This window comes from Lissotriton vulgaris, chromosome 2_1 (genome assembly GCF_964263255.1).
Source record: "Lissotriton vulgaris chromosome 2_1, aLisVul1.2, whole genome shotgun sequence".
Taxonomy (NCBI): Eukaryota; Metazoa; Chordata; class Amphibia; order Caudata; family Salamandridae; genus Lissotriton; species Lissotriton vulgaris.
In genome coordinates this window covers 527,682,664-527,971,021 of record NC_141687.1, presented here as the reverse complement: position 1 = coordinate 527,971,021, position 288,358 = coordinate 527,682,664, and the positions used below count along the sequence as shown (strand labels likewise).

At 45.2% G+C, this 288,358-nt stretch overlaps 1 protein-coding gene across 4 annotated transcripts; it reads left to right on the top strand.

Moving 5' to 3' along the window:
• Positions 1-96,658: 96,658 nt before the first annotated feature.
• SPATS2L (spermatogenesis associated serine rich 2 like) lies at positions 96,659-283,758 on the top strand. 4 transcript variants are annotated; one of them, XM_086955465.1, is made up of 13 exons: positions 96,659-96,860; positions 97,427-97,515; positions 173,014-173,083; positions 181,142-181,250; positions 181,444-181,493; positions 185,972-186,221; positions 197,398-197,598; positions 217,090-217,225; positions 234,948-235,006; positions 250,000-250,109; positions 274,142-274,244; positions 276,111-276,328; positions 279,117-283,758. In XM_086955465.1, the coding sequence occupies exons 3-13, from the start codon at positions 173,045-173,047 to the stop codon at positions 279,495-279,497; spliced, it is 1,656 nt and encodes a 551-aa protein (XP_086811591.1). In that variant the 5' UTR covers positions 96,659-96,860; positions 97,427-97,515; positions 173,014-173,044; the 3' UTR covers positions 279,498-283,758. The 4 variants fall into 4 exon arrangements, with proteins under 4 accessions (XP_086811591.1, XP_086811590.1, XP_086811592.1 ...); XM_086955464.1 differs by having other exon boundaries at positions 173,010-173,083; XM_086955466.1 differs by having other exon boundaries at positions 173,010-173,083; positions 250,003-250,109; positions 279,117-280,275.
• The last annotated feature ends 4,600 nt before the right edge of the window (positions 283,759-288,358 follow it).

The following is a 288,358-nucleotide window of genomic DNA, read 5'->3' as shown; positions in this document are numbered from 1 at the left end:
GTCCTGAGGTATAGTCTTTATCCCACAAAGAAAGATAGCCAATAATTATGCGATTAGTTCTTTCTTTCCTCTACAAAGGTCTGTAGAACTCCTTATAGCAAAAGGTGACATCAGTCATTGGATAGTTGGACTAAATCAAACTGTCCACTCATAATCAAATTTAGTTCCATATTTCAATGTGGAGCCAATCATCATACAGTGTGTTTTCTTTTCAGGTCTGCAGCAGCTCTAAAGGATCCAGCCACATAGGTGCTGTCATTCTGGTTTGTACATTGGCTTCAGGACAGCCCTCTGGACAATCACCTGTTGTTGCTTTGGTCTTCCCTCACCAGCAGGACAGTGGCTGTGGGAGTATGGGTAGGTAGCCCATCTCTTTTGTAAGGTTTGCCACCTAGGCCATGAATTTGGTCACTTCATTGTTCAGGTGTTGCTCTTGTCAGGCTATACTGCAACTGGCTTCCTCCAGTCCGAAGGCAAAAAAGATCCTCTCTGCTTTATTCAATAGATAGGTATCAGCTTCACAATCAATTCTAAGGGGTAAATCAGAGAAGTAGGGCAAGTGCATGCAGCAAAAATGGGAGACAGTCTCACTGGCTACAACATAAACCCCATTAAGCATTCTGGAAAGTTAGGGGCAACATAAATCCCCATTCAATTGGCGAAAGCTGGAGGCCTAGCCATGATGTACTACACAGATTTAGCATGCAGGGGCAGCAACAATCTCACCATCTGGGTTCAAGGATAATTGCCTGTATCACCATATTGTATCAACTGCCATAAAGCATGAATAGTATCATGTTCTGTAACTGGATCTGTAGCACTCCATAATAACAGGAATACAATTTTAGGAGTATTCCTGCCACCCAACAGAGTCTAACACTCTTATGCAAAAAGCAATAATCCTTTTCAGAAGTCTGATATCTTGGATCTCCTGCTCAACAAAACATGCCGGATCCGGAAATGATGAAGAGCAATTTGCCACATATATCCAGCACCAGGGACTTCTGCCCTTCACAGCCCCTATATCACATGGAGTCAGGTGGTAACCCTACGAATGCACTCATATAAACCAAGAACCATTATTTCCCCATGACCCTAGCCATGAATTCATCCAAACCAAGAAGCAGTATTTCCCAGTAACCTTCGCATGCACTCATCCAAACCAAGAAGGATTATTTCCCAGCAACCTTCCCATGCACTCAGCCAAACCAAGAAGCATTCTTTCCCAGTAGCCTTCGAAAGCACTCATCCATATCAATAAACCTTATTTCCCAAAGGTGTTTTTGCAAGCCAGTGTCCTCCAGAGCTAGGTTGTATCTCCTCAAGTCCTTTTCCAAACTTCAGAAGTAGGTCTACCTGGTGTCTTTTTGTAAACCTTTTCCCAGGCTTGAGTTTTGGACATAAATACCTAACTTGGCTGAATTTTCCCACACAACCTAAACAACTGCCCTACCTCCAACTCCTACCTCATGGGTGTTACAAGTGTTTGACAACCGGGTTTTGAAGGCTGATCTTTGTTGTAACTGGCTCGCAGACCTCTGTGAATCCACCCTCCCACTTTCAATTTATCTGAGAGATGGATTTTTGAGGATTTCGGATCTTTTGTATTGTAGATTTCAACTGATTCACTTGTAGCAGGCCCTATGCCCTCTGGATTGTTCTTTTGTCTCAGATTTGGGGGTTATCGATTATTGCACTTACCGACTTTCCTGTGTGAGTCTATGCTGTACTATATCAGGCTCTTTTGTCACTGATCTCCTTCCTCTTGGTGGTGAAGAGAAATAATGGAGGCACAGAAGAGGGTGTTCAAAATATATTGGCTTTGTATTGCAGGCTCCCTGGTGTGATTATTAAAGAAAACATTTCAAGCGTGGCCGTCCAGATCCTAAGATGGCAATACAGTCTTGGAGCTGCAAGCCACACTGACGTTTATCTGCCTGCTCTTGCCATCACGACGATCACAGATGAGGAAATTTGGCAGGGGGTAGACTTGTGCACTGTCAGGTGCAGCCTGAACTTCACATGAAGCCCAGACAGTTGAGCCAACAACAAGCACCCCTTTCTCACCTCACCCCACTGCCTATGTGCAGTGTCGTGCCACGATGTGCACATAGCACTGTGTTGAGGACACAGCCCTGCCTGGTGTCCCATCACAGTGCTGAGAGTAGTCGAGCGCCATTGAAGGACTTACAGTGCCTGGGGCATAGAGAGAAAAAATGAGATGGGACATACAGCTTAACAGGGACTGCTGCAGACAATTGAGGGCCTTGTGAGGGGACTAGCAGGCAATGGACAGGCCGAGGAACACAAATAGAACCTTTGATGGGCTGAGGATCTGCTGCTTTGAAATATCTGTGCAAAAACAACAATTGATGGACGGAATGTTGCACAATGGCAAAACATCACCCCCAGTCACAGAACTGGGTTTAATCCATTGATATTTTGCTCACCACACCACCCCAGTTCAGACATTGCCATATGCAAATCAGTCTTGACCCTATGCCTCATGGGAACAGTCCAGCCCGAACTGCCAAGCCATATCTTCCCTTGACCGGAATCAAGCATCCTAGGACCGGTTTCTGGCTATCAGCCGTCATCAGCCAGGATAGCTTGATTCCAGTGGCAAGGAGAGCATGGGACTCACGTCTGAGCAGTCCGACTCGGGGTGACAAATGCAAAAACAATAATTGATGGACAGAATGTTGCACAATGGCAAAACATTCACCCCCAGTCACAGACCTGGGTTTAATCCATCATTATTTTGCTCACCACACCGCCCCAGTTCAGACATGACCATATGCAAATCAGTCTTGACCCTGTGCCTTATGAAAACAGTCCAGCTCGAACTGCCAAGCCATGTCTTCTCTGGACCGGAATCAAGCATCCTAGGACCAGTTTCTGGCTATCAGGTGTCATCCTCCAGGATAGCTTGATTCCAGTGACATGGAGAGCACGGGACTCCCGTCTGAGCATACCCATCCCACTCTTGGTGATAAATGCAAAAACAACAATTGATGGACGGAATGTTGCACAATGGCAAAACATTCACCCCCAGTCACAGAGCTGGGTTTAATCCATCGTTATTTGGCTCACCACACCACCTCAGTTTAGACATGGCCATATGCAAATTAGTCTTGACCCTGTGCCTCATGGGAACAGTCCAGCACGAACTGCCCAGCCATGTCTTCCCTGGACCGGAATCAAGCATCCTAGGACCGGTTTCTGGCTACCAGCCGTCATCAGCCAGGATAGCTTGATTCCAGTGGCATGGAGAGCATGGGACTCACGTCTGAGCAAACCCGTCCGACTCGGGGTGACAAATGCAAAAACAATAATTGATGGACAGAATGTTGCACAACGGCAAAACATTCACCCCCAGTCACAGACCTGAGTTTAAGCCATCATTATTTTGCTCACCACACTGCCCCAGTTCAGACATGGCCATATGCAATTCATTCTTGACCCTGTGCCTCATGGGAACAGTCCAGCCCGAACTGCCAAGCCATGTCTTCCCTGGACCGAAATCAAGCATCCTAGGACCGGTTTATGGCTATCAGCTGTCATCAGCCAGGATAGCTTGATTCCAGTGGCATGGAGAGCACAATTGATGGACGGAATGTTGCACAATGGCAAAACATTCACCCCCAGTCACAGAGCTGGGTTTAATCCATCGTTATTTGGCTCACCACACCACCTCAGTTTAGACATGGCCATATGCAAATTAGTCTTGACCCTGTGCCTCATGGGAACAGTCCAGCACGAACTGCCCAGCCATGTCTTCCCTGGACCGGAATCAAGCATCCTAGGACCGGTTTCTGGCTACCAGCCGTCATCAGCCAGGATAGCTTGATTCCAGTGGCATGGAGAGCACGGAACTCACGTCTGAGCAAACCCGTCCCACTCGGGTTGACAAATGCAAAAACAACAATTGATGGACGGAATTTGCACAATGGCAAAACATTCACCCCCAGTCACAGATCTGGGTTTAATCCATCGTTATTTTGCTCACCACACCACCCCAGTTCAGACATGGCCATATGCAAATCAGTCTTGACCCTGTGCCTCATGAGAACAGTCCAGCCCGATGCCTTTTTTTTTTTTTAAACGGCACGCGCTTGGGCAAAGGCGGGACAATGTCCCGCCTTTGAAACGCCCATTCCCGACAGTGACTAGAATGCGCAGCAGCGTGCGTTCGCCTTGCTGCCGCGCTCCCTCCCCCCCGCTCCTCAGTGGTGCCCGCGCACCAGTAGTTGTTGACAAAATCGGGGCACCCGTGCTTTCCTTTTAACATTAAAAGTAAAGCGCGGGTGCCGCGATTTTACCAAAAGTAATGAAATTGATTATTTTTTCTATTTCTTTACTGTTGGTATAATCGCGGCACCCGCGCTTTACTTTTAATGTTATAAGTAAAGCGCAGGTGCTGCAATTATACCAAAAGTAAAGAAATAGAAAAAAACATCTATTTCTTTACTTTTTGAATAATCGCGGCACCCGCGCTTTACATTTAACATTAAAAGTAAAGCGCGGGTGCCGCGTGTAATGTTGTGCTACAGTCTAGTAGTTGGGAGTGGGCGGAGCTAGGGGGCCAGAGGAAGGGGAGGAGCGGAAACCAGAAAGAGGCAGTTAGAGTAGGGACAGGGACGAGTATGGATGCACTAAATAAAGCTCCATAAAAGCAAATAAGTGTCTGTCATTATTAGTAGCAGGATGCTACAACTGGCGACGAGGATGGGATCTGCATGCCCATTGCTCACCGGACCGTGAGAGCACCCTGTCCCATGCAGTGTCCAGACAAGAAGAACACCGCTGTGTGGAGCCGAGCTGCCGCCCGAAAAGAGAAGCCAGCAGCAAGTAACCCTCTCTCCAAAGCCAGGAGATCGAGGGAGCCCAAAGAAACCGAGGGAACGAGCGCCCGAGCATCCGAAGAAAAGAAACGCTCAATCGCGCCAAAACGCGACTCACGCCTGATGCATGCAAGTTGGCGTGCCCTGATGGAACAGGAGTTGGGAGCCCACCCCGACTCTGCTGTGCACCCAAGATGGTAAAGAGTGCCCCAGGTGAGGGAGACTGCCCCCAGAAGACCTGCTGGCAGGCGCTAACGAGCGCAACGAAAAGCGGAGCTCGAAATGGAGCTTGAAGAGTCCCGGCATCGGAAACCTCTCTCCCGATGCATGAGCATTGGCAAGCGATCGCCGAGTGAGCGCAGGACCTGGTGAGATGCCGTGGGAGCCCACCCCAAGCCTCACCTGACTGTGGCAGCTGTCGATAATCCGGAATTTGGAGTGTGCTGCCCCGGGATCGGGTGCCGGTGAGTTCAGAAGACTGAATGACTGGAGGTGAAGCGTCGTGAGAAGTGAGAATCCGGTGGCGGTGGCCATCTTGGAGTCAGGCAGGTTTTGTCCCAAACTCTGTCAAGGATCCAGAGCAGCCATTTTGAGGTCAGGCAGGCAGAGGTGGAAACAAGCATTGGCAGATTGGATCAAAACAAGCATTGGCGACTGTGGAAAAACAAGCATTGGCAACTGTGATGAAGTAAACATTGGCAACTGTAAATGAAACAAGCATTGGTAACTGTAACAAAACAAGCATTGACACATGCAAACAAGCATTGGCGAATGCGAGTGAAGAATAATAAAGCGCTGAAAAAACAATGACAAACAAGCACATGCAAATGTAAGAAGCAGTCTAAGAAGACAAGCATTGATAAAGACAAGGAGAGAAATAGTACAACAAGCATTGGCAAATGCGAGAGAGCAAGCATTGGTATACATAAAGCAACAAGCATTGGCAAATGTGAAAGACCAAACACTGGTAATTGTAAAGGAGCAAGCATTGGCAAAGGTAAACGAACAAGCACTGGCCAATACAAGGAGTGCAACAGAACAAGCATAAGCTAATGCAAGCAGAGTAACAAAACGAGCATAAGCAAATGCAAAAGACAAATAAAGACAATGGTGAACACAAACAAGCACTGTTGTAAGCAACAAAAGTGGAAAGAACAAGAGTAACCGTTAGCAACAAGCACTGGTGAAAGGAAAGATTTACAGCGCAACAAGCACAAGCAAACGTACGCTTCAAGTATACGCAAGTCTGAGAGAATGCAAGCCTCAATGTAGACATGCACAGCCCACACAAATATCGAATGCGACAAACACCATAAGCACGAGCTAATACAAACCCGAGCATATCAAGCACGGACGGATACAAGTTCCGAAGTCAGCGAGCACAAGCAAGTGCGAATCCTGAATGCACCAAGCAAATGCAGATCCCGAATGTAAAAAGCGCGAGCTAAAGGCAAGTACCAAAGTAAACTTTCAGCACCACGCGAAGATAAATGATCAACAGTAAGAAGAGCTAAGGAGTTCAAATAATCCAGAAACATAAGCAACTGAACATCAAGGAAGCATTCTCTCATCATTGAAACCACTGGATAACCTGTGCCAGGCCGAAAGAAACACAAGAGCGAGACGTCACTGGTGTCACGTATCATCGCGGAAGAGCCCCAAATCACCTGCAGCTAGAAGGCAACTCAAAAGAAAGTGGGGATTTGCTGAGTCACGCATGGTCAGGAAATCCAAGCTTAACTCACTGAGACAATCATACTAAGAGTGGACAGAATACAGTAGTCACCCAGGCGTGGCGAACCTTCCCAGAGTCAAAGGAAACGACCAGACACAGGACCTCGGCAGAAGAAGGTCAGCAAATAAGACGGGAAGCAAAGTGAACAATCCTGCGACGGTAGCAGACGGAAACTTTCCACCCTCATGGCGGTGGTTACAGCAACCCATCGGTCCAATCCCTGCATTGAAGTACCGCCCCCAGTGACCCAGACTGACAATCAGAGTTTGGGCCCCAAATGGAACCGGTTGGCTGGAATCATTGGACGATTTCCTCGACGTGATCGGTGAACGAAGAGATAGAAAATGTCTGACACTACTTCTCCAGCTGATAGGTCACGAGGGCCGACGTTTAGTCAGAACATTTCCTGAAAAGGATACAGAGACCTATGAGAGACTCCAAAAGAAACTACGTACCCATTTCCATGCACCAGTAGACATGGAACATGCTCGCATCGCCTTCAAAACAGCACGGCAGGAACCAGGAGAACCACTGCCAAAATTCATTGCCCGGTTGCAAAGATTGATACCCGGCTGCTATTTCAATACCTTTACAAATGAAGAAGCCGTTCGGCTTCGGATAATCGAAGGCTGTTCAAATGCAGACACAAAGCGCAAGATTCTTCAGGGGCAGTGGTCGCTAAGGAGAATCATCAGAGGAGCTGAGGTTGGAGTGCGGGTCGAAGTAAGAGACATATCATACAAAACCAGAAAAAGGGAGGGTGAAGGCAGATCAGAGCCAAGACACAAGAAGAGACAAAGCGTCATGAAATACTCTGAGTCAACAACACGGAAGACCAGGATGAGCCAGGATTGCGATAGCGGAACTGACACAACCTTAAGGAGTTATTCAACCTCAAGGAGTCAGTCAACAGATGGTGCAAACGGGTCTGAAGCAGATGAAGTGTCAAGTGGGTCAGATCGCACCAATGGACCAGATGACAGTCTGTCCAACAAACGCGCAAGAAAGGCAAAACATAGAAGACTGAACCAATCAAGTCAACACTTGAAATCGGTACACGACCACACACAAGCATCTCACTGTTCGAGAGACGAGTCTGAGGAGACGTCAAACAGGAGAACACACCACACCGGAAACACTGATGTCAGTACACCACAAAAGTGTGAAGTGGAAGTGAACCGCATAAGATGGACTGATTCATCCAGACAACGAAAAGGGGAAGACAAACGTGTGCATGACACTCAAAATAATGAAGAAACGGAGAGGAGGTCATTGTCATCATGTGAGAGAGACAGAAATGGAATACCTTGGGATCAAACCCAAGACGTGAGTACGCAACTTCTCCAGTGATTTGACAATGAAGACACCTCGAGAAAGATACCCGGAGAAGCACCTCAAAGACAACTTTGGCGTGCAAAGCAACTTGTCACAGACTACCCAGTTCCGTAGTCCACTCGTTAAGACATTCTCAAAGGAACGTTCTCAAAGAGAATTGACAGAGAACTCCTCTGATTCAGAAAACATGTTAGTCCGATCCTTTGAGTCGACAGAATTGTGGTCCCAACAACGGCCACGGCGCCAATCACCTGAACACACCAGAAAACCAAGGGACATTATTCCCGTCAAGAGCGACACGTCTCACACCAATGTCAATGCAGACTCAATCACTCCACCAGACAACCTGTCATGTCAGTCACAGGTGCATCAAGACACAAATGCTACACCGTCACCCGGATAGGGGCAGCGAGGTTGACTCGAAGGTCCTATAAAAGGAAAACTGATATAGCGGCCTTTAGCACCCCGAGAGAGACGGACCAACCAGTCGACCTGCAAGGGAAGCCAGACGTGTCAATAGAAACAGGTCATCATCGGATGAGAACGAAACACACAGATACCCAGCCGGTCCCAGGGTTCACCCGTTCCAGGCACGAGCGGGAGTGGGTGAGACAACCAAAGGCAGCAAATCAGTCTCCAAGCCATACCAAGATGACCTCTTCAGATATCACACTGCCGTCTGGTATCCAGGACTTTGAACAGGAGGACAGTGTTGCATCCAACCGGACAAAACAAAAGGAAGTAAAAGTGCATGCGGGTGTTCGGAAGAGAACCAGAGCAGCATCCCCTCAGAAAAGAGATCGAGTGTCACTTGAACAAGAGTCACAAAGGAGGACAGGCTGCCGATATCACGCTGAGTCCTTCACAGACACCTCAGGCACTGAAGGTGAGTGGATCACCCCGAAGTTGAGTGAAAACCACCAGGAATCTGAACACATGCACATCACCCAAGACTTCGTGCAAGTGCAAAGATGCACTCTTGTAATAAAGGATTCTCTTGTCAAGTCGACAGAAAGTCACACACCGCAGACTGAGGTGCGTCTCCATGGCTCAAACGAACAGCCCGCGGGCCCGTGTGGCTGATCGAGGAACTCTAAATATGTTGGACGCTAAGTTCTTTTCGTTAACAAGGGGGGAGATGTAATGTTGTGGTACAGTCTAGTAGTTGGGAGTGGGCGTAGCTAGGGGGTCAGAGGAAGGGGAGAAGCGGTGACCGGAAAGAGGCAGTTAGAGTAGGGACAGGGACGAGTATGGATGCACTAAATAAAGCTCCATAAAAGCAAATAAGTGTCTGTCATTATTAGTAGCAGGATGCTACACCGCGGTTATACCAAAAGTAAAGAAATAGATGTTTTTTCCTATTTCTTTACTTTTAGTATTATCGCGGCATCCGCGCTTTACTTTTAACATTAAAAGTAAAGCATCAGTGCTGTAATGCTTTTTAAAGTTGCAACCTATTGGCTTGACTGATGTCTTTTTGTCGACGCTTATTAAACTGACACCTAGAAACAGAAATGTGAAACTGAAAGTATCAAACAGATTTGTACGGAGCAATAGGTATAGAAGAAGTTGCAGAAATAAACTGCAGATGTGGCAATAAATCAATGTTGTTAATTTGTTAAGCGGACCACTCCTATTAAATTAACTTAAATATCCACTGAGACAAGGCCATACCTATGGGGGAGGTGAATGGTTTCGTGATAAGTCTTCAGGCCAGTTGTTTTACTGCTCTGTGTGCCAGCTGTTTGTATACGAATTGTAATATAGTATAATTTGCTTTCCCACAATAGGCTGGCATGGTAAATAGTACATGTCTGAAAACTGCAGTTTTGATGCATTGCTGCTCTGATGCATTGTGCATCCCCACTGTTTATGTACTATTGTGATACACACTTCTCGTGTTAAGACAGTTTAGCAATCATATTTTCTCATTGAAAATAGTCAATTGTGGATAAAAGGGCGAACGTTGTATTGCTCGAAATCTGGCAAAATTGTAATGTGGACCCTTCAAAATAAGAGCAGCTCCTTCTTTTTAAAAGGATTGTTACGAAAAAAATCACCTTCAGGCTTGCAGTAAGAGACTTTTTGTATTAAAATGGTTGGTAAACATTCTCATAAGAGCCCTGTCCGCATCGCTAGAAGAGAAGTGCAGGGGGGAACAGTGTGCTCTCCAGGCATGCACACACACATAGATTAATCAGACTCTCTGTGCTTGCGAGGTGCCTATAGCGCTGTCTCAGTGTAACCCTCCCCCTGTCACGTGTACCCGACTCTATCTGAATCCCTCATTAATTGTATATTGGATGCAAGCAGCCTACTGCCATTATCCCTTGCACATGTACCTCTCCCTCTTGTATTCAGCGGCTGGAACGCAAATATGCAGATTGTGAAGGGAACAGTTCAGCATGGCCTGGAAAGAACCAAGTTTGGCTGCAGTGAAAGCGGGCAGGGAGAGAGAGAACCTCACATGTGGAGGGGTCTCCATCTTCCCATAAACCATTGACTGGTCCCTAAATCCACCATCATGATGGCTCGATGGAAGGAAACATGAGGATGACAAATGCAGTTACTTAGGAATTACATTCTTCCAAACATTGTCATTGAAACCGCTTCGGTAAACATAACATCCCAGGTCAAACAGGCAATAGGGGAACTTCTAAGGTTTGTTAGAAATAAGGGGGGATGTGTCATGGCTAGACAGGTGACGTTCTTATGGTCTCTGACCTGTGGCAATTCAAATAAAATATCCAGTTCATCCTGGCAAGAGCTTACAGATGGCAGAGGGGAAAAAGAAAACCTACAAAAGCAAATGCTAATTGGAGCTAGATTTAGAATAATGCTCATTGTTGCTAATGTAAGTGCAAATGCTGTGAAACAGTATTTAAAGTGATCTATGCAGAACAAATAGTGGGTTTCAAATGATGGAGAGAAATGTAAGTTTGATGGGGCTTTTTTTTTTACTTTCATTGATCTACCAAAAATCTTACCATGTAGTAATAACTCTAACCGAAGGTCATCCCTGACTGTGGCAAATTATAGACCTCCTGCTAATGGGTTAAAGAAAACGCATGTGGTAACATGAACTCAGTATATAATTCATGTACACTCCTTCCCTATCCACATCTCGGAAAGTATACCTGTGGGTGATATTTTACAACACGAAACCTTAGCTAGGAAAGCAGCGAAAGAGAATGGAGACCAAAGACATTTCAGTTCATCTTACCTGCTTTCTTAAATCAATTAAGAAAATATGGCTGTTGTACTTAAGGTTGTAATAGCTAGAATATGTGTGATGTATTATAATACATTGTGGTAAAGAGCATGTTGGCCTAAACAAACTTTATTATTCAATTGAACTTTGTGGCAATGAGAGGGGAATGTTTTGCGAATCGCTACATATTTCAAGTAGTAATTGATTGAGTTAAACAGATCTCCTTGGCTGTGGCCATTTGGGAGCTGAATTCTCCAAGCCTGCCTACAAAAATTATCAGCAAAAATATCTATTAAAAGAACAGTGATATACACTGGTTACTATATCCTATGCCTCTATTCTCTGACTTATACCAAACCTTATTGTTTCATTATGATCCGCCTAATAACCCTCTGTAGACTCTTCCCTCTGTAGTGTAGGTCCTATATTCCCAATAGGCTCTGCGCATTGGAATAATATATCCTGTAAATTAGACGTAGGACTGAGGTCGACTAGGTCTCTACCGAATATAGTAGACTTAATTGTATGTGCCAGCTAGCTCAGAGGTCACTAGAAACTTTCTCAAATTCACAAGAAGGGATTAGTCTCTGACAACCGCATAAACATGACAACTTTGTTTCCCCAAGATAAAACGTACCTTCAGAGTCGTGGAAACAATAGATAGATATTTCACCCAGTCAATCGTGCATGCTTCGTTTCACTAGAAGTGCAGAGAAATAGATAGACGGGCGTTTTCAATAAAAAGATTTATTGAACAGTCTTCTTTCTCAAGCATAAGAAATGAACTGCTACAATCTTAACACAGTTTGTAAAATATAATGCGTACAGTATAAATAGTAGAATGAAATAATACTGTAAGAGCATTTTATGGTTCCTAAACCATAGGAAAATACATACATAAATAACAGAGGCTAAAAGTACTCAACTAGTGCTTCTGAAATACGCCTACCCCGGTGTATCTAACCTAAGCTTAGTACAAGGGAAGAAGTAAGTGAGGTGTAGCATAAATGTAGTATTCTTTTGCCAAGAATCTGCACAAGATTTCTCTACGGGTCTAATCGGCTCCGTACCTTAGTTTAGAAATGAGAAGGTTGGTCTCTGGACTCGATTTCCCAACAACCCGCAAGGGTAGCTTGGAAACAGTGGGGCTGGATTTCGTGGCAGGAGAAAAGACAGCGTCTCTCTTAGTGCATCTGCTGGAGGGTCGGCTTCCTTCGGCACTTGCTGTAGTAGGCTGCGTCGGGCAAGTAGATAGTCGAACTGCTCCAAACCACTGTGTGTTTGCTTGGACAAGTGTGGGCATATTTATACCTTGAAGGTGCCTGCTTTGACGTATGGTTGCACATAATAACGTCATCAAAGAGTCTCAGTTCTTTGAAAACTCCATGAGTTCTTGGATAAATCAGTGCTCAAGCAAGGGGAAGTCCCTGACTGCTGAAGGCGGGTTATTCCAAGAAATCGTTGTTGATTTTCGGAACTAGTGGAAGTAGCCCTGCCGTATTTGGACTGCATGAGCTATGCCTAAATATGGTTATGATTTCTATGCCTATATAAGCATATAGTGATTTACATCTATATAAGGGCATGAATCGGGACACTTACAATAGAGTCCTAAAATAATACATAACACCTCCTCTATCCCTCCTTTGGCTCAATCCAAACCTCATTTTACTACTATGATCTCCAAAATAACGCTTTTTAGAATCATACCTCCTCTATCCTTCTTTTGACTCATTCCAGACCTCAAAATAATATAACTCCATCTGTTGTGCTAAAGTCTTGCATGGGAGCGAGGTGTGGGGATTTGTTAAGCCCACAAAATTGCAAAGGGAAGAGAATAAATATCCAAGGCGGATGCTGAAGGTCCCACATAGTACGCCAGCATACTGTGCACATGAGGAACTCGGGGTTAGGTACATATCAGATAGTGTGGGAGTGTAGCCCCTAGTATGTTGGTTGAAGATTTGGACCAATGCAGAGGTGGGTTTGACAAGGCTGTTAGTGCTAGATTGTCTCTCCCTAGAGTATGTGCGGAAAATCCCATGATTGAAATACGTTAGGGATTCCTTTGTTAACTTAGGGCGCACAGATATGTTTGACAAACCAAAGACAATAAGATCAAAAGACAAAGATGATATTAAAGCACTGTACCTAAAGTTTGCTATGGCGCAGCGCGAAACCGTCAGATCGGGGAAACATTCAGCGAGAGATCTCTTAGTTAAAACATCACAGGGCATAGAACCATATTTAACACTAATGACAAGTGCCCATGACCGAATTTTGATCACCCACTTTAGATTAAATTGCATCCATAATTTATTGGCAGTACCAGCAGGTTTTATTATAAATTTAGAGGAGAGAGGGCCCTGCGACTGCGACAATAGGTCTCTGCAGGACACCCTTCATTTAGTTTTACTCTGCTCGTATTACGCCTTCCCCATGGCACGGATAGCCTTGTTGTTTTTAAAAATGTCAACTGATGTTTTTACTCTCTATTGTGTGGTAAACTTTTTAAGAGCCGCTTTAAAGCTACGAATAACAAGGGGGGATTGAGCATATGACTGAGTTTTATTTCCCTGTTAACACACAGTAAATCATGGAATCACACAAATTATATTTTATTTTAGCTTATTTTAGCCAAAACATTTGTAAGGATTGTTATTTATATGCTTTTATTGTTTGTGTATCAAATCGAATAAAGTTATTATTATTATTATTGTTATTACTACTACAATCTCTCTATTAACCCTTTCTAAATTCTTCCCACATCTATCCCTGCTTTGACACATCCGAAACCTCTGTTTACTACTATGATCTCCCAAATAACAATTTCTAGGCTATTCCTTCCTCTATACATCTTTTATCCTATTCAATACAATTAAACGACCCACGGCTCAAATGGCCAACTTAGATTTCCCTATACTCATCCATCATCAATCCACTTTGGGTTCAAGAGTAGCCTGCTACTCGCCAAAAAGTTCTTGAACACCTCGTTAAGGGTAGTAAGTGCAATATAAATACAATTGCAATTACAATAACATGGCCAACCAATTGTACTGCAACACCCTCTGACAGAAATCCATGAAGAAAGTGACTTACAATAAAAGCCCTGTAGGAAATAATGTTAAATTAATTTCAATTATCTCAAATAGCTAAAATCATAGCTAAATATATTTAATGCAAAAAATGCAAATAAAAATAATACATGTTTGTTATTTAGTTATAAGCTATCTCAACTTTTTTTCTTTAAAAATGAATTCTTTTTTTAAAACATATTTTATTGAATGAGTGTCTTACAGTATATAGTTTGAAAATGAATTTAAGTTTACATTTTAATAAAATTTAATTAAGTTACTTTTAATTAAGTCTATACAGCACTTTTAATAATTATTAATGCACAATAAAAAACTTTTTTCAAATTTAGGTGGAAATTTATTTTTTAAATTACGCATGAGATAAATAACGAATTTATTATATTGAAATGAAGCACATTTTTAATTCAAAATTAAGTTAGCAGTGCTGGAGCATTTTTTCTTTAGTTCTAAATTTAAAATAACCAAATATAATTAATTTACATTAATATTTAACATAGAGATATTTTAACAATGTTTTTCCATGCTTAACTAACTTTTTTTTACTTTTCCCTGTACTTTACCATAGGGAGACTCCGCTGTCCCGAGATCTCCATATGGTAATGTATATGGAACATTTTAAAAGGTTTATTAAACTGTTCTGTATATTGCACTAGGGTGGGGTATATTTAGATGTCCTAATTTAAAATGGTATATGAGCTTATGTGAAAATTAATAATATCCTAGCGTTAATGATAATGTAAATGCATAATCTCATATCATATACAATGTTTTATCCAAAGTTCCTTCCTCTCTGTGGTCACAACAAGCATGCAATGCACTTTAGGTGCTAACATTGACAAGTTCAACTCAATGCAAATGTTTCTGCTCATACCACAATATCCAATATATCCTGAAATGGAAGAAGGAGTCTGCATTATAATTGCTGATCTGTTATAGGTTTTGATCCTCACTGTTAGCATCCCATTCTTCATATCAAAAAGCCAGGAAAAGAAACATATCACTTTGCACTGGCTCTACATACCATTATTCTGTTGCACTACTAGATTTTCTTGGTCTGCCAAGCCTGGCTACAACTCTGTTTGGTATTCTGCCCACTGATACATGGTTTACTGTTGTTTATTGGTGTTCTGCCTTCTTCTCAAACCCTGTGTACCTTGACAGACAGCTCTTTTTTGAGGCCTCTGTCGGTGGCTCCGAAATTACGTAGACTTGCAATGCGTGGGCTAAGCTCCCGCTCTCCTTAGCCGAGAAAATAGCATTGGTCAAGATGGTGGTACTGCCGAAATGTCTTTATTCATTTGTAAACATTCCTATTCCCCTCACACAAGCCTTTTTTAAATCTCTTCGATCCCTGCTGGTCTTGCTGGTCTGGGCGAGCGGACAAGCACATATCTCTTGTGACCTATTGACATTGAGTTATCGGCACTTTAGTGCAGCCAACGTCACAATAAATGTATCGCCCCTTTCACAAGCTGGTGCTAACAGCCCATATCACCAGTTTACCTGCGATAGCAACCGCAAAAAACATCGCTACAGATGACCCCGGCAACTACCGCTAATGAGATGCAGAGTAGGCGTTCCCGAGCAAAAAGCAGTGACAACACCACTCTGCAACATTCTCAACGACCAGCCAGATCAGTGATAAGATCACAAAACATGTAATAAGGCACGTTAGCTGCTGGAAATTAACACCTGCTGTGACCTGGTGTACAGTTGGATGACAACCGGCACCAGACAAGGGAGAACAGCCCAGAGCCACACATGAAGAACAACAGATGCCATGGAGCTACTCAATATGCAGCCCGGAGCCCCAATAGGGCAAGAACAACCACCGCCACCCCCACAGGCCAGCCCAACCCACCGGGACCACCCAGAGGCAGCGCAGACAAAGACAGCGGACCCTCAAAAAACGCACCAACCTCACAGACCCAACACTTGATAATGTCATTGCCTACTACAGACTCAAAAGTACAACCATCCTCCGCATCCTGAACATCATTGCCCACAGGCTCATGGTACCAACACAGCGGACAACCAACATCCCACCTCAGACAAAGCTGCTGGCTGTGCTGCACCTGTTGGCCTCTGGTACCTCCCAACCAACTGCCGGCAGAGTCGGAGGAATCTCGCAGCTAGCCCTATCCAAGTTCATCACAACTGTCCTGGATGCCATCATCAGCTTGGTACTCCAATACATATACCCCCTTCCACTGCACAGGAACAGCTGTTGACCAAGCAAGGCATCTACACCATAGCTGGCTTCCCACATGTGTTAGGGGGTAATTGACTGCACACATGTCCTACCTGTGTACCCATGTGACATTCCATCAATGTGCAGGCAATAGTGGACCACTAGGGAATCGCCACCAACGTCGTCGCCAACTACCCAAGCAGTGTGCATCATTCCACATCTTCAGACAGTCCATCATCAACCAGTGCTACCAGGATGGCACCCATGGAATTGAACTGCCCAAATGAACACACAACACGCCTCAACTCCACAATCATGCAACTCACAACACTGGGAATGCACACGTACCAAACTCACATACAACAAGCTCAACAACATGTCCACCCACCAGACACAACAGCACAACTTACTGCGGTCACCTGGGCTAGCCATGTACATACTATACTCCCTTCAATGTGGTGCCACCAAGTCTGTGAATGGCATTCCAACCACAAGTGTCCGTGGGCCCTCGCGGACTACTGCCCTTGCACAGAAAGTGCTCGAGTAGGTCACGCATTTGGAACTGAGTCTTGATTTCTTTATGGCAGAGTTCATATCATTGCAAGCAAGGAGAGGTGTAAGAAAAAGACGCGTTTCAGTCCGTAGGTAAAAAGGATCATCGTTACGGACGTGATCGGGCAGTACCAACAACTGCCCTGGTGTCACCAACTCTGTGCATCGCAAGCTGACTAAACATGCTCGTGGGCCGCTGCTGACCGCTGCCTCCGGCCTACACTGCAGTCGAGTATGTCACACATTTGGGATTGAGTCTTGATCATACGATGTCCGAGAACGCACATTAATGCAGTTTATATCACTATACTCACTTCGATGTAGTGTCACCAAGTCTGTGCATAGCATCCCCACCACACATGTCTGTGAGGCCTTGATGACTATGCCTTCGGCCTACACTGCGGTCCAGCAGGCCTCACACCAATCCAATCCAGTCCGTGCCAGGCAGGACATGGCATCGCCGCTGACTGAACACCGCTCCTATCTCCGTCAACCACAAGTCACCCCCATATGCCATTTCAAGGTCGTGTGTTAGAATTCCAGGAGGAGCTCGCTGAACAGTGGTTGGCCCGCTGTCTCTGGCCTACACTGCGGTCGAGTAGGTCACACATGTGGAACTCAGTCTTGATTTATTTATGTCAGATTTCATATCATTGTACAGGCCTCATCGCAGACTGCATATTCTTTCAGTTCCGGTTGAACTTTGGTGGTGACTGAGTCTATGGACTGGGGGTTTTCGTCATCCTCATGTCAGTGATACTGACTTGGTGGCAAAAACGAGACAGTAGCATTTCACTCCTCCATTTGTCGCTTCCTGACGGATACTTCGCTCTGCATCATGCCCTGGAGGACACCTTCCACTGTGCCCCGCAACCCTCCGCCACATTCACCTTGGACATCAATGAGGACCCGCTCAGCTAGCGTGGCCCAATCTAACTACACCGTAAGTCACCATCCCATGGCGGTGTGCCTGTGCTGGCCGCAGTGCATCCGGGCCACTAACTCTGTGCAGCTCAAGTCAGGGAACCTGTTTTCTGAGATATTGAATGGCCTCTGAGACAATGGCCTTGGGTCATCAATGCCATGTGTATTTGGCCCTGCACTGTCCGCTGCCTCCGGCCTCAACTGCGTTCCTCCAGGGCTCACACATCAAATCAAGTCCTAAGCTGCCCGGACGTCGCATCACCGCAGGATGCGCATGCCACCACCACCAGGACCGACTCCAAACAACAGGTGTCAGAGTCGAAATTGTCTTACTGTCAGGCTATCCGAGTTTCTCACACAGGTTGTGGGTGCCATAATCAGCTTGATACCCTGCTCATCTCTTCAGGGGCCACTAACTCATGGAACATTGTGGTTGCATATTGGGTGAGCACTGTACTTTCTCCGGCTACCACCATGATGCTTCACAGATATTTCTGTTATGCTGGTGTTTTCTGTTTCAGCTTTAATTGTGATCACTGTTCAAGTAGTTGCCAGCACCACCGACTCCATGAGGGCTGGCTTACACTCACCCCACACACATCCGGCACAGGCGTCACTGTACTTGTGACCCTGCCAATAAAGGGGCCGGGCGCATGTGCCCGCAGCCAGACCCACAAACTATCTGCTTGTGTCTGTGTGGTCATAATGTATGCATGAGGGCCCTACAACATTACATTGTGCTGTGTACAGCGGACGCAACCATGTTCCCGCTGGCAGCGGGTAAGACCTTGGACATGTAGCTTTGTAGTCACCCACTCAGTACGTAGGAGGAGTGGACTGGGCCGTCGGACGCAGGTCCGGCGTGGGTGTGTGAATGATAATTCCGGAGCTCTGGGCGTTGTTCGTTACAGGACATGTGCAAATGCATGTGTCTCTGTCGCAGTGGAGGTCTCCTTTGTGGGGTGTAGGTGGTCCCTGATGGGACACCCACGTATGTGGTCCAGTTCGGCTTCCATGATCTCTGACTCCACCCGCACCTGTTCGCCCACTTCCTTTTGGCGTTCTGACACTTGGCATTGGAATGCAATGGGTGCCTCGGTGGAGTGTTGTGAGCCAGCCGTGGTGGCGGGTGCTTCCTGCTGTGTGGTCTGTGCAGGGGCTTGGGTCTCCTCTATGTAGCTTGACAGCCCTGCTCCTGGGGGTGGGTTGCCTAAGATGTCCATGAACTGTTGTGGGGTATCTGTGTCAGAGGTGTGTAGGTCCTCTCCTGCATCACTGATGAGTTGTCTTGTCTTCTCTGCTGTAGGTGTTGTTTATCCCTCTGCAATGTGAAGGGGAGATGCATGTTGACATTGTGTTGACATGTATGTTGGCGCAATGTTCTTGTTTACATGCAAACTGTATCTGCATCTTAGGTGAGGAGCAGGTGAGCGGCACAGTGCTCGGCCCCTCCCACCTCTGATCACTTAAAAACGCTATTCTCGAACGCGTGCACCGATTGACAGTGTGCACGCGGATGTTGAGGTCCTGAGGCGGAAGCCGGGACTGCTGTGCGAGTGAGCTAATGAATTGCTAATGAATTGCTTTTAAAAGATTTACACGCAGATTCATCATTGTCCCGTTTTGCGAGTCCTTAATAGCGATTATTAAGGAATCGCTGTTAAGGACTTGCAAAACGGGATTCATGTAGGAATCGCAAAATAAATTGCGATTCCTACAGCTTCCTTATTTGCGATTAGCAAATTGCTAATCGCAAATAAGGAATAACTCCCCATTCATTCCTAAAGGCCCATAGGAATGAATGGGGAGTTATTCCTTATTTGCAATTAGCAATTTGCTAATCGCAATAAGGATGCGATTTCAAGGGTGCAGGGGTGTCCAAAGGACACCCTGTAGCACCCCTGAAATGGGAATTTACACTGATGTTGTGCACATCACGAGGTTTGACTTCGTGGTAAATAGCGGTCCTAAATTGCGAATTCGCAATTTTTAAATGGTTCATGAATAGCATTTAAGGAATCTCTAATAGAGATTCCTTAAATGCTATTCCTCGCAAATTTGCGAATTCTTTATTAGCAAATTTTGCATTTGGGATGATGAATCCCAAATACAAAAATTGCACTCGCAAAGGGCCAGATTCTCAGAATCTGGCCCTTTTGCGAGCGCAATTCGCTTGATGAATCTGGCTGTTACTTTTTAAAAGTGTTATTGTGTACTTTGTATTTTAAAACTCACTGATCGCTCACTCTGGGCATTTATTTTCATTTCTCCTGTTCCCGCCCCACTAATCCTACTCGCCCCATCGCAGCCGATTAGGCGCTGCCGGGGTCTAGAGCGTAAGCCACCATCTTAGGTGAGGAGCAGGCGAGCGGCACAGTGCACGGCCCCTCCGACCTCTGATCACTTAAAAACGCTATTCTCAAACGCGTGCACCGATTGACAGTGTGCACACGGATGTTGAGGTCCTGAGGCGGAAGGCGGGACTGCTGTGCGAGTGAGCTAATGAATTGCTTTTAAAAAATTTACTTTTTATAAGTGTTATTGTGTACTTTGTATTTTAAAACTCACCGATCGCTCACTCTGGGCATTTATTTTCATTTCTCCTGTTCCCGCCCCACTAATCCTGCTTGCCCCATCGCAGCTGATTAGGCGCTGCCGGGGTCTAGAGCGTAAGCCACCATCTTAGGTGAGGAGCAGGCGAGCGGCACAGTGCTCGGCCCCTCCCACCTCTACGGCCACAAATGAACCCCCCTCCTAGGAAGCGCAGCGGACGAGCGTAGCGGGTACGTCGATGGCGTGCCGAAGACGCGTCAAAGACAAGCCAGTCTGCGCCCGTTCGCGACCAGCCGGGACTAGGGGCAGACCATGCCGCCCGTCCTATCCATTATCCCAGGTCCGACCTTATGGAGTACAAAAACAATGCCCAGGGCCTTCTACCGATGGAGACACTCAGTCGGCTCTGCAAGTATGGCATTCTGAGCCAGGGCTGTCATCTGACAACCCCTGCAAACAACCAGGTACAGGCTGATCCACTTCCCCCCTCGCTTACCATCCTCTACCTAAACATCTGTTCCCTTGTAAAACACCAGATGGTCATTTTCCTTCTGTTGGACATGGAGAAACCGGACATTCTCCTACTCACGGAAACGTGGCTAACTCCTGATTCCGCCCCCGATATAATAGCGGCCCTTCCACCTAACTACTATATTATCCATGCAGACCGTGCCACGGGGAAAGGGGGGGGAGGAGTCGCGGCAATTATCCGCTCAAATCTGGTCGACACCACTCTGACCTGCCTCCCGTTGGAAAACACAGACAACTTAGTGTTAAAAATTACCACCTCCGGCATGATGATAGCATGTGTCCTCTAGTATAGACCCCCCAACTCGATGCCATCGTTCCCTATGTCCCTGAGCGACGAAGTTGCTAATTTAGCACTCGAACATGCCAGGATCTTCCTAGTAGGTGACCTAAACTACTGGTACAAAGATCCCTTGGAGGGCCCCCAATCGGCCGAACTGACTGATCTCATGTCCAACCTAAACTTCCCTCAACTAGTGCTCTCCCCTACCCACTGCAAGGGTCATATCCTAGACCAGGTGTGGTCTAACACCACCTGCGTAACAACCCCGACCATTCTGCCATGCCTCTGGTCAGACCACCTAATCCTCAAATTCAAACTATGTATCATCCCCGCTAAAACTACCGCACCAGTCGCTGGCGGGTTAGCTAGGAATTGGAACGCAATGGACAAAACTGCTTTTTTACAGTCACTAGCTAACACCACTCCCCTCCTTCAGAGTGAGATCAACTCTTCAGTATCCACTCTCACAAGCTGGCTACAAGCAGCCAGCGATCTTCACGCCCCTTACAAAAAAGTCAGACTGGGCCGGCGAGCTGATGCCAACAGATGGTTCTCCTCCGATCTAAAATCCAGGAAATCGGCTCTGCGGCAGTTACAACGTCAATGGCGCCGTGAATACAACCCTGAGCTAAAAATTCATTACTCAAGGGCCAGGAAGGAGTACATGAATGCCATCTCTGCTGCAAAGGCGGCTTACTTTTCGTCCCGAATCCTAGAATCCTCAAACAGATCTAAGGATATTTTTTCTATCCTTAATGAACTGACGAATCTGGAAAATGTCCGCCCCAAGATAACTCCCACCCAGTCTCTGTGCGACTCACTTAACACCTACTTTACCGATAAAATAACAGATATCAAAGCCAGCATTCCCCAACCGGCGTTCCCACTCACCACCGGTGTGACAATCAAGTCTAGCCCTGGCACCCTCAGCAGTTTCTCACCCATAACCCAGGACCAATTTCGGGAACTACTGACAAGAGTAAAATCCGGCGCCCCCACAGACAGCTGCCCCCCCACATCTTGAAAGAGTGTTTCTCCACATACCCGGCCCTTGCCCTCACTCTCCTGAATGACTCCCTGACCTCCGGCTTAGTTCCTTTAGCGTTCAAAGAGGCTACGGTCATCCCGCTCCTGAAAAAACCCGGGGCTGACCCAGCTTGTAAGGCTAACTACTGGCCCATTTCCTTATTGCCCTATCTGGCTACAGTCCTGGAGGCTCACGTGGCTAAATGCCTCTCTAACTTCCTTGAGGAGTCCTCCTGCTTCGATCCCCACCAGGCTGGCTTCCGGCTGGCACACTCAACAGAGGCAGTAGTCACCACAGTTCTGGATACGCTGCGAGACTGCGCTGACAGGCGCTCCCCACAGGCCTTGGTGCTCCTGGACCTGTCGGCCGAATTCGACACGGTTCACCACAACATCTTGATCGAACGTGTCGACAGGCCGGCATACGGGACACGGCGGCCTGCTGGCTGAGGTCCTTCCTGGAGAACCGCACTCAAGCAGTACGTCTTGGAGACCTAACAGGCGCCAAACAATCCATTACACGTGGAGTGCCACAGGGTTCTTCCCTGTCACCCCACCTATTCAACTTATACATACTCCCTCTGATCCAGACCCTTAGAGATGAACAGGTGAGGGTTTTCAACTATGCCGATGACTTACAGCTACTTTTCACCATCGACAATACTGAAAACACCATCCTGCATTTCCAGTCAACCATGAGGTTCATCAAATCTTGGATGGACCGAAACCAGCTGAAACTGAACCCAGGAAAAACCAAGTTGGTCATTACCGGGGACAGCGTCAAGCACTGGGGCCCCCACTACTGGCCACCAGATTTAGGTCAAGCCCCGACACCGTCCTCATCGGCCAAAGCACTTGGAGTCATCGTGGACTGCGATCTTTCATTGAAAGCACAAGTAGGCCAGGTTGTCTCCAAATGTTTGTTCCAGTTAAAAAAAATCCGGAAGGTCCGTCGTCTACTCACGCCCGAGGCAATCACCCAGGTCGTGATCGCCACTGTTCTGTCCCATCTGGACTACGCGAATGCCATCTATCTAGGTCTTCCCAACTACCTATCTAAACGTCTCCAGATGGTACAGAACTATGCCGCGAGGCTAATTCTGAATCAACCGAGGCGGCATGCAGCTACTCCCCTACTCAGGAAACTGCATTGGCTTCCAGTCACCCAGCGATGTGCCTTCAAAACTGGCTGTATGATATTTAAATCATTGCACTACAAAAGCCCCAAATTCATTGACCAACTAATCACCAGATACATACCACCCGCAACCTAATCTCACTCCACCAGAGCCTCCTCCAGACGCCCCCTTTTAAACTTAAGCGTGCTGGAGGCCATAGGTTTGCAACACTTGCCCCCTGCTTATGGAACACCTTCCCTCTGGAGATTCAGAACTGTCAAGACCTCCTCTCTTTCTGGAAAGCCTTGAAGACCTGGCTCTTCAGACAAGCACTTCAATAATTCTCCACCCCTCATCCTTGTTTATGTTACTGTTGACCTCAGCGCCAAGAAACCAATCGGTGATAGTGCGCTTAACAAATACCTTAATAACATAACATAACTGTATGACAATGTACATTGTGACTGTTTGGGAGGTGCTGATATTTGAGGCGGGACAGTGGACATTTGGACGACATGATGGATGTGAGATTGTACACGTACATTTCTATCTCACAGTTTCCTGCTATGTTAGAAGTGATTGGCCTGTTTCTGCGCATGGGCGGATTCAGGTTTGTCCTCTGTTCTGCAGTGTTGAGGTTGCACTTTGTAACACATTGTCGTGGGATGTGCTGTGATTGCTATGTGTGTGTGCCATGGGGATCAGGGACATGATCCTGTGTCATTGTGGATGTGCAGTGTGCTACACATAGTTGTGTATTAGTGTCATTGCATCCATCTCCCCGTCCCCCAGTCCCTGGCCATTGCTCACCCTGTAGATGTTGTGTCAGGTCCTATCATGCTGTGTCCGGATTCCCGACTCCTTGCACCGGCTCCACACTGATGACTGTGGCCTTCATTTCCTCTAGCTCCTCCAGTGTCGCAGGACTCCCCCCTCCTGTCGCCGTTGCTGTCTTCTTGTTGGCAGCAGGTTTATGCTTGGTTTGGCTTTTCACATCATGCCAGAGCCTCTTGGCCTCCTCCATTGACCTCCTCAACACTCCTACTGCATTCACGTTTGTCGAATTAGTGTTCAGTTGATGGTAGTGTTCTGTCACGTACGTGACGCTGATCTGGCTTTCCGGTGGACTGTCTTCCTCTCCCCCTTCTCTTTGCCCTTCCCCGACCCCAGGGTTCCTTGCTGGTGGTCTGTGGGGCTTGTGGGATTCGCGTTGGTCTCTGCACTCAGTCTGGGTGCATCTATGTTGCTATGCAGTTTATTTTGTTTTTGGTGTGTTTCTCTTGTTCTTCTTTTAAAGTGCATTTTCCCGCATGAAGCGTGAGATTTGCAGGTCTGTCGCTGGTTATCGGTGATTTTGGTATCGCGCTTGGCCTCAATGCAACTTTTTTCGTGTTCGTGTTTCGCATTTTTGCGGCATTGCATTGTTTTAATGCGGTCATTTGATGCGTTGTCGTAGGACTATCGCATGACGCCGATGGCTTGTGGATACCATGTTAACAGTTATTTTCATACGATAGACTGCGATGTGAAGAGTTGCGTTAAGCTACTTTTGCAGTAGTTATCACACATTCTTGAGAATATCCCCCCTATTTCTTAATCGCCAAGTTGCCATGCACTGGGGTCAAAAGGGGGCTCCCTGTATGAATGATTGAATCCACACTTGGGCATTCACAATTGAGCACCTTTTGGGAACTGATGCCTTCAGCGTCCAGGCTCAGGGACATATGGGAACCTTTTGTTATGTGGGTCCGGGAGCGTCAGGAGGCTGACGGAAATACGCCAGTGGTGTCTGGGGCTTTGTAAACCAGCACAAGCAGCCTGGGGGTGGCCGGTACACGGGAGTGGCTGATTGTTGTAAAATGGTCACTGATTCTGTGCTGCCAAGAGTAACTCTTTATGCACCGCCTGGAGGGGGATATTATGGATTTTTTAAACTGACATTTTGGTTTTAGCAGATGCTTTTTGAAGTACGATGCATCTCAATCCTTTCATGTACTAAGCAGAGGAAATTACACGCATGGAATAACATTTGTAATTGACATGGTATGTGGATGTATAGACAACTATGTATCGATCAGCAGCTGGCTTGTTGTTTGTGATGTTTGTAGCATTGTATTAAAATGCCAATAAAAAAAAAGAATTACGTGGACTTGACTTCCACATGAGCAAATAGAGACACCTTATATCTTTTCACAAGCACTTAAGATAGATTTATACGCCCTCATCTTCCCAGGAAGTTCTACCCGTGTTCCATATGTTGAAAATGTGTTGGTTGGCTCTGAATCTTCGGACAATGGCAAACACGATACCCCGAGCCTGCTCACTTAATTAGCTTGATAGGGGCATAGCATCACTGGAGACTTTTTTTTAATTCTGTTTACCCTGTATTCGATTTTTAGATCACAACATCTTGTATGGAGAGAGACAACTATCAGCTGATCATAATAAGGATATCTGTAAGAGGAATGTGGCCTGGACGCCGAAACAAGATGGCGGTTCTGCTTTGAGCTCCGCTCGGATGCAGGGCTTTTCTGTCAAAAGTTGCCTCTTCTAGCGAACTTCATTGAGCGCCGACTGTGGTCCCATTTCCATGAGATAGCAGTGAGTCTGAGGACTGCTTCTCAACAAACGCGAGCGCCCACCATTTTGAATGGCGGCGCTCGTGTTCCGTTTTTTTCTCTTCACGAGCGTGCATTAAATTCTGTCATGAATGCCATGTGAGGGCTGCAGTACCATCATCATTTGGAGAGAGGACTTGTGACCTGTATTGGATAAGACTGTCTGCATTTATAGAGCTGCCATGCACTGGTTTATTGGCGCTGGTCATAATACCTGAAGATCTGCAGAGTGGTTAAAAGTTAATGTCCAAATGAAATGGAATGCATTCCAAAATGTGGGTATAAGTTCCTTCACCATATTGCACGAGCTGTAACCTCATGACGGTTTTTTTGCTTCACGGCTGGAATCTTTCAGCAAATTGTATTGCCACATAAGTCCTATATCATTAATATGCTCATGATTCTTTTTTTATTTTTTTTTATTTTTGGAAAACCTTTATTGTGCATCAACAGCATACATATACGGTCCTACAACCACCTGGCCGGCCTCGAAAGCAATTATTAGCACATCTGTCGGCAATAAAGCTACTCAACAGTCCCCCCAGTACGAAAGACGACAGTATTTCCAAAACAGTACTTCAGTTTAACGTGACCATTGAGCTACAGGATTGAATAAGGTTAATTTTACTATTATAAAATAATAAGGATCAGATGCAGTACAAGCAACCGAGGACAGGGAGTGAGCAACGCCCGCAACAAAATATCAACAGACCGAATAGTCATAATCGAGGTATCGGTGCTAGAGTATACTTATCAGGATGAATAAACACATAATCACATGTCGCACCTGTCATCGCCCACCCCATGAACGTAGAGTTACCATAATAATAAGTACAAAAAACACAAAAAGCAAAAATGGCAAGAAGCGCAATATCTAACCCGGCATGCTGACCCAAAAAGGAAAGGGAAATAAAGAAGACAAAGAAAAGGAAAGGAGAAGAGACAAAAGAGGCCCATAGAAACTGTAAAAGGACAAAACGAAAGAACCCCCTCCACCCTGCACCCCTGCAGAGGCTACGGCCTACCCCCCCTCCCCCTAGCAGCGTGCCTGTCACCCACGAGGAATACCCGAAATTTAGTCACAGAAAAGAGAAAGAAAAGATGTTTTATAAAACTGGAGGGGGGCCATCTGTACGGGCTCCTGGCCACCCCCTCCCGCAAAAACACTCATCCCCAAAGCCTAGAGTCCACAACAGCAATCAATCAAGTCAATCAGTAATGGGGAGAAGTATCAAAATACTGCACAGATAAGCATATCAAAAATAATGTGCGCCCCGCCACCCCCCAAGATGTCAACCTTGGAGGGATACATCTCATCCTTGGCCAGACCTTTCAAGTCCCTTGAGGCATGTCTGCCGATTGATTCTCATATCAGCCGGTGGAAAGAAACAAAGTGTCCAAGCACGGCCGAAGAGCAACATGAACATACAAAATGGACGTCGCTGGCCACCAACAATGTCATCAGTACATATAGCCATCTTCCTTAAGACAGTCCCAGTACACGTAGTCCACATCGGAAACGCGAGGACAAGGACGGAAGAAGCAGGCACAGGAGCCAGCCGTCGCTGTGACCAAGCATGGGGCGTCGGTAGCGGTGTAGAGTACGAAGCCGCCATCGTCTGCTGTAAAGGGGGACAATCAGAATAGTCCAGGCCCACGGATAGCTCTCCATAGTTCACCGCACAGTCCAATATCACACGTGTCCCTCCGGACAGAGGGGCGGCCACGGCATACTCTTCGGAAACAGTTTGGGGCAGATCCTTATGTACCAGGGGGCCGTCCGACCGTAAGTGCCCCAGCAGGAGCGTAACACCATCCAGCTTCCTCCCCAGCTCACAGGAGCTATGTTCCCAAGCAGAGCGAAAGTCACCAATAGCAGCAAGGATGTTGCCGCAGGACAGCATAGTCCTTTTCTCCCATGTCGCGGCGCCACTTGACTGTATTTACTCCCCCACTTGCTGTACCTCGGTAGCCAGGATGGCAATCTCCACCCCTTCCAGGCGACACTCTGGCGTTTCCATCAGAAATGGGGACTGGGAGTCGGTCAGAGGCGGATCAGCTCGATGCGACTGCTTTTCGATTCGTGAAGACAATGAAGGCAGACTCCCACGGAGAGATCTCCTGCATCGGTCATCCTCACCCCGATTATCGCCAGCCGAAAATTCGGGAGCGGCCCGCGAAAACCGGGCCGAATCTTATGCAGCGTCGGAGCAGCTAACATATGTGCTCCGCAGGCATATAATTCGTCCTCCAGGCCAGCGTTCGGGGGGTGGTACACCGCCGCGTTGCTTGTCAGTTAGGGCATCCGCGGCAATAATCTGACCGATGGTCACTGCACCCCAATAGATCGACTCCGCTCCAGGACAGATGGCCGCTGTTGTTGCATTTGCACCCGGCCATTTTCTGCAGCCTACGTCCCGGTTCCAGATTCTTCAGGGTCGCTGACTGCCATCGCAGATTTCTCCGGCTTTGGGGCCGGCAGGGATCTCGGGGTCGCGCTATCAGTTTCAGCGCTTCTTCCCCAACACAGAATGTAGCGCGATGTCAGGATGATGTGCAGGATAGTCGTGCGGGGCTCGGAGGTTCACGGAGCCAGGAGCCTACGCGTCCGTCCCGATCGCCATCTTGGCTCCTCCCCCTCTCATGATTCTTAAAATGTTTCTTGCTTTCAGCCTGCAATGCATTGGCAACATGAACTGAACTATGTTTTTGGAGTTTTTGCTACAATACATTGAACTGTACTTAAAATTATACATCTTGGGATGTTCTGCTCCTGCTGGTGTTCAACATTTGCTGCTGTTGTGTCCCTTATCTTTATTGAGGTGTTAATTTAGGGCTCCTTGTAATGAGCGCTACAGTTTGCTTATACCACTTTATCTTACTTCATCTTGGATATCTATTTGCGGATGTTCACTGACCTTACCTACTTTTCCACTGGCTTAAGACACGGTTTCGTCCGGTACCATCTGTCAGTCACCCAATATATCAACAAACCAAGATGGCCAGTGACACACACACCACTTCTAGACCATCCTTAACAGGTGCTAAATCCAAAAGGCACAAAAACAACCCACCTTCTCCTATTCTATCATCACCAAATCCGGTACTTGACTTTATCTTAGATGAGGTGCGGGGCCTTCAACCCTTCATGTCTGCTACCAATGATAAATTGCAGCAAATAGAGGATCAATGGACATTATGGAGGCAAAGTGTCGGAGCTTGAACAACGTGTGGGAGATATTCAAGATATTACCTATCCAACTCTGGATCAATGACATTAAAGCACTTAATTGCTCCCTCTCCACCTATAACTCTGTCAAATCCCTAGGCACCAGCATCAACCAGAATCTAAATCTCATCCCCCACATTAAAAATGGATCGAAAGGTGCTCTCTTCACCCTTCACCACCTTAAAAAAAATTAAACCTTTTATTCCAGCTGATGACTTCAAAATCGTTGTTCAATCTCTTGTCCCTTCCAGAATTGACTATGGGAACGCCACACTTGTTGGCACCCCTAAAGTCCACCTTGTACCGATTAAATCCGTTCTCAACCTGGCTGTCAGGCTTATCTCTGACTGTAAGCGATTTGACCACATCTCTCCTGTCCTCAAAAACCTCAATTGCCTCCCAATAGAAGGAAGATCCACCTACAAGATTGCTTGTATCACTCACAAAGCCCTTCACTAAAACACCCCCTCTTACCTTTCTGACAAACTACAAAAAGCAGGGTGCTCCAGGTCCTTGAGGAGTACTAGCTCTCTTGTCCTAATCCCCCCTAGACTCAAATGTAAAAAGACCCAATCACGTGCATTCTCTGGTAATGCCCCTACGATTTGGAACTCTCATCCCAAAGATCTTCGCTGCAACCCCTCCTACCCTCTCTTCAAAAAAAGCCTCAAGGTACTTCTTCTCAACAAATATTGGGGTACCGAACGTCACTGAATCTGACTCTGTCCATTCTTTTTGTACTCTCCTCTACCCACCCCTCTCTACCTTCCCATCTCTCTCTTAATTTTCAACATTCCTCGTCTCCTATATTGATCTATCAGTTACTTTTACCTCCTTCTCTCATTTGAATGTAATGCCTTACCCTATGTGAGTAAACTGCACAATGTTAATTTTACCTTGATATGTGAGTAAACTGCACAATGTTAATTATGTCTAGATATGTTTACCTACCTTGTAAAGCGCTCTGATACTCTTGGGTCCAGTAGCGCTATATAAAACCTTTTAAATAAATAAAAAAATAAATACACACTGAGGATCTTGAAAATCGAAGAAATAACCTTCGCCTTTATGGCCTTACGGAAAATATTGAAGGCCTGGACATGCTCTCCTTCTTAAAGAAATTCCTCCCAGAGCTCCTGGATCTGCAATCTTCGCCTCCTCTCAATATACAACGTGCTCATCGTTTGGGTCGCCTGCATCCTAATTCAAATAAGTCATTTGGTATCATAATGCTCTTTATAGAATTTAATGATCTTATGACCGTTTTAAAGGCAGTCAAGCTCAAACGTCGTCTCATTTGGTCAGGCCATAATATTTTCATATCTCAAAACGTCTCCAATGCAACTTATGCCCAACGGAAAGAATTTCTAGCTGTCTGTCCTCAGATGAGACACTTGAATATTCAATATGGCATTCTCCATCCTTGTTTTAGCAAGATTACTTACGAAGGAACTTCACGCTCATTCGATGACCCTGACAAACTGAGACTATTTCTAAACAACATTTCCTCTTGCAATATGGATCCCAATGTTTAAAATGTCTTTGGGATTAATTGGTTGATACTGTTTTTCCACAGTGTGTGTGTGTATATATATATATATATATATATATATGTATATGTATATGTATATATATATATATTACCTACTGGCGATAGCCAGTAGGTATATATAGTTAGGATTTTTTCTCTATGGAACTTTTGAAAATTCTATGTCTAATAACTTTGGCGTTTGTGGACGGAATCGGCAGAAATTTTCAGGAAAATGGCACATTTTATTTCTGAGCAGCCCCTGAAAATTTGAGGGGGTTCCGTCAAGGGGGGGCCGAGAAAAAAGGGGGGTCCCAAAACGCGTTTTTCCCATTCATTTTTCCATAGGGCGTTTGGCCTCACTTTTAGCTCGAACGGCTGAATGGATTTGCACGAAACTTGGCAAAATTGTAGGGACTGTTAGCCCGATGTGCCTTTGCTGGGTCTCAATATATGTGCTCCAGTGGATTTTGAGAAATTAACGTTTAAAAAAACAGATATATCTGTGACAGCGTACCGGATAGCGCACCAGTTCGCGTACTTTTCGCGTAACGGAGCTTTGCGAAGCGAAGCTGATTGGCTCTCCGGTGTCTGTCAACATTCTAAACAGTCCGGAGCGGCCGCCATCTTGTCTCTCGGTAGGATCGAGAGACAAGAGGAGGCCAAAACGAAGGGGGAAATGAAGGAAAGGGGGCAAGGTAGACCCCTTCTGACCCCCTAGGATTGATGAGGGGGATATTAAAGCACCCCGCGGGGCCATAAAAAAAAAAATGCGATTTTTTATCGTAGAGGCGCAAATCGGTACGTGAACCGGGCAGCTAACCGGGCAGCTAACCGGCAGCGTAACGGGAGTCTGAGGAGAAGCTGATTGGCTGGCAAAATTGTAAACAGTCTGGAGTGGCCGCCATCTTGTCTCTCGGTAGGATCGAGAGACAAGAGGTGGTGAAAAACAAAGGGGGAAATGAAGGAAAGGGGGCAAGGTAGACCCCTCCTGACCCCCTAGGATTGATGAGGGGGATATTAAAATGCCCCGCGGGGCAAAAAAAAAAAAAAATTGCGATTTTTCGCCGTAGAGGCGCTTCCCGGTACGCGAACCGGGCAGCTAACTGGGCAGCTAACCGGCAGCGTAACGGGAGTCTGAGGAGAAGCTGATTGGCTGTCAACATTGTAAACAGTCCGGAGCGGCCGCCATCTTGTCTCTCTGTAGGATCGAGAGACAAGAGGTGGTGAAAAACGAAGGGGGAAATGAAGGAAAGGGGGCAAGGTAGACCCCTCCTGACCCCCTAGGATTGATGAGGGGGATATTAAAGTGCTCCGCGAGGCAAAAGAAAAAAAAATTGCGATTTTTCGCGGTAGAGGCGCTTCCCGGTACGCCAACCGGGCAGCTAACCGGCAGCGTAAGGGGAGTCCGACATCTTGTGTATTTGGAGCGTCCGGTTTGCGTACCGGGTAGCGTTCCGGTAAGCATAACAAGGGGAAAACCAAGAGAAACAGTAAAATAAAATGTAAAGGAATAGATTTCCACCAAACTTGGCAAAATTGTAGGGACTGTTTGTTTGATGTGCCTTTGCAAGGCCTCAAGATATGTGCACGTGTGGATTTTGTCTAATTAAGGTTAAAAAAATATATATATATCTGTAAGCGTGCTCTGGCGCGCTTACGTTACGGGTTTTGTTTGCGCTGCAGAGACGATACGTCACGTTTATGCGACGTGTCATGAGGCGTCTCACGTGGCTACGTGATACGTCACGTAATAAAGAATATATTTTACAGCTATAGATATTAGCTTTTAAAAAACTAGTGAAATTCACTGAAAAAACCATAGGTTATAGACCATATATAGTTAGGAATTTGCATTTACAAAACCTTGAAAATTCACTGAAAAAACCATTGGTTATAGACCATATATAGTTAGGGATTAGCATTTACAAAACCTTAATTTACTCGAACAAAACCATAGAAATTCGCATATATAATTAGTTGCAATAACTATATATCGCGCACCCGCAATCCACTGCTGATGATGTCACATATTACATCATTCATGACATGGTCAGGCTTGAAGTATCTGGGGGTGTTCCTCTCGGAATCGGTAGATATTGCCTGGGAGCGTAACATAGTGCCAGTATGGGAGAGGGTTCAGACGGACGTGAAAACGTGGTCTCGGATGCCCCTAACTATTTTCGGTAGGTCCGCGATCTTCAAAATGGTTGCGCTCCCACGCCTTTTATACCAGCTGCAAAGCTACCCCCACCTGATTAACCCCCGGTGGTTTCGGCAGGTCAACTCTGTTTTAGGCCGTTTCCTATGGGCTGGGGGGGCTGCCAGGGTGGCGCTGCGGACATGCTTCCTGTCCACGTATTGTGGTGGTCTGGCCACTTCGGACCTATTGTCCTATTATCAGGCCTCCCAACTACTGGTACTTAATGAATGGTGGTATGGAGACAGGGGGGACCCAGCATATGCCCTGGAGCGCTCGCTGATGGGGGACAACACACTACACATGATCCTGTACTCGACTAGGCTGCGGCGGACACTGCCGTGTGTCACGGGAATTGTCTTTGTTGTGTGGCGACAGGCGCTGCGTCGCATGGGCTGGTGGGGTAGATTAACAGCGGAGACCCCATTATGGAATAACGGGCAGCTCCCCGAGCTGACCTCACTAGCGGGGTTCGATAGCTGGGACGCAATTGGGATCTCGTCGTTAGGCCATGTACTGACCGAAGTCACCCTCAAATCATTCCAGGAGCTCAGTACTGAGTTCTACATGCCCCAGTCCCAATTCTTTCGATACCTACAGTTTCGCCATGCACTAGCGCCCAGCATCGCTAACATGGAGTCGCTCCCAGAATTTAGCCCAATTGAAGCGAAGGTCTTCAAGGGAGATCTTGGAGATAAGAAGGTCTCCCGAATCTATCAAACACTGGTCACTCATTGCTCCTCCACCCTAAGCATGGGCGAATTTTGCAAATCTCGCGTTCGCGAATTTTGCGGATTTGCGAATTCGCAATCCGCAAAATCCGCGAATTCTCGCGAATTTGCGGATTTTTTTTTTTTGTGTTCGCAAGTGTTTCTGCCAGTTCGCGAGGATTTGGTACTAGTTCGCAATTGCGAACTTACTTGTCGGCTCGCAACGGTCGCGACTATGTTGTTTCTACGTCTGGTTCATCATCACAGCCTCCCAGCACCCTCTGTTTCACCACTGGCACCCTCTCTTTGACCCATGCCACCCTCTGTTACATCAATGCCACCCTCTGGTTCATCATCACTGTAGAAGATGGGGGTGAAAAGCAAGCCCACCTGCCCTGCTTGAACTGACATGAATTAATTTGGGGTTAGTTTATTAACAACACCTGCCCCTGCCCCAACTGACAATAATGAATTAGGGGCTAATTAATGTGTCACTGAAAGAATTTGAAGTTCCATCCTGGCACCTGCTTGTCTGCTCCTTTAGCTGTAAATCAGGACCTTTGTGGCATACAGTTAAGGTCAGAGCAGGGTCACACAATAGTTGCAAGCAGGCAACCGAATTCTGGAGGGCCCCCTCAGGAAGCACTACAGGGAATCGTTACAAATCATGAGGTTGACCTTTTGCACCTGCTCATTGCTTTTGCTTTTGCAAAAATCGTTTTTCGTTTTTTTCGCGCTATTCGCGGGGCGCGGCGTCGTGCGAAACCGACCGCGGAAGCCGCCAATTCGTGCGAATGAGCTTTTTATTTTTTTGCGGCTTGTTGTTTCGCGAGTTTTTTTGCAGTATTCGCGAGCCGCTTGCAGCGCAACACGCAAATTTACCCCAAGGTCGAGTACGGGCGCGGCCATTTTGTTTGCGTGACGTATTTCCGTTTCCTTTAAATATGTGTGAACATTGAAAATGCGCAATCCCAGTATTTGGGCACTCCCTCTGGTTCACAAATAGGTCGACTCCATATGGTTTTATGAATTTATTCAGTAAGAGTTAATTGTTTTTCAAAAGTTCATCAGTGGATTATTTGCATCCAATTCATTGGATTTTACACAAAATCATCGTCGCTCCAATGCATTTCGGGTCCATTACCCTTTCTCAAGGAGCACTAAAAAAATGAGAACGATCTATATTGGTATCATGGTTACATTACCAAAAGATAACATATTCAAAAAGAGCATTTCCCAAAGAGTAGATTCAAACGTGTGAATTCAAAAGCAAACAAAAGTCTGTGCAGAAAGATATATAAGTAACCAAAGAGTTTGGGATAGTTGACCATAACGGGGTAACTCGGGGGTGTCAGGATATAATTGGCGCACCCAGAAAAAGAAACGAGTGCACGATGGAAGTGCTAGGGTAAGTAATAAACGCTCACGTGTAAGCGGAGCTGTAATGCGGTGCTGGAAGGGAACCTAATTTACCTCCTCAAATGTCCATGTGGAAAGATCTACATAGGTAAAACAGAGCGAAAAATCAAAGTTAGATTGAATGAACACAAATCTAACATCAGGACAAAACAAACCAAATCTAGTGTGGCCACACACTTCATGGAAAATCATCATACTGTGGCACAATTGAAATTTTTGGTCCTTGAAATTGTTGAAAAAAAGGAAGGAAGAGACAACAATAAGTTTCTACTACAAAGGGAAACTTCATGGATTTATCACTTGCAATCATACAAACCTTTCGGTCTTAATGACCGTATCGAACTAAGCTGCTTTCTGTAAAATACCCGGCCGGGTATATAAGGACACATTCACATTGTGCGAGTTTACTGAGATGTTCATGTACTCATTGTGTTTATTTTAATATCACCCGCTTTTGACAATGTTTTTGCCATTTTTTTGCCAATATTTTTGCTATTTCCACTCCTTGATCATCCCGCTATCCTACGTTACCTTGTTTGTCTTACTAACCTCACGTTCATTCCATTTGCCCGTTCCAACATGGCCCCCACTGTCAAAACTACTTGGTCCTTTGTTGATTTCTATGTCCGCCCATCCCACTTCGCGTTTATACTGTGTCAATTTCACTCGTGAGCCGTTACTTCAACCCGGCGACCTCGAGTTGCAGTTAACCACCTGGAGACTTCACTAGTCCCCCCACGAAATCCAGCATCGGTAAGCCCATAAGCTGTGCCCCGGCAGCAAGCTTTCGCCCACATTTGTACTCGCTCTTTGAGCGTTCACCTAACCGCTTGTGTTTGCATTTTTGTTCCCTTCCAGCACCGCATTACAGCTCCGCTTACACGTGAGCGTTTATTACTTACCCTAGCACTTCCATCGTGCACTCGTTTCTTTTTCTGGGTGCGCCAATTATATCCTGACACCCCCGAGTTACCCCGTTATGGTCAACTATCCCAAACTCTTTGGTTACTTATATATCTTTCTGCACAGACTTTTGTTTGCTTTTGAATTCACACGTTTGAATCTACTCTTTGGGAAATGCTCTTTTTGAATATGTTATCTTTTGGTAATGTAACCATGATACCAATATAGATCGTTCTCATTTTTTTAGTGCTCCTTGAGAAAGGGTAATGGACCCGAAATGCATTGGAGCGACGATGATTTTGTGTAAAATCCAATGAATTGGATGCAAATAATCCACTGATGAACTTTTGAAAAACAATTAACTCTTACTGAATAAATTCATAAAACCATATGGAGTCGACCTATTTGTGAACCAGAGGGAGTGCCCAAATACTGGGATGTGCGCATTTTCAATGTTCACACATATTTAAAGTCATAGTTTTGGCGTAAACGGACGGTTACGCCACCAGTCGGAGCACCTTTAAACCCTAAAACGCATTTTTGAAGATTTAATTATACTTTTCTATCAACTACGCAGTGCATTGCCCATCTTACTTTTTGAGTATTTCCGTTTCCGCCCGCTATGTATAATCTTGCGCAGTAAGCGCATTGCGAGTAGAGGTTCGCACGAGATCGCGAGGGAAATCTAGAGGTTCGCACGAGATCGCGAGGGAAATCTCGCGCAAACTTACTTTCGCGCTCGTGAACGGGCGCCGGCCATCTTGTTTTTCATTCATTTCCTGTGTCTGGGCATGGTGTTTAATCCTCTTGGTATCTTTGCCATCCTTTGCTTGTTTTCATTTTTTTTTTTACGATTTTGCTTCTTATCTATCCCTCTCTTTTCCTAGCTGTATATTTTTGTCTTTTCTGCTATTTTTCTTTACTTTTAAACTACTTTTTTAAACTCTTTTCTTTTCTTCTTCCCTATCCTATTGTTTCTTAATTTTCTACTTCTTCCTACCTTACCTGCCCAGACCATGGTCAAGCCAGGCGCCGTGAAGCTGCCCAGGCACTTGAGGGCCGCAGCGGCGGCGGGGAGTAGTACTGGACCCAGTGCCAGGACAGCATGCGGGAGATTGAGGGGGGAGCAGGTGACGCGACGGGAGATATTCAGCCCGGAGGAAGTGGGCGCGCTGGTCTACTTCGTCCAGCGCCGCCTGCCCAGGACCATCGCGGGAGGCAGCAGGATCGCGGCCGGCGGCTACAACATGCGGGAGCGCCGGAAGCGGTGGGAGAAGGTGTGCTGGGCCATATCCCACCTCTACGGGGTCCAGCGCACCTACAGCCAGGTCACCCATTGCTGGACGGACCTCCTGGACCGGGAGCGCGACCTGCTGGACCAGCTCGGCTTGGAGATCCCCGGGCTTGGTGAGTAGTAGTAGCCATTTCATCACTCACTACTATGATGTTTTCTCCTGCTCTGTGTTGTTGTATTGCAAATATTTGTTTTTTACATGGAGCAAGCCAATAATGCCGCTGATGACGATTACATTGTAGTTAAATTATATTTCAAAATCTTCTGTGCATTTCAGGTGCACTGCTCTCCTTCTCAGTGGCGTTGCTACTATGCTTATTTGTTTTCTATTTCGTGGTCTCATTGGCCTGAGTAACTATTATGTATGAGTGTACTTTACAGAACTGCGTAATGCTAGACACTAGGGGGCAGATTACATTTACAAGCCCCTTGCGCCACGTTTACGTTGCCTTGCGTGACGCAACAGCGGCGTAAACGTGCCGCATCCCTGCGAGTCATTTACAGCATGACGCATCTAGGGAGATGCGTCACGTTATAAAGCCATGGGCCTGCACCACAATGGGTGCGTTCCTAGTACGCAGGGTGGGCGGTCTGGCGGCTGTGCGCCTCGCAAAACTGCCTGCGTGAAATCTACAAGATTTAACGCAGGCACTTCTGCGACGCTGCTACGTCAATTCAATTCCTTATGCCTGCTTGAAGCAGGCGAAAGGACTGACACAGCATGTTAAGGATTGGGTGGCCCTGAGCATTACTGGAGTTGCATTGCGTTGGCGACGTGACTCCAGCGATGCGCCGCTCTTACGTGACGAGATGCGTCACGCAAGTGCCTACCCTTGCGCCAGGGCGCGCCGCATTGTAAATGAGGCGCATCTGCCGTGTCGCAAGGGTAGTTTTGCGTGACGCATTTCATCTGGCGCATCTCTGGAGATGCGCCAGAACGCGTAAGTAAGTATGCCCCTAAGGGGCAGAATTGCAATTACCGTCGCATCCCTGCAAAGTAGCAGGGATGCGCCATTAATTGTGCGGCCCGCTACCACCACCAAACATGGTGCGCCGTATTTGCAATGCGGCGCACCATGGGCCCAAAACGTCACCGAAGCTTTACTGCTGGAGTTGCGTCGCAACGATGGCGCAGCTCCAGCAATGCTCTGGGGTACCCTATCTCCCCAATGCTGGGTCAAGCCGTACGTCTGCTTCAAGCAGGTGCAGGGTTTGTGTGACGCATCATTGTCCTAAAGGTGACGGATTGAAATTTTGTAGATTTCCCTCAGCCACTTTTAGGATGTGTTCCAGCGCAGGAATGCCCTCCCTTGCACCGGAACGCCCCCTGATGGCGCAGGGCTTTATAACGGGATGCATCTCCCAAATGCGTCACGTTGTTATAATATTATACGCCGCACCATGGCGTCCTTTTTTGTTTAGCTGCTGCGTCACAAAAGTCACGCAAGAACGGAGCAAAAGAGCCGCAAGGGGCTTAAATCTGCCCCTTCCTTTGTACCCCTGACAATAAGAAAAATAGTGGCGGTGGATTGATAGTTTGACTATTTAAATGACTGGTAATGTAGCAGGCAACTGTTAGTGTTGTCACTGATCTGACTGAAATCACAACGGAGTTTGTCTGTCACTTTGCGTCTTGCCTGCGGACTGCTGCCTGCCAGTCCTAGGTGAACCTTTCAGTACTTTGTTTAGTGAGTTACGTGACTTTCGAAGTCACAGGTCCGCAAATAAATGAAAACTAACCCTAATCAATATAATTTCGCGGAAATATTTTGTTATTGTTCTTTTGAAATGTTTGATTTAGTTCACATTGACAAGCAACAATCATCCATGTTTTCTGTTCTTTCTTTCATGTTGTACGTCAGCTCCCCCCAGGGGCGAGAGGAGGACACAGGAGCAGCAGGCGGCGGATGCTGTTCAACAGGGCCAGGATCGGGCAGGCGAGGGCTCCTTTGCTGGCCCCAGTAAGTTTTCATTTTAGACTAGTACCTATTTTTCCTAGCGTTCCTCATTTGACTTTTTTCAAAATGGTCTTTGATCTTCTTGTAGACTGTATCTAAATTCTTATCCTGCCTCTACTATGACTCCCTGTGGTATTACTAGATTATTCTTATTAGTCTGTCTGTGTAGCTAACTAAGATTGCACGGTTGGCGAAACTCCCATGATTCTAGTCAGCAATAGCTCTATCAACTTAGTGCGGTCCTCTGGGATTGTCCATAATGTCTTTTGAAGTGTTCTATCTGGACTCATGCTTGCAAAAATTGCAAAACCTTTCGCTCAGTCACTCTAGTCTGGACCAAAAAACACAGATTGTATTTAAGTTTAAAAGCTTTATTAAAAGTAAACACATTTATTAAAATGAAGTCATAATAAAACTAAACGTTTAACTGATAATGGAAAAGTGGTTAGTGCTGACGATTAATTGAAGACATTTCTTGTGGTCGAGCCGAGCTCTCACCTGGTTTCAACTTGATCTTGTTGTTAGAAGTACATCTTCTGTCTGTGTGGAGAAAAATGGTGCGTGTTAAAAAACCAGCCTTCATCAGTTGTGCCAAAAAGTGCAGCAAGACAACCTTCCCTGGAAAAAGGGACATTTTTTTAAACTTTAAAGTAGACAGTCACAAATTACATTGTTTTCACATGTCTTCATTCCTAGACCAAAGACTAGTGAGTGCTTTATTCTAACATTCTTAAATGTACTTTGTAGGTGGAACATCTGGTGGCGGGGCCAGCGTGGAGGTGGTGGTGCTCGACACGGAGGCGGAGGGCGATTCTTCAGGGGAGGAGGCAGCGGCTGTGAGAGTTGAGACGGTGGTGGTGGCGGCCAGAGGTAAGCTCTTATATATTCCTTACTTATTGAGATTGAAGACTAGCTGTGAAGGCAAGAATATGAGATGCATGGCTGGGTGAATGATGAAGCAATGATGGGTGGAAGGACAACAGCCTGGGTGGGTGACACAGAAACTGTATGTGTCCATATAGCTGGATCACGCTACTATCTGACTCTTAGATAGCATATGTGTATCTAGAGCAGGGGTACTCATAGTACGGCCCGCGGGCCGGTGGTGGCCCGGCAAGCCTTCCTTGGCGGTGCGCAGACCTTGCAGACAATCACTGCTCCCCCGGCCCCCACAGAGCAGAGGCTTTTTTGTATTTCACCTGTTAGCGCCCCTGCATCTCCACTCTGACAATCACTGCTCCCCCGGCCCCCACAGAGCAGAGTGGAGATGCAAGGCCACAAAGAGGTGAAATAGAACAAAGCCTCTGCTCTGTGGGGCCGGGCAAGCAGTGATTGTCAGGGTGGAGATGCAGGGGCGATACAACAAACAAAGCCTCAATAATATGTTAATGGTCTTTTAAAGACCTGTTAAGTACTTTGGTGTTGTTGTCTGTGTGTGCGCGTTGAGGAAGCGGTCTCAACCCGGGCTGAAGGCTGACACAGATAGACACACACACTGAGATGACAGAGGGGGAGGGAGAGGGAGGGCAGGAGGGAGAGAGAGATGGAGAGGGAGGGCAGGAGGGAGAGCAGGAGGGAGAGAGATGTATGTAAATGCTGGGTCTGGTGGCTCAGTGGATGAAGGCATCTGCTGCAGGGACCTGTGTGCAACCTCATTGTCACAAGTTTTCGTTTTGCTTTAGCCCCGCCCCCTCTGACACCGCTCCCACCAGTGCGGCCCTCGGCCACAAACTACACTGTAAATTTAGCCCCTGAGAGAAAGTTTGTGAGTAATCATGATCTAGAGAGAGTAGACGGTCAGTGGATGAACTAAGTGTAACTTTGAAGAGCATGTAACACTGCACCCGCACGTCCGTTCCAGTGTAGGAAAGGCGAGGAAAAGAAGTTTTAATTTTGTCCAAATACTAACATCAATAGTAGCAGTAGTTTGTATTGCAAGCACAGCATAGATCCGGTTATTACGGTGGCCACTCCCTACCTCTCTTAATAAGTTTAGTAGTACTCAGTCATTCATGTGTGGATGTATCACTGGTCACTCAATAAAAAGCAAAGCACCTAAAGTCATCCCATATATAAGCAAAAACATCCCATGTGAAGTGATAGATAATCAGATTATTTATCTTCTTCAATTTTCCATTTCTAGTACTCATTTCCACTGTAGGGTGAAAGTTAAATTAATTAAGCAGTAGCGCTTGAGTTGTAACAGAGTATTCTCAGTGCCACCCGTAATAGAAAAGTAAGAGCTTCACCACCTGCATGTACTGGACGGGTACAGTAACGCAACGCAAGTCTAGGTCACTCCTCATGGCGTGCGTCTCTTTTTCTCGGGTGCAAGTTTACTGCGCTGGCATTATGCCGGCTTGCAGAAGATAACGTACCAATTTTTCTAAACAAGAGACAAGAAGAAGAATAAGACTTGTGTACTTTCATAGTCGACTCCAATGGAAGTCCATAGTGCTCGTAGAATTTGTTCCTTAAACTCCCACTAATGTTAGAGCAAGGATGAAGAAGTGTGAGGTTAGATGGATACTGGCCTCAATAGTTATGTAATGCGCTTGCAATTAGCTAGTTGTAGTGCAACACAAATTTCTGCTGAATGATTGAGTTAATCTTAAAGAGCATTGGTTACAGACTATGTCTTTCTTTCTTCATATAGGTTCTCCTTCCAAAGGAACAAGGAGGAAGGAGCTGGCTAGAGCGGCCCGGCAACGGAGGATCGATGCCACTGTGGCCGAATATCGGCGGCTGGTGGCCCTGGAGGACGAAGAAAGTGTGCAGTCGACCACAACAACTACGTCGTCTGCATCGGCCTCCGTGCCCCCACGGGTTGCCAGTGCCACCCAGCACAGTGGTCCACCCAGACTGAGCCGGGCTGCCAAAGCCAAACGCCACCGCCGAGTAGCAAGGACAACAGCTTCCTCTCACAGCCGTTGCACCTGCAAGGCATTGAAGGCACGCCTGCGCCGCAGTACCCTGATGGTGTCCCGCCTCCAGCAGGAGCTCCACCACTTTTCAAACCAGTTGGAGGGGCTCCGCGTAGAGCACGCCTTGCTCCGCCAGGAGCATGATGCCCTGGCCCAAAAAGTAGACAGCATCCACCCATAGTGTCCCTTGCCCCTTTTTTAGAGACTTTTGGGGGGTGGGAATTGGGAGTTGGGTTTTTGGGGACTTTTGAAGGACAATCGTTGGGGTTAGGGAGGGTCTTGCAGGAGATTATTTTGTTAGGGATATAAATATACTTTTTCAAACTTTATCTGAGCATACCCGTTTCTTACTGCTTGCCTGGTGGGTGGGGGTTTAACAGTGACTTTGTTTTCCTGAAAGTTTAGTTCCATTTTCTTCCTTTAAGTGTAAATGCCCAAATGTTTTCAACACTAAGTGTCTCTCACAGAGTACGTGAAGTGAATCCAAGAGTCCTAGGACTTTAGTAGTACTACCGTCAGTCTCTCGTCTCTCCTACTAATACTCCATTATACCCCCAAACCACCAAACGCTTATCTTACCTGTAATTTGTGTTTGAAAGTAGGGCTAGACCCAGGGCTGGCTCCACGGGAAACAGCGAATAAGGTTGGCAATCTTGGTCGGATAAAATTTCCTCATAGCGGTGGTACTAGTGGTGTGACACAGTGGCAGTTGCATGCCTATGAAAGAAAAGAAAATGAAATCTGGTTTGTCCTCCTGAGCAATTCAACGGCACAACTGAGAATATAGCAGGTGACAGAAGTACACTAGAACAGTGCCACATTGTAGCCTAACAAATGGTAAAGTATAACTACTAATTCGGTTGAAGTTCTTTGACATTAGCCATGGGTCTTTGTCAAGCAGAGTAAGAATATATCCTCGGATTTCTTCACCAGCCTGTTGCTATCACCTTATCCTCCCCAGCAAGTGTGTGGATTTATTGCTGTAATTTAGTCACACATCAATCAAAACCACACAGCCCGGGGGAAGAGGGTTAGGGTTTGAAAAATGGATGGGTACGGGGGTTTTTGGGAAAGGTTTTGGGAGACAAGAAAAAAGCACAGCATAGACAAACAATTGAACATAAACAATTCTTTGGGTACAAACCTATCCATCAATCTTTGAAAGTGCATGCACTACTGCATGCATGTCAGTGAAAAGTAAGTAGTACTTTCGACAACTGTGGAAGAAAGAATGCGACAGTACAGGGCCTGTGTGGAATTATTGATAACGATATTCAACATAAGGTCTCTGTAGCCAGATACCCGAGAGCCTTGCTGGTCACTATAAATCCATTCACAACAACACTCAATGGGGTTGGTCTGGAAGGTATAGTAGATAGAAAAGGAGAAATTGCTTTTTTTCTAGGTGTCCCCTCACTCACCAGGGTTGCCCCTTGGTGACATGCTTCATCATTGGGGCCATCCCAGTCCTCTACGGGCTGGGGCGTGCTGCGACTTGCGAATTACGTAGGAGCACTTACAAATGACTATGTGTGGTGCAGATGTGATAGTGGAGTGGACCAAGTGATGTGTTAAGGGATCAATTTAGAAGCAGAGAGAGATCCAGGAAATGCAGTCACAGTCAGAGAAAAAGGCAAGGGATACCGTACTTATGTGGTTGTAGTTGTCCTGTTGGAAGTGGTAAGTAAGTTGCCTGCAGAAAAAAAGATCCTCTTATTCGCGGCACTCCTCCATTGCAGCCGACGCTTCGTCCATCGATGTTGGTCACCAGAAGACACCCTGTAAAAAAAAGCACAGCATAGGCAAACAATTGAACATAAACAATTCTTTGGGTACAAACCTATCCATCAATCTTTGAAAGTGCATGCACTACTGCATGCATGTCAGTGAAAAGTAAGTAGTACTTTCGACAACTGTGGAAGAAAGAATGCGACAGTACAGGGCCTGTTGAGAATTATTGATAACGATATTCAACATAAGGTCTCTGTAGCCAGATACCCGAGAGCCTTGCTGGTCACTATAAATCCATTCACAACAACACTCAATGGGGTTGGTCTGGAAGGTATAGTAGATAGAAAAGGAGAAATTGCTTTTTTTCTAGGTGTCCCCTCACTCACCAGGGTTGCCCCTTGGTGACATGCTTCATCATTGGGGCCATCCCAGTCCTCTACGGGCTGGGGCGTGCTGCGACTTGCGAATTACGTAGGAGCACTTACAAATGACAATGTGTGGTGCAGATGTGATAGTGGAGTGGACTAAGTGATGTGTTAAGGGATCAATTTAGGAGCAGAGAGAGATCCAAGAAATGCAGTCACAGTCAGAGAAAAAGGCAAGGGATACTGTATCTATGTGGTTGTAGTTGTCCTGTTGGAAGTGGTAAGTAAGTTGCCTGCAGAAAAAAAATCCTCTTATTAGCGGCACTCCTCCATTGCAGCCGACGCTTCGTCCATCGATGTTGGTCACCAGAAGACACCCTGTAAAAAAAAGCACAGCATAGACAAACAATTGAACATAAACAATTCTTTGGGTACAAACCTATCCATCAATCTTTGAAAGTGCATGCACTACTGCATGCATGTCAGTGAAAAGTAAGTAGTACTTTCGACAACTGTGGAAGAAAGAATGCGACAGTACAGGGCCTGTGTGGAATTATTGATAACGATATTCAACATAAGGTCTCTGTAGCCAGATACCCGAGAGCCTTGCTGGTCACTATAAATCCATTCACAACAACACTCAATGGGGTTGGTCTGGAAGGTATAGTAGATAGAAAAGGAGAAATTGCTTTTTTTCTAGGTGTCCCCTCACTCACCAGGGTTGCCCTTTGGTGACATGCTTCATCATTGGGGCCATCCCAGTCCTCTACGGGCTGGGGCGTGCTGCGACTTGCGAATTACGTAGGAGCACTTACAAATGACTATGTGTGGTGCAGATGTGATAGTGGAGTGGACAAAGTGATGTGTTAAGGGATCAATTTAGAAGCAGAGGGAGATCCAAGAAATGCAGTCACAGTCAGAGAAAAAGGCAAGGGATACTGTATCTATGTGGTTGTAGTTGTCCTGTTGGAAGTGGTAAGTAAGTTGCCGGCAGAAAAAAAATCCTCTTATTAGCGCCACTCCTCCATTGCAGCCGACGCTTCGTCCATCGATGTTGGTCACCAGAAGACACCCTGTCCACTGCCTGCCTGATGCTGAATTGTGGCTCGCTACTGTGAAGCCTGACTCCATCCTTTTTTCCCCATTGCAGAGACTGAAACCCGGCCTGTAATTATTCAACGAAAAACAGGAAGTGATATAATATTACAACACCACTGATAAATAAATATAAGGTATGTAGGCTGTGGAGTGCAAAAAGTCACAATTTGATTTTCCTAGTAGACAGTACAATATTTTTGAAAGTGCGTACTCTGTCTGAGTCACCTTTTGAAGGATAAATAAGTATGGGCAAATTAATGTAGCGGATCTTTCCCCTCAAGATAGGTGTACTGTAAACTGTGTTTTAGAACAAAATTAGATCTTCCTAGCAGTGCTCCCACCCAGACCCCTCCTAAAGCCAGTCGCAAAAATGTAGAAGACCCCCAATCAAATCTCAAAAAACGAGGCCTAGCAGAAAACTGGTGACAAAACTTACTTTGAAAGTAAAAGTAGGCCGAAGTACCCCCTTCCTAATAACCCCTTACCCACCGTGGATTGCATTCAAACCACTTGCAAGCAAAAGTAGCCATAGCCAGCATCGCTCCAAGACTCGAAATCCCCCCCACTCAAACACATGCAATAGAAATACTGCTAACCCTAACGAACCCTAAGTTAAGAATAGTGGCAAAGGCTTTCTTTAACTATGCCAAATCCCCCCTTTCCCACCATGGATTTTCTTCAAATGACTTGAAACCAAAATTACACATTCTCACGAGTGCTCTAAGACCCCAGAACTCAGTTGCAAAAATCTAGAACACCCCGAAACACATGCAATCCTGCTGCTAGGGCTAACCCTAACGAACCCTAAGTTACAAAAAGTGCCAAAAGACTTTTCCGCGAGGATTTTGTCCCAACCACTTCTACCCGGTATTAGACCTTCCGAGGAATGCCCCAAGACCCGCCAACCCACCCGCCAAGAAGCATATCACCCCCAAACAGGCCAAAAGCAAAATCTCAAACTTGCTATATTTCTCGGCCTTCGGTCCAAACGCGCTGCGTAGCTAGGCCATAAGTCGGGGTTGCCACGACGGATTTCCTGAAAAGCAAATGCAATCAAGATTAGAGTGTCCCAGCAGTGCTCCCAGACCCCGAAACTCACCCACAAACACCAGGAAGCCCCCCAAACAGGCCCCCAAAAACGCTACATTGAGCAAAATGTCAGAAATAGCCAAAAAGAAATCGGCCTGGATTTTGTCCCAACCACTTCTACCCGGTATTAGACCTTCCCAGGAATGCCCCAAGACCCGCCAACCCACCCGCCAAGAAGCATAACACCCCCAAACAGGCCAAAAGCAAATTCTCATACTTTCAATATTTCTCGGCCTTCGGTCCAAACGCGCTGCGTAGCTAGGCCATAAGTCGGGGTTGCCACGACGGATTTCCTGAAAAGCAAATGCAATCAAGATTAGAGTGTCCCAGCAGTGCTCCCAGACCACGAAACTCACCCACAAACAGACAGAACCCCCCCTAAGAGCACCTCAAAGGCAAGCAAGTCATCAAAAACACAAAAAAAATTCCGCCTGGGATTTGGCCCAAAACACTTGTATCCGGTATTAGAGCTTCCCAGCAATGGCCCCAGAGCCGTCAACCCAGGAGAAAACGAGTAGAAGACCCCCAAACAGCCAAAGAGCAAAAGTACAAAAATGGGGACTTAGTCAATTTTTCACAAATTTCCCAAATCACTCCGCACGCGCTCTGCAGCTAGGCCCTAACTCCCCTCTGCCACCATGGATTTGCTTCAAACCTCTTGCAAAGTAAAGTATATATAGCCAGCAGTGCGCCCAGACCCCGAAACCCACCCACAAACACCAGGAAGCCCCCCAAACAGGCCCCCGAAAACGCTAAATTGAGCAAAATGTCAGAAATAGCCAAAAAGAAATCGGCCTGGATTTTGTCCCAACCACTTCTACCCGGTATTAGACCTTCCCAGGAATGCCCCAAGACCCGCCAACCCACCCGCCAAGAAGCATAACACCCCCAAACAGGCCAAAAGCAAAATCTCATACTTGCAATATTTCTCGGCCTTCGGTCCAAACGCGCTGCGTAGCTAGGCCATAAGTCGGGGTTGCCACGACGGATTTCCTGAAAAGCAAATGCAATCAAGATTAGAGTGTCCCAGCAGTGCTCCCAGACCACGAAACTCACCCACAAACAGACGGAACCTCCCCTAAGAGCACCTCAAAGGAAAGCAAGTCATCAAAAACACAAAAAAATTTCCGCCTGGGATTTGGCCCAAAACACTTGTATCCGGTATTAGAGCTTCCCAGCAATGGCCCCAGAGCCGTCAACCCAGGAGAAAACGAGTAGAAGACCCCCAAACAGCCAAAGAGCAAAAGTACAAAAATGGGGACTTAGTCAATTTTTCACAAATTTCCCAAATCACTCAGCGCGCGCTCTGCAGCTAGGCCCTAACTCCCCTCTGCCACCATGGATTTGCTTCAAACCTCTTGCAAAGTAAAGTATATATAGCCAGCAGTGCGCCCAGACCCCGAAACCCACCCACAAACACCAGGAAGCCCCCCAAACAGGCCTCCGAAAACGCTACATTGAGCAAAATGTCAGAAATAGCCAAAAAGAAATCGGCCTGGATTTTGTCCCAACCACTTCTACCCGGTATTAGACCTTCCCAGGAATGCCCCAAGACCCGCCAACCCACCCGCCAAGAAGCATAGCACCCCCAAACAGGCCAAAAGCAAAATCTCATACTTGCAATATTTCTCGGCCTTCGGTCCAAACGCGCTGCGTAGCTAGGCCATAAGTCGGGGTTGCCACGACGGATTTCCTGAAAAGCAAATGCAATCAAGATTAGAGTGTCCCAGCAGTGCTCCCAGAGCCCGAAACTCACCCACAAACACCAGAAAGCCCCCCAAACAGGCTCCCGAAAACGCTACATTGAGCAAAATGTCAGAAATAGCCAAAAAGAAATCGGCCTGGATTTTGTCCCAACCACTTCTACCCAGTATTAGACCTTCCCAGGAATGCCCCAAGACCCGCCAACCCACCCGCCAAGAAGCATAACACCCCCAAACAGGCCAAAAGCAAAATCTCATACTTGCAATATTTCTCGGCCTTCGGTCCAAACGCGCTGCGTAGCTAGGCCATAAGTCGGGGTTGCCACGACGGATTTCCTGAAAAGCAAATGCAATCAAGATTAGAGTGTCCCAGCAGTGCTCCCAGACCCCGAAACTCACCCACAAACACCAGGAAGCCCCCCAAACAGGCCCCCGAAAATGCTACATTGAGCAAAATGTCAGAAATAGCCAAAAAGAAATCGGCCTGGATTTTGTCCCAACCACTTCTACCCGGTATTAGACCTTCCCAGGAATGCCCCAAGACCCGCCAACCCACCCGCCAAGAAGCATAACACCCCCAAACAGGCCAAAAGCAAAATCTCATACTTGCAATATTTCTCGGCCTTCGGTCCAAATGCGCTGCGTAGCTAGGCCATAAGTCGGGGTTGCCACGACGGATTTCCTGAAAAGCAAATGCAATCAAGATTAGAGTGTCCCAGCAGTGCTCCCAGACCCCGAAACTCACCCACAAACACCAGAAAGCCCCCCAAACAGGCTCCCGAAAACGCTACATTGAGCAAAATGTCAGAAATAGCCAAAAAGAAATCGGCCTGGATTTTGTCCCAACCACTTCTACCCAGTATTAGACCTTCCCAGGAATGCCCCAAGACCCGCCAACCCACCCGCCAAGAAGCATAACACCCCCAAACAGGCCAAAAGCAAAATCTCATACTTGCAATATTTCTCGGCCTTCGGTCCAAACGCGCTGCGTAGCTAGGCCATAAGTCGGGGTTGCCACGACGGATTTCCTGAAAAGCAAATGCAATCAAGATTAGAGTGTCCCAGCAGTGCTCCCAGACCCCGAAACTCACCCACAAACACCAGGAAGCCCCCCAAACAGGCCCCCGAAAACGCTACATTGAGCAAAATGTCAGAAATAGCCAAAAAGAAATCGGCCTGGATTTTGTCCCAACCACTTCTACCCGGTATTAGACCTTCCCAGGAATGCCCCAAGACCCGCCAACCCACCCGCCAAGAAGCATAACACCCCCAAACAGGCCAAAAGCAAAATCTCATACTTGCAATATTTCTCGGCCTTCGGTCCAAATGCGCTGCGTAGCTAAGCCATAAGTCGGGGTTGCCACGACGGATTTCCTGAAAAGCAAATGCAATCAAGATTAGAGTGTCCCAGCAGTGCTCCCAGACCCCGAAACTCACCCACAAACACCAGGAAGCCCCCCAAACAGGCCCCCGAAAATGCTACATTGAGCAAAATGTCAGAAATAGCCAAAAAGAAATCGGCCTGGATTTTGTCCCAACCACTTCTACCCGGTATTAGACCTTCCCAGGAATGCCCCAAGACCCGCCAACCCACCCGCCAGGAAGCATAACACCCCCAAACAGGCCAAAAGCAAAATCTCAAACTTGCTATATTTCTCGGCCTTCGGTCCAAACGCGCTGCGTAGCTAGGCCATAAGTCGGGGTTGCCACAACGGATTTCCTGAAAAGCAAATGCAATCAAGATTAGAGTGTCCCAGCAGTGCTCCCAGACCCCGAAACTCACCCACAAACACCAGGAAGCCCCCCAAACAGGCCCCTGAAAACGCTACATTGAGCAAAATGTCAGAAATAGCCAAAAAGAAATCGGCCTGGATTTTGTCCCAACCACTTCTACCCGGTATTAGACCTTCCCAGGAATGCCCCAAGACCCGCCAACCCACCCGCCAAGAAGCATAACACCCCCAAACAGGCCAAAAGCAAAATCTCATACTTGCAATATTTCTCGGCCTTCGGTCCAAACGCGCTGCGTAGCTAGGCCATAAGTCGGGGTTGCCACGACGGATTTCCTGAAAAGCAAATGCAATCAAGATTAGAGTGTCCCAGCAGTGCTCCCAGACCACGAAACTCACCCACAAACAGACGGAACCCCCCCTAAGAGCACCTCAAAGGCAAGCAAGTCATCAAAAACACAAACAAATTTCCGCCTGGGATTTGGCCCAAAACACTTGTATCCGGTATTAGAGCTTCCCAGCAATGGCCCCAGAGCCGTCAACCCAGGAGAAAACGAGTAGAAGACCCCCAAACAGCCAAAGAGCAAAAGTACAAAAATGGGGACTTAGTCAATTTTTCACAAATTTCCCAAATCACTCCGCGCGCGCTCTGCAGCTAGGCCCTAACTCCCCTCTGCCACCATGGATTTGCTTCAAACCTCTTGCAAAGTAAAGTATATATAGCCAGCAGTGCGCCCAGACCCCGAAACCCACCCACAAACACCAGGAAACCCCCCAAACAGGCCCCCGAAAACGCTACATTGAGCAAAATGTCAGAAATAGCCAAAAAGAAATCGGCCTGGATTTTGTCCCAACCACTTCTACCCGGTATTAGACCTTCCCAGGAATGCCCCAAGACCCGCCAACCCACCCACCAAGAAGCATAACACCCCCAAACAGGCCAAAAGCAAAATCTCATACTTGCAATATTTCTCGGCCTTCGGTCCAAACGCGCTGCGTAGCTAGGCCATAAGTCGGGGTTGCCACGACGGATTTCCTGAAAAGCAAATGCAATCAAGATTAGAGTGTCCCAGCAGTGCTCCTAGACCACGAAACTCACCCACAAACAGACGGAACCCCCCCTAAGAGCACCTCAAAGGCAAGCAAGTCATCAAAAACACAAAAAAAATTCCGCCTGGGATTTGGCCCAAAACACTTGTATCCAGTATTAGAGCTTCCCAGCAATGGCCCCAGAGCCGTCAACCCAGGAGAAAACGAGTAGAAGACCCCCAAACAGCCAAAGAGCAAAAGTACAAAAATGGGGACTTAGTCAATTTTTCCCAAATTTCCCAAATCACTCCGCGCGCGCTCTGCAGCTAGGCCCTAACTCCCCTCTGCCACCATGGATTTGCTTCAAATCTCTTGCAAAGTAAAGTATATATAGCCAGCAGTGCGCCCAGACCCCGAAACCCACCCACAAACACCAGGAAGCCCCCCAAACAGGCCCCCGAAAACGCTACATTGAGCAAAATGTCAGAAATAGCCAAAAAGAAATCGGCCTGGATTTTGTCCCAACCACTTCTACCCGGTATTAGACCTTCCCAGTAATGCCCCAAGACCCACCAACCCACCCGCCAAGAAGCATAACACCCCCAAACAGGCCAAAAGCAAAATCTCATATTTGCAATATTTCTCGGCCTTCGGTCCAAACGCGCTGCGTAGCTAGGCCATAAGTCGGGGTTGCCACAACGGATTTCCTGAAAAGCAAATGCAATCAAGATTAGAGTGTCCCAGCAGTGCTCCCAGACCACGAAACTCACCCACAAACAGACAGAACCCCCCCTAAGAGCACCTCAAAGGTAAGCAAGTCATCAAAAACACAAAAAATTTCCGCCTGGGATTTGGCCCAAAACACTTGTATCCGGTATTAGAGCTTCCCAGCAATGGCCCCAGAGCCGTCAACCCAGGAGAAAACGAGTAGAAGACCCCCAAACAGCCAAAGAGCTAAAGTACAAAAATGGGGACTTAGTCAATTTTTCCCAAATTTCCCAAATCACTCCGCGCGCGCTCTGCAGCTAGGCCCTAACTCCCCTCTGCCACCATGGATTTGCTTCAAATCTCTTGCAAAGTAAAGTATATATAGCCAGCAGTGCGCCCAGACCCCGAAACCCACCCACAAACACCAGGAAGCCCCCCAAACAGGCCCCCGAAAACGCTACATTGAGCAAAATGTCAGAAATAGCCAAAAAGAAATCGGCCTGGATTTTGTCCCAACCACTTCTACCCGGTATTAGACCTTCCCAGTAATGCCCCAAGACCCACCAACCCACCCGCCAAGAAGCATAACACCCCCAAACAGGCCAAAAGCAAAATCTCATATTTGCAATATTTCTCGGCCTTCGGTCCAAACGCGCTGCGTAGCTAGGCCATAAGTCGGGGTTGCCACAACGGATTTCCTGAAAAGCAAATGCAATCAAGATTAGAGTGTCCCAGCAGTGCTCCCAGACCACGAAACTCACCCACAAACAGACAGAACCCCCCCTAAGAGCACCTCAAAGGTAAGCAAGTCATCAAAAACACAAAAAATTTCCGCCTGGGATTTGGCCCAAAACACTTGTATCCGGTATTAGAGCTTCCCAGCAATGGCCCCAGAGCCGTCAACCCAGGAGAAAACGAGTAGAAGACCCCCAAACAGCCAAAGAGCTAAAGTACAAAAATGGGGACTTAGTCAATTTTTCACAAATTTCCCAAATCACTCTGCGCGCGCTCTGCAGCTAGGCCCTAACTCCCCTCTGCCACCATGGATTTGCTTCAAACCTCTTGCAAAGTAAAGTATATATAGCCAGCAGTGCGCCCAGACCCCGAAACCCACCCACAAACACCAGGAAGCCCCCCAAACAGGCCCCCGAAAACGCTACATTGAGCAAAATGTCAGAAATAGCCAAAAAGAAATCGGCCTGGATTTTGTCCCAACCACTTCTACCCGGTATTAGACCTTCCCAGGAATGCCCCAAGACCCACCAACCCACCCGCCAAGAAGCATAACACCCCCAAACAGGCCAAAAGCAAAATCTCATACTTGCAATATTTCTCGGCCTTCGGTCCAAACGCGCTGCGTAGCTAGGTCATAAGTCGGGGTTGCCACGACGGATTTCCTGAAAAGCAAATGCAATCAAGATTAGAGTGTCCCAGCAGTGCTCCCAGACCCCGAAACTCACCCACAAACACCAGGAAGCCCCCCAAACAGGCCCCCGAAAACGCTACATTGAGCAAAATGTCAGAAATAGCCAAAAAGAAATCGGCCTGGATTTTGTCCCTACCACTTCTACCCGGTATTAGACCTTCCCAGGAATGCCCCAAGACCCGCCAACCCACCCGCCAAGAAGCATAACACCCCCAAACAGGCCAAAAGCAAAATCTCATACTTGCAATATTTCTCGGCCTTCGGTCCAAACGCGCTGCGTAGCTAGGCCATAAGTCGGGGTTGCCACAACGGATTTCCTGAAAAGCAAATGCAATCAAGATTAGAGTGTCCCAGCAGTGCTCCCAGACCCCGAAACTCACCCACAAACACCAGGAAGCCCCCCAAACAGGCCCCCGAAAACGCTACATTGAGCAAAATGTCAGAAATAGCCAAAAAGAAATCGGCCTGGATTTTGTCCCAACCACTTCTACCCGGTATTAGACCTTCCCAGGAATGCCCCAAGACCCGCCAACCCACCCGCCAAGAAGCATAACACCCCCAAACAGGCCAAAAGCAAAATCTCATACTTGCAATATTTCTTGGCCTTCGGTCCAAACGCGCTGCGTAGCTAGGCCATAAGTCGGGGTTGCCACGACGGATTTCCTGAAAAGCAAATGCAATCAAGATTAGAGTGTCCCAGCAGTGCTCCCAGACCCCGAAACTCACCCACAAACACCAGGAAGCCCCCCAAACAGGCCCCCGAAAACGCTACATTGAGCAAAATGTCAGAAATAGCCAAAAAGAAATCGGCCTGGATTTTGTCCCAACCACTTCTACCCGGTATTAGACCTTCCCAGGAATGCCCCAAGACCCGCCAACCCACCCGCCAAGAAGCATAACACCCCCAAACAGGCCAAAAGCAAAATCTCATACTTGCAATATTTCTCGGCCTTCGGTCCAAACGCGCTGCGTAGCTAGGCCATATGTCGGGGTTGCCACGACGGATTTCCTGAAAAGCAAATGCAATCAAGATTAGAGTGTCCCAGCAGTGCTCCCAGACCACGAAACTCACCCTGAAACAGACGGAACCCCCCCAAAGCGCACCTCAAAGGCAAGCAAGTCATCAAAAACACAAAACATTTTCCGCCTGGGATTTGGTCCAAAACACTTTTATCCGGTATTAGAGCTTCCCAACAATGGTCCCAGAGCCGTCAACTCACCTGCAAAGAGGTACAACAACACCCCCACAAATGCTGAGTCTTTCTTCATTGGGCGTAAACCAGCCCTCTGGTTTGATGGAAATAGGAGTCTGGAGGAGGAGGATAGAGGAGCATGTTCTTCTGAACTTGTGAACCTGAGGAATGCAGACTGCGGCAACTTCAAATCAATTAGCAAACCAGTGAAGACAGTTCTGCTGATGGGCTTGATTTTGTGATTATCTGATTAAAGTTTGAAATATATTAACTGTGCACAACAAAGAAAGACAGACACACAAGAATAAAAGTGAATAAGGACGAAAAAGAAAGTTATTGATTCGTTGTCTCATTTTCAGGGCTCTGTATCACGGTCCAGGAATAAGAATAAGGCTTCGTCATCATACTCTGCGAATTCAGGCAGGGTGAGCTCAGTGTCACCTGCCAGAGTAGAAATTCCCTCATCTATGTTGCTGGCCACCTCCTCTTCATCCGGCACGCTTTCTCGTACTCTGAAATCTGGTGGTATGAGGTGCTGATTCATCTTGATCATTGTTAACCTCTCCACATTTTTGGGCGAGAGGCGGCTCCGTTTGGGAGTTGCAATGCCACCAGCAGCACTGAAAATCCGTTCAGAAGACACGCTTGCGAGTGGACAAGACAAGTAGTTTAAAGCCAGGTTGGTGAGCTGTGGCCACAATTCTTTTTTCCCATGCCAATACGCCAATGGGTCAGAATTAACATAGACCTCTGTTGAGTCATTCAGATAGTCCTTCACCATCGACTCAAGGTCCTCATTCAAGGTTCCTCCACTTTGCTTAGCTCTTGCTGTGCCTCTGACCTTTTGAGAACCAAACCCACGCAGAGCTAGCCAATCCTCTTCAGCCTCCAATGTTTCTGTTGTGTTTCGTGCAGATGATCCGGTTGCCGGTGTCTTTAACGGCTGAGAGGTCACTTGTGCCACAGCCACAGGTGCAGAAGTGGATTGTTTTGACTGGGGATGGCCTGCTGATGTACTGCCATTTCCTTCAATTTCCAGCCGTTCTCTTTCAAACCTCTTGGCTGACAAGGCTAGCCAACGTTTGTACTTTGGAACATGTTCATCATCAAAAGGAAAGAATGCTTGGCCTGCCAGCGCCTTTTTGTAGCGTGGATCCAGAATAGTAGCACAAATGTAATGCTCTTCTGAGTGGATCTTTTTAAGACGTTCATCACCTTGTAGGAGCTCTAATAATTTCTCAGCCAGAAGCAAAGAGTCTTCGTTTTTGTCATTGTCTGCAAACACAGAACACACCTCCTTCAGTTGGTCCTCCAGCATGTACAACAATGGGATAGCTTTTCCCAAATTAGAGTCCTCCTTGCTGACTGCACGCATGAAGAACTCAAAAGGACGAAGCATGCGTGTCAGGCTTTGAACTATGTTCCATTGCGCCGCACCCATCCTCAGCTCCTCTGTACCCTCTGTAAGGAAATATTGATCGAGTTCCTTATACTGCTCATACAGACGCTCAAGCATGTAGAAGGTTGAGTTCCAACGTGTTACCACCTCCTGGATGAGTGCTTTCACTGGCATTTGATGTTGATATAGCAGGCTCCTCAGCTGCTTCCGGGCCTTAAAAGAATGGCTGAAATGCTTGCACATTTTTCGTCAGGTGTCCAATACACTGTACGCTGCACTGCCTTTATTACCCAAGAATTTTTGGACAACCAGGTTTATACAGTGCGCCAAACACGGCACTCTGAAATAGTCACCGTCCCTCATGGCCTTAACTATATTGGCGCCATTGTCCGTGGAAACATAACCAACCTGGCGTTTTAGTGGGGACAGCCACTTAAGGACCTTTGTCTTAAAGACATCCAAAATGTTTTCTGCTGTGTGACGTTTCTCCAAACCAAACATGGCTAGTGTTGCATGTTTCCGAGCAGCTTTAAAAACAATGTCCGTGTCAACACCTGTGTTTAGCTTTGCTTTAGACCCTGAAAAAGAGACCCAGTGTGCAGTGATGCACATGTAATCAGCGCCTGCGCCACTGGTCCACATGTCTGTTGTCAGATGTATAGTGTGAACAGCACTCTTCTGCAAAGCTGCCCCAATCACCTTCAGAACATCTTCATGTAGTGCTGGAACCGCAACTCGGGCAAAATAGAACCGGCTAGGAACCTTCCATTTAGGGCAGAGCGCTGCCACTAATTCTAGAAAACCAACCCCTTCTACAAAAGAAAAAGGGAGAAGGTCCAGAGCTAGCATTTTAGCCAGCTTAGTGTTATACAGACGCGTCAGTGGGTGGTTGCGTTCATATTGTGCTTCTGTAAACAACATCTTTTTAATGTTGCCCTGGACCAAGGATTTACGGGATGATGATGATATCTTCGACCCAGTTACGCTCGCTGATGAACTTTTCCGCATTGATGTCTCACTCTCTCCCACACTCTTAGTGTGCCTCACATGGGGTGTGCTGCTGACAGGGGTACTGGTTGTAAGTGAAGTGTTTGAATCGTCTTCTTCCTCCTCGTCATCATCAGATGAAAAATCAACGTTTTCATTACGTGCAATTCTGGCTTGCTTAAACGCCTCTAGGTGCGGAAACCATTGGACAGCGTGCGCTCTCTTAAGATGACCTCTCTGGCCTCCGGTACCATAGTTAGAACCAAGCTTACCACGACCAACTCGAACCTTACAAATGCTACAAATGGCTACGTTTTCCATTTTTGGGCAAACACTAAAGAAGTCCCAAACTGGAGACTTGAAATGTCTTTGGGGGCCGGAGGAGGCGGCGATACTGGTGGTGGTGGTCCTGCTGCTAATGCCAGATGAAGTGGAGGATGTGGATTGCCGAACTTCAGTACGTTTTGCACTTTCACCACCACGAATTGAGGTCGAGGTGGGTACCTTCTTGCGAGGAAGAAATATGGAAGCGGTAGGTTTTGGTGTACTACTTAACTCCAAATCTAATGATTCCATTTCCATTGCCTCCTCGTCGACATCATCATCACGCTCAGCAGCTTCTCGGGATAGGGTCAAAATGTCTCTTTGCTGCATGCCCGGTGGGGCTGCAGTGACCTTTGTGATGACTGGCTCGTCGTCATCGTGAGAGGCTTCATCACCAGCAGTATCTGTCACTTCATGTTGAGCCTCATCACACTCCATAGCTATGAGTTTTTCGACGACCTTCCTTTTACGCTTAGGTACCTTTGTCAGATCATGGTGTGCCTCACTCTCAGGCTGTGGTGATGGTACCCAATCGTCATCCAGATCATCAGTAGGAGGTGGGCTTGAAGAAGATGTAGACACCCTCCTTGATCTTTTCCTTGCTGGGGATATGGAAGACAGTGAATGATCATCAGGAGGAGTGGCTTCCAATGATACATCTGCTTCATTGTCGATTTCCTGATGTGCCCCTACTTCGGGAGGAACAACTATTGTGGGCACTTGTGAACCTCCATGCACCTTTGCTTGCGCATCTCCTTTTGCTGCCTCTCCTTCCACATGTACTTGGGCGTGTACTTGCACATGGTGTTGTTGTTGCGGCTGTGGTTGTTCAACACTTGTCAGATGAGTTACAACAACCTGTGTTGATTCAGGGACATTGCTGCTACTTTCGTGCGATGAGCCAACATCACTGGTCGATGGTGATTGGAGAAGTACACTGACTGCCTCTGAAGCACTCAAGGGCTTTGACTTAAGTTGGCGTGGTGGTGGAGGCACTGAACCCAATGGAGCAAGGGTGCTGCTCCCAGCTTGGTCCCCAGCAGATCCTGCTGCTGCAGGCGTACTTTTTTTTGTTGCTCCCAAAAAACGTGGCGGGTGGCACACCAGCCTCCTTGGTAACTTGCTTCTTCTGCTCCTTACTAGCAACTTTCTTGCTAGAGGAGCTACGGAGACCTTTTTTTGGGGCCATCTTCTTCAGAGCAGGTCAGACAGCAGGCCACAGTTGCACGAATTGTAGAGTTGTCTGAGGCCAGACGTGACGTCGCGTGACGTTATGCTGCACACACACACCTCTGCAGGACTTCTTCCTGGCACTGGTGGTTCTCTTGAGTCTTGTGCACCTAAAAACAATGGAAGACAGAGGAACATCAGTTCAGTTATACAGCACAAAAAAAATCAAAAAACACTGCAAAATCAGCACAATCCCAATCCATCCATGCCCTCCATGATGTTTAAGTTCAAGACAGCCCACAGAAAGACTAGGCCCATGCTAGACTCAAATACCCCTGGTGAAAAGGCCACAAGTACAGCCCCAAAAAACGAAAACCACTGAAAAATCAGCACAATCCCAATCCATCCATGCCCTCCGTGATGATGTTTAAATTCAAGACAACCTACAGAAAGACTAGGCCCATGCTAGACTCAAATACCCCTGGTGAAAAGGCCACAAGTACAGGCCCAAAAAACGAAAATCACTGAAAAATCAGCACAATCCCAATCCATCCATGCCCTCCATGATGTTTAAATTCAAGACAACCCACAGAAAGACTAGGCCCATGCAAGACTCACTACCCCTGGGTATAAATAAAGGTTGAAAAGTAGGCAAAATGGTTGCAGACCTAACAACAAAGCCTGCATTCAAAATGGCCACTTGCCTGCCAGCACATGGCCAGTGCCTGTAGCTGCACTCAAAATGGCCACCAGCCACATGGCCTGTCCCTCCCCATGAACACCCCCAAAAATCAAAAAACACTGCAAAATCAGCACAATCCCAATCCATCCATGCCCTCCATGATGTTTAAATTCAAGACAACCCACAGAAAGACTAGGCCCATGCAAGACTCACTACCCCTGGGCATAAATAAAGGTTGAAAAGTAGGCAAAATGGTTGCAGGCCTAACAACAAAGCCTGCATTCAAAATGGCCACTTGCCTGCCAGCACATGGCCAGTGCCTGTAGCTGCACTCAAAATGGCCACCAGCCACATGGCCTGTCCCTCCCCATGAACACCCCCAAAAATCGAAAAACACTGCAAAATCAGCACAATCCCATTCCATCCATGGCCTCCATGATGTTTAAGTTCAAGACAGCCCACAGAAAGACTAGGCCCATGCTAGACTCAAATACCCCTGGTGAAAAGGCCACAAGTACAGGCCCAAAAAACGACAATCACTGAAAAATCAGCACAATCCCAATCCATCCATGCCCTCCATGATGTTTAAATTCAAGACAACCCACAGAAAGACTAGGCCCATGCAAGACTCACTACCCCTGGGCATAAATAAAGGTTGAAAAGTAGGCAAAATGGTTGCAGGCCTAACAACAAAGCCTGCATTCAAAATGGCCACTTGCCTGCCAGCACATGGCCAGTGCCTGTAGCTGCACTCAAAATGGCCACCAGCCACATGGCCTGTCCCTCCCCCTGAACACCCCCAAAAATCGAAAAACACTGCAAAATCAGCACAATCCCAATCCATCCATGCCCTCCATGATGTTTAAATTCAAGACAACCCACAGAAAGACTAGGCCCATGCAAGACTCACTACCCCTGGGCATAAATAAAGGTTGAAAAGTAGGCAAAATAGTTGCAGGCCTAACAACAAAGCCTGCATTCAAAATGGCCACTTGCCTGCCAGCACATGGCCAGTGCCTGTAGCTGCACTCAAAATGGCCACCAGCCACATGGCCTGTCCCTCCCCATGAACACCCCCAAAATTCGAAAAACACTGCAAAATCAGCACAATCCCATTCCATCCATGGCCTCCATGATGTTTAAGTTCAAGACAGCCCACAGAAAGACTAGGCCCATGCTAGACTCAAATACCCCTGGTGAAAAGGCCACAAGTACAGCCCCAAAAAACGAAAATCACTGAAAAATCAGCACAATCGCAATCCATCCATGCCCTCCGTGATGATGTTTAAATTCAAGACAACCTACAGAAAGACTAGGCCCATGCTAGACTCAAATACCCCTGGTGAAAAGGCCACAAGTACAGGCCCAAAAAATGAAAATCACTGAAAAATCAGCACAATCCCAATCCATCCATGCCCTCCATGATGTTTAAATTCAAGACAACCCACAGAAAGACTAGGCCCATGCAAGACTCACTACCCCTGGGCATAAATAAAGGTTGAAAAGTAGGCAAAATGGTTGCAGGCCTAACAACAAAGCCTGCATTCAAAATGGCCACTTGCCTGCCAGCACATGGCCAGTGCCTGTAGCTGCACTCAAAACGTTTTGCACTTTCACCACCACGAATTGAGGTCGAGGTGGGTACCTTCTTGCGAGGAAGAAATATGGAAGCGGTAGGTTTTGGTGTACTACTTAACTCCAAATCTAATGATTCCATTTCCATTGCCTCCTCGTCGACATCATCATCACGCTCAGCAGCTTCTCGGGATAGGGTCAAAATGTCTCTTTGCTGCATGCCCGGTGGGGCTGCAGTGACCTTTGTGATGACTGGCTCGTCGTCATCGTGAGAGGCTTCATCACCAGCAGTATCTGTCACTTCTTGTTGAGCCTCATCACACTCCATAGCTATGAGTTTTTCGACGACCTTCCTTTTACGCTTAGGTACCTTTGTCAGATCATGGTGTGCCTCACTCTCAGGCTGCGGTGATGGTACCCAATTGTCATCCAGATCATCAGTAGGAGGTGGGCTTGAAGAAGATGTAGACACCCTCCTTGATCTTTTCCTTGCTGGGGATATGGAAGACAGTGAATGATCATCAGGAGGAGTGGCTTCCAATGATACATCGGCTTCATTGTCGATTTCCTGATGTGCCCCTACTTCGGGAGGAACAACTATTGTGGGCACTTGTGAACCTCCATGCACCTTTGCTTGCGCATCTCCTTTTGCTGCCTCTCCTTCCACATGTACTTGGGCGTGTACTTGCTCATGGTGTTGTTGTTGCGGCTGTGGCTGTTCAACACTTGTCAGATGAGTTACAACAACCTGTGTTGATTCAGGGACATTGCTGCTACTTTCTTGCGATGAGCCAACATCACTGGTCGATGGTGATTGGAGAAGTACACTGACTGCCTCTGAAGCACTCAAGGGCTTTGACTTAAGTTGGCGTGGTGGTGGAGGCACTGAACCCAATGGAGCAGGGGTGCTGCTCCCAGCTTGGTCCCCAGCAGATCCTGCTGCTGCAGGCGTACTTTTTTTTTTGCTCCCAAAAAAACGTGGCGGGTGGCACACCAGCCTCCTTGGTAACTTACTTCTTCTGCTCCTTACTAGCAACTTTCTTGCTAGAGGAGCTACGGAGACCTTTTTTTGGGGCCATCTTCTTCAGAGCAGGTCAGTCAGCAGGCCACAGTTGCACGAATTGTAGAGTTGTCTGAGGCCAGACGTGACGTCGCGTGACGTTATGCTGCACACACACACCGCTGCAGGACTTCTTCCTGGCACTGGTGGTTCTCTTTAGTCTTGTGCACCTAAAAACAATGGAAGACAGAGGAACATCAGTTCAGTTATACAGCACAAAAAAAATCAAAAAACACTGCAAAATCAGCACAATCCCAATCCATCCATGCCCTCCATGATGTTTAAGTTCAAGACAGCCCACAGAAAGACTAGGCCCATGCTAGACTCAAATACCCCTGGTGAAAAGGCCACAAGTACAGCCCCAAAAAACGAAAACCACTGAAAAATCAGCACAATCCCAATCCATCCATGCCCTCCGTGATGATGTTTAAATTCAAGACAACCTACAGAAAGACTAGGCCCATGCTAGACTCAAATACCCCTGTTGAAAAGGCCACAAGTACAGGCCCAAAAAATGAAAATCACTGAAAAATCAGCACAATCCCAATCCATCCATGCCCTCCATGATGTTTAAATTCAAGACAACCCACAGAAAGACTAGGCCCATGCAAGACTCACTACCCCTGGGCATAAATAAAGGTTGAAAAGTAGGCAAAATGGTTGCAGGCCTAACAACAAAGCCTGCATTCAAAATGGCCACTTGCCTGCCAGCACATGGCCAGTGCCTGTAGCTGCACTCAAAATGGCCACCAGCCACATGGCCTGTCCCTCCCCATGAACACCCCCAAAAATCGAAAAACACTGCAAAATCAGCACAATCCCAATCCATCCATGCCCTCCATGATGTTTAAATTCAAGACAGCCCACAGAAAGACTAGGCCCATGCTAGACTCAAATACCCCTGGTGAAAAGGCCACAAGTACAGCCCCAAAAAACGAAAATCACTGAAAAATCAGCACAATCCCAATCCATCCATGCCCTCCATGATGTTTAAGTTCAAGACAACCCACAGAAAGACTCAGTCCACCAACCACTGAGTACCCCTGGGCAAAAGGCCCCAAAACAGCCCAAAAATCGAAAATTCCAAAATTTTAGTTGCAGCAACTGTAATGCCCCAAACAAACTTACTTGTAAAATTTCTAATCCAACAGGGATCCAAAGAAAGTCAAAAAGGCCTCAAATCCAAAGATCCAGCAGCATCCACAAAAAGTAATCCTTCCAGCTCCAGATCCAAATGAAAAGTGACCAGGAGATGGACAAAGCACCGGGAGGAGCCTGCTGAACAGGAACAGGAAGTTGAAGACTGTGGGGCACTTCCTTCCTCCCACCCCCCTGCCCCCCTCCCCAAAATGGACTTCTCGCTAAAAAAAAGTGCAGGCAAATGTCAACCTAAGGAGTTATTCAGATAAAAATCATCATTTCAAGAAGGTTTATGCTGCTTGCTGGTGGATTTCTTGTGCAGAATTGCAAATGTTATATTTTCGCTTGTGCGAGATTCTTGCTGCTCGCCGCATCTCAAATCTCGCAATTGCGAAGTACCGCGAGACGTGATCTCGCCGTACTCGCGTTGACAAACTATCGCTGGCAAGCCGCGATGACGTAATCGCGCTCGCCAATTCCCGCGGGATCACACAGCAAGATCCAAAATGGCGCAGCACTCGCAAACTATCGAGAAAAACAACTCTGCAAACGATGATAAACGCCGCGCGCCGCAAAAATTGTATCACCAACGCCGTGCGGATTTTGCGGGAAATTCGCAAATCTCGCGGATTGCGAATTTCCCAAAAATCCGCAAAATCCGCGAGCGAAACGGATTTTCCGCCCATGCTTACTCCACCCTACTTCCCCTCAAGGAGGCCTGGGAGGCGGATGTTGGTCCCCTAGACGAAGATGATTGGAGGGAAGCCCTGGAATCCTCGCGTGGGACTGCCATTGCAATGCGACTAAGACTAATCCAATTCAAGTATTTACACAGGGCCTATTACACCCGCGAGCGGCTGTGGTAGGCGGGACTGATGGGGTCTCCGGAGTGTCTGAGCTGTGGGGCTGCAACGGGTATGCTGCTGCATACTGTGTGGTCGTGTACTAGGCTGATTGGTTTCTGGAGGGGCGTATGGAGTTGCCTGTCAGAGGTATTGGGATGGGAGCTTCCCCGCACCGATCGATTAGGGTTGCTCCATGTCTTGGAAGGTGTCGGTGGGAATGTATATAAATGCCATCTATTGTTGCTGGGACTTGTTGTTGCCAAAAGAGACCTGGCCCGAGCATGGAAGGGAGAACGAGCCCCCCCCTGTGTGCATGGAAGGCTGGGCTAGACTACTTTATGGGGCTAGAACGCCCGGTGTTTGAAGCGAGAGGAGCCCCCGTAAGCACTTTAAGATCTGGAAGCGGTGGGCGGACTATAGGGGGTTGACACTGGATCCCCCGGTGGAACAAGAGGAAGAAATATAGGTGGAGGATGCCGTACAGGCCTGAGAACTGTGTCATGACTAGCACACTACGACCAAGTGCTGAATGTTTTCTATTCTCACGTGCATGGGGTTAGGGTGGGATAAGAGGTGGGTGGCAGGGTAGTTGGGTGGTGGGGGTTGGCGGGGGTGGAGGAAGGGGGGGGTTTCTTTTGTCTTTTCTCATTTTATTGATTGGACTTTGCACTAGTGATGTAAAATGTGCCATGATGCTTGGTGGTGATCTCCTTACTGTGGGGAGCCACGTGTCTTATTTTGCTTAATCACTCAATAAAATTTGTTGTGAAAAAAAAAAAGATCAGAACACGAAAGCAAGAGAAATTTGAAAGAGATGAATGAGACTATGCCATGGGGAGGGTTTTAACCTTCGCGAAAAGATATGACCAAACACGTAAAGACATGGCTAAAAAGGCGCAGGCTCCTGGGGCCGCAACCAAACCAACAGAAGAGACCTCAGAATCAAGCGTCACTGATGGGGATGACTCAAATGATGAAGTCGCCGGACCATCAGATCTAACGACCAAAACCCCTTTTCACCAGGAATTCAACCTGATAAGACAAAATTGGTTAAGGGGCAGGAACTAAAAGCCCCCCGAACAAGGAGGCAAACAAGGAGAGGCAGTTGGAAGAGGAAGAGCAAAACCAAACCCAACCTCAAGGGTCACCAGGAGCAAGAGGGGAGGCAGGTGGGAGACAGACAAGAACTACTTACCATAGTGAACCTCTCAACAAGAGTCTTAACACCATGCAAAGAGTCAATTTTGAGACTGGGTCTTACCTTTTGCCCAAATAACACCATGGAATATACACAAACAAGAATTGATTTGTTCAAGTTCATCCGTAAAATCAAGCTACACAAATACTACAAGATCAAACCAACGACTAAAGAGACAAGACTATTTAGAATGAATTCAAGGGAAACAGATCTTTTAAATATCAATGATCTAACTGCATGTGAACTTTTGGAGGACTTACGACAAGAAAATACCACTTCAACACCTATGGTGGCGAACACTTTGAGTCAAAGACTGATGAGACTCGAGATACAACAGAACTCACCGAGCAGTGGTTTAAAACTAGCATCTAAATTTGTCCCCACAGGAGCGACAGATGCCATTGATACCTTTTCAGAGACTGTCATCAGGGATCTGATGACATTAAGGGATGAACAACCAAAGAAGGGGTCATTTAATTTGACTAAAGAACAGCGTGAGGCAGTGAAAACTTTGGCTGAGGATATGTCAATTATTTCCAAGCCCTCCGATAAAGGAGGTAATATCGTTATTCTATCTCGGGACCAATACATAGCCGAGGCTATGCGCCAGTTGAGTGAGGCGAGGTGCTACGAGGGCTTTACGAAGAAGATTTACCTAGAAAGTCAAGTGAATTTACATCACCTACTTAAAAAATGGCTTGACAAACAGATGCCTGATCTTGATGAGTACCTCTTTTTGAAAACAATGGATCCTATTCTTCCCACATTTTATCACTTACCCAAAGTGCATAAAAATCGAGACAATCCCCCTGGAAGACCAATTATTTCCTCAATTGGTGGTTTGACTGAGAATCTGTCCAAATTTTTGGATCATTATCTTTTTGAATTTGTACTTTCTTTAAAATCCTACGTGAGAGACACTTCTGACTTCATTGAAAAGATCGCACATATTGAATGTGACTCTGCATATTGTCTTATTACCTTAGACATAACAAGCCTTTACACATGCATAGAACATTCACAGGGCATTGGGGCTGTAGAGTACTTTCTAAAGAAACGTACATTAAATCTGGCACTGCATAATCAAATGCTATTGGAACGGATAGAATTTTGTTTACAAAATAACATTTTTTTATTCCAGGATGACATTTATAGACAAGTATCTGGTACGGCAATGGGCTCCTGCTTTGCCCCCAGCTACGCAAACCTTTTCGTGGGCTGGTGGCAGGAGCAGGTAGCCTGGGCCACAGGGAATGCAGTCTGGACAGATAAGGCAATTGCCTGGTACCGATACATTGACGATCTGTTCTCAATCTGGAATGGTTCCATATCAGAGGCAAAAGAATACATTGGATTGTTAAATGATAATAACTGTAATCTTAGATTCAGTGGTGAAGTCAGTAAGGTAACAGTGAACTATTTGGATCTGAAAGTTGAGGTTAAGGAAAAGAAAATTGTTACCTCTCTTTATAGGAAACCAACTGCAGGCAACAGTGTGCTACATGCCTCGAGCGGGCATCCTAGGAGGTTAATTAACAGTATCCCCTATGGGGAACCCCTACAAATCCGCCGCAATTGCTCACTTGATAGTGATTTTGAAAAGGCAGCAGACGCATGTACCGCAAGATTTATTGAGAGAGGTTACAAACCCAATCTCCTTAAAGATATACGGAACCGAGTGAGCCGCCTATCTAGGAGTACACTATTTGAAAAGAAAGTAAGAACTGAACAAGATGGTGGTAGGTTTCGTATTATTACCCCATTTTCCTGCAACTCTAACAAATTAAGAATGATCCTAAAAAGACACTGGCATATCCTAAAAACAGATAGCATAATTGGTATGGACATCCCTAGGGCCCCCATGATCACATTTAAAAAGGCGAGATCCTTAAAGGATCAATTGGTTCATAGCCACTTAGTGTTCCCTTCTTTTTCAACACTGGTTCTAACAGATGCCAAAGGATTTTTTCCTTGCGGACGCTGCAAGGCATGTGCTTTTAGCAAACGTGTCTTGACGTATGATGTTCGAGGTGTCAAGGGAGGCAAAAAACTGACTAAATTTATGTCCTGCCACACTGGATATGCAGTATACTGTTTAAGCTGCCCTTGTAAAATAAGATATGTAGGCAGTACAATCAATCCAGTCAAGTTACGAATTTTGGAGCATATGAGGGCGATTGCTAACAAAGACTTTTCTTACCCCGTTGCTCGTCATTTTGCTATAAAACATCAGAGCAACAGAGATCTCCTACAACATTTTTGTTTGGACCATGTGCCGGAACACATTAGGGGGGGCAATCGACTCCTTAAACTTAGGAGACTGGAGTCACGCTACATTGTTGACTTATAAACTAAGGCCCGGGGAGGTTTCAATATTGGGGAAGAAATGTCTGCACATCTGGGATAAGATAGAATGTTATAGTCAAAGTCTGTGAATATGTAATATTGTGGAATTACTGTTATGGGTTACTGATCTGAATTTGCGTACAATGTTTTCTCTCTTTCTTCTTTTCTCTTTTTCTTTCTCTCTTTTGAAACATGTGCTATATGAACGCGTAAATTGGTTGTGATGAGGAGGTGATTCTTGAAAATGTTATTTTACTGTGCGGGAAGAATCGAGTTGCATAAGACAAAGCAAATACTATTGGAGTGGTTTTACATGTGGGCAACCATTGGGTTGCCATCACCGATCCACGGCTAGATTATGATAAGTTTGAAATTATACTGAACTATGACCTTTCTGAAGAAAATGGTCTATTTTGATACACAAATGTGAAGGTGATCGAACATAATTATTTGACACACTTAATATAAAGTTTGTGTACTTATTGTAACATTGCCACTCTAACACACTATGCAAGATTATGTGATTGAAAAGACATGTTCATCAACCGGGACGTAAGGCAACACGATTAGGGTGTTGCAATTGCCGATCCACGGCGAGATTTTAATATTTGGGAATTGTGTGTAAAACTGTTATCACATGCCCTTTGTATTTTAAACAGTGCATTATGTGACTGTGTTAGACAAACATGTTCTAAGATGGCGCCCGTATGAGAATACGAGGTCTTGGCCCTTGTTTATGTCAATTCCGGACAACTCTCGCGTTTTAAAAATGGTACCGCCAAAAGCATTCTCTATGACCCTGACGAAGGGAGTCTTTCCCGAAACGCGTTTGTCTGAATAAAGTTTGACGTTCTAAGCTTTCTTGATCCCGTGAGTGCTGTGTGTCTTTTTGGCAGGACTGGGGAGACACGGTGTGGAACTTTAATATATATATATATATATATATATATATATACAATTACCGCTCCGGTGAGTACATCCACCATGAAGAGAAACACAAACTCCGTAATAACTTTGTTCACTGCTGGAAACAGTGACTTTTATTTATATTCGCCAAGAGCGCAAATGCATCGGAAAGGATGACGCGTTTCGGCCAACTGCGTGGCCTTGTTCACATACTTGCGTTGCTCTAAAACTTTGTTTTTTATACACATGTGCAAAAAATCACGTGACTTGGAAAACTACCAATCTCACTCAAAGTGAAGAAAAACTGGCGGGTAAAAAACTTCAAATTCTACTGTTTTTACTTATAGCCTCCAACATTATTCACAATACATTTCTATGTTATTCAAAATAAACATGGTGGCAGTATATTGATGACTGTTCAAATACAGATATTGATTTAACATTTGGTCATATATAGTTTTTCTGATTGGATAGTAATGTCTGCCTTAAACAACGACTATTCAAAATTAATTGAAAATGTGAGTGGTAATTCGCAACCAATCTCAACGCCAACCAAATCTCTTGCTGTTTGTTATATATATATAACAAACACCAAGTTGAAGACTGATTGCAGTCGAAACGCGTAGGCCGTCCATTTTGCACTTTTTTACACATGTTGGACTTAAAATAAAATAAATTAAATTATCCTACTGTTGTAGTGCCGTGACTTCCGTCGTGAAACCTAGGAACGTGAAGATTCGAAGATTTAAGTGCTTTCCTTTTCTGATTATTTCCTCTCACTCTTTAATTCTCTCTTATTTCATGAATTGTTGTTTGTTATTCTACAAGTTTCCCTTCCCCTTATAATGTTCTCTCATCCTTTATTCTTTTTATTTCTTTATCTTATTTCTTAAAATTTCTCTTTTGTTTGCTTACTATTTTTCTTCTTCACTTTCCTATGGAGAACTAATGTTTTAGTCTCCTCTTAGTTGTAATAGTTAATTGGTTGTTGTCAACCCACCCTCCTTATTCGCTCCTCTTTCATACTCTTTTTCTCACATTTTTTTTCTTTTCCTTTCCGCTTTATCCCATTTTAATATTACTCATCTATTTAATACTGAGGCCTATTATTATTTATTTCCTTGTACCGCTGTCCTTGTTTTTGTCGTCATCCTGCCCCTCTCATCTGTGTTGCTTGCTTACTTTCAGATCTGGATTATTTTCCTTGATCTGCTTATTATCCTCCTTTCTCTGTTTTTCTCTCTTTACTCTTTTCATTTCTTTTCCTATCATTCTATTTTCTTACTTTTGTTTCTTCGTTTTTTAAAAACTTTTTTCTTCCTTGCTCATTTCGTTCTTTCTCATTTTCACTTTTCGTTCATTGTACATGTCTTATATTTAAAAATGTATTTTTCTCATCACATAAAAAAGAGTACTTTTTCTTCTTTTTCTTTGTTAATCCTGCAGTGTCGTGTTCCTGTTTCCTCATGTATTCCCTAATCCAACGTCATGGTTAATGTGGTCTTGTGGAATGTTCGTGGTCTAGGTCATCCTGTCAAACGTCAAAAGATATTGTCTTATTTAACTAAACTTAATGCCCAAGTTGCTTTTTTACAGGAAACTCATTGCAATGATGTAGAGTCTATTAAACTCAAACGCCAATGGGTCAGTCACATTTTTTTTCACCTTCTATTGATCGTCATGGAGGTGTTGCTATATTGTTTCACAAATCTATTAATGCTCAAATATTGTCCTCAGAATGTGATCCATATGGTCGATGGGTGTTGGTCGATGCTAACATCAACGAAGTGCAAATTTCATTTTTTTTTTATATTTATGGTCCTGTTAAACCTGATCCGGATGTTTGGAAAACTATAAAAGTGAAACTTTTATCCATGTCTAGTTCTAACATTGTGGTTGGTGGTGACTTTAATAATTGGTTGGACCCCTTTGCAGACAGGAAATCCAAGTGTAAATTTAAACCTGACAAAACCCACAAGTCTTTCCAATCTGCCATTTTATCTCATCCTTTATTTGATTCATGGAAAACTTGTAATCCTGATGCCTTAGAATGTACTTTTTAGGTCTCGCCTGTCGATGCGCATGCGCATCGAGCTTGCGAGAGTATGGGGGCTTAAACAGTCTTTAACCAACTTGCAAGGAATCGTGGCGATTCCTTGCAGTGCCCGTGAAATTCAAGCTCAATGCGCATGCGCATTGAGCTTGAAAGCGCGTGCACATGCCCCCAGCCGCCTGCCCTGCTGCTTTCACACCCTCTCCCCGCCCCGCTCCGCCCCCTCCCCTGCCCGCCGTGTCGCATTTCTCCTCCCTCCTCCCCTTCTGTGCCTTCCCTCCGTCTTGTCTCTTTTGGCCCCCCTCCTCCTCCTACTCTCCTCCCCCCTCCTCCTCCTACTCTCCTCCCCACTCTCTCTCTCACAGCCTCCCCCAGCTCCGCCCCCTCACTTCTTGGTTGCACGGCCGCTAGGCCGTGCCTCCCCTACTCTCCTCCCCCCTCCTCCTACTCTCCTCCCCCCTCCTCCTCCTACTCTCCTCCCCACTCTCTCTCTCCCAGCACAACCTTGCCGCTCAGGTTTGGACCCCCAGAGAGTTTACTTTTCAAAGTAAGTCGCAGATTAGAGCGTTACTTGTTTACCTTGTTTCCCCTTCTCTTTGTTCTTTGTGCCATTTGTCCCCCTCTTTTATTTGGCACAGAGTCGGCTGTACCTGTGTAACCAGCCTCATATTTTTCAAAATAAATAAAAAAAACGCACATGTATATAACCACATAGAACTCTCAAGGGCCATTGCTGAAATCAAGCGCCATTCACATTTGGCTTCTGGCAGCTTAGCCTACATCATCCGGCAACATGTCCGCCCCTTTTGGTCATTTGTTTTCTTCACCGAGAGTGACAGCATTTTGCTCTTAGACATGTGCAGGCAACCTAGAAAGTAGTCCAGATCAGAGCCGTGGCTGGTGGGCCAAAGTCTGCTTTTATGTTTTCTTTAATAATATTATTTGCAGTTTTTTTTATTAATTTATATTTCAATCGTTTATTTTTTGTTTTGCTTTTTTTGTAAAACAGATGCGCACCATCCTTAGGCAGCACCGTTATGTACCCCTTCTGTGCCCCGGATCTCAGAAACAGTATATCCAGCCACCCAGAGCACATGCCACATGCGGCCCAAAGGCGTGCTCAGCAGGCATTAAATAAAATAAATACATGGCCGCACGTGTTTGCAGCGTCTTTAGTTTGAGGTGGAAATGTCTGCATGGCGCTGTATTTACTGCACGCTGTTACAGGCTAACCTGACCTGCACCATGTGCTGCTTTGAAATGTCATGTTGTCACATGCTGTGATACATTGTCCCCTGCAGTGATGCGCAATATGGAAAACCTCGACATGAATAGATTTGCCCCAGGTTCACTGTGCCTTCCTCTCGCCCTCCTGGCCTTCCTCCACCCCGCACGAGCCCTCTGCATGACCTCACAGTCTCACGCTGTTCTTCTATACTTACAGGCTGTCTTTGCTCTACCTTTTCCCTCAAATCCAGGGCTGGACTGGAAACCCAAAGCAGCCCTCCTCCGATGGAAATACATGCGCCCCACCCTCTTGCTGTTTGCTCTCAATACCCCCTCCCCCCTCCTTTCTTCCCCTCCCTCCTCGTTAGCTTGTCTCTGTTTGAGATGGTGTTTAAAATACTTCAGAGCAATCTCAAGAGCGTGGCAGTCTTTTTTTTTTTATAATTCATCTTCACAACTTCGCGCGCGTGCACTCCCCCCCACCCATCCGCTTTCCCAGTCTTCTTTCCGAGTGTCTTGTGTCTGAAGACATCAAATTGCTCGGCTGCTTGATTATACAGTGTCCTGTTTGCACGAAATCTTAACGTCTTCAAAGGGATGAAAGGCTACCTCAGTCCTGACAGACTTTGAACTTATAACCCCCACGTTTACACAGACGTTGCAGGCATTAGAAAGCATGAATGTAATAGACTCCCATATATGGCATTAGAAAACGTGAATGCATATACACAAATGCAGAAATCTGCACAGTTGTACAGACAAGGAACACCAACTGATTTCATTGCCATCTTTTTAATCATGATTATCTCTCCACTAGGGAATTTAACAGTAGTGCCCAAGACTAATAGTCAACAGAACCTGCTGTCAGATTTCAGTTATTTACAATAGTTTAAGCTATTGCTACTATAAATTAGAATTTTTTTAATTTCAGTATTAATTATTTAAAAAAATTAAAAGCCATTTGTATTTGTTAGATGAATACATCTAAGTCACGTACATACAAAACATGTTGCATTACAAATGCTATAGGTGTCACATTTGAAAAAGCTTAAAGTATTGGCATTGTAAATGACAAAGCTATTAATTTGGCTATTTTCAAGACCAACACATTAAAAAAAATTGTCATTTACGAAACCAATAGCTCCAACTTTTCTAATGCGAGACCTATTGCATTTCCAATGCTTGTTTTCTCTTCTGTACATCATATAAGGTCTTGTATTGACTATATTTTAATTTCCCAATCTTTATTACCTTATCTCAACTCCTCAGAAATTGGTCTATTTTTATTTCTGATCATGCTCCTGTCTCAGCACTTTTATCTCAGAAGCAACCGCCTTCATTAATGAATTTTTTGTTATTAACAAATCTTTAGATACTTTAACCCACAATAATTGGGATGCTTTTAGGGCATCATTTAGAGCCTTTACTATCGCTTACTCATCAAAGAAAAACGACTAAATTCTAAAAAAAAGACACCCTAACATTAATTAAAACCTTGGAACACAAATATTTCTCATCCAAATTCCACAAAAATCCACCTTGAATAAAATTGCTACTGTGGACGCCTGTAATATACTTCTTAAGGTTAAATCTAAATTTCATGGAGACCAAAATAAAGCAGGCAAAATGTTAGTGAATTATTTAAAAATCAAATCAGAACGTAAAACCATTGGCCCTATTCATGCTGAAATGAATAATACACTCCTTTCCTCTGACTCCGACATTATTAGTACATTTCAATCATATTATAATCTCATACACAGAACCTACTAATCCCTCTGAAGATGACTTTATATCCTTTTCCAAGCTATTCCTAAACCTAAATCTCTCCCAGAGATGTTTTTTACCACTTGCGGAGGAGATTTCTCTTCAAGAAATATCTGGTGCCCTCAAATCTTGAAAAAATCAAAAGCTCCCGGTCCTGATGGTTTTTCAGTAGAATAATTTTGAGCCTTTTCCTCGATTTTTGCACATAAATCATTGGATCTTTTTAATTCATTTATATCTAATTCCAAGGCCTTGGCTCCTTTTTTAGAAACCGTTATCATTCTTATCCCTAAACCTGATAAAGACCCCACCTACTGCAAAAAATGTCGTCCGGTATCACTAATCAATTATGCTTGTAAAATGTTTGCAAAGATTTTGGCCTCCCGTCTTGAGAAAGTTATTCCTCTTTTCTTCAATCCAGATCAAGCTGGCTTTGTTAAAGGACGTTTAGCTTCTGATAATGCCAGAATGTTTGCCAACATTCTTACACTTAGTAATACATATCCCTTTCCCCTAGCTGCTTTATCTCTAGATGCTGAAAAAGCTTTTGATCGAGTCAATTGGGATTTTATGTTACATATATTACACAGGTTTGGATTCGGCCCAAAGTTTATTTTATATATTAAACTACTATACACAAATCCAAAAGCCTGTGTTTTTGTTAATAGTCTTTTTTTCCCATATTTTTCTTTGCAAAGAGGTACACGTCAAGGATGTCCACTTTCCCCTTTACTTTTCTTATTATGCTTGGAGCCCTTCCTTGAACGCATTTGAAATAACCATCTTATTACTGGTCTTACTTTGAAATCACACCAAATTAAACTTTCTGCATATGCAGATGATGTTCTAATCTATATGTCCTATACAGTTACTTCTTTACTTCCCTTTCTACAGGAAATCACATAATTTTCTAATATCTCAGGCTATAAACTAAGGGGCATATTTATGAGCCCCTGCGTCACTTTTGCGTCGCCGGTGCATCACTTTTTGTGACGCACCAGCGGCGTAAAAAATGAGCCTTGTTGCACCATATTTACAAAGTGATGCATCTAGGTAGATGTGTTACTTTGTAAACCCCTGAGCCACATTATATCTGCACGGTATAATTTATGCATGGGGGCGTTCTGACGCAAGAAAGGGTCGTAGAAGTGAGGCAGCGCCACTTCTAGGATACAAATGCGTCAATATCTTACGCCTGCTTCATGGCAGGCGTAAGAATGATGCAGGCACATTTCACATGGGATTTGCCCATGTGTAATGGCCCATTGCTGGAGTTGCATCACTTTTGTGACACACTCCAGCAATGCGTCATTGTTGCGCCTACAGATACGTCAGAAATACTGACATATCTGTAACTCCTTGCGACATGATGCGTCATACTGTAATTATAACGCATCATTAGTGTTGCAAGGAGGGTGCATTGAAAAGTGTAGAGCTTTAGGGATTGAACTACATGTATCACCATGAATCTTTAGGGAAAGTTGTGGGGTTTAATAGAACATTGAAAAATAAAATGTCTAAGATATGTGAAAAGATATGGCTCAAATGGGTGGATGCCCTACCCTTAAGTGCTATCCAAACCACCTCTTGCCAAAAGACTAAATTGACCCTGAACAAGATTATTATGGGTAGAAACAATGATTCTCTCTTCTTCCCCTCCAGCGTCTCCAGTTTTACTTGATTTGCGCATGTCTATTGATGTTACTTTAGAAGAACTACAAATAACTAATTTGCTATTTCATCAGCTTCTGTTCTCAGATTTAAGCAGGCCAGTCTGTCACAATCTGGATTGGTGTCTAATTCCACAAGCAATATTAATTGCCCCAACCCAGCCCTACTCATCACTAACACGACTGCCAAGAATTGGTGCTTTGGATCTATGAATTGTACTGCAAGTGGAACAAGGAGTCAAGAGATTCCAGACATCCTGTCCAAGGAGCTCCTGACCCACCAACTGACACTGCAAGGGAGCACCACATCCTCTGGCCCATGGCTATGGCCTTTGACTTCTGTAGTAAGAATTCTCACATCTAACTGATCCCTCTGTGGGTCTGGTAAACCATTTCTTTTCGAGTTTGTCTTGTTGGTTCATCTTGTAGCTATATCAAAATGGGTTGGTCGGTATAAGTCAAGTGCACAAAGCCCACTGCTCCTTTCAACAACTAAGCCTTCAAGCTACATAGAATATACTTTCTGCATCTCTTGTGCCAGCACAAGCATGGCTGTGCCACCATGTGCCCTCCAATTCCAATGGTAGCATGCAAAAGATTCATATTTCTTTCGAGTAATGATTTTGGTGATATACAACTGCCTTGGAAGTATTTCCCTCAATGCAATGATTACAGCACGCGACACATGACTGTGATCTCACCCAACCGAGTATTATTGTCCCCTTCTATCCTTGCAGCGTCACTTGCTAACATATAGGTGTGTGGACAAAATATATCAGTAGCTTCAGGGAATTCTGTGACTTCACTGTAAGTATCCTTAAGCAAAATGCCCCATGAATTATACGCTTTCCACCCAGGTTGAGATTCCAAAAACTAGTTTTCCTTCTGACCTGCTGCTATCTCTGGGAGGGAAGTCTCTTATCACACCGAAACTTTCTGCATTTGTGGCAGCTGAACCTATGAGTGGTTACCAAGAGACTGGTCTTGATCTTTGGCATTTAGACATCCACCTGTTTAAGCAAGGAATTAGTTCCCTCAAGAGCATCCCTCCTTTCCCATGCCAGACAATCCTAAACAAACGTTCATTAAAACCTAAATTTGACCCAAAATAACTCTGGCACGCCTATACGTGAGCCCATTTTACAAAAGAATGTCCCACTATCCATATGGAAAGTTCTTCCGCTTGAGGGCCAGCCACTGAACCTGAAATGAGAGATTTTTAAATGAGTCTCACAAAGAGGAGGATGACGCATGCGCCTCCCCCACATTCCGTGTAACATAGTGCTGAAAGCATTCAGATGACAAGTCCCCCAGCCGCATTATATCGTCCCTTGATCAACCCGGATTACTTTCTTCCATTGCTGCCCCAATCCAAAATCAATGTGTTCCGTAACAAACCCCCTCCAAACCAATGTTGTTTAATGCCTTTCTCAGAGCCAGAAAGGCTATGCTACACCCTTACACCGCTGCAGCCACTGCTCAGCACACCATCTACCCTGCCAAAACAGGCCGAAGCCTTCGCTGCCTGCCGCATCAGAAAAAAATTGAACATCCCAATTGATGTCGTCCTCACTTGCCAGTGGCACTCCATTGAAGAATTGCAAAAAAACGTTCCACATGCGTAAATCCTCCTTCACACCTGCTGACAGGTGAACGTGATGGTGAGGTAGATGATGCCCTGGTAGTGCTCGCCCCAGCCGCCTACAAAAGGGCTGCCCCACCATGATCACCCAGCATACAAAATTTAGATGGCCTAAAAACACCTGTGTGTCCTTCACTGTCACTTTCAGTTTAGAGACTATTCTCACCAATAGCGCAAGCATTTTCTCTTTCTTATCTGCCGGCAAGTGAGCCCGCATAGCCAAAGAATCAAGTTCAATACCCAAAAAAGACAGAGACCTGCTGGGTCCCATTGTCTTTTCCGGTGCCAAAGGGACCCCCAGTTCATCCATGAACTCATGGAAAGTGTCCAGTGCTGTCTGGCATTCCGTGGAGCCCGGTGAACCAACAAAGAAGAAATAGTGCGTCACCCCAGTGTGACCTGTGCGCTGCGTAAAATATCTCTGTAAAAAGGTGCGAAAACATTCAAGCAGTGTGCATGACATAGAGAAACCCCTCGGTAAAGCTTTGTCCACATACCATTTACCCTCGAAATGGGTACCCAGAAGATCCCAATCATCTCGATGGACTGGAAGCAACCGAAATGCTGACTTTATGTCACATTTTGCCATTGCTGCAGTTACGCCCACGGCCACTACCAGTGACATGGCCACGTCGACTGAAGAGTACGAAACTGAGGCCGCCTCCTCGTCAATAAAATCATTCACGAGGCCCCTTCTGGCCAGGACAAATGCTAAATCAATCAGTATTGCTCTGCCTCTTTTTTGGGCACTACCCCGATTGGCGAGACAATTAAATTCTCTGTTGGCCAATCTTCAAAAGGATCTGCCATCCTCCCTTCCCGCACCTCCTTGTTCAATTTGCCTCGCACCACGTGCCTCCGCTCTGCTGCTGATTTGAGATTATCCGCCCACCGTCTCTGCCTGGGACCAATATAACCGAGCCGAAATCCCCATCGAAACCCCTCTGACAGAACCCGCCAAGCCCTCCCATCCCCGTACCTCCACAGGCCCTCCTCCAACGTTTCCAGGTTAACTGGCGTTTGCGCCCTTGGGCCCAGGACCCTGTGGTCCCTTGCCCCCTCTGCTGCTCTGAAATTGCTGGGATTGTACTCCCTTGCTGGATTGTACTCCTGCGCTGAATTGTACTCCTGCACTGGCACCGGGTTGCTGCCACTGCTGGCCCCAACAGTTGACCAGGGCATGTCGGCCGCCACATCTTGAGCACACATTGCGAAACCTACAATACTCTTGCGTGCACATGCCCTTGTTAAAATACCAGCATGCACCTCCTGCCCCAAACTGTGTCGCGGCCGCGCCTTCCACCCCTCCCTGGGTGGGCTTCCCCTGAAAGGGCCAGTAGACTATCGGCAGACCACTAGCTGTAAATATCGTTGTACCCCCTTTTGCTGCCCCCATGGTATGCTGCCATAGATCAGTATCTAACTACCCCCATTTCGCATCTGGGTCCCATGCCAGTCGGGCCTGAAACTCCTCATCGTACAGCGCCCATACATTCCCACTCCCCGTGATCTGCATCTTCCCGATTACATCCATGTACTTAAACATTGCAATGCAGCGCTCCGGGAACTTCTCACAATGTACACTGGCATAAATTAAAAACGCTGCCGTTCAATGTTCTATGGTCAATGGCACCTTAGGCCTTTTCGCCAGCTCATATTCTTTCTCCTTAGAGCCCTCTTTTGACCTTACCTCCCTGTGTAATAGCTTTAGCATTTTTACATATTCTCCTTTCTAGATTCACTCCTTGGTTGACAACATTAAATGGGTCCCCAAGGGCTTTGTCACTCCCATATAGGGGAGCTTTTTAATTTTCAACTCCTTACTCTCCAGTGGCTCATTACCATCCCATGCAATCGCTTCGGTGTTGGTCCTGCTCTCAACTTTGGTACCACTCCGACCCTCCCCATCCTGTGTCCCCACAACCATATACATAATGTATTTTCCTTTGTGCAAGCGCCCGTCAGCTCCTCCTCGACCCCCCTCCTCCCCCGTCCCCACAGACACCATTCTAGGCCTATCCTGCGTTCTAACGCCCTTACCTGGCTCTAAGCAGGGTGACTGCACCGGTGCCACTCTCCTATCCACCGACTCTCTCCCTCCCGCAACCCACGGAGCCCTCACTGAGTGACTGCAGTCTCTTCGTGCTCGCACATCTGATACCTGTAAAACACTAGAGGACACATGAGACTGCCCCCCTCACCCACATCTTTAATCAACTCCCCTTCCTCAGGGCTCTCCTCATCATAATCCAAGACAATTGGCTCCTCCACCTGGAGCCATTCACTGGACCTCTCGCCCCTACGGGCCATACCAGACCCCGCATGACCCTTTTGTGAGGAGCCGACTGTACCCGCCGGTGCCCCCCAAACCATCCACTCCGCCTGAGAGATTCCTTGCTGGCGCTGCGGTCCACCTAGAGATGCATGCGTTGGGGCCAGCGAGGCCATTCTAGGCCTTCCTGTGCCGGGCGCGTCAGGCTCCCCCGCTGGTACCAGGCGTGCCGCGTGAGGTTCCACCCTCCCTTCACCTCTATTCCTTGGGCCGCCCCTGACCCTGCAGAGTCAGCTGCACTGCAACGCTCCTCGCCCTGCAAAGAAAACGTTTGGACTGATGTGCTGGGTCCCTCACTCATATACCCCACATCCCTCCCCCACATCCCCCACGCAGATGCCCCAGCCAGACCTCCCTGTCCATGACTACTCGTCTCTATCCTTTCTACCATCCCCCCGGTGGGGGAATCCCCCCTCCTACTCATCACTCCACTCCAGCATGGCCGCCACCCTGGCCAATGCGGGACCCGAACCCTCTCTTCCCCAAACCCCCCGGGGAAAGCACACCCTCTGCCCCCCTAACATGGCCCTTCACCTCCTCCTCTCAGATGGGGAAAACATCCAGGCCCTGCTCCCTCCTGCCAGCTGTAAAGCGCACAGCTGAACCACCTCAGCCTCCAGCCTCCCACCTCCAAACCGCCGAACCCCACCCCATTCCTTCATCTCCTCCATGCTATAGAGCTCCCTCACGGGCCCTCCCACCCTCCCGATTGTGCCCCCTCACCATCCCCACTGGAGCTCCCCCCAGAGAGCCAGTCTCACAGAGCCCAGAGAGATACCCCCTAATAGCCACAGGCCCTACCGCCCCCTCACTGTGAATTCCCACCATAGCCCCGGTGCCAGAAAGACTCTCCCCCATCATGCCTACATCCAAATCCTGCAGATTCCCCACCCCCTGGGGTCCAATCGATCGAGCACCAGCTCCCGCCGGAAAACACATCCTTGGCCCACCTCTCAGCTGCTCCTCCCTCCCTTCTCTGCAGACACCTTCCACCCTCATGTCTAAAGGCCTCTCACCCGCTCCCGCACTCGGGGAAACAGGCTCCGCTGCCATGTGGACCTTCCTTTGCCGGCCGCCCTGGTTCCCCGCCCCCGCCACTCCTCACTGACAATGCGCTCGCCAAGCCCGCCCTCCCGCAGGGCCCCGAGGCGGTTAACGGTTCCCGGGGCTCCTCTGATATGGCCATGTGTTTTCCCCGAGGGCTTCACGCAAGAGTACCTGGGCCCGCCTCGTGCCCCACCGACAATGCCCTAGTCCTGGAGCATGACGCACCCTCCCAGCTATTGTCCCGCATTACAGATACAGAGGCCACCTTATTGCCACGCGGGCAGCCCCTTTCACTCACCGGGGACACACAATGCCGCTTGGGAGACACACCAGTGGAGGTCTGCCGGCCCCCCTTCTGCTCCCATAACCACATCCATCCGTCCAGCCTCACTAAGAAGCTGCAGCTCTTCCAACACGCGATAGTCCTCCATCCTAACAGGTAAGATGACAAGCTGGAACCACCAAATCACCTCATTAACTAATGCCGCAACCCCTACAACGGTCTCCAAAAACCAACTACGCTAAATGCTCCCAGCCACCCGGTCACCAAACCTAAAATGGTGGCTGGGAGCAGGAGCCCAAAGCATTTATGCTTGTGCTCCGTTTGGGCTACAAAATTAACCAGCCTAAAACAAAATGTAAAGCCTGAAGCCCGCCCCCCCTCCTCCCCACCCCTCCCAAACCGCCAGGGAGGGTGGGGGACCTCCCTGCGGTCGGCTAACCCCCAAACCCACCTAGCTCTAAGGCTGTAGCGCTCATTAAATAAAAAAGCATACGTTCGTAAAATGCACATTGGAGTTTAAGTTTACCAAAGGTAAACAAGCACTAAAACTCAAGTAAGGCCCGCCGCCGTGAAACTTAAAGTGACACGCAGACATGCGCCAACAGTTGTCTATTGCCACTCGTGCACGTTTGGCGTTTACCTTACGGGAGCACGCAGCGGCAGGCGCGATAATTGCTAACAGATAGCGCCGCTGCTCGCTCCCGCAAGGAAAACGCCAAACGTGCACAAGTGGCAATACAAACCAATAGAAAACATGCACGCGTTTGGCAAAAGACCTGAGTGATGGCTACAGGCACCTCCTAATCAGCGCATGCACGCTGCGTAGGCGAGACCTAAACAGAAGGCTCTTGATTTCATCCTGGCTGCTAAGGGTGGAATAAGCAATATAATCACAGTTGAGTGATGTACTTCTATTCCTGATGTTTCTGTAGGGATAACCAAGCAATTTGAAGCTGTAGGTGAAAGCCTCAGAGACGTACATACACAAAATTATAGTTTTGAATGGTGAGAACTCTGGTCATGGTTGAAAGGTATTTTTCAAAGGTAGGTATGAAAATACTCAGAAGTATTATGATTATTATTTTTCTCTTGCTGATTTAGTCTCATCTCAGTCTGTATTGCTTCCATCTCAAATCTTGCCAGAGGCAAGGTTGCATCCCCATCATACCCCTTAAAAGCCTATGATGATGATGGTGCCAATGCTTATGATATTGATGAAAAGTTTGATGGTGGTCCTTTGGGAAGTAGAGAAAATGGTGAAGTGTGCGAAGTGTTTTGTATAATAAACACAGCAAGCCTAGCTTAACTGCACAATAAAATAAAAGCAAGATGGAATGGTTGTAGAAGAATTTAAAATCCTGTTTCTGGCTTAGCATAACCATAACCTGCTCAGGTCATGTTTTCTTGCTCATACCAACTTAGGTTACTGGATGTGCCTTTATTTTAGCATTAAATGCACTGCATCTTTGCACTAAAAATGTGAAAGTTAAAACATCAGCTTGCCCAGCCAAAAATGTATACATTTTAGTTATTTCGGAAGGCCAGCAAGGTATTTGCATGTTCTCTTTGTGGGCATTTTGTTATGCGCAGGAAGCTGGCTCTGTATATACCCTACCAAAGTGAGGTATAGTGGGCACAGGATCCAGTGGAAACCCAAAGGTTGGCAGAGGTAAAAGTAGATAGTACCTCACTCTCTATTTGTGGTAGTGTGGTGGAGCAGTAAGGCTTTATCAGAGGACAGTGTTAAGCATTTGTTGTACACACTCAATAAGCAAATTATATCACACACACAAAGACTGAACTTCAGACCAATTGGTTTTGTATCAAAATATTCTTTTAGTTATTTTATTTTCCAGAACCAAGCAAGCCTGGCACAGGTAAGGAATAAATATTTTACAGTAGTAATGCAGTTTGTCAACAGTTTGGATTGCAATTGTATATGCACTTAGATTTGATTACAGTTGAGTTACTGGTACTGCAATGCTTTTCAGCATACAGTACATATACTTTGTATTGGCTTATTAGTAGAATATCATGTAAGTAACTTTTCAGATTACTTTTCTTACACAGTGCAGTATTCCTGGATACTGCACTGGGACATTTCTTGTAAACAGGTAAGTAAAAGCATTTGGATTATTTAGTTACAGTTCTAAAGGATTTCTTAGATGTTCCAACTCCACACTTAGAAACTTTTCATAGAAAAACAGTCAATGCTACCCTATGGAGAAAAATAGTGTTATCAGTTAACAGGTAAGTACTTTGTTTTGGGAGTTGGTATTCTGGGGATAGACTCACGGGTCCCCCAGGGTCAAGGATGCACCCTTGTTGCGCCTTCAACGGCACTAAGGCGGCCGGGTGCAGAGTGCTGAGGTCCATTGTTATCCAACGGGGATAGGGGACTTCTGGTTGGTGGCTGCTTATGAGCAGGCCACTGGATTGTGGGAGCAAAGCTCCTGGAATTACACTCAGGGCAAATAGGGGTTCAAGCCAGCACCAAAGGTGCACCCTCAGCGGCACTGGGGCGTCTGGGTGTAAAGTGCTGTTTTGTAGTCGGCCGTCCAGTAGCTTTCAATTGGAGTCTTGGCTTTACAAACACACTGCAGGCTCGGGGAAGAAGGTCTTCGGTGTGCGACCACCACTTGGAAAGGTAAGTTGGGATGATGGGGGTTGGTTTGGCATCTTTGGTTAGGCCACTCAAGGGAGTGGGGTGTCGGGTGCAGGGGTGCCTTTTATGGTCGGATCTTCTTACCAGCTCCTGGTCGCGGTTGGGGGGACCTCCCGGTTTGAGGCTGCAGGTGTTGGCTGGAGGCTTGAGGCAGGTCAGGGGTCAACAGATCTTGGGTCAGGATCACCGGGGAGACCTCCTCTTGGTGTTGGCCACTCGAAATCGGACCGTGGGCGTCGGATGCTGCCGGAGTCTGTTGGTGAACAAATTCGGTGTTCACGGAGATAGAGTCTTTTCTTTTGAAAGCAGGGCAAGTCCACTGGGTCCTTGAGGCTGCTGGCTACAGGACACACCGGGGTTTCACTTCTGCAGGTTCAAGGTGGGGCAGGCCGGTAGGGCTGGGGCCAAGTCAGTAGGCGTCCTCCTCTTGTTAGCTTCGGCACGGCTGTTCGGTCCTTCTTCTTCTTTTCTTCTTCTGGGTTCTTGTCTGAGGAAGCAAGGTTCAGTGGTGCCCTTAAATACTAGATTTAGGGGTGTTACAGGTAGGTAAAAAGGTTGGGACCAATGGGTTCCTTCCTTGGGGTGGGAACACCCCCTATCATGCCACCCTCCAGTGGGAGGGGGGCAAAAGCCTTTTCCTGGTTGGCTGGGTCCCCCCATCTGCAAGATAGCGGGGACTTAGAGTTGTGCTTCACCTCGCCTCCCCCACCTGAGGGGTGGAGATGGCAGAGGTCGGCACACCTCTCTTCCTCACTTGTTTTTCCTTCTGGTTCTCCCGCTCAAAGTGGAGGTCAGAACCAGTGGGAACTGCTTGCTGAAAGCAGCAAGTGGCCTGGGGAATCTCACAAAGATGGCAAGCCTTTGAAGCTTCCCCTTTGTGGACCCTGCGCATTCTGGGGGAGGAGGCTTGGCACCTTGTCCCAGGATGTGCATTGTTTCAGGCCCCCGAGAGCAGCAGGCTCTCGACCTAGAGGTCCAGAACCATGTTTGGTGGTGGCAGTTGAAAGCAGCCACTCAGCTTGGACACTAGTGGTAGGTCATTTTTCCGGGGACATCTCTAAGATGCCCTCTGTGTGCATTTTCCATTAAATCCCACACTGGCATCAGTGTGGGTTTAATGTGCTGAGAAGTCTGATACCAAACTTCTCAGTTTTCACTGTAGCCATTATGGGGCTGTGGAGTTTATAAAGACAGACTCCCAGCACCATATACTCTAAATGACAGCACTGCACTTACAATGTCTATGAATGGACTTAGAGACTGTAGGGGTACAGGGCTCAGGGTTACTGATCTATGCCAGGGCAGTGGGTTGTAAGCATGGCACACAGGGATGTGTGCCTTGTCGGCTCTTCACTTTGTTCTGCACCAAAACACGCAGCCTGCAAGGTTAGTGTGTGAGTGTAAAGGTACAGGACCTCTTAGAGTGGCACAATAAGTGCTGCAGTCCTTAGAGGCCTTCTCTGGTCAAAGTGCACTGGGTACCTGTGGTACCATTTACCAGGGCCTGACCTGTGGCCAGAGATACCTATTGTTTTTTTTCTCAATGCAGTTTTAGGGAAAGAACATAGGCCCTGGGTACCTGATTGGAAGGAGCCCAGGGCACACTAATTCAAAGAAATCAGCAGTTCAGCAACAAGTGGGGGCAACCAGTGCAGAAAGAGGGCACTTTCTCACACAATGTGATCAATACTAGAACTATGTGTGTGGTAGGATAGATATCTGAGCTCTGCAGTGTATGAGGGTGCCTTGCTTCACTGCTGATGCAAGGGGATCCCCTTGTTGTTAAACTTTGTGCCTTAGGCTTGATTTTACCAGTAAACACTTTCAGACAAACAAAACGTGAGATGTAGTTTTCTTCGACAGCCCGAAAAGTGAAACTACAATCCCATATTTATGGATGTGCTATTTGACCAGATCTCACGGAAAACTGGTCCAGATACTGCCAACAAATTGCAAGTTGAGCGGAGGAGGATGCTATCAGAAAAAGTTCAAATCTATCTTTTCCTGGCCATCTACTACACTCTCTTTCCAGGGAGTGTTGTACAAGTGTTTAATTTGCTAGACCACGATGTACAAGTGTATTCATTCATTTAGTCTTTTGCTCAAAGTAATGAACATTAATAGCACACTCACTCTATTTCACTATTTTCAAAGTCATAAAAACAAGACTTCTCAGCCAGGCAGTGGCTCCAACACTTTTATAAATCTTCTCCTAGTGGACGTAAGATGGAAGAGAGTAGGACGTGACTGCTGCTCCCTCAACCCGGTGTCCTCTGTGTTTACTGTGTCTTAAAGTTGCGAGCAAGTGCTGCAAGGTGCTCCGATTGCGATTTCGATGCAACAGGTGACCAGGATACAGCATGGCACCTTTGATGTGCAAGAAAGATCATACGCTTAGGTTAATATTCCTGCAATCTAATGCTGCAAAAGGGGATACCATCCCCAAACCAGAGCAAGAAACCCAGATGAAGATGAGTCTAGCCTCAACCAATGTCTCGAGCACAGACAATCCATCATGAAGAGCTGTTACAGGGCTGGAGATAGGACATCACAAGAGAGGTACAGGACCTCCATTAAGTAGACCTAGGAGGAGGATATCCACTTTGGAAAACATGGTGATCGCCAAAAAATTAGAGGTTGAAGCCATCGAGCAGGAAGTCCTATCAATCAAAGACCAAAATCACAATCTACAGAACCACTAGAAGATCTGGAATACAGGCCTGTTGTCAAAATAACCAAATCTGAGGGCTACCAATAGGGGTGGACACCCGAAACACTGAAGAATATGAGCAACAACTGTTCAATGCTGTCCTCAACAAAAATAATGGTTCCACAATTAACCTGGACAGAACCCACAGAGTAGGAGCCCCATCAGCCAGGGGCACCAGCTCTGCAGATAGCCTTATGAACCTCAAGCAAAACCATGAGCTCATAACTCACGCCAGGAAGAAGAAGTGTCCCGACCTTTGAGGGTGCCAAAATATGTCTTTTTTCAGGATGTGTCATAGATCATGCTGCAGAAACAGAAATCTCTCCACCCTTTCACTAGCTTCTTATGGGACAAGAACATTTCTTACAGATGTTGCCATCTCTTTAGACGTTTCTTTCAATAGAAGGAACCAGTGGTAAATTGAGCCAGTGGTTTCCGGTGTTCGGCGCCGGCACTTGATTGTTAACACCTTGACATATCTGCCACATGATGGTGCTGTCCATCTGATTTAGAGATGAGCACAGCAACAGTTGTTTATTAATCCAATATATATTATAAATTACTATTGACTGCCGCCCAAGCCAGTCTATAGCTTTGGGGGCCGTGAATAGGCGGAATTGTCACACTTGTGAGAGTGTGATAATTATTAATTGTGTGGGTACTGCCATTGGAAGAGCTGGTGGGGCAGTGTGTGGTGCAAGCTGCAGTGGCCTCTTGACGAGGGCCCTGGTATTTATTTTTTTACAAATTAAGCACTGTAGTATGTATTCTCCACCTGAGGTCACTCACATCAGACTGGATATCCCTGAACAACAGCAAAGGACTGGCCCAGACAAGCATTCAGACCTGAGGTATTGGACCACTGTGCATCATGACCAGAGAAAAAACACACTCAGTGCAGTAGAGATGGTGCAAGCCAGGTCATCCCAGGACTGTAAAGAAGCATCCTGAGACCGGTTTCGGGTTAACACCACTCATTAGCCAAGCTAGCTTGAATCCAGTGGCAAAGTGAACAAGGAACCCAAGTCTGGGCATACCATGCCAACTTAGAGCAAACAAGCAAACACAACAAGATGATGGATGGAGTGCTAAACTTTTCAGACACTCACCCAAAGTCACTATTAGGTTTGGGTGTAATCCATCATTGTTCTTTTGCTCACTTTGCCACCTCAGTTCAGACTCATCTTTGCAGTTCTGGCTGGATCGTTCCCATGAGGAACAGGGCCAAGACTGATTAGCATATGGCTGGATCTAAACTGGGGTGGTGAAGTGAGCTAAAGAACGATGATGGATTCAACTAAGATCTGTGAGTAGTGTTTAAAATGTTTCAGCGCTCCGTCCATCATCTTCTTGTGTTTGCTCAGGTTTACTTCACACATGTTTTAGATTGATTTTTGATGACACAAGGATTTCAGATCCATTCGCCATAGAGACCTGACCAAGCCAATATACTGGGGAGGGAGAATCCATAGGGAGGTAAAAGCAGCATCCAAGAACTACACCAAGGTAACACAATGGCAACATCTCTAAAAATTGTTACTTGCAATGTATGACCTCTGTACATCCTAGCAAAATTTAAGGCAATCCTTTCCACACTGTACAAAACAAAATGTAACACAGCACTAGTCCAAGAATCCCACTTATTAGGGAAGGACTGCTTTTCCTTGGATCAAATTGTTGTCCAAGGCAATACCTGTTATCAGACCAGACCAAGAGGGGTGAGATGATCATCCTATAGTAAAATCCCTTCCAAGCAGCAGTTACAAAGACGATGTGGGAAGAGAGGGGTAATGCTGGTTCTTCATCTTCAGAGCAGTCACCTCAGATTCACTCTGGCCAACATTTATAGATCAAATGAGAGCCAGGAGACCTTCTTGTCTTGCATTATCCATGAGGTTTTACTTACCCCTAATATAGAGGTGATAAGAGGGAGATCTGAATTTGGTGATGGACAGCACACTTGACTGCTACACATTGAGGTCTGGCCAATGCGGAGCACTCTCAGATGCAGGGATGGAATTTGAGCTCACTTGGCCTGCTTGATATCTGGAGATCCTAGTACCCTGACCTGAGGGACTATACTTATTTCTCAGCTGGACATAGTACAAATGCATGCATATATCACTTTCTGGTGTCGGAATCCATACCACATAGAATCACATCTACCAACATAGACACAATTTCACTCTCTGATCATGCACCAATATTTATAAATATCTCTCCCACCTAGTCCCCCGGAGGTTGCACAACTTCCTCAGATACATAAATCTTAAATTTAGGAAGAAATTCTGGATTACTTCATACTCAGCGGCAATAGTGGGAACTCTCTGGCCAGGTTCTGGAATGCCTTGAAAAGCAATATAAGAAGCTCTTGTATACCCATAGAGGCCAGACTGAAAAGGTGTAAAATTATTGATTTTTAAATATCGAAGCACAGTTGTATTGAGTTTTAAATATCGTAGGGACAAAATATCAAAATCAAGAATATCTACAACCAGAATATCGAAGTTAAGGTAAGAAATATTGATGTTGCAATATCGATGTTAGTAATATCGATGGTTAAATTATCGATGTCAATAATATTGTATTTTAATATGTATTTAATATGTATGTGTTCTATATTTTTTGTTAAGTATTGTACTGGTTTTTTAAATAAATGTATACATTTTTGAGAAATTAGTAATTTTGCGTTTTAGTACCGTAGCGGGTTGTGGGTTTATAGGGGAATAGGGTGGGTAGTAATTTTATTATAGTAAGCTAAATAATAATTTTTAGGAATTTTACATTTATTTTAATTATATTTTGTGTTTTATTTCTGTAGCGGGTTGTGTTTTTATAGGGGAATAGGGTGGGAAGTAATTTAATTTTCATTGCTGAATTATTAATGTTTAATTATTGTTATTAATAATTAATTATTAATTGGTAATTCATTCTTATTAATTGATTAAAAAATTGTAATAATGTATTATTGGAGTGCATTGTTGGTTTATAGGGGACTAGGGTGGGAAGTAAAGCATTTGTAATTAAGTAATTAATTAAGAAAAATGGAGAATTGATAATTTTGTTGTTAATTAATTATGAATTGGTTATTAATTTCCATAAAATAATATTGATTGGTATTTATATGTTTTGTTGTTAATTAGTTATTAAGTTGTTCTTAGTTTTTCTTAAATATTATTTATTGGTATTGTTAATTAATGAATAATTGGTTATTAATTTGTATTACATATTATTTTTAGTTGTTGATAATGTTTTTAAATTTTATAATTGATTGCAAATTAATTTTTATTAATTGGTTAATTGAAAATTAATTTAGTTCTGTGACACTTTATGTGGAGTGTGTTGTGTGTTAATTGGGGAATATGGTGAGAAGTATTTAATACTATTAAAGTAATTATTATTTTTGATACATGTGCAGTTTTTTTTACAATATTTATTTCATTTATAAGTATGTTATTTTTACATCTACGTTGTCCAACGCTTTCCCTACTGTTGCACTCCCTGTAGTGGGAATAGTAGTTTTTACCTCTACACTACCCAGCGCTTTCCCTATTGTTGCACTCTCTGGAGTGGGAATGGTAATTTTTACCCCAACACTATCCAACTATTTCCCTGCTGTTGCACTCACTGGAGTGGGAATAGTAGTTTTTACCCCTACGCTATCCAACTCACTCCCTACTGTTGCACTCTCTGGAGTGGGAATAGTAATTTTTACCCCTATGCTATCCAGAGCTTTCCTTACTGTTGCACTTACTGGAGTGGGAATATTAATTCTTACCCCTACGCTATCCAGCGCTTTCCCTACTGTTGCACTCTCTGGAGTGGGATTAGTGATTTTACCCCTACGCGATCCAACACTTTCTCTACTGTCACACTCACTGGACTGGGAATAGTAGTTTTTACCCCTACGCTATCCAACTCTTTCCCTACTGTTGCACTCTCTGGAGTGGGAATAGTAATTTTTACCCCTATGCTATCCAGCGCTTTCCTTACTGTTGCACTTACTGGAGTGGGAATATTAATTCTTACCCCTACGCTATCCAGCGCTTTCCCTACTGTTGCACTCTCTGGAGTGGGAATAGTAATTTTTACCCCTATGCTATCCGACGCTTTCCCTACTGTTGTACTCACTGGAGTGGGAATAGTAATTTTTACAGCAAAACACACAAGATGATTTACGGAATGTTGCACAATGGCAAAACATTCACCCCCAGTCACAGATCTGGGTTTAATCCATCGTTATTTTGCTCACCAAGCCACCCCAGTTCAGACATGGCCATATGCAAATCAGTCTTGACCCTGTGCCTCATGGGAACAGTCCAGCCCGAACTGCCAAGTCATGTCTTTTCTGGACCGGAATCAAGCATCGTAGGACTGGTTTCTGGCTATCAGCCGTCTTCAGCAGGAATAGCTTGACTCCAGGGCTTAGTGAGCAAGGGACCCGCGTCTGGGCATACCCTTCCCACATAGAGTGAACAGCAAAACACACAAGATGATTTACGGAATGTTGCACAATGGCAAAACATTCACCCCCAGTCACAGATATGGGTTTAATCCATCGTTATTTTGCTCACCAAGCCACCCCAGTTCAGACATGGCCATATGCAAATCAGTCTTGACCCTGTGCCTCATGGGAACAGTCCAGCCCGAACTGCCAAGTCATATCTTTCCTGGACCGGAATCAAGCATCCTAGGACCGGTTTCTGGCTATCAGCTGTCTTCAGCCTAGTAGTCATTTTTACTCCAACGCTATCCAGCGCTTTCTCTACTGTTGCCAGAGGTTCAGACTAGGCCCAAATATGTCAATGCTGAACTAAACAAAGCAATGAGACTATATAGCAAGAACTCTTTGTACTTAACAATGGTTAACAGACAGGGATAGTCAGGGTCCCCAAGTATAAGCGAAACAATAATACCATGGATGCAGTGGACCTGGCTTGGGTTAGAGAGGGAGAGGGGTTCAAGTTGGATTCAGTTATGTTATGTTATGTTTTGTTATGTTACCTTATGTTATAACACAAAGAGGGGTTCCCTCTGTCGTCAGCATATCCTTGCCAGCCTCTGGATGTAGGTGAGAGGATATGTTAAAAAATGCAATAAAAAGGAATTATATTGTATAACTCTTCTCAGCAGGACTCTAATATGTGCCTTAGTATATTCAAAGTGCATCTCTGTTGCTCCACTTTACTTTTTAGGTCGAAGCCTACCAGACAGTGATGCTGTCAGTTTTGCTAAAGGCATCTACAGAACATTCAGGAAGCTGACCTAGGATTGCATTTATGTTTGCTGTATTTATTTGTTTTAGACTAGTTCACCCCTTCTGTGCCAAAATGCTTGTTTACTTCTCATTTTCTATAAACAGGCCTTTAAATCTTGTTCTTATCTTGTAACTTTTGCTGTGCATGCAAAGATGGAAGTCAAATGTTAAGCTGTCCTCTGAGGGAACTAGGTGTTTACTTTTGGTGTTTATTTTTCTGTCTCTGACTTCAAAGTGAGAAAATTAATGTGACAATCCTTCTGAGTGACCATGTAAAAGGAGAGGGTGTAGGATGTTTTTTTTTTCTAGCACATAAAAAAATGAACTGTGCTGATGTTTCAGAAAATAGAGCACTTTTTTATAATTCTGAAGTATGGTGGAAACAAATATTTGAATATGATCGAAACACATCGATACATTTGCACACATTATCCTTTGTGAGCATTAAATCCGTATTTCGGGACAAATGCAATGGTTATTTCAATTGAGAATTTGTTGTCAGTAATGGCAGTGTGCTACTACACTATGCATACTCCACCCTTTGCCACTATACTCTATACCTCATTGCCACACCACTTCATTCCACAACACTGCACTCCATGGCATGCCACTCCAATCTACGCACCTTCAGTTCAAGACACTATACCACATGCCAAGTCACGCCACATCATTCAACTCCACGCCACTCTAATCTCCATCACTCACTCCAAGACACAACATACCACTACATTCTATGCACCTCCACTCCACACCAATTACCCTATTCAGCCCCACTCCAATCTACACCACCCCACTCCACTTCAGTGTACCACAATCAACACACTACACTCTGCTACAATCTACTCCAATCTCCCCCACTCATCTCCACCCAATCTACCCCACTCCACTCTACACCACTCTAGCACAATCTGCTCAACTCCACTCCAATCTACTCCAATCCACTACAATCCAATCTACCCCATTCCACTACAATCTACCCCACTGCAATCTTACTAGTTTTTTTTAACAAACCTTATTGATTGTGTAATATGCACATTACATGTAAAATCAGTGGCTATGTATAGTTGTTAATACACATGTAATCCTTGATGACAAATATTCTATTTCAGAAGCAAAGGTGTTTCCATGCTTTTTTGCCATTTTTTAGTACAGAAATGTAATTAAATGTCATTCCAATGTGGTATCTTATGTGCTTGTGTTATATTTGCTTGCGAACTACACCTGCTCCCCTCTTTACTTAGTACTCTGTTGTTAATAGTACAAGAGATGCCTACAGCTGTAGTTACAGGTTAAATTATTCTCAGCTGGAGTAGCTAAAAGCTATTTCTTCAGTTGGGGGATTATAAGGAATAGTCAGGACATTTTTACTAGGAGAAATACCTTTAGGGGTATTGTAATGCTATTGGGCTAGGGGGTTGGGTGAACACTGCTCAGGTTATCGTCTCATCTAAAGCTTTGAAAGATTCCAGCTGTGTATCCCACTCCATGGATATTGGTGTCTTTTGTAGTCCCCTGTGTTCCTCCCTCCGGAGTGCGTCACATTCTCCCCTTCCCTACTGGACCACTTCTTCCCGCCAACTCAGTGTACTTGGTGGAGTAGCAGATTTCCATCTCTTGGTATTAAGTGCTTTGTGATAAGTAATTCTGGATCAGCAAATTTCATTTGCACTCTGTGTGCTTTAGGTCGGTGATGTAAGCCTAGAAACTTTTCTGGGGAAAGATAATATGTTGTTCCACTACTTATCTTGAAGTACATTGCCCAGTTCCTGTCCCCACTTCTCTCTCAAGGATGTATGGGGGAATGCGGAGTGCTTGCGTATACCTTTGTATAGGCATCGGAATCAGACATATTGTGTAATATTTGCATGTGTGAGGAATAAGGAGTCTGAGAGGCCTAGCTCATGGGCAAAGTCTGTATGGTTAAGCAGTGTCCGGTTCCCATATAGTGCTCCCACCGTTGTCATACTCGCCTGTTCCCAAGTGTGCATGTGTCGGTTCATCAGTGTCCCAGTAGGGATGGGGAGGCCCAAGAGTGAGATATTCAGGGCATAGAGGCTGACTCTCTTTATATATTTTAGAGCTGATTTCCAATATACAATATCTATTTTCAACAGCAGGGGTGCTGTAGCTGGAATCGTTGTTCAAGGGAGTAATAATGAGTGCAAATTACCTCGGGCTAGCATTCTCAGTGTATAGCTTATTCCGTGCAAATTATGTCCAGTTAGTCAGTACGCTAGCCACTGCAGTTGACTCGCAAAACAGTAAGCTTAAAAATCTGGTGCCCCTAGGCCACCATCATCAGGTGATAGTTGTGGTTTTCTGAGTCCCACTCATCTGCAGCCTGTTCTCCAGATCAATTCCATCAGGAGTGTGTTTAGAGTTGTGAAACCAGTGGGCTGGAATCACTATGTGTAAATTAGTGAAGTAGAGTAATACCTGCGGGAGCATGACAATTTTTAGGTCGGGCACTAGAGAACTCTTCTACATACTTTAGAATATAATTATATGTGTGTGCACTTTCTGGGCTCTGGAGAGCAGCCCGAGGACTTGTCTGCTTCCTCGTAGGGACTTTTTTCTGTTCAACTGCCTCTATTTAACTGTCTTGATAGAAAACAACCAGTAGAGGTCTGTAAAATACCAGAATTGCTTTCTGCTTGTTCAACTACCTCTATTTAACTGTCTTGATAGAAAATAACCAGTGCTTTCTGTTTAGGGACTTTATTTATTTTATTTTTTTCTGGCAACTGTCTCAATTTAACTTGATGGTAAACGACCAGCAGAGGTCACTAACATGCCAGAATCACTTTAGCATTCTCTAGATTCCAGTCCATTGAAATTGTCTTGAACCAGCACCCGTGGGCAATAATATTTCTTTCAAATTTTGCTTTTTCAGTGATATGACTACCGAAGTCCCTGATTTTACATTAAAAACAGAGCTTTGGGCGATACCATTTCCTGTTGAAAGGCAATATTTATCTCCATGTGTTACCATACCTGGCATGTCACGCGTTTTGGTGCTTACTTTCCCTCCATGTTAAAGAACAGTAGATGTTCCAGCACCCAGGCTAATGTCCTGCATAGCTAAATACATATATGGTCCCAAAGGCGAGACCGATTGCATTGCAAATGCTTGTTGATATTGCAATGTGCCCAGCCACAGAAAGAGGAAGAGAGATCCAGAAAGATACTTGCGGCCACAGTGAGGCGATCGCTTTTTGTAGATTTCCATCTAGTAGATTCTAGGGAGATCTATATATTTTGATCCCTAAGTATTTAAAGGTATTAGGTGCAACCTGGAGTTTCAGATCCCTGAATGTAATCAGTGTGGTGTGTGAATCACTTTTATAAAGGATTGCATGTGACTTAGTTGTATTTACAGTTAAGTCCCAAGATGTGTTCAAATTGTGTGAAGACATTCGATATTGGGCGCAAGTCGTCATGAAGATTACTGAGAAATAATATGATATCATAAGCATAAAGGGATAATGCATGGGTTATTTGACCTATACGGATACCACATTTCAATGCTTCTTGACGTAGTAGCAATGCCAGGGGTACCAGTTATAGTACGAATAATATAGGAGACAGTGGGCATCCTTGCCTTGTACCTCTCAATATGTGGTAAGTCTCTGAAATATGTGTGCCTGTATGTGCTCTCGCTGTGAGTGCTGTAAATAATAGTTTCACCCATTGCAAGTAATTGGGGGGATGCCAGATTTGCTAAGGGCTACTAACATATGTTCCCAGCTAAAGGTGTCAAACAACTGGCGTAAATATAGGGAAATGCACCCGGCTCTTTGAAAGTCATCAGGGGATGTGTCCATTATGTGATATGGTCGCCGTATATTTAGGGATGTGTTATGACCTGGTAGAAAGCTGCATTAACTGGTAAGCACTCCAATCTTCCTTGATCTACCTCACTCCATTCCAAGCTACGCCAATCCACTTCAATCTACTCCACTCCAATCAACACCACTCCACTCAATCTGACCCAATCAAGCCCACCCCACTCCCAATCTACCCCACTTCACCCCAATTTACCACACTCCACTTAAATCTACCCCACTCTGCTCCAATCTACCCAATCTACCCCACTCCACTACACTCCAGTCCACTCCACTGTAATGTACCCAATCCAACCCACTCCACTTCAATCTATCAGACGCCACTCCAATTTACCCCACTCTACTCTACTCCACTCCGATCTACTCCGGTCCAATTTACCCCAATCCATTCAAATTTACCCCACTGTGCTCCAAACTCTACTGCAATCTATCCACCGCTCTCCACTCTAATCTACCCCACTCCACTCCAATATACCTCACTCCACCACAATCTGTCCCACTTCACAACAATCTACTCCACTCTACTCAATTACAATCTGCCCCTCTCCACTCAAATCTACAACTCTCCAATCCACCCAGTCTACCTCACACCACTCCAATCTACCCCACTCCACTCTACAGCACTCCACTCCGATCTACCATACCCTGCAAATCTACCCTACTCCACTCCAATCGAAACTACTCCACCCCACTCCAATCTACCCCACCCCACTCCATCTCACCTCAATCTACCCTACTCCAATCTACTCCTATCTACTCCACTCCAATCTACTCCACTCTACCCTATTCCACCCCACCTCACTGCAATCTACCCCACTCCACTCTGCGTCACTCTAATCCATCCCACTCCAATCTACCCCACTCCCTTCTAGTCTACCCTAATCGAATACACCCAATCTACTCCACTCCACTCCATCCTAATTTACCCCACTACACTTCACTCAAATCTACCCCACTCCAGTCTGCCCCAGTAATCTCACTCCATTCCAATCTCAACTACATTCCAATCTATTCAACTTCCCTCCACCCCACATCAATATACCTCGCTCCACTCTACCCAAACCTATCCCACTCCATTACACTATATACAATCTCCCCCACTCTACTTCACTACCACTCACATCCTCGCCAGTCCAGTCCAATCTAACCCTCTCCACTCGATCCACCCCACTGCAATCTGCCCCACCACGCACCACCCAAAGCTATCCTACTTCATTCTATCCCATTCAAAAGTACCCCAATCTAATCCCGACTCCATTGCATTCTATTTTTCTATAATCTACCTAATCTATTCCCACTCCACACCACTCTAATCTATCACAATCCACCTGACTCCACTGTTCCCAAATCTATGCAACTCCACTCCAATCTTTCACAAAATATCCCTTTCCACTCTACCCCACTTTATCCCACTTCACTCTACCCCAATCTACGCAATCTACCCTCCCCCTGCTACCCCACTCCAATCTGCCCCACTCTAATTTACCCCAATCTGCTCCACTCCAGTCTACCCCACTCCACCCCAATCTACCCCAATTCTATCTATCCCACTCTAATCTAAAACACACATCTACACAACGCCCACTCTCCAATCTACCCCTCACTCTAATATACTTCACTCTAATCTACCTCACTCTAGTCTACCACAATCTACCTCACTCCATTCTACCCCACTCTACGCCAATATACCCTTCTCCACTCTACACAATCTACCCATTCCATTCTACACCAATCTACCCCATCCGACCCCCCTTACTTTTAGCCATGCTGAACTGCAGTCACGATGGTGTAGAACATGGCTAAAACACCTTGCCAAAACCAATAGCTTTCACGTAGGCAAGACCTATTGGCCATTGACAAAGCTTGTACATCCATGAGCAGACTGGGATTCCCGTGTGCTTCATCATATCTTGAGACACTTATGGATGGCCCTTTTGCTTGTCTTATTGAAAGTTAGGGCTGGGTCGCGCACCCATTAACAAGGTTATGATGTGTTCACATATTTTAGCTGTTTCTTGCTCATTTTTAAAATATTTTGTACCACTGCATCTTTTTAATATTTCTAACTTTTTTCTGATGCATTTGAGATGAACAGTGTTTTCTTGCTTGTTTTTTATTCTAATTGTCATGATTTTAAATAAACAAAATAATAATAATAATACTAATGACCTATTGTCTTTCCAGTACTTGTTTCGTTTCTCTGACTGTGCGAGTGCCGGTGGGGGAGGGACCCTGTGCACTCTGGGAAGCTGCTGCTGCAGAGGTTAACCGTGCAGCCCTGTTTCCCGTCTGCCGCGTCAGTCGCCTCTGCTCTACCGGCAGGCTTGGACTCGAGGCGCCCTCTCCAGCCACGCAGACTCTGCAACGAGCTCCCTTTCCCAGAGCCACGCGTGGGTAGTACTAGTGGGGCCGGCGTGGCACACCTGGAGCACCGCGGCCAGGGGGCATTCGTGGAGGGCCAGGAAGGAGACAGCCAGTGGGTGAGTGAGAGAGTCCCGTGCATGAGATCACGGCTGCGCGGGTGGAGCACCGCCGGCGCTGCCACTGGTGCGGCGCGATGCAAAGCGCTCGGAGTGCCAGTCAGCTGTGAAGGTTCGCCCACTCCTGCCCTGCTCACTGCGCCCTGCTCTTCCCTGCACCCCTCTAGATCTGCAGGTATTTCAATATAAAACGCAAGACTGGGAGAGCTCCTCGAACCAAACTCTGGGCAACTGGACACCTCTGGTACAACACAGAACTTTGGGCTACAAGAGAATCCCGCGTTGTTTATTTTGTCTTCTTTCTGAAATGATTAATCTCTGCAAGAATACACGAACAGCTTTCGACAAACTATTCCGCGACGAGCCTACTGTTTCTATAATATTTTTCTGATTTGTGTTTCTTTGCATCTTTTAATACATTTCGACTTTTGCAAAACTCATCCAGTTTTGAGCGATGTACGGGTGCGGGGGCTGTGGCAGAGAGAAAAGAATACTTCTTCCAGGATGACATATTACACGTTGTGTAGGGGAGCCAGAGTTTTAATTCAAATCTCCTGTTTCCACAGCTGACGCTGCAGCCGCTAGAAAGTCGCCTTCGGTCAAGGTGTGGCAAGAAACTATAGCAAGAGTGCCCCGCGGCATACTTCACTCTTACGTAAGTTATTTATCGGAAGCCAAATGTTAAAAGTTTACATTACATGTGCAGATGTGCTCAGTAACAGCTGTAACCGAGTCGCCCTGTTTACTGGTGAGTCTGAGGGATGCCTCTCAACAGACATTGCACATCTGGTTTCAATTACCCTGTGGCTTGGATATCCCAAAGCTCTGATTTCCAGGGGTTTGAGCCACGCTGCACAGAGCCTGCAGCAGCAAGAATTTGAGGCATCTCGGTTCATTCTCCCGGTTTGTTTTTTGGTTACGTCTGAATTTCCCCCTGATGCCCAGGGATCCCAGTTTTGGCGGATGTGGAAACGTGCACGCGCGCAGCTGAGGTTCTCTGGGCCCGTGCCTGGCCTCTCAGGAATGTTAAGAATGCTTTCACGCCGAGCCCCAGGCTGCAGAAATCCCCTACCACATTTTACCAGGGTCAGCGACAACCTCTCGCTGCAGCGGGGTTAGACTAGGACTCCCATTATGAAAAAAAAAAACAGATAAGGCCTGATTCAAACAAAAATAGTCATCCGAAGAGGTTCAGTTTCTCTTTACACGAAAAAATCCCTAAGGCATATGTCGGACCTGGTACATGGGCAACCAAGCTAAATTTAGGTGTACAGATTGCATGATTTTCGATTGCAAATTCACGTTTCTAATTCATTAAATTCTAATTTGCCTTCATTAATCATAGTAACTCGCACATAATATTAAGGCAGCTTTGTGTAAAGCTACTTTTAGGGGAAGGTGGGGTTTCCAGGGCAGGAAATGGATATAGGTGTGATGTAGGGGAAAGAGTTTCTCCACAGTGATTAATATTTTACACACAGGAAAAAAGTTAGCATGTGCAAAATCCGTTTTGCCGAGCTTGTACATGTAATGGTACTTAACATACATTTACGCTTGTTCGAATTCTTACATGTGTGAGTTCTCATAGAAAAAAGCATTTGTTGTAGCTTTCAGGAAGTACTTCTGGAATTCGTTGGACATTTCCCTAAAATTCGGAGGCAAGTTCCTCAAAGAGGTGTGTCGCCTTTGCACTACGCAATGGGGAGCAAGAGCCATACAACTCTTAAATTGGACCAGCATACCTCAACAAACGTCTCACCTTCTACACCCCGAACTGCCAGCTTCGCTCCGCTGACCTCGCCCTCGCCACCGTCCCACGCAACCACAGGACCTCCACCAGCGGCAGATCCTTCTCCTACCTCGCCGCCAAGACATGGAATACCCTCCCCATACAGCTGCCACAGACACAGAACCTGCTGACCTTCACGAGACTTCTCAAGACCTGGCTGTTCGAGCAGGGGCTGCACCCCCCTCCCCCGATCAGCGCCTTGAGACCCTCACGGGTGATTAGTGCCCTTTACAAATGATTGATTTGGTTTTAAGCTATATTTATCAAGGTACGCAAGGCCACCTTGCTTAGATCTGTGCGGCTTGATACATTTAGAGTAACAAAATGCAGAGCAAATCGCTGCATTGAGTTACTATGCTCCAGGGAGGCATTCCATGGGTGGGGCGTGGGTGTTCCCACGCATTCAACTAAGGATTTTTTTCACATTCCCAGATGTACTATTACTGGTAGGCCCGGGAATGCGTCAAAATGTTACAAATCCCCAGGGGAGGCATTACGAGAAGAAATATCTTTATTTCTCCTCGTTTTATTTTCTTCTTACTGTGTGTGCTGCATTCTGTAGCATGCATAATGAAAGTAAAATGACTCAGGACGTCCCTTCCTGTACAAAACAATCCTGATTACAATGCAGGCCCCCTCACACCATGGTGCATTGGTGCTAGGCAGCACATTGTGCGCCAGTGCCGAGGACTGACAGGAATGCGCAGCATAATGTTAAGTACAGCACATTCATACCCTTTCCCTGTCAAGCAGCAGGGAGCAAGGTAGCTGGCTGCTCTGCGTGATTATTTGATAAGTATGCACATGCTGAATGTAAGCGCTGTATAGATGTGGTACAGGTGTTGATTCATCATTGTTTTTGACAGCTGGTCTGTAACCATTTAGATCTAAGTCAATAATACTTTGTGAATGCATTGAAATCCATAAGTGGGCACGTTATAAACATATTACTGTGGGGGTACATATACACAGGAACCTTACATTTATATCTTTTTTTCTGTACCAGGAAAAAAACTATTCCAGTTGGAGAAGTCCCTTCCGCTCCACCCTTGTGGAATCTGAGTGTGTGTCTCCCTTAGCCCAGCCTTTTATTTGGCCAAGTCTAGGTGTAAAGATGAGGTTTTAAGCACATTGGGAAGGCTTGTGATTATCTACAAAATTAAGACTGGGTAGGTGCTCACTACCTTTTAGGCACATCCACATTCTAACCACTACATTTATGACTTGGAGTGAGAGCTGCTGTACGGCGGACTGCAGATTCTCATCCTTGGAATCGGGGTCTGCCATTTGTTACTGCTCATGTCTCTTATACACATCTAAATGAAACTGGTGTATGCACACACCTTTGTGGGGCTTGCACTACAAGAGGACTGCTGTAGGTTTCTCTGCATGGGCGCAATTGCTGTTGTTGAGGGTTCTTGCAAAGCATTAGTGAAACAGTGACATGGTGCCTCTATGGCGACCTAGCACTTTGCCAACAGCAGAATTAGAAAGCTGCGGTCGGAGCGGAGAATGCCATTTTAAAAGCAAACCCGCTCTATAAAGACCTTTAAAACCCGTGGCTCACTTTACAATTCCAATTTGCAAATGGCCCTCTGAATTTTTGAATAAGCTCTGTATTAGGCGTCCTGATTTTCTCCCTTGACGGCTGTTACAGAATAGCAGAGAAGGTAGCACCATTGAGCCTAAAGGGTTACTTGTGGGAAAGCAAAGGTCACAGACACAGAATGGATTTAAGGTCCCAGCTGGGCAGCAGGCGGCATGGCATGCGAGAACAGAGGGGAGGAGGGAACATTCCTCAACAGCTCAGAGCTAATAAAAATTCGAATTAAGTGAGAACAAGAAGGAAATAGATTTGACAACGCCAATTGGCTTGGCGCTCAATTCTGGCCTTTTGGTTTTGTTTTGCTATGCGTTTTGTAAAATGTTATCGTCTGATGCGCTGGCACGCCATCGCTAATATAGTCAAAACAAGCATTGGCCCTGCCAACAGGTCTCGGCTATGCAGGAACTTCTGGCTTTGCCAATGTGTTTTAGCCATGCTGTACATCAGCGTGGCTTCTGTTCAGCATGGATAAAAGTTAGTGATGTAGAGTAGAATGGCTTAGAGCGGCATAGAGTGGAGTCAAGTCGTAGAGTGGAGTGGTGTAGAGTATCAAAGAGTGGAGTAGAGTTTTGTGGAGAGGCGTGGGGTGGCACAGAGTGGAGTGTTGTGGAGTGCTGTAGAGCCAAGGGTTGTAGAGTGTAGTGTTGTGTGTGCCATAGAGTGGAATGCCATAGAGTGAAGTGCAGTGTCGCGGAGTACAGTGGAGTTTTGAGGAGTAGAGTGGGGTGTTGTGAAGTAGAGTGATATAGAGTGGAGTGGTGCAGAGTGGAGAGGTATAGAGTGGAGGTGTGTAGAATGGAGCAGAGATCATAAGTTGGAGTGGAGTAGAGTGTCATACAGTGAAGTTGTGTAAAATGGAGTAAAGTGGGGGGACGTAGAGGGAGTAGATTGGCATAGACTGTAGTAGAGTGAAGGGACGTAGTGTGGAGTAGAGTGTCATAGAGTAGAGTTGAATAAAGTAGAATAGAGTGTCATAGAGTGGACTAGAGTGTTGTAGCGTGGAGTGATGTGGCATGGAGAGATGTAGAATGGAGTAGAGTGGAATAGAGTTGCCTAGAGTTAAGTGGCATAGATTATTGTAGAGTGGAGTAGCATAAAGTGGTGCAGAGTGAAGTGGGGTAGAGCATCATAGAGAGGAGTGACATAGAGTGGAGAGGCGTAGAGTGGAGACGTGTAGAGTGGAATAACATGGAGTAAAATGGCATGAAGTGGCATAGATTGTCGTGAAGTGGGGTAGAGTGGAGTGGCATAGAGAGTAGTAGAGTAGCCTAGAGTGAAGTGGTGTAGAGTGTCATAGAGTGGAGTGGCGTAGAGTGGAGTGTTATAGAGTAGAGCAAAGTGCAGTACAATGTTGTAGAGTTTAATGGATTAGAGTGTCAGAGTTGAGTGTCACAGAGTGAAGTAGAGTGTTTTAGAGACGAGTGGCATTGAGAGGAGTCTAGGGGAAGAGAGTAGAATGTCACAGAGTAAAGTGTCGCAGAGTGGAGTGTCATGGAGTGGGGTGGCATACAGTGGAGTCACGTGGAGTGACAAAGAGTGGAGAAGCGTAGAGTGGAGTAAAGTGGTGTAGAGAGGCGTAGAGTGGAGTAGAATGTAGTTGAGTGGCATAGAGTGGGGTAGTATTGAGTAGGGTAGAGTGGTGTAGAGTAGAGTGGTGTCGATCGGTATAGAGTAGAGTGGCATAGAGTGGAGTGGCAGAATAGAGTTGCATAGAGTTGAGTGGTATAGAGTGAAGTAGACTGGCATAGAGTGGAGTACAATAGCATGGTGTAGAGTAGTTTAGAGTGGAGTGGTGTGGCGTGGGGTGGCATGGAGTGGAGTAGAATGTCATAGAGTGAATTGGGGAAGAGTGGAGTCTGCATGGTGTGATAGCTCACTGCCATAACAGATCGCATATTATCAGTTGAAATGACCAGTACATATACAAAGACATAAAGTTTTATACAGCGCACAAACAATAATGCTGGCATTACAGACAACACATTTTCACTTGAAATTACCATTACATTTGCACAGACATACAGTTTTACTGATAAAATTATACAGCCCACAAAAATAATGTGTGGAAATGGCATCACCTAGTGTACTGATTTGTTTTGATCGTATTAAATATTTGTTCCCACCACACTTCAGAAGTATAAAAAATGTGCCTAATTTGTGCTTTCCTAAATCTGATATATTCTGAAATATTTGCACAGTTCATTTACAGACATTTACATTTTGTTGACTGCTAAAAAAATGCCTTTCCTTTCATACCCCAAGATTATCATATAAATCCTCTTACTTTGAAGTCAGAGAAAGAAAAATGAACACCAAGCTCCCTTGGAAGACAGAGTCTGACATTTGACCTCTGTCTTTGAATGCACAGCAAATGTGAAAGATAAGGGTACTTTTCAAAGAGCTGTTTATAGAAGGCAAGCACTTGTGGGAGAATTCAAGGAGCAAGTCAGAGAGGTTGTAAACAGGCTATGCTCCACAGGAGGGACAGAGACTTGCTGGACAGCCTAAAACAAATAAAGCCAGCAAATAGAAAGTGAACAAATGTGAGTTACAAACCACAAAGCCAATAGTAAGATATGGGCAGAATGCATTCCCAGGTCACATTTAAGAATTTCCCCAAGTCTTTAGCAACTGGACAGCTGTGGTGTTTTATAGGCTTCAACCTAAAATGGCTAAAAGCAAAACAAATTTTAGGTTGAAAAAAAGGACTAATTGACATAGCAGGTCCTGGCACTGAAGGAAACCACTTTGTGTGTAAATGAGCGCCTTGTGAAAGAGAGAATGACATCATTCACAGTGAACTTTGACCCCGTGCTGTAGTGGGTGGAAGAAAAGTGTGAATGACACAACAACTGACCATTAGTAACATCAAAAGGTCTTGGCTAAGGCTAGACCTACAAAGTAATGAGCTCTAGTAGTTTTTTTTTCTTTGAAACTAAGGGCGTGATTTAGATCTCGGTGGACAGAATGTTCCGTCACAATGGTTCCAGCGGCGAAGGGTAGGTGCGTGCAGTGATGCTCAGGGATTCCCAACCTTGTGGTGGAAGATCTACCTGAAGCTTTACCCGTTGGACACTATCGTTGTTTGACTGTTTTTAACTTTAGGTATTGACAGTCACAACTAGAAAAAGGGTAATATAGTATTGTTCTCCCTTCACCCATTAGTGTTGTAGCCACATGAGCAAACATACACCACACTTTAGGGTATTAGTGTAGACAGTTCTTTGCACCTTTAGATACATGCTAAATAGTCATCTGGGTCCTGAAGAATTGCTTGTTAACCTCACAGTAGCGAGAAACATGTTGACCGGACTATAACAAATTCTAGATGATAGCTGGAAACATTATTTTCCATCACTCTCCTCTAGAAAATCGTTTTTAACTAAAGCAGTGGGCCTTCTGAATAAATAATTCCCGGTACCACTAGCTTTATTTTAACTCACCACCCACGTCTACCCTCTAGTTCTGCCCCACAATCGCATTTCATCCATACGGCTGTTGGAAAAAGATCTCCGCTAAAGAGCCCCTCTATGAGGTGTTACCCGTTGGGTATTGCACTGCCGACCCAACGAGGAGCAGGCCCAAATGATGAAGCATGACACCTGAAAGGGTGTGTCAGGGCATTAAATCCAACAAAATGGATTCCCAGGGTTACCTTGCTGTCACCCTGCCTTAATCATCCGCATCACAGACTGTACCATTCCCACCTCCTTCTCTAGGAACAGCACAGCATTCTTTGTGAAGATGGATATCTTCTCCCACAAAACATAAATCCCATTGGATATAATTGGATTTATATTTTAGTGGGCAGGATATCCGTCACCATTGTGACGGATTAACTTATCCGCAGGGATCTAAATCAGGCCCACAGTCTTTTTGTGTAATATTAAAAGATGTGGGCAGTATTTCATCACATCATATTTAAATCTGAATTGTGGGTGTGGATAGGTTATGTATTGAATCCTTTAGCATATCAGATTGGAAATCCAGTTACTGATTGTACAATTGTTGTCAGAGCAGTGAAATATATTTCATTGCTGTTGCATCAAATGGAAACATATGCCTGCCAGTCTTTCCCTAACTCACCTTGGTCTCCAGAACCCCAAGGAAAGCAGAGGAATGCTAAATTGCCTCACCTCCACAAACAGCTTGCAACAGCAGAGCAGTGGCAGGTGAGTCCATGTTTCTTATCTCTCCTTCATGACTTTTCTACCACTGTACAACGTATGAGAGCAGGGGAAGAAAATCTAAAGGGGCAATGCATTACATGCAATTTTCAAAACATGTTTTGTCTGGGCTCCATCATGACCCCTCTGCCCTTGTGCTAATGATTTGAGCGGGTGAGGATGATTGGTGGGTGGATTAACAGCGGATGAGTAGTAGTCACTACCCACTACCCAAGATCTTTGGGACGTGCCCTTCAGTGGCTATGCCGCTTTACAAACCTGGGAGGTTCTAGAGCTGAGCATCTCCTTCATGTTCCATCGTTGCTCTTCGTGTAAAGCCACACTCCTTACAGATTCAACATAACCACTCTTCTCCAGGGTATGCATGTGAGGTGTTTTACTGAAATATTGACTTTTAAAAATTGTCCTACCAAAATATCAATCCACAGTATCATATAGGTCAGCATATCTAGCTATGAATAAATTTACTATTAACTCCTCATCTACCTACTTTAAATAGATGTACATTGACTACCACAATATTATGAAGGTAATTATATATAGGTGAGAATAGATTTACTTTTCTTAACTCCCCATTTGCAGACTTTGGAGACATAAAAAGATCATCTAGGTACATTGAATATATGCACATCTTAAAGATATGTGGATGCAAAGTTAAGATTAGTATATCTAGTCTTGTCTATATATACTGACTGCCCCAATAGTGTGTTAATCAATATGGTGGAATACATTTTTATTGGTGATTCCCCATCCCTGCACCTTTTAGATATATGTATATCTTCAAGGTTCATAGATGTTGAGTTAAGAAAAGTAAATTTATACTTACCTCTATATACTTGCCTCACAATATTATGGCAGTTAACATTGTGGGAGAAATATATATATATTTTTTTATTAACTCAATAAAAAAGCTTCAGATATGAACAAACAGTCATACATTTGTAGAGACGAGATCGCAAGTTGACAATTTTTAAGCAATATAGCACATTAGAATCCAGAAAAATAGACGTGTGCCCCTCCACCCCCGATAGTATACATCCCGATGCCATCCCAGAAACCTGAACAGACGTCAGGGACCCCTGTACAATGTCCACGGTCCCCATATTTTCTCCCACTTGTGAGGGCATCCCCGGCTTTTATACACCACCCATTCTGCCTCACAGCACCAGTCCAAGTTGCACAGCCATGCAGCCACTGTCGGAGGATCTGTCGCTCCCCATGCACGTGCAATATTCCTCTTGGCTACCCCCTTGCCAATGCTAACCATGATTTGGACCTCTTTGGCCACGTGAGTTTGCCAGTGACACTGTGGAAGCAATATTTTAGCAGGACATTATTGAGGCATAAAACCCCACGTGATCACCTCCTTCTGACTCCCTTGTGACCCTCATCAGTTAATCCGTATGACTTACTTCCTCCCCTTTTTTCTCCTCTCATTTCCACCTCTCCTCACCTCATGGCGTGATCACTTCCATCTGGCTCCCACATGAGCCATTTCACCAGTTCATCTGTGTGATCTTCCTGTAACCTCTTGTCCATCCTCCCTGCCCCCAAGTAAAATGTGTTATCACATTCTTCTGGCCTCCCCACGATCCTTTGCATGAGTTTGCATGAGTTCATCTTTGTCATCTCCTTCGTGTTTCCTTATATCTTATCAAGTCCCCTTAGGTTCTGTGATTCCATTCTTTCTACTCCTCTGAGTTCCTATTTTTATCAAGTTATGTATTATCACCTTCCAGCATCCTCATTTTCATATTACTGACTTTGTGTGCAATTGCCCTCATCCTGCTCTAAGAAGATCGCCCTCGCCAAGGATGTGTGTAATTCCCTTGTTGCCTATCCCTAATAACTGCCTGCCACAATGGCTTATGTATGATCATCTATTTCTGTAATCCTTCCCATTAGTTAATCTGTGTTTTCTCCTTCCTGTGACCTCATGCCCCTCTTACCCTCACCCCCCTGTCAGGCATTTGATCACATTCGTACGGCTCTCTCATGATCCCCAAACATCATGTGGGTGCCCATATTCTTTCTCATGCTTTGTGCTTCTCCTCCCATCATGTTATGTGTATTCACCTCCTGATCCCTTGGTTTGCCTTCCTAGGAGGACATGCAAGTGACTGCCTTCTTCCACCTTTCACAAGAGACTTCTCCCAAAGGTTTTGTGTTGGCCCTCTTCATGATCCCTCGGGATCCTTCCCTTATATGTCATGTCTGCAGTCAACTTCTTTGGCCTCCTTCCTGCCCTCCTTCCTTCCCAGAAAGCACTCAAATCCCAGCTTCCTGCTCCCACTTGACCACCCCATAGGCTGTTAATGGGATATCTTTCTTCCTGATCCTACATGTCCCTTCCTATAGACTAAAGGTCACCAGTGGGATCTCCTTCCTGTTGTTTCATGACCTCATCCACTCAGGACAAGGTCTCAGTTACATCACTCCTGGTCCCACATGACCACACCGTTAGTGATTAATGGGATACTTTTCTTTCTGCTCATTATTATCTTCTTGCAAGCTCTAGTAGCAGCACTAGAGCCAGTGCCGTGGCTGTGCAACAGGTGTATGCACAACTTTTCTGTGCCCCAGTGCACTGTTGCATTACTGAAGGAGCCGCAGACAATAGTGCATCCCTTTGTGTAATATTGATAGCACCAGCTCTCTCTTAAGCAGTTGGCAAAGTATTTCCTTCAATTGTATGCAGCCGAAACCTATGCAAATAAGAGGATGGCCTTTTAAGATATTGCCAGATTGCATGTTTGTGAGATCTGTATTATTTCTGTGGCCCCAACTATAGTAACGTAGCGGGTACGAAAAAATAGGCAAACACACCTGTTGGGCCCCCAGGGTACTGTACATAAACTGGCCTCAGGTGGGTGCCACATGCACAGTGAACTCAAGCAAATGAGGTGTCACGTGGGAAGGGTGAGTTTGCTTGCAGCTGTTGTGCTGCTGCCCTTGGTATAGCACATTGATAGTAATGGAGAGCACTGTCCCAGTCTGCACCAAACATGCCTTCCTAAAGATGAGCCACGGCGCAGACCGGGGCCAGAGGCCTTAACCATAATACAGCCCCAAATCACCATATTGATCCTTTCATTGCTCATCCCTTGGGACTGTTTCGGCAGCACCTTAAGGGTCTGGAATGCAATTCTATGATTGCACCCGCTCTAATGTGCCAGGATACCATTGTTCCTCTAACGGGCTTTTTCTGTGTCAAATCATTATTATCAAGTGAGTTAATAGAATTGGTTCAATGGAGGACCACCTAGACTACAACCCCTAAAACAAATTTGGTTGTCAAATGAAACTCCAGGACTGAAACCACAAAGTCCTGATAATACCGTGCAAGGTGATAACCCTTCACGATCCCCTTCTTCTTGCACCTGTATGACCCCCTCTCATGCCTGAGACCCAGATTTTATCTCTCGTTTCCTGCTCACCCATATCTTCCACCATTCTCTTTTCCCATGTAAAGGCCCTCCTCTCGTTATTCCTGATTCTGCTCATGACCCATTACAGTATTTGAACTGCTGCCTTTCTATTCATGATCCAACACGACCACTGAACTTTCTCTTTCATCAAGCACCCTTACTTTTCCCTCTCTTGATCACATGTTATTCCCTTCTTCCTGTTCACTTACATCAAAATCCCAACCCATTCATACGTCCTTTTCCATCCCCCACGCTCTCATTTCCCTCTCTACATACATATATCCTCTTTTCCCCTTGACACCTTATCCATTTTTACATAACACATCTCACCTTTATTGCTAATGATCTAATTGCTAGGACCCGCCTGATTCCCCTTATTTTCTTTCTTACACAAAAACATCCTCTCCATTTGTTTCAAAGGTTTGACCTGTCTGCATCCTCCCAGCTCCTCCTCGTCTCTTTCAATCTGATTGCTTCCTCCTTCTCCATGCCAATATCCCCTTCTACCAATGTCCATGGCTAAACTGTTGATGGTTCTGTCCAGCCTCCTTCCTTCCACTACTGAAACGTTCCCCGCTTTTGTAGATGGTGTGGAATCCAGTATTAATTGACCAGACACCAAGCTGAATGTTCAAGAGGTCGTTTATTTGGGGTTCAAGTAAAAAGGAACATCAGCGACCCCAGCCACAGCAATGACCCCGGCGGGTGACACTTCGCACTCTGTCAGGCGCTCGACTTAGAACGCTGGTCGCGGTGACATTCGGCATGACGTCACCGCGAGCCGCTCCATGTCAGCTGCGCTGCCGGGGGGAAAGAAATGGTGGAAGATGCCACAGATGGCTTTACTGAGAGTTCACCCATCCATGCAGGTGGGTTTCTGCGAACATTCCATCCATTCATGCCGATAGATTGAATGTCAGCGCCCACTCTCCCCTGTGTTTCCTCAGGACCATGTTCCTTTCCTCCTTTAATATCACGTTCTCCCCTATACTCACTGAATAATGGTTGTCTACTTAACTTGAACATCTGGATTCCTGCTGGCGTCAGCAAAGCAATTGCACACAAACATTGGTGGTTTGTTCCTAAGGTTTTCAATGTACAGAAGTCTCTGCTTGTAAACTGTGCCTGTCTGCCCCACCTCACCACATTTCTTTTGCTCAAAGGCACTCTTCATAGGTATGTGTTGCATCTGCTCAGTAATGGCTTCATTGCTATCACATCTCTCCTAGGCTATGGAGTGACCTACTGTGGGGGAAGGGCAAGAGTAGGCATCTCCAATTTGTCTGTACAAATGTGGACCTCAGAGCAGTCTCCTCCTTCTGTGCCAAAAAGATACATAGATGCAGCCACTCTCAACGTGCAGGCCCATTCTCATGCATGATCTGGACAAATCATCCTGGATGAACGTCTCCAGTCCTATGACTTTACTTCCATAGTGCGAACTCTAAATTCAACCATCTCACCTACAGCTTTAGGTTGCCCTCATACCCTAACACCTAAAACCGATCTTATGACTTTGTTAGTTCATCTGCTATCCCACACGTCATCCTTTTCAGTACAGCAGGCACCATTTTTAAGTTAGTGGTTTTGTTTATATTTTTAAAAGAAGTACTATACAAGCTTATTTACAAGGGCTTTCAGTCAGCCCTCTTCCTCCACTGATCTTCTTTAGTGTCATTCAGTTTTCTTCCACCCACTACAGCATGCACCCTGAGGAACAGGTTCAGTCCACTTTAGCCATTTGCTTACCTGTTTGTAAGTGACTGCATTGTGCTCTTTCACCTTGTGCACATCTGTACAGTAAGTGCTAGGGACTACTGGTTTGCAATGTGCTGTTAGACAACACTTGTTTTCATACAATATGTGCCTTCATACAAAACCACCCCCAAACAAAAAAATATCCATTGGCAAAGCCAAAAGCTAATCATCCAACTTCAGACACACTGGCTTTGTCAATGCTTATTAAATTAGAACACTACCAGGTTTGGCATACACTCTAACACATAACTAGATCTTCAGTAAACCTCCAAGTATCTCATCTTTGGCTCTCTGCATTGATGGCCTGGCCGTATTCTATACTTTTCAGAAAGTAACTGCATTGGAACCTGTAGCATAAATACTGTCATGGTTCCTGTTGATTGTATTCTTGATATTAGTCCTAGTGTATACTCAATATACTAGTCTGTTCCCGTTGGTATGCCGACGCGTTTCGAGTTAGGGCCACAAAGGTTCCTGAACTCTCATCAGGGCCTTATGAGTAATCTGTGTGGGATGTAAGAAAAATAATCACTTTTCATTGAAAGACCATGAGCCTCGTGTATCCTTTATATCATAAATTAATGATTGCCATATTGTACTTGTATTTTTGAGTCAGAAGAGAAGCGGTGTATTCACAAACTTCCCAAAGGAACGGGGCATTTCTATTTAGCCCGCCCGTGTAAACAAAATCTTATCTAAAAAACTACTACCGACTTTTTGCTAAAGGTCGAGGGGACACCATTTGACCCATCCACTCAAATAATGGTCACAATGGATGTTACGTCCTTGTATACACATATATTGAGTATACACTAGGACTAAGGAAATTTTTTTCAATGTTCCTCGGCATTTGACGTTGTCTTGTGATAAACCATGAAGTTGATCTTTGGTTGAGAAAATAATAATTGTAATGTTTATTATTTAAATGTCATTCGGATGTTTTGTAGTCTAATTTGTGAATATATTCTTTTTGTTTTGTATGAAATGTATATATATGTGTTAAATGTTAAGGTGTATTTGTTTTTCTGCCTAAAACACGTATGAAATTTTGCTAAAAAATAAAAAAAGTGAGTGGTACAAATCAAGGTACCTGATCGAACGTAATTAAGTATTGGTTTGGTCTGAATTGGATTAATCACGTTATAACAAATAAGGAGGGTGCAGGCACTTGTTCTGTTTTTTCTGATTTACAAAAGGTCCAGCCCGCCCCTGTCCCGTTTAAGGACCTAACTCCTTTGGGTTTCAGAGAGGAGAGTGTGCTTGGGCCAGTTGTGGTGCCTCTGGAAGTTGTACCTGTGTTGGGAAGCTGGAAACCAAGCTTTTAAAGACTTTCTGCAAGTTTTATCGCATCGCTCGCTTGCGGAGCTTATCCCCGCCAGTGCGAGGAAATTCCCGCCACTACGATGGCCGAGATCGTCACAGCGACTGTTGCCGCTGCCAGAGTCGTCGCATCCTTCATTTGCGGGACGCACCAGTCCGGTGCGGGAAGATTACCATCACTGCGAGTGTCGTCGGAGAGCCTGTCGTCACTGGATGAGATTGTCGCACTGCTTGCTTGCGAACCGTATCACGTCACTGCGAGAGTTATCGCAGAGCCATCAAAGAGCTGCCAGAGGAAGATCGCTGCTGGATCGCGCATCGTAGCCCCGGAGATCGTCGCAGCACCTACAGATCATCGCATCGTGCCTTTGTGAGAGAAAACTTTCTACGGAACCTACGCACCGGAATCCATACAAGTCATCGCCTTCCTCCCCATACAGACCGGATTTGTCGCAACACGCCCGCTGCTGCAGCGGGGTTGTCGCATCGCCCCCCCAGGGTCTCAGGAGCAACACATCGCTTGTTTTCCACCGCACCAACTTCTGCTTTGGAACTTTGTCGCATTTAAAAGGTACTGTTGGCAAAACGTGACACAACTGGGATCTTTTCCTGCAACTGTGGATTATTTTATCGCCAGTGCTTTAAATGGGCCGGTACTCACCGGTACTGGGTACCGGCACTTCTTATTTTGAAGGATCTGAGTACCTGCACTGCTCCACTGCCAAGGAGATTACCGGTACTCATGAAGGTAAAGTCAATGATGCTGGTGCTGCTAAGCCCGAGGGTAACGTAGTGGAACAGATCTGTGCGGCATTCTAATAGCCAAAGCTCCTCCCTAGCTCTTAACTGAGTCACTGCTGAACCAATCAGCAGCGGCTCATTTGCATTATGCACGGGATCCCGGTGTTAAAAATGTCACCGCCCTGCTGTGTTTGATAGAGCAGGCCTCTTCAGGCCCTGCTTTGTCGATCACTTTCACACTGTCCTTGCTGTGAAGTAAGACAGGAATCACCTCAACTGAACCTTTTTTGTGAGTATCTGTGTGTGTGCATGTGGAGCTCAGACAGGAAGAGATTCAGGACACTCTCCGGACCTAGTTTCAAAGAAATGCGTGGAATGCTTTTGTATGTGCATGTCTGCTTGTTTCTGTGTGAATGTGTGCTCTCTAGAATATATAGGTAGTGTACCAAATACAACCAAGTAAGAACAGTATGATAGTAAGAAGCTGCAAATATTGCAAAACAAGGAAAGATTAACATAGTGTGTTTGGCCTTCATTTTGTTATATTGTAACATTACTCACATGGTTTGATATGTCCTGCAACTGGTGTAGAACCCATTATTAATACTGGTATTCTAAAGTCTCTCTTGTTCTGAGGCACACTGAATGTTAGCCTGAATAGTGCTGTTGTTGGTTTGCATACATTTAAAAGCTCCTTCTATTATGATTAAGGGCCTGTTCCCAGCAGATCTTCACACAACCCTCTATTAGCATATCCAGTTGTTAATCTGCATATAGGGGAAGCTTAAAACTATTAACGGAATTGTAAGGACAAAATGAATACTGGATAGAAATGTCTATCACCATGTTTTTTGCCCCACCTCTAGCCACACCCCTAGCCACGCCCATAGCTCAATTTAATGAGTACCTGCACTTATTTTTCCCCATTTAAAGCACTGTTTATCGCAACCTTAAGAACTCTTTTTGCAACCAAAATCTTGAACTGCGTATGTTGGATTTTTGTCATTTTGGTCTTGTGTAGTTTAGATTAAATACCTTTATTTTTCTAATCTGTTGTGGAGTCAGTTTGAGGTGTTTTCACTGTGTTACTGTGAGTGTTGGTACAAATACTTTACATATTGCCTTTGGATAAGCCTGACTGCTTGTGCCAAGCTACCAAGGGGGTGAGTAGAGGTTATCTAAATAGTGTTTCCTACTTACCCTGACAAGAAGCAAGGATCCCTATTTGGACAGTGGACAGTGGTACCTACCTCTGCCAGTTAGAGACCCCCAGTTCTAACATATATCTACAGTTGACTTTGACCAGAATCATGTGGGTTAAGAGGCAGTCACAAACTTACTGATGACACTGATCACACCCAGGCAGAACAGTTAGGATGGTCATAAGGTTATAAAGCCCTCTCTCCCAGGAAAGTCCTCAACTTGTAGACAATAGACTGCAATCTAAGACCCCAATACCATAAAGAGACCAAAGGAGTTCTAAAACATATCAAACATCACTTACAATATTGTGTTTCCGGTTGACTGTCACTCGTCACCTTGTGTATACTCTTTACTTATACATCTACTGTGCAGCACTTTTACTCCCTTGTAGGACTAATCTGTTACATAGAAGCATTACAAAGAAATATATCTCAACATCCAGTACTACAACCTGGTCACACATCGTGTGCCATTCTTCCTGCTCCTGTGTACTCTCTCTACACCTCCTACAGCAAGTGTATCCAACCTTTTCCTTCATATTTTTGCATGGTAATTTCCCTCACCCATTATATAGCATGTCTGAAACCCCAAACCATCAGAAGGAGAGGGCAGGCAGGGCTCTTTTCCCCATGCCTTGCACACTATGGTATCCTAATAAAACACGTGTTTATATAATAAAAAGAAAGAGCTGGCCTGTTGCACATGGAAGTAGCTAATGCAGAATGACCACAAGGAGGTGCCAGTTACAGTGGTATTTCAACTTTTGACTAATGCTGACCTCACAGTTTCACAACGTTAAGTCACGGACCCTATGCGATTTCTACAATTTGTACTTAATCATACACAAAAATTATACAAAATGTATACAGTATGTGAACTCAGCACATCTACTTTCCTCTGTAAGAACATGTACATTTGTCAGAAATGTTAGATTTAGTTACGCACATCACTCTTTTTGTGATTTAGTGTAAATTCTTTCAGCAGTTTTAGAGATATTAACCAGAAAACAAATTTGCATATATAGGGACGCAAAGCCTATATCTGGGGATTCTCAGAGCCATGCGTCTCATCTAAGTCCTGATTGGTTGGCCGAACCTTCACAGAAAAGTTTCAGCAGCCATTTTGTTTGTCAGTAAACGGTTAGTGGGGCAAACATTTCTGCGCAAAGTGAATAAAGATGTCAGGGTGGAGGTACCCTGAACGGATCACTGACATAATATCGAAAACAAAAATATAGAATTACTAAAATATCGATGAAAAAATGTAGAATGCAAAAATATCGAATTCCTATATACAAACAGGTAGGTACAAAAATATCAAATCAAAAATATCGTTGTAATAAATATAGTTAGTGAAAATATTGCTACAGAAAATAAATTAATACATTTATCGTTATTATCAATTAATGAATGAATGCAAATTAATTACCAATTAATACAAATTAATTACGTCTCCCTGAGGGGAATTATGCTAGAGTTAGGTGGGGCTGCCAGGGCCAATTGACCGAGAGGATAGCGGTTGAGAGAGGGGTTCGCCAGGGTTGTGTTATGGCCCCGACTTTGTTCTCCTTCTTTGTTAATGGGGTGGTAGACCATTTGAGGGAGGACCCAGCCGATGCCCCAACCCTGGCAGGGGAAAAATTGCCCACGCTGCTTTTTGCAGATGATACCCTCTTGATCTCTGAAAGCCCGATGGGGGTTACAAAAACTATTAGATCGTTTTAGCCAGTTCTGTGACTCCAGAGGCTTGTGTATAAATACTACTAAAACCAAGCTAATGGCACCGGCACCATCGAAAAGATTCAGAAACATCATCAAGTTGAATGACTCTCCTTTAGAATTAGTAAAAGCTTTCGACTATCTGGGTGTACGGGTCAACAACCTGATGAAGTGGACCTCCCATCTGTCAAAAATGCTCCTTAATCACAAATGCGTGTCTGGGGCCATTGCAAGACATCAGCGTCTTTCCCATAGCCGATCAGTGGCTCCTGCCATCAAATGCTATGAGGGAAAGGCCCTGCCCTCGTCTTTGTACAGGGCGGAACTGTGGGGATTCGAGAACATCACGGACTTAGTGAGATCGGAGAATAAGTTCTTCAGAGACCTGGTCTCGCTCCCTCCATCGACCCCACTAGTCCCGCTCCGTCATGACTACGGGAGACATCCAATAAATGAACTAGCTAGGTTACGCCCCCTACTATTCTGGGTACGTCTCAGAAGGACCCCGGAACTGTGTAACTACGCCTCTGCCCTGACTGAACTAGTCCGACTAGACACAGGCCATAAGATAGCTTGGTTATCTAAATTGAAACAGATGGTGGGGTATATCGGATTAGCTGAGGTTTGGGAGAGCCAGAACCCACCGCCAAAACAAGCAGTTAAGAAGGCCTATTGGGAGTGGGTTTCCACTGAAGCCACAAGAAATCAGAAACTCAGTACTTTGACGGAGAAGTTCCTAGACCTTAAGTTTGCTCCAAAACTGGAACCCTTTCTTGACTTTATCGAGTCTCCGAGAGATAGAGTACTCTATTTGAAGCTTAGGTTTGGTACTCTCCCAGTGAATGATTTTAGAGTAGGGTGGAGGCACACGAAGGAGAATGATAATAGGTGCCTGGGTTGTGCGTCCCCTACGGAATCCACCCCCCATTTCTTTTTGCCTGCCCGGCGTACAGGTAGGCGAGTAAAAATGGTTGAAACCCGTGTGTGCCAACCTGGGATTCAAGATCTATAGGGAGGCACAGCGCATTTTAACATCAGAGACCTCCATCCCTAGTGTAATCTGTGGGACAGCCAAGTACTTGGGATGTGCCTGGCTGACAAGAACAAAGCTCCTCGGGGAGAACAAAGCACAGACCTCGGAACTTTAGTAATGTTACTCTCCATTGCTGCGGCTCCCATTAGTGTTTTTAACTTTGTACAGTCTCTTTTAAGGAATGTTTTATATTTTGTATATCTTGTTACAAGTACGCCTTGTACTCTCCGTACTGTTTGTATTACAAAACGATATAATTTCTTCTTTTTATATTGGATGGCTTTTTAACTGATTGTATATACTTTTATGATATTGTATATCGAATAAAGTCATACAACAACTCCAAATTAATTACTAATTAACAATGAATTAACAATAAATTTAAAATCAATAACAATAAATAAAAATTATTTACTTAATTACATTGAAATTACTTCCCACCCTATTCCCCTATAAACCCACAACCCGCTACGGAATAAAAAATAAATAAAATTAACATAATTATTAATTAATCAATTAATAAAAATGAATTACCAATTAAAAATGAATTAACAATTAGTTCAAAATGAATACCAATAAATAAATACAAATATTTAATTAATTACAATTAAATTACTTCCCACCCTATTCCCCTCTAAATCCACAACCCGCTAAAGAACTAAAACGCAAAATTAAATAAAAAATAATTAGTAATTTCTAAAAATTAATATTTGATTTAATATAATTAAATTACTTCCCACCCTATTCCCCTATAAACCCACAACCCGCTACAGAATTAAATTACGCAAAAGTTAAATAACATAACATTCATTACTTAAAATAAATTTCCAAAATAATATACACTTTTCACACATATACTAACATACAAAACACTTTAAAAAATTTGAGATTATAAAAAAATTGATATATTTTAATACCTATATTATATACTTCGATATTTTGACTTTCTATATTTTAAAAATCGGTATTATATTACTTACCTTCAATTCAATATTTTTCACCACTATATTCTATCCATTCGATATTTTGTCCATTCTATATTTTGACTTCGATATTATGGCTATTCTATATTTTGGATTCGATATTATGTCTAGTTACCACCCTGAACCCATGGTTGTGTAAGAGGGGTCCAAGAGGGACCCATAAAGGCCAATAAAGTGCCTTATAAAAAAATTATTCTGAGTGTGTGGGAATCGGCGGATCCCCCGCGATGCTCAGCATGACCCCATCCCCTGTGGAACCGTGAATCCTGAAGCAGCTTATCAGAGACCCACCCCCTTTGTCCACCACTCTGCGAACGCACCTCCTGGTGCACTACTGGTTGGGGGATAAAGTCCCCTTGGCTGCTGAGGGTCCTTGGTGGCCAAGAACCCCTGTTGTTGCCACAAGTAAGCCCCCCCAGGGATTGCTCAGACCTTGTCAGAGGCTCCTCCCCCTCCCATGAAGCAGCACACATGAAAGTTACAAAACGGCATTTTAGGATTGTTTATGTGCAGGAAGGGACACCTTCCTATGCATAATCAATCCTCCCCTGCACGCAGACACCCTTGCACTCTGGTGTTAGACTTAGCGCCATTGCAGGGGTAAACGCAAGGCTGCACCACATTCTTGTAAATATGGTGCAGCATTGCGTTTCCGAAGTGGCGGGGGTGTCTTTAAGCCCAGGAGGCTAACAGCACGCTCCACCACTTCATTGTACATACCCCCCTGAGTGTCAAAGGTTAGTGGTTACAGTTAGGAGATACAATTAAACACCTTACAAATTCACTAAAAACAACAAAGGTTACAGGTACATTATAGTTAGGAAATAGAATTTAAAAAGTTTTAGAAATTCACTCAATAACCAAAGGCTACAGGGACGTTATAGTTAGGAAATAGAATTTAAAAAAAACCTTAAAACTTCCCTGACAAAAACAAAGGTTACTGGGACATTACAGTTAAGCTCAGAGTTCACTCGTCCAAAACCAGGGAAATTCAGAAGTTATAGTTACCTGAGCGAACTATAACTTACGCCCCCACAATGCACTGCTTATGCCTCACATATTACATCACAGATGTTTAGGGTGTGACACCCACCAAATAAATGTACAAGGCTTTCTAGTTGGGTCTGCGGGCCCTGATTCTAGTCTCTGTGTCGTTTTTTTCTTTCTCTGAGCCAAGGATGAAAGACAAAACGGTGACCTTTGAGGTAAACGGGATAGAGGGCTAGAGAGACCTTAAAACACATATCTGGTGGTTGAACTTCAGAATGTGAAACCAGATAAGCAGGAATCAATGCTGGCTTCCATGCTTGTCCAAATTGTGTGATCCTAGGCAAAAATGTATTAGCCTCCTTTTTAGGTCTCGGCCTAGCGTACACTGCGCAGCAGTGTTCGCGCAGCCAGAGTCCTTTTCGCGGGGTTTTGAAAATGGACCTTGAAATTCCACACAGCTTGTGCGTGTGCATTTCCTAGGTCCATTTTCATTGGGCTTTGTGTACGTGTATTTTTAAAACAGAGCACGCAATAGGCCATAGGCGGTCGCATAGCTCCGCCTATGGCCTATTGGTGTCTGTTGCGCGCACCAAAGGCCATATGTCTTCAATTATCACGGCCAGACACGGCCGCGATAATTGAAGACATATGCTCGAAGTGGCGCGCGCGCACCATTCGCTGGCTTTTTTTTTGTTTAACAACAGCGATCGCTTTCAGTGCTGCTTGTTTTTAAAAGATTTGGAGCCCCGTCCGGTATGTATGCCTCTTTGCGAGGGTTTTCAATTGTCTTTTGGCAAAATGGCTATCAGAATGCAAAACATTAAAGTGAACACAAGTGGCTGTCACTCCCTAGAAGTCAGTAGTTTTGCCCAGCGTCACCTAAAGACTACGCGTAATACCAGGGGCGAGCCGGAACATTCCAAAAAGAGGAAAGAAACTTGAACTTATTAAGCCAACCGTACTAAACCGAAGAAGAAGAGTTGCATTCTTAAAACGTGCAGAAGGAGGAAACGGAAGAGAAGTCTCTTCTAACCACAACTGCAAAACTCAAAATCCAAGCTGAGCTAGACTCTGAATTAGTAGCACGAACATCTACGTATCAGTGCAGCTCTCGGTCAGAGAGTGGGCGGGCTAAGTGGATTTGGGGTGGTTACGGGTGCTTCTGTGGGCGGTCTAGACAGACAATGGGCGGGTCTGTACTCGTTTCAGGCCCACAATGGGTGGTTCACACGGATTGTGGGTGGGCCTTTGAGTAGGGTTTAGGCCGTGCGCCACGTTTGAGGAGGAGCGAGGCATTAAATGGGTGGGGTGAAAAAATAAGCAACAGCAAACTATGCTGTCAGGAGGTACTCAGGCAATTTCAATACACCCACAAAATGACATTTTGACGCTTCGAGCCTCTATCGGGAAGAGGATCATGGCGGAGCACCAGCCTCAGCAGCGGCCTCCCTTACAGGCACCTCCTCAGCAGTTCTCGTTCATACCACCACCCATTCCCAACCACTTTCTACACAATTTGAAGCTTACAAGGACTGAAAAAATGTGAGTAAGAGGAGAGAGGGTGTTGTATGGGCTGGCCTGCAAGGGTGAAATGCGAGCTGCAGACCTGCTGTTACTACCTTAGGGCGCACTTGAATATCTGTATATAGAGTATGGTATTCATTTTGACAGTTTTTAGTTCATCTTCTTCATCCACTTTTGCGATATTGGCGTCCTAATATAACTACTTGTTTAAACATTGAGACCACCCAAGATACATTTGAGCATTGGATCAGAGCCACTGAAAGAGAAGCCTCCGTTGATGCCCCACTCCACATTTGTGATGTATGAGGTAATATCCTTCACGTTCTCGTGCGGGGTTACTCAACACGGATCCTGATATTCTGAGGGTCTGACACCCTTTTTACTTTATTTTTAAAAATATATCTTGCTGGTCTCTGCCCTTTTTGAGGGGTTTTGTCAAACAGACAACTTGCGTTGTCATCTACAGGCGTCTGCTTTTGCCACTTTCCTGAGGTGACCCCGAGTTCCCCGTTTAAACTTGACTCCACTCAGCAGCACCCGGACCACTCAGGGTGTAGCCAAGAGTGTAGTGCACAATGCAGGCTTCGTGGGTGGCATGGGGTGCAGTGCAGGCCCCTGCGCCAGTGGGTGTAGGACAGGACACAGCCTGCACCGCCTGTCCCTTGCCCGCGAGGGAGTTGCCCTGTCATCCCTGCTTTTATGTTTTTCGCGCGATCACAATCACTTTCCTTTTGCTTGTTAGTTACAATGAGCCTTGTGTGTTTGTCCGTCCTGTTGCCTTGTGTGCTGACCTCTTGTCTGTGTACTTTGCTCATGTGGATTATTGGATGTATACTCGCTTATCAAACCATTTGAGGAGAGAGCTCAAAGTTTGTGTATGTTATCTTTTCATTAGTACAAACGCACCTTTCTATTCACAAATACGTTAAGATGAGCTGAAGCTCGTTAGTTATCAAAGGAGAAGGGAGTGGAGCGACTTTTGCTGCTCCTAAAACATCTCAACAGAATTTTGAGATTACATGGAGACGTGGTTTCTTTAGCATATTTTAGTATGTGGGAAAGGCTTTACTAATCTGCTGACAAGTGCATAGTGGGTAGCCTTAACTGGCTGCTGATGGGAGAGTTAGTAACCTGTAAGTGATTTCTTTGAGGTGGACATTTTAAGTCGAAGATCATACAGTTGAAAAACATTTCGATTGGTCTAACTAAACACCCCAGAGGCAAGTAGAAATCCCTCCATAAATTGCATTATCTTAAAGGAAATATGAATAAGAGGTGAGGCTGCAGTTTGAACAGGTTTTATTATTTTTATTGTAAATGTAATCTTTTTGTCCAAAACGGAGCTACTAGTAGTCATTGTTGACTTACAATCATGATACAGATGACCTAAAATGGGCTGTACTTTAAGTGATTACACCACATCCAAGAGGTGGAGACGTGGAGTCTCTGTTACTAAGAAAAGAAGCTAGTCTCATATTAAGATTTAACACTACGCGTGCCGCAACTTCAAAACATCTGCCACCACAGGCTTCACTTGTGAACATTTGCCAACATATGTTCTGCATGAATAAAGTGAATCTAGTAATCTTGGCCCGTTCCTGCATATTTTTGTGCAGCTCAAGGTTACATTTTCCAGTTAACTGCTATGTAGCACCATTAAACCGTGCACAATACAAACTAGCACATTGAAAAAGAGAAACTACATTTCCCAACAACCATTATGCGTTATGTATTTTTTTTTTTACAGAGCTTTATATAGCGCGAACTTCACCTGAATCTGGTATCAGAACGCTTTACATAGCACCGTTGGCATTACATGAGGACACATTCATTTTTTGGTTAGGCACAGTGAGATTAAGTGGTTTGCCCAGAATCACAGGATGTTCAGCGTCATTGCCGAGACTCGAACCCAGTTCCCCAGCAATATCAAGATGTGATTGGAAATCTGCGCACTATACAATGGCTGTCACATTGATTGAAAAGACAATGGTTAATAGTGCCTGGAGACGCTACTCTAGTGGAATTGGCAAAATTATGCGCACTGTAACTGAATTAGGGCCCAGAGTGCGCCTGACGGCCGTGCGGTCGTTGCAATATATCACTGACACACAATCTGTGCAGTCACACTCCAGCATGCTTAATGGCTGTTGTTGAACGACAAGTCGAGCTTCCCTTCTAGATAAGTGACTTTCGCTGACCACCAGCCGTCAGTGCACACTTTCACCGGACACAAACACCAGCAGCCATCAGTGCATGCTTCCACCAGGCACACAGCACCAGCCGTCAGTGCACGCTTTCACCACGCACACACACACCACCAGCCTTCAGTGTACGCTTTCACCAGGCACACACACCACCAGCCATCAGTGCAGGCTTTCACCAGGCACACACACCACCAGCCGTCAGTGCACTCTTTCAACAGGCACACACACACCACCAGCCGTCAGTGCACGCTTTCACCAGGCATACACACCACCGGCCGTCAGTGCACACTTTCACCAGGCACAGACACCATCAGTCGTCAGTGCACGCTTTCACCGGGCACAAACACACCACCGCCCATCTGTGCACACTTTCACCAGGCACACACCACCTGCCATCAGTGCACGCTTTCACCAAGCACACACCACCAGCCGTCAGTACCCGCTTTCACCAGACACACACACCATCAGCCGTCAGTGCATGCTTCCACCAGGCACACAGCACCAGCCGTCAGTGCACGCTTTCACCAGGCACACACACACCACCAGATGTCAGTGCACGCTTTCACCAGGCACACACACACCCCTCCAGCCGTCACACACCACCAGACGTCAGTGCACGCTTCCACCAGGCACACACCACCAGATGTCAGTGCACGCTTCCACCAGGCACAAACCACCAGACATCAGTGCACGTTTTCACCAGGCACACACACACCACCAGACGTCAGTGCACGCTTCCACCAGGCACAAACCACCAGACATCAGTGCACACTTTCACCAGGCACACACACACCACCAGACGTCAGTGCACGCTTTCACCAGGCACACACACACCACCAGCCATCAGTGCACGCTTTCACCAGGCACACACCACCAGCCATCAGGGCACACTTTCACCAGGCACACACACCATCAGCCGTCAGTGCATATCTCTGACTGCGTGTGTTTTTTGCTGGGTGCGCGTTTCTGTATCTGTGTCTGTGTGTGCATCTCTATGTGCGTGTTTCTGTCTCTCGGTGCACATCTCTGTCTCGGTGTGCGTGTCTCTATCTGCGTGTATTTTTCTGTGTGTGCATCTGTATCTCTGTGTGTGCGTCTCTATATGTGTATTTGTCTCTGTAAGTACGTCTCTTCTCTGTGTGTGTGCATCTTTGTTTCTATGTGTGTCTCTGCCTGTGTGTGCATCTCTATACATGTGTCAGTCTCTATGTGTGCGTGACTGTCTGTGCTTCTCTGTGTGTATGTTTCTATGTGCGTGTCTGTCTCTGTGTGCATTTGTCTCAATGTGTGCATCAGTGCATGTGTCTCTCTGTATGTTTGTCTCTGTGTATATGTCTACTGTTAGCCTCACTGGCAATGTAAACATGGCATGGGAACGCTATAATACACATACTTACTCCACAGATACATACAAACCTGCCATTCCCTAACACACACAGAACACAAACCAGCAAACATATCCAGCTAAATATTAACAATGCCAAATTCTCTAACTCTAACTCGAGACCTGTTGCATTGCAAATGCTTGCTTTTTATTATCACATATGAACACACTTTTAAATACTCAAGTGTAGGCCTTGTTTAGCATTTACATGACTACTGCCTCCCCTTTTAAAACACTAATGGCATTGTCGTTGGGAGGCGAGCCATGAATCTTTTGTACAGATCACAAAAATGGAGGGAGGAAGAAGCAGAGGTTCATTCATCTTCCATGAAGTACTGGTTATCTATAAGGACGGGGTGTGGAATGAACCACATAGGTCTCAATACCAGAGTCTCATCTCAGCCACACGTTCACAGACTGGTGTATGTAATGTCCGCTAAGTGACATCAATCCACCAGAAGGGAGACTGTCTGGATGTTTACAGTGGTGAGTGAATTAAAATTATCTCGTATCCTTTAGGTGAATCTTTATTGGGAGCACTGCACAGGACAGTTTAAAGCCAAGATTTAACCCCTATCCTACATTTCTCAAATACCATGATGCAAATGAAATGCATATTTAAGTTATAGGCCTAAAGACCGTCCCTATAACCACGTTCCGACTGGAGCAAAGTGTGCTCACTGACGAAGATGGGTGAGTGCTTCCACTCACTAATAACACACTATCCGAGAAGTCCTGAAGTATAAGGCCTCTATATGTATGTCTTTGGTCCTGACAAAGGCCATAGACCCATAGGGGCTGTTCCATGATGAAACATGTTAACCCGACCACTAGGTGTCGTGGATCAGTGTCTCATCCACTAAACACCGCTTTTGTTTTTAAACATATTCCTATCCTAATATTTTCCCTCAATAAAGATTACCTAAAGGATAGGAGATCATTTTAATCCACCCACCACTGTCAACATCCAGACAGGGCCCCTCCTGTTAGAGGTTTTGATGCCACTTGTAGAACAGGCACTCAAGTGACAAGACCTGATGGCGATGCAATCCACTGAACAAAGCAAAAAGAACAATTGAAGGACAGAATGCCGAACAATGTCATACATTCACCCAAGTACAGAGATCTGGGCCTAAAACCATCATTTTTTTGCTTCTCATGCCATGTTTAACCCCTCATCAGCCAGGATAGCTTGACTCCAGTGGCATGGAGAGCATGAGACCCATGTCTGGGCACACCTGTCCCAGTCGGGTGACACATGCAAAAAGAACAATTGATGGGCAGAATGCAGAACACTGTCATACATTCACCCCAGTACAGAGATCTGGGTCTAAGTATATGGTATTTTTGCTCCCATTGCTATTCCAGGTTGAACCCAGTCAGATGCAAATCAGTCTTGACCCTGCCCCCAATAGGAACAGTCCAGCCAGGACTACCAGACCAGGTACTCCATGGACTGGAAACAAGCATTCTAGGACCGGTTTCGGGCTTTCACCCACCATCAGGCAGGAAAGCTTGACTCCAGTGGCATGGGGAGCACGGCACCCACGTCTTGGCATACCCGTCCCACTCGGGGTGACACATGCAAAAAGAACAATTGATGGACAGAATGCAGAACAATGTCATACTTTCACAACAGTACAGAGATCTGGGCCTAAATCCCATGTTTTTGGCTCCCCATGCCATTCCAATATGAAACCAGCCATATGCAAATCAGTCTTGACCCTGCACCCAATGGGAACAATCGAGCCTGAACTGACAGGCCAGGTCCTCCCTGGACTGGAACCAAGCATCCTAGGCCCAGTTTCGAGGTTTCACCCCTCATCAGCCAGGATAGCTTAACTCCAGTGGCATGGAAAGCATGGGACCCACGTCTGGGCATACATGTCCCACTCGGGGTGACACATGTGACAAGAAGAATTGATTAACAGAATGCAGAACAATGTCTTATATTCAACCCAGTACAGAGATCGGGACCTAAATCTATCGTTTTTTTGCTCCCCATGCCATTCCACTTTGGACCCAGCCATATGCAAATCAGTCTTGACCCTGCACCCAATGGAAACAGTCCAGCCCGAAATGCTGATTAGGGGTGTTACCCTGAAACCGGTCCCAAGATGCTTGTTTCGGTCTAGGGAAGACTTGGCAATTCGGGGTGAACTATTCCCATGAGGCACAGGGCCAAGACGGATTTGCATACAGCTGTGTCTGTACTGGGGTGGCAGAGTGGGCTAAAGAATGATGATGGATTCAATCCAGATCTGTGACTGGGGGAGAGTGTCTGAAAAGTTTTAGCGCTCTGTCCATCATCTACTTGTATTTTCTATCCACTGAACTACACTAAGCGGAGATTACATCTACCACAGTCTGTGAATGCCTGTTTCTAAAATCACTTTTAATAAATGTTTGTATGTGCAGTGATATAATCTGATGTACTAAGGTGAAACGCTTCTGCATGATAAACAAATACATTTTTTTTTAATTCTGAAGAGATTGTTCATATTTTTACATCATGCTTCTTGCCCGATATACATGCCAAACCCATGGCTCGTAACTGACTTCAATCTCCCTACTCATTGGACTGCGCCCTACTATTTGCGATTCAGGGTTAGTACATGGGTGTGAGAAGTTGGCCTGATATGTAGTGTTTCCAATTCTGGAACCACTGGGTATCAGTCCAAACAAACCCCAAAGATGTCTGGTTGTAAGTCAACCTTGTTAGACAAGCTATCCTAGTGGTAGCATGGACTAAGCAGCCTAAAGGCTAAACTTAAGAGGTCGTGTTAAGCGAGCTGTTTTACCACATACAATCCTGTAATCAAATGAAAGGACACCACACAAGTATATATTGTAAAAATATATGTATTTATTTCTAAATTACTCCCCAGTACTCTTTATGAGGAAAGGGGCACAAGCGTTAAATCAAAAGCACTGTTAAACATATAAAGTTGGCACAATTATGGCTGAGGGCGGGGGGCCACTCAGACCATATACTAAAAAAATGGTATAAGTAACACTTATCGAGCAATGGTTAGGCCTAGGGCCTAGAGATTCGCTGGGAGCAGTCAGGACAAGCAATGAAGAAGTCGGGAGTAGCCCACAGGATACGGGTGCAGCACGGAAAGTGCGGCGCGCACCAATGTAAAGTCAATGGTGCGTAAAAGTTAGTTAAAGTGAATTAAATGATACTTCCGCTGAACCTAGAAACACAAAACTTCAGACACAGACCCTAGAGGTGTGTACCAGTGTAAAGACACCGGCGTTGCAAAGTTACCTCACCCACAGGCCGTGGGTGCACAGGGTCGAAGTGGCGTCGGGTTCTGTCACGCAGGTTCTTGGTGCTTGGAGCTGTTGCAGCTGCAGGCGCTGTGAAGCAGAAGTGTCCGGTGCGATCCAAGGGTGGATCGAAGTAGAAAAGTACCTGAAAGCAGAGGGGACAGAGTCTGGGTCACTCAGCAGTGACCAGGGTGGAACCAGGACGGAACCAGGCAATGTCGGGCGCAATCAGGCGGTTGTCGATAGGCTTCTCTCCGCTGTCACGTGGGCTCTGGGGCATCTGCGACGTCCAGGAGCAGGTCACGATCTGTCCCACGTAGGCTCTCGCCGTCAGCACCGTCGGCTTGAAGATTGTAGCAAACAGCACTTGGCAAAAGCAATCCACGCGGAACCGGGAGATTGCTTATCACTCGAACCAGGAGGGTCAGAGTGGGTGCTCCTTTTCACAGGAGCTGGTGCAGATCTGGAGCAACCAGAAAAGCAAGTCGGTTTTCAAGTTTCGTCGGCACAGGGGCCACAAGCCAGCTGGCAAGTGACCGGGCCAACGCGTCGAGCACACACAGGCAGAAGGGCCCCACGCAGCACTCGTCGAGTGTGGAGGGGTGAGCTTTGGTGCAAGTGGAGCTCGGGGCTGGGGCTTCTCAAACCCCGGTGTACAGCTTCGAGGGTCACTCGTGGGCTGCACGGTCAGCGTCTCGTGGCCTTTTCAAGATGGCGTGCCCCACGCTTCCGGTCGCCTCCACGGGTCTCAGCTCTGCAGGGACTGTGGATCGGGCAGGTAGAAGGCAGGCAAGCTTGATCTCGTCGATCTCTGTCGCTCGAGTTCCGGCGGGAACTGCAACAAAGCAAGGGTCGAGGGCTGGATGGTGCCTGTTTGCACAGGGTGGTCACTCCTTGACCACAAGGGAGATTCTTCAGTCTTCTCACGTCGTGTAGAAAGTCGAAGGGTCCAGATTTCGTTTCTTATGTTTCTTCAGGATGATCTGAAGTCCGTTGGGACTGCTCCCCCTCTTATTCGAATCTAGGGGGTTGGACATCCTGCTAGGTCCCCTCCTATGGGTAGGACCCAGGAAGGGGGTGGTTACACCCCTCTCCTTTGATCCTGGCCGCGCTGGGACAGGGGCTGGGAGGCCCCAGAACCGGTTTGGCCGGATCCTGCAAGGGGCAGCCTTGTGCTCCCCAGGCAGTGTCTGGTTTCTTTGAAACCTCCCTACTCCAATCCACTATCTCCTGTCTGGGGTGGTTTGACACCGCCCTGTGACAGGAAACTCTTTGTCCAGGCCTCCTCTGCCGGGTTTCGGTCAGCAGCAGGAGGCCAGACCCGTGTCTGTGGCAGGGGCATCCATTTTGTGGATCTGAGGCTCATTTTAAATCAACCGCGTTTCAGTAAAGTAACATGTCTTCTCCCTCTAGAAGGGTGGAATGCTACCCCCGTCGCCAGAACTGGCGAGGGGGTAGTATTCCAATTCGTATGACACCTTACACGACATGTTTTGATAAAGCCAAACCAAAGTTGCTATATAACCGCGAGGATTATAAGGCGCTTAAGAGTATATGGTATGGCATTATCCCGGATCAGCTTAGGGAGTTGTTCCCGACAGCTGCAGACAGGCTCAGCTCATGCCAGAGCACCATCTCACATAAAACCACGCACTCTGCCTCCAGGATTGATGAGGCCTTCCATAGGAGTGGCTCACAGGTTATATATGTGTCCAGATATAGGTTTAGATATAGGTATACTATATCTAAGCAAGGGGTGATTACACCCACTTGCCCCAGCTGAGTGTTCAGCCAGTTGTGTCAATTTAGATAGCCAGCCAGGGGTGGCAAAAGATATGCTGCAGCCCCTGGTAGGCCTTGGATGCACCTATGCCCTGGGCACCTATAGTGCACTGTACAGGGGCTGATAAGGTGACCCAAGCCAATCTAGTTATGCACCTAGGGTACATGGAATCCCTTTTACAGAGAGAGCAGATAGCCTGGGGCCCTGATTAGCAGGGAACCAGGCCAACTAAGTCGAAAACCAGCTAAACACAGGGCAAAAAATCTGGGGTAACCATAGTCAGGTAGCCACCTTCCTACATAACCCCCCCCCAAACGAAAGGAGATAAGGCTATCCTTGGCCAGGTAAGCCTATATTGCCTGAGTGGCCATATAAGGAAGTACCTGCACTAGCATGGGTACCCCCTGTCTCATGGTCCACTAAGCAGTCCCTCACCCTAGGGGTATTAGAGGGTCTCCACCATAGGGAATCACTACCTTGGGTGTGTTTATGCAAAGTTAAAGGCTGGTTTGGATATGGAGTATTGAAGTGAGGCCCCACTATTTTTGGGCTCAACTTCCTCCAATTATCTTCCACCATGTGTGCCTTTCTTTCTTCAACTGAGTTGCACTGAGCTCTCAGGGTCAACCTCTGGCTACCTAAAGCTGGAGGCTGGGTCCCTCTGTTTGGCTTGCTGGAGGGACAGTTCAGGTTTGGGCCCTTTGGGTCCCAGGTTTGGCTGTGCCCAACAGAATCCATCTGTGGGAGGTCCCTAACTGTTTTTAAGGGGGCTCCCTCAGGAGTTTTTAAAGTTTTCACCTTACTAGGCCTACTAGTTTTGGTGCCCCTAATCTGTTGATGGGGGTGCTTTATTTGACAGGGGGCCCTCTGGGTCTCACTGTCCTTCTTGTCCTCTGCAGCCCTGGGCTGACTGAGGCAAGGTAGAGAGGGGCAGGTTACCTGCTCCAGACTGGATCCCACCTGAGAAGGGTCCACTGCCATCAGAGGCTCTGTCAGGCCAGGCCTAACAACCTCTGGGGCAGTTCCTTCATCAGGGGTAAGATCAGTTCCCTGAGGAGGCTGATCCTGTCCTACTGTCTGGTGAGGGGGAGATTTCTCTTCCTCCTCCATGCTCTCAGTTTGGGTGGAGTGATCCATCATTTCAGGCTTCACAACACACATATCTGTTTGAGTTTGGGCTGTGGCCATCACAGCCCCACCAACCTTTTCAGGAGGAGACTCAGTTTGGGTTTCTGCTGTTATCATAACAGCTTTGCTATTCTGCTTTGGAAGAGCTTCTGTTAAAGATGGGGCAGAGAGTTGCTCAGCCCTACCAACCTTTTCAGGGAGGACATCTTGGATTGGGGCTATAGCCAGTACAGCCCCACTAACCTTTCCATTGGAATTTACCATTCTAGAATGGATTTCCTGTTCAACCTCAGCCCAGGCTGAGATTTCCAAATCATTACCCAGTAGACAGTCTACAGGCAAGTTTGGTGACACTGCCACTCTCTTTGGGCCAGTGACACCTCCCCAGCTGAGGCTTACTACTGCCATGGGATGATTTGTTTGGATGCCATCAATGTTTGTTACCTGGTATGTGGCACCTGGTAAAAGTTGCTTAGAGGGGACTATACAGTCAGCCACCATGGTGATGCTAGCCCCTGTGTCTCTAAAAGCTTCAACTTTCAAACCATTGATGATGGGTTCCTGTCTATATTTGCTCAAGGTATTTGGGCAAACAGAGAAGTTGGCAAACCCCATGCCAGTCTCATAGACAAGATCATTTGGGGATGGAGACCTGGATAGGCCAGGGTCCCCTTGGGCTCCAAAAGTAAACCCACCCAGATTCCTGGGTGTGCTCCCACTTCCTGGGGGATTACTGCTGACAGTAACAGGAGGTGTTGGAGCTGGCTTTGGAGGTATGTTTTCTTTATTGCCATTCTTGGGACAACAGTTGTCTGTTTTGTAATGCCCAACCTGTTTACAGGCATGGCAATAAGGCTTTTTCTCTGTTGAAGAAGTGTCTTGGGACCCACCCCCCTTCTTGGAGTTTTGGGGCCCTGGGGAAGTGTTTTCTTTACTTTTATCCCCACCCTTATCTTGAGGCTTGGTAGACTCCTTCTTCTGGTTATTGTCCTGATTCTTAGGCCTAATCCTGGTTCTGACCCACTTATCTGCCCTCTTTCCCAATTCTTGGGGAGAGGTCAAATCTGAGTCCACCAGGTGCTGGTGTAAGAGCTGGTTCTGACAATTACTAAGGATCTGCTCCCTCATAATCAAATTATACAATCCTGTGAAGTCATGTACTTTGCTGCCATTCAGCCAACCCTCCAGAGCCTTAGTTGCACAATCAACAAAATCAGTCCAGTCCTGAGTCTGTGTCTTCTGGGTATCTCTGAACTTTAACCTGTACTGTTCAGTGGTTAAGCCAAACCCATCTATCAGAACACTCTTCAGGACTTTGTAATTGCTGGCATCCTCATGTCTGACAGTGAGGAGCCTATCTCTCCCTTTCTCTGAAAAGGAGTACCATAAGATTGCTGCCCACTGTTCCTCAGGAACCTGCTGTACCATGCAGGCTCTCTCCAGAGCAGTCATCCATTTGTGGATGTCATCCCCTTCCTGATAGGGGGGCACAATCTTTGTCAGGTTTCTACTATCATAGGACCTGGGTTTCTCTTTAGGAATTTTGCTGCCACCAGTGGCATCTAAGCCACTTATTTTTTTCTCCCTTGCCAAGGTAAGTTTAGCTTGTTCCAAGGTAAGCTTAGCTTGAGCCAGGGCTACCTCTTCCCTCTCTATCTGGAGTTGGACAGCCCTCATTCTGGCCCTATGCTCTTTTCTCTGGGAGGAAGTCATCCCTCTTTGAGATTCTCTTGAGGCACTAGAAAGGTGAGAGTCCCCTGATAGAGACCTCTCCCTCCTATTACCTGGGAGAATTAGGTTATGAGATCTGGGGTGGTGCTGGCCCCCCCCATTCCCATGTAGGTCCAAGTTGGCCTGGTTAAGGCTGGCAACCTGTACCTGGTTTCCCCTCTGATCCTGATCTTCAGGCTCTTCTAAATCAGAGCCTTCCTCTTCCTCTTCCTCCTCCACTACATCATCATCTGGAAGATCCTCATTCTCAGGGGAGTTTATCCCTTCACCTGATTCTAAGGGAGCCTGACTCACCTTATCTAGGTCATCCTTTTCTAGGAGAGCTATTAGGGAAGGAATGGTAGGGCCTCTGCCCTTTTTTAGCCCCCTGGCTGTGCACAAGGCACTCAGGTCTTTGTGGCTAAGGTTGTCATATCTGGATGTTGTCCCTATAGGATCAACTTCTACAGGAGCAGAGCCTGAGGCTCTATCTGCATCAGACATGACTGCTAGTGAGGTGTAAGTGGTGCACTTACCTACACTAAGTGGTTTCCTACTGTACCTTGCTAGTGAGTTGTAGTCAGGGTGTGCTAATCCCTTTAATCTACAACTACTAAGTTCAGTAGAACTTAATATGCTAAGCTTTTGATTTATATGTACCTAGAGGTACTTGATGTGATCTTTCAATTTGATAAAGATTGCAATGGTAAAACAAACAGCAAGCTCAAATCCGCACCGCTGCACACCAATGTGAGAAGTTGGCCTGATATGTAGTGTTTCCAATTCTGGAACCACTGGGTATCAGTCCAAACAAACCCCAAAGATGTCTGGTTGTAAGTCAACCTTGTTAGACAAGCTATCCTAGTGGTAGCATGGACTAAGCAGCCTAAAGGCTAAACTTAAGAGGTCGTGTTAAGCGAGCTGTTTTACCACATACAATCCTGTAATCAAATGAAAGGACACCACACAAGTATATATTGTAAAAATATATGTATTTATTTCTAAATTACTCCCCAGTACTCTTTATGAGGAAAGGGGCACAAGCGTTAAATCAAAAGCACTGTTAAACATATAAAGTTGGCACAATTATGGCTGAGGGCGGGGGGCCACTCAGACCATATACTAAAAAAATGGTATAAGTAACACTTATCGAGCAATGGTTAGGCCTAGGGCCTAGAGATTCGCTGGGAGCAGTCAGGACAAGCAATGAAGAAGTCGGGAGTAGCCCACAGGATACGGGTGCAGCACGGAAAGTGCGGCGCGCACCAATGTAAAGTCAATGGTGCGTAAAAGTTAGTTAAAGTGAATTAAATGATACTTCCGCTGAACCTAGAAACACAAAACTTCAGACACAGACCCTAGAGGTGTGTACCAGTGTAAAGACACCGGCGTTGCAAAGTTACCTCACCCACAGGCCGTGGGTGCACAGGGTCGAAGTGGCGTCGGGTTCTGTCACGCAGGTTCTTGGTGCTTGGAGCTGTTGCAGCTGCAGGCGCTGTGAAGCAGAAGTGTCCGGTGCGATCCAAGGGTGGATCGAAGTAGAAAAGTACCTGAAAGCAGAGGGGACAGAGTCTGGGTCACTCAGCAGTGACCAGGGTGGAACCAGGACGGAACCAGGCAATGTCGGGCGCAATCAGGCGGTTGTCGATAGGCTTCTCTCCGCTGTCACGTGGGCTCTGGGGCATCTGCGACGTCCAGGAGCAGGTCACGATCTGTCCCACGTAGGCTCTCGCCGTCAGCACCGTCGGCTTGAAGATTGTAGCAAACAGCACTTGGCAAAAGCAATCCACGCGGAACCGGGAGATTGCTTATCACTCGAACCAGGAGGGTCAGAGTGGGTGCTCCTTTTCACAGGAGCTGGTGCAGATCTGGAGCAACCAGAAAAGCAAGTCGGTTTTCAAGTTTCGTCGGCACAGGGGCCACAAGCCAGCTGGCAAGTGACCGGGCCAACGCGTCGAGCACACACAGGCAGAAGGGCCCCACGCAGCACTCGTCGAGTGTGGAGGGGTGAGCTTTGGTGCAAGTGGAGCTCGGGGCTGGGGCTTCTCAAACCCCGGTGTACAGCTTCGAGGGTCACTCGTGGGCTGCACGGTCAGCGTCTCGTGGCCTTTTCAAGATGGCGTGCCCCACGCTTCCGGTCGCCTCCACGGGTCTCAGCTCTGCAGGGACTGTGGATCGGGCAGGTAGAAGGCAGGCAAGCTTGATCTCGTCGATCTCTGTCGCTCGAGTTCCGGCGGGAACTGCAACAAAGCAAGGGTCGAGGGCTGGATGGTGCCTGTTTGCACAGGGTGGTCACTCCTTGACCACAAGGGAGATTCTTCAGTCTTCTCACGTCGTGTAGAAAGTCGAAGGGTCCAGATTTCGTTTCTTATGTTTCTTCAGGATGATCTGAAGTCCGTTGGGACTGCTCCCCCTCTTATTCGAATCTAGGGGGTTGGACATCCTGCTAGGTCCCCTCCTATGGGTAGGACCCAGGAAGGGGGTGGTTACACCCCTCTCCTTTGATCCTGGCCGCGCTGGGACAGGGGCTGGGAGGCCCCAGAACCGGTTTGGCCGGATCCTGCAAGGGGCAGCCTTGTGCTCCCCAGGCAGTGTCTGGTTTCTTTGAAACCTCCCTACTCCAATCCACTATCTCCTGTCTGGGGTGGTTTGACACCGCCCTGTGACAGGAAACTCTTTGTCCAGGCCTCCTCTGCCGGGTTTCGGTCAGCAGCAGGAGGCCAGACCCGTGTCTGTGGCAGGGGCATCCATTTTGTGGATCTGAGGCTCATTTTAAATCAACCGCGTTTCAGTAAAGTAACATGTCTTCTCCCTCTAGAAGGGTGGAATGCTACCCCCGTCGCCAGAACTGGCGAGGGGGTAGTATTCCAATTCGTATGACACCTTACACGACATGTTTTGATAAAGCCAAACCAAAGTTGCTATATAACCGCGAGGATTATAAGGCGCTTAAGAGTATATGGTATGGCATTATCCCGGATCAGCTTAGGGAGTTGTTCCCGACAGCTGCAGACAGGCTCAGCTCATGCCAGAGCACCATCTCACATAAAACCACGCACTCTGCCTCCAGGATTGATGAGGCCTTCCATAGGAGTGGCTCACAGGTTATATATGTGTCCAGATATAGGTTTAGATATAGGTATACTATATCTAAGCAAGGGGTGATTACACCCACTTGCCCCAGCTGAGTGTTCAGCCAGTTGTGTCAATTTAGATAGCCAGCCAGGGGTGGCAAAAGATATGCTGCAGCCCCTGGTAGGCCTTGGATGCACCTATGCCCTGGGCACCTATAGTGCACTGTACAGGGGCTGATAAGGTGACCCAAGCCAATCTAGTTATGCACCTAGGGTACATGGAATCCCTTTTACAGAGAGAGCAGATAGCCTGGGGCCCTGATTAGCAGGGAACCAGGCCAACTAAGTCGAAAACCAGCTAAACACAGGGCAAAAAATCTGGGGTAACCATAGTCAGGTAGCCACCTTCCTACAATGGGGCCATCAGTCACTTCATTAAATTAATTGCACAAGGTGAGAACTAGAAGCATGGCGCCTTGCCCTCATGCACTGATTTGACAACTGTGCCATCAAGGCTTCTTATAGAAGAGACAAAGAAGAGTATGTGCAGTGAAAATACATTTAAAATAAGTGACTCCAGGGCAGGGACTCCAGACTGTTGTGTTGTATGCAACAGTAGTCATGAGCTTCAGCAGGAGTGCTTGGGGTGACACTCCTCAAATGCATTCTTGGTTTGGTAGTTGGGTCTGGGGGCCCTGTATTGGATCTGCTTTGTCTGTGTCGGTTTTCTTCAATTTAATTTTACTGAGAGGTTTTAACTTGTTCATTTTTTGGATTGGTCTTAAATATATATTGTGATCAGTTTAACAAAAAGTAGTTAATCTGCTTCCATATCAATATCCCTCGAATAGGTGCAAATTTACTTCTTTTTCGAATTCACAAACATTGGCAGAAGTAGACTTTCAAAAATACGACAGTCTCAAGTTTCCAGGCATACTACTGGCAATAAGACGCCCAAAAGGTGATGGGATGAATGCTTGTAAATAGTCTAACCAGTGGTAATCGCTTGGGGTAGCAATTCAACCCATCGTTTTCCCCCCGCCGTGCCACTCTAAACAGAGGCCCACCTAGTGCAAATCAGTACTGACCCTGTTCCTCGTGGAAACAGGAACAGTCCATGCCGAACATTGGTCAACTCACTTGCAGCCCTGCAGCCCACTGCTTTTTGGTTGGAAAATTTGAGATTCACACCCAAAGAATCTCACTGACTAAGCTATGCCCCTGCCAAGATTGTCTGTTTGGCTGCTAATGTTAAGTGGGAAATTCTCTTACCCCAGACAGAACATAATGAGTCGATTTCCTATTTTGGGATTCCTTGTAAAACAGAGGCTGGACTGTGGTGGTTCATGGTTGTTAATCATCTAAATCACAGGAGTGGAGCCCTACATCTATTCTGGCACACAGCCCTCTGGTAACCTTAGTGTATTCTATCACCCAGTCCCTAAGCTGTTCTTACCTAAAGTTGTATGGGGGGGTCACGCCAAAGACAGATTTTAGTCGATTTAAAACTTCCTACTGCCTGGCATTGTGTTTTCTAGACTGCATTAGGGCAGGAAATGAAAATGTAAAAAGCACAGGAAATTATAATCGAACATTTTGCCAAGTATACAATTGTCGGTTGCCTTTTTATATATTCACACCATGTTATACGCTAAACAAATGCAAGTACAATCCAACACAGTAGTGTGCGCAGGCAAGGCCTTCCGGTCAAACAGCCACAAGAAATTATTTGATCTGCAGACTTTCTGAATGTCGAGGCCTGCGGTCTGAGCAGGGAGCTATAATTAATGACTAATTATTTTTGTAATAAGCCTTCTGAGTCTTTTGGGAAATAATTCACTGAATTGAATCTGAACTGCAGGCTCCAAAGGCTCTGCTGTGGTTTTCAGTTCGTTATGTAGTTCACTGCCAGGAAGGGCCGCCAATGAACACTGACACCCAGTGGCAGGACCGCAGAACACTTTGTAAAAGGCACTCAGCAAACGAGTATTGGCTAAACCAATAAGTCTAGGCTTTAAAGGGCCAGGTTATTGACCTTTTAAATACCTTTTTTGCAACGACAAGCGAACCCTGGCATCAAGACGAAAGAGCACACATAGCAGGTAATATTTGAATGTGAGTACTATTTAAGATAACCCATACCATGATGAATGTTATGTGTCATGAGATTTGCTTGCATCATGATGCAGCTCCCATTTTTTGTGTTTGTGTGTGTGGGTGGGGGTTGTTTTTTTAATTTCCAGCTCCAAGATGGTAGACGCCCCAAAAAATTAAAAAAAGAAAAATCTGATGTGTCTTTAGAAAGGAGTGGCCTAGTTTAAAAAAACAAACACGCATTGGCATAGCCAATAGGTCTCGCCTTTGGGACCTTATAAGTGTTTAGCCATACAACAGTTTATGTTGTTGCACCAAGGATATTGTGCTGCATAACTAAATACTTATAAGGTCCCAAAAGCAAAACCTATTGGCTATGCCAATGCTTGTTTAAGTTTAGGTATACAATAATTAGATATTCAATCTGCAACTGTGAGTTTTTCGGAACACATTTATGGCTGCATATAAACGATTTCCTCATTTGTCCTTGCAGGTACTAGGTTCATGATTTGAATTGTGCAGCAGGTGCAGTGGCACAGGGCCCAAAAGGTTTAGAAATCCAATGTGCTATATCTTACTAATGAACACTCTATGCGATATTTTTTAGCTTTGTCAATTGTTTGTAAACATGTTGCACAACTGAGCAACTTCCTGTGCAACATGGCTGAAAGTCAAGAAAAAAAGTGCTATGATGCGGCCAAAGTGGAAGCGTTATAGCGCTTTACTTTCTTTTCAGCGTCCTACATAAGAGGTCATAAGCATTAAGCGAGGGCAAGAATGGGATGTAGTGTGAAAAATAAGGTCACAAGGTTAACAGTGTGCCTTGGGAATACCAGACAACAGGACCCTACAGGTATGCAACCAAGGAGTGTGGAGCTAGAAGCGGTTCAACTAGATATGGGGATTTGCTACCGGTTCTTCGGCCGCAGGTAAGACCGGGGGAGGGACGGACGACCGCCCCCAATACTCTTCCTACCCCACCCCCACCGCACTCCCTAGCTGAACCAAACGCTCTTTTTAAAAGGGCCATCTTCACCCAACATCAAACTGTCCACAACTGAAAAAAATATATTTGCTATGCCAGTTCCGCAATGAAGTTGTACTCCACATTTTAACAAACAAAGTCAGCCGATCAAAATTGTTCAGTCCTGCATTTGTATAAATTTGATCAATGAGGCAATGCTAACATTTCTAATATTGACCAGGAAAGAATAAGAAGGAAAAAGTCATACTTCTGTTGCTGCTTGGAAACAATCCTGTTTTAGACAGCATGGTATAAAAGGACCTCCAATCAAAACACCTGTTTAAGTCAATTTCCATTGTCTACACAACCCAGAAAAAGCCTCAATTCAATAATTAACATTCTGACAGTCGACCATTTCGATATTAGTGCACAAGCAGTGCAAAATAAAACCAAAGAGCAAGATATAAACATCAAGCAAAATCTTAAAATTAGCATATCCTTTGTGTGCACAAGTCGGTCATTAATCTCAGCTGAAAAGCTGAGGAGAGGATGTGGCGTAAGGGCTAGAGTGAAATCTACTGGCTTTGGCAGAGCTCTCATTCCTAGAGCTATAGTGATATTGCATAACTTTGCATAACTATTTTCTAGACTCGAGTGTTATCACAGTGTCACAGTAATTAATGGAAATGTTAGGGGGGTGCGTGATCCCCCCACTTGGGATCGTTCAGTCTCCCTGTTGTGCAAATCGAAAGCAAATCCCCATGACTTTCCCGGTTGGTAATGTAAAGACCAGGTCAGGCTGCCATCCTGGGGGGGAGGCTTAAGGGACACTGGCTCAATTTACAGTAAGCATGGCATTGTATATTTACCAGCAGGTGAAGACACAAGTGCAGGTCAAACCTAGTTATTGCTTTTTCACTGTGAATTTTCCCAAACAGCAGCATGTTACCAGAATAAGTGTGTCAAAGAATAAGCAACTGTTCATAAAACAACTTTCATTAGATGGACGTCATGTTGCTGTTAAGTGAGGGGACATGTAATAATTGCTACTACCTGCACACTTGGGCAACCATCAACTCCTTTACATGTGCGCTGAATTCAAGTTACGGGCAGTCAAACTATAGAGCGGGAAAATGATTATACAAAGATTGGTGTTTTTGCCATGACTGGGGCAGAACCTATTCTTCACACTGGGTATGAGTCTTGGCGGGACAACATCCAGTGATTCTGGACAAATGAATCACTTAACCTCTCCGCACATAAGAATCAATGTGTCCTTGTGCAGTGCAACTGATTCCTCAGAGTAAAGCGCTCTTATACCTTCGGGTTGAGTTTGTGCTATATTAAAGTGCAAAATTAAAAAAAACAAAAAAATGGAGGCTGAGTTTAAACACAAACACTTGTAAGGAGTGCGGGGGGGATGCAAAGATAAAGGATGTGACGTAATGGCTGGAGCCGACGTCTGTGAAGCTGGGGAACCGGGTTCAAGTCTAAAAATACACAGCTCCCAGTGAATGACAAGGAGGTTTCCGGCCTCCCCTCCCTGCCCCTTCGCCAGCCACAGGAGCCTGCCTCCCTCCCAAACTTTCAGAAGCCGAGGTTGGCAGCACAGCATGGTCATCCCAGCTCAGGCATGTCTGTGCTTGGTGCCCGCGGTGTGTGTGTGTGCGCACCTTGTTTTCCAGTTTCGCTGCGAGATGTTGGTACACGGGCGTAGGGACAGGCAGAGGCAGTATGTGTAAAAACAGGCCATCATGCCTGTTTGTGTAAGTTCAGTTCACGATTTGAGAGACAGGAAAGAGGAGGGGGAAACCAACAAAGGTGTGGAAAGGAAGAAGGCGACGAGGACGAGAAGGGGTAGAGAGAAAGAGTAGAAGGGGGCAGGTGAGAGCTAAAAATCAACATGGATGCCACCCATGGGGGGCCCAACGCGAGACGATTCGGGGGAGGGGCAGAGGACAGAGAGGGAAGAGTGCGAGCAAACCAGCATAAGTCAAAGCAATAAAAAATAAAAAGCTGACGAGAAGGGCGGGGGCCAAAGGAGGTTGCGAGAAGGGCAGGGGGGAATGACAAAAGTGACTAAAACAGAGGGGGAGAAAGGAGGGGGGAGTACGAGCAAACCAGCATGAGTCACAGCGAGGCACGCACTTGTGCGCGTAATGCAAGCCGGTGGCCAAGCCTTTATAAGCAGCACTTTTAAAACCCCCATTTACAAAATGTCTCGCAGACAGCGCATGCGCTGACTCAGCGAGACCTAACAACTATTAATTATAATTACAAAAAAGTGTTGGCAAAGCCAAAAGACCTGACTTTTTAGACTTTTGGGATTTGCAAATGCTGCTTTCTGATACTGGCCAGCATTTGCAAAAAGAAAAGCAAAAAAAAAGATATGATTTTTTTTCTAATGCATGTGCATACACAATGAGTCGATACAATTTTCTTTATTTTTTTACATATCATTCTGAGATGACGGGTCCCAAACTTTAAGCGCTAAATGTTGTGCACAACAAGAATTGCCCGAGCTGTGGATCCATACTTAAAAATATTTGTAGTTTGTAAAGACCACAACAGAGGGATTCGGAAGCAAAGGGGAGCAAGCAGGGGTGGGGCGAGGGCACAGAATACAGGGGCGGCCTAGCGGCAAATAGCAGCTGCAAGGCCGATCATTAAAATGAAAAAGAAAATACCACCGCAGGAGAGGCAGGGCAGCAACAGGCAGAGGGCAAGGGAGCAGTGGAGTCTGGTCCCTGGGGAGGGAAAATAATACTAAAAATTAAAAGGAAGGTTGGGAAAAGCAATTGACAAGTTTAGGGGAGAGGTGGGGTAAGGGATTAACAGGTAGAGTGGGGTGGGTGTGGAGGTTAAGCAGGACATGAGGGAGAGACCTTGAAAACACATCAACTCTGATGGAGTGCCTAATAAAAGAAATCGTCGTTTTCTAACTGCGAAAAGTGGAAAGATTGAAGTCTGCCAAAAAAAAAGGATGGTAAAGGGGAGGGACAAAGGCAAAAGAGTAAGGCAAGCCATCACATAAGAAGGAAGCAACTGAGACTGACAATAAGAGATGGGACTAAGCTCACTCTAGATTTTTGGCCTACAGTCAGCTGTCTGTTAGGCGAGTCTTAAAACAAGCATTTGCAATGCAATGGGTCTCGCATTAGGACAGTTTGAGCTATTGGTCTTATAAATGACAAATTTTGTATTTATGTGTTGGTTTTGAAAATAGCGAAATTAATAGCTTTGTCATTTACAATGCCAATACGTTTAAATTTTGAAAATGTGACACCTATAGCATTTGTAATGCAACATGTTTTGTATTTACGTGACTTAGATGTATTGATATTACAAATAACAATGTTGTTTTTTTTAAATAATTAATACTTAAGTAAAAGTTATTGTAATGTATAATGGCAATAGCTTAAGCTTATGTGATTAACTTTTGTGAAGATTATGTTCAGTGTATTTTACTGTGAGGAAAATCTAAGAACAGAAGTGTAATATTAACATTAACATCTTTTTGTGACATTTGTAATAAAGTTTGAAACATTGAGAGAACATATTTGAACCAGTTGTCGTTGAATGGTTGCACAGATTGATGCTGTGGTGGCTCTTAGTGATGTTGGGGATGGAAACGAGTGATGCTGTGTCGTTCAGTGAAGCTGTGGTAGCGCATAGTGAAGTTGTGGTGCCCCTGAGTGATGCTGTGGTGGTGCGATAGATAGATAGAGTGAGGGCGATAGATAGATAGAGGGAGGGCGATAGATAGATAAATAGAGTGAGGGGGATAGATAGATAGATAGATAGATAGACGGAGTGAGTGCGATCGATAGATAGAGTGATGGCAATAGATAGAGTAAGTGCAATAGATAGACAGATAGAGTGAGGGTGATAGAGTGAGGGCGATAGATAGATAGAGTGAGGGTGATAGATAGATAGAGGGAGGGCGATATATAGATAGAGTGAGGGCGATAGACAGATAAATAGAGTGAGGGCGATAGATAGATAGATAGATAGATAGATAGACGGAGTGAGTGAGATCGATAGCTAGAGTGATGGCAATAGATAGAGTAAGGGCGATGGATAGACAGATAGATATAGTGAGGGCAATAGATAGATAGATAGATAGATAGATAGATAGATAGATAGATAGATAGATAGATAGATAGATAGATAGATAGATAGATAGATAGATAGATAGATAGATAGATAGATAGATAGAGGGCGATAGATAGATAGCTAGAGGGCGAAAGATAGATAGATAGAGGGAGATAGATAGATAGATATATAGATAGATAGATACATAGATAGATAGAGGGCGATAGGATAGATAGATAGATAGATAGATAGATAGATAGATAGATAGATAGATAGATAGATAGATAGATAGATAGATAGATAGATAGATAGATAGCGATAAATATAGTGAGGGCGATAGATAGATAGATAGATAGATAGATAGATAGATAGATAGATAGATAGATAGATAGATAGATAGATCGATAGATAGATAGATAGATAGAGTGAGGGCGATAGAATGATAGATAGAAAGATAGATAGATAGATAAATAGACAGATAGATAGATAGATAGAGTAAGGGGTGTAGAGAGAGGGGTGTAGAGAGAGGGGTGTTGAGAGGGGGGTGTAGAGAGGGGGTGTAGACAGAGAGGGGTGTGGAGAGAGCGGGGTGTATAGAGAGGGGTGTAGAGTGAGAGGGTTGTAGAGAGAGAGAGGTGTAGAGAGAGGGGTGTAGAGAGAGGGGTGTAGCGAGATGGGTGTAGAGAGGGGGTGTAGAGAGGGGTGTAGAGAGAGAGAGGGGTGTAGAGAGAGGGGTGTGTAGTGAGGTGGGTGTAGAGAGTGGGGTGTAGAGAGTGGGGTGTAGAGAGGGGGTTTAGAGAGAGAGGGGTGTAGAGAGAGAGGGGTGTAGTGAGAGAGGGGTGTAGAGAGAGGGGTGTAGAGAGAGGGGTGTAGAGAGAGGGGTGTAGAGAAAGAAGGGGTGTGTAATGATGGGGTGTAGAGAGAGGGGGCTAGAGAGAGAGGGGGCTACAGAGAGAGGGGTGTAGAGAGAGGGGTGTAGAGAGAGAGAGAGAGGTGTAGAGAGAGAGGGGCGTAGAGAGGGGGGTGTAGAGAGAGCGGGCTGTAGAGAGAGGGGTGTAGAGAGAGGGGTGTAGAGAGAGAGGGGGCTAGAGAGAGAGGGGTGTAGAGAGAGAGGGGTGTAGAGAGAGGGGTGTCGAGAGGGGGTGTAGAGAGGGGATGTAGAGAGAGAGGGGTGTAGAGAGAGAGAGAGGGGTGTAGAGAGGGGGATGTTGAGATGGGGGTGTAGAGAGGGGTGTACAGAGAGGGGTGTAGAGAGAGAGGGGGCTAGATAGAGGGGTGTAGAGAGAGGGTGTAGAGAGGGGGACGTGGAGAGGGGGGTGAAGAGAGGGGGTGTAGAGAGGGGGGTGTAGAGAGGGGGTGGAGAGAGAGTGGGGTAGAGAGAGAGAGGGGGGTAAAGAGAGTGGGGTGTAGAGAGAGTGGGGTGTAGAGAGAGGGGTGTAGAGAGAGAGGGGTGTAGAGAGGGGGGTGTAGAGAGAGGGGGTGTAGAGAGAGGGGGTGTAGAGAGAGGTGTGTAGAGAGAGAGGGGGCTAGAGAGAGAGGGGGCTAGAGAGAGAGGGGTGTAGAGAGAGAGGGGTGTAGAGAGAGGGGTGTCGAGAGGGGGTGTAGAGAGGGGGTGTAGAGAGGGGATGTAGAGAGAGGGGTGTAGAGAAAGAGGGGTATAGAGAGAGGGGTGTAGAGAGAGAGAGGGGTGTAGAGAGGGGGATGTTGAGATGGGGTGTAGAGAGGGGTGTACAGAGAGGGGTGTAGAGAGAGAGGGGGCTAGATAGAGGGGTGTAGAGAGAGGGGTGTAGAGAGGGGGACGTGGAGAGGGTGGGTGAAGACAGGGGGTGTAGAGAGGGGGTGTAGAGAGGGGGTGTAGAGAGAGTGGGGTAGAGAGAGAGAGGGGGGTAAAGAGAGTGGGGTGTAGAGAGACTGGGGTGTAGAGAGAGAGGGGTGTAGAGAGGGGGGTGTAGAGAGAGGGGGTGTAGAGAGGGGGGTGTAGAGAGAGTTGGTGTAGAGAGAGGGGTGTAGAGAGAGGGGTGTAGAGAGGGGGGTGTAGAGAGAGGGGGTGTAGAGAGAGGTGTGTAGAGAGAGGGGGGCTAGAGAGAGAGGGGGCTAGAGAGAGAGGGGTGTAGAGAGGGGGTTAGAGAGGGGGTGTAGACAGAGAACAGTGTAGAGAGAGAGAGGTGTAGAGAGAGGAGTGTAGAGAGAGAGGGGTGAAGAGAGAGGGGTGAAGATAGAGGTGTGTAGAGAGAGGGGTGTAGAGAGAGGGGTGTAGAGAGAGGGGTGTAGAGAGCGGGTGTAGAAAGGGGTGTGGAGAGAGGGGTGTAGAGAGAGAGGGGTGTAGAGAGAGGGGTGTAGAGAGGGGGGTGTAGAGAGAGGGGGGTGTAGAGAGAGGGAGTGTAGAGAGAGGTTTGTAGAGAGAGAGGGGGCTAGAGAGAGAGGGGGCTAGAGAGAGAGGGGTGTAGAGAGGGGGGTGTAGAGATGGGGTGTAGAGAGGGAGTGTAGACAGAGAACAGTGTAGAGAGAGAGAGGTGTAGAGAGAGGGGTGTAGAGAGAGGGGTGTGGAGAGAGGGGTGTAGAGAGAGAGGTGTGTAGAGAGAGAGGGGTGTAGAGAGAGGGGTGTAGAGAGAGAGGAGTGTAGAGAAAGGGGTGCAGAGTGGGGGTGTAGAGAGAGGGGTGTAGAGAGAGGGGTGTAGATAGGGGTGTAGAGAGAGGGGTGTAGAGAGAGAGGGGTGTAGAGAGAGAGAGAGAGGGGTGTAGAGAGAGGGGTGTAGAGAGAGAGGGGTGTAGAGAGAGAGAGTGGTGTAGAGAGAGAGGGATGTAGAGAGGGGTGTAGAGAGGGGGGTGTAGAGAGAGGGGTGTAGAGAGAGGGGTGTAGAGAGAGAGGGGTGTAGAGAGAGGGGTGTAGAGAGAGAGGGGTGTAGAGAGAGAGGGGTGTAGTGAGAGGGGTGTAGCGAGAGGGGTGTAGATAGAGGGGTGTAGAGAGAGAGGTGTAGAGAGAGAGGGGTGTAGAGAGAGGGGGGTGTAGAGAGAATAAAAAAATGCAACATGCAATGGCAGTCCAACGCTAATAAAGTAAAATTTGTGACATAAAGTAGATTAAAAGATACATTTTGTAAACAATACGTCTGAATAGTTGTACATTATTAGGCAAAACTGATGCAGTAATATCTTAGAACGTGGCTGCCGGGTGTTATAAATGGTGTATTTTACTGATCTGTCTTTTTTCGTGCTCATAATTGAAATACATGTGAAATGCATCTGCAGCATCATCTTGACAAGTGTCTTTTTGTGCACATAAAAAACTGCTTTTAAAGCGGAAATAAAGCGTGCAGCTGCAGTATTAAAAATGCCTTTTAATGTCTGCACATTTCCGTTATTTACTGCGTTTAATAAAGGGGCAGAGTGCATGTAATCCTCAAAATGAAATAGTTTAAAGGTAGGAGAGGAGTGGTCGGGTTTGTTTCTGAAGCTAGAATGGAAGGGTGCGGAGTCTGTTGCTGGCTACATGGCAGAGTGGGATGTGGGTTGTGGGTTTGGGGGCGGGGCATTTTGCCAGCATTATTATTTTGCATAGCTGAGAAGTGTGCGACACATGGCGTGTATATCGCGAGAGTGTAAAAGGCTGGGGCAGAAAAAAATAAACAGAGCCGTGAGAGCAAACACCCTGTGGTTCCTGTGATGTTCTTTCTGTACCTTTGTAAAGAATACATTTGTTACCGTAAATAAAAAATATTATGTTATTTGGGTCTAGCTTTAACTCAAATGTTGGCTGGTTGAATAAGCAAAAACGCAGGGTTTTGTATAAATATGGGCTTTGTGCAAAGCAGTATGAATTCTGTGCAACCGGTATTTAAAAGCCAACTTTTGGCTTGTAAATGTTGTATATTAAACCTGACATGGTTTTGCACGGGATCTATAATATAGTAAATTAGCATGTTGAACTGCATTGCACAGCTAAGCGTCCCGTTCAACACCAGTTATAAACGAGGCTTGGGACGGGCAGGAGGCTGAAGCTTTTCACAATAAAAAATGGCCACTAGATGGCAGTGAGTATCCACCACATTAAACAAAGAAGCCTCTCGGAGCAGTGAAAAACAAGGTCTCAGCATTGCGTGGGGGGGGAGGCGGGGGAGCAGAGCGGATTCCTTTGAAGTCTGATGGGGGAGGGAGCGGATCCTTTGAAGTCTGATGCCGAGGCTCACAAGCTGATAACAAATGGTGTGTGATGTGCACGAGCCTGCCTCACATGAACTGTATCGAATCCGCAGTGGGTAGACTTTTCGTTAGCCTACTATAATCTCGCCTACAGTCCCTACGGGATGGAACAGACAATACCTAACAAGCATTTTCAATGCAATGGTTTCGCCTTTGGAAAAGTTTGAGCTATTGGCATTGTTAATGACAAAATTTTTATTTATGTGTTGGTTTTGAAAACATAAATAAATGGCATTGTCACTTACATTGTTATTAGCTTAATCTCTGCAGTCTCTAGAACTCCATAGCACTCCCTAGTTACTCTACACTCCCTAGCACTGTGCAGTCCCTAGCACTCCCTAGCTTCCCTAGTCACTCCGCACCTCTTAGCATTGTGCACTCCCTAGCACTCTCTAGTCATTTCCTAGCACTCCTTAGTCACTCCCTAGCACTCTGCACTCCCTAGTACTCTGCACTGTCTAGCACTCTGCACTCTCTAGTCACTCTGCACTCTCTAGTCACTCTGCACTCTCTAGTCACTCTGCACTCCCGAGTCACTCTGCACTCTCTAGTCACTCTGCACTTCCTAGTCACTATGCACGCCCTAGTCACACATGTACACTTAGAGCCACCCCCCCGAGCTACACACACCTCCACCCAGAGCCACACACACACCACCCCAGAGCCACACACACACCATCCCAGAGCCACACACACATACACACTTTGAGCTACACATATATATCCAGAGCCACACACATACACACTAGAGCCACACACACACACACACATCCTGAGCCACACACACTCAGATCCACACACACACACAGAGCTACACACACATACCTAGAGTCACACACACACACCTAGAGACACACATACACCTAGAGCTACACGCACACATACAGAGAGCCACACACACAAACACACCTAGAGCAACACACACACACACCCAGAGCTCTACAAACACACACACTCAGAGGCACACACATACTTAGAGCGACACACACACACTCATAGCCAGGCATACACATACATCTAGTCAGCGTTACACACACACACTAATAGCTTTACACACATACACACCCCTCGAAACATACATACCCTCAGAGCCACATACACACCTAGAGCCACACATAAAGACACATACACAGAGCCACACAAACGCATATACCCAGAGCCACACACACACGCTTAGAGCCACATACATACTTAGAGCCACACACACACTCATAGCTATACATACAGCAAGAGCGACATACACACCCAGAGCCACACACACACCCAGAGCCACACACACACCCAGAGCCACACACACACCCAGAGCCACACAAACACCCAGAGCCACACACACACCCAGAGCCACACACACACCCAGAGCCCCACACACACCCAGAGCCACACACACCCAGAGCCACACACACCAAGAGCCACACACACATCCACCCAGAGCCACACACACCCACCCAGAGCCACACACACACTCAGCAGAGCAAGCACAGCGAGGGGGCAGGGAAGCAAGCACAGCGAGGGGGCAGGGAACTAAAAGTAAAATACTAAAAATAAAATATTCCATGTCGCAATTAAAGTTACCATCACCCAGTCACTGGTTAATGACTGTAAAAACATCATCATCACCTATATAGCGAAGGGAGGAATAAAGAACCTCAGGATTCCACAAACAATTTTGCTGCACCTCTTCAGTGGGTGATTAGGAATGCAGAAATGGGAAAGAGACCTTCAAGCATTGGTACCAAAAATCTTGCTAAATTAGAGGCTTTGTACTATCTCAAATCATAAAGACCTGCATGCTCGGGGCTATAGTTACTTGTTCATTAAGACATACCTTATCTTTTCTGAAACCATACTTTACAAACCTTTTGTGGTAGTGCATTTCTGACATGGGTTGCCCATTAAGGAAGTACAAGGCTTTTAAGAGGATGTCTTGCCCAGCTGTGCAAGTCACAGATGTCTTCGGAGACACTAAGCTTGTCAAAGATGTAACTGGTGGCAGGCAAGTTTCTTACAGTGAAGTGGATCCACTTGAATAAGCACTGGGCTTCACAAGTAAACCAGTACAACAACCAAAGGATGGGGTGAGCAGATCAATGCATGCACAACTTCACCCGGGATTCAACCTGTTGTATGCTTCAAGAGTGGCTGTGTCCACCTAAGTGCTGGGCTTTGAAGTCATTGATATCAGCCAACATCAAAGTGGGCACTAAATTGCAGATGTGCATATTAGAGATGCAATTTTTCAGGAAAAGTAGTCACCTCCATGCAGTCTGCTATCCATTAGAAATCCTGCAGTTTGGTGTTTGGAACTAAAGTTGAAGAAATCTAATTGGCAGCCATCATTAGTAGCCACTGCTGGACTGCAATTTAAGATTATGGTTGTAATTTTGTGTTATTTATTTGTTATGTTTATCAACAGCGTCCTGGTGTATTGCAATAAGGCCACATATGCGGATCTGCACCAGAGCCCCAAGACATTTGCTTTCTTCTTTGAAACAATTAGCATCCCCAAAGGCACTCCATACGATGCCAGCATGAATCAGATAGAATTAAAAAACTGGACCCTGTTACATAAACTGAGCTGCGAGGAGCAATGTATTAAGTTCATAAGACACAGGGGTGTGCCCTATGCATTCGCTGCAATCACTTTATAAACATAGACCGCAACTTTATATATCCCAGGCACCAGCTCTGTGACAGTAGCTCAGTGCATCTGTATGCCGTAACACAACTGCACCCAGTGCAATGCTCTATTGCTACATGGAGATCACGTTCTCTTTGTATAGCCTTTGAATAGGGTTTTTACAAATACCAGGTGTCACCTGTGAGACAGCTTCAAGGCGCGTTCATATGCAGTAACACGACAAAGCACCAGTGCCGCACTGACTTTGCACAGGATCATAAGTTGGAACCGATGAGGCAGTAATCATTATCTAAAATTAGATCTGTTCTTAATCATTTTAAAAATAAACTTGTACGCCCTGAACCTTTCCGGGTGTCTCAGAAGGACAGTCTGGACTCAGGCAAGAGCCAGCGGACGCGTTTCACATGTGCCCATCCACCAACCTCATCATCTCATTGGTTGAGAATGCGCTGCACGTGCCACTTCCGGTGCAAAATGGGGACAAGGGGTTGGCCATGGTAGCACACGTTGCAGCCAAGCAAAGACGCAGCGAGTGGAAAAGCCTGTCCCAAATCGACGGTGAGTCAGTGTTTAATTCGTATTTACTGCACCCCGGGTGCTGCTGTGCCACACTCCATCCTCTGGTGGTACACTACCCTCTCCCTGGGTGTGACCGCAACAAGACGGCACAGGCTAACAGTGGGCGCGGTGCAGCTTTTTGTGAAATTGGACACGGGAGTGAGCAAAGCGCTGCGAAGAAAGCAAAGCTTCTGTGTGTGATTTACCACAACTCTCTGAATTCATACCATTGCAAATGCTGTGGAGTCTAGAAGCAATTAGGACTGTTTTTGAACCAAGATTTGAAGCAGGACCACAATTTTGAGGTTCAAATGTGAAACTCGGAAAAATAATAAAGAGCAAGAACTAACTAGGCCAGTAGTTCGGCTTTTTGCGACAATGTTCACGCCCACAGAGGCACAAAACACAATGAAGGGCGGGCTCATGTGTACACAAGCGAATCGCCTATATGCCTACAGCCGTTTTATCGACCTTCAGCAGACGTACATGCATGCACGCATGCACCCATGTACACAGACCAAGAAACATGCAGAACTTCATGCACATGGCCCCACAGTGGTACATAACCATAGGAGAGTAGATAATAAAACATATCAAAACACCACACACCAGCCGGAGGCCCAGGTTGATGTTTATAATACCGGAGCACAGGAAAATGTGCACACATTGGAGCCCAGGAGTACGCGCAGCGGGGGGAATTCGTTGATAAACATGCGTGGTGCACAAGGCAATTTACTCACAGAGAGAGAGAGAGAGCATAGGGAGATGTGTACCGGGAGGGTACTGGAAGACGAGACACGTGGAAGCACAGTGTAATGTACCTAGACTTTTTCTTATCTCCCCATCCCCCCTTGTTGCACTGCCCACGTTCACTACTGCCACTGACTGCACTGAGAATACCAAGCCAGGCTGTGAACAATCAAAGCAAGGGAGCCAGTTTCCAACAAAGTAGTGGTCCGTACCGCCTAGAAAATGTTTCCATTTGCCCTTTCGATATTTTAAAAGTTAGGTAATTCCTCAACAGATTTCCCCATAGAATTGGAACTTCAACTGGCGCATGCCTGGCTACCGCTCTGCAGAGGCCATGGATAGGATGAGCTTGTAGTAAGAGCACATTTAAGACAGTGACTGGCCCTGTCAGAATCTCGCGCGGCCTCCAGCCTCCCCCCAGAGCGCGCAGTGCTGCTGTCATGAACACTAATCCACTCCTGAGTACAAACCCACACTTAAAGAAACTCACTCACTGTATGCGCTCGCATGAAAAACATAACCTCTGAAACAAAACGCCTGGGAGAAGACACAGTTACGAGAAAGGCAACATATGCCACACACCATGAAGTTAAAGGACGAAATGTAACAGAGAACGCATCACTGACTCCAATTACCCAAATAATTCTCGCATTCGTTGTCAACAAAGAAATATTGTCTCTGCCTGTAGAGTTAAGCAATGGAAAGACAGGGTCAGTTTCAAAGTCTGTTTTAAAATACAGCCGATGCTAACTACCCGCCGCATATAAACCCCCGACTCACACACAGGCACACTCACATTTGTTCTCTTTCTTGTTACTCCTCATCTCGCGTCTCACGCTGCCATAAGAGACAGACAATTAGTGTTGTGTAAAAAGCGCCAGTCTTGCACTGTTTACACAAAACTAACGGGCTGTCAAAAAGCAGCAGTGTGTGTGTTTGTCAGGGGGAGGATTGTGAAAGGAATCCTAGTCCCCATGCTGGCGAGCCCCGCAAACAAACTGGTACAAATTAACCACTGAATCTACCTCAAGGGAGCACTTGATGATGCGCCTCTGAGGAACACTGAGTGGCGTGCCTCGTGGCGTGCCTCATGGCAGCGCCTGGTGCTGTACATCAAGGCACTGGATTATGTTGTTCAGGGCCTTGGGATGTAGATATTAGCGGCTCTGTGATTTGCAGTGAGGGACAGGGTGAAGTCAGAAGTTGTATGAACACATGTGCAATATAGCACACACTTCGATGTGCTGTAGTCAGGCACACAGGGTGTTATCATAGAGGGCTCAAATTCACCGCATTCTGTACTACAGGCACACGGACAGCAGGAGGGGGGCGGGCAGGCACACGGACAGCGGGAGGGGGGGCAGGAACGGACAGCGGGAGGGGGGATCGGGAACGGGATAAAAACAAAAGGAAACAGAAAAAAGACATTAAGAGCGAAAACGTCAAAATACGTAAACATACAAAGTGAAAACACATTTATAAAGAAAATGCTCCTTACCTGATCGCTTCGTGGGAACTCAAACCTTGCAGCCAACTCCAACAACAAACACGTGTGAAAAGAAGAAAACAGGCCGACTCGAAAAAAAAAATAACGCACACCCACCCCCGCGATGACGATCAGAAGTGGGTGGAGAGGTAAAAAATCGCGGGAACGCCCACAAATCTGGTCCGGCCATGACGGACAGATCTCTGTTCCAATGGCTAGCCTCCATTTATGGAGCTAGCCAATGGAACAGAGGGCGTAATCCCAAGCCCACTCTGTTCTAACATAAGATTTCGCCTGCTCCGAAAAGCTGCGCAGTGCGCAGCCTTCGGCCAGGCGAAACCTAAAAAGGACACAACTGAAAGGGGTTGTTCAGTAACGGTAAAGCAAGTGTGTGGGAGGAAAGAAGGGGTAGTAAATACCAACACATGGCAAAAGCAAAGGGGAGAAAACTGAGAAGCTCAGTGGGGTGTGATAGTTTAAATAAATAAATACAAATCAAAGAGGGGACCTGGAAGCAATGTACAGGATGGAGGAGCATTAAAAACATACACTCCCATGAAGTGCTGAAAGCAAAATATAAAAGAGTCCCTTCAATGCGTCTTAAAAGTGACGCTGGTGATCGAATGGTGTTTATGGAAAGCCAACACAGTGTCTTCTGTGAGATCTAGTACCACCTCGGAGTTTCTCATAAACTTGATCCTTCTAGTTAACCATTACTTTGAAATTTCTTAATGATGGGAGGGCTGTTCTTGCATTGGAGGAGGCTGATGAAAAAGAACGGGTGACCAGAGGCGGTGGAGTAGGGTTTTCTGGGCAGCATTTCTAAAGTCATGCTCAGCTTTAGATATAACATATAGCCTGCTTTTCCATCATCAATTGTTTCAAGGTCATTATCACACATTTGAAGAACAGTGATTTCTGTTCCTTGGCTTTGGTTGAAGCTTTATTGCAAGCTGAGAACAAAGGAAATTCTGGATGTTTAAATGCATTGGAAGCGGGTGCCAACATTTTCACTCATGTTGTGAGATTAGTTGTGGACTTTAACTATGGGAGACTCTGGAGTTCAAACTAGCCTTTCTGAGAAAGGTTATTCTAATGGCTTAATGGAAGGGAGCTCTTTCAGTAAGTAATGGGTTCATGATGTGTTGATTGGCTGAGTCTGAAATTATTTCTAGCTATTGAGCTTTTTGAATATGACTTAAAGAATTGAGGCATGAGTAAATGTGGATCAGAATTACAGGACCAGTCATTACGTATGCTTGATTGGGCATTAAAGAATTTTAGGCAGTGCTTTTTGCTGCGGATTTGCTGACACTCATTCAGTGAAGCAATCAGAAAGCTCATTAGAGCGATCCAACAATTTGTTGGCTAAAGTGTCTAGGCAGGTGTGGTACATCATTTATGAGATATTTTTAAGGCGAGTTTCATTGCTTCAGAATAAATAATCTTCATTTGCTGTAAGGACAATTCATAGAATTCTCTGCGTATTACAATAAGTCAAGAGAGAACAAGCATTTGCAATGCAATAGGTCTCGCATTAATTAAGTTTGAGCTATTGGCACTGCTAAATATTGCAACACCAATTGCAACAAAAGTCTATAAATTGTAGGCCAAAAAAAGTGTATTTATTTTTGTAGCAATGGTGGCATGCCGCACTTTAGATGAATATGTTTAAAAGTAAAGTGTGTCATACTGCGATTGCTATAATAGTTAATTGTGGATGCGCTAACAATTGATGTGTGCACTGATGGCTGGTGGTGTGTGTGTGCCTGTAGAAATTGTGCGCTGGTGGTGTGTGTGTCTGGTGAAAGCGTGCACTGACGGCTGGTGGTGTGTGTGTACCTGGTGAAAGCGTGCATTGACGTCTGGTGTTGTGTGCCTGGTGGAAGCGTGCACTGATGGCTGGTGGTGTTTGTGCCCGGTGAAAGCGTGCACTGACGGCTGGTGGTGTTTGTGCCCGGTGACAGCGTGCACTGACGACTGATGGGGTCTGTGTCTGGTGAAAGTGTGCACTGACGGTGTGGTTGTGTGTGTGTGTGGTTGTGTGTGTGGTTGTGTGTGAGTGTGGTCGTGTATGGTTGTGTGTGTGGTTGTATGTGTGGTTGTATGTGTGGTTGTGTGTGTGGTTGTGTGTGTGTTTGTGTGTGTGGTTGTGTGTGTGTGGTTGTGTGTGTGTGGTTGTGTGTGTGGTTGTGTGTGTGGTTGTGTATGTGTGGTTGTGGGTGTGTGGTTGTGTGTGTGTGGTTGTGGTTGTGTGTGTGGTTGTGTGTGTGTGTGTATGTGTGGTTATGTGTGTGGTTGTGTGTGTGGTTGTGTGTGTGGTTGTGTGTGATTGTGGTTATGTGTGTCTGTGGTTGTGTGTGTGGTTGTGGTTATGTATGTGGTTGTGTGTGGTTGTGTCAGTGGTTGTGTGTGTGTAGTTGTGTGTGTGGTGGTTGTGTGTGTGGTTGTGTGTGTGGTTGTGTGTGCGGTTGTGTGTGTGGTTGTGGTTGGTTGTGTGTGTGTGTGGTTATATGTGTGGTTGTGTGTGTGTGTGTGTGTGTGGTTGTATGTTGTAAGTGCCTGTGGAGTGTTGCCAACGTTGGGGGCAGGGAGTACCACAGACGGAAGCACTCGGGCATCGCCCTGCCACAGTAGTACCCCTGAGATTGAACACTATAGCGAGGCTATGTTATCAGTGGAGAAAGTGCACACAGAACAGGGCACCTAGGACAGTGCACAGAGGTGGTGCATTCAGGGTAGTGCACGCAGGACCATGCACACAGGAAGGTACACAGGACATTGCACACAGAACCATACACTCATGACGTTGCACACATACTGTTGCACACACGCCAGTGCACACAGGACAGTGCACACTGGGCGGCTGGTGTGCAGCTCTTGCGACTGACCGGCTGCATGCGAACTAAATGAACCAGGTCTGAACTGTGACTGGGGAAGATGAGGTGGGCCCTGAGCAAAGGGTCAAGGTTGTGTGTCTTACACTGAATAATCTTGCCTTCAAGGTAAAGCATTCTGGCTTTTAATGTGCTAATTACTGACTCACTTATAAGAGGGATTGAAAGAAACTGCTTAGTCCGCTTTAGCCAGAAATGTACGGGCATATTATCAAGGGGGTTTATCTCTGCTTTTTTGGCTTTAAAAGCCAAGAAGGCGGAGATAAAATGATCTCCCTATTACCTAGCTGTCGCTAACACCAGTTAGCGACAGCTAGTAGGAGATAGCGACCATCTTGGGCCCCGCTTTGCATGTCGGTGATATTTATCACTAATGACATGCAAAGTGGGCGTGCCAAGATGTTAGCGACTGAAAACAGTCGCTAACATCGCTATCTCCTATTACCAACTTTTGGAGATATTCGCGCTAAGCGCGAATATCTCCAAAAGCTAACACCTGCCCTGAGCAGTTCTTAGCCATGTTATCCAATGGGAGGTGGATAACATGGCTAAGAGCATTAGCTCGGTAATGCATGAATATCGCTGACTTTTCAGCGATATTCATGCTTTGCGGCGATTTTTATCGCATTTGCGTTAAACCTTGGTAATACCAAGGTTTATTTGCGGTAAAAATCGCCGCAGCTCAGCGGTAAATTTTTGTCTCTAACCAAGCAATAGCAATAATTATCGCTATTGCTTGGTAATATGCCCCCTAGAGACTAAAAACTGTGCACCCTCCACCCCCCCTTCTCCACATACACAGACACACAACGGAATGGTGCGGCACGCAAAGCCAATAGGTCTTGTATTTGGGGCCTAAAAAAGTGTTTAGCCAGAGTTATTGGTTTAGCCAATGTGTTTAAGCTGTAAGGGCTGAGACACTGTTAAGTAGCCCAGCAAGTCCTAATTCAATAAACAAAAACAAGCCTAGTAAAAAACTGTGTGTTTCTCCTGTAAATATTCCATTGCCTGAGTACGTTTTATTATTAATTATAAATAAATTCCTATCACACTATCATGCCAGCTAAGCACAGTCCGAAGTATGTATTGGAAATAAAATGTAAATACAATCAGCAGTGTGTGTTTATTTCCAAAAGTCGTTCCTTATGTACAAATTCCAATGGTTGGGCATGTGTTGTTCTAAAATATAAATACATTTAGAAACCTCAATCCTGTCAGCTAAGCACTTTCACAAACATATATTTAAAATAAATCACAGTATCCAAATGGCCCTTTTGCAAAAGGAGGAGATACCGTGATATTACGTGTGAAAAGCTGGAAGGGCTGGCACAACGTCAGTGGCACAACAAGTTCTGCTTTATGTGGAGTAAAATGCCATAATTATACTAGCCTTTTGCAAATTTTGCGCAAAGTATACAATATACTAAAATGCAAACAATGTACACCCCTTTGAGACTTTCAGACACAGAACATAATATGTACTCCTTTTGATTAGACGAGGTGTAAACATGTAAAATGTAGTGCTGTTTATTAAAAAGAAACCATATCACATTACTGTGCCTGAAAGGCTTTAAGGGGTGCGCATAGTTTAGAAAAGTTAACTTCATCAGTTGGATAATGGTTATAGAAACTGAAATTAAAGGCACGAGTGGCTGCCAGCTGTTACATCACAACAAGGGACCCGGAGACTGGGAGTGACATCACTGTTGAAGTGGCAGTGAGCTGGGTGTCACATCACAGCAAATGAGCCTGCAGGTTGGAAATGGCTGGCAGCTGACTGAGAGCAGCCAGGACGCAACCGGACGCAGCCACCGATAAAGGGTGAAATCAAAGCCCTTGTGAAGGACACAAAGCCCTACACAACCAAGGCCCAGGATACCTCAACAGCCGCCTCAACTTCTACGCTCCCAAACTCCAGCTTCGATTGACCGGCCACGCCCTCTCCGCCGTCCCCCGCATCCGAAGAGCCACCACAGGGGGACGGTCCTTCTCCTACCTCGCCGCCAAGACATGGAACTCCCTCCCGACCCACCTCCGCCTGACCCAGGACCACCTCGCCTTCAGGAAGCAACTCAAGACCTGGCTGGTCGAGCAGTAGCGGACCCCACTCCCCTAGCGCCTTGAGACCCTCTGGGTGAGTAGTGCGCTATATAAATGCTTTGATTGATTGATTGATTGAAATCAAGGGAAGACTGATGCAGCATCTGTCTATATTAAGTTTAGAGGTTGTGACTTAGAAAAAGCTCTACTGCAAATTGTAATGTGATGTTCTTGAAAGGGAAGGGCTAAAAGGGAGGGGGGAATGCAAGGAGTATAGCTGTACTCGTTTGTGATCACCTTCGAGGCCGCTTTGATGTTCTCAGTGGCCGCGCAGCTCACTGAGAACATCAAAGCGGCCCCAAAAGTGATCACGCAGGCTAACAAATGGTGCCTGCGCCCGGCGCTCATGCACTGTACCCGATCCACCTTTTTGGGAGCACTTTCAGAAGCCCCACTAAATATCTCGCAAAGCATCGCTTACGTGATAGATAGGCGAGACCTAAAAATGGATCACCGCAACCTATTTTATAGCCAATTAGCCTAAAAACAAAAACAACATGCAAGAAAAGAGTGCAAATCAGACACAGTTGTGCTGCATAGTAGGAACACAGGAATTAAAAAGACAAAAAATATGTAATCTCTGCTAAATCTTCAAATAAGGAACAAGCATTGGAAATGCAATATGGCTCTCCTTTGTTTAAGTTAAAGCTATTTGCTTTGCTAATGGTATTGTATTTTAGCTAAGTGTTACTGAGTGTTTGTATGTGATATGTTGTGCCTTTATGTTGGTTGAATTGTAATTGTTATGTGTGTAGTAGTTTAATGCATTGCGTTAGACGGAGAAGAGCAGTGTTTAAGATTTGGGACAGAGTGAGTAGAAGAATAGCATGAGGGTTAATGAAGTATAGTGAGGAGGAGAGTAGCATGAGGCAGAAGAAAGGCGAGTGAGGAGAGTGGTATGAGGGAGAAGGAAGAAAGCGTGGAGGAGATTAGCGTGATTTTGAAGCAAGGAAAGTGTGGAGAGCAGTATGAAGCATAAGGAAGGAGAGAGGAGTAGAAGAGTAGTAGGAGGGATATGAAAGGAGTGTGAGAAGTAAAAGAGTAGCGTGAGGTAGCAGGAATGTAAGATTATTTGCTTAGTATTAGGCATAAGAAAGTTGATATGTGTAGAAGAGCAGTGTGAGGAAGATTGTAGGAGAAGGAGGAGGAGAAGAGCAGTGTGATGCAGAAGGACTGAGAGTGATGAGGATAACAGCAGAGTTAGTGAGAAGGATGGTGAATGTTGCGGAGAAGAGCAGAGTGTGATAGAAGGTTTGTGAGTGTGGATGAGAGTAGTATGAGGCATATGGATAGTAAGCACTAGCGCAACCTCTGGAGGGATCCCATGGGCACTCCTTGTGGTGATGCGTGCGCCGCCATCTCCTCAACCCCATTACACTATTTTTATATCTGTAAAAATCTTTATAGCAGAATAAATCCCTTCCTTACTATTATATTTATGTTCGTTTGTGTGGAAGACTGTGTGGATTTACAGAGCACAGAGAGTTGTTACAGGAGCAAGGAATGGTGCACTGCACCCTGTTCCCGCTGTATAGCTCCAAGAGACCACTTTAATGTTGAGGGGTAGCGCTTAAAAAATACCTTAAAATAGCATTAAGTGACCTCGGATGTGACCTGGACGTGCCCTTGCCTCGGTTTAACTGCAGCAACCCAAATGGCTAGGACCGGAAATAGAAAACTAAACACACCCAGTTACAATATTGAGAAGTTGAAAACTAGTCACTGGTGTGGGTCAGGGGGATGTAATGACCTTTCAGGGCCCTGTGAGGTCACGGTCGGTGCGTACATGTCAGATAATAGCCCTAACCAACACAGTACAGTGTGGCTTGGAGTCTGCGTAGGGCACGTATTCAAGTGCGTCCCCCAAACAGGAAGGCAACTCTCTTCAATAGAACGTGTAATTACAGTCACAGCATAGCTGCTTTGTAGAAGCTCCCTAAGTTAACTGTACTAATGAGGGCCATGCCTGCAATGACATCACCACCAAGCTGCAATTGGGAAAGTTACGTACTTTCCAAACCAGGAAGCCTTATTTATAAAATAACAACTTCCAAAAGGATCATCTGAAACACAAACTAAAAGCTCAGGTTCAAAACAGGGGCAGCTAGGAAAACGTGCCAAAGATTAGAGGATCCAGGTTGTATTTTAAAGCCACAGGTTTTAGTATTAATAAAGTAAACTGGTAATTGGCATCTAATCCAAAAAGCGGATTTATTAAAAGTACCAAAACACAGAAGCAATTTAAAAAACCGCCTTGTACTAAAATAATGTTTTAAATCAAACGCTATAAATGTATTAAAAGTACCAACACATGCCTACATAGTTGCAGTATGTGCCCGCTCTGCTGCCTTCCTTTTCTTTCCCAGTAACAGGCATGCAGGGCAGACCATTTAATTGCGTCTTCTGCTCGGAGCGCCAGGGAGGATAGGTCCGATGGGGCTGCTGAGGGGAGGCACGTGAAGTAGTGCAGGCTGCTGCTGCTGGGCCAGACAAGTGTGGTTGCCGTGCCACCGCTGCATCCCTCCCTCACTTTTTGGCCAGGCCGCAGAGGAATGGTGTCTGCTGTTGGCTGCGTGGCTCCTGTCGCTTTAAGAGCTGTCAGGCTGGGGTGGTGCATCCCTCATAGAGAAGCGTCTCTCTGGCGGCAGGGCAGACCTCCTCAACGCGCACACATTAGCGCCGAGTTTTGGAATTGAGCGGCGGACGTCGGAACTCCTCACTCATGGAAGGTGGTTGGGGAGGAACGGGCGAGCATACACTCCTCCTGACTGTGGGAGCCGAGCGCAACTAGGCACACTGTGTTTGCTCCGGCCCCTTTAGCCTGCTCCGGCCCCTTTAGGTGTGAGCAGCAGCCTTTCTCTCTCCTCATCTTTCTTGGAAGCTTCGATTCGTCTCCAGGCTGGAAGAGCTCGGCAGCGAGCAACTGGTGGCCCCTCCGGGTGCACATAGATGAATTATTTATCTGAAGTAATGGCGACACGTTGGACGACCTGGCGGCGCACGAGGGAGATGGCAAGAGGAGGACGTGGTGCCGCCTGGGGTCTGAAGACGAGGTAGAGAGTCCGCCCAAGGGGCACTTTCCAAAAAGCTGTCAGCATTGTAAAAAGAAATAGTGCGTGTTGACAAATGAAGGAGACTCAGTCACGCCGCCCGTAAAACATCCAGTCCACGTGGGCGGGGGAAAAAGTGGACAGGGAGGTAAATAGGAGGGACTAAAAAACCTCTGGGACAATCATAACACCCCGTTTAGCATAATTGGTGACGCAAAATTACACGCACTAAAGGAAAACAAGGATGGTGCACAAAGCAAACTTCTGGAAAAGTATTGATTCCAAGAAGCCCTTGCATGGGGAGAGCAGCCTAACGCAAGACGAGACCTAACAATACTTGATGTGAAGACTGAACATGCTTCCAAGAAAACTATGCAACTTTGTTTCAGAATCTTCTGGTATCAATGTTATGTATGAAAGTGGTAGGCCTTCTAGTTACATGAATGGAATACCTTAATGTTGTAGATCAAAAGTTTAGTTCACACATCCATTAGAGTCTAGGTAAAGTAGAAATCATGGGGCCTATCTCCAAAGGTGTTTTGGAGTACCTAAGAGAACTACTTGACGTAATCTTGCATGTTTTATTAATGGCCTCCGAAGCAACTAAAATAGGAATTTTCAGGGAATATTCATATACACTTAATGCAAACAGAAAGGGCTGTACACTACTTTTCATTGATTGCTAGAAGGCATGTTGTATTACTTAAAAGAAAGAGTAGTGCTGCCAGTACTCATGAATGCTTTTGGGAATTGGCTTCATTATATGAAAAATTAGAAAGTCTATTCTTCGCACTTCAGTAGCGACTGCTATAATGCATTGCACTCTGGGTATAGGTCCTGGGTAGCAGAGAAGTTCGTCCTTTTGGCAAAATTTACCTTCAGATCTTGTTTTCGTAGTGAAAAGTTAATGAGGGGAGCTCCACTAAAAGTGGCAAAATTTGTTCTACTTAACAGTTTGAGATAACATATCCTTGAACTCTATCCTAGAAAGTATATATATATATATATATATATATATATATATATATATATATATATATATATATATATATATATATATATATATATATATTTCAAGCTCCGCAACTCTGCTACCGGGGACCGGCAGCAGAAAGCAACAAGACGGCACTCGCAGCAGGTATAAACCAAGTCCGGTTTATTTAGCGCAAAAAGAATAGGATCAGACGCGTTTCAGCACTTGCCTTCGTCAGTGTCAGCTGGCGTCGGCAGTGCAGCAATAGATAAGGCAAAATTCATTGAAACAAAGAAAGGTTCAAAAGGTCAAATGAAAGCGCCATCTTGTAACGATGAAATCGCGCTATTTACAATTTACATTCCGCTTTTTCACTTGCAAGCAATGAAAGTAAATAAACTGAACATTCATAAATATACTATTATCGTGTTGATAACTGATTACGCCCTGGATGGGCTATTTAACACAAATTACTATAACAATGAAAATCTCCATTGCTTTCCTAGTCATACCGTGTTGTTGGTATACAGTAGAAATAACACAATCCCCATGAGTTATTAATCTATGGTAATAATTGAGGCCTGGATGGCCATACACACAAATACCAGTATTAACAGAACCACACAACATAAACCCTAACTAAAGGAAAGGGGTGTGGAGTGGGGGGGTGTTGTTCTTCTGAAACCAATTACTAACTATGTCTTAACTAGAATGAACGAAAGATACTTCTACAGACAGTGTCGTGGTTCAGAAACAAGTAGAAGTGTTCATAGGTGTGATAGTAGCTCCTCCCCTGCATTAAGTCCTCCTGGTGACTTCGTTTGGAGGTCGATAATATACCGAGACTCCAAACGTCTGAGTCGCCTTTTCAAGTCTCCACCCCTAACATCTTGAGGGATGCAGTCTAAGCTGAAAAAGCTGAGTTTTGTCCTGTCGCTGTCGTGGTGGCTAGCAAAATGACGGGCCATTGGATAATTTTCATCTTTATTTGCAATGGCTCGTTGGTGCTCCAGGATTCTCAACTTTACTGCTTTCGTGGTGCTACCTACGTACATCCGTTCGCAGGGGCACTTAAGACAGTATACCACAAATGTGGTTGAACAAGTAATAAACTTGTTAATTTTCACTTTTGAGTCCCTGTGTGGCACTTGATAGCTTAATACCCTCTGACTGTTACTGCAGGCTTTGCATTTCCCGCATGGATACGAGCCATGCATAGACTGCAGTTCTCCTTTGGATCTGCCCTTCGGTAGATGGCTAGTGACTAGTGTGTCTTTTAAAGATCTTAATCTCCTAAAGGTAATCATGGGGTGTTGTTGTAGATCTTTTCCGATTACGTTATCGGATTTCAAGATCCCCCAGTTCTTAGCCATGATGGCTCTAACCTTATTAGCTGCCACTGAATAATTAGTGATCAGTCTAATGATGCCACTTCCTTCTTTAGGGCTGCCTATCTTCTTATCCTGTAGGAGGGTATCTCTGTTGACTTTCTCTGCCTTTTTCTCAGCTTGAAGGAGGGTAGATACGGAGTAGCCGCGAGATTTAAAGCGTTTAACACTTTGTTGAGCGGCCTCTGTATAATCTCTCTCCAGAGAACTGTTGCGCTTGATCCTCAACAGTTCCCCGTAGGGGATACTCTTAACCAGGGAGGTCGGGTGGCTGCTACGTCCGTGGAGGACAGAGTTGCCCGCCGTCTCTTTTCTAAAGAGGGCGGTCTGGATCTTGCCTGCATCAACGAAAACTTTGAGATCTAAATAGTTAACCTCACTCTTGCTTATTGTACAGGTGAAATGCAGGTTAAGGTCATTCTGATTCAGAATCCTAATGTAGTCCATAGCTGAGTCTTCCGACCCCCTCCAAATAAGAAAGAGGTCGTCGATATACCTCCTCCAGCATATCACCTTCTCCACCCAGGGGGTTTTATCGTCTGCCCAGGCCACCTGCTTCTCCCACCAGCCCACGAAAAGGTTCGCGTAACTGGGGGCGAAGCAGGTTCCCATCGCAGTCCCCCTTACTTGTCTGTATCGTTGGTTCTGAAAAACGAAAATATTGTTATTCAAACAAAACGATATGAAGTCCAGAATCATCTGACTGTGTTGCAAGTATCGGGCGGGTCGTAGATTCAGGAATGTCTTAACAGCTGCAATACCATCATGATGACTGATGCTAGTGTAGAGGCTCGAGATATCCATAGTAATCATCAAGAAATCCTCCTCCCACTGACCTCTGGGACAATCATAACACCCCGTTTAGCATAATTGGTGACGCAAAATTACACGCACTAAAGGAAAACAAGGATGGTGCACAAAGCAAACTTCTGGAAAAGTATTGATTCCAAGAAGCCCTTGCATGGGGAGAGCAGCCTAACGCAAGACGAGACCTAACAATACTTGATGTGAAGACTGAACATGCTTCCAAGAAAACTATGCAACTTTGTTTCAGAATCTTCTGGTATCAATGTTATGTATGAAAGTGGTAGGCCTTCTAGTTACATGAATGGAATACCTTAATGTTGTAGATCAAAAGTTTAGTTCACACATCCATTAGAGTCTAGGTAAAGTAGAAATCATGGGGCCTATCTCCAAAGGTGTTTTGGAGTACCTAAGAGAACTACTTGACGTAATCTTGCATGTTTTATTAATGGCCTCCGAAGCAACTAAAATAGGAATTTTCAGGGAATATTCATATACACTTAATGCAAACAGAAAGGGCTGTACACTACTTTTCATTGATTGCTAGAAGGCATGTTGTATTACTTAAAAGAAAGAGTAGTGCTGCCAGTACTCATGAATGCTTTTGGGAATTGGCTTCATTATATGAAAAATTAGAAAGTCTATTCTTCGCACTTCAGTAGCGACTGCTATAATGCATTGCACTCTGGGTATAGGTCCTGGGTAGCAGAGAAGTTCGTCCTTTTGGCAAAATTTACCTTCAGATCTTGTTTTCGTAGTGAAAAGTTAATGAGGGGAGCTCCACTAAAAGTGGCAAAATTTGTTCTACTTAACAGTTTGAGATAACATATCCTTGAACTCTATCCTAGAAAGTATATATATATATATATATATATATATATATATATATTTCAAGCTCCGCAACTCTGCTACCGGGGACCGGCAGCAGAAAGCAACAAGACGGCACTCGCAGCAGGTATAAACCAAGTCCGGTTTATTTAGCGCAAAAAGAATAGGATCAGACGCGTTTCAGCACTTGCCTTCGTCAGTGTCAGCTGGCGTCGGCAGTGCAGCAATAGATAAGGCAAAATTCATTGAAACAAAGAAAGGTTCAAAAGGTCAAATGAAAGCGCCATCTTGTAACGATGAAATCGCGCTATTTACAATTTACATTCCGCTTTTTCACTTGCAAGCAATGAAAGTAAATAAACTGAACATTCATAAATATACTATTATCGTGTTGATAACTGATTACGCCCTGGATGGGCTATTTAACACAAATTACTATAACAATGAAAATCTCCATTGCTTTCCTAGTCATACCGTGTTGTTGGTATACAGTAGAAATAACACAATCCCCATGAGTTATTAATCTATGGTAATAATTGAGGCCTGGATGGCCATACACACAAATACCAGTATTAACAGAACCACACAACATAAACCCTAACTAAAGGAAAGGGGTGTGGAGTGGGGGGGTGTTGTTCTTCTGAAACCAATTACTAACTATGTCTTAACTAGAATGAACGAAAGATACTTCTACAGACAGTGTCGTGGTTCAGAAACAAGTAGAAGTGTTCATAGGTGTGATAGTAGCTCCTCCCCTGCATTAAGTCCTCCTGGTGACTTCGTTTGGAGGTCGATAATATACCGAGACTCCAAACGTCTGAGTCGCCTTTTCAAGTCTCCACCCCTAACATCTTGAGGGATGCAGTCTAAGCTGAAAAAGCTGAGTTTTGTCCTGTCGCTGTCGTGGTGGCTAGCAAAATGACGGGCCATTGGATAATTTTCATCTTTATTTGCAATGGCTCGTTGGTGCTCCAGGATTCTCAACTTTACTGCTTTCGTGGTGCTACCTACGTACATCCGTTCGCAGGGGCACTTAAGACAGTATACCACAAATGTGGTTGAACAAGTAATAAACTTGTTAATTTTCACTTTTGAGTCCCTGTGTGGCACTTGATAGCTTAATACCCTCTGACTGTTACTGCAGGCTTTGCATTTCCCGCATGGATACGAGCCATGCATAGACTGCAGTTCTCCTTTGGATCTGCCCTTCGGTAGATGGCTAGTGACTAGTGTGTCTTTTAAAGATCTTAATCTCCTAAAGGTAATCATGGGGTGTTGTTGTAGATCTTTTCCGATTACGTTATCGGATTTCAAGATCCCCCAGTTCTTAGCCATGATGGCTCTAACCTTATTAGCTGCCACTGAATAATTAGTGATCAGTCTAATGATGCCACTTCCTTCTTTAGGGCTGCCTATCTTCTTATCCTGTAGGAGGGTATCTCTGTTGACTTTCTCTGCCTTTTTCTCAGCTTGAAGGAGGGTAGATACGGAGTAGCCGCGAGATTTAAAGCGTTTAACACTTTGTTGAGCGGCCTCTGTATAATCTCTCTCCAGAGAACTGTTGCGCTTGATCCTCAACAGTTCCCCGTAGGGGATACTCTTAACCAGGGAGGTCGGGTGGCTGCTACGTCCGTGGAGGACAGAGTTGCCCGCCGTCTCTTTTCTAAAGAGGGCGGTCTGGATCTTGCCTGCATCAACGAAAACTTTGAGATCTAAATAGTTAACCTCACTCTTGCTTATTGTACAGGTGAAATGCAGGTTAAGGTCATTCTGATTCAGAATCCTAATGTAGTCCATAGCTGAGTCTTCCGACCCCCTCCAAATAAGAAAGAGGTCGTCGATATACCTCCTCCAGCATATCACCTTCTCCACCCAGGGGGTTTTATCGTCTGCCCAGGCCACCTGCTTCTCCCACCAGCCCACGAAAAGGTTCGCGTAACTGGGGGCGAAGCAGGTTCCCATCGCAGTCCCCCTTACTTGTCTGTATCGTTGGTTCTGAAAAACGAAAATATTGTTATTCAAACAAAACGATATGAAGTCCAGAATCATCTGACTGTGTTGCAAGTATCGGGCGGGTCGTAGATTCAGGAATGTCTTAACAGCTGCAATACCATCATGATGACTGATGCTAGTGTAGAGGCTCGAGATATCCATAGTAATCATCAAGAAATCCTCCTCCCACTGACCTCTGGGACAATCATAACACCCCGTTTAGCATAATTGGTGACGCAAAATTACACGCACTAAAGGAAAACAAGGATGGTGCACAAAGCAAACTTCTGGAAAAGTATTGATTCCAAGAAGCCCTTGCATGGGGAGAGCAGCCTAACGCAAGACGAGACCTAACAATACTTGATGTGAAGACTGAACATGCTTCCAAGAAAACTATGCAACTTTGTTTCAGAATCTTCTGGTATCAATGTTATGTATGAAAGTGGTAGGCCTTCTAGTTACATGAATGGAATACCTTAATGTTGTAGATCAAAAGTTTAGTTCACACATCCATTAGAGTCTAGGTAAAGTAGAAATCATGGGGCCTATCTCCAAAGGTGTTTTGGAGTACCTAAGAGAACTACTTGACGTAATCTTGCATGTTTTATTAATGGCCTCCGAAGCAACTAAAATAGGAATTTTCAGGGAATATTCATATACACTTAATGCAAACAGAAAGGGCTGTACACTACTTTTCATTGATTGCTAGAAGGCATGTTGTATTACTTAAAAGAAAGAGTAGTGCTGCCAGTACTCATGAATGCTTTTGGGAATTGGCTTCATTATATGAAAAATTAGAAAGTCTATTCTTCGCACTTCAGTAGCGACTGCTATAATGCATTGCACTCTGGGTATAGGTCCTGGGTAGCAGAGAAGTTCGTCCTTTTGGCAAAATTTACCTTCAGATCTTGTTTTCGTAGTGAAAAGTTAATGAGGGGAGCTCCACTAAAAGTGGCAAAATTTGTTCTACTTAACAGTTTGAGATAACATATCCTTGAACTCTATCCTAGAAAGTATATATATATATATATATATATATATATATATATATATATATACATACATATAAATGTAAATATATTAACAAACACGCTTTCTCCCTCCACATGCAAGTGAAATCAGCACTCCGCAGGTTATTTTTCTGGCAATTTTATTCTTTTAAAAACACACACACATACACTGGAGCCGAAACTTTCCATGTAGAACTAGGCAAAGTAGGCACTGTGCTAATCCTATGCTTAAAGACTTTGATAGAAAAACAGATATTTGAGGTGAGCAGATCTAGACTGTCGCTTGTGTTGAGAGTGCTCTAACAGGAGCTGCTTTCCACCTAAACTTGAGAACTACCCAGAGTTCTCTCCTTCTTTTTTGCATAATTTATGCGTCACTCTATGCCTGAAGAAAGGGTTTTGTTTTGACTTATACTGGATGCTCCCTTGTGTCTGGACAAAGCTATACCGCTCTGAAGAGCTCTAATTAGAGCGAAACACTGTGTCAGGGGTTGCTTTTACTCATTTCAGGTTGGCCTGAGTTGGTATTTTACCAATTCAAAGCTGTAATACTGTGCCTGGAGTGATAAATGGCTTTTGTCATTTTACAGCTCGGCAAGGACAGCACTGTGCTAGTCCTATGCTTAAAGATTTTGCTGTAGAAATGGCAAAAGACTTTGTCCTTTTCTATCTCGGCGTGGATGGCTCTGTGCTAATCCTATGCTTAAAGACTTTGATAGAAAAACAGACATTTGAGGTGAGCAGATCTAGAGTGTTGCTGGTGTTGAGAGTTTTCTAACAGGAGCTGCTTTCCACCTAAACTTGAGAACTACCCAGAGTTCTCTCCTTCTTTTTTCAACAGCGTAAACAGGAGAGCACTCACAGGTCTTTGCTTCAAGTTTCTTTGTTTGTGCAAAACAGCCCCCCCCGCTCTGACAGACGCATTCCGGCAATCTGCCTTTCTCGATGTATATATATATATAGCTCAGCAAACACAAAATGCTTGCACTCCTGGATGTGTTTTGCAAAGTTTATTTTGTGGCACTGTGTATCGACCTTGTATCCATGTCACAGATAAAAGATATTTCAAGGTGAGTTAGGTCAAAGTCAGGATGATAGGCGGGATGATAGTCGAACAAATTAGGCATGAATTGAGGTTTTATGTAAAATAAAGAACACATTAATATTGCATACTATACTGAATACTGCACAGGAGAAAGAATTGTTTTAGTGAAGAAGTTCCTGTAGAGTTGAGCTCTAGCACCAGTTTTAATACGTGAGCCAACGTCCCGTGGTTCTGCTTCAAATTGCCATCCTGTAGTGGTAATAAGTAAACATGCTCCTAAAATAATGATGTCAAAAAGGCCCAATGACTTGACATCTGCCAATAAATTCAGTATTTTAAAGCAAAAATGTAGAACTCTCGAAATTCCTATCTTCCCACAAGCAAGCATAGGCTTGTTTAAACTCACTGGTGCAGCCCCTCCGGCCCATATGCTTCAGTTCATCAAGGTTCAGAACATATGCTTTCCTTGTGGCCTCACAGCTGGGAGCAGCAAAGCTATAACAAGCTCTTAAGATCACAGTCCAACCACAAAAGACAATTGCCCATGCCTAAGCATAGTGTCATACTTCACTTTATAAAGGGTCTGTGAGCAGAAACCAAGCAAAACTGAGCATGCTCACCTCAAGTAGCACATTTCATCATCTGTTTGTGACTCTAAAGGGTATTTTGAGCAAAACTAAATAAAGATGATGTGTAGACCCCACATTTACAACAAATATTTGCCTACTTATATTTAAACACAGTTCCAAAATAAAGCTGTTTTTCTTGCATGTTCTGTGCTTCTCAAACACAGCTGAGAGCCCTCAAGCCTCAACCTGACCAATGTGCATTCTTAGCAAAGTATTAACAAATTATCTGCCTCCATGATAGTAGGTGTCTTCTGCCCACCCCGATTAAAGTCAGCTGAGCTGTGGGGAGAGGATAAGTAGGATCTACCAAGTGGGATAGTTTCACCAATCATGTCGCCTGCACATTGACAGCCACCTTCCACAGTCTGACTTCAAGACCAGATCCACTTCAGGCTATAGAAATGTCGTGATAGATTGACACTCTGCAGCTAATCCACAATTTGAATGACTTCATTTTTTCCCACAATCCACCACATCCCTCTTCAAAGCAGAACGCTAAGCATCACATTACTCCAGCTGCAGTGTATTTTTAAAGCTAGAAATGTCTTCCTAACATGGGAACTTGATAGCATTTCGAATAACAATGGGGCCAATTCACAAAGTGTTTTTTTCATATGAAGTAGTAGTACATCCTGGGCTACTAAAGTCAATTCACTAAAGGGCCTGTCCTATATCTGAAACCCAATCCACAAAAATTGAGGTAATTAAAAAATAGTCATATACATCCTGACATCGCGTATATCTAGATACATCACATTTCACAAATGTTATAAAATGTGTAATTTCTATAAAAATAGCTCTGTAGCTGTGAACATTTCAGACACCTATACAAATCACATCATAAAAATGTAAACACAACAGATGCACATACATAGAAAATTACAAATATGATATATACATTCTTGATAATAAAAAAACACAACTTCTGTTGCGATGGGAATGTCCCCTGCATGAAATACGGGTCTGCTCCCCTGCCCTGATTACACAAATACATCTGTATCTGGTCTCCTGACTATTATTCTGGAACAGGTTTCACACTAATCTAAGCATGCGCACAGAACACCTAGACCTGATTTTGATCCTGGGCCTGTCCTGACCAGAAGGGGCACACCAAATCTGACCACACTCCTGTCCCTGTTGTGGGTATGAAGCTTAGAGCGGTGGTGGCAGTATGTCATGGTTAAAAGAAATCAATAGTGTGACCAGAACTTTTTATCTGTGCCCCTGGGATTGAGGCCTACTGGCCCAGCAGTGTAAAGTTCCACCTTTATGTATCTACCAAGACCCTTGTGGAGACACCAGAGTGCGTACCAATCTTGTTTAGTGTGTGTAACACTTGCATAGTGTGTGACTGAGTCATAGAAATGAATCAATTGGATAGATTTGGATGCACTCGACCTGGCCTAGTACAAGATGGAGGGTAAGGAGGGGGACGCCTGTGCACCCAGATATTGGAAGTACATTGCCTGCAGTCCTGTAACTGGAGGACGGAGACCCAGACACTGATGTAAGGAGGATTAAGATGGCTACCTTTTGGGAAATGCCTGGCTTGGCCTAGCACAAGATGGAGGGTGAGGACTGAGCTCCCATACAAAGTAAGTGTATTTTGTGCATTCCTGTTGCTGGAGGTGGGAAACACAGACACAGAGTTGAGGATAATGAAGACAGGGCTCCCTTTAGAAATTAAAGTGGCCTTTTGATTATCAAGGTGCTGCTGATTAGTATTCCTGAGCACTGCCATTTGGTGGATGGTAAGGGTGCTGCTGCAGACACTGCTGCAAAAAGTGTGGATATGCCTTTTTGTCTGTACCGGATTACTCTTTTAGTTGGACTGATGATGGTCAGATGCAGAAAGCGCAACTTTTTTGCCTCTGTTCTGGATACTCCAGGATGGAGATCATCCCAGGGCTACCTGCTGTGCGAAGCATCACCCTCTAAATAGGCTGAGTCTAGGGGTCAACCTAAAGATAATCTCTGAAAGGAGAACCACCCCAAATCGGTGCTTCAGTTTGAGACATTAGATCAACATCTCCTGTACAGAAATGTATAAAAGTGGGACTGTGTTCCAGTTTCAAGTCCTTTTTGACCAACAAAGTGAGTGCTCCACAGAACATGCAAAGGACTGCTGTGCAACCAGGACTCGTTGAAGAGGGAGAACTCTGACTTCTGAGATCATTAAATTGTGTAGTATTTAGTGCAACTGTGTTGTTGTTAAAGTACATTCTCACCGACAAGCACTGAGCTGGACATTAAGATTATTTTGTTGTTTTGTTGATTTATTGAATGCTGGCTCATGCATCCCCGCAGTACCTCCCTGAGAAGCCTATGACTGCTCCCCATCGTTACCTGGAGGGTGAAGTACGTGGCCCAGTTCACAGAGCCATAATTGAACAGATTCTGCCTTTGAATCATTCATCTGACTTGAAAACAAAACCGGTTTTATGAACTCTTAAAATGTCAGTGAGATTGACTGTTACTTCCTGGTGATGCTTCCATATGTGCATCTTTCACAGCCAAAAGCTTTTTCAAATAGTGTATAAATCTTTTCAGCACGAATTCTCTTCCAATAATAATATATAATCAGATGAAGTAGATCAGTTGCGTTATGATACTGCGAAGATTCAGCTCAGGTGGCAGTAGTGGAAGCCCCAGTCTCAACCACAAAGGCACTAGTCAGCTCTGGTGACTGTAAAATGGTTAAAAAAGTAAATAAATCGGCATAATTCTAAAATATTCTTCAGTTCTATTATCCATACACATTCTTCACTTTTATCATTAAATCGGTCATGGGAAATATTGAGGAGTAAAACACCTCTAGAATTGTCAAAAATATGATATGCTAGAACTGAAATATTTTCTTTTTTTTCCTCAAAACCATGAGCATCTCAAATAAAAACGTAAACATTTTCATGTCAGTATGAAAGATACGCGTGTTTATTTGTGTTCATCTTAAGGATTTTCACACCACTCTAAGGTTTTAGAAATCCCATTGACTGCCAACAGATTCTGCAGCTTCCTTCTCATCAGTCCATCACAGTGAGACCCTCTCAATGCTAATTGAATACCTGCCCAGTTTCTGAATGGACTTCATAGCTAACCAACTACCAGGTCCTCATGGTAGTGAAAACACCCTTACAGAAGAAGGCTAAATAAATATGCATATGTTTAACTATCTTCTCCAAGTTCAATGAAAAAGTGCATTTTTTTTCGGAGTCAGTAAGGGAGGGAAAAGCTTTTGGCCTTCTGCTTAGGCTGCTCAAATGACAGAAGATTTGAAGATCTTAATAGAGTAACAGAAGCCAGGAATCTAGGTATAGTGTCCAGGCTTTAGGGACCATGCTTCACCAGAGTGCCCCCGTTCTACAAACTGACATCACTTAAGGTCAGGCTCCCAGAACCTTCTGTAATGCTCAATTCAAAAGACAAATGTTTTGGAGGAAGCCAAAGTCTCCCTCTGTAGTTGCTTTTGGATTCTTACTATGTTAGCACAATAAAACACTTCTTTTGAAACTGTAAAGGTCTGACCACAACCACCCGAGTGTCCTTACCCTCATGCAGCAAGCAGGGAGGTGATATATGATGGCTTCTATTTGGAACTGATAACTGAGATGACTTAACAAGTTCCTCTTCTTGAGTTCCTCTATTTATTTCTGAATATTCTGAATAAAGGAGAGAGGTCAGGAGTGTGGTTGCCCTATTTCTTCAATAGTAACTTTAAATATTTGCAAATGTTTGTTGACAATGATAATAGCGCCCTGCTTGTAGATTCCCAATCCACCAGTTATAATGATGCAAAACACAACCAACTGCTTCAAGACTTCTAGGTTATCTGTAGGAAAATGCATACCAATAATAATAGCTGGGAGAATGTTGTTTAATCTTGTATCTCTTCTGTCAATCTCTTAAAAAGTTCCGAACAGTTTTCTTGAAAAGAAAAAAATTCAAAACTAGACACTTGTTATCCATTCTCAATACTTTCTGATACTCCCGTGTGGAGATCAATGTCCTGCATTAGTTCTTTACTGCTGATACATTAGCTGAATTTATTATTCTTCCAAATGATTGAAAATCTTTCCAGGCTGTTTTTTTTTAATACATTTATTTATTACATCATATAAAAACAAGCAAAATTAGGACAAAAGAAAGAAAAAATGTAACTTTCTAAAAGGTGTTACAAGCATAAGAAAATATGTATGATATAATCATTACAATAAGGAATTTTCTTAACGATCCTGGGTCCTTTGGGTACACATCAAAGAATTGTCTAATAATGATCTGCGTACGAACATGAGGGTGAAAATCAGATCACCCTCATTTAGGGTGCATTTGGTCATTCGACGTTTGTATCAGTAGCACATGACCCAAAACACCATGCACAATATACAATACCACACAACACCACCACTATGTTAGCAATTTAAAGTCTCTCATGGAATGAGGTCAGATCCAAATTGTGATGCTTCACAGAAACTAAAATGAATGCTCTCCCCACACAACACTGCGCTCTGACATAATCACACTTCCATGCACCAGTGACCTCGTCATCATAGAACCCTTTGTCAAAAAAACAACCAATCCCACAAACACAAAAACATCACCAAATTCTACATCACAGATTTTCATGATGCCTTGACACCTTCTCCCTTCATGTCACCCAATAACATAAGGTATCACAAAATACATGAGTACACTGACCTCCATCAGGTAAGCACAGCCTAAATAACCTTATCAGCCAGACATCCGGTAGCACAGCACCTCTGACCACACCACTCGCAGATAACTAAACCGGACCTGGTTCATCTTACCTACTCATTCTAGAGAACAAAGTCAACTACTTCTCAAAGGAAGTGCTTGGCCACACAGGCAATCATTACAGGACAGTAATTTCAAATCCAGGTAGTAAAGTGGTTTACCGGTTTAATCAGGAATTAAAAGTACTGCGAAAATATAGCAGCTCGTTTGTTTTCTTCCACACATTTCAAGTGCTACTTCCAGGTGCGAGAATACCGAGGTGAGAACATATTTATTGCAAGCAAAGGGTTCCAAGTTTAAGCATAGCCTTAGTATTTGTCATCTCTGTTTGTATGTGTAGCTAATTTTAGAACCACAAAAATATTATTTTTCAGCAGCCATCCTCTAATTAAATAAAAAAAATATGTATTTAATGCACAGACTTCTCAGATTGTATTAAAATATGATGGTGACAGTGGCAGGCTTGTCTATCAGGAAATGGAAAGAATTCCTGCTGAAGCTGGGGCAGAATCAATCAGGTGTTTGGCCGCATCTCGTGTGACCTAATCCTGTTCCCGTTCTACCAGCTGCTCGGCTACTCTTGGCTTTCCCTCTCTGTTGAGCGCACCATGTCATTGACTTTTGCACCCAGTAGATGTCGCCTCATTCACTTTGTTTGGCCATTCCATTTGTTTCTAACATACTGTGGAAAATATGTTTATTTATCTGTCAACTGGTGAATGAGCGGCACCAGTCTTGGAGAATGTTGGCTTAAAGTGGTTCATTGCCGCTGTACACAAGAAGGCAGGATCTACTCCACCCCAAATATAGTTTCTGCTGCTGATCAAGGAATGTTTATCTTGTGTGTGACTCTAATGCATGCATTTAGCAATATATTAACAAAGTATCATGATAATACGTATAAATCAATGTACATTTATTGATCACTGTAACAGTACACGTGTAGAAGAAACAAATCAAAAACAACTTTCACAACTGTCAGCAATAATGGTGTTCAGGAAGAATACCCATTAGGTACCCAAGATGCCAATCACTTTCTCTCCCTTTGTTGTTCCAGACAGTTATCTCTTTCTAAGTGGAGGAAAGGCAAAGATGGCTGAGACCGTTTATCAAAGCAACATGAAGGAAAAGGTAATTGTAAATGAATGAACAACCTAATAAAATGATCATAGCAAGAGGTTTGGGTAGTTTTAATATAAAATATGAGGGGTCACACTATCCTTACAGTGGGCTTAAATCCCACCTATTGATAACCATTGGTTCGGTTTAATTTCACTCACATGTGTTCACCTCATTCGATCGCTTCCCTTCCTCTTCTTATGATTGTCCCTCCCCGGGACCATATCCTCTTACCATCCTTCTGATTAGCTGACTTGTTTCCTTCCACTGCTTACCATTTACCGAACTAGTTTCTTCTTTATTGTTAATCAATCCATGCAAGTGCATGTGTTTTCCAGTTCTCTGAGTCGTGTTATCCTCTATCCCAGTCCGCCACTAGTTGCCCAAACAGGTTAAATAAAACACCAATGACCAGAGACCTGTGAAGCAACACCGTCATAAGAATATTTCCCAGGGAGAACATTGATCGTTTAAGCTGCAAATGTCATAAATCCATGCTCAAACACTAAAAACATCCAGAATGTGAAGCACAAAGGTTTAAGTGAGTAAATGAACTTTAAACGTTCCAATGCCAGGGACTATATTCCAAACACCAAGGGAAGATGGCTACTTTTTGTAACAAGAAAGGACACCTACTTGCTTTGAGACAGCAAAGACTTCCAAAATATATAAGGTTTTTTTAAGGTAATTTTGATTGCCTCCTATATGCTTCCATAAATGTATATTTCCCCATATTTTATACAGCGTTCATTGTTAAATTAAAGCGTATGAATCTGTACGTGCGTGTGTGGGTTTCCCTTTACATCATTTACATACAGTGGCGGCTCCTCTGTTATGGAGAAAGAGCGTCGCCTCACTGCAGAGAGCCAGCAGAAATGAGACACAGGCTGGCAACATGGACCCACTTAGAACTGAAGAATGCAGTACCGTAATCCATTTTTTGAAACAATGCAGAGTCCCGCGTTGAAGTTGTTTTGTGCAGCGTCGGTGATGCAAAGTCTGGTTAAAGAGACATGTCGCGCAGCAGCTATCCCGGGGAGCTGTGAAATGCAATATGATATCCTTGCATGAGCTGCATTAGGTGAGACAATGTCTTTGCATGCAGATGTGTCGTGCATCAGCAGTTCCGATGGGCTGCGATGGATAATATGAAGTCTTTGCATCGGGGAAGGCAGCAGAGGCAATGCACCAGTTCTGCAGCAAAATGCGCTGTGCCACAGAGGAGGAATGTTGGTTCTGCTGAATCCACAGATGGACTGGCAGAGCACCTTCAGGCCCACTTCCAAGGGTCCAGGATTGGGGTGGCATCACTTGGGAGGGCAGGATTCCAAGGTGGCAGAGTCCAGATGCTGGGTTCAAGGTAGTTGGAAGTCTGCTCTGTCCCTAAGGCTTGTGATCAGGAGCCAGCCAAATCCCCATGGAATCACTCTGGTGTCCTGGATTTAGAGAAGCAGGTCCAGTCTTTCTTACCCAGGCAAGATGGCAGCACAGCAGGACAGCAGTCCTTACGGGCAGCAGTCCAGCAAAGTGGGAGTCCTTTCAGCAGCGCAGCAGTCCTTCTTCCTGGTAGAGTCCACATGGCCAAGAAGTGTACTGAAGAGTTGGGTGTAAGGGTCCCATATTTATACCTGGTGCCCACTTTGAAGTAGAGGTTTCTACCCATGAGGTATCAGACATCGCTTTCCTCCCTGTCCTGGCCCCAGCTTGTCTGGGGTCACAAAAGACTTGTGACAAACCCTCTGGGTGAACAACTTCCTGAAATTAACATTCTGCTGATTAAAGTTGAGGTGCATTATGGTTTGAGCTATTTTGTTTTAGAAAACTTGTCAAATCTGTTTATTAGCCTTTTTAGAGATGTTACAGTGCATTAGACATTTCAATAATATCAGAGCAGCGATTGGGCATGACAAATGTGCATTCATGCATTTAAAACATTGCAATTTAGAAACATATCAGTCTCGATGCATTAAGTCGCATGCAGAGGATAACCGCCGAACACTGCCACGAGCACATGGTACCGAGGCAGCCGCCCCCACTTTGGTCTATGACTGTCCACACGCCAAGCTTATTACATCAGCAGGTTTTAGGGTGGATCCTCCCAACATGGACTCGTGCACAAAGATGACTTTTATACAACAACTATGAATAAACAGAAGGAAGAAAACACTAGCGGCAAACATAACAGCACTTATACCAGGTTTTTCCTAGTTTATTGACCGTTTTGCTCCATTTATCACCTTAGAACTGGTAGAAGAGTGAGTCTGTGATTTCCTACGGTGAAGAAGATGTTTGAGATCTGTCTGGATTGGGACAGGCTTGGTCCTAGGTTCAGTCACTGTGAGAAAGTGGCTCTATATATACTGGACAATAATGAAGTACAGTGTGTATAGAGTCCACAAACCCCAAAGGTATAACAGAGGTTAAAGTCAGGACTGACCTTACTCTCAAAAGTGGTAGCTTGGTCGAGCGGTAAGGCAGTACCAGAGGGCAGTGCAACGCATTTGTTGTACACACTCAGTCAGCAAAGGATTTCACACACTCAAAGACTGAAGTCCAGGCCAATGGTTTTTATATCCAAAGATATGGTTGTTTTATTTTTAGAACCAACAGCATAAAAATATACTTTGCTAGATATGAAAACTCTCATGTAATTACTTTGCAAGGAAGCAATAAAGTTGGTGAACACAATAGGTACAGGAGTTGCTGAAGGCAACTCAAGTCTAGACACACCTTAGCATTGAGCTCAATGGATTCTTACCTTAAAAGTTTTCATGAATATAAAGCTGTTTTAAAAGTCCACACTTCGAAACTTTTCAATGACAATCTGCAATGTTATTCAATGGGAGAAAATTCAGGTTGCAGGTAAAGTATGATCGCGTTACTTTTGTAATCCAGTACTGGGCTTCTAGGGCCAGCACTGGGGTCTGAACTTAAAACAGGTAGGTAATTGCGTTTCAGTATTTCGTATGATTTTTACAGAATATTTCAAGTTTTCAAAAGTAGGTACTTAGAAGAAATTTCATAGAAAAGCAGACAATGGGTTCCTATGGAGAAAATACAGATTACTAGTAAACCCAGTAAGGATTACTTTTGCGGTTCAGTACTGGTGCAAGGTACAGTACTGGCTTCTCACCTGCTTGCAGGTGAGTACTTCGGAATTCGGACTTCGACTGATTTTATATGAATATTTGCAGTTTTCAAAACTTCACACTTAGAAAATTTTCGAGTCAAAATGGGTCAATGTTATCCAATGGTAGGTAAGTGAGTTACCGGTTTCCAGGTGAGTACTTGGCTGGTGAAGGTATGGTTCCACCAGGGTCAGGTAAGTACAGTCGGTTCCGCCCCAGCAGCGCAGGGCCAACTGGGTCCAGAGGTAGGTAGGCCCAATGATATCCAATGGGGGAAAGGGGGGCCTTCGGTTGGTGGCTGCTGGCTAGCAGGCCGTGCGGCTGTGGGAGCTGGGCTCCTGGTCACTTGCTCAGGGCAAGGGGGAAAGTAGGGTAGGACAAAGGTGGCACAGCCAGCGGCACTCGGGCGGCTTGGTGCATGGTGCTCTTGAGCTGTCGGGAGCTCAATGTTATCCAATGGGAAAGGTAAAAAAGGAACAAAGGCTGCAGGCTCGGGGACGGAGACTCTCCGGGGGCGACCAGCACTTCAAGAGGTAAGTTGGGATCTTGGAGCACAGGTAGGTACTCCAAAGGGAGGCACAGGGGGCGGTAGGGCGCCGGGTGCAGGGGTGTCTTTGGGTGTCGGAAAAGCTTACCCTCGGCTGGTCGCGGTTAGGGTGGCCCCTGGTTCTGAGTCTGCAGGCGTCGGCTGGTTCGTCGAGGAGCGTCTTTGGGTACTGGACTTCGGGTTCCAGTCTCCAGGGGGACGTCCTCGTGGTCTTGGTTCGGCTGGGCCCGCCCCGGGCTCGGCGGGTGCAGAGAGGGCTGGTCTGGAGCTTCCTGGTTGGCACCAGGTGGGTTGTTGCAGCAGAGCTTCTGCTGATGGGAGTCCCAGTCTTTAAGAGGGTCAAGGCAGGCAGGTCCTCCGGGTGTCCCAAGGTTCCTGTCCGCAGGAGTCGCCGGGATTAGGCAGGAGCAGGTTCCAGGATCGACAGGCCAGTAGGACTGTGGCCAAGTCAGTTGTCGTCGTCCTGTTGTTAGCAGCTGCACGGCAGGTCTTCTTCTTGATCTTCTTTCTTCTTTTCGTATCGGGATCTGTGAAAGGAAGGTTCAGGGAGCCCCTAAATACTGAATTTAGGGGCGTTACAGGTAGGGCAAGGACAGGGACCAATGGGTCCCTGTCCTGGGGTGAGTACAACTTTTGGCCTGCTCCTCTCCTGTGGGAGGGGGGCAGGAGCCGAGCTGGGATTGGGCAGGGCTCTCCATCTAGAAGATGGCCTGATCCCGGGGTCGTGCTTCACCTCGTCTCCCCCACCTGAGGGGTGGGGTTGGCACAGGCTGGAACCCCCCCTTCCTGACGTAGTTTTTCCTGCCAGTCTTCCCGCCAGAGTGGGGGTTAGAACTGGTGGGGGCCAGTTTCTGGGTACAGCAAAGGGTCTGGAGAAGCTCACAGAGGCGGCATGCCTTTAAAGCTTCCCCCTGCCCATCCTGGGGGAGGAGACCTAGCACCTCGCCCAGGATGTGCATTGTTGCAGGCCCAGGAGAGCGGGGGGCTCTCCACCCAGGGGTCCCGCAACATGTCTGATGTGTGGCAGCCTCTGCAGCCACTCAGCCCAGACATGGATTGTAGGTTAGGATTTCAGAGGGTATCGCTAAGATTTCCTCTGGTGCATTTTACATTAAATCCCACACTGGCATCAGTGCAGGTTTAATGTGCTGAGAAGTTTGGTACCAAACTTGTCAGTCTTCAGTGTAGCCTTCATGGTGCTGTGGAGTTCGTAATGACAACCTCCCAGCACAATATACTCTTAATGGCATCACTGCACTTACAGTGCCCAGGAATGGCCCTGGGTACTGTAGGGGCACAGGGCTCATGCACCTGTGCCCACACCTCTGGCATAGGGCACCCAGCTAGAGGGGTGACTGAAGTATGCTAGGGCATTGCGTTCTGTGGGCATGGCACACAGTGATGTGTGCCATGTCGACTCTTGGTTTAGTCCGGTACTTAGGCACTCAGCCTGCAAAGGCAGTGTGTGGGTGCCAGGGTACAGTGCCCATGAGGGTGGCACAAGAGGTGCTGCAGCACTCAGGGGTCTTCTCTGGTCACCGTGCCCTGGGTACCTAGGGTACCATTTACTAGGGGCTGACAGGTGGCCAGAGATGCCAATTGGGTTTTTAGTTTCAGCACAGTTTTAGGAAAGGAACACTGGCCCTGGGTACCTAGTTGGCAGGAACCCAGGGCACCCTCAGTCAAAGCACATCAGCAGTTCAGAAAAAAGTGGGGGCATACCAAGGCAAGAAAGATGGCACTTTCTCACAGTAACTTAGAAGGGTCAGAGTAGAACCAAGAGAAGCGAGCAGATGACTCCTCCTTTAAAGTAACAATAGAACAGGACCCCAAGGTTTTCAGTGCTGAACGTCTTGCTGAGATCGAATGACACTTGGGACCATAATGCGGCTATATCACACTACCACCCTCTGCGCCCTGGAGAGCACTGTGCATCAGGTGCAGACTGGCACAATGCCTTCGATCTCAACAATGCGCTGTTCCGGAGGCACAGAAGTCCACCTGCACTGGGATCAGCACATTAATGAAAGACAGATGGCTGTTTGAAGCTGTCTGTTCACCTTCCACTGTGCAGGCTGCAACTGACCTGCCTTTCAAAGGCGAGGTGTCACAGAACCCCCTGCAGGTTGGTGCAGTGAGTGACTGGATAACTAAACTTGAGGTTACCACGTTGTTAGTAGGATACCTGTGTTTTGGTCGTGAAGAAACTCCACATGACCTGGATAGGCAGATAAGAGTGAAACACGAAGGCAACTTTGTAGAATTAAGGAGCAATTAAAGTTCAAATGGTCCCTTGGTTTTTAACCTTGCCTTAGATCACCATGTTGAAAATAAAAGGGTGGTTACCTTGATGATTTACAGATAATGTAATCTTTCATCACACCCATTATCACTAAAGGAAACAGATCTCAACCAAAGTACCCTGATGCAAGGGGCCCGCTAGGCATTGCTCCGCCCCCCTAGCCTTGAGCCCGACCCAATGATGAAGCCACCTAGGTGGTTGAAGATCCTTGCATCCTGAATAATAAGAGACTCCCAGTACCATTAGAATGAGAAACAAAACCACGTTAGTTAGTTCTCTACACGCAATCTAGGTATGGGAGCTAAATGGGGAATGTCACCTTACTTGATATAAGTTGAAGTTTGGGGAGGACGTGCAACGGACTGCATCAAACTCCCCTATTCCTTCTTTTGAACACCATCTTCTGAACTAATTCCTTACCATCTAAACTGAGTTTCAAAGCTTCCAATCCCCAAGTACAGGGCTGTCCCAGTGAAGTTTTAACTTTATAGAAATATACATGCCATTATATAATTTTCTTATTGCAATATTTGGCAGTGGTGACTTGATAAAGTTCAATAATATCCTAATGGCCGCACCTCATGTAGGTTTTGAGATAACTTAATTGTGCATTTTTATGATCTTTGGGATTGCTGGATGAGTGTTTGAATCTAACTATGTGGGAAGTTTGGGCATAACTGGACAAGGTAAGTTAAGTAGATCCGTTTGTAGAAAGATGATGAGTTTATTAGGTCAATCATTTTTAGGTCGAGCCTGGGCAGTGCATGTGCTACTCTGTGAGGCATGCTGTATACAGGTATACTTAAAGCTCCGCCCACTCTCTGCCCATATTTTCCATTGGCTTGTGTCATTATCTACTGTAAACTGTGTTTCATTAATTGGTCAATAGGCTTAGTAGACCCTCCTTAGTACCGCCTTGTCATATTTTGTAACCTCCCCTGAGGACACCCCCTGTTACGTGTGTTGTTACTTGTTAGGATTTAATTACAGCCTCCAAGTACTATTTTCCCAAATAGCTTTGTCCTGCCCGCTGTTGCAGACAGGGTATGATCTCTCCTAATGCTTTAAAAAAAATCTTTATAGCACGGGCACCAAACGCATTTCCAATGCAAAAGGTCTCACATTTGCAAGAATTTAAGCTATTGGCATTGTAAACAACAATGACTTTTATTTATCTGTTTTAAAAACAACACATAGATAAAGGGCATCGTCATTTACAATGCCTACAGTTCAAACTCTTGTAAATGTGAGTCCTATTGCATGTCAAACCCTTGTTTGTGTCTGTCGCAGGAAAAGACCATTTTTTTTTAAATAACAGACATGATATACAAACATGGGGCCCTCCTTCAGCCACTGGTTTCTTTTTGAGACATGGCAAAATCAAGCCATGGGTAAGCCCGCAGGAGGTGTAGTCCCACCATCTTTCTCCTGGGTGCTTGGATGTCTCCTTTTTCCTCCTTTGGGATGCAAGAGGGGCTATTTTACGTCTGGCAAGTATGGTCAATCGTCACATATAAAAAATGTTTTTTAAAGAACACTCTTCAATCACATATTCAATACTTTAATGCTCCTCTCGCCTGTGTTGGGATGCTGCTTATTTTTCTGTGAGTCCAGAGGTTCAGCCCACATCCCCACCCACTAACTGCTGCTTCATACCGGTAGAATGCTGCTCACACAGTGAGCATGCCGGGCGTCTCTTGCCCCATGCTTCCTGGCATCTGGTTTGACCGCTGCTTCCACTCTACTCACCCGGAAGCTCTTCAGTAGTTCCTGCCTGGCAGCTGCTGTCCTTTGTCGCCAAGAGTGCTCATCACACGATCAGGCCTGCAGCTCTTCTCCACTGCTGCTGTTCAGTGCACAAGATGCTTCCTCCAATTCGACACAAGCACTGCAAAGCTAATGGGTACAACTAGTAAATAATAATGCGAGCCAGACCGACTAACTTTGACAGTGCTTGTTAATCTTCCGTAACATTAACCTATCTTATATATAGTGTATCAATCCCCAAATGGGGAGATATTTGTTTCCTTTCACTCTCATGACTGGTTTACATCTGATGCACCATGTTTCTTTTTCACTTGTCTTTTCCTTAGATTTCTGCTGTTCGATCTGTTGTGCACAACAAAAGTAATAATGAAATTGTTCTGGTGCTGCAGCATTTTGACAATGACGTTGATAAGGTGATTCAAGCATTTGTTGATGGTGAGTACTCAGTCAAGGTATCTCATCTCATTTTTGATTAAATGCTTTTATTTACAACTCTTTGTGCTAACTCGTGATAGCAGTTTTGAAACGTCAAATGTGTTAATAAGTGTGGGCTTTAGTTTGACACATGAAATAACTTAACAATGACCATTTCTATAAGGCAACACAATCTTTATTTCTTTTTTATTAGGGAGTGCTCTAGAAGTCCTCAGAGAATGGAGTATGTCAGGAAAGAAAAAGGTAAGAAAGCAAGGGTAATTTTAAGATATTAATGCTATTAGCCAGTACTGCAGAGATGCACATTCGAAGTATCATGGTTATTGAAGTTTGTGAGCTGAAACCTAGGACAATCACACAGCCGTTCGTGGTGCATCATGCCAATGATAATGTTACAATCTAAGTGTCAGCCAAAGTTAAAAAACCTACTTGTTCTTACTAAGGGGCCGATTTCGATGCGGTCGGAAACGGCTTCTGACCGCATCGAAATGTCCCGTTCCGATTCTTTTCCGACCAACCCATTTTGATGGGGTCGTCAGAAAGGAATCCGAACCAGATTTCTGAATGGCCTCCGACGGGATCATAGAGCCCGTCTGCCATTCAAAAAGCCTCCATTAATCCCTTGGCTCTTACCACCCGAGGGATTATGATGGGCAATTCCAACAGCCTTTCTGTGCTGGCCTTTCCGACACGGAGGTGGGAATCTGATTTTGCGGGGCCCCATGGGTGTAAGGCCTCCGAATGACACCTAGTGCCCCCCTGTTGATCCCTGCACCCGGTCTGCCTGCCACGGGGTGCAGGGATGAACTGCACCTCAGCCCTTTGCAATGAGAGCATGCAGTCCAGTGAGAATGTATTCTCTCATTGTAAAGAATAGGAATGGGACCGAACAGTGTCCTGTCGCATCCTAGTTGCTGGGTTGGGACCAACTACAGGAGGTCGTTCAGTCCCAGTTCCCAAACTATGTCGGACGGACTCAGGTCCGTCCGACATCATAATTGGGCCCTTAGTCTTAATGTGGGAAGATGCAGAACATAGTGTAACAGATGGTAACATAGACTTTAAAAGTCTTTTCTTTGTCCTTCCCCAAATACTTATAGTGATGCAAACATGCAATGTGACACTAACTGAAAGACTAGCACTGCTGAATACTCAAAGAAGAAAAAGAAAGGAAATAGCTAATTTTTGTTAAAAGTTCATATTTTTTTTACCATCACAAAATGGCTTTTTGACTGCATGGGGGTCATTTATGCTGTCTAACAAGCAGAGCACCTTAGACACTGGTCCATAACAATAGAAATCTCTCAAACTGTTCACAAAGATTGTTTGAATATACATTCACTGGTTGTAGAATGAAGGAAACAGGAACAATGGATATAATCCCTTTTGGTGTTTAAATATTAATTAAAATGTTAGTCCTTGTTTTGTTACCAAACTTCTTAAAATCCAGTAAACATGATCCAAATAATCATCAACGTAAATGCTTCATGGATTTAAGTGCTTAAATCTTGGCCAACGTTATTCACAAATATGATGTGACGCAAAGGGACCAAATGAGATTCAATAATATATGTGCATAAATAACTAACCAAAAATACAATTTAGAGCATTGCAGTACCTTATGCGTTAATGGCTGTAGAGATTCTCTTTGTACCAAGCATGGTTTAATTATGCAGCAGTTTCAAACCTGGGGAGGAACCAGCTGACTGCTCCTCTTACCACCTGTTATCCATAATGAACACAGAAGCAAAGATTCTGGCAAAGATCCTGAACACACAGCTGACGACAGTAATTCAGTTGTTGGTTCATACGTATTAGACTGGCTTCACGCCCACAAGTGGAACGAAGCACTGCATCTGCCGTCTGCAGATAATTTTAGCTAGAATGGGGGAAATGCAAGAAGAAACTGCCTCGGACATCATAGAGTTTTAGAAGACCTTCGATTCCACTCACCTACCTTTCATGTTACAAATTCTACACGGGAGCAAATTTCGGGCCCCTTTCTCTTAAATTAGTTCATATACTATACCATGAACCCTGGACCTGGGTTAGAGTTACCAGGATATTGTCACACCCTTTCCCGATTTGAACATGTACCAGAGAGGGACGCCTTCTCTCTCCCCTTCTCTTCGCATTAATTGTGGAACCATTGGCGGAGTGGATCGTAAAAGATGCTCAGCTAACGGGAATCAGATGGCCAATGGGTCACAAATAATGCATTGCACTCTACGCTGATGACTTATTGATCTGTGTGAAGAAACTGGAAGAATGAATCACCAGATTACTGGATATCCTGCAAATGAATGGAGATACATCAGGCTTAATGGGGAATTATTCCAAAACACAATATGTCCCAATAACAGGTCAATCATCGGCCTCTCTGATCCACAGTGTTCTCAGGCTGTTTCCAGGCTTCTTCATATACCTTGGGATACCTATTAAGAGGAATTCATAGCAAAGTTGGGACCTTAATAAAGCCCCTTTGTTGTACAGGCTGGCACTTGATTGGTATATTTAAGGTTGGGGACGTCTGATTGGGCTAGTGCATTGAGTCCTTCAAACAATTGAAGGACAAACTCAGTCTGCATAACTCAATTTTTTTGGTACTTGCATCCATGCCACGTATTATCACAACACGGGCATCACCTACAGGCGGTACATGCCTTTATCTCGATCGAATCAAGCGTAGTCATCGAACAACGATCTGAAAAAGCAATATCCCAACTTTATAGATCCTTGGTGGAAAACTTACCGGACCCAATTCTGCAGTTATGGCAATGAGAAGTGGGCCCTTTTGACAAGGATGATTGGAGAGAGGCCAGGTTGGCGGCCGGGGACCTGGCTGTGTCAGCTAAACGTAGACTTCTTCAATTCAAATATTTTCATTGGGTGTACCATGATCCCATCAGACTCAGGTAAATTGGTCAGCGGAGGGACTGCCACTGTCCAAGATGTCACATAACAAAGGCTGATTTCTTTCCCATGATATGGAGCTGTCCAGTCATTGCCTGATACTTATCAAACATTCATCATGCACTGGGTGATGTTGGGCTGTGTAGTTGGTGTCTTGTCCCAAGTAGTCTTTAAATAGGGACTTATAGTAATGATTCAGTAAGGGCGAATAACAGTGGATGACAGTCTACATGTCATTGGCATCAATGTTTCATCTCCCTCTCAGCTACTTTTTGAATATGTCTAGTGTTTTTTTGTTGTTTCTTTGTTTCAATTTACAATCAGACTTAGCGTGCAATGTATTCATGTATGTCACGTTCACTGCCCTATTCACTAGAACTCATTTTTTCAATTGCTGAGCATTCTATTGGCTTAAATACTAATAAACTTTGGTACACTTGTACTATGTGTGCATGTTGATTGTTTTACCCTCTGAGGGAACCAATGTTTGTTTAGTCTATTGATTATCCAAGTCCCCAGGAATACATGGTTGCCCCTTTTTTGATTCTAGATTGTCTCAAGTTTGCCATATCGGATATAGAAGGTCAGGGGGTTGGCACAGTCGGGCACCACCTATTGATGGCCATCAGCTTTCTAGTTGCTAAAATAAGCATCATCATACACTGAATTGTGCCTGCCCTGTCAACTGTCAAGGAATGGACCTGGGGTATGGACATGTGTGTGTGCAATGGTGAAAACACTGTTTATAAAGCGCATGGTTACCACAAAATATAGGATGCCTGGTGGGAGCTCTACGACTGGACCACATTAATTTAAATGGGAGGCAGGGAGGCAGGGATGGTGGGAAGCGGAGACTTCTACAGTTGGTATAATTTTGCTTAATCTGTCTGAACTATGATGAACAGGTTTATATACTATGTTGTTGTACAACATTTAATAAAATAAGGTATAAAGAAAAGTTATGCAGCACTTCCTTTGGGTTAAAAATCAGGCTAGGTGTTCGAGGAGTTACAATGTGAAAAATAAATGATTTTCTAATGTGGCCACCCCTTGATTGTACTTAAGGGCGGCAGAAGGCTAAAAGTCTGCAAGTGTAATGTGGAATGACGCCAGCCTGCCCTTGTGCAATGGGGCATCCCTTTGATTTCTTGCCAACCATTGGAAACCCAAGTAAGTACTTTAATGACTGCTTCATATGACAGTGAGTTTTTAAAATGCCTTGCATTTTCTAATGGGCATGCTGCATAAAGAAACTCACCATACTAGGTAGAGCTAATCAGTGGGTTACAGGTTACACAATAGCTTCTGAAGAGTTTGCACTAGCAGCCCACTGTGTTACTTCGTTAGTTATTTACGTGATATATATTATGTTCATAGAGTTTAAAGGTAATTGACTGAGGATTGCAGTAACGCGATACAATAATAGAATGAATTAGTCAGAGAGCGGTGGTACATATAGGGCACATATGATAGGGCTGTGAGATGTGGTTTTAGAATTTCTTGAAGAAAGTCACTCAAGGAATCCTCTAACATGGTTTGTTTATGACATTTTCTGAAAGGGAAGAGGTCTCTTTTTTTTCAGTTTCGAGGGCGAGAGTTTGTTACATAGTCTTGTAGCGGTGATGAGGAAGGCTCATTATCAGAGTATTTAATGGGAGATCAGGACTAATATAAGTGTTCCGATGCCTGCTGTTGGGTATGTGGTTACTGAGAGTGAGTTCCTCTCCTAACTGTGAATTTTTATGGTGAAAAAGCCTCTTTTTCTCAGCAGTCTTTTGTGACGTCGTAGTGTCATGTTTCTCCTTCAGATCAACAAAAGGAAACGAATTAAGAGTAAGCCACAGCTTGCAGACAAGGGAGCTGAAGCAAGTGGGGGAAAAGAAGGGCCGCAAGGGATGTGCGGTAACTACTCGAATGGCTTTGATAAGGACAACCTGTCCAGCGACTCTTCCACTGAGAAGACAGACCGCGTTCTACAGGAAGAGGAAAGGGTCGCACCCTACCAGGCCTCTAAAGCATGTTTTGAAGAACCCTTACCAGCACATTCAGGAATTACAGGTATGTGCAGTCCATAACAGGCACACAGTAGCCTAATGAGTTAGTAGCCTATCCAAGTAGTTTGGTGAGTTAGTAACCTGCCCAATAGCAGCTAGAGGTTGATACATGTTCAGATACCACTGAAGAACCACATATTAAACATAAATGTCCAGTCTTTACTTTGCACTACGTTGCTGAAGCACTCTTGTGCTTCAGCTTCCCTGACAGCTCCCCTTCCCCTCACTGGGTGCCCGGCTGGGACTCATGTGAGTAATGCGTTCTTATCCATTCACTTACCTGAGGCGCACATCCTTCATGCTGTTAGAACACCTTTAATTTCAGATGTCCCTATACTAATAGGTCCTGAAGAGACCCCTCATTCTCTAGGAGTTGAAACGCCGTCGACATAAGCAAAGCGAACAATTGATCATCCCCTATTATCATATAAGGACATTGTTTACACCAAGAACGCCTTTGATGGTCGCCTTTAATTTTCTTGGAAACCGAATGTATATATCACAACTATGTCACTCAATGTTTTAGGTTCCATGTTCACTGTGGACACATTGCACCTTTGATTTGATAAAACTGATTGTTTTATTAATATAAAGAATTACTGTTTGTACCAGATAGCCTGTTGTAAATGGTCTTTTTTCCTTTGGATATCAAAGCAACCCTTATCTATATTGCGATTCTGCATATAAGTACTACTATTACATACATCTGTCCACAGGAACCATTATTTCTGCTAATACATTATCTACCCTGTTTCTGCGTGAGTAGGGTTCCCTTGTTTCTGTTTTCGGTGAAATAGAGTTGTGGCATAGAGTAGAGTGGCGTTGATTGCAATGGCATGGAAGTATTGGCGCAGAGTGGAGTAGAGTGGCGTAAAGTGCAGTGGCTTAGAGTGCAGTGGCATGGAGCAGATTCTCTCTGAGTAGAATGAAGTGGCATAGAGTGGAGTGATAAGTGGGTAGTGGAACCGAGTAGAGGCATAAAATGCACTGGAGTAGAGTGCAGTGTTGCAGAGTGGCATGGAGTGGTGTAGACTGCAGTGGCTAAGAGTGCAGTGGTACATAGTAAAGTGGGGTAGACTGCACTGGCATAGATTAGAATGATGCAATGTAGAGTAGAGAGGCATAGACTTAAGTGGAATAGAGTGCAGTGTCAGAGTGCAGTGATGCACAGTAGATTAGAGTGGCATAGAGTGCAGAAGAGTGACATAGAGTGGTGCAGAGTGTAGTGCAGTGGCATGGAGTGAAGTGGTACAGAGTAGAGTGGCGCAGAGTAGAGTGCCTCAGAAAAGAGTGGAATGGAGTTCAGTGGTAGGGAATCCAGTGCAGTAGAGTGTCATAAATTGCAGTGGTGTAGAGTGCATTTGGGTAGAGTGCAGTGGTGTATAGTGGTGCGGTGTGAAGTGACATAGAGTGCAAAGGTGTAGAGTATATTTCTGTACAGTATAGTTGGCCTGAGTAGATTTACATAGAGTGCAGTGGCATAGAGTGTACTGGTTTTGAGAAAAGTGGTGTAGAGTGCATTGGCGTAGAATATAGTGGTGTAGTGTGGAGTGAGGTGGTGTGGAGTGGCATAGACTGCAGTGGAAGAATAGATTGCTTCAGAGTAGAGTGAAGTGGCACAGAGAGCAGTGGTGGAGTAGAGTGAAGTAGCGTAGAGTGCAGTGGCATAGATTGGCATAAAGTTGAGTGGCAGAGAGTTTAGTTGAGCAGACTAGAGTGGTATTGAGAGCAGTGGCATAACATACAGTGGTGCAGAGTATAATAGAGTTGGGAGAGTGCAGTGATGCAGAATAGAATAGCGTGGCATAGAGTGCAGAAGCGTAGAGTATAGTGGCGTAGAGGGATTTTGTGCAGAGTAGATTGGTGTGGAGTGCATTGGCTATGAGTAAAGTGGTGTAGAGTGCATTGGGGTAAAGTGCAGTGGCATAGAATGCTGTGTTGCAGAGTAGGGTGGCATAGAGTGGAGTGGCGGGAGTGGTTTAGAGTGTAGTGGTGAAGAGTGCATTGGTGCATAGTTGAGCAGTATGGGGTAGAGTGCATTGGCAGAGTGGAGTGGTGTAGAATAGAGAGGCATAGAGTGGAGTGTTGCCGAGAAGAGTGCAGTGACGCAGGGTGGTGTGGTGTAGTGTGGAGTGGTGCCGAGTAGAGTGCAGTGGCATGGAGTAGTGCAGAGTGGAGTTGGTAACGTGCAATATGCATGGTATGGTAGCGTACTGCCATTACAGACAACACATCTCAATTGAAATGACCATTACTTTTGCACTCACATACAGTTTTTCTTATAAAAGTATACAGCGCACAAACAATAATGTGTGAAAATGCCCTCACCCAATATATTGATATGATTGGCAGCACAGTTCATTAACAGGAATTTACATTTTGTTGCATGCTAGACAAAAAATAACATCGGTCCAGCCTTCCCCAAGCCGAATCCCACTAGCCAGAATGATTGTGACATAAATACTCTCACTTTGAAGTCAGAGAAATAAAAATAAACAACTAGATCCTTGGAAGACACAGCCTGACATTTGGCCTCTGTCTTTGAATGCACAGCAAATGTGACAAGATAAGTATAAGATTTAAAGGCCTGTTTATCAATCAATCAATCAATCAATCAAGGAATTTGTAGAGCGCGCTACATACCCTTGAGGGTCGCAAGGCGCTGAGGGGGGGGGGGGGGGGGGGCTATGCTACTGATCAAAGAGCCAGGTCTCGAGAAGTCTTCTGAAGGTTAGCAGGTCTTGGGTCTGTCGTAGGTTGGTGGGGAGGGTGTTCCAGGTCTTGGCGGCGAGGTGGGAGAAGGATCTGCCATCAGCGGTTGTTTTCCGGATGTGTGGGACCGTGGCAAGGGCGAGGCTGGCTGAGCGGCGCCTGCGGGTGGGGGTGTAAAAGCTGAGTCGTCCGTTGAGGTATGCTGGTCCGGTGTTGTGTAGGGCTTTGTGTGCGTGGATGAGGAGTTTGCAGGTTATCCTCTTGTTGATGGGGAGCCAGTGTAGGCCTCTCAGGGGGAGGGGGGGTGATGTGGTTGCATCGGGGGATGTCGAGTACCATTCGTGCCGAGGCGTTCTGTTTGCGTTGCAGCCGTCTTAAAGAAAGCAAGTTCAAGGAAGAATACAGTAAATAAAATGTTGGGCAACGGGAGGGACAAACTCGTACTGGACAGCCTAAAGCAAATATAGCAAGCAAAAAGAAGACCGAAAATGTTTATTACAAACCACAAAGCCAATGGTAAGCAACAGGCGGAATGCATTCCTAGGTCAACTTTCTGAATGTCCCTAAGGTGGCTTTAGCAAACCGGACAGTGCTGCAACGTCAACAAGGTTTAAATTAAAGGTAAGGAACTAACAACAAGCATAGTGTTAAAGTATGCACTTCCAGCCCGGCAGTAGACAATGTTTTGCAATTTGCTTGTGTTGCCACTTTGGTGGCATTTTTTAAAATTTGGCAACTCCCACCTAATTCCTGGGAGCCAGAGCACATGAAAAGCTCTTTCGCAGTCGGTGTCCTGTCCCCCTGACTCAACATCTTTTCCCTGTGCACCAACCTAATTAATCCACTACCCATGGTCCACAGACGCAACCAAGTATTGGAAACTTTATAATTCCTGCATCTGCAACTGAAATGCTTGATGCCTTTGGAGTTTTTTCTTTGAATGCCAGGGACATTTTTATAGGTGTTCTGTACAAGACTGCAGCCTTTACATGGCGCTACTGCAAGGACTTATTTATTTATTTTATTTATTTTGAAAGTTTTATATAGCCGCGAACAAGATCTTTGCAGATATCAGAGCGCTTTACAGGACACGGGGGTGAATGAGTAATACAATGTAATAGTTGAGGTAGTTAGGTACAAGGTGCGTAGATACATAGGTAGGTCAAAAACATGAGGTAGGTCATAGGTGAGGTAGTGTTGATACAAGGTGCATATTCAAGCAGTTGCGCCGATAATATACAGTGTGCAAAGTCAGAAAGGTGCGTCAACAATATAAAAATACACAGAGAGGGAGCGTATACAATCAATATACAACGAGGGAACGTATACAATCAAGTAAGTCGATAATACAAGTAATACAGATCGGGGTCAAGCAGGTCTTACAGAGCAGATTCATGAGAGATACAGAATAATAGATCATGTGTATTTAGCCATGAGGATCGCTTTTACTTCTTTCTTAAAAATTTTTTTGCAGGAGATGAGTCTGGTTTCAGGTGGGAGTGAGTTCCAGATCCTGGGTGCCATTCCTGAAAAGGAGCGTTTATAGGTTTTTTCCTTCCGAAATCTTCGAGGCTTCAGCAGAAGATTGTTTGTGCTTCTAGTAGTTCTAGAGCCACCCGAGATTGTCAGCTTTTGAGAGAGGTAGGCGGGTGAGTTCATGTGTACAGCCTTGTGTGTCATGCAGGCGATTTTCAGATGTATTCTGGCTTCAAAAGGTAGCCAGTTCAGGGATTTAAAGTCAGGAGAAATATGCGAGTGTTTTTTTGAACCAGTGATGAGTCTCGCTGCAGCGTTAAGGGACGCTCTTAGGGGTGCCGTTGTAGTTAGGGAAAGCCAACAGAGGGCGGTGCTACCGTATTCTATGTGCGGGATGACTATAGATTGTACTGCAGTTTGGAAGTCTTTGGCAGGAAGGAAGGGTTTAAGTTTTCTCAAGGTATTGATTTGGAAGTTCGCTCCTTTGGTTGCCTTGCTGATGTGCTGCTGCATGTTGAGATTGGCGTCAAGTGTTATGCCTAAAGATTTTGCTGAGTCTACGCAGGTAGGTTGTACATTTAGAGCCGTTAAGTGCTTAAGCCATGTTTGGGCCGTAGAGATTTTTGCGGGAGGTGAGATCAGGAGGAATTCAGTCTTCTGCGCATTGAGTTTGAGGTGATTCTCGGCAAGCCAGGATTGGGTGTTTCTGATCGTGGTGTTCAGAAGCATGATGTCCTTGGGAGATTGTATTTTGAGATAAAGTTGGGTGTCGTAGGCATACATGTGAAAGTGAACATTGGATGTCTGTAGCAAGGTAGTGAGAGGTTCCATAACTAGGTTGAACAGTGTTGGGGAGAGGGAGGATCCTTGAGGGACGCCTAGCGATACAGGTACCGAAGAGGACATCAGGTTGTTACTTTTGAATCTTTATTTATTTATTTATTTATTTTATGCATTTGTATGGCGCTCAGCTACCCAACAAGGGTTTCCCGGCACCGATCTTTGTGATCGGTTGTGTAGAAAGGAGGTGAACCACTTGAGAACAGATCTAGCTGACCTTGAAGCAACCATGCCACCCGGCATCACACCCCACAGACTAGTAGAGTTCCCCCCAGTAGGAGCGGACGCTCTGGAGCATATTATGAAAAAAGTTAAATCTGGATCCCCAAGCGATCCCGCACCTCCATGCCACCTAAAAAAGATCACAGATACAATACAGCCAGTTATTCTTAACATCCTTAACAACTCCATCACCACCGGCATAGTCCCTACGGCCTGGAAGAAAGCTCAAGTACGAGCTCTTCTGAAAAAACCCTCCTTAGATCCAGACAACATGGCCAATTACCGCCCAATATCCCTGCTCCCCTGGGTTAGCAAACTGCTCGAGAGACACATCAATACATCTCTCACTCAGTACCTAGAATCAAACAATATACTCCACGATTCCCAGGCAGGTTTCCGCCCCAGGTTGGGAACGGAAGCAGCCCTTCTGACAGTGACCGAGCTAGCCAGGAAACAGATGGACTTAGGCGGCACTACAGCAATTATTTTGCTTGATCTTAGTGCCGCTTTCGACACTGTAAATACCATCATCCTCATCCACCGTCTCAAGCAAATAGGAGTATCAGGAACAGCCATTCGATGGCTACAATCCTTCCTAGAAAATCGTTCTTTCCGAGTAGTTGAGGGTACCACACAATCCAGGACTTGGCCTCTTGATCAGGGTGTGCCTCAGGGCTCGTCCCTGAGCCCCACCCTTTTTAACATATATATGCTCCCCTTGGCAGACATCGTCCATTCATTTGGCCTGGAGTTAGTCACATATGCTGACGATACTCAATTGATCGTCTCCGTGAACCAAACCACCGCCTCCCCGCCCAATCTTGAGAAATGTTTAGTGGCAGTTAATAAATGGATGGCCAGCTCCCACCTAAAACTCAATGGTGATAAAACGGAGCTTATGATTCTTGGAAACCCAAACATTCCCTGCCCGCTTCCGAACTGGCCCCCATGCATGGGCACCCAGCCTCAGTCCAAACCCCAAATAAAGAGCCTGGGCATCTGGCTAGATGCCAATCTCAATTTCAACTACCAAGCAACGATCGTATCTGCCACCTGTTTTGGCATGATGCGTATGCTTAGAAAAGTACTACCACTTCTCCCCCCACAAGCCCGCAGGATCATGGTGCAAGCTATTATTCTGTCCCGCTTAGATAACGGGAATGCGTTGTACCTAGGGGCCCCGGCGACTACAACAAAGAAGCTCCAGGTCACGCAAAACGCAGCAGCCCGCCTCCTGCTGGGCCTTAACAGGCGGGACTCAGGGACTGCTGCTCTAAAAAGACTCCACTGGCTACCCATCAAGGCCAGAACACTGTTTAAATCAATGTGCTTTATGCATAGGGCTATGTGGAAGGAAGCGCCAGCAATGATCTGCTCGCTGGCTACTCCATATCTCCCCCGTAGGTCGCTGCGCTCCAGCACAGCCTTTCTGGCCACTGAGAACAAAGTCAAACGTGCCAGATGGGGAGGCCGCTCCTTTTCCTGGAATGCGGCCAAGGCTTGGAATTCTCTGCCAGTCTCCCTGCGCGGTGAACCTAATCTCCTAAAATTCCGCAAGGAACTAAAAACCCTCCTTTTCACGTAAATCACACCACCCTCACTTGCCCCCAGTCACACTTAGCGCTACGAGGCCTCCGGGTAGTCTGCGCTCAATATAACCCATTTAATAATAATAATAATAAAAGATATGCCCATTCTTGTGTTTAACAGATCGAGTAAGTTCTCATGTTTAACTATATCGAATGCTGAGGAGAGATCCAGAAGGATGAGGAGGCAGGTATCGTTTTGGTCTAGGATTTGGAGGGCGTCGTCCACAATGTGAGTCATGGCAGTTTCAGTACTGTGCCCTGCTCGGAAGCCTGATTGATGAGCATTGAGGAGATCAAACTTATCTATGTGTTTAGTCAGTTGTAGCTGTACGCATTTTTCCAACAGTTTAGCGAGGGTGGGAATATTTGTAATAGGGCGGTAATTGTTCAGGTCAGTGGGGTCTGCTGTTGTTTTTTTTAGTAGCGGTGTGACTTGCCCGACTTTGAGGGCGTTAGGGATGGATCCTTGTTGAAGAGAGCTATTGATAATCTTAGTCCAGAGTGGGAGGAGCAAGGGGGTAAAGTCTTTTACAGCGTTAGCAGGAAGGGGGTCAATGAGGTGATTGGATGGTTTCAGGGTGCTGAGCAATCTGCCAATTTCTTCTTCGGAGTAGGTGCCAAAGGATGACCATGTAGCATTGTTCTTTGGTTCAGGCACTGCTGTGTGTTGGGAATTGGAGTAAAGGATTGCATCATTGAGGAGATCGCTTCTTATGTTGTCAGTTTTTTGGTTAAAGAAAGCAGAGAAGTCTTCACAGGAAGGTATGGCGCCCATGGCGCTGAATGTCTGGGGTTGTTCTTTGGATTGTGTTCTGATTAACTCAAACAGTTTTCTTGGGCGTTTTTTTGCTTGGGCGAGCTGGAGGCTGAAGAAATCTCTTTTTGAGCGTTTAATTTTCCTGAAGTAGGCGTTTCTCTGTTTCTTCAGGCTTTTTAGGTGCAGTGCAGAGGGGGCTGACCTCCAAGTGCGCTCTGCCATTCGCATGGCTCGTCTATCCTCATTGAGGCTCCCGTCATACCATGGGTTGGAGATCTTGGATGAGACTCTTTTCAGTTGCATGGGTGCAGCCTCATTGATTATTGTGGACATAGCATTGAGATATTGGTCAGTCAGGAGTTGAACGTCCGTAGTGCCAGAAGGGGGAAGAAGGAGATTGCAGCTGTTAGGCGGTAAGGAGTTTGGGTTGAGTTTCTTCAAGTATCTTTTCCAAACTTTGGGTTTAGCGTGTTGAACTGGGTTAAATTTAATTTTTTCATTGATGAGGAAGGAGACAATATGATGATCTGACCAGTCACAAGGTTGGATTGACTCAAGTTGAGTAGCGTCCTCTTTGGAGATGATAAGGTCGAGGATAGAACCTCTCTCATGGGTCGGGCTATTGCATATTTGGGTGAGATCAAGTGCGTTGAGGAAGCTTTTGAGGCTGTGTCACTGCTGTCATTCTAGTGGAGATTGAAGTCGCCAAGAAAAATTTGGGTGTTTTGCCGTCCTGCGTTGATTGATATTGTATCCATGAGTTGTTGGAAGAAGGGGAGCTTGTCCCCAGGTGGGTGGTATATAATGTGTAGTGAGCATGCTGGTTTGCTTTCGCTGGTTACATCAAGGCAGAGGTATTCACAGGAAGTCAGAGAGGGGGCGGACTTAACTTCTACGAAGTGGATTGCCAGTTCACCTCCTTTTTCAGTAGCATCAGCACAATGGTAGCACTGCCATTTGGTCTTCCACCTTCCCCTAAAATGGGGCAGAGGAATGTATTTGAGGGTTAACGGGAGATCCGCTTACTTTTGCAGCTAGTCTGTTACCTTCCTCCTAACTACTAAAGCTATGTTCAGCAGGGCAATAGGAAGAACCAAAGGTAATTGCAGAGCAAACGCCACGGCATCGAAATATGCAGTTTCTATAAGCAGATAACTGTATTACAGCACAAGAGCCTTCGGGATTGCGAATGTATCGGTCTTCGTTCACAGCAATGTGAATTTATGGAGCAAACTAACATTAATTTTAACCTAGCTTCACACACTTTAACAAGCTAACTGGGAGCTCAGGTGCCGCAATCTAGAGGCAGGAGCTCCCTCCTTCAGCCCAAGCGTTACCAGGCTTTGGAAGCAAAGATGACTCACTACAGTATATCGTGTTAGCTTGTGTGTCTGGTTGCACAATTACCCCATCACCAGGAAGAAGAAAAGGTGAAACTCTGCAGTTCCTACTATGTTGGTGCTCTGTATCCCTTGGCCAAATCATATAGATCTTCTACCATGCCTGTGGTCCGCTCACCTTTTGCTGCAGTGTGTACTATATAGCTCATCCACCATGACCGTCTGTATCTAAGCAATCCCATTGGCTATAAGTCTCTCGCTCCGCGGTGGACCCTAAAGAGCATTCTTGACCCTGGCTGCCAGTAAGGAAAACATGATTGGAGTATACTGATCTTATGCCATGACCACTTCGTTAACCCTCAGTAGACTATATAAAGCAATATCCTGCACTGCAGCAATGAGTACATTCCGATGGGTTCTCCTCTATCATTCATAACCAGCCAAGAATCGGGACCTTTGCTAAGTAAGTCTGCTTCATTCTACTTCACGGAAAAGCACAGCAACACAATAACAGCAGCACAAGTGCGTCCCACTATGCACCATGCATGGCAACAAAATACCACCCACTGAAATCTTATTATTCACACACTTTCAGACGGGCAGAAAACGACCATAAAGTGCAAGCAGTCTACTCTCGCTCTCCATTTCATACTTGTGTAGAGGCTCTAATGTCAGGGTAGGAGCATCACTGTGGTGAATAACACATCACACATCACACCACACACTTTAAACACAGACCAAATTCCAAATCAACAGTCTTCTAATCAGGCACGCCCCATAGGACACTGTGCTACCTATAGACTACTGCACTTTGCTAACTCATCAGGGTTAAGAAGTGCTATGTAAATGCAGCTACAACAAAATACAAACTAGTTTGTCCAAGATCTCCCAAGTGAAGATTAGAAATAAGGATACCGCCAACAACAGCACACCGAATATTGCTTCTGTCTAGCCAGCCTGTGGTAAATGCCTGAGCTGCTACCAGATGTGAGCTCGTCTGTTTGTAAATTAGGAGATTTCTGTGAAGACTGGTAATTCTGGAAGCCCACTAGGGATGGGAAATAAATCAATCACATGACAGACGCACCAGTGGTGCATAGTCAATCACATGGTTGGCTATGCGCCAGCAATATTGGCCTTTCTCAAGTGTCATACTGTTGGGAAATCTTCCACACATCTTTATATATCAGACCCCACATAGCTGCCTATTTTCTTTCACCCAAGTGCCTAAATCATTGGCTCCTTGAACACAGATTACTTGAAGCAGACTATGGCCAGCAGATGGTGCAGCATAATTGTTTTTGCAGTTTAATATAGCTCAAACTTGTCCCAAGGGCATTAGAGCACTTCACATGAGCTCCACACCACATTACACATGTTTAAAATCTATGTTGACCCAACATAACATGACTAAATTAGCTGAAGAAAAAGCTCTCTTTATCCTAGTTGTTAAGAAGTGTTTGCTATTTAAAAAAACAAAAACAAAGATGATTCTTAGGTGCATGAGTGAACTTAGGGTCACATGCATCAAACTTAGGAATTGTGTTTCCTAAATTGCGATTTTAAGAAATCGCAATTTAGGAATCGCAATTCCTTATGCATGTAGGAATCACAAAAAAATGTGCGATTCCTACACATTCCTTATTTACGACTCGCAAATTGCGAATTGCAGAGAAGGAATGATTTCCCATTCATTCCTATGGGCCTAGAGGTCCATAGGAATTTATTTAACCTCTGTTTGACAGTCTAGCATTGGATAGGCTGGATTTTTGTTTAGTTAAATGTGCACATAGACTCTCTTGACAGATAACTGTCATGAATTGCATTCAGCAGAACCATAGGAAGGGCAAAAGTATTGACTTACATCAATATAAATGGCAAGATATTGACTTGTACAATATTGTCATTGTAAGTCTACATTTGGTAGTGAAGATTAATGTTCAAACTCCTTACCTTGTGCAAGAGAATATCGTCTAGTCAATATTGTTTCAGGTTGATATTTAAAAGTCAACACGGGGATCACACCTTGATCAGTAGGTTTGTTAGCAAATGAATTAAAATGTATATTGGTAAAGTGGACATCCTGTGGAAGAAGGGGACTGAAGAAACACGAGGGAGCTCAAGCTCAAAGGCACGACTAGGGCGTGGTTTTGAGGGAATAAGGAAAAAACAAAAAAAAGTTTTCCAGATATTGAAGATGACATTAATGCTCACCTGTAATCACAGTGGATCTTTTTCTTTCAGGAGAAGCACACCCGCAACAGAACGGATTGTGCAGTACTTCAGAACCTCAGTCCACAACCAGAGTTTCTACTTCTGAATTGCAAATACATTCTGCACAACAAAAGTGTAACAGGAGCAGACCCAAAAAAACATTGCTGGCGAAGTCACTTGCGTCTTCAGGGAATGCCGAACAAGTGCTGGATGAGACCAATAAGAAAAAAGGTAAGCATAGGCATCAAATGAGGCGTGTTGTTTGCCCACTGTCACAGGTTGTAGTATACAAATCTCTTTACATTTGAGTGGGATGTAATGACAGCTAGTGAACTCCTAAAGTGCTGGATGGAGTGTACTTTACAGCCCTGAATTGCACTGGACCCAGAATGTAAGTAAACCAGCCTTCCTGCTAGTCGAATGGGTATTCTCCATAAAATACTCATAGTCTTTTATTATATGCTAAACAAGAACAACTCTGCATATATTTTCAACTTTACATCAGCCTTCTATTGCCTTTTATTCTACCATGCTGCCCCTTCCAATTAGATTTTTTAGTCATATAAAATAGCCTAGAATGTATCTGTAGGAGTAGGAAGGGGAAAAAAATGTTATACGGATCTCAAAATGCCAGGCTTTAGGAAGCTAAGCTTCCACAGAGTATACAACGTTGTTATAGGTTCAAACAACACACATATCCTTATGATTAGTCCTGTCTTACATGCTTTCGCATCAGACAGCACATTGGAAGAGATGTCATGAAAAGCTATCAATCTACATGGTGAAATGTATTCACATGTCTTGAACTACTACACAAAACAAGGAGTGCCCTCCAGCAGCAAGGCAAAGAATCAGCAACTGTTCCCTTCTGAGCAGAGAAATATCACTCAAATGTCAGTTCTATATATGTATTTTTAAAACACACGCATTTCATTCTCAATCTTCAGATTTTTAGTGTCTGAAAATACATTAATTTTTCCCTCTAGAAGCAGTTCTTCAGTTTTGGAAATCAAACTAAGAGTCATCAATCATTAGCTTGCTATTCTATAAAATACACATTTTGCCCTGAAAGCTAGCCTTGTGTGCTTGGTAAATAATTTACCATAAGGTACTATACGTAATATGCTCCATATAGGCAGGTTTGGACTTTTACGTCCTTATGTCACCATCACATGTTAGGGGTAGCATACATGATGCCGTTTAGATGTCACTGCGTGGCACGGATGGTGACCAGATATCAAATGTCCATCTTATAATAGGAATGTACTCCCTTATGCCAAGGATGCCCACTAGATTTTGGGATAGTCATTGCATGACGTGTGCTCATCACGTACTAATAGTTGCCAACAGATCTGAAGCATACCATCCATATGCCATGGAGATGCACAGGAACCATGATGGCTTCCTCATGAGACATTGGCTACCATGTTTCACAAGAGCCCAGCATATGCCAGGGTGCTCCAGATACTATGGAAGGAGTCTAGATATCAAATGTGTCAATATTATAGAAAGGCATTAGAAGCCAGTAGTGGAACCAGCTTCTTAGAGGAACCACCAGTAGCCAGGGTTGGTTATCAAATACCATGGATTGGCTTCAATCCTGCATTTATTGCCACTAAATGCACAGAGTGTCCATGAGATATCAGTCATTGACATATAAATGGCTTTCAGATGTTAGACGTTCCCATTGGTTCTATTGGGTGCCCAGCAAAATTGAGAAGCAACCAGCAGAGAGGTAGATGTATACCACATGCCACGGATGGCCACCAAGGACATTCAAGGATACCATATGCCAAGGGTACACAAGAGATTCCTAAATTAAGAAACAGATACTAATGGTGGCCACCAGAAGCACAGTATGGTTCTGTTCTCAACATATTGCTTTCAATATTTTATCTGCATTTCAAAAGCATCTCTGAAAGTGTGTGTATTTTCCCACTGTGTGTGTGTGTGTGTGTGTGTGTGTGTGTGTGTGTGTGTGGGTGTGTGCATGTGTGTGTGTAGCACTTCAATATTCAATGTGTGAGATTTACTGGTAAGCACTCCTCTACTTCCTTTGGTTAGAAATCAAGACAGCCTTATCTTGTGGCGTTGCATGCTCTTGGTATTGAGCACACCACAAGATGAGACAGAGTGTGAGAATACACATACTAGCAAGGATACTTTTGGAATACAGATGAAATATAGGAAGAGATGTGTTCAGAAAAGTATTACATTTACGCTATTGAGAGCTATATAGTTTTTATGAGAGAACCTTCATGCTACCTCAATAGCCCTAAAGATGTTCCAAGGCAACAAAACGTTATTGTTCATGCGATAAGCAAGTTTTGCATTAGAAAGTATCTCCAAATAAAGGAACTTATTTTTAACAAAAAACATCTGTTTATCTTGTATTTTGCCCCATTGCGGGCTGAAAATGTGGCATATTCATATGTCATTCTGGCCGTTCATTCATTATTGGTTTGGTGTTATTTTGCGTAATTTAGGGGAGCGCCGGGTTTTGTTTATAAAGGGTAACATCCTTTCTCTAGGGATTCTAAGGTGTGTTTTGTATTCTTTAACTTAGTTTAGGGATTCTAAGGTGTGTTTTGTATACTTTAACTTAGTTTAACGCTGCTTGCCAGCATCCAATTCTTGAGTGCTATTGTTGCCTGAGTTAGAGTTCCTTTGAAAAAACAGAAGACAAGAGGCGTTTGGCAAAACAGGAACAGTTTGTTTAATTAAACGTTATAGCTGGGAGAACAGTTACAGGCTCAAGGTCTGAGGACTGTCTCAATTTACAATTGGTAGTGTCCTCATATGGAAAACACAACAGGTCGTACTATATATGGTGAGGAATGTTGGTTGCTGCCTTTGGAGTCATAAACTAATGATCAAACGGTTACTACAGGTGAGTCTCGGCCTCGAGTGGACACAGTGTGGCCAGTGGATACTGTGTCTAGATGTCCAGTGTGGGGAGTGCGTAATCATTACGTTTATGAGGTTCCGATTGGCTATGTGTTCCTACCTTATGTCCCATCTGACTTTATGGTGTTTTTAGGAACGTGTGTACCCCCTCCGGCCACGTGTGCTTTATTGGGCCAATCTCCCCTGACCATTGTAATTTCACTGCCCCTATCTGTGCGATTGATCAAGAGTTTCCTGCCTGAGTGTTTGCCTGCCAGCTACACACCCTCCCACCTGTGACCTGTCAATCAGTATTCTCGGGCCTCTGTCTCAGGACTTGCTGGACTACATATTTGCGAGTTGAGATTGAAAGTGAAGTTCACAACGGGCAATTCTGTTAATAAGGATGAGATTTCGTTTGTCTCGATGAACACATCGATTTCCATATTAACACTATGCTTCAAAGCACTGAGCTGTTCCTCCACTCCCTTTTAATTATTTTGAGTATTTCTGTCTGTCCAGTGCAGTATTGCTTTCTTGAACTCTGCTAATATCTTGGGCCGCTCACTCTGACCTTTTTTGTTTCCACTCATACATTTTGGCCAGTTCACCCCTACCCGCCCCCCCCGCCCCATTAGAAATAGCAAATAATATACTTCTTCTGAATCTCTTTTAATGTTTATGATTTTTCTGCGACTGCTTGCTAACTATATTCATCATGGGCCTTCATTAATGTGTACCTAAGCATCAGGTAGTTTAAGGGTCAAGCTGGCTTACAACCATGTTGCATAATAATTGTACAGGATTACATGTTCTTTTAACATTTAACAAACTTTTGAACCAGTCTAATTGTGCTTGTATTTTATTCTGTACACGTGGGTACTGCTTTAAAGATGTACCCTTCTTCTGAATGACCACCTCTGGCAGGTCATTTTACTCATGTTCTTCTTAATGTTGAAATTAGCACTAACTAATGGTCTCCCCAATGTACTTCTGTTTGTAATGTGTGAGCATGTATTGCTTTTACTCTGAACACCCCACCTCGTTAATACTAGAGCTCTGCTGATGCATTGGAAAAGGAGTGTTGGACTTTGCTCTCAAGGACTTTGTTTCTTTGTGGCAGGATAGGTATCATATCGGCCTAATAGAAACAGATCCTGCCTGCCATGGAAGAAAAGCATCTTCCTTATCCCCTGCACTATTTAACACCAGTAATCTACTTGTTCTACTCACTAAACACAAACTATCAAGACAAAGCCAATAGGTCTAGCTTTGCAAAATAGTCTGAGTGTTTTTTATTGCAAATATATGCCAGAAAAATAAAAAGAACGAAAACAACATTGCAGCCTGAGCATGGTGGCCATATGCTTTCGATAAAACAATGTAAATAAAAAAATAATCATTTCATATCATTTTAATAGAAACATATGGGTGCATTCCTGCAAGCAGGTGTACTTAAAACATGTATAGTAACTCTTTTCAGTTTTAAAGCACATCACAGAAAAATATTATTTTAATCTAAATACGTAATTTAAACAAAAAAGGATGGCAAAAAAATTGAAAAGATTAAAAAATGGAAAAAAAGCATTAGCAAAGTAAATTATTGGCTAACCAGCCCTAGGACTAAAGTGAACTTTTTTTCAGGCATATGTGCACATGCAATGAGACAATGTTGTCCATCGAAGTTCAGGAAGGCAATGTCTAAATTGGCATGACCAAATGCCCCAAGCTTTAGGCTGTGGGAGGCGGAAGCTACATGTAAATGACAGTTGATAGACCAATGAATTAATGGGCAGATCTGAAACTAATCTGTGTATTTATAAATGAATGCATTTTTTATTCAAGAACTTGTTCGATTGTATGATGCTGGTTAGATGGTTAAAGTTGTCTCTAGACCAGAACTTAAAATACCCTCCTCCAACAGACTCACCTGTTATGGCCATCTTCAACAAGCTCTGGCAGTCTGCTGACTCATGAAATGTGGCTCTTCATATGGTCTGAAAGATGCTATCTCTTCTCTTGGCCAGATAGTAGGAATCTGTTGCTTTGATTTGAATTTGCTATAGTCTTTAGTTGAGGTAGGCTGGGAGACCCAGGCATTTCCACAGTCAGACGAGTGAGTGAGAGAGAGAGAGAGAGAGAGAGAGAGTGAGAGAGAGAGAGAGAGAGAGAGAGAGAGAGAGAGAGAGAGAGCGAGAGAGAGAGAGAGAGAGAGAGAGAGAGAGACAGAAAGATTGTGACCTTCAATGTTTGAATATAAACCAGGTAAGGTAAGATGCAGCAAGATGAGAGCAGGTGAAAATTAAATCCAAATTTCGTTTGCAATGTGCTAAAAACCCAAATGAGCACCTAGACCTGCTATAAATCTGATCCTAAAGAATTATTTAAAAATGTAGGTGTTCCGCACTCTCATAAACAGAAAGAGCTGCTGAGTATGTCGGAGACAGTTTTGTGGTAATTTCAATTTTGTACTTACAATTACCAGAAATAAATTTCCTCTAGTTTTTTTAAGTCTCTTCTACCAGGCAGCTTTTTGGTGTCTGTAGGTGAAAGCTTCTTACGGAACATATATATCAAACAAAAACATATAGTGGCTTAGAGCATGCTCACTACTGCTATGGTTGGCTTTATTGCCACTCTCATGTGCTTGCTCCCTATTAAATGTCTTGCCTTCCTCCTCTTGCCTTTGCCCTACCAAGCATCATGGCTTCTTTGCCATCCTTTTTACTAGGTGACTTATATCCAGCAACTCACATTTAGGGAACTACTTTTATCTTTTTCATTCAACGTTCCATGAGAGTGCATGTGTTTTTTTTCTTGCTTTCGCCCTCGGGTGATGTTTCCCCCTTCAAATACCGCCCCTCGTGTTATATGTTGCTTGCCACCACTCCTAGCATGTCTGTAATAACACAGCTTCAGGTATATTTTTTCAGGGTCTGACTAAAGAGCACTCTTTAATGGTTGTTTTAGTTTTATCTCCTATATGCTACATATTGCTCAGGCCTCGCTACACTCATTCTTTTGTGAGGCTGGAGGAGGGGTCAGCTGCTGCTCTCACTCAGCTGGCGTTTGAAACCGAGGGTGTAGTTAGCATTATTGAAACGGAGATGTCTATTTGCCTGGGGGCTCATACTTCTGTTTAATGGGCTACTGCAGGGGACCAAATGGCTAGATTATGTTTCAGGTTTGAGTCATGTGGAAAATAAATAAGGCATTGGTAGGCAATTCCCTTTAAATCTCTTTATTATTTTAAAAATTTGCTCTGAGGTTCCTGAGTGAAAAGTATTTAGAAAATAAACCGTGCCATTTATAAAGACTGAACATTTTGTGTTACATATTCAGTTTTGAGAAGCCTGATGATATGTGTTTCCTTTTCATCCAATATTTGACTTTAAAAGCAAAAACATTTCTCTACAAGCAAACATTGGCAACCCCAATAGATTGCCATTCTCTTTATGAAGGCAAGACCTATTGGCTTTGTCCATCCTTGGGTCATAATGGTCTTAGCTGACACAAGAAGCTGTTTTCCAGTAGATCTTAAGGCTCTGCTTAGACAATAATGAGTTAAACTCTGTTTCAAATAGACTGGTGTGTTCCAAAATAATGACTTGTGATTGTTCATAAGCATTTTAAATATAATCCTGGGTGCCCCTGCCAGAGCTCTCATTCATTCATTCGTGAATGTCATTACATATTATAGATAGTCTAACTCTAGCTCGGTTATTATCACTGGAAAGATGGAACACAACCTGGGTATCATCAGCATAGGTTTGGATTCTCACCCGACACTAACCAGCAACTGACGTAAAGAATGATGACCATATATATTAAACATGTCTTGAGGTAGACAGGGGCCCTCTGGAACACTATGTTAACCATCACAGTCTCTGAAAACCTCTCATCTTCCACAGATCTAGACTTTCTGATAGGAAGAGACCTCCCTCCCGCACTCACTACCAGGACCAGTCTTTCAACTGCTTGAAGTTGTCAAAGCTTCAGAGGCTGCAGACACATCCAATAACATCAGAAGGCTAGAGCCTCAGAATCTACAATGTTACAAAAGATATTCTAAACAACCATCAGTGCTGACTCTGTGCCCTGATGTGGACCAAAGCCCGATAGCATGTCTCCAAGAACGGCACACCTTTCTATGGATGCACTGTAGATGTTTTTCGTAAGACTTTAATATTTGAGAGGGTTGATAGTTGGAACACTGCCAAGCTTCTGCACCTACTATTTTAGAAGAGTAATCAAAGCTCCCTTAAGAATATCTGGAATTAAACCCTCCTCAACAGAACAATTCAGTTTCTTCACTATTAGGGGCTAGCTCCATGTGACACTGTTTAATACTGTGAATTTGTCCAATCTTGTCAGTGAAATACTTTTGAATGTGTCATACCAGGTAGCTCGCTTCTCAGAATGCACATTCAAGGGCGTGGCTTGGATGCCGAGGAGGTAGGCAGCGTGAGCTCGGAGCTCCGTGCCCGATCCCGGAAAATATCCTGAAAATTCATTCGAACCCCGAGATAAAGGGCATTATCCGATACTGGACGGTACTGCGGAGGGTCCGGGACCCGCGGAGGACGACACCGAGCCTTCCCGCAGCAGTAGCTTAACTTTGAACGCTGAACTCAGCCGAGAAGTCGCGGACCCCAAAATGGCGGCGATGGCATGAGATTGCTTGTGACGGAGACATCTGCCCGGAGACCCACTGAAGACCGCTCCCGGACACGCTAGAGGTGCTGGCGGCCGCGTCGCGCCTCTCCCCAGGTGCTGGAAGAACTTTGGGCGCGCCCTTGGGCGGTGGTTGAGAACCGTCTCCTGATTGGGGCGACAACGGTACGACAGTGACTCGGAGACGAGGACCCCGGATCTCAGGCGCAACTGGCGCTGGCCGGGCCACGACCGCTCGGTGCTTCCTGCCTCTTGGTGACATTTCTGGGCCTGAGAACCCGGCCGGAGGACGGTGCCCGGCGACGCTCGGAGGGCGACCAGGAACACATTTGAGGATCACCGCCCATCCCGGCCCAGATGGGGAAGCCGAAGGGGAAGGGAGATGGCGCGACCGACACTGAGGCGGCGGAAGGAGCGGAGAGAGACCAAGCGGCGTTACAGCGGATGCAGGATCGTATCCTGGAAGCCATCGCCACCACAAAGGATGCCCTGCAGCAAGATATAGCTCAGGTGGCAACGGGCTTGGGCCTCCTGAAGGCCGACCACGATAAACTTAAGGACAGGGTGAAATCCGTGGAGACCACGGTTAAGGACTTAGCCCCGGCCCAGGCAACGGTGAAGGCCCAGATGGCCGACGTGATGGACCGTCTGAAGGTACTGGAAAGGAGGGCCGAGGATGCAGAAAACAGGAACAGGCGCAACAACGTACGCCTAGTGGGCCTGCCGGAGAAAATTGAAGGCGACGACATGGTGGGCTACTTGGATAACTGGCTGCGGACGGAGGTGGCACCTGAAGGTCTGTCCCCCTTCTTCTCCCTGGAGCGGGCACATAGAGTTCCGGCACGTCCGCCTGCCTTGGGCCTTCCTCCTCGCCCGGTGGTGTTCAAGTTGCTCCATTACCGGGACAGAGACTGGCTTTTACAGAGGGCGAGAGAGGCAGGGCCCTTTCAAGTGGAAAACAACAGAGTCACCATGTTCCCGGACTACACGTTTGAGACTCAGCGACTTCGGGCAAACTTCTTGTCCCTCAAGCGAGAGCTCCGCCAGGAAGGCATCAAGTACTCCCTGTTGTTTCCTGCCAAGCTAAGAGTGGTGGTGGACGAAAAGACTTTATTCTTCACGACTTCCGCGGAAGCATGGGACTGGTGGGACACTTATAAGGCAGGAACGGACGGTGCTAAGGCCAGGGAGGAAGAGGCCAAGGTGGAAAAGCCGATCAGGCAGTCCCAACGGATCAGAAAGAATCGCAGGAGGACCGGGAAACCCTCGATGTCGCAGACGGAGGCGGAGAGGCAGGCGGCCCTACAGGCGGTGGTGGACTTATCTAGAGCCGCCAGGACTCAGTCTGGGAAGGGCACGGATTCGGAGGCCCCGGGAACGGGCTCAGAGACAGGTCTATCGGAATTTGGTGGAGCCCGGGGCCCTATTGTGACGCCGCAGACCTCGGGAGAGATACTGGAGGCGTGTTGAACTGGTTTGGCGGAATGGACTCGCTGGTTGGACACCAGGGCGATGGACCCACAGCAGTGGAAAGATATTGATTGAGGTTTTGGGGATCTGTAATGTGGGGATTGTGGGGTGGAGCGCGCGGGGCTGATTTGTTGGAGGTCTTATAGCATTGAGCCGCGCCTTACTGGCCCCTAAGGTCATCGCAGTGGGGACTGCGAATATTACCACCTTTCCTTGAGGGGTGGTCGGGAGTGTTGGTTTGGATGGGGGTACTTCCAGTTGCGGGGGGGCCTGTCCTGGGGGGGTGGGAGTTGCGAGCAGTTGGGGTTGCTCAAGGGGTTGTAGTTGTTGGAGGGGTTTGGCTTCCTGTTTGGAGAGGGTGGGGGGGAGGGCCCGTGGTCGCGAGACTTAGGCGAACACTGTTCTTTGCTGTATGGTCCGGTTGTGTAGGGGGGAATGGCTAGTACTGGAGCGTTGAAATGTGTGACCTGGAATGTGCGGGGCATGCAGTCCATGACGCGCAGACATAAGGTTCAGGCGTACCTCAAGCGTAGGGGGGTTCACATAGCGTTCCTGCAGGAGACGCACCTAAATAAGCAGGAAGGGGCGGCTCTACAAAGGCGCTGGAGGGGGCAGTTATTCTACACGACGTTTTCAGCATTTGCGAGGGGGACATTGATTTGGATACAGGCGGGGGTCCCCTTCCAAGTTTCGAAGTCGTCGATAGACCCAGAGGGCAGATATGTGGCGGTGGAAGGAAGGCTGAGAGGCAGGATGATATCGCTCTGCAATGTGTATGCTCCTAATGTAGACCTGCCCGCTTTCTTGTCTAATGTCTCGGGCAAATTGGCGGGTTACTTGGCGGGACCGGTCCTCCTGGGGGGGGACTTCAACTCGGTTGAGGATGTGCTACTAGATAGGTCCCATCCCCCGCTACGCGCGTCCCCAGCACATAGGATCGCCAAGCGTAGATTAGAATGGCAGGAGAGCTGGGCCCTCACGGATGCATGGAGGGCGTTGCACCCCACCACTAGGGACTACTCATTTCACTCGCACCTGCATGATTTACATGTGAGGCTGGATGCGTTTCTTTGTTCGGAATGTGTGCTCCCTGCGGTGGGAGGGGCGGAATACTTGGCAAGGACGATATCGGACCACAACCCCTTGTTGATGTCTCTGGAATGGATGGTGACTGTTAACTGCGTGCCAACATGGCGCCTGCAACCTGACACCCTGGACGACTTGCTGTTCAGGGAGGCCCTGAGTGAACGTATCGAGAGGTATTTTGAGGAGAACAGTGGCTCGGCTTCCACGAGGGCGGTTGAATGGGATGCTTTCAAGGTGGTGGTGCGGGGACACTGTATTGGGCACACGGCAGGGGCACGGAAGACTTTGTTGGATGACTTGGATAAGGCTGAGACACGGCTGAGGGATCTAGAGAAGAGGCGCCCGAATCACCCAGAACTGCAGGAGGGGCTTAGTGGGGCGCGGGAGGGGCTGGCGGTAGAGCTAGAGCGGCTGCGTAGCTTCGACCACAAGGCGTACGTGACGAGGGCGCATGCGGAAGGTGATAAGGCGGGGGCGATGTTGGCTTGGCTTGCTAACCCTATCCGGGGGGGAGGGCCGATCATGAGGATCCAGGAGCCAGGGGAGGAGCCTTGCCACTCCCAACCCGGGATCCTGAACAAGTTCCGAGCCTATTATGAAGGGCTCTATCTGAGTGGTGATACGGGAGGGACGGAGGAGCTTGAGGAGTTCTTGGACGGGCTAGAGTTGCCGCGCGTGGAGGACTCGGAGGCAGAAGAGTTAGGGCGGCCCATCTCCCTCGGAGAAATAGGTTGCGCTGTAAAACAGATGGCTAGAAACAAGACCCCGGGCCTTGACGGTCTACCGATCGAATTTTATGGCAAATACCTAGAGCATCTTGCTCCGCGGCTGCGCGAGGTATACAATGAGGCGCAGGAGAAGGGCCGACTCCCGGGCTCTATGTGCGAGGCCCTTATGATCCCACTCTTGAAGCAGGGCAGAGAGGGTACGGCGCTGTCCTCGTACCGTCCGTTATCTATGTTGACGACGGATTATAAAATCCTCAGTAAAATTCTGGCCAACAGATTGCTAGTGCACATGACGAGCCTGGTTCATGGTGACCAGTGCGGTTTCATACCGACACGCAACACCACTCATAACATCCGCAGACTCACAAGACTGATGGGTGTGGACTGGCCAGACACCGTCTCCCCATTTGTCCTGTCCATCGACATTGAGAAGGCATTTGACAGCCTCGAATGGGGGTACCTGTATGAGGTGATGCGTCGCTTCGGGTTGGGAGACGGATATATACAGTGGACCAAGGTCCTCTATACTGAGGCGGTAGCGAGGGTCCGGGTGGGTGCTCTGATCTCGAGACAATACCCGATCAGGCGCGGAACTAGACAGGGTTGTTCCCTATCCCCGCTACTGTTTGCGTTAGCAATGGAACCCTTCGCTGCGGTAGCCAGACTGGGCCGCCACTACGCAGGTTTGCCTTTTAGGGGGAGGCCGCACCTCATCTCCCTTTATGCGGATGACTTGTTGATGTTTTTGGCCAATGCCGGCGCCGAACTTCAGGGGGCGCGGAGGCTACTGGAGCAGTTCGGTAGGTTATCGGGCCTGAAGGTCAACTGGCCTAAATCCTGTCTGTTTCCCCTGAGGTCGGGGGAGCCGTGCCCACTCACTGCTCAGGAACTCCGGTGGGAACCGCGCTGCCTCCATTATCTAGGGGTCTATGTTTACCACACCCCGTCCGACCTGCTGGATGGCAACGTAACTCGCTGTATTAACGCCCTGCGTGGATCTATGGACTTCTGGGCGACTCTACCGCTCTCTCTGGCTGGTAGGATTTCCCTGCTTAAAATGATAGCCCTGCCCAGGCTTTTGTACTATTTTAGGACACTGCCGGTATGGATCCCGAGTTCGGTTTTCAAACGCCTGAGGTCACTGATCATAGCGTTCCTGTGGGGCACGGGTAGGAGACGCATAGCGCTCGACACGCTGTTACGCCCCAAAGATGAGGGAGGCATGGCAGTGCCGGACTTCGAAGGATATTACCTCGCTGCCCAGCTGCAGACTTTTACTCAGGAGGTGGCGAGAGTATATAGAGGTCCCGAGGACGCGAGAGTCGAAGGCACCCCGCGACACGTTCTGGCTTATATCACGCTGCACCAGAAACTCCGAGTGGGAGACCTGACGGTCGAGGAGCAGACTTTCCGTCTATGTTGGGACCGGGCCCGTAAGCGGGCGGGTGTCCGCCTTATGTACGCCCCCGAAATACCGCTGGGGATGGTCACTGCCCTCCCACATGGAGGTGACTGGTCACGCTTGCTAGGGTGGGAGGAGGCGGGAGTACACGTGCTGGGTGACCTCTACGAAGATGGGGTGTTGCTGCCGTTTCGGGACCTGCAAGAGAGATTTGACCTACCGAGGGGTGACTATCTGCTGCACGCGGCAGTCACAGGAGCCATGCGAGCCCACTGGGGGGAAGGGCTGCAGGAACCAGGTACCTCGATGGCCTGCCAGTACGCCATGATGGCGGCGGGAACCTTTAAGGCCGTCACATGCCTGTACTCGAGGATGCAGCGGGAGGCCTTGCAACCTTTGGCAGCCCTGAAGGCCAAGTGGGAGCTGGACCTCCAGGTGGAGATACCAGACACGACCTGGGGCCAACTGCTGAGGAGGGCGCGGAAGAGCTCGAGGAATGCCAGGTTCCAATTGATCCACTTTTATGTTATCCACAGGGCATACCTCACGCCCGGGAAAATCCAACAGTACTTTGGGGCGACCGACGCTGCTTGCCCCAGATGTAGTACAGCGGGGGCGGATCTGTGTCATATGCTGTGGGATTGCCCTTCTTTAGGCGACTATTGGCAGGAAGTTGGGCGGGCCCTTAACGGTGCGACGGACCGGGATATCCAGTATACTAAAGCAGTTGGCATCCTTCACTGGTTCCCGCACACACCTAGAAATACGATGTCGAGTAAATTTATAGACTTAGGGCTTATCTTGGCCAAGCGGGAGATCACACGAAATTGGAAGTCCAGACTGGGGCCCACGTATAAAAAATGGTATGGGGAGTGTCTGAGATGGGCCGCGTGTGATAGTACCCTACGATACCAGATGGCCTGGAGGTCGAATGACGAGAAAGCACTAGAAAGGGCGACAGCATGGGAGGTGATGGTGCAGGCGCTCAGGGATGTGGACGATGAGGGGCAGGAAGGCGAGAGCGAACTAGCCGGAGCAGACCCTAACACTATACAGGAGAACACACCTTAGCGATTGTTTGCTTCCTCCTGCAACACACCAGGCACTGATACACGGTTACTCAAGCGCAGCGCGACCACGGGGGAGGGAGGGTAGGAAGCTGGTTTGGAGGGATGTTGGGGTACCGAAATTTGGGGAGGGGGAGGGGCGTAAACCACAAAAGCATTCCAGGGTTATGTGCAAAATGAAGCGGCCAGACAATGTAAGAAGTACGAGACCGAGACGGAGATGAAGCTACCCGCATCACGAGCGGGGGAAGCCCCCCGGACGAAACACGAATGTCATCAATTGAACTGGTCCATGTCACACTAATTTTGCTGAATATCTTGTCTGTACATTTATATTGGTGATGCAATAAAAATGATGTTAAAAAAAAAATGCACATTCAAGAGAAAGAAATAGGTCTTGACTGTGTTGACATGAGGGTAATATAATAAGGCAGATTCCATGATACCACATAGTTTAATACTGTCTTGTGTGGCACGAGGAAAGTACCCAAGTTCAGTTGCAAGGGTAAAAAATATGTTGCTACAACTTACCTGCTACATATGAAAAAGCCAGCCTTATGCATGTGGAGTTTCACCTCAGCGAGGTTAACTTTTCGGAAATGTTTATGCCAGATGTGTGTGCTACAGGAGATTGTTTTTAACTATAATCTGTGTTTCCCGCTTGTCTTTACATGTAAAGATGTGTGATTGTTCCGCCTACTGCTCATTGACTCCAAGGGATATGTTTGTTCATCCTATTTCGATACTTAAATGCTGTAATGTTAGATTTGCTGTATAACTATACTGACGTTTGCCTGTTTGCTGGTTGTTTACGGAAAAACTAGAAATGGTATCCTTTTGAAATGTATAGCAGCAGAGCCACAGTTTTGGATTTATCGGATATACACATGATGTTATAATATGTAAATGCTGCATTTTACTGTGCAATCTTTAATAAATACAATTTAAAAAAAAACACAACTATAATCTGTGTTTTGACATGTTAAATCGAATGAGTAGGTTGAGCAGATTACTGGTTTGTGATACATTGCAGTATGTAATGGACAGAGTAGAACCTGTAAGAAGAATGCTGTAGAATGCGGAAGAATGCTGTAGTAAAACCTTTGCTTAAAAAGCCTTCTCTGGACCCTGGGGTGTTAAAAAACTTTCGCCCCATCTCACTGCTCCCGGCTCCCGCAAAGATGCTAGAATCCCATCTGAATAAACATCTGGCTACATTCGTGGAGAGCTCGGGCTGTCTGGATCTTTCCCAACATGGCTTCAGGAGGGAGCATAGCACCGAGTCTGCCCTCACCATAGTGCTGGACAATATCCGCACTAGAGTTGACGAGGGTCAGACCTCCCTCCTGATCCTTCTAGATCTCAAAGCGGCCTTCGATACCCTGTCTCCCGTGGTGTTAACATCTCGCCTGAGGGAGATTGGGGTCCGCGGGCCTGCTCTGGGACTCCTTTCCTCTTTTCTCGACCATAGAGAACAAAGGATAATGCTGGGATCGTTTCTATCTCCATCCCTGTCTGTGCAATGTGGGGTCCCTCAAGGGTCAGCGCTTAGTCCTACCCTTTTTAATATCTATGTGACCCCCCTTGCCAGACTCATTAGATCTTTTGGGATGGAGGTAGTTTCCTACGCGGACGACACCCAGATCCTAGTCTCTCTCTCCCAGTCAGCTACGTCAACTGCCGCCAATTTCAGATCTTGCATGGAGGCAGTTGGCCAGTGGATGATCCACAACTCACTAAAACTGAATGGGGAGAAGACGGAGGTGATGGTCTTTGGAGGAAAAGAAACGATCTGGTCGGCGGAGTGGTGGCCAAACTCGCTAGGCTTATGTCCCGAGCCCACCTCGTCAGCAAAAAACTTGGGAGTCATGATCGACCCCACCCTTAGTATGTGCCAACAGGTCAACAGGACTGTTTCGACCTGCTGGGGGATTATCCACATTCTAAGGAAAATCAGGCACTTTTTGTCACCCCAGGCAAGAAAGCAACTTGCTGTCGCACTTCTGGGCTCGCGACTGGATTATTGCAATGCGCTGTATGCAGGACTGAACAAGAGTCATCTACAGCGCTTGCAGGTGGTCCAGAACGCGGCAGCGAGATTTGTTCTTGACCTACCGAAACGTGCCTCTGCCACCGAAGCCCGAAAGCAACTTCACTGGCTCCCCGTTGAGTACCGGATCCTTTTCAAATCCATGTGTCTGGTGTATAAAGCCTTAGCTAAATCCAGCCCTACAGGCATGGGATCCATTTTATCTCAGCATAACCCCGGTAGGAATCTTCGCTCCAGTCACAAACTTCTTCTCTCTGTACCTCGTGTCAGAAAAGCAAGATGTGGAGGCAAGGCCTTCTCTTACCTGGCACCTAAATGGTGGAATGCCCTCCCTTTGGAAGTAAGATCCCGCCCCTCTCTACAAACCTTTAGATCCGCTCTAAAGACCCACCTTTTTACACGTGCATACCCTTAGTGGTGCTCTGCAAACTTTTTTGATTGGTTTTGATAGGCGCCTTGACACCTTCGGGTTTAGTTTGCGCGTTATAAGTTGCTTAATAATAATAATAATAATAACCTTTTCTTCTCAAGGAGGACCTGTTACAATAAGAATGGCATTGTACATACCCACTATCACATGTCTAAACTGTCCTGTCTAACATGCAGAACTTGTGATCTGTCATTGAGCATCAATGTGATACTGGTGAGGGTAGAGCTTTGCAGTGCCAGGTCTTTTTGTTGAATAGCAGAATTAGGTTGTTTATAACATTGAAAGATAAAGTCACTTGCAGGAGGAAGATCATACCAGTATTCTTGCTGTCACTTAGCAGTTTTAAATTGCCCCAGTTTGATGCTCGCACATATTCTGAAAGCTGCAGCAGTCAGAAACTGATTTATAGTTCTTTGCTAATTTGTTGCATAGTTCCTCTGGGGGGGAATATTGTTTGTCAGTTACCCTTGTTTTTTATTTTTTGTTAGGGTCCTCTCCAATCCCTGCAGGAGGGCGTCTACTCTGATCCACTATGCAAGAGGTTCTATTGCTATGCATAAGAGCAACAGTGAAAGTGGGCATCCCTGCCTTGTTCTCCTGTCCACCAAGATGCTCTCCAGTAGTGCCCCACCGAAATCCCACATTATGTACAGTGGAGCAGCCCTGTTGTGCCAAAATAGGGCACTTCATTCTCATCGAATAGTTTTTTTTGTTGCAAGAACAAATTATCACCCATATATATTTTAGCTGTCTTAACTACTGCACTCCATTTGATTTTGCTTAGAAAACATAATGCCGTGTTTCAGGTCCGGGTGTTCCTATGCTGGAAGACATGTTGTCTGTATATATGGTAGTGACATGTGTTTGGTACACTCCCATGGTGGACTATCAGGATCCTACACATGCAGGAACAGAATGAGATGAACTAGGAACCCAACTTTGAGTATACCCTCCCACTCAATGGGCCATATGTACGTAGCAGTTTTGCCATCGCAAATGGCTCCAATCGCAAAATGGGGCCGTTTGCAATGGCTAAAATGCTTTTCGTGATGTACAAACGGATCAATGACAAAATATCGAGTAAAAAATATAGACTTGCTAAAATATCGAATTCCTATCTACAAACAGGTAAGTACAAAAATATCGAATCAAAAATATCGTTGTAAAAAATCTGGTTAGTCAAAATATCAAATTTTTTAAAATGTCTTAAAAGTAATTTAAAATTATATATATATATATATATATATATATAAACATATAATTAATAAAAAATATCACTCCAGTGAGTGCAACAGTAGGGAAAGCGTTGGATAGCGTAGCGTAGGGGTAAAAATTACTATTCCCACTCCAGTGAGTGCAACAGTAGGGAAAGCGTTGGATAGCGTAGAGGTAAAAATTACTATTCCCACTCCAGAGAGTCCAACAGTAAGGAAAGCGTTGGATAGCGTAGGGGTAAAAATTACTATTCCCACTCCAGAGAGTGCAACAGTAGGGAAAGCGTTGGGTAGCGTAGGGGTAAAAATTAGTATTCCCACTCCAGAGATTACAACAGTAGGAAAAGCGTTGGATAGCATAGGGGTAAAAATTACTATTCCCACTCCAGAGAGTGCAACAGTAGGGAAAGCGGTGGATAGCGTAGGGGTAAAAATTACTATTCCCACTCCACAGAGTGCAACAGTAGGGTAAGCGTTGGATAGCGTAGGGGTAAAAATTTCTATTCCCACTCCAGAGAGTGCAACAGTAGGGAAGGTAATGATTTAATATATTAATAAAAATAAATTAAATATCAATACCAATAAAAAATGTATTAAAATTAATTACCAATTTAATATTATATAATAATTAATCAATTAAAAATACAAATAAATATTAGTTATTAAATTTACCTATTTATAATTAATTTACAACTAATTCATTTTCAACAGAAAAACTAATTAATAATACAAATTAATACCAATTAATAATTAATTTACCGTAAATTAATTATCAATACACAACAAATATTTTAAATGTATAATTAATTACAAATAAAGTACATCCCACCCTATTCCCCTATAAACCCACAACCCACTATACAAAATAATTTTATACAATTAACATAATTATCAATTAATCAATTAATAAAAATGAATTACCAATTAAAAATTAATTACCAATTAGTTCAAAATAAATACCAATAATTACATAAAATTATTTAATTAATTACAATAAATTACTTCCCACCCTATTCCCCTATAAAATCACAACCCGCTACAGAATTAAATTACGCAAAAATTAAATAACATAAAATTCATTACTTAAAATAAATTACAAAAATAATACACACTTTTCACACATACAAAACACTTAAAAAAATTCGATATAATTAACAATTTGATATTTTGACTTTCTATATTTTAAAAATTGATATTGAATTCCTTACCTTCAATTCGATATTTTTCACCACTATATTCTGTCCATTCGATATTGTGTCCATTCTATATTTTGAATTCGATATTTTGTCCATTCGATATTTTGGAATCGATATTTTGTGTAGTAACCGTACAGACATACAAACTGCGATTTTCCAGAATCACAGTTTGGGTGTCGAAATGGCTATTTGGAAGGGGCGTGTTTATGGCATTTAGATGCAATTTCTAGTATTATGTATCACAAAGCCTTGATATTTTAACTCCAACTCATAGTTGATGGTAAAGCAAACACAAATTGGAACGGGTCGCCATGGGTCCCCTTCTCCTTTGTGAATGTTGGAAAAACATTTCCTGAGACCATTCAGTGATCCCACAGACCACTCCCTGCTCTTAAAAAAATAAAATAAAACGTTTCATTTTTTTATTGTTAAATCACAGATATTATGGTCTGCTGGCCTCATGGATTGCAAACTGTGATATACCTCATGGAATATTTATGAGGTATGTCGATTTGCAACCCACTAGGAATCGCAAATATGTAACTAGAAGTTTCAAACATAAGAAATAGCGATTTCCAAATAGCGATTCAGTTAAATTCACTATTTGGAAATCGCTATTCCTATGCTGCGTACATCTGGCCCTAAACGTCTAGAACATGAAGCCTCTGTTAAATGAGGCATGGGACAACTTTATAATATAAAATATTCAAATCGCATGCTTCACACTTACTAGTCCGCCCTCCTGGCCCCGCTAATGGCAGAGATACATGTGGAGAGAAACAGATTACATTACCCTTCTTGCAGCACCCGAGCCACAAACCCCCAATCACTCTCCACCTCCAGGCCTGGGCACCAATCCAACATGAAGTGCTCACATCAACCTCCACAACCGGTCCCCATGTCCAATGGGTGAGAAAGATGAGAGGGAAAACGATATGGATATGCTCAGACCCTGGAGTGAAGCACATTATTGTACACTCTGGTGCGCATCTATCTTGTCGTTCTGATTGCTCACTCAGTGACATGCTGAGCCCCAACTATACAACTTTCTGAATGGGGGCAGCAGGTTGAAGCAAAACAGTCTGAGTTCATTTGGGAACCTTCTAACATAGAAGTGTTGGTTTTCAGAGCAAATTAGAACCAGTCCATTGAAAACACAATGGGGCATATTATGAAGAACGGCGATAAAATTATCGCCGCTTTAGCGGCAGAAAACTGCTGCTAAAGAGGCGATAATGGGCTTGATAATATGCCCTGGAGAATTCCAAGAGAAGCCCATGTTCACACCAGAACATGGACTTCTATTGGAATTCTCAAGGGCATATTATCAAGCCCCTTATCGCCGCTTTAGCAGCAGTTTTCTGCCGCTAAACCGGCGATAATTTTTAACGCCGTTCTTGATAATATGAACCTATGTGATATATGATATTCCGTATATTGACCAGAGAAAGTTGTGATGCAAAGGTCTGTTGTTGATTTTCTATGACCTATTTTGTGAAATAAATCTTGTCTCGACCAGGCACCAACGTGGAAAAGTCAGTGAAGGACCTGCATCGCTGCACTGTTTCTCTGGCCCGATATCGTATGATGGTCAAAGAGCAAATGGACATCTCAGTTAAGAAGATCAAGGCCAGTTTTGCCGAATTGCACAGTTGGTAGGTGGGAAATGCCTATTAAGAAATATACACGTCACCTAATTAAAGAAATATCCTAAAAAATAAAAAAGCATGAGAAATTAGGAAATACTGAAACAGTTCCACAAGAGACTCACATGATAGTAACAGTGGCGCTGGTGATGTTTGAAAGAAGTGAGGGGTGTAAAAGTTGTTGATGTGTGTTGCGTCGCGAGCGAGTGAGCGCGACTGTCATCAATTTGAAAAAAACTGTGAAAAAATCATGCATTTTAAAGCAAATTTGATGAAGCAAGATGGTTTATAAAGCAATTGTGACAATTTAGACTCGAAATATTTAAACAGATGAAAAATACGCCATATGTTACAGAATTAAAATTGTTTAGCAACTGAAGTATGCAAATTTTACAGTGCAACAAGCAAGGTTTGTAATTATCTTACCTGCACACACGGTTGACTTGTCTGTCTAATGTCTGCAGTGCACCTGTCTGACATTTTCTTCTTAGAGTCTTGTTATGACGTTAATAAAGGCATTTAATGATAACGACATAGCTGCTCTATTCTGTAACTAGAGCACTTTCTAATGAACTTGAGTTAGCAGTGCTAATTGTACCTCACAGATTTCATTATTTAAATATATAATTTAAATATTTATTTATATTTATTTAAATATTATTCTAAATACCTTTAGAAATAAAATCTACTAAGAAAATATAAGCTACTGTGATTTGTCAGACTGGATGCAATGAGACAGCAAGACATAAACCTTAAATGGCAGCCTCCAAGACATTTCACGTAAGCAGATGCTTCAGCATATTAGCTGTATAATTAACTTACACATTATACAGACGAGGCCTTCTATGACCGACTGTGTGCTGCAGATCAAGCTACACAGCACATCTGAAGTGCTAACTCCCTGGTCACACAACAACAGAAGCAGACTGAATGGTGTGCCTTCATGAATTTTGTTCTTGCACAGAACTGGGACTTGAAATCCCAAGCTAGAAGCACCCAAATGGCACCAACATCAAAGCAGGAAACTAAACATCCCCTCTTGTTTACATTTAAAAACTTTTTTTTTCGAGGAATCTGAACCTCCTCCTTTTGGTGAAATAGTAGTGCCAACATTTTGTGACTAGTCTTGCATGCCTGATGACGCAGTAGGTACGCAATTGAATTAACACAGATCACCACATAGTTGGGAGATGTTTCAATGTCACACAGAAAAGAGAAACAACATAGTTCAGCACATTTAACTAAACCAAAATAATGTTAACTTAAAGGCAAAGTCCTAAGATAAAGCATTGTGAGGTTTTCTTTTGATCATAACAATAACTGCACCTTATTCCATCTGCAATGCATGCCATTCCATCTTGAAAACAAACAACTTCAGAGTTTCCAATTTTAATTGGGGTTAGAGAATCCTTTCAGAAATAGCCCTCTGTGCCATAAACAACTAAACAAGCCCCTTGAACGGACCGATTAGGAGAGCAGAGAGGCCAGCCACCACATGCAAGAGGCCTACTCAGGAATAGCTTTACAAACACACAGGGCACACGTCGGGGGTTCACGCTGGTGGGCGGCATCCCCCCATTTTTTTCACTGGGTGAACGCCATCCACCCTGCCAAGCATTTGAGCTCCATTAAATAATGAGCTGAACTCGTCCCGGTGTAATTTCCCAACACCGGGACACTTTCAGCAGCGCCTGCACGTTGTCTGCTTCCCATCTGCAACAAGCAACAACGTGCAGGCGGGGGTGGGGCTTTCTCCTGCTGGGCCCATAACAAAGGCCGAATTTGAGGGTTCATCAGGCCTCCTTTTGTTCGAGTCTCTGGGCTGGGAGCAGTCAGGAGCCTCACACCTGATGTAAATGTAGTGGTTGGGAAACAAAGGCTCAAACCTTGTTAGCTCTTCACACTTACATAAGAAAGGCAGCTTTTCACTTCCTTCAGTCCCTGTTTAGGAGATATGCATGCACTGTAATATTATCACATGTGTTGGTCTTTCCCAGTATTTACACAAAGCAAATTGCATTTATATAGAGAGTTTGAGTTTGAGTTTAAAAATACTTGTAAAGCGCGCATACACCTGCGGTTTCTTGGCGCTACAGCTAACAAGATCCAGGGCTAAAAGACAGGGTAAGCTGTTGAGGATTTAGTCAAAAGACTTTGTGAACAGGTGGGCCTTGAGGTGTTTACGAAATTGTGGGTACAGAGTGATGGTTCGGAGTTCCAGTGTAAGGATTTCAAGAGGGGGGAGGAGTGGTGGAATTTCGGAAGATTGAAGACCAGGCGGGCCGCCTGGTTTTGTATCTGCTGCAAACGCCGTAGGCTATATGCAGGGATACCTGCATATAGGGCGTTGCCGTAATCCAGGCGGGACACCACCATGGCCAAGATGATGAGTTTGAGGGCAGAGAAAGTAAAGAAACAGGACACCCTGCGTATAGTGCGCAGTGAAAGGAAAGAAGAAGATACCACAGAGCTAACCTGGGAGTGAAGGGTGAGTTGGTAATTGAGTTTTATGCCGAGGGTTTTGACAGAGGTAGTGGGTGCAGGAGAGGGGCCAAGAGAAGGGGGCCAGAAGAGAGAGGACCAGGGGCTGGATGAACCACCCGTCAACACCAGCTCGGTCTTATCGGGGTTGAGTTTAAGATGATTGTGGTTCATCCAGTCCCGGATGTGGAGCATGACAGATTGAAAGTTTAGGACACAAGAGGGGGAAGAGGACAGGTTAAAGACAAGCTGGAGGTCATCCGCATAATTAAATACGGCGACCTCCATTTGTTGAAGAAAAAAGATAAGAGGGGCGACATAGAGATTAAACAAGAGGGGGGAAAGGGAGGAGCCTTGGGGGACCCCGCACTGGACTTTCCGGACGTCCGCTGTAAAGTCACCCAGGCGGACGGCCTGGGTGCGGTCGCTCAGGAAGGAGGATAGCCAGACCAGAGCAGTCCCCCCGATCCCCGCCGACCTGACACGGGAAAGCAAGATGGTATGATCCACCGTGTCAAAGGCGGCTGAGAGATCGAGGAGCACTAGGGCCTGGCGCTGGTTGGTATCCATACCCTCCCTGAGGTTGTCCAAGACCGAGATGGCAACGGACTCCGTGGAGTGTGCGGGGCGGAAGCCGGCCTGGCGGGGAGCGAGAGCTCCATGAGTTTCCACAAAGGAGCTCAGAGCGCAGGTGACGTGGCGCTCGAGCACCTTTGCCAGAAAAGGTAGGAGGGAGATGGGGCGGACATTGGCAGGGACAGAGGGGTCTGCCCCGGGTTTTTTGAGAATCGGCACAATAACCGCGGACTTCAAGGGGGACGGTACCACACCTTGAGCCAGAGAACTGTTGAGGAGATGAAGGGGGGGTCCGGGCAGGTAACAAAGATATGGCGGAGAATGTGAGCAGGACAGGGGTCAAGTGGAGAGCCAGATTTGACCAAGGGTACTAAGGAAGTCAGGGCATCCTTAGATATGGGGGGGAGGGCGGTGAGTTGTCCCTTGGGAGGGGGACATTGGGGGTCAACAAAGGAGGGAGAAGGGGGCGGGATGTTGGCTTTAATGGTAGCAATTTTGTGGATAAAGTAGTTATTGAGGGAGTGGCAGAGTTCCTCGGACGGGGCGGGCTTAAGGGTTGTTCTGTCCGAGAACGCCAGGTTATGGACAATCGTAAAAATCTCCTTAGGCTGGTTTTCTGCAGCAAGGATTTTGGAGGAGAAGTAGGCGGTTTTGGCCTCCAGGATGTCTTTTTTATACTGGGTAAGGATGTTGGTATACTCCAGTCTTAGAGTGGGGCAACTTCCCATGGGGACGCATTGAAATAATTTAAGGACCACTATTTATTCTTGTGTAGCCCTACTCATTCTAATCAATCGTGAAATCTTTAAAGCGCACTACATACCCCTGAGGGTCTCAAGGCGCTGGGGGGCGGGAGGGGGGTGGTAAGTAGGTCTTGGGTCTGCCGTAGGAGGATGGGGAGTGTGTTCCAGGTCTTGGCGGCGAGGTAGGAGAACAATCGTCCGCTGCCGTTCTTTAGATGCAGGGGACGGTAGCGAGGGCTCGATCGGCGGAGCGGAGCTGACGGTTCGGGGTGTAGAAGGTGAGCCATCTGTTGAGGTAAGCTGGTCCAGTGTTGTGTAGTGCCGTGTGTGCGTGGTTGAGGAGTTTGAAGGTGATTCTCTTGTTGACGGCCAGCCATTGCAGGTCTCTCAGGTGGGGTGTGATGTGGCTGTGTCGAGGGATGTTGAGGATCAGGCGGGCAGAGGCTTTCTATATGCGTTGCAGTTGTTTCAGCAGTTTGGCCGGGGCTCCCGTGTAGAGGGCGTTTCCATAGTCCAGCCTGCTGCTGACGAGGGCCTGGCTGACCGTTCTTCTTGTGTCTGTTGGGATCCACCTGTAGATCTTACGGAGCATGCGGAGGGTGTTGAAGCAGAAGGATGTGACGGCGTTGACTTGCTTGGTCATGGAGAGTGTTGAGTAGAGGATGAAACCCAGGTTGCGTACGTGGTCGGTGAGTGTTGGTGCTGCTCCCAGGGTGGTTGGCCACCAGGAGTCGTCCCAAGCTGAGGGGGTGGAGCCGAGGATGAGGACCTCCTTCTTGTCCGAATTCAACTTCAGACGGCTGTCCTTCATCCATTCGGTGACAGCCTTCATTCCTTCGTGGAGGTTGGTTTTGGCAGTGAGGGGGTCCTTGGTGAGGGAGAAGATCAGCTGTGTGTCGTCGGCGTAGGAGACGATGTTGAGATCGTGCAGTTTGGCGACGTGGGCGAGCGGGGCCATGTAGATGTTGAACAGTGTCGGGCTGAGGGATGATCCTTGTGGTATACCGCAGATGATCTTGGAGGCCTCGGACTGGAAAGGGGGAGGCGGAAATTCTGGGTTCTGCCGGAGAGGAAGGAGGTGTTCCATTTCAGAGCCTTGTCTCGGATCCCTGCATTGTGGAGGCGTTTGCGTAGGGTGCAGTGGCAGACAGTGTCGAAGGTGGCTGATAGGTCCAGGAGGAGGAGGGCCGTGGTTTCACCTTTGTCCTGCAGGGTCCTGATGCCGTTGGTGGCGCCGATGAGGGCGGTTTCAGTGCTGTGGTTACTGCGGAATCCGGACTGGGACGGGTCCAAGATGTTGTTCACCTCGAGGTAGCGGGTCAGCTGTTTGTTGACGGCTTTCTCAATGGCCTTTGCCGGGAACGGGAGCAAGGAGATGGGTCGAAAGCTCTTGAGGTCTCTCGGGTCCGCCTTGGGTTTAAGGAGCAGGGCGTTGGTCTCTGCGTGCTTCCAGAAGCGGTCTCGAAGGAGATGTTGATGGCCTTGCGGAGATGGGGTTTTATGGTGGCGCTGGCTTTGTTGAAGATGTGGTGTGGGCATGGGTTTGACTGGGAGCCGGAGTGGATGGTGCTCATGATCTTGATGGTGTCGTCGTCGTTGATGTGGGTCCAGGTGAGATGGGGGTTGCTGTGGGTGGTGGCCGTGGGGTCTGAGGTGTTGTTGGTTGTTGGGGAGGTCAAGTTGTCAAAGCTGTCGTGGATGTCGGCGATCTTGCGGTGGAAGAAGGTGGAAAGGGAGTTGCACAGGTCTTGCGATGGTGGGATGTCGTTGGTGTTTGAGCTGGGGTTGGAGAGTTCCTTCGCGATGTTGAAGAGCTCTTTGCTGTTGTGTGAGTTGTTGTCGAGGCGATCCTTGAAGGAGGCCCTTTTGGCGGCTCTGATGAGGGGATGGTGTTGCCGCATGGCATTTTTGTGGGCTTCCTGGTTCTCCGGTGTCTGTTCGCGGTGCCATTTCTTCTCTAGTTTTCGGCAGGTTTGTTTAGAGGGCAGGAGTTCTGCGGAGAACCAGCTGGCATTCTTGGTGGTGTATCTGTTGGAGGGTTTCTTGAACGGGGAGAGAGTGTTGGCGCACTCTTCGATCAAGCGCCTGAGGTTGCTGGCGGCGGTGTCGGGGTCAGTGGTGTAGATGGGTGGGCGTCAGGCAAGGGCGGTGTTTAGCTGGTGTTTAGTGATTTTGCTCCAGCTGCAGCGGGGGACCTGTTTGGGTGCGGTGGTGCATGGTTTGTCTCTGGTAGGTGAAGTGGATGCAGCGATGGTCGGTCTAGTGGAGTTAGATGGTACAGCTGAAGGAGATGTAAGGGCTAGCGAAGAAGATGGGGTCGAGCGTGTGTCCGGCGGAGTGGGTGGGAGTCATGATGAGCTGTTTGAGTCCGAGGTTAGTGAGGTTGTCGATCAGTGTTGTGGAGTTGTTGTCGTTGGCATTCTCGAGGTGGAAATTCAGGTCTCTGAGGAGGATGTGGTCTGTGGAGGCAAGGGGGTGTGTGCTGATGAGGTCGGTGATGGATTTGCTTAACTGTGGTTGGGGTCCCGGGGGTCTGTAGACGAGGGTTCCTCTGAGGGTGGTGTTGTGATCAACGTGGACTTGAAGTGGAGGTGTTCGGCCATGCTGAGGGCTTCTTCGGTGTTGGTTGAGATTTTGATGGTGTTCCTGTGGATGATGGTGATTCCTCCTCCTGGTTTGTTGTTGGTCCGGTCCCTGCGTGTGATTTTGTAGCCGTCTAGGATGGCTATGGCTATGTCCGGTGCTGAGGAGGTGTTCATCCAGGTCTCCGTCAGGAAGGGGACTTCTGGGGCGGAGGAGTCGAGCAGGTCCCAGAGTTCGACGGCATGCTTGTGAACTGAGTGGGTGTTGAGTAGTATACAGCTGAGATGGGTGTGGCCTGGGGTGTTGGGATGGGTAGGGGGTGTTGGGATGGGCAGGACGTGCTGGTGTGCACTGGCTGGTGTAGCTGCAGTTTCGGCAAGCGAAGGGCCCGTGGGTGAGTTTCGGGGTGGCCTAGAAGCAGGTGGAGTTTCGGTCGGCGTTTAGTGCGTGGAGGGTGTTGGCGTCGTAGCGGAGTCGGGTCCTGTGGGGCTCGTGGGGGCTAGGGGTCTGGTGCTGGGCGTGGTCCAGGCACAAACAGGCGCAGATAGGCTTGCCCCAGGCGTGCCATTGGCATGCTCGCCTCGTGCATCCACTGCGCGACCGCACAGCGGTCACCATTTGTACGGGACAGGGGGAAAGATGAGCAGCTGGGAGGCGGGCGGGGCGGAGGGGCGGGGTCAGCAGACAGCGACGTCAAGGGTGGGAAAAAAACAGTAAACAGTAAACAACAGCGGGCACAGCTGCCCTAACTACAAAATACAGGTTAAAATAAGAGTAAAATAAAGTGAAATAACGGGCACAGTACAGGACAAAGGCACAACCACCAGACACACTACGGCAGGATAATACAGACCTGTGGGCTCAGGGAGAGCTCGAACCCTGCAGCGAAGGGCTGGCAGGCTGCGGGACGAGGGAGAACTGTGGAGCTGCCGGGGGAAGTGAGATCCTGGGACCGAGGTCAGAGGACTCAAGCGTGCTTCCCGCAGTGGCTGGTACTTGTAGGGGACGGGGGGAACGAGCAGCTGGGAGGCGGGCAGGGGCGGTGGGGTGGGGTCAGTAGAGAGAGACAGTGAGGGCGGGAAAAGAAAGGAGGAAACAGTAAACAACAGAGGGCACAGCTGCGCTAACTACAAAATACAGGTTAAATGAAAGTAAAATAACGGGCACAGTACAGGACAAAAGGTGACAAGGCACAACCACCAGTCACACTGCGGCAGGACAATACAGACCGGCGGGCTCAGGGAGGGCTCGAACCCTGCAGCGAAGGGCTGGCAGGCAGCAGGACGAGGGAGAACTGCAGAGTTGCCTGGGGGAGTGAGATCCTGCGACCGAGGTCAGAGGACTGAGGGTGTCAGAGCGCTTTACATCAACACGTGAATATTCCATGTACAATACATTATTTAACGTTGTAAATGAATGTACAGGAAGTGTTACACAAAACTGGGGGATTGCAAGGTGTAGAAGTAACATATCAGCTTCCATAGCTTACTGTGCTATTATCCTCGCAATGTGCTCAAACGTACACATGATAGACCTGCTAAATATATATGTGAAGGCTTTAGATCTGAAGTCACTTCATGTGATTCCACTTCCTGTAAAGTAGCTTGCGATGCTACTTTCAAAGATGTCAATTCAAGTGATGCCATGTGTGATGTCATGCGCTGTGCTGTTGTGTGCTGTGATGTCGTGCGCTATGATGTCATGTGCCGTGATATTGCGCCTGTGATGTCGCACTCCCTGATATCTCTTGCATACTGCCTAATTTGGTTAGCCCGCCCACTTCTTTTTTTAGGACTTGTTCCCTCCAAACACACATAGATTCAGAGGCACTACTAGTCTAGTCTGAGGCATACCACACCAGCCGAGGCCCGTGGAAACAGGACAGCGGTAAATAAGAACATGGCCGTAGCTCTGAACACAAAAAACATTTGAAATGAGAGTGTCACCGGCAAACAATCACATCTATTTGACGGCCGCCAACAGCGCTGAGCACAATATGTTTTTTGAAAAATGGGGCGGGCCTCTTAGAAAGTGTGCCCTGGGCAACTGCATACTCTTCCGACAAGCCTTCAAACTTCCCTGTGCATCATATGAGCAATTGCAAACATATCAGCGAGGCCATAGTAGTTTAAGTAACCCCATGCAGACATGCACATTTTAATGGCTATCCTATTTCATTTTCAAAGAGCATTTTGGAGATGGCAATTGCTTGTTAAACTTTAAAGTCTAACTGGATGAGGGTTTTATAAAGGGATTGATCGGTTTGGCTCGAAAAGGGTACTATGCTAACTTCGGTGACAATATTTTCAAGTGAGCCTGGGCAAAATAATAAAGGCATATTTATCCCCATGCTTCACCCTCCCTCTACTCCATTTTCACTCCACTAACTTTTACGATGCCCTTGAGTCGATTGGGTCGAAAGTCTGTGTGGGCAACTTGAAAGTTGCCGTACTAGTACCACGTAGACATCACGAGGCTGCGATGTTCTGCAAACGGCTGGGCGGGTAATAAGACATTTGCCAATGAGCCAGCATTGCCTTTTCCAATTGAAATTGAATTAGTTACCAGTTGTGCAAACCTATAATTTATTAGGCATTGGCAAAAGAAATAGGCCTGGCATTACTCATTTTATTCAGGGGGTCCTACGGGAGCTAGGGGATCAAAATAAATAGGGGGCAACGCCCCGGCGCCCAGATAGAGGAGTCGCTGTTGGGTTTCACCTTTGACTGTGGAACCAGGAGGCATGAATTCCAATTCCAGCTTCCTCACTTGACACTCGATAGACTTTTGTAATGCTGATTAATTAATTAATCTGCCATTACCTTATTGCCTTTGTTTAATTAAACTGTGACTCAGGATAAATCCCTGTATGATTATGTAGACACCGACAGATTTAGTATACATAACAGAGATCGATCTAATTTTTTGTGTCACGATTTAATCACAGCATTTTCAGACTTGACCAGGCGAATGCAGCATAACACAGGTATTAAAAAAGTAATTGTTAGGTTTTTAGATGTTGGGTTTTTTCGGAAGATAAAGAAAGTACTTTTCTGTATGAAGGCACCCCATTGTATACATGGGGGATCACCAATTTGAAATATGAAGGCTTACCTGTAAGATGAAAGAATATGGTGGACATTCTCACTGCATATGAACTAGCATTAATCTATTTTGTTAACAGTTCATAGTGGGAAAAAGGGGAAACCTAGACAATACCACTTAAGTCAAAGACACAATTATTTAGATTGATTTCCATTAAAGGTACACAGAGTCGTAAACAGTTCCTTCAGTGTAACTTAGATACTTATATTAAAAATGACAAGCACTGTACCAAGCTTCCTCGTTCATCATTCATGTACTCATTAGAGTAATTGTTAAACATGCTGTTACCTTGCGCCAAATATGAACCATATAATTTACAAGGGGAAGGGACGTGTATTGAGTTGCCTGTGTAAAGCGAAGTAATTCCTTGTTAGGCAAAGATACGAAGGATGTTTATTCTAACTGGAAGCAGAAATATAAGTAAAAGAGCACCTCCCAACCCCATTTAAATGATGGGTGAGACATAGAAGAAAAGTCCAAGAGGGGAGCTCACACTTGAAAGATATTCAAAGGTGCGAAAGTATAGCCTAACAGACATTGTAAACAACTACCACAACACTAAGATAGGTATCACAAAAACTGAAGTACTCTCATTCACTCCTGGACCAAAGGCACAGAGAGTCACCTTTGAGAGCCGCCTGGCTGTATGCACAACACATACAGATTCGAAAGAGTGGGAGACACTACTTGTCACCAAAAATGTCCATAGGCACATTCACTTATGGTGTTAGTTGGAGGTATGACCAAGCAGGGCACCCTTTAAATAGGGGCTTGCATTTGCTTAACCACTGTTACATGCACCTTCAAAATAAGCATGGCATTGGGGTAGAATAAAGACAAACTTACCAGTCTCAGGCAGACTGAATCCATACTGTGAGTGTTGAATGTTTGGGCTAAAGCCGACGCGCTGATTGCGCAGATCTCATCCTAGCCTCAGATGCTGAAAGAAGTGTCATGGGTGATACTGAAGCATGGCATTTGCTTAACCCTCGAAATTTGATGACCTTTCATAAATGGCATGTGTCCTTCATTCTAACGTGAACAACCTGGAATCCTTTGAACAGGTTTTTGATGGTGTCAAAATATCATAAGGTCTCAAATAGGTATATTTCAAAGTCTTTGGTAGCAAGAGTACTATGCAGCCAGTCTGTGACTTAAGACCTTTAGATGGCAAATGGAATATCTAGAATCAATAGCCCCTAGTATTGAAAGGGCCCATAGCTAACAGGGAACCCACAGTCTACTAGCCACTTGACATAATTGTAAGCCCACATCAAGGACACAATTAAATAAGAGGCAAGAAAATTCATCCTACGATCAAGAGAATAATGACATTAAGTACTACAACTTGGAACACGAGTTACAATAGTTTTATTAGTCAAAAACCCACAAATGGATAAAAGCGGCTTTCACCAGGAGCAGTCCACAGAAACCCATGAAACAGCATATGCATCACACGTATCATTATTTTGTGAGGTATCAAAACAATAAAAAACAAGCTACACCCTAAGAACTTTTTACAACTTGGAAACACGTCACCCTCCATCCTCCATGTCTACCTACACAGTAATCCAAAACAATATTCATTTAATAATGGTGCGCTACCAGACTAACCAGTGCTTAAAAAGCACATCCTTCATATGTAAGCCCACTTCATGGTATACCACAGGTTTCAACCACCATGGTCACATTAGTCCTGAAGTGAGTATGACACCCCTGTGGTAGCAAGCTCATTATTAAATGTTAGTCTGATAAATGCTCAATCGGCTAATGAAATTCTCTCAAGACTAGTGACTTAATTGTCAAATACATCTTGAATTATTGCGTGCTCTGCCATTATTTTGGATTACACAATTCAAGAGAATTACAGCAGCATTCACAGAGCGAGAGAAACCAGTTGAAGGGAAGCAATGTCAATAGTACATTGCAACGAGAATGCAACCAAATGAGAACCAACCAAATGCGCATGCGCGGGCCCCCGCAGGCTTGGTGCCCATTGGCCCTACCTGCTTCTCTCCTAAAGAGCCCTTAAATTGAATATTCATGTGGCTCCCCAAACCTGTAATCTAGATCTGCGACAACAAAAGAAGAAAGAAGACGTCCCTGCATAGAAGACTGAAGACGACGACAGCTTTGATCCGGATCTCCACACCCCCACCTGCAGTCTGAATCCAAAGGCTCTCCCTGACTGCGACCAGCTCTGGAAAGAAGACTCAGATGTTGAAAGGCACCCCGGCACCCGAAGCCCCTGCGCCTTGGTGAGCCCAGATCGACGGTGACCCTACAACCCTCTACACCTCTACTTGCCTCTGCTGCCGCTGGTCTCCCTCCTCTAACCTCCAGTGCAACGACTACAGCCTGTTTGTCAACAATAGAATGTCCATTGAAGAGCATTGGGCGCCCAACACTGAAATTTCACCCTGCACCCGGCCGCCCCTGTGCTGCTGGTGGTGTATGTTTTGTGCAGTTTTGTGGCCCCCCTGTGCTTAACTTAACCCCTAAAGCTTGCCCCCTGCAACAGATCTACTTAAATGCAAGCAGTGTGGCTTCAAGCACCCCCAGTCTCTTTTGAAACGCATTGGTCCGAACTCTGATTTTGACCTCTGCACCATCCGCCTCTGTGCCGCTGGTAGTGCAATTTTGGTACTCACCTGACATTTGCCCCTTGCTGACCTTTGGTCGCCAAGACTGGAACTGTAAGTGTGATACATGATTAACTGCAATATTGTTTTCCGCATAGGATAACATTGACCTGTTCAGAAAGTGTCAACTTTTGAAAGTGAAAAGTATTTTTATTTAAAAACGTACTTACCTTATATTGGTCTTAAAATAAAATACAAACAAAGCATATTGTTCTAAAATTGGTATGGATCTTCTTTTTAAGCTGTATGTCCATTATTGGTCAATGTTGTGCAATAAATGTCTTACACTCCTCTGTTTCAGGCCTAAGACAGCTCGCCCACACTACCACTAATAGAGAAATTTGGGTTTTACATTGAGCCCTGTACACTTTTGGGAAACCCACTGGACTCTGTGTACGGAATAACCACCTAGTGGTATACCATATAGAGATCCAGCTTCCTACAGTAGCTCTTTAGCAAACGTACCAAATAAAAAAAACATGTATGGTTGGCTTCCTCTACATGTTGTCAATCTTTGGGAGTCTATGGAGTCTGTGTTCGATGCGTCTCAAGAATTTTGCAAAAGATAAAAGAATAAATTAGGACGGAGAGGTCAATCAGAGAAAGTGTTGAGAACCGATGAGAAAGTTGTGATTACAAAGAATGGAGGAGTCTTTATGAGAGAAGACATGATGGTGAAACATTTTCTGAAACTTCCAAAATATGACCTGAGCTTTTGGCTGCCTAGAACCTAGGGAGGCATAAGGTTTTGGCGCTGCCCCAGGTTTATGTTATTAAGTAAATCTAGGGCCGCATCAAAATCCATGAGCGTTGCATGGAAAAGCCCACTGCAAAGCCCATGGAACGCCTCTTTGACGCACAGACAAAAACTTTTTTTATTTTATTTTATTTTTTAGGGTTTTATATAGCGCAAACTAGACCTGAGACATCGGTCTTTACATGATCACCAGTTTTGTTACAGATGGACACATTCATTTTTTTTTTTTGTTAGGGTTTTTCCTACACCATATCTATGAGACCATAGATATGATTGGGAGGCTTTCTCTGCCAGTGCATCAACAAAAGTGACGCTCCGGCAGCGCAAGCCGCTCATTAATAAGCACCAAAAGTATATTTTAATGATATTTATTAAAATCAACACCCTATCCTATTGCTGTTATGTATATAGTTGTGACTATAAAACAAATAGAATAGTGGCAACAATAGCTGATAATAAACGGATTTATTTGAAAGAATTGCAACATTATAACAGTATTTTAGAGTTCAGTTGCATTTGTTCTCCAACTGCTCCCGTCCTGCTCCTAACTAAGCTATTTTAGCACCAACATTAGCATTTATGAGTTCCATAGGTTGATAAAACAATGGAGATACGGGAAATTTGAAGAAAGTGTCCCTGCAAGCCAATGAAGTCTGACTGGCGGCCCCAGGTCTCTGCTCAAGCCCTTCGAAAAGGTGTTTACAACACCTGTCTGCATGAACTCTATCGCTCATATTTCAGCTCCTTGAAGTGTAAACATTCTTCTCTCTCTAAAACTTGTTTGTATAGAGTCTTAATACTTTTTCGGATTTTTTAGAAAACCATCTAGCCTCTTAGTGGATGAAAAATAACAATCGGCATGCGACTTCACCTACTTCTGCTTCTACGAAATATTATTGACTGTTTGAATTACATATTTAAATCATTGCTGAACTATCAAATGGTACTGACAATACATGTGCTAACGATACTAAATACAATATGCATTTATAATGAAAAATATACACTCAAATAAATAAATATGTGAAATACAGGAAAAATGTTAATATTACATCAATGAAAAAATTGAAATCAAATCAGATTTGCACATGGTCTTGCCTTCCTGAAAGCAGGCTGACTCTTTAGGAACTCGGAATGATGGCCTTGACCCAAACAACTGGAAAAAGAGGACTTACTCAACTTTCAAAACAAACAAAGCAAAATCAGGCACAAGAAAAGCAGATCCAATTGATAAAATATCAAGATGATGACCTTTACAACAAATAGGGCATTGAAGGTACCTTGAGCAAAATAAAAGAGGATTACTTTAACAGAGCCAGAAATGAGACACAAGCAGCAAGACAAAGTCAAACAACCTCCAGATGCACAGGTCAAGGTTCCTAAATTCATACACAAATGGGCTTATTCACAAACTGCAATTTGTGGTATGTTTAGTTGTACTACAGTAGTACTACTAATACTACAAATTGGTATTTACATACCTATGAGCAGAGGTCGCCATCTCTGCTCTTATCTGTTTATGTGTGGAGATCTTCGCCCCACTGCGGAGATCTCTGTATAACTAAGTTTAGTAGTAAGTGTCGGAGGTACAGAGGGCAGTGGCTGGAAAAGGGGTAAAAACATAATACAAAAGGGGAGGGGTTAAGAGAGAGAAGTAAGGAGGTTTTACAGAAGGGTTTTGGAAGGGGTGACATGCACCCATCCACAAAAGAGTAAGCCCCTTCCTATTCACAAACTGCCCTTCTGTAGTTACTACAACCACAAACAAACCAAAAGAGTCATAATTGTACCCCAGCTCAAGGCTTGAGTAAGTCCATCTGCAAAAACAACAGTTGATGGACAGAATGCAGATCAATGTCATACATTCACCCCAGTATAGAGATCTGGGCCTAAATCAATCGTTTTTTTGCACTCCACACCACCCCAGTTCAGACATGGCCATATGCAAATCAGCCTTGACCCTGTGCCTCATGGAAACAGTCCAGCCCGAACTGCCAAGCCAAGTCTTTCCTGGATCGGAATCAAGTATCCTAGGACCAATTTCTGGCTATCAGCCGTCTTCAGCCAGGATAGCTTGACTCCAGAGGTGTGGAGAGCATGGGACTCACGTCTGAGCATAGCCATCCCACTCGGGGTGACAAATGCAAAAACAACAGTTGATGGACAGAATGCAGAACAATGTCATACATTCACCCCAGTACAGAGATCTGGGCCTAAATCCATCATTTGTTTGCACTCCACACCACCCCAGTTCAGACATGGCCATATGGAGTAAGTCCAGCACCACCCATGGTCACTCTCGGGTACTGCAACACCCTTCCACATAAACTACTGGAGGTAGGGACTTTAAAGAAATCCCCATAGGAACAAGTGTAAATAAATACATTATTTAAACTGTAAAACAAAATGTATTTACATTTGATTTAATGTTGAAAAATGTGTTACAAATAAAACATAACTATTGATTTTTAAATATTGTATTAACCCATTTGTAGATGTAAAAGGTAATGAAGCATTAATATTAAAAATAATCAAATTACTGTTAATTCTATATGTCGCTATTAATAATGCTAATTAGGTTAAAAGAAATATTTTATTGACATGTGTGGCTGTAGCTATACATGATTGCATACTCCTGTATTGGATCGGGACATTACTAGTTGTTTTTCAGTGAAGACATTTCGAGTCACGGGCTGTAGAGTGACTTCTTCCTGAGTCCACTGTGCATATGGGCATCGACTCAATACTTGCATTTGTTGTTTTCAACCATTTGGATTCAGATGTGGTAAGCAGCAGCTCCTATGATGACTGGGTTGCTTATGTCGACTTTGGGGCCTTCCTCAGTTCATCTGTTCAGTAGGAAAATTACAGTCGCCTTCGCTCTGATTTGCCCGGTCGCCTCCATAGATGATACTCAAGCCGGTATTTTGTTCAGTTACCAAGGACTCAGCCTCGGCGAATGTCAGCGTATGGAGAGGTCTCCTTTTCTATTCTGCCCACATGTAACCCTAAATATCTGAAGTCCAAACAGCATGAGATTTGCAACCTCTCCCTCTTTCTGAACACCAGGAATCATACTGCAAATTCAACCTGTCCTTCCGGTGCAAGAAGATGCTCAGGTACCAGAAGGAGACATGCTGGGCACAATCGAAGACTTGCGCTGTCTTGTGTTACAGTAGATTTACCAAGCTGTGCAAGGACAAGCAGGGTGGCCTTGCATGACTTGATACATCTCATTGTAGGTTTTGCACCGCCCTGCATCGCCTAGTGTGACGCGGGGCTATGCAAAACCTATATTATATAATCCCCCTTGTTTAACCCTATCACTAAAAAGGCAAATGGTGAGAAAGTAATCTCCAGATGGAGTCTTCAGATTGATTTTTATTTTACATAAAAAATAAAAGGCATCATAGATCATCACCAAAGGAGGCAGCATTGATCCTAGGTCTCGAGCTATTGTAGGAAAATGAAGATGAGACGTTTATTGTCCTCAGTCATGAATCCCAATATATGCAGAGAAAAGAGTGGAGAGATAATAGACATCCTTAACGTAGTAGCCATAGCAAGATCAAGAACTCTGTTAATGGGTCATTAGTTAATTGGCTGTTTGTTCTGTGATGGGAAGGCATTGTCCATGATTCTGTAAATTTAATTTAAGGAAAAGATTCTTGTGATCTTTATGGCAATCACATTTAATATGCTATAAATTTGTCATGAGACTTCTGTCAACTGCAGATGATTTTGCGGTCCTTGTTATGCATTTGCTGCATAATTAGAGTTGTTCTAAGTGAGATGGGGTAATTTGCTGTGGTTACTGATCAACTACTTGGTTAGTCCTGTTTAAAGCTTTTCAGTTGTTGGCAACACTGGGGTGCACAACCTTCTAATTTGGAAGAACTGTGAGGGGGTATGGTTTACACCATCAAGGGTACTTTTTACATAGTTACTGTTTTTCTTTGAAGCTATGATAAGCTACGGGCAGCATGTGGTTTACCTCTTTCCCTCCATTCTCAGGAGTTATAGCTGTCCATCTTAATGAACACCTTTTTTTATCTTATTCTTTCAAATATGTTATTTAATAAATACTTCTCTGCTAATTCTAAGCGGATTAATAAATATTTTTGAAGGGGGGGATAGTTTTTACTAGTTGTGTTGTGTGACAGAAAGGCAGAGTTGAATCCCTGTTCCTGGCCCAGAACAGAACAATGCAGGGCTTTCTTAAAGACAGTCTTTGATTTAGAATCGAATCCGCCCATATTCAACATTCTTTTACCAAGAAAGGATTGTTTTAAAGGATGCTTTAAGCTGGACTTCCAAAATATACCCTTGGTGGGTGTCAGTCTACTTGCAGTCACGGTTAATAAATGGAGTATAGTCTTGTACTGTGAATAGGTACTTGCAGTTTATCTACATACACTTGGTGAGCCCAAATCTAGCTGCAATTTCTAAATTTAGATATAGATTTTGTGCGTGCAGGTCTTACTGCAGCACTGAACATATATTTAGTGTGTGGAGATGCTGCTGAGCTGACCTTCAGATGTTGTTCATAAAGGTCATACAGGTGTATCTCATATTTCGATGTTTACAAGCAGTTCCTACATACAAATTTGGTGGAGTGCCACTTACAGTTTCTAAAGCTCATAAATGTATATTTGAAATATGGAGCACTCCTTAGATGTTTTTAGATAGGAAACCTCAAAGTACTTGTGCTGTGTAGAGTAGATGTCTGATGTATGTAAACGCAGGCGCCCAAGCATTGGCAAGAGACACAACAGTGTTCAGTTTTGAAATGACTGCTGTCATTATAGGCTGGATAATCATTCATTTATTCTGTTGCCTTTCAGCATCATAGAACGGGAGGTGGCGTTGATGACAGAAATTGACAAAGTTAACCATGAAGCCTGTAAGTACAGTTGACACTGTTTGTGCAGATGTGCCGCCCTTAAAGGATGCATGCATTCCAGCTTAGATTTTAATATTTCTGAGAAAATCTTACAGTTAGATCATCACATTCCCCTCTGAAGCACAGCTCATGGCCTCATGCAGGTCTGCAGATGTTATCAGAAATGGCACCATTAAGTATATCAGTAATAATGTCCTCAAATTAGATTTTATCTGAGACGCTTGTGGTTTCTTAAGCATTGCATGGTGGATTTATTGGTCTGTAGCTCACTAAATTCTAATTTCTGTAGATTCTCTGGGCACAGAACATGTCCTCCAACCACATCATCTGTCCAGTTCCCATTACCCTGAGTCGTGGTGCACAGGCTGCAGCCATGCCCAGTTTGCTTTGTTACAGACTCAGTCACCCTTAACCCAGCTCCATCAGGGTGCAGGTCTGGGCTCCGACAACCATCACCCATTTACCACCTCTGCTGGAAGCCTACAAGCCACTGCCTTCAGCCATGCCCAGAAAACTCTGTCTATAGGATCTGGTATTTGACTTAGGAAACTCTTACAGGAGGAGGAGAGTAGTTTTCTTTAAAAAGGTTAAGGTGATCTACATTCAAGGTTTTCTAAAAGGGTTGTGTCTGTGTCTGAGGTAGTGTGGCTCACTGGTTAGAGGCGGCAGACCCGAGAGCAGAGGACGGCCCGGGACCAGGGTTCGATTCCCGACGCGGCAGGTTTCTGGACCAGGGTCAGCGGACTCGATAATTCTCTCGCCTCGGTGCCCACTCTGATCAGCGATCACACTCGGCAACTCTGGGCATTAGCTTGCCTCATCTTCACTAACGGCCCCACCAGACCGCCGGGGATGCCTGGTCTCACCCTGGAGATACCCATTAAGGGACCATCTCTCAGGGAAGCCAGGAAGGGTTTCGCAGCGGTCGAAGCGCGGAGATACTCCCCCGGGAGTGATTCTAGCGCTATATAAAAACACGCAAAAAACCCTGTAGTTCCAAACTACGCTTTCCCATGTTAAATCGATAAAAAATAGTTGCACGACTACTAGGAATTAAATGCCAAAGTGCAATTGGTTTAAGGTTTACATATTAAAACATAATAACAATCGGACTTGAGCTAAAAGTAACAACTTCAAAGGCGTTTTTCATGTGCCAAAAATGTTGGTGTTGCAGGTATATTTTCTACACCATTGTACTGTGGTGCCATAAAGGGCTGCAATACTATTACACTTTGCAGCAGAAAAGAAAGATAGAATAAACATTACATTTTCATCCTCTGGCGTCCTAGAGACACATGAAATGAGCAGCTGTAGATCCTGCCTCCAAACTCTCTTTCTTTCCTGCCTGCAGTCATGAATTATTCTGCAAAACAATTATGAGTTGTAAAGCATGGTTACCAGCTGTCCTGATTTGTGTGGAAATGTATTTCATTTTAGGGCCTGGCCTAGAGACAGCTCTAGCGGTCTCGCCAGCACCATTTCATTAAACCAAAATGAGTGTGAAGTCTCTTCTAGATTCACATGCTGTACATACACTATTTAATGGTATTACTTCCTCTGTGGAGGTGGGTTTGAGGAGGACGTGGAGGAGAAAAAATGTCTTAATAATCATTGTCCAACCTCTACCTCCTTGAATATTTCTATAGCTACACAATAATTTATCATAAATGTGTGTTTTCAACACTGTATTGCTGCCTTGCAGATGTTCTGCTATGAGACCTTAGCCATGAACGTTAGTGTGAACCCCTTCTTTCTAGTGGAATGTACTCTAGGCTTCACATCTAGGGGTGTATGTACAAGGGGATTGCACCACAGAAATGTCACTTATTTCGACACTACAGTGGCGCAATGCCCTGCTCCATATTTACAAAGTGCCATTAAGCCACTTAGCATGGCTTAACGTTGCTTTGTAAATATCGTCCTGTTTCACGCAGGAATCAATAGGTGTTGCTGTGAGCGCTCCACAGCAAAACCAATTGCTTTTTGACGCTGCCCCAGATTTACAAGGATGTGTGAATCTGAGGCAGCCCCAAAAATGAATGCCACTGAATAGCATGCGTTACATTGGCGCAAACAGGAGAAATACCTTTGTTTCTCCTAGTTTTTACTCTATGTGCGCTGCATTCTGCAGCACACATAGAAAATATTATTAATATTAAGCATTTATACAGTGCAAAGCTCCCCTTGGGCATCCCAGCGCTAGCGATCAAGCAGACAAACATTCGGACTTATGGGGCTACTGTTGAAAGAGCCCAGTTTTTAAACATTTACGAAAAGGCACGGTAAGGGGTTCAGAGTTTAGGTGTAGTGGAAGAGAATTCCAAAGCTTTGCCACATTATAAGCAAAAGATCTTCCTCCACTTTTTGTTCTTTTAATTTTGGGAACCACTACCAAGTTATGGTTACGAGAGCGAAGCTCCCTCGAGGGCTGATAGGAGGTAATGAGGGTTTTGTGGGAATAGTAATTTTTACCCCTACGCTATCAAACGCTTTCCCTACTGTTGCACTCACTGAAGTTGGAATAGTAATTTTAACCCCCTACGCTATCAAACGCTTTCCCTACTGTCGCACTCTCTGGAGTGGGAATAGTAATTTTTACACCTGCGCTATCCAACACTTTACCTACTGTTGCACTCACTGGAGTCGTTACAGTAAATGTAACCCTTTCGCTATCCTACGGTAAAAATATTGTACATGTTTTGTAAATAATATGTATATATATATATATGTATTAGAAATATATATTTTTTAAAGTTACATTAATTATTTCTAAATTTTATGTTTATTTAAGTATTTTAAATATGTTTAAATTAATTTCATTTATCATTATATTACTTTTAATTTACTTTTAAGACATTTAAAAAATTTGATATTTTGACAGTCTATATTTTTTACACTCAATATTTTAGAGTCAATATTTTTTGTACTTACCTGTTTGAAGATAGGAAGTCGATATTTTTGTAGTCGATATTTTGACCTCGATATTTTGTCCTCTCGATATTTTGTCTGTCGATGTTCTGTCAGTGATCCCCGCCAAAGGCATGGGTCGCAGAGAACTACAGATTGAATGTGAGGCTTTCACAATTAAGGATAGTATTGTGATTGATATTACATTTGATTGTGCTTTTATGAATTATAGCGACACCTCCACCCTTCCCTGTCACCCACTCATATCGTTTAATGTTAAAGCCTGGTGGCAAAGTTTGTACCAGATCAGGTTTCCGTGAGGAAAACGGCATCTGGGGCTTCATCCTCAAGGAACATCCTGATCTCCAGAGAATGTTTGGGTAAGGATCTACATTTAAGGAGGAACATTTTAAAAGTTTGAAGATATTGAGCCTCGTAAAGCTCCCCCAACTGTGGCCAAAGACTAAACTTAAAATGGGAGCATATCTGTTCTCCACTAACAGTATTAAGTAGGTCTTGGCAATGCGCATTACTGGTTTCATTTAACATTAGGAGCTCATGGCGAGAAAAAGTAAGCTTTTCCAATGCAGTGGGGCCAGGGGTACCTGCCCCTGGTCCTGGGCGGGCGCGGCCGGGCGCAGACGGGCTTGCCTTAGGCTCACCCGTGCTGACATCTACTCTAAATAGTGAAAGAACTGGAAGCTGACAATGCCTCCGCCGCGCCTCCACACCCTCCACTCAACCCCAAAACGGCAGTGGACTGGGGAGCTGACCTCCAGAAGGCAGGTAAATGTGCAAGTATCGCAATTAAATGTAAAGTATATGTGCAAATTTAGTAAAAAGACAGCAGTGACTAGCATAGAAAGTTAAAAAGTATTTTAAAATGAACTTACTAACGGAGAAACCCATTTAAAAACAGTAGCGGTACAGAGCAAATCGCCTTTAAAGATTGTGTATGTGCAGGAAGGGACACCTTCCTACACATAAACAATTATTCTCTGCAACAGAGACACCCTTGCACTATGGTGCAAGGGTGGCTGCGTTGCAGGAAATCATCCCTGCAATGCAGGCACCCTTGCACTATGGCGCAAGGGTATCTGTGATGACTCTAGACAGCTTTTTTTATCACTTATTTCTTGTAAATACGGCGCAACCCTGCATTTTTAAAATGAGGCAACCCAGCCCTGCTAAACAGCATGCAGGGCCACTCTGCACCATTTCCTTGTAAATATCCCCCACAGCGTTTTGTTTGCTACTTAATGACAGTAGTCTTTCAGTCTGCACTTTTAACTTTGCAATAGTATATTTGTATATTTGGTCACTGCTGCGCCCAGTGCCTGTGGGGAATGCCCAACAAAACTGTTAGAAGGTGGTTCTGACACTAGGAGCCGCCTGTATTTTTCACTTTTTGAGCACCTAATTGTTGAGCTTTTACTGTGGGGGAGCCTCATAATCTGAGACTCATCCAAAGTGAACTCATAATGAAAGAGACTGCATAGAGATTTTACTGGTGTCCGCCTGGCTTGACTAGGCCGCTGCGCAGCAGCTGGAGTATGGGACACTGTGCTGGTTACATGCAGACACGGGCGTACATGGATGTGCACACGTGTAGGAGCTGCGCAGGAGAGATTCCTAGCGTGCACAGTCCAGGAGCAGCTACAGAGTGAATGGTGTGGCAGGGCTTATGCAGAATTGGGTGGTGATATGGAATAGGCTTTATACCCTGGGAAGGAACATGCCAGGGAAAGTCAGTGTATTTTACTTTGTTTTCACTTCATTATTACCCTAAGGGGATGTGGGGCCCATGGCTAAAATGACTTCCACAAGGCCTACAGATTCCAGACACGCACTAAAGTCCATTGTAGAGGAGGTGAAAATAAGTATTCTGCACAGTCCAAAGTCATATGTACTGCTTTTGGGTCATACAGAACTGTCATATTTCTCTGAGCCAGCCTTGACCAGACCCAGGCTGAGGGTTGACCTCAGCTGGATGTATTGATAACCTTTCTTCCACAAGCTAGGGCCTCCTCTCCACAAAGAAGAAGATGGGTGGGGCTACAGGCTCATCCATTAGCAGCTGTCACTGGGTGCCAGGCACCAGGCTGCACCAAGAAGGAAAGAGTTGGGTTTCAGAGGCTATGTGGCCAGAGACACTGGACGACTCCATTTTGAACAAATCCAGAGGCTGGACAAGGAGGGAGCAGCGGCAGGGAAGTGATGTGTTGCTGTTTCATAGGACCCACAGAGACTTTCTGCCAGCCCCCTACTCAACTTTTAAAAGGTACTTGCAGAGGAAGAGAAGCTCTCTCTGGGGTGTGGTCTGCGGAGACGAAAGGTGCTGGTGCCTGGTGCAATGGGCAGTTGGAAGGAGGACACCCCTGCATGCCCCCCAGGCCCCTAACAGTGCCAGAAGAAGAGCCCAGGACCGGTGCGCAGAAGAAGAGGCCTCTGCACAGGGAGAAGAGAGGCGCATGAGGAGAGCCAGGCGAAAGGCTGGCGCAGGGAGCCAGTGCAGACCGCTCCCTGCAGAATGCACGCTCTTGGGGACCCGATGGGTGAAGGAGAATGCTCTCAGTGGCTGGGGGGGCACTGCCAGGAGCAAGAAGACACGAAAATGGGGCAGATCGGACCTCCAGGGGCTGCAATATGGCCCCGAGAAGGTGAGAGACCTTTGACTTGTGGCCCCCTGATGGCGAAGCGCGTGAGGCTCCGCCGCCGGTCCAGAAAAGACCCCCGGGGTGGGTCAGGTCCCGGGGACTGCCCTCCAACGTGGAGAGCCTGCGGGGATCCCGGGTGGGACCGGGGCCCCGGACAAGGAAGGAGGAGCCAGGGTCCCGGGTGGGACCGGGCCCCCGACCAAAGTGCGGAGCGGCCGGGAGTGGGCTCCCCGCATCGCATACCCTTACCTGGGGTTCCGGGTGGGACCGGGCCCCCCACCGAGGCCCCAGAAAGCAGCAGGAGCTTGAAGCGCCCCATAATGCCTTGCAAGGCATGAGGAATGGATTGTTTTTGGCGTTTCGGTGGCCCCCAGAGGAGAGGGGTCACCCTTGAGTGTGAAAAGGTGCTAGGGGGAGCTGCTGGAGCAGCGCAGTCTCGCCCCCAGAACAAAGCTAAGTCCCACCCTAAGTTTCTTGAGGATTTAAAAAGAATAACCCCTTAACGCTCAGCGAAGATTGCATCACCTCCTAGGCTGGAACTTTTGTTCTACAGCTGGGGGTTCATTGAGAAGTGCATCAAACATTGAAGGGCTGAGTTGGAGATGTCTCGAGAAGGGCATCCGCTGGAGGTGAAATGGCGTAATTGCACTGAAATGCATTTATAAATGATTATTTCTTTTAGAGGGACTGATGTTCAATGTGAAATACTGGTGTAAGGTGATGTCACAAGCAAAGTGGATTTAAGTGGCTAGCCACTCCTGCTATGGTGTCTGACGGTATTTACAACTTAATCCTGTGATCATCTGTGATGCCTTTAGGGGCTGTAATTGCAATGCATTTTTAATGATATCCAAATGTGCTGAGTACTGTCATTCTAAAGTGTGCGTAAACATGTAGTCTTGCTGCTGCGCTTAGGTGAAGACCTCAGACTGTTGGCCCTTAAGATGTAGAGGTGTATATTTTAGGGTCAGTAGGAGATGCTTGGTCAGGGTTACGTGTCACCAAGGCAGGTGTATCCCTATTTAATGCTTGTTGAGGTAATGGGAGGGGGACTCCACTGGGATGGTGCCAGTGCACAGGGCCCTCGGTCCAGGATAGGTTCAACTAATTGCATTGGGGGCAAGATGATGTGCATACATGGGAGCGGTGGTATTAGACTCCACCCCCCTGCGGGAGCGGTGGAGATGTTATGCAATGTCACAAAGTAATTCCAACAGCTTATGTATATTTGTAAATTGGTGTACAGTATTGAGTGGTGTGTGTGTTTAATAAATGTACTTTTACTTTTATAAAGCAAAGTACAGACTGGACAATCAATTATTGAGTGTTATTTTTGCACACCTGCAAATGGTGATTACTAGCCCACACCACCTCCCTTGAGTAAGCCTCAGACTGCTCTGCAACGCTACCCTCTGAGAGTCAGGTGCTGCCCTAGGTTGTTTGGTTCCCAGTGAAGGACAAATGTGTCATGTTATTTGTGCAGGCCTCACAGATGCTGCCTCGTTTTCCAACATTGGTGTCTAGTGGCGGGAAACATAGTATCCCATTTTGGCGTGCATTTATAGCATTTGATAAGTCCAGTTTAGCCACACATCACCTATGCAGTAATGAGCAAATGGGAGAGCGCGAGGCTCTGAGAAGGGTTCAAAGTTTTGGTTATTTGAACTAAAGGTATGGGAATTTAAAGCCCTGCGCCCATATGTGTCATGTGAAGATATTATAGTTTAAATGTAAACTGTATTGATATGACAGTGCTATGTTGATTATCATGTGCTAGAGGGATGGTGCTTTCCAGGAAATGATTACATGCAAATGTTCTAAACCATATTGTACACCTTTGAATTCTAACACTACACCTGCATGGGGAGGGTGTCTCCTCAAGAGACAGGAACAGCAACTGATATCTACATCTCAGAGGGGGGGTGTGAGGGTGGATTGATATTTATGGGGGACAGGAGAAAAAGGGGGTTCTGGGAGGTTCCCGCGCTTTTAAGGGCACAGAGGGTTTCCACAGAAGGGGCCCCACATATCTTTCCCCCGCTGAAAGTTTCTTGCTATTGGCGCAAGTCAAATCCACTTGAAGGGTGGGGCAGGAGGTTTCTTCACTTCAAGTAGTAACACCCCAGGGGTTCCCATGGTTAGGCACCTAACAAACGTTTCCCACGGTGGGAGGAGGGTATGGTAGAGTTGAGTGTCCGGCAGGTCCCCAGGTTAACTGGTGGGGAGGTGAGCAACCCAGGGGTGGCCCCTGGCACTGGGTGGCCCCAAAGGAGGGTAGTTCTTGAGTGATGGTGTGTAGTGGTAGCCCCTAGGTGGGCTAGGTAACTGACCCAGTGAAGATCTGAGTGGGGGGGATGTGCTCCCTAGTTTTCAGTTGAAGGGTTAGTGGTGGACGGTGACCAGTCCGGAAGTTCCTGTGGGACTTGAACTCCAGGACCAGGAGCTGGTGGAGGGAACCTGAAGTGGTGGCTTGGCCGATGCCTAGCCGGTAACCAGTCAGGTAGGTCCTGTGGGACCTGGACCCAAGGACCAGGGGCATGGGGATATTCCCCTAGCTCGAGGCAGGAGGTGGACTTCTGCAAGGTAGTACCACCCTGAACACAGGTGAGGCCTATCTTCAGTGAAGGGACCCTGTGTTTCACAAAGGGGTGGTGCAGGCCTAGTCGGGATCTTTAGGGTCCCTGGCTGCGGGTGGTAGCACTACCCTGAAGGCAGGTGGGGCCTATCTTAAGTAAAGGGACCCAGTTCTTCAGAAGGAGTGGTGCAGGCCATCCAGGGACCACGTAGGTCCCTGGACGGTCTCCCAAGGCGCTGCCGGGAGACAGGGGAGAGCCATGAGAAGTGGGCCTCGGTCTAGCTAACTCGGGGCCCACCGGCTCTCTAAGGGCACTCCGGGAGGAGAGCGTGCCTCTCGGAGGGAAGGGTGCATAGGCCCTGTTCTCGCAGCGGAGAACAAGGAGGAGGTCTAGGTTCCCGCAGTAGTTTCCGTGTGGAGCTACTGACGGGGGGAATGAGAATTAGGGGGTCTGACGAGGCACCCTCAGTGTTCCTCCCTAGCACTGCTAGTGTGGTATTGAGGCCGGTCTGAGGTCCTATTTGTGGAGTCAGGTTAGTGGTCAGAGGAGCTTTTCTATGTGGGAAAAGCATGAGTGGCTGTGCTTTCTTTAGAGAAGACAGTCATCCCGAAAGGGTGGTGGCAGCAAAATGACCTCAGCGGCATGCTGAGGGTGAGGGTCCAGAGAAGTTGCATCTTTAGGTTGCAAGGACCAAAACGGAGAGAGGGTCCTGGTTGGAACAAACTCTGGAAGGGAGACCAGCTAGTGACCCGGGGATGGGATGTAGACCTATCCCAGGAGACCGCATCAGTGCCGAGGCACTGTACCCTTGTCCAGAGAAGTGATAGGCATAGTGTTGCCTGCCAAAAGGCAAAGGTGGGCCTAGTTAGGCTGAGTCCATGTAGACCATGAGTGACCTGGAGGTATATACCCTAGAGCCTGGAGGGTTCTTAGGGTAGTCTGGGATCCCGGTCATGGGTGGAGATTTCATGGATGGGAGAAGCAGGTGGTCTGAGCTGATAACTAGTGAGTAAGGGGGGGTCTGGTCAGAACCCCTTATAAATAGTTATCGCTGAATACGGGAAGTGTACCACTGTAGAGTGGCTACTTCTTCCCTGTAGGAATCAGCTGGGCGCGGCGTGTGTTAGAAGGTGGTTCTGACACTAGGGCCCGCCTGGATTTTTCGCTTTTTGAGCCCTTAATTGTTGAGCTTTTACTGTGGGGGAGCCTCATAATCTGGGACTCATCCACAGTGAACTCATAATGAAGGAGACTGCATGGAGATTTTACTGGTGTCTGCCTGGCTTGACTAGGCCGCTGCGCAGCAGCTGGAGTATGGGACACTGTGCTGGTTACATGCAGACACAGGTGTACATGCGTGTGCACACGTGTAGGAGCTGCGCAGGAGAGATTCGTAGCGTGCGCAGTCCAGGAGCAGCTACAGAGTGAATGGTGTGGCAGGACTTATACAGAATAGGGTGGTGATATGGAATAGGCTTTATACCCTGGGAAGGAACATGCCAGGGAAAGTCAGTGTATTTTACTGTGTTTTCACTTCATTATTCCCCTATGGGGATGTGGGGCCCATGGCTAAAAATAATAATAATAATCCACATTTGTAAAGCGCACAATCACCCATAAGGGTCTCTAGGCGCTGGGGGCCGTCGGGAAGATTAAGCAAGCTATTTATTTATTTTATTTTATTTATTTATTTATAAAATTTCTAAAGCGCGCAAATGCCTTACGGCGTCTCGGCGTATTGCCCAGAGTCACATGGTGCTGGGCTAATCTGCCGCCGGTGCCAGGGATCGAACCGTGATCCCCAGATTCCGGAGTCAGTCGCCTTAGCCGCGGCACCACACCTCTTCCCAATGACTTCCACAAGGCCTACAGATTCCAGACACGCACTAAAGTCCATTGTAGAGTAGGTGAAAATAAGTATTCTGCAGAGTCCAAAGTCATATGTACTGCTTTTTGGTGAAACCCTTCTGGAAGCATGGCATGACTATGAGAGTTGGATGTCCAAAGCTCTGGATACAGTAGCACCTTGGACACTGAAACCCCCCGTAAGAAATACTAAAACCGCTCCTTGGTTCTCCAATGAGCTCAAGGAGGTCAAAGCGAAATGTAAAAAGCTTGAACGCTCCTGGAGAAAAAACTATGATTCAGAAAGCAAGCTTAATTACAGAGCAGAACAAAAAAAATATCATAAACTCTTGAGAGCTACTAAAGGCAATTATCTCAGGGAAAGAATAGAACTGGCAGACAACCCCACTAAAGAACTCTTCTCGTTATATAAAGAACTTACGGTACCCACTAGACTAGAGGCCCAGGACATCTACTCCAATGAGCTATGTGACTCTAATGCAGACTACTTTGTAAGCAAAGTTGAAAAAATACACACCACCTTTACGAGTGGCACTGATCCACCGTTTGATCACGGTGCGACAGTGGATATTTCAGACAATAAACCTTGCCTGTTGTGTTTTAAAGTCCCTGACAGACAAGACCTGCTTAGCATCGCTAATAGCATTCAGTCCGGCTCACCCATGGACGTCATCCCTCCGAAACGTTGTAAGGGAATTTTAGAAAGCACTATTGATCATATTGGTCATATGATAACTCTATCCTTCCAAGAGTGCCATGTGCTGGATGCATGGAAAATGGCCCAAGTCATCCCATTAAAAAAGAAACACAATGTGCAAATTTCCCAGTTTCAGAATCTCCGCCCTATCTCCCTCCTCCCCTTCTGTATGAAAGTGGTGGAGAAGATAGCGAACATTCAACTCATGAAACATCTTGAAGATGAGTCTCTCCTTCACTCCACACAGTCAGGGTTCAGAGCCTGTTACTCTACTGAGTCAGCCCTTCTCTTCTCTACAGAATGTCTGAGGCAAATAGCGGATGAGGGGCAGACAGCAGCGTTGGTACTTCTAGATTTTAGTGCAGCTTTTGACACCGTGCTGCACACAACGCTGCTGTCTCGCCTCTCGGATATGAGAGTGGTAGGATCTGCCTTTGAATGGATTAAATCTTTTCTTGAAAACAGGAGTTTTCAAATGCATTGTCCTCCATTCAAATCCTCCCCCAGGAAGCTGAGACATGGGGTTCCACAGGGCTCCAGTTTGAGCCCTACCTTGTTCAATCTCTATATGGAACCCCTGGCCCACATTGTGCAATCTTTCGGAGTGGATATTGTCACGTATGCTGACGATACCCAACTCATGATTAAACTAACGCACAATCAGGAAGATGCCACCAATTTCTCCAACTGCCTTCTGTCAGTAGCAGGTTGGATGAATAACAACTGCCTACGCCTTAATGGCGACAAGACGGAGCTTTTAGTCATCGGTAAATCCTTTTGTGACTGGTCACCTGAGTGGTGGCCAACTGAACTGGGCGCAATTCCTTCTCCATCGGAATCAGTCAGGAACCTCGGAGTTATGCTTGATGCTGATCTCTCTTTTAAACACCAGGTCAGCAAAGTCACGGGTAGATGCTACAGCATACTCAAAACTATTCGCAAAATCCTCAACCTTCTTCCCATCAACGCTAGGAGAAGCCTCATCCACGCATTAGTCACACCTCATCTTGACTACGGTAATGCCCTGCTCTTAGGTTTAAGTAAGAAAGGCTTACACCAACTGCAGTGTGTACAAAACGCTGCTGCACGCCTGGTTCTCAATCTGCCCCGCAGAGCATCTGGGAAGTTGGCTCTGTCAAGACTTCACTGGCTCCCCATCAGGGAGCGTATTAAGTTCAAAGCGCTTTGCTTTGCCCACCGCATTGCCCAAGGAAAGGACCCAAGATACCTGCAAAAGCTCCTTACCGTCCATCGCCCCATCCGGAATCTGAGATCAGCCGGAGCAATGCTGTTGAAACTTCCTCGCATTCGCAAGGCCAGGATGGGAGGCCGTTCCTTTAGGTTTTTGGCAAGTAAAAACTGGAACGAACTGTGCATAGATCTTCGTATGGAGCCCTCAGAAACAAGATTCCGTTCAAAACTTAAAATCCATCTTTTCCCTGTCAACTACAACTAGTGTTTCTAGCTTAATTTCCCCCCTCCCTCCGGTCTTCTGCCTTCTAGGGTCTTACAGCAATTTATAGCGCGGGGACACACTATTTTAGTGTAACCAGGCGCTCTAGAAATGGCATTATTATTATTATTATTATTATTATTATTATTATTATTATTATTATACAGAACTGTCATATTTCTCTGAGCCAGCCTTGACCAGACCCAGGCTGAGGGTTGACCTCAGCTGGATGGATTGATAACCTTTCTTCCACAAGCTAGGGCCTCCTCTCCACAAAGAAGAAGATGGGTGGGGCTACAGGCTCATCCATTAGCAGCTGTCACTGGGTGCCAGGCACCAGGCTGCACCAAGAAGGAAAGAGTTGGGTTTCAGAGGCCATGTGGCCAGAGACACTGGACGACTCCATTTTGAACAAACCCAGAGGCTGGACAAGAAGGGAGCAGGGGCAGGGAAGTGATGTGTCGCTGTTTGATAGGACCCACAGAGACTTTCTGCCAGCCCCCTACTCAACTTTTAAAAAGTACTTGCACAGGAAGAGAAGCTCTCTCTGGGGTGTGGTCTGCGGAGACGAAAGGTGCTGGAGCCTGGTGCAATGGGCAGTTGGAAGGAGGACACCCCTGCATGCCCCCCAGGCCCCTAACAGCACCAGAAGAAGAGCCCAGGACCGGTGCGCAGAAGAAGAGGCCTCTGCACATGGAGAAGAGAGGCGCATGAGGAGAGCCAGGCGAAAGGCTGGTGCAGGGAGCCAGTGCAGACCGCTTCCTGCAGAATGCACCCTCTTGGGGACCTGGTGGGTGAAGTAGAATGCTCACAGTGGTAGGGGGGCACTGCCAGGAGCAAGAAGACACGAAAATGGGGCAGGAGTGGCCCCCAGAAGGTGAGCGACCTTTGACTTGTGGCCCCCTGATGGCGAAGCGCATGAGTCTCCGCCGCCGATCCAGAAAAGGCCCCCTGGGTGGGTCAGGTCCCGCGGACTGCCCTCCAACGTGGAGAGCCTGCGGGGGTCCCGGGTGGGACCAGGGCCCCGGACAAGGAAGGAGGAGCCAGGGGACCGGGTGAGACCGGGCCCCCGACCAAAGCGCAGAGCGGCCGGGAGTGGGCTTCCCGCGTCGCATACCCTTACCTGGGGGTCCGGGTGGGACCGGGCCCCCCACCAAGGCCCCAGAAAGCAGCAGGAGCTTGAAGCGCCCCATGATGCCTTGCAAGGCATGAGGAATGGATTGTTTTTGGCGTTTCGGTGGCCCCCTAAGGGGGTCACCCTTGAGTGTGAAAAGATGCTGGGGGGAGCTGCTGGAGCAGCGCAGTCTCGCCCCCAGCACAAAGCTAAGTCCCACCCTAAGTTTCTTGAGGATTTAAAAAGAATAACCCCTTAACGCTCAGCGAAGATTGCATCACCTCCTAGGCTGGAACTTTTGTTCTACAGCTGGGGGTTCATTGAGAAGTGCATCAAAGATTGAAGGGCTGAGTTGGAGATGTCTCGAGAAGGGCATCCCCTGGAGGTGAAATGGCGTAATTGCACTGAAATGCATTTATCAATGCTTATTTCTTTTAGAGGGACTGATGTTCAATGTGAGGTACTGGTGTAAGTGATGTCACAAGCAAAGTGGATTTACAACTTAATCCTGTGATCATCTGTGATGCCTTTAGGGGCTGTAATTGCAATGCATTTTTAATGATATCCAAATGTGCTGAGTACTGTCATTCTAAAGTGTGCGTAAACATGTAGTCTTGCTGCTGCGCTTAGGTGAAGATCCCAGACTGTTGGCCCTTAAGATGTAGAGGTGTATACTTTAGGGTCAGTAGGAGATGCTTGGTCAGGGTCACGTGTCACCAAGGCAGGTGTATCCCTATTTAATGCTTGTTGAGGTAATGGGAGGGGGACGCCACTGGGATCGTGCCAGTGCGCAGGGCCCTCGGTCCAGGATAGGTTCAACTAATTGCATTGGGGGCAAGATGATGTGCATACATGGGAGCGGTGGTATTAGACTCCACCCCCCCCCCCCCCCCCCCCCGCGGGAGGGGTAGATATGTTATGCAAAGTCACAAAGTAATTCCAACAGCTTATGTATATTTGTAAATTGGTGTACAGTATTGAGAGGTGTGTGTGTTTAATAAATGTACTCTTACTTTTATAAAGCAAAGTACAGACTGGACAATCAATTATTGAGTGTTATTTTTGCGCACCTGCAAATGGCGATTACTAGCCCACACCACCTCCCTTGAGTAAGCCTCAGACTGCTCTGCAACGCTACCCTCTGAGAGTCAGGCGCTGCCCTAGGGTGTTTGGTTCCCAGTGAAGGACAAATGTGTCATGTTATTTGTGCAGGCCTCACAGATGCTGCCTCGTTTTCCGACAAAAACACTGTAGATTTCCTTAGGTTCTGTGTTTCCTGTATGCAGTACATCACCACCATTCTTGCATCTAGGATGTGCAGCGCTTTTCTTCTGTGTTACCTGGCTTTTGGAAGAAAGCCAGCATGGTTATTGTGTGGCTGATGTGTAACATTGACAACACTTTTGGTAGGAACTTAGGGTGTGTTCTCATGATAACCTTATCATTGCAGATGGTTGAGTGTGATTTCTGCGCTGAGTGCCTGCAATTGACTTACTCTCCTAAGAGCTGTAGTTGCCTTCAAAATGTGGTCTTTAATGTGAGGCATCTCAGTGATGCTTTGTGCCTGGCCTATAAAGGTGATTGCATAAGCCCTGATGGCACTTAAAATGTATGTAACTGGATGAGCTCTCTCTGGTGTTTTTCCTCCAAATCTACCCAATTATAGTATTCACTTAATGAGATGTATGTTTAAATAATCTTTTTATCCTAATTCTCTTGCCAGTAGACATCCTGACTGCACGCCAGAAAAAAGCAGAGGAATTGAAGAGGATGACAGATCAAGCAAATCATATGACAGACTCGCAGATGTCTGAACTCAGGGCAGAAATTAAGGTAGGTCAACTATTATTTTTTGGTTCATTCCACGTTTGTTTTTCAGATGGAATTCCAAACTCTGCAATCTGTTAAAGCTTGAATTTATATTTTAAGACACCATTGTTTAAGGACCTGTGGATGGATATAGCTAGTAGCTAGTTGAAATGCAATGATAAAATTATTCCTGCATGGTCAGGGTATAAAGAAAAATTATCTTTTCATTTTCTGTGGGCTCATTCTATATATTTTTTTTACTTTTTGTAAAATCACACTGACTGTCACATTAAGGACAACCATCTTCTGTGCATTTATCACTAAGGGGCAGTTACTGCCAATAACAGTAGCTTTCAATTAGGAGATTTTTGTCCCTGGAATGGGGAATAACCATGCAGACCTAGAATTGTAAGGTTTTTTTCTGCATGCGGATTCCTCATTCCTTGGACAATTGCTTATGCATTTCCCACAACCTCTGGATAAATGGGAGCGGTGGGACTATGCAGGTCAGCAGATGGGGAGCAGGCAGAGGGTTAACAGGTGACACCATTGACTACCACTCCCATGCTATATTAATCTGGCTACGTTGACTAATGCGCCCACTGCAGGGGCCTGTGTTCGACCTTATAATCACTGGTTCAAATCCCGGTGGGTTCACTCAGCCTTTCATCCATTTGTCATCCAAATAATGAGTACCATTAAGTTGGGTTGGGTTGACCTTGAATCTGGTGAACCGGGTTCAAGTCTCGGCAAGCACGTTCAACATCCTGTGATTCTGGGCAAATCACTTAATCGCCTTGTGCCTAACAAAAAGAATTTGTCCAGGTGTAACACAACTGGTGCTCATGTAAAGCGCTCTGATACCTTCGGGTCAAGTTTGTGCTATATAAAATAAAACAAAAAAATAAAAAAAATTAAATTGGGTAACAATAAAAATCACGTATTTAGCGCTAAGACGTATGCTTTACTAATACGCATGCTATGTTTACAAATAAGTCACAACCACTTAGGGAATTAGGGTCATGCTAAACATGTCCCTGTTGTATAAGGGAAGAAAACGAGTTCTTATTAGTTACCCTCACACACCCTAGTGGTGTCATGCTTCATCATCAGGTCACCCCGACCCCTAAAAGTCGAGGTGGGCTCAACCACAGTGTTGGGTAGCTCTTTGGTTGATGAAGGAAGGGGGACTTAAAGATAAGAAACCTAAATCTGACCCCTGGTTTCCCTTTATTCTTGGGTCAGATCGGGTTATTAAAAATTATTAAAAAACTGGTCTTTTTGGATTTTAATGGTCCTAAGACCCTAGTGCCAGTGCTGACATGTTTCAGTCCACGAGGGCCGTAAAGGTCCAGGACTTTCTTCAGGGCAGTCGTAGAATCCCCCTCTATGTGTAGGGAATTAAAGGACAGAGGTCCCTATCCTATTTGTGTTTCAAGCGAAGAGTAGCTTCGCCTTGTCAGTGTTAATATGTCTCTGTATTGCCAGGCTCCATCTGTAGGGCACAAAAAATACAAAGAAACATAATCACATACACATTGTGAATATAAAATTGATTCATAGTGCGTAATCCATAAACATGCATGCTTCCTTATGTGTGCATGCCAAAGTAGTGGAGTGCATAACCCCACTCGGTGCCAGTCATCCATTTCGCGATAATGACAGGCTTTTTGAAAGTGACACACTCATTGGGCCATCCCTTATATTCTAGTGCCTAATCGGTATATAGAATACTTGAAAGAAGTGAATAAAAACCAGTAAAAGTATTCTCAATTGCAGGAGGACACATTAGCATAAAGATAATGTCGTGCTATCAACACTGCATTCACACATTCATACCACGTGCACGTTAGTTTGTCCATACCGTGCTTTCAGAAACGCATTTGTCTGCCTGGAGCACCTGCCCGCATGTGAATTTGGCCCAGTTTTCCCAAACCCGGAATATCGAGGTGTGGAAACATCATCCAACTCATGAACAGTTGGATCCCCAGCCCCTAGGGATACCACTATACCTGAACTGTCATTGGCCCCTGGGTGTCAGTGCTAAAACCCCAAAATTATTGCTTCACATAAGATCACCCTAATTAACACCACATTTGTCTTGTATTACTATATGGAAATAAACGTTTCAAAGTGGATGATTATACAACTTAGAAAGAGATACAAATACCCGAAGATGTACAAAATATCTGCATTCAGTTCATGAAGAACTCGTATTTCTCAGTTAAAATTTCAACTTATAGATTACATGTTTTCTACTGATTCATGCCCAGTAGCGGCCGCCACTGAACAGGGTGGGTGGGGGGGGGGGGAGGTGGGTGAATACAAATGTATTTTTAATAACTTACCTGAGTGCCGCCAGCCACCGCCTCTCCTCCCACGTCTTCTACATGCAGCCACAGGAAGCACACAGCTTCCCAGAATACCCTGGCTTATCACAACTCTGTAATGCAGCGTTATGATTGGTCTGGTGCCGTGGTTTGGCACTCAGGTGTGGATAGGGAGGCTGTGCATGTTCCCTACCAGACTTTGTAATACCGCCTGGTGGGGAATATGCGAAGAGCGCAGGACTGTTTGGCTGGCCCAGGAAGGCCGGGCAAACCGTCCTGCGCACTTTAGAGTGTTTCGAAGCCCCACCCGCTCGGCCCCGCACCTAAGCAGGAAAGAAAACTAAAATTATAATAACGTTAATTATTATAATTTTAGTTTTAACTTTTTAAACTGCTCACAGAGCAGTGGGGCGATGCTCCCCCGCCTTAGCGAAGGAGCCGTTGTTGGTCATGACATTGGAATATGAACTTGTGAATGTCAAGTATATTGCATTGGAATATATTTCAGCTGAATCGAGTTGCTTCTTGAAAATAATTATAGCCTGCAGAAGTGTGTCATTGTTATTGTTTTCACGTAAAGGGGCAATCCCACCTTTATTCTTTAAAAAGGAATACCTTTGCTAAAATAGCAGTAGTGAGCACTTCCATGTGCCTACCAGAAACTGCAAAAATGTACTAATTCTTTCTTGGAAGGGTAACAAAATAAAACACATTACCTGGCGGACGTAACATGGGTGTTCCAGTGAGTTACTGAAATAATCACTGACAAAGTCTATAATTTCTGTCTTTTTAAATAGTGGAACCGTTTTAGACACCTCGAGTGAGACAGAGAAACATGTACCATCTGGGTAGCAGCAATGCAAGTTTACCTCATCACCTGAAAAAGTACAACATAGTCTAGATAAATGCAAAATCCGCCCCACCTACAGCGCAGATACATCATGGATAACAGCAGTGCAGTGTTTATATACACACAGATCAGGTGTAGCAGAAGCAGTAGCAGTATGCAGTCTCCTGCTCCCTCACACACATAAGATACAGCACCCGGAGTAGATGTCTAATATTCCCTCACATACACAAGCAGTTACAGCAAATGGGGCAGCAGTGCAGGCTTCCCTCACATACACAGAACATTTACATCAGAGGCAGCAGTGGTGCAATCTTCCCCGTGCAGAGTTGCCATATTATGTATCCCTGTTGACATCATTCAGTCTAAAAAGGCCCAGCGAGAGTGAATGATTGTCACGGTAGAGATGGAGAAATACAACCAGCAGAAATAAGAAAATGTGTAATGGCTCTACAGTGTAAACAGCACTAAGAGGGTCTGAGTTGCTGTGTCAGTACCTTTAGTTGCTAAGGGCCTTCATGGTATTTTTGTTTCTCCATTGTTTTAAAGCAATAGTCCATGGTCATGGTAGAATAAGGGCTTGTGCTGTGCCATACCTGCTAGTAATAGCTTTGTGTAATATACATTATTGAAAAAATAAAAATAAATAGAAACCCTTACCTGAAATTACAGGTTGTCATTTCCAGATGGAGAGAGAAAAGATAAGAGGAGTAGAAATATTTACTAGAAAAGGGTTGGGGCAAGTTGATAATAGAAATGAAAGAAGACTCAAAATTCACTTATGGGTGTGTGGTTGGCCATTCCTGTTAGGCGTGGTGTGGCACCAAAATATTATTTAAAGAAAAAATATTTCCCAAATAACATTTACACTAGTATCGTCCCATTGGACATATGAGAAAACCTGCATCAATGGAACAATATTTCTGTAAAACGAAATTTAGGACACAAAATTGATAACAAACGATATTTCTCTATACAAAACTATAACAACCAACTGTTAGGAAACAGGTCTATCTATCTCCCGGTGATGAGGTCTTGATGAACTATCTGTAAATCACAAATACACATCTCAAAGCAACTCCAAAGTGTGAGAAAGTGCCATCTTTCTTGCATTGGTATGCCTCCACTTTTTGCTGAATTGCTGATGTGCTTTGACTGAGTGTGCCCTGGGCTCCTGCCAACCAGGTTCCCAGGGCCTGTGTTCCTTCCCTAAAGCTGTGTTGAAACAAAACATAATTGGCATCTCTGGCCACTTATCAGCCCCTAGTAAGTGGTACCCTAGGTATTCAGGGCATGGTGACCAGAGAAGGCCCCTAAGGGCTGCAGCACTTATTGTGCCACCCTTAGGGGCCCTGTACCCTGACACCCACACAGTGCCTGTGCAGGCTGAGTGTCTGAGTACAGAACTAAACAGAAAGTCAACATGGCACACATCCCTGTGTGCCATGCCCACAAACCCCACTGCCCTGGCATACATCAGTCACCACTCTAGCTGGGTGCCCTATGCCAGTGGTGTGGGCACAGGTGCATGAGCCCTGTGCCCCTACAGTACCAAGGGCCATTCCTGGGCACTGTAAGTGCAGTGTTGCCATTTAAGAGTATATGGTGCTGGGAGGTCGTCATTACGAACTCCACAGCACCATGATGGCTTCACTGAAGACTGAGAAGTTTAGTATCAAACTGCTCAGTACATTAAACCCGCACTGATGCCAGTGTGAGGTTTAATGTAAAATGCACCAGAGGGCATTTTAGAGATGCCCCCTGAAACCTAACCTACAACCCACGTTTGGACTGAGTGGCTGCCCGGGCTGTCACGCGGCAGCCATGCTGCTGGACCCCTGGGTGGAGAACCCCTCGCTCTCCTGGGCCTGCAACAATGCACATCCTGGGCGAGGTGCTAGGTCTCCTCCCCCAGGATGGGCAGAGGGAAGCTTAAAAAGCATGCCGCCTCTGTGAGCTTCTCCAGACCATTTGCTGTACCCAGCAACTGGCCCCCACCAGTTCTGACCCTCACTCTGGAGGGAAGACTGGCGGGAAACCCTACATCAGGAAGGGGAGTGTGCCAGCCTGTGCCAACCCCACCCCTCAGTTGGGGGAGGCGAGGTGAAGCACGACCCCGGGCTCCGGCCATCTTGAGGATGGGTAGCCCTGCCCAAATACAGCTAGGTTCCTGCCCCCTCCCACCAGAGAGGAGCAGGCTAGGGGGTGTACCCACCCCAAGACAGGGACCTATTGGTCCCTGCCCTTGCCCTACCTGTAACGCCCCTAAATTCAGTAGTTAGGGGCTCCCTGAACCTTCCCTCCTCAGATCCTGATAAGAAAAGAAGAAAGAAGATCAAAAAGAAGAAGACCCGCCGTGCAGCTGCTCACAGCAGGACGACACCCACTGACTTGGCCACAGCCATACCGGCCTGTCGAACCTGGAACCTGCTCCTGCTTAATCACGTGCACTCCTGCGGACAGCAACCTTGGGACCCCCGGAGGACCTGCCTGCCTTGACCTCTTAAAGACTGGGACTCTCATAAGCAGAGACTCTGCTTCAATAACCAATCCCTGGTGCCAGCCAGGAAGCTCAAGACCTGCCCACTCTGCACCCGCCAAGCCCGGCCCGTGACCGAGTGATCCAAGACCAAGAGGACGTCCTCCCGGCGACTGGAACCCAAAGTCCAGGGCCCAAAGACCCGCCTCGACGAACCAGACGACGCCTGCAGCCTCAGAACCAGGGACCCTCCAACCGCGACCAGCCGAGGGTAAGATTACCCGACACCCAAAGACACCCCTGCACCCGGCGCCCTGCGGCTCCCTGTGCCTCCCTTTGGGGTACCTACCTCTTCTCCAGGATCCCAACTTACCTCTCGAAGTGGTGGTCGCACCTGAAGAATCTCCGTCCCCGAGTCTGCAGCCTTGGTTCTCTTTTTACCTTTCCCATTGAATAACATTGAGCACCCGACGGATCACAAGAACCCTGCACCCAGCCGCCCGAGTGCCTCTGGCAGTGCAACTTTTGCCCTATCCTACTTCTCCATTTGCCCTGAGCAAGTGACCAGAAGCCCAGCTCCCACAGCCGCGTGGCCTGCTAGCCTCCAACCGAATGCCCCCTGCCCCTCATTGGCTAACAATGGGCCTAACTACCTCTGCACCCGGCCGCCCTTGTGCAGCTGAGGGTGAACCAACTGTACCTACCTGACCCTGGGGGGACCCCTGAGTCTATGCCCAGAACCTTAACTTCACCAGCCGGGAACTCACCTGGAAACCGGTAACTCACTTACCTGCCATTGGATAACATTGTCTGGCTTGATTTGAAAACTCTTCTGTCTACTTTTGAAAACGTAAAATATTCCTATAAAATCAGCCTAGTAACGAATTCCGAAGTACTCACCTGTGATCAGGAGAGAAGCCAGTACTGTACCTTGTAGCCTAGTAATCCGAACTGGGTTTACCCGTAACCTGTATTTTCTCCATAGGAATCCATTGTCTGCTTTTCTATGAAATTTCTTCTGTCTACTTTTGAAAACTTGAAATATTCTTTAAAATTCGCACATACTACTGAAACGTAATTACTCACCTGTCGTAAGTCGAGACCCCAGTGCTCGACCTAGGAGTCCAGTACCGGATTTCAAAAGTAACAAGAACATACTTTACCTGCAACCTGGATTGTGTAGAAAACCCCATTGAGATCAATGCTAAATTGTGTGTAGAACTGTGTTGCCTATTGCAACCCCTGTACCTATTGTGCTTACCAAGTCACTGCCTTTCTGCAAAGCAATAACCTGAGATTACTCATCACTGAGAAAAGTATATTTTGATACCTGTTGGTTCTAAAAATAAAGCAACTATATCTTTTGATATAAAAACAATTGGATTGGAGTTCAGTCCTTGAGTGTGTGAAACCTTTTGCTGACTAAGTGTGTACAACAAATGCTTTACACTGTCCTCTGGTACTGCCTTACTGCTCGACCAAGCTACCACTTTTGAGAGTAAGGTCAGCCCTGACTTTAACCTCTGTTATACCTCTGGTGTTGGTGGCCTCTATACACACTGCAACTTACTTTGGTCCAGTACATATAGCGCCACTTTCTCACACAAAGCAACTCCTTCAACTTTTAGCCAATCCCATGATGAGTTCCCTACAATAAATCTAAAGTCAACAAGCTTTCTCAAAACTAAAAGAATAAGTTCCAACCGATCTGACTGGTTGTATACATGTCTCAAACTCTTTCCATGATTGTAGGAAAATAACCCTTTTGGACATGGTTACCCCCAATTTTTCCTGGTAATTGATGCAATGGGTTATTGCTATCCAGCTCCCCAGTGCCAGATCTGTTTCCCTAAAAGTGTATAATTGTTCCCCAATTGGCAATACCTTTAGCACCCTCGATAGTCCCTAGTAGATGGTACCCCAGGTATCTAGGGCATTGGTACTAATAGGGTCCCTAAGGCCTGCAGCATGTCTTGTGCCACTCTAAGAGACACCTCACCAAACTTATGCAAACTGCCATTGCAGGCTGCTTGTCATGGTGCAGAGAAAAATGAAGACAGGATAAGGTACACCACCTGTGTGCCATGCGTGCAGAGCATGTAATATATGTAAGTCACCCATATTGCAGGCCTTACAGGGTGCATTACATTACATCTGAGGACATATCTGCATGAGCAGATATGCCCCAGTGATTCTTGGACATTCCCAGTGAACAGGGAAGCCATCTTGATTATATGTACTGGGCACTGGTGATTACGTGCTCCACAGTTACATGATGGCTTCGCTGATGTTTACTATCAAAAAGCTCAAATTAATAAGCTCACGCTGATTCCAGTGATGTATTTAATAATACATGCCCCCAGAGGGCACTTTAGAGATGCCCTCTGAAAACCTGCCAACCTCGAGTGTACTAAGCAAGCACAGGAGATGATGGACAGAGCGCTGAAACTTTTCAGACACTCACTCCCAGTCACAGGTCTGAGTTGAATCCATCATTGTTCTTAAGCGCACTTCACCACCCAAGTTCATACACTGCTATATACACATCAGTCTTGATCTGCGCATCATGGGAACAGTCCAGCCCGAACTGCCAAGCCATGTCTTCCCTGGACCGGAAACAAGCATCCTGGGTTTAGTTTCGGGCTAACAGCCCTCATCAGCCAGACTAGCTTAAATCCAGTGGCAAAGTGAGCGAGGGACCCACCTCTGGGCATAGCCTTCCAAGTTAGGGCGAACAAAGCAAACACAAGGAGATGATGGGCGGAGCGCTGAAACTTTTTCAGACACTCGCCCCCAGTCGCAGATCTGGGTTGAATCCATCATCATTCCTTAGTTCACTTCGCCACCCCAGTTCAGAAACAGCTATAGGCAAATCAGCCTTGACCCTGCGCCTCATGGTGACAGATCTCTTGACTGGGGGTGACTGTTTTGATTTGTTCTGCATTCCATCCATCAATTGTGTGTCTTTTGCTTCCTCGCCCTATGTGCGCTGGGTATGCCCAGAAGTGGGTCCTGGGCTCACTGTGCCACTGAATACAAGCTATCCTGGCGAATGAGGGGTGAAATCCCGAAACTGGTCCTAGGATGCTTGTTTACGGACCAGGGAGGACCCGGCTTCGCAGTTCGGGCAGGACTGTTCCCATGAGGCACAGGGGCAAGACTAATTTGCATATGGCCAGGTCTAAATTGGGGTGGCATGGTGAGCAAAAGAATGATGGATTTAACTCAGATCTCTTGACTGGGGGTGAATGTTTTGATTTGTTCTGCATTCCGTCCATCAATTGTGTGTCTTTTACAACCTCTAGTGTACTGGCTGACTGGTGTAGACCAGCCTGTCACCACAGACAGGTTTCTAACCCCTGCAGGTGAGAGCCCGTGCTCTCTAAGGGCAGAAACAATGCATGCTTCGGCCGAAGGTGTTGTCACCTCCTCCAAGCAGGATGGTTAGGTAATCAGCATATCAAGGCAGGAGACATCAAAGCCCTTTGCCGCCTTCAATATGCGACCCAGGTTTCCCCCAGACAGGGGATTAGCCACCTCCTGCCCAGGACCTATTTGGCACCATGACAGGTGGGAAAAATAGCTAGTCAGGAGGCGTGTTTCCAGCGCAAAAGTAAATATCCTTACAAGACTTTGCACCACTCTGCCTCACTTTGCATGACTTTACCTAGGCACAAACTCTTAGTAAATTTGGCCCCATGTTCACACTTGTAGGCAAAGTAGCTTGCACGCTACGGATATAAAGAGAAAATATAAAGCAAAACTGACAGTGGCTGGGTAACTCTTGCGCAACTACAACTAAATTAATATTCTCCTAATAAGAAGGCTCAAGGGAACAGGGGAAAGCGGCCACTTGCGTCCCCAAAGGAGTCCTCTGAAAACAGAGAATTCAGTAACAAAATGTAAATTGTCCCCGAGCACATATATGCCAATTCTTATATTATTCCAAGAGAAGAGATAGCCACAATCAAATGAATGTTCTTTCAAAGTTCATCAGATCAAATTCCTTTAATTTCCATTTCTTTTCTCTTCAAACATCAAATCTCTTCACAGTCTTCATCTAGTTCAAACAGAATGTAGCCAACACGTGTTTCGTCAGAGGGTACAGTCACCCAAATGACTTCTTCAGGGCAAAAAATCAATCCAAACAACAAATTATATAGACCAATTCCAGAAGACAGTTGTTCCTCAATTATAAATTGGAACTCAATCCATTGTATATCTCTGAGTTCTTCATATAGGGTAATATGTAGTTTAGATCAAGGAGAGTACTCCTCACGTCTTCAGAAGGGGAAGACGTGAGGAGTACTCTCCTTGATCTAAACTACATATTACCCTATATGAAGAACTCAGAGATATACAATGGATTGAGTTCATTTTTTGTTTTTTTTTTAAAATATTTTTATTAAGATGTTTTGCAATTATATATACAGGGCACGACAATATTAATGAAAGAAAGAAAAATAAGTGCATGACATTAAGGAAAAACAACCAATAAAACATCATCAACAGGCTAGATAGAGAAAGCAACATCCAGTTAAAGCAAAGGAGTAAGGTAATTTGATCCAAAATGTTATTCCAGATTGTATAACCTGAGTGTAATCAAACAGAATTATCCTTTCCTAATCTTTCCTTACAGTCAAATAAATGTCTCCCATTATAACAAACATACCCATTTATATCTCATATATGAACCTCATTTAACCAAATTTCAGACAAACCTCAATTTTAAACTCTTGAATCATCTTTCCACCACGTTATAGGATCCCATATTATCTTGCCCAGCTTCCTTCCCCTTTTTCCCTTCCTTGCATAAATCTCTTTCTCCACATTGTATGTTGTTAATAGCTTAGCCAGCCATTTATAGAAGGTAGGTGGTATAGGGTCAATCCATGCAGAGGCTATACATAATCTCATAACAGATATTGCAACAAATAAAAATTCCCTCCCACAAAATGGTTGTGCGTCCTCAACATTGACTCCTAATAATATAGTTCCGGGAGTTAACACAATTTCAGTTCCTAAAATATTGTTTATGAAACGTTCAATGTCTTTTTTTAGTAAGTCTAGATGAGGACATGTAGCAAATACGTGTTGTAAATCGGCATCCAAGCTTCCACACCTATAGCACTTAATACCCACTGTACCTCCCCATTGTGCTATTTTAGCGGGTGTAAAGTATAAATGATATATCGTTTTATAATGTTGCGCCTGCAATGGTGCTGAGCATAACAAAGAGTAACCCTTTTCTAGGGAGATACCAAAACTTTTGGAACTAATATTAAGATTATCCTTCCATTTTTCGCTCCATTTTTGGTAGTCATCCCGTTTTGATTTTATCAGTTCAGCATATAGCCTTTTAATTGTGCAATCTTGCCCACCTTGGATTATCTCCATAATAGAGTTACGCCTGAATCCCAATTCGCCTCCTTTTTTGTTCAGAAGAAAACTCCTGACTTGTAAGTATTTAAAGAATTGCCTAGTTTCTAGGTTAAATCTAGCTTGTAAATCTGAGAATTGGAGAATCCCCTGGTCCCCCTTTACATCCCCTATAGTTCTAATTCCCCTGATTTCCCACTCTGCAAATATAGGTCCCGAGAAGATATCTTGTGGGAGATTTAGATTATGTGAGAGTCTAGTGTACGAATTATATTTCCCCAAACCTATTTTTTTAGCAAAGCTTTTCCAGATTTCATATGCTGCTATAAGCGTCTTAAACTTTGTCCTCTTATAATAGCTGGCCTCTGTAAATTTCAACAAAACATCCTTCACTTCCATTCCCAAGGTTAATCCATAGATTGCTAGTGATCCAAATTTGCTCCATTCTTCTGATTCTTCCCCTCCCAGCATACCAATCATATTTTATAAAGCCGCCGCCCAGTAATAAGATTTTAAGTCTGGAACTCCCCAGCCTCCCCTTTCTCTCGGCAGTATCATGAATCTAAGGGCTCTTCTCGTTTTCCCCTTTGCCCAGATGAATCTATTTATTATACACTCCAGTTTTTTAAATATTTTAACATCAAATAATAAAGGTATTGCTCTAAATAAATATAAAAAATTTGGGAGTATCAACATTTTTACTATATTCGTCCGCCCCACTATTGACATATGCAACTTGTCCCACCTATCCAAGTCTTTCTCTACTTTCTTAATCAAAGGATTGATATTCTTTTCTACTAGGATATCCAGGTCTGGCATTATGATAACCCCTTCCTGCACCACTCGATTGACTATACACGGGGTATATGAATTTTTTATTATCTGTGTTTTAGATGTATTTAATTTATACCCCGATATCTTTCCAAATTTTATCGCCTCAAGTTCAAGGTGTTCTATAGATTCAGAGGGATTTGGAGGGATTACTGCAATGTCATCTGCGTAAGCTAAGATTTTACACTGCCCGATGAGTGTTGTTAAAGGTGCTATCATCTCAGATGTCTCTATTCTGCGTATTAATGGGTCCATATATATGGCAAACAATAACGGTGAGCAAGGGCACCCTTGTCTAGTCCCTCTTTTTATTTGGAATTGGCCCGTATTTCCACCATTCACTCGTAAAGTTGCTACCGGTTTTAGATAAAGAGTTTGTAGGGCTTTAATAAAACCTTGTTTAATACCTGTTCTTGCTAAAGCATGCCAAAGGTAGCCCCAGGAGACCCGATCAAATGCTTTTTCTGCATCAAGTAACATCACTGCAATCGGGTCTCCTGTGACTGTAAAAAGCTCGTTCTGACCAAGTTATGCACTACAAAGTCAGTGTTTGTTCGCCAAAATGTGACGTACTTGTAATCACGTCCGTTGCGCCTGTCACCGTTAGCGCTCATGGTGTAAAATAACAATCAGTGAAATTTGATACAGCTGAAGCTACATATCTACAAACCATATAAGAAGGTCTATACACTGGTCAAAACTGACAAAGTCAAGGGGTGCCCTTAAAGATTTCAGAAATTTCATTCAGACCAGTCATGGCGGTGTTATATTTCATTATGAGCAAAGCTTCCCGTCGGCTTAATCTCAAATCCATGTCCCCTCCTCTTGGATCCTGTTCAATTTTGGAGATAATAGTCCAGCATAGGTCTTCTTCTTTGTGTTTATGTGCTATCCAATGTTGTACTAATGGTGCATTGGGTACTTGTCTTCTTATTCTACACTTATGCTGCGTGATCCTCTGTCGTGCTTCTTGCTAAGTTTTTCCAATATATAGTTTAGGACACGGGCACCAAACCCCATAAATTATATTCCTGGTTTGGCAATTCGTGAATTTTTCGTGCTTCGAATGTGTTCTATCAAATGTAAACACTGAGCCTTCCTCTGTTGATTCGCAGCATGTGCAGTTACCGCACTTGTGGTGTCCGACCACTGGAGGTAGTCCCAACATCCCTCTCAATGTTGATTTTGGTTCAGATGGCAATGCGGCATGAACAATGTGATTCGCCACACTTCTTTCTTTTTTAAAAGCAACATTGGCGGTTCTTGTAGATCACTGTGTAAATCCTTCACCAAGTTCCAGTTTTGTGTTACCATCTTACGCAATTGGTTTGTATTTGGACCAAAGGTGGTCACACAAACAATCCTTTTCTGGTCATTTCGTACTCTCTTTTGGAGCAATATTTCTCTAGGGACCTACCAAGCCCTTTTTAATGAGTTTTTTAGGGTAACCTCTCAGCTGTAGTCGCTCCAACAGTTCATTGGCATGTTTAAAATATTCCTCCTTGTCAGAACAGTTTCCCCGTATCCTAAGAAACTGCCCGAAGGGCAGGTTCTGTTTGAGGCTTCTTGGATGGTGACTGGTGTAATGTAATGCTTTATTTCTGTCCGTTGGTTTACGGAAAAGTGTCATACCCAAGCTGTCTTCTGTTGCATATACTTTGACGTCCAAAAAGGTAATGCTCTTATTCGATGCACTGTGACTAAATTTGATGTCCTCTGTTCTGAGATTGAGCCAAACGAAGAATTCATCCAATCTGTCTTGTGTCCCTGACCAAATAAAAAATACGTCGTCGATATAACGCATGTATTTTGTGATACATTCGGCAAAAGGGTTGTTCTTGTATATGAATTTGTCTTCATATAACCCCATAAACTGTATCGCCAACTCTAGAGCGAAGGGGCAGCCCATGGCTACCCCCTTGGTCTGGTAGAAAAATTCCGTTTCAAATTGAAAATAGTTTTTTTGTAAAGCAAATTTAGCAAGTCTCATAATGAAATTTGTGGGTTCCCCTGGTAGGTTGTTCCCGTTGTTCCAAAAAGAATGTCAGCGTTTCTAATGCTTGTTCCTGCGGTATTTGCATGTATAAAGACACAACGTCCATGGTTACCATCAGTTGGTTGGTCTCATCAAACTGAATTGTTTTAATCTGGTTGATAAATGCAGTAGTGTCCTTAAGATGTGCTGGGACTTTTTCTATCAAAGGTTTTAGAAAATAGTCAATATAATTTGCTACTGGTTCGGCCAGTGAACCGCAGCCCGAAATTATTGGGCGACCTGGAGGGTTGTTTGCGTCTTTATGCATCTTCGGTAGAACATAAAAAACCGGTGTTCTCTGGTTTTTATTCTGAAGGAAAATAAATTCCTTTGGACCAAGGATCCCGAGTTCATGTCCCTCTTGGAGGATGTTAAAAAGTTCGTTTTGTAACTCCTGTGTTGGATTACAATTAATTTTTTTGTAGCAGGTCTGATCTTCAAGTTGACGTCTGACTTCTTTTTTATATTGATTAATGTCCCAGAGCACCACTGCTCCTCCTTTATCCGCTTGTTTAATTATAAGCGATTTATCATTTTCAGATTAACAAGTTGCAGCATTCCTCCGCTTAGCACCATGCCCTGATCTTTACACATGATGCTGGATGTGACTTTTCTTGCTCCAAGACTATGCAGTGATCTGTTATACAATTTATCAATATTTCTGTTACAGTGCATAGAACATTCTTTGCACAACACATAAAAGGCCATGGATCGGAGCAGCGTCCTTATATTTGTCTGGGAGGAGTGGGCAGGATTCAGTCAGACATACTGACTTGACTGATTCAGTAAAGCACCACGGTAGTGGTCACACCGCACATTCACTTATGATGCATCAACCCAATTGATGCAGCAGACTGCCAGAGGATGCGATCTCGCTGTCCTGAGACACTGCTATGAGATCTGTACTGTGTCATATGCTAGACCTGCCTGGATGCTGTGGGCACTCTTCCTACCCTTCACCCTAAGGTGCACAAGAGCCATGCACTACTCTGTGAATTGCCAAAACTGTCTTGTATTAAGATAATGAAAGCAACCTCGTATGTTACCTGGATAACCTAACCCAAGTTGCCGTTCAGGATCTTCACTTTACCCCATGAAGGCTGTCCTATCATGTGCATTCCTTAATCAGACTGCATGACCCACTGTGTGGTAATTGTATAGCTCTTCAATACCTGACGGCACAGCACCCAGGATAATGTGCTGCATGGCTAAACACTTATAAGGTCCCCAAGGCGAGCCTTATTGGCTATGCCAATGCTTGTTTACTTAGTGCCTCAGGCAGTCTTGAGATGTACAGAAATTCATTGCAGGTGACATGATGTGATCTGCTCCAACACACATTATATGTTAAGCAGCTTATACGTATTTATATTCACAAAAGTGATGTCAAAGCACTTTCCAGTTTTGAGCTACTATTGAAATGAACTACAATACAGTTAGCCTTGTGCATATACATATATATGGTATACATAATGACCTCATATTGATTAGTTTATCTATATATATGCCTTTAGATCAGTGAAGATACCCTGCGTAAGGGTTAACGGAGAAGTTTTTAATAATTCTTATCCATCTTAAAACTTTCAAGAATGATTTCAGAACATATATTTCAACAAGAAATTGTTTTTGCATATTTATTTCATAAGTATTAGAAAGTCCACAGCGACTTAGTTGAAGATGGAATTGGAAGGTGCAATCGTCATGCTTGTTTGGCAGTCAGAGGAATATTATATTGATTGTTACAGTTTGATTCAAAGATGCTGTTCATCTTCTAGAAGGTACGCTACAATTAGTTATATCCACATATAATTATATTATAAGTATGGTGACTTGTGATGTTGTCATAAATCTGTATAGTGATGTGAGATTGTCCCATCGTGGCTAATTCATGGATTCTTACATTACGTGATTCTTAGAATAGTTCGGGCTTTACTTGCTTTGTCGGCCTGCAAATACCTTTATAATTGTTTAGTTAGCCCAACGTGTATATGTACTATTGTTCCATGCCATTTTTTTTAAGATACTGTGTGATTGTGATTTCTTGAGCTCTAGAACATTGTTCAATATTTATGGTGCTGCACCAGAGAAGCCCTGGCACACTTTTTTCGTTTTACTGGGATTTCCAATGTGAGGTTGTTATTTTTTCTGTAGCTCCTTTGTTCTCCTAGTACTTTCAGTATAAAGGGTGTTTAGTTGCAGAGTGTTTTTATATTTTTTTATTGTCCTCATACATGCCTTCAGGAACACTCTAGATGGGATTCCTCCACACATTCCAAACAGGCAAATTCGATATCCACCCTTGTATCATGCCTATGGAAGGGGAGCAGAGTCCCCCCTAGAGATAAGACTGTTTCCTAGTCCCACTCCCGTTCACAGCACTTGGGAGACCCTATGTTACTAAGGAGGACCGGACCTGCAGTCCCCTGGCATAATCATAGGGCCGATTTTACTTTTCCCTCCAGGCCATTGGAGCGGCCCAGATCTTACGTATGCTGGTTTCGTCAGAGGCCATATCGGATTGACTGGTCAAAATAATATGTTTCAGACAGTCCGCAAAGGATGGGGGGATTTCAGATTTCCAAGCTCGACAAATTTCCCTTCTGGCGATGATTATTACATAGAACACAAGTTTCGAAGCTGGAGCGTTCATAAAATAATCCAACATAAAACCAAAAAAGATTAATCTTGGGCTAACTTCAATCTGCTGTAGCAACACATCATCTAGAAAACCACATACCTCAGTCCAGAAGAGCTTGATTCTTGGGCAATCCACAAACATATGCAGATCGTCCTAGGAGTCCAGTAAACACTTTAGGCAGTATAAAGGTGATTCCTCCTGAGTGTGGCTGGTTTCACCACTGCCTGCAACATAATGAAAGAGTCACACCAAAGTTTCCACATTCCCTCCACATCCCCTCCAAAAACACTTCCCCAGAGTTTCCCAACCTCCAATTCCGTGCAATCCCCAGCTTCCAGAAGTGCCCAGTACCAGAATGAAACTTCACGTTTCCATGTACCCATTCTGGAGACTGAATCCAATTTCCGACTTGCATCGTCATTGCCCCACCATGCGGATAACTGGTAGAACTTAAATATTGTCAGAGTCCCGCAAGTCAGACTAGAGATTGACTCTCAGATAATCAGTTGTGAATCCTTCTGAAGATTTCCCCAAAGTCTGCTACCGGCTAGTCTAAGTGGTTGGCAAAGTTGGTCCTGAAGGCAATCATGGGTGCTGGGGAACCCCGGATTGGGGCCTGTACTGTATAGTACCCAATTTTCAGAACCCTTCTGATGTAAATCCAGTTATTTAGTACTGCTCGCAGGGTCATAAGTCGGACCTTCTTGTAGAACTTGGGATCACCAAATTTGTAAAGAAAAAACTCTACAGCGCCAGAGGTAGGTACCAGTTCAAGGACGATGGAATCAGAATCCATGTGCCAACACTCACTCCCTGCCGACATCCATCTTACCAAGTCACAGCACGGGACGGAGTAACATTGTGTTGCCATACCGCTCACCGTGTAGACCGCCCGTCGTGGAGTCCCATGATCTGCTCCTTCCGACCCTCGAAAGCTGACTCTCGCGGCTGCAGCCTGGATCCGCACCCAGACCCTAGTGCGGTAACCTCCGTAGCCGCAGTACGCTGTTGACTCCGCTTCCAGTCCCATACAAGCCTCAGCCTCAGCTGCCGCGGAAGAACAAGGAGACTGGCTCCCAGCTCACGAACAGGCCGTCCACTGGTAAGAACCAGAGAAGAATCAAAATTAAGAAATAGGGTATTCAAAACCAAGACTAACAGGGTGCCATGTCCTTACCGAGCATTCTACTACAAACAGCTTTTAAAATCGCAGCATAATGATAATGTGTGCCTCGCTGCTCCCGGAGCTCCCGCGACCGGCGTCAGCCCGCCGCCATGTTCCTCCCCACTCGCCGCAGATTCACTCCGCAGTGATCAATGTTTGACCCTGATGATCCAGCTGCAGAGTGTTTAACCCCTTCGATGCTGGTGACGGAACCATTCCGTCATCAGACACGGTTGAGCTGTGCTGATGACGGAATGGTTCCGTCACGACCACAAAAGTGTACCCACAGGGGGTTAAGAGGCGCAATCTTAGTTTTACTCCTTACTTTAATCTATTTAGACAAGGGTGCTACACTGAAAACATGTGTTGGCTCCACATATATAAACCAAGTAAGACCCGGAACAGGATGGACCTGCTCAAGTGTGCACTGTTCCTAATGAACTAACTGTTCACAGTTTCAAACATAAATCACATTCAATTTCAAATCATACTTATTCTAATTATACCACAACATCAGTTTGGTTTGTACTGTTATTTACTTTTTTTTTCTTTTTTTCAGAACATGATCATATGACTTTTACTCATACAGATTCTTAATTATTTAACATACAATTGCTGTTTTCAGTGATTGTCCATATTATTTGTACTCATACAAATTCACTCGTTGAATATCTAACATAATAGTTTTGCTACTGAACCATGATTAGTTTCTGGCCCAATGCATTTCGGAACAGAGGTTCCTTCCTCAGGGGCTGTGTTCTGTAAATTAAGAAATTTCAAATTACTCTACACATGTCAAAACGTTCATATTTACATTACATAGATTATAAAAATGTGCAGGGTCTAACAATGCAGTTATCGAAAATTCATTTGTGATGTTCATGTTATATATAGATACCTCTCTGTAGACATAGTCTATCTAATCACTTATTCACTGGATTAAATCATAAAGGACGCAAAATAAGGTTGTACCATCATAAATAGCTACTCAATGACAAAGTCACTTAAAGTGAAAATACATTGTCCTACCAGTGCCTGTCTAGAAAATATTGAACAACCAAGAAATATCTCTATACTCATATTAGAGTTACATGAATTGAAGAAAGATTGACCGTATTGCGTGACGATTCATATACAGCGTGTATCCCTATATTTAATAACATGTTGAATATAAATACTTTTGGTTCTCAATCAAGTGAGAAAAATACCTAATACACCTATTAGTTTACACAGTTGTCCATTGTCTGGTGGTATAGCTTACCTCGAAAATACGAAGGAAAATCCTTCCTATGGTTGTTGCCTCAAAGGATATTCAAGCAAAAATATTCACCTTTCCCTGCAACTAAATATATTATCTACATTAATGTTGTGCGCCTATATCATTTCTCAAAAATGACCACACCCATTATCATTGGGGCCCAGCACAGGGGAAAAATATCAACAGCAGCGATGAGGTTAACGTGTTGCATGTTGTTCTCATTATGCAGCAGTTTTTCATTAGTGCCCGCTTTAGTATGATGTGGACAGGGCCATGCATTCTTTCCTCTTGGTGTTATAGATTAGCCTTGCGCTGAATTTAGAACCACAGTAAATAAGGCTGGCTTTTGAATGGCCCATGCATAATTGCAATCCCACAGTCTAGTCTCGAGAGAACAACGTTTTGTATAAGTGTGCAGAGATCGTGTTCAGTTATTAAGTATTTTAAGTTATGAATCGTTACCCCATTGCTTAAAAAACCCTCCGCTGACCCCATGGTTCTTCCAACTTCCGCCCTATTTCTTTGCTGCCAGCCTTTTCCAAAGTTCTAGAGAGACATATACACCAGCATTTGTCCCAGTTTGTGGCGGCCAATAACTTATTACACTCCTCTCAGTCTGGTTTTCGGCCAGGTTTTTCCACCGAGACTACTCTCCTTGGAGTTACAGAAAACCTCTGTGTTCTGCTGGATCGTGGTGACACAGTTGCACTGATACTGCTCGATCTCAGTGCAGCTTTTGATACTGTGTCCCACAATATACTCCTCAGATCCCTCACTGCCATAGGCATCGGTGGCATAGCTTTGGACTGGCTAGCATCTTTCCTGAAGGGCCGGACTTTTCAAATCTTTTCCCCTTCCTCCACTTCCAAAACTTATTTTTCTCCTTTTGGTGTGCCCCAGGGCTAGATCCTTAGCCCCCTCCTTTTTAATCTTTACGTTATCCCTCTGGCTCTCATCGAGCAACGCTCTGGGTTGACTTTGTACACCTACGCCGACGACTCTCAAATTGTTTTTTCCCTATGCCAATCTGACCAGGCCTCGACCTCCCCCCTGCAGGTTGGTCTTAGTGAGATATCCAACTGGATGACTCTCAACCTACTCAAACTAAATGGTGGGAAGACCGATTTCCTGGTCCTTGGGAATAAACTTGATCTCTGGAGTCCTAGGCATTGGCCAGCTGAGATGGGCCCATCTCCATCCCCTTCAGAGCATGTGCGCAACCTGGGTGTAATCATTGATAATGGCCTAACTATGAAAGGTCAGGTCAACAAAGTGGCAGACACCTGCTTTACCATCCTGCGCTAGCTAAGAAATATCTTTTGGATGCTGCCGTCCGACAACCAGAGGTCTGTAGTGAGCGCCTTGGTGACCTCCAGGTTGGACTATGGCAACATACTCTACCTGGGGTCGGCCAAGGCAGTCACACGACGTCTTCAACTGGTCCAAAATGCCTCTGCACGCCTACTTTGTGGCTGCCAAAAACTGACCACATCACAGAACATCTTCGTGAGCTCCATTGGCTCAGAATTGAGAGTCGTGTGAAGTTCAAGGCTTTGAGCTACATGCATAAGATTAAGGCTGGGGTTGCCCCATCCTATCTGCAGTCCCTTGTTAAAACCTACACTCCCTCTCGTCCACTTCGATCATCTTCGCAAAACTTATTTTCCGTACCCAAGTACAGACTATCTAGAATGGGTGGCAACTCTTTCTCGTGCCTAGGGCCCAGACTTTGGAACTCTCTTCCCCTTCACATTCGCGCCGAGAACTGTCATGCTCGTTTCCCTAGAGCCGTCAAAACCTGGCTCTTTAACCAATAACCCGTGATCTGTTAGTGCCTTGTTACTTCTGCCTTTAGCGCCGGGAAACCCTTTCGGGTAGCTGTCGCGCTTTACAAACTTAATAAATAAATAAATAGTTGTCCTTGAGCACTTTTTGCTTGCTACATGAGATGTTTTTTGCAGAAACTTATTAATCTCAGATGAAATCCTACAATTGTGCTTTCTCTACAGGTGTTTGAGTCCCCCAAGTGGGTAGGTTGAGTTATTGATACATCTGTCGGCTTTGTGCTGTTGGTGTTAGGGTTGAAGAGTAGAATTTAAGTCTTCTGTCAACTCAGTATGATGAAGTAATTAGAAAGCCATTTCTTTGTGGTTTGAAGACTTTTCTTATGGTTTTGATGTTTGCTCTGAAGATATTTTAGATTTGTGTGAATGCCACATATTGGTGGATGTTTAGGCCTAATCCTTTTAGTTCTCGGATTATGGGTTAAAAGTAGAGGTTATGACTGTGAGAGGCTAGAATGGAGTGTTGAGTACTCCGGGAAATGAATAGATGCTGAACTTTACAGATCCACCTTTATAGATCTTTCATTAGGGCAAGATCTCAATCAGTTAATGGCAGTGCCTTCCAGTCAGATTAGTTTTTAAGGTGTTGGTGTCAAGAGGTCAACTGTATCAAAATGCTGCAGTCAATACCAGTACCAGAATGCATGATTTAATATTGTTTAAGAGCAGGGTCTCTAACCTTTTCTGTTGTGAGAGATACTTCTGATCAGTGAAAATCATTGTGAGCTACTGAAGGCAAAGTCACTCATGCAGTGTTGCCAGACATCCAATGCCCAGCTTTATTGACGTAAGCCTAATGTTCATAGAGCCAAATACTATGGATGGAACAAAATAACTTGCCTAGAGGCGCTATGACAGGGCTGCCATGTGTGTCAATGAGAGCGTGGTCTTTGGGGATGTATAAACATTTGTGCATATGAATGACATACATGTGTATGGGTGAATGAGAGCTTATGTCGTATGTACTTGTAGCACAGTACATACCTTTTCCCATATGTGGCACTGTTAAATGTATAACACAAAACAAGTAACAATTTTTTAAATTTAATGAAATTTAAAGTGGAGGAAAAAGTTCCGCAAAAAGATTCAGAATATGGAATTTCTCCCACTTAAAAAAATGGTTGTATTTTTCAGTTATAAATATGATAATGTGTCTACCAGCAACTGGGAGCAAGTTGTCTGCTGTGTGTAAATGCAACACTTTGAAATGGGAGAAAATAAAACTGAAGAGTTAACTTTTTGTTTATATGGATTCCATAAAACTCATCATATAAATTATCTCCCATTTTCTTCACTTAAAATGTATCCCATTTAAAAAAAATTACTGCATTTGTTAGTTATAAATATGGCACACTGTCTAATGGCCACACGGAGCAAGAGGCCTGCTGTTTGTAAATGCAATACTTTAAAATGGGAGAACATTTAAATAGAGAGTTAACATAATCATTAAGTTAACTCTTGATTTAAAATTTCTCCCATTTAAAAGCATTCTTGGACATTACTTTCTTCTCATGCTCCAATATTAAGTTAACGGCCTTTCTTTAAGATGTAAGTATCAGGCCCTCCCATCTGCAGCCAGAAGATAAAAATGTAAAATAAACACAGCCTACCCTTATGTTTTAAAGGAAAATGTGACCGTGTGTTTTTTTTTAAATTAACTCAAGGCTGTGAGCTATTCTGAAGGTGTACTGGTAGCTCACAATGGACCAGTTGGAGACATCTGGTCTAGGTGTGTATCATAGATTACAATTAGGTTGGCAGTTTCCTTGCTGTGTCTTTCTCTGAAGTCTGACTGATTAGTGCCTAGGAGTTTGTTTCGGGGATGTGCTATTTATGAATTGAACGTTTACTATGCATTCAAAGCTTTTGCCTAGCCAGGGTCGAACTGATACAGGTCTGAAGTTAATTAGTTCCTATGTGTAGATAATTTTGTTTTCAAGCAATGGCTTGATTTGTCCAGCTTTAAGACAGTTTTGGAAGGTTTCGGTTCCCAATAAGACATTTAAAACCCCCAGTTGAAATGAAGGGACTTGGATGACCAGAGATTTGGTCAGTGAAGCTTGAACAGACTCTTTAGGATGTGAAGCTGCCCTTAGGATTCCTAACATCCTGATCAAAATATTGGTTGAGATACCACCAAAAACCTCCCACAAATGGTCTAATGGGAAGCGCCCTGGTTTTTCCCCATGATATTCCACTCCCCATCTGGAGTTATCAATTAACAGCCTCACCTAAGCAGATTAACTGTCAAACCCAAATGTTTTTTTTTAAAGATGCTGGACTCTCAACCACAAGTTGATGGTATGCTGCATTATACTGGTGCCATTCTCTGATGTCGAATGTCCAAAATGGCTCCATCTGAGATCTTAGTTTTTTTCTAATTGCACTGTATAAGAATCCTGGCTGTCAGATTCTTGCTTTTGACTAGGCAGTTCTATTAATCACCTCAATGGGCCTATAAATAAAATTATGCAGGGGTAGTACAATTAAGAATGCGTAATTGTCTTCATGGTCACAACTTTACCACAAAAAGACAAATAAAAGTGACTATATAAAAAGACTTTTCTGTGTTGTTGTTTGGTTTTTCCTAATCAGTGATTTGTTTTTAACCCCTTCCATGCGGCCGCGATTCTGCGCCTGTGCGGCAGAATCGCGAGTGGGCGGGTTTATGGCGGCCATCATCAGCACACGAGCACCGTAGTGCATGACGGCTGGGCGTCGTCATCAGCATGCAAGGGGTTAAAAGACATGTGTAACCCATGATTTCGAGTGTCCTGTAGAGGGATATGTCATTTATCTGCCCTGATAAATACCTATACATCTTTTTTTATCGGGTTGTTAAATATCTTCTATAACACATACCGCTCCCCCCATCTACATGGGGAATAACATGCTGATTTAGATGATTGTGACATGTCATAACCAGGTGTTTGGCAGCCAGGGGCTGCAGTTTACTTCGTCACTCATAATGAGTGCATTGTAGATTTCAGTAATGTATCATGATATTCCAGTTCCCTATATTAATGACTGCAATTTTCTGGGTCATTCATTAAGGCCAAAAGAGTACATTGTATATTTCAGTAATGTATCATGATAACCCCAGCGCTCTATATTAGGGGGTTGCATAAGATGATATAGATAATTTGGGAATCTTAAATTTGCATGAGGATATCTCCCAATGATTTTCTCTCTCGCCTTGAACACACAGTATTAACTGAATTTTTATATTCTTCCCTCATATCTCTTTTAGCATTTTGTCAGTGAACGTAAATACGACGAGGAGTTGGGAAGGTCTGCACGTTACTCCTGTGACATAGAAAACTTGAAAACCCAGATTCTTCACTGCGGCGAAAGTGAGCTGCCATTGTTCCACGAAAAAACCCTATTGCATTTTAGAAAGAACAATGTCTGTGCACTATGTATTCTGTTTTCTAGGCATCAAGGATTTCCTTCACCCATCATGTATGTTTATTAGAACATTAGAATGTTGAAAGCTCCATTGAAGACAATGAAGCAGCAACAGCCTATATGAACTCGTGTAGGCCCACTGCTCTTATCATTTCCATTCCCTAATCTGCCTTTCTCTTTCCCCTGCCTCTCGGAAATATATTATTTAGGCAGAGGTAAGCGCAAGGCAGAGGCTGTGCAGGAAGACACGCAGCCTTCACCCTTCCTTCCTCCTGTAACTCAGTGTCACTAAGGCTTCAGAAGGAGGGAGGTGTAAATGCTGTTCAGCTCTTAGCTCTCCCTGGCTTGGCTGAAATCCAAAAACAAGTTCAGCCAATCAGGCACGAACCAGGGGCTGAATTCAGTTCCCTTCCACTGTTCTTGCTGTGAATGTTCAACAGCTAACATCAGTGGCCCCATGATCGGCTGGTAACTGTAGAACATTTACAGCAAGATCTGTGGAAAAAAGGCTTCAGAAACCCGAGGTACATTTCAACCCCTCTGGCTCCGAGAGGCCTTTGCGTTTTTTAATTAGAGCATCGTGCCTTCATGGGGTGGAATATTGTAATAACTATATAACCCGCCGTAGATGAGCTATACCGGACATTAAAGGCCCGCTCCCTTGCTAAAAGCCCTTGCCTTCAGCTCGGGCCTTTAACACTGGAGCAGGCCATTAATGGCCAGTATAGCCGTCTGCTGCGTGCTAAAAAGCTATATTAGGCTACGTTAGTACATGGAAAGCATGGCACTTTTGGAATCTAGCATGATGCGTTTCCACAATGATGAAGACTTATCCCATTAAGTGTAGGATTGTAGGGCATGTCTGGCTGTGATTTTCTCCAGTTTAAATGAATCAGGGAAGAGACCCATGATGTTATTCAGTAGCACTCTTTAAAAGTTTCATGTGGGGCATCAATTCTTTGCATCAAGTCTATCACCTCACTTTTCCAAACAAGATTAGTCAATCTGAAACATCCTACACTGGGTACCTTGTCTGGAGGCAAAACATAGCTCATGAAAACTAAGTATGTTACACTTTCCACCACGTTTGCCGGCTCCTTGCCTTTTAAGTCTGCAAAATAACTATTCCACTTATCCAGAGAACTGCCTACCATATTTTAGCTCATTAAAGGAAGTATAAGTATCAAAAATCTGGGGGGTACAAAGCTACTGGGGCCTAAACTAAACCTGACATTCCCCTTTACTAGCATCTACCATAGCCTCATGGTTTACTGTAGTCTTCTTTTACACAGAGAATATAGTGGCTTGTCTCTTTAATAACAGTGCTGTTGCACAAACAGAGGACCCTCATCTGAGATCGGTTTACCTCTTCTTGTTTTGTCATTAATATACACGTCGAGAGGGCACTGTACACTGAGGTTGTTTCATAGTATTGTTCCTCAAAGAAACGTTATTGTAGTCTTTAAGAGCTGGTCTATTTCCACAAGAAAACTTCCAAAGATCAGCCATGTAAGGAAGTCACTTGTGTAACTGCTAGGTGACTCCTTGTCACAATGAATTCCCTCTAGCCTAAATGATACATTAAGAACTGGACTCACCTCTGAGCTGACTGCACCCTAGCTTTTGTGTGCCAATTGGTTGAAATGAGTGTCAAAACTAGTGAAAATCGTGTACTTATGGAATCGAATTTGGTTGCGTTAATTTGTTGACTGCGGTGTCTTTTAAGAATGATATGTCAATGACACATTTAACACTTATTTTACAGTTGAAAACCACTGTACAGTGGTTAATACAATATAATGTTTTTCCAGTTTCTCACCCAAAGAACAGCTACTCTTTGAGAATGCCAAGCAGTTCCTCAGAGCATTCAGAAGATCTCTTTGCACCTGTGGAAAACCATTCCCACAACAGACAGAATGCACCTGCAAACATCAAGGCCTTGGGCAGGGAACTAAAGTCTAAATGTTCAAATGGGATTCTGAGCCATTCTGATGAAATCTCCCACCCTGCTGTGTTTACAATGAAGCAGGTAAAGATTGCAAGCATAAAGTGAAGAGAAAAGAAGGTTGTGTTAGAAATATGAGAAATGTTGTGCTAAGAGTCATTTATAGTGTTATGTGAGGCCATTTCATGGTTGAAGTAAAACTTTCAAACCACTCCATCCAGTGGTTTATGATGTCACTAGATCTTACTCTCTCTGGCTCTGTCCCTCTCTCTCTTTCACTCTGTGACATAGCTTACTTGGGAAAATGAAGGGGTAGAGGAGTTACATTTCCTATTCAAGATCCCACTGGATTTTGTTTGCTTACCAACACTGCATCATGTTTGGGCAGTTTGATACCAAATTTAGACCACAAGCAAGTGTGTGGGTCAAATTGAAATTCTTTATGCATTGGTGTTAACACAGCCAAGCACTTTTCGAAAAGCTTCAAGCAATACAGTGAATGAAAAATATGTATTTATGCCTGCTTGGGACATAAATGGAAATTTGAGTGTCTGCTGCCTGTCTGACTGGCTGCCAAGTGCAATAACATATTTGATCTAATAACGTATTTCAAGTTTGCAGATCTGCAAACTTCACTGTGAAAAGCACTGTTGTGGCAGAGTGGCCACACCCTTCCTCAAAAACATACAACACAGACCACTCCAAGTGGAAGGTATTTAAATATATGACTTCCTCCCACCTGTCATACACACGTTTGAGGTAACAGTGAGTAGTCTCTGCATACTTGCATAGCAGAAACACTATCCATTCTTGTACTAGCTCCTCATTCTTAAGCATCCCAACCCATCTTCTTCACACACTTTAAACCATCTAAAACCCCACTGCTAGCCCCACTACTAGATTCGACCTCGACCTCCCGCCCAGACCCAGACCACACCACTCCTTAGAGAGCTCCACTGACTCCCAAGAAGCGCTGCCAGTTTAAACATCTCACATATGCATTCAAGGCACTACACAATATAGGACCCACATACCTCAATCTCCAGCTTCATTTCCACAAACCCAGCAGAAAACTTTGCTCAGCATCACTCTCGCTCGCACACGCACACCGCATCCATAGAAGCAGAATCATTTTCCTACCAAGCTGCCAAATCCTGCAACAACCTCAACCAACAAATCAGGGCCTCCTCCCCATGTCTTGATTTCTGCAAGAAGCTGAAGACCTGGCTTTTCAATTAGTCTTCTTGCAGAACCATCAAGACTGCCTATATATAGGCCCAGCCTCACCACACGCTTACACTCACCTACTTAGCGCCTGTATACCCTCACGGGTGACAAACATAGTACTACAAATCCACCTCACATTATATTATATTACGCTGCAGCAAAAATAGGCCCAATTTGAACAATTTGGATAAAAATGGTAAATAAGAACAAAAAGAAAATATTAAATGATACTACACACTTCTCAAATGAAATAATACGCACTGTGTGATAATTTAAATATAAGAGGAGCAGACAAATTATTGTTAGTGCTCAAAAATTAGCAAATATGAGAAACATTTAAAAAAAGGATTTAGTAAAACCGCAAAGATGCCCCACATTGTCACCAAGTCCATATGTAGACAGAGCTTGCTTATAGCAGTTACGTTCTTCTCCAATGCATTGCGCCGACTACTATTGTTATAACTAAGTACACAGATTGCCAGCCACACACTTACTTAAATCCTCTATTTTTGAGGGAACAAACCATAAGAGACTTCCTGGTGCCTGCCAAACTAAGTGAATGAGAGCTAGATGACGAGTCACAGCTTGTTCAAGGAAAGCGAGCGCAAATAATAAGGACTGAGGAAAGCGGTGCCTACATGGTTAGAAAGCGTTTACCGCTGCAACCGATTAGAACACGAACAGCCCAAGCGAGGAATCCCTCAGAGCAGGCTGTAATACAAGACTGAAAATTAACTCCCATTTGGTGGAAACGTAGGATCACGAGCATGATCCAGTAAGATCCCGAAAAGAAAAGAAACTCAGTCAGAACTAATACCCTACCCTTGACCGGCGGCTGCTGGTTCAACAGATATCCCGTATTAAGACAGAGCCCTGATGAGAATCCGTAGAGTTGACATACCGGATTCGAAACCCGTTGGCGTAAAAAGATTAGCCATTTATTGGTTGAATGGACTGAATGAATTAATTTGAAGTCTATTTTTCCTTTTTTGAACTGCCTACATTCAACTGTAGTTCATTGATTTATGATTGTCATCAAGTTTATACTTTTGACTCTGGTCTTTATGGAATTACGGATGATTTTTTCTTCGTAGTATGAATATTTGAGTGTATATATATCAGAGCAATTCACTTTGTATAATACAACTAGTTATGTGTTTGTGTTTGTGTTGTAAATAATCGCGAATTGTAAATAATTGTATATAAGGTGTACAAAACGATAAGGTGTCCCTTTCATACATCAATACTTAAAAAAAGACAAAAAACAAATAAATAATAAAAGGGTTTGAGTGATATACCCGTACGAACCAGGAAGTCTCTTATGGTTTGTTGCCTCAAAAATAGAGGATTTAAGTAAGTGTGTGGCTGGCAATCTGTGTACTTAGTTATATTAATGGTCCAGCTAGCCCCACGTCCCAGGACCTGACTCCCCCATTCTTCAGACTACTATTGTTATGGCACGGTAGTCTATTCTCTACCGCAATGTCTTTTTGTGTGGATCTACGACAGGCAGAAACAAAAAAGACAGAGCCACCGTTTGACAATATGTGGTATTTTGATGTTGTTTGGTTGTGTTGGTTACCACTGCATGGTATGTATATAGTGCTGTGTTGGTACTGCTGATGTTAATATTTTTGTTTTTCAGAATGGTTCATCTAACCAGAGGCGGAGATATAACCCACGACCCCAGAGCTTGAGGAGCAATGGGCAGCCCGCTCATGAGCACAGACATGTAGATCCAAATACGAGAAGCAGCTCTGGATCTGAAGACCAGCTACCCCTACACAATGGCTTCAGGAATAGAAACAAAGGAATGATGAAGAATGAGGATCAGCATTCAGCTAAAAGGATCACCAAGAACCAAGTGCTTTCTAACTCAACACAAGGGAAGCAACCAGAACTAGACCCCAAATGTCTTCATGGCAAGGTTGCAAGTGTTTCTCACTGTCATTTACAACCTACTAGACTGGAGATCTCGGCGGATACCACAGGGCGTTCAATAAGAACTGTAACCTTAGTGGCATGATCACTGTGAAACCCTTACTAGAACATTTTCATTAGTCTTAGATTAGATAGGCCACGTTCTTGCCTTGCATTTTGATTAAGATGAGGCAAAGCCTTAATGAAAATGTTTACGTCTATCTATCAAATCTTTCATATGTCTTGTATATTTGGAAACTTCCTCAGAAAAATACATTCCGTCTCCAGTGGCTGTAGAATCAAAACCTGGGAGCACAATCGTTTGAAGCTTTGCTGCCTGTTACCTCGCAGATCCAAATCTAGGCTTCGCTTATGCCTCAGTCATACATGTGTATGGGATCCACTGTTGTTACGGGTCTCTGAACCTCTTCTCTGATGGTGGCTATTTGAGGTGCGTAGGGGGACCACATACATACATTTTCACTGCAGACCTGCAACTGTGGAATTTTCCGACTCTTGCTAATGAGCACATAATCTGCTCACTCTGCTTCTATAACATACACACTTCTTACTTTGACTTCATCAACTTATTCTGTTCACCTCGGAGTGACCTAACTGTCAATGGAACAATGGAGTTTTTTATCAATTGATTCCACTACCCATGGTCCAGACAGTTGTGTTAGTACAACACTGCTGCATATGCACAGTTTTTACTTACGTTTGATTGTTATATGAGTGTATGCTTTCGTTCTGTACTAGAAACTACTAAATCTTATTTTAAGTAATGAAATTTAGACTATAATTGAATTTTCAAGCATGCTCACTAAAACCTTTTTCTTTTGAGCCAATTAAAAATGACTTCATTAGTGCAACAATTTTAGGAAGATGTTGGAAGTGTTCTTCTTTTTAGTCAAGTACACCACAGCATCCAACAAGTGGAGGTGAACATGGTACTTTTCAAGCCATTTCCCTAGGAAATGGCTGAATAATATAAAGATTGGTACACTGAAGGAAAGAAGGCGTGCCTAACTGAGAGACATTCAGGTGCTTAAAGGGAACATGCTTTGCAACAGGCAGCATATTTCAACAGAAGACAAATTCTAGAATTAGTGGTTGCAATATGAGCCTAGCGGTGGGACAGTGAAGGGGTGAGACCGGGAAGGGCAGGAAACAATATTCAAAAGCAATTTTTTTAACAACTTTATTTGGAATTTTGAGAAGTTAAAGACACTCTTGGGTATTAAGGTGTACAGTGATTATCTACTGACAGCAGTAAATACTTCAAGATTTCAGTGTTTCGCACAAATAGACAGTTTCACCATCGAGTGACTCGAATTTGATGTCCAAGGAAACCCCCTAGCTTTCAATGGCAAATAAACAAAAACAAAACAAAAACACAATGTGACATAGCAAACTCCAGTCCAATTATCCTCGGGGTCACTTTCTCCCCGCCACTGAAGAAGGCATCTCATAGACCCTAGAAGCTCGAAGAGTCATTGACATTATCATAGGTAGTCTTCCTGGGATTTCTTTTCACTTTATATATGTAGTGAAGGTGTTCCAGGTAGTGTCAAACTGTGTAACTCGATCACGAACCACTGCTGTGAGTTGTTCCATTGCATAAATCAACCACAACTTCCCCCACCACATATTAAGCAAAGAGCCTTGTGACTGTTTCCAAAGCTGGGCCACACTCAGGCGTGCGGCCAGTTGAAGGTGAGAGAATGGTTACCCATAGGGGTCGTCATGGGGTATAGCAAAAATTTCCCCATGTCTCCCAGAAGAACCTGTAGTGAGTCTAGAGACAAGGAGACATTAATTATGACTCGTATTGCAATGATGATTTCGTTCCAAAACGTTTGACTTCTTGGGCATGGCCACCATGTATGCAAGATTGTACCCCTATTCCCGCAACCCTTCCAGCACAGCTAGGAACCACCAAACATCTTGTGGAGGTGCAGGGGTGTGAGGTTCCAGCATGTCAGTATTTTGTAGGCTTTTTCTTTACAGCGTAGGCAAACTGAGCATTTAGAAGCAATCTGCCATATGTAAATGTAAATGTAAATGTACAGGAATTTATATAGCGCAAATCACCGAGCGGTTTCTAAGCTTGCTTAGGGAACCCGTCCTGGTATTCCCCTGTGAGATAACCCCAGCAGGGTATCCGCAAGGTGAAAGCCAGGCATCCCGCCGCGAGGGGCCCCCCAGGTTTCCTCAGTTGTGTTTTTTGCCAGTTCCCACTCCCACTGCGACACATAGGCATGTTTGTTGGAGGTGGGAGATCCAAAATGTAACAATACAGCCAGGATATCCCCTTATGTCAAAAATTATTTATATATAGGGTTTCTATTGATGTTTCCGTCCTCTGTGCTTTGTGATCCTACGAACAGGATCCCTCCCCGCCCAGTGTAGCACCTGCAAAACTCTATAGGTGCCCTGTCTGGTCACTGAATATTTCTCAATGAGTTCCACCTCATCTGCCGGTACCCGTCATTATAGAAGTCTTTCAATGCAGATGACCGGCTCTGATTCCAACAAAAGTGACCTGCGTCTGATTTCCCAGGAGGGAAGTCGGGGTTATTGGCCGGGGGACTAAGAGGAATGGGTAGGATGGAAATGCATGTTTTCGTCGTACAAATCCCCAGTAAGATCATGGTTCCAAGCAAGGGAAGGACGTATCTTGGCTGCTAGGATGTACGTTGTAATGTCTGGGAAACCCAGACCCCCCTCTGCCATGGGGTAGGGCAAAGAGGATTTTGACACCTTCAGGGATTTGAAGCATTTTGCTATCAATCAGAGATTGGGTTGGTTTTTGGGGATTAGAAAAGGGAGGTTTTGTAAGTGGTATAAAAGTCAGGGCATTAAATTAATTTTGAGGATATTTGGATATTTAGACGACCCAGCCAAGATACTTCTAGCTTGCCATAGCGGTAGAGTCTTAAACAAGATTGTGAGCAATGGAGGGATTATTCCGTGGTACAGGGTGCTCATTCGAGCTAGGAGGTAAATCCCCAGGAATGGTATAGAAGACTACACCCTAATAAAACCCCCCTGTTGGATGGGATTGTGAAGGATATTCTGAAGGTCCTATCTTGGAAGGGTGCCTGCGTTGGCGCTAGGCAGCTAAATTTAGCGCCAGCATTAGGGAAAATGCATGGGTGCACCGTACCATTGTAAATACGGCACATCCCTGCGTTGTCAGAATGGTGTGTGGAGTCAGCAATTCTGGCTTAACTCCGTGCTCTGCCATTCTCTTGTAAATATACCCCAATGTTCCTTACCAGTGCCACCGGCATACCAGTTCCTTGTACCCCTAAGACTATACTCACATTTCATTCTGAATCTTTTCTACAGATGGGCAATGTTGAGATTTTGTAGAAGATAATTGGCTTCTGCTTAAAATATCAACCACAAACTGCATTAGAAAAAATAAGTTAAGTAGATGGTAGAATATTGAAATGTTAAATATTGAGGGCCTCATTTACAATGCCATTGTGCCACAGGTGCCACACTTTTTTTGACACACCAGTGGCGTAGTGCGCCTGCCCGTATTTACAAGGCCACGTAAAGTCACCCGTGATTTTTCATGGTCTTGTAAATTTGGGCCCCTTTCACGCATTACTCTGCATGAAAGGGGGGGGGTTCAATGGATGTTGCTGTGAGTGTTCCTACGCAACATCCATGGAACTTGAAACATTCCAGGATTTGCAAAGTTTTGTAAAGCTGGGAATGTGTCAGAATCCAATACCTCCCCAGGGGAGGCACAGGAGTGGCACAACAAGCAGAAATACTTTTATTTATCTAAGTGTTTTCATCTTTCTATGCGTGCTGAATTCTACAGCACACATTAAAAGAGGAAAATGCCATCAATGATTGTTTTTGTTCAGGAAGGTGGCCCAATCCTGCACCAAAACAATCATCCCCATAATGCAGCCAACCTTGCAATATGACACAAGGCTGCCCGCACTGGCACATGGCAGCCAATAGTGCGCCCCCACAGGGCAAAGCGCCCGGATGTGTCATATTGTTGTAAATATGACGCACCCCATGGCTTCTAAAATGAGGCCACTCAGTGCAGCAAAATGGCTTGTGGCACCGCACTGTATCATTTTTTTGTACATGAGGCCCTGAGAATACTTGCGGTCCAGTGCCTTCTCTTGTAGCACAAGTTAAATAAGCAGTACCATAAGCTATTGAAAGTGTGGAAACACTAGCACTACTAATGCAACCAGAATGTATGAAACTGTCAATGTACATGCAGTCACACAACTGACATATATGTGAGTTTCTGTCCTTTAAGTCTTCAGCGAATCAATAAATTTATATCCAGAGTACACGACATGTGGTTAGCAGTACTCTTAAAGTGATGACGATTATTATTTTCAAAGCACTACCACCATTGCCCTCAAATATGACATAGGCTGCTCTGTACTTCGTCCTAGATTTTGGATGGTTCAATGGATATTAGAAAGTGCAATGTGAGGAAGGTGTGTGAATGATCATGATTTTTTCTGCTTATAAATAAATATCACAGGAGCATCTGATATAGTTGTAAACACATTTGGAACTTCCTAAAATGTTTCAATGCTCATTTTATGGCCTTGTTTACCAGCCAGTCTTTAGCTTTCTGGTAGGTGAAAGCCTCTTGTGGACTGTCCCGAAAACTTACACTGAGCTTAGAGCCTGGCCATTACTTACCACGTGTTGGCTTTTTGTCACCTTCAAGCTTCCACGCTTGCCTTCCTCTTTATGTGGTGTTCCTCCCCAGGAGCATATCCTCTCTACCTTACCTTCGATTGGATAGCATGACTTGTATTCTTCCACTGCTCATATTCAATGAGTGCATGTGTTTCTCTTTCCTCAGTGTGCTGCATCCCCACTCGCCAGTATGAAGTCAGCTCGTTGAGCTATGCTGCCGATTAACCACAAATGCACATGCCTTTTCCACTGCATTAAGGCCCCGCTGCAGCTTGTCCGAGCTGCCCATGTGCTCTTTAGATTATGGTTTACAACAGTTGTTGCAGCTCTGTGTGCAATGCGGCATCTTCAGGTGGGGTCTGCAATCGTTGTCATCTCTGTGGGATGCTCATGTTTGACGCCCATTTGCTCCGTCATTTGTCCATACGGGCCCATTTACAATTACATTGAATAAACCTATTCCTGTTTTCATTGTGTTTGTTTTCAGATATTAGGGAGTGTTTTACGCCACTCATTAAACTACAGACTAGTAAATATGGGAATTATTGAACTGCCCTTTTAAAAGGAATAAAGAAAGTGTTCACGCAAGCTTTGAATGTGTAGTTAAATTGGGTTGGGCTGTATAGACAAAACAATGGTCAGTTTACAGTTCTTTTTTGTAAGCTTCCGACTGCCATTAATAAAAAAAAGCACCAGATGGCACAAATCAGAAACGCTCTATATTCACATGCATTTTCAGTGAAGAGAAGGTTTTATAATATATAAATAATTTAGATCAGGAAACAGAACCTCTCTCTTTAAGCCCAAGAATAAAGACTGCTTACTTGAAAATGATAAGAATTTTTTAAAAAAACATGGCGGTCAATAACTTCACCAGGGGGTAAGCATCTCCTCCATTGTGTCATTAGCACTAGGAGCTACTAAAAAATGTGACTGCGCTGCTTTGAACCTCCATTCTATAGCATAACAGGATGTGCAACGCCATTTGGTACAATACCGTACCATGTACTTTACGTAGCACAGCAGGATAACAATATATCTAGTAATACACATAACACAACATTATAACGGTTCTTTGTGCAGATGACCCTGCAGACTTCACGAGTATAAGCAGTGCCAGCCCTGCACTAGCACACTCATCACACTCAATACTTGATGTGCTATTCCTGATAAACGAGATTGCACTCATTTTCAGGTCTCGCGTGAGCCAGCGCGCATGCGCTGCTCTGCAAGGCTTTTAGTAAGGGCTTTAAACTCGGAAAACACGCTTGTGCATGTGCTTTTTTTTTTCATCACCCGCTATTGGCCTTTGAATGCGTCTTTCTAAGAAAGATAGCAAGCAATTGGCCTAAGGCGGGTGCATGTCCCGCCTTCTCTCTCCCCTGGCCTAGGGAGCTCGGGAGCGAGCAGCAGCGCCACCTGTTTCCAATTATCGCGCCTGCGTCTCGGGTTCGCGTTAATTGGAAACAGATGTCGGTCGCGTTGGCCCTGGTGCACTTTTGCTCCAAACGCGGGACTTTCACTTTCGCCGCCCACCTGACATGCGCGGCCGGGCTTGTTATATCTTTGTCTACTCTTGTTGTCTCTTGCCTCTTCTTCCTGTTTGCCTCCCTCTTACCATTCATCATTCTCAATGCTCTGCCCTCTATCTTTACTCCTTCCAGGAATTTCTCCCTTCTCATCACCCTCTTTCTCTCTTCAAACTGTTTCCAATCCGCTTCGCCCGTCGTTTCCTTTCTTCCTGCCTCTATTTAATTTCCACTTTTTCTCCCTCCAATCTCTCACTCCCTCCATAACATTATCCCAGCTCGTCGCCACCTTCTCATCTCTCTTACTGTCTTTTTTACCCCATTCTCTCTTCCAGCACGCCCCCTTTCTTCTCTTTCTCGCTCTGTTGTATTTTGCCCTTTTCCATGCGCCGTCTAATCATTCTATTTTTATTCTCTCGCTTCCCTCTTCCTGGTATTCCCTCACACGTATCCCTCCATCTCCTCTCCTTGCAGTCTCCCATCTTAATATTCCACCCTCTATCCCTCTATCACACCCATTGCGCACTGCCCCACGCTCCTGCTCTTTGCGTTCTGTCTCCCCTCTCCACCTAGCTCCGATCTCCCCGCTCTCCCCTTGCGCACACCCCTCCCTCCGCGTCCCTGCACATCTCACTGTCTCATGCTTAACTTTCTGTGTCACTCCCGCCCTGTCGCGTGGACAGCGATGAGCTGGTGATGTCCCTGGCCCTATCTCTTTGTCCACAACCGCAGCCCTGCTGGAGCCTCACACCCTCCATTGCAGGGTGATGCTGGCAATATTATTGTCCTCACAACGGATGTCTCCAGTCTGGCCTGCTGCAGTCTCGCTGTTTAGTTTTTAAACAGTGTCTACGAGATACTCTGTTGCAATTTCACTATCACCCCTCTGCCTAGCTGTCTACAAACTGCCCCCGTCTTTTAAATGTCTCTTTTGGAAGGTGTTTTTAAAGCTGCTCTTCAGCCTTCCTCACTAACGTCCTCTTCTTTGATTTCTCCCCTCAGACCCTCTTATAAACGATTCTCCCGACCATCTGCTTTTTTCCAGGCGCATTACTTCTTCGTCTCCCCCCTCTCAATCCCTGATGGTAACTCCTCATGCGACTCGCTGAACCTTGCTTAGTGCACTACTGCTTCTTTCTCTCCTCCCCAGAGCTCTCACGATCCTGTATTCACTCACACCTCCCCATGTTCCCACGAACCTCTTCTCCTCAACTATTCCTTTCCCTCACTCTGGATTCCTCAACCTCCCCATTGCAACCCCAGACACCCCTCCATTCACCTCATCTGCTTGCTCACCCCCCCCCCCCCCCCCCACGCTGTTTACCCTTCCCTGGAATCATACTGCTTTATAAACTGTTCTTCAGCAATATTTTTATTAAGCATTCTGGCTCTGAGCTGTTGGCGCACTACGAATAAAAGCAGGCAGTAATTATGCAAGTGTGGTGGGGCATTGATAGAGCATGGGGACGGTGGAGGAGGGGCAAAGAACGAACGCATGAAAGCGACGCTAGGGTTTTTTATTGCGCAGGGGTTTTGTCTCTTCAAGTGGGCAGTCACCTTTTTTCCAGTTTTCTTTGCAGGCCGTGTCCTTTGACACAAGTGCTGTTACAAGCAGGGGGCTAGTTTTCATGTATTTTCTACCCATTGCCCTTTCTTATATATTAATGTATCTACCTTTCGCACTTACTCTGTCACTTTTTCTCTTCTTCTTTCTCTGCTCCTCTGTTTATCTCTTTCCACTCTTGCTGTCACCATTTCTCCTTGTCTCTTTGCTGCTCTTTTTTTTATCTTTGTATCTAGTCTTCTGTCGTATCTCTTTCTCTGTCTAGCCATCACCCAGGCACTCATCCTTTGTTTCTTTTCATCCCTCCTGTGGTCACTCTCTTTGTAACACACACTATCTGTTCCCCTCTCTCAGTTTCATTCCTTCTCTCTCTCGCTTCCTCTATCTCTCGCTCAAGAACACACACACACACAATTTCTTTCCAATATCTCTGGCTAAACACTTATAAGAAACCAAAGGCGAGACCTATTGGCTATGCCAATGCTTGTTTTAGTAGGTGGATGTTTTTGGGTCTGGCAATAATTTCTCCAAAAAGTACAATAAAAGAATTTACAGAGAGATCGTGGACTTTAAGTTGGCCCCATTCCGCCATTGGCATTCATGCGTTGCCGTGGCTTGCATTAACAGTTTATACAGTCCCTGGATTTTCGTAAATAGTCACATTGCACTATTTGCGTTCCCAGTTTTGTTGCTGGGCACCAAGAATCATTTGTTAGATTGCAGATGTGTCCAATGCCGCTGGCAATAGGGGTGCTGACAGTACTGGCATCCCTCCCCACCCAGAAATCTTAAAGGTGGGTCAGCTGCAAAATTTGCAATGTAGAGGCAACCAAAAGATTTTTCATTAGAATATTTATTGTGTGTTCAATCGAACACAGATTGACAAGTGTCAAGCAGACTTTTAAATTGTATCAGTTTTGTTTATAAAACAAATGTTCTTTTCTTTTTGGCTTGAAAGTCATGACGTTCTGTAACCCTGTGTCTGCTAACTATGCAACTGTAAAAATAAAACATCTAATTGGTTAATGGGTTCACTGACAGAATATCGATGTAAAAAATAAAGACGTAAAACATATCAGTGAAAAAATATAGAATACAAAAACATCGGAAAAAAATATTGACGTAAAAAATATAGCTGTACAAAATATATATATATATATATCCACACCAAATGAT

Excerpts from the sequence above, each read along its gene's own strand:
- SPATS2L (XM_086955465.1), top strand. The coding sequence starts at position 173,045 with ATGGCTGAGACCGTTTATCAAAGCAACATGAAGGAAAAG. Across the intron at positions 181,251-181,443 it reads GATTCAAGCATTTGTTGATG|GGAGTGCTCTAGAAGTCCTC; the intron begins GTGAGTACTCAG and ends CTTTTTTATTAG. Across the intron at positions 276,329-279,116 it reads CTGTGTTTACAATGAAGCAG|AATGGTTCATCTAACCAGAG; the intron begins GTAAAGATTGCA and ends TTTGTTTTTCAG.